We start from the raw sequence: 243793 nt of genomic DNA on the forward strand, positions 1-243793 counted from the left end.
ACATGACTATTGTATCTGTCCACCACCACCACCCTTGGTAGCACATTCCGGGCATTCACCACTCTCTGTATAAAAAAATGTCCTCCTTTAAACTTTACCCTTCTCACCTTAAACCTATGCCCTCTACTATCCATGTCTCTCAATTCCCTGCATAATCACGTGCCTATCTAAAAACTCACCGACAGTATCTGCTTCCACCATCAGCCCCGGCAGCACATTCCAGCCACCTACCACCCTCTGTGTAAAAAAAACGCTTGAAATCTCCTTTAAACTTTGCCTCTCTCACCTTAAAACTATGCCCTCTAGTCCTTGACATTTCAAGCCTGGGAAGAAGGTACTGACTGTCTACCCTCTAACTATGCTTTTCATAAAGCTCTCATAATTCTTCGAATGTCATCTTACGTACAAATAGATGTCGATGGTATGAAGCCGGGAGCAGAATCACTTGATACTCCATTTAATTAAACTGGAGGTTTAACTAGGAGGGTGTCAGGTGTCAAAAGTCTTCACGGGCTGATTCATCTGCAAATTTAATAGCACATCCACTGGAGAAGAAGCAACAGCAGGTCAGGAAATGAAAGCAGATTGAAGTTCAAAATAAGAAGTCATTTATTGCCTCAGTTTTTAACAAAGATATGTTAGTTACCATGCACTGGGCTGCACCATAGTTACATGCAAAAGACTCAACAATTTATACTTTAAAGGTTATGTTTGCTTTCTTATGAAATAAGAGTATGTGCGTGCAGTTCGATCCAAGGATGCTTTTTCCAAGGCTCCCAGCTGTTGTTTATTATCGTTTATGAAATGAATGATGTCCGAGGAATTGAGACCCGCCTGTTGCCAAGATTCTTATCAAGTACATTTGCAAATGAATCCTTGACAACAGAGTCATTTAATTGCCAAGAACTTGACTGTAACAGTGGGCACAACTGGTAGAGAGCTGCTGCCTCACAGCGCCAGAGACATGAGTTTGATCCTGACCTCGGCTGCTATCTGTGTGCAGTTTGAACGTTTTCCCTGCAGCCGTGTGGATTTTGTCTGGTGCTCCGGTTTCCTCCCACAACCCAAAGATGTGTGGGTTTGTAGGTTAATTGACCTCAGTAAATTGTTCCCTAGTGTGTAGGGGACGGAGGTGAAAGTGGGATAACATAGAATTAGTGTGAACGGGTGAATGATGGTCAGTGTGGACTCAGTGTGCGAAAGGCCTGTTTCCAAGCTGTATCTCTAAACAAAACTAAACTTTAAGCGATCCCATTTTATATATTTTCCAATGAAAGATTCGCCATGTATCTCAATAACTGGTTAGATATTTGAGTATTAAAATTAGCAATTTACTTTGATGATCTACAGAGATAACTATTTGTGGATGACTTTTTGTGGATCAGATATATTTTTGGTTTTTAGTAGACTAGCTATGAATCCCAAAACAAAACAATGTAAATAGGAGATTTTTACATCTTGCATTATATATATCTATGAAGAGCATTGCTGATTTGTAGCCTGTCTTGCACTATTGTCCAAAGCAAAATTGTCCACCTTCTCTATCTCAAAAACCCTGTTGGACACAAAGTGCTGGAGTAACTCAGCAGGTCAGACAGCATCTCTGGAGAACATGGATAGACAATGACAGGTCAGGACTCTTCTTCTATAACCAAGGAATAGAGGGATATGAAACATGTATAGGCAGTGGAGATTAGTTTATCTTGGCATCATGTTCAGCACAGACATTGTGGGCCAAAGGGCCTCGTCACGTGCTGTACTGTTGAATGTTCTATGAATTACCCAATAAGTAACAGCCTCCTCCACTATCTTTCTCTGCCGCAGTTTGACAAAAGGTATAGTCCAAGAGAACTCACCATACCCCTCACAGAAATGGTAAGATGTCAAAATGGTTGCATGGAAAGTTGAAGAAACTGCCAGGACTCGAGGGCCTGAGCTGTAGGGAGAGGTTAAGCAGGCTGGGACTTTATTTCCTGGAGTGCAAGAAGATGTAGAGTAATCTTTTATTTTATGCGAGGTATATATAATCATGAGGGGAATAGATAGGGTGAATGCACACAGTCTTTTCCCCAAGGTAGGGGAATCAAGAACCAGAGGAAATAGGTTCAAGGTGAGAGGGGCATGATTTAATAGGAACCTGAGGGGCAGCTTTTTCGCTCAGAGGGTGGTTGGCATATGGAACGAATTGTCAGAGGAAATAGTTGAGGCAGGTACTATAGACACTCTAGATAGAGTGGATGTGGAGAGTATGCTTCTGCTAGTGGGAGAGTCTAGGATCAGAGGGCATAGCCTCTGAATAAAAGGATGTACCTTTAGAAAAGAGATGAGGAGGAATCCCTTTGGCCAGAGGGTGGTGAATCTGTGGAATTCATTGCTACAGGCAGGCCGTCATTGGAGTGTCAAAAGGTTATTGGGAGAAGGCAGGAGATTGGGGTCGAGAGGGAGAAATAGATCAGCCATGATTGAACAGCGGAGTAAACACGAAGGGCCGAATGGCCTAATTTTCTCCTATGACTTATGAACATGAACAAAAACATCATTTGGACAGGTACATGGCTAGGAAAGGTATAGTGGGATATTGGCCAGGTGATAGTAAATGGGACTAGCATAAATGGGAGGCACCATGGTGCCATGGATGGGTTGGGCCGAAGGGCCTGTTTCCGTACTGTATGAGTATGACTCTCTGAAAGATACTTTCATTAACGGTGGGGGATTAAAGTGTGGGATCAACTGTAGTATCTCTGCAACCTCTCTATTAGACATGTTAATGGTTATTATCAGTACTGGGAGAGTCTAGGACAAGAAGCCACAGCCTCAGAATACAAGGACGTATCTTTAGAATGGAGATGAGGAGAAATTTCTTTAGCTAGAGGAAAGTGAATCTGTGGAATTCATTGCCACAGACGGCTGTGGAGGCCACGTAATTTGACATTTTTATAATGATTGGCAGGTCTTGATTAGTAAGGGCGTCAATGGTAACAGGAGAATGGGGTTGAGAGGGAAATATAGATCAGCCATGATCAAAGGTCGGAGCAGACTCGATAGGCTGATTGGCCTAATTCTGCTCCAATGTCTTATGAACGTGACATCATGAGATCCTGGATCTTACACAGGGCCAATTTCAGGGAATCAATGCATAAATTCACTGAGCCATGGGAGATCCTTTCTCATTTATTATCAGGTTTAAAAAGCACAGCAAGCGGAAGAGAGGGATATTTGTACGTGTGATAGATGTTATTATGACGAGGCTGTGTGTCATTTTCCACCCTTGCATCACAAGAGTGAATTGCTCAGTGGGAAAATAACACTGGTAGGCTGCAAATCACCTGAAAAACACGTCAAAATATAATCCAAGCTGGGCACGAACGTACAAGGTCATGGAAAGTACATTATGTGCTGATGGTTTCTGATAAGTGGAGTCAGTACTCTCTGGATAAGGATGTTCTGTTGTTACGAACTGGGTAAATGACTTTGTTCCTGGGCTTGTTACAGTCAGAATGAAATCAGCTCTGTGTACTAAATGTTCCTTCTGCTGCCCAAATGGTGTCCTACGGAGTTTTAAATCATTCATCAGAACAAGATATTTACACTTCAGTTTCAGTTTTGGTCCTCCATGCTTTGGAAAGATGTCAAGCTGGAAAGTGTGCAAAGAAGATTTACAAGGATGTTACCAGGACTCGAGCGCCTGAGTTAGAGGGAGAAGTTGGGCAGGCTAGGACTTTATTCCTTCGAACGCAGGAGGATGAGGGGTGATATTATTAGAGCTGTATAAAATCCTGAGAGGAATAGATTGGGTAAATGCACCAAGTCTTTTACCCAGAGTAGGGAAATCGAGAACCAGAATATGTAGGTTTAAGGTGAGAGGGAAAAGATTTAATAGGAACCTGAGAGTCAACGTTTTCATTCAGGGGGTGGTGGGTATATGGAATAAGCTGCCAGAGGAGGAAGTTGAGGAAGGTACAATAACAACATTTAAAAGACATGGATAAGAAAGGTTTTGAGGGATATTGCATTGATGCGTGCAGGTGAGACTAGTGTAGATGGAACAGCTTGGTTGCCATGGATGAGTTGGACCAAAGGGCCGGTTTCCATACACTATGGCTCTATGACTCTCTATATGATTTGGCCACGGACATCTCTTGCAGGGAGTGGAGGGATACGGATCATGTGAAGGGAGGGGAGATTAGTTTAAATTGGCATTATGCTTGGCACAGACATCGTGAGCTGATAGGCCTTTTCCTGTTCTGTACTGTTCTATATTCTATAATATCGGCAGACAGCATTTGTGCTGCTAGTAATGGGTTGTCTCGTCATGACCAATTCAACATTGTTGCACAAGCAAGTGTTCTGAAGAATGAATATTGAACATAGATCAATCTGAAGAAGGGTCCCAACCCGAAAGGTCACCTATCCATGTTCTCCAGAGATGTTGCCTGAGCCGCTGAGTTACTCCAGCTCTATGGAGTTTTTTGGACCGGGTGAAACTGCACTGATACACAACACAGAGGCTATGCCTGTTTATGGAATGAATGCTCCAATTATCAATTGGAGCTTTAAAACATTCACTGATCCATGAAGTTGATGTGACACTGAGTAAGCCACATTGCAAGTTCAAATATCACAGAGGACTGAACTAATTCAGACAGCAAGCCCACATGTCTTATCCGAACTGTTAAACCATCAGCAATTACTGCTTTGTAGCCGACTGCACACAAAGGTGCACATTAAAAAAGAGAAAAGCACAAACATGAAAGCAAACATCTGATAAACTCCTGCCACACTCAAGGCAAGAAACTGTACAGTATGATGAGCTTATGTAGTTGGATAACATTATTAATGAAGACATTGAAATAGGAAAATAAATGGCACAGAAACATGACTAGAGGAAGTGCAACATATATATTTTTAACAACGTTTTATCTCTGTGATTTTTATCATTTTAAGGCACTGGAACCTTTTTTCCCCCATTTCTGTTTTTCTAATTTGCAAATACAAGTCCACAACCGATTTTCCAGAAACTGGTAGGATGGTACCTCCTTTACTTGGGACAAAATTACAAGAGCACACTTAAAATCTCCCCGCCCCAGAAGTCCCCCCAAACATGTGAGGCCTTGGCCAGGTGAGGCAGCCGATCTCAAACTCATTAGGACTTCTGTGCCGATTGGCGTACTGAATTTGGCCGACTGGCCCCCTGAGGCTGGGACTCTGGCAGTCCAGCTCAGCCAGAGCAAGGCAGATCCGTTCCCATAGCCAACGTCCGAGGCCCACTTTGCGGGCTAGTGTCTCGTCCCCCCCAGTGGCCTAGGCAGACTGTCCCAGTACTGTTGGACTCCTCTCAGATGCCGTGACCTTTGTTGGTCTGGCAAAATGGATAATCCAGCAAGGCTCTGGAACCAAGGATGCTGGAAAAAAGGTGGTGGGACTGTAGGTCATATCTAATAAAGCCAATGGACAATCATTTCCACTTTATTGGGTGAAAAACTGCTATGTGAAATGGTTTTTAGACACTGAATTAACACTAATAGTAAATGACTAAATGTGGTGCAGAAAGTGAAGACGTGGGGGTCTCAGGACCTAAAGAAAATCAAGTGACTTTGCCGAGGCAGCAGGAAGTCTAGATGGAGTCAATGGAAGGGAGGTTGGTTTGCGTGAAGGTCTGGGCTGCATCCACAACTCTGCAATTTCTTGTGGTAGTGGATGGAGCCGTTCCTAAACCATGCTGTGATGCATCCCAGTAGAAAGCATTCCACAATGCATCTGTAGACGTTATTGAGGGTTGTTGGGGACGTGCTGAACTTCCTAAGCCTTCTTAGGAAATAGAGGCGTTGGTGTGCTTTCTTGGCCATTGTTTCTATGTGGCTGGTCCAGGGCATGTGCCTATCTAAAATCCTTTTAAACGCCTCTATCTTATGTCCTCCACCACAGCAGCATGTTCCAGACACCCACCACCTTCTGTGTAAAAAAACTTGCCCCGCACATTTCCTTTAAACTTTGACGCCTTTACCTTAAAGCTATGCCGTCTTGTCTTTGACATTTCCCATAGTGTGTGTGGGAGATTGATGCAGTCTTGATATGTATTCTCAGGCTAATGAGAACACCAATCTTCACTGCTGACTTTTATAGTTTCTTCAAGTCCTTATTAGAATATCCCATAACATTTTTACTGCTAATATAATTTTGAAATATACTTCACTCACTGTATCTTTCTGTGTAATTACATAAACCCAGTCATTGTGAAGTGGAATAGCAATACTCCAATACAATGCAATGACTACATTTTCCTGGACCGAACACCCCCTCCCACCATTCCAGCACCAACCCATCTCCCCAACTATTCCATCCCCCCCCTTTCACCCAACGCCCCACATCCCCTTCCCTCCACATCCCTCCCTCCAATTCACATTTCTCTCCTCCTCTTCCCTCGTTATCTAACCCTTTTGTCTCCATTTTACCTTTAACCTTTGACAGGCACTCCACCCATCTGCCAATTAGGTTCAGGTTTATTATTGTCATGTGTACCGAGGTACAGTGAAAAGATTTGTCTTGCATGCTATCCAAACAAATCAGATATACCATACATAAATACAATTAAGTCCAACTCAAGTGCAATAGGTAGAGCAAAGGGGAAGATTTAGAGTGCAGAATATAGTTCTCTGCATTGTAGAGCTTCAGCTCCATAGACAAAGTCTAATGTCCACAATGGGGTAGAGGTGAATCGGACAGTACCCTAGCTTATGTAAGGACCATTCAGAAGCCTGATAACAGAGGGGAATAAGATGTCCCTCAGTCTGGTGGCGCACGCTTAGAAGCTTCTGTACCTTCTGCCGGATGGGAGCAGGGAGAAAAAGGAAGCCAATTAACCTACGAACTGCTACACGGATGGTTTTAAACTAAATAGTGGTGTGGGGGGGGGGGGGGGGGGGATTCAATCCCTTGCGAGGGGTGACATTGGGACTGACGATGTAGAGTCACTGTGGATAGAGTTGAGGAATTGTAAAGGTAAGAAGACACTAATGGGAGTTATCTACAGACCCCCAAACAGTAGCCTGGATATAGGGTATAAGTTGCAGCAGGAGTTAAAATTGGCATGTAACAAAGGTAATGCCACTGTAGTTACGGAGGATTTCAATATGCAAGTAGACTGGGAAAATCAGGTTGGTTCTGGACCCCAAGAAAGAGAGTTTGTAGAGTGTCTCCGAGATGGATTCTTAGAGCAGCTACCAGAGAGAAGGCAATTCTGGTTTTAGTGTTGTCCAATGAACCAGATTTAATAAGGGAACTCAAGGTAAAAGAACCGCTTGGAGGTAGTGACCATAATATGATTAGTTTTAATCTGCAATTTGAGAGGGAGAAGTTTAAACCAGGAATGTCAGTGTTGCAGTTGAACAAAGGGGACTATGAAGGGATGAGAGAGGAGCTGGCCAAGGTCAAATGGAAAAGGATCCTAGCAGGAATGACGGTGGAACAGCAATGGCAGGAATTTCTGGGCATAATCCAGAAGATGCAGGATCATTTCATTCCAAAGAGGGAGAAAGATTCTAAGGGGAGTAAGAGGCAACCGTGGCTGACAAGGGAAGTTAGAGATGCAATAAAACTAAAAGAAAAGATATATAATATAGCAAAGAGTAGCAGGAAGCCAGATGAGTGGGCAGCTTTCAAAGGACAACAGAAGATAGCAAAAAGGGCAATACGGGCTGAAAGGATGAGGTATGAAGCGAAGCTGGCCAAGAATATAAAGGACAGTAAGAGCTTCTTTAGGTATGTTAAGAGAAAAAGATTAGTAAAGACAAATGTGGGTCCCTTGAAGGCAGAAACGGGTGAAATTATTATGGCTAACAAGGAAATGGCGGAAGAGTTGAACAGGTACTTCGGATCTGTCTTCACTAAGGAAGACACAAACAATCTCCCAGATATACTTGTGGACAGAGGATCAAGGGAGACAGAGGAACTGAAAGAAATTTGCATTAGGCGAGAGATAGTATTGGGTAGACTGATGGGACTGAAGGCTGATAAATCACCAGGGCCTGATGGTCTGCATCCCAGGGTACTCAAGGAGGTGGCTCAAGAAATCGTGGACGCATTGGTGATCATTTTCCAATGTTCAATAGATTCAGGATCAGTTACTGTCAATTGGAGGGGAGTTAATATTATCCCACTTTTCAAGAAAGGAGCGAGAGAGAAAATAGGGAATTATAGACCAGTTAGCCTGACATCGGTGGTGGGGAAGATGCTGGAGTCAATTATTAAATAGGTAATAACGGCGCTTTTGGATAGCAGTAAAAGGATTGGTCCAAGTCAGCATGGATTTATGAAGGGGAAATCCTGCTTGACTAATCTTCTGGAATGTTTTGAGGATGTGACAAGTAAAATGGATGAAGGAGAGCCAGTGGATGTAGTGTATCTATATATAATAATAATAATAATAAACATTTATTTTTTATAGCGCTTTTCCAAATGCTCAAAGACGCTTTACAAAAACAGTCAAGACATAAAAACAAACAAACGAACTGTCCTGACGGAGAAGCGTCGAACAAATAGCGCCAGCGTCCTCTCACGTCAGGGTCCGGCAGTAGACAATAAAGAACACAAGACACACAATTACAATTTTTAACACAAACAGCCATCACAGTGATTTCTCCAGGCACACCCTCATTGTGATGGAAGGCAAAGAAAAGTCTTATCTAGACTTTCAGAAAGCCTTTGATAAGGTACCACATGGGAGGTTGGTGAGCAAAATTAGAGCACATGGTATTGGGGGTAGGGTATTGACATGGATAGAAAATTGGTTGGCAGACAGGAAGCAAAGACAGGAATAAACGGATCCTTTTCAGAATGGCAGGCAGTGGTGAGTGGAGTGCCGCAAGGCTTGGTGCTGGGGCCGCAACTATTTACAATATATATTAATGATTTGGATGATGGAATTAGAAGTAACACTAGCAAGTTTGCGGATGACACAAAGCTGGGTGGCAGTATGAACTGCAAATAGGATGTTAGGAGGTTGCAGGGTGACTTGGACAGGTTGAGTGAGTGGGCAGATGCATGGCAGATCCAGTATAATGTAGATAAATGTGAGGTTATCCACTTTGGCAGCAAAAATAAGGAGGCAGATTATTATCTCAATGGTGTCAGATTAGGTAAAGGGGAAATGCAACGAGACCTGGGTGTCTTTGTTCACCAGTCACTGAAAGTAAGCATGCAGGTTAGCAGGCAGTGAAGAAAGCTAATGGCATGTTTACCTTCATAACAAGAGGATTTGAGTACAGGTGCAATGAACTCCTTCTGCAGTTGTGTAGGGTCCTGGTGAGACTACATCTGGAGTATTGTGTGCAGTTTTGGTCTCCAAAATTGAGGAAGGACGTCCTTGCTATGGAGGCAGTGCAGCGTAGGTTCACAAGGTTAATCCCTGGGATGGAGGGACTGTCATATGAGGAAAGATTGGAAAGACTAGGCTTGTATTCACTGGGCTTTAGAAGGATGAGAGGGGATCTTATAGAGACGTATAAAATCATGAAAGGACGAGACAAGCTAGATGCAGGAAAAATGTTCCAATGTTGGGGGAGTCAAGATCCAGGGGACACAGTCTAAGAATAAAGGGGAGGCCATTTAAAACTGAGGTGAGAAGAAACCTTTTCACCCAGAGAATTGTGAATTTGTGGAATTCTCTGCCATAGAAGGCAGTGGAGTCCAATTCACGGGATGAATTTAAAAGAGTTAGATAGAGTTCTAGGGGCTAGTGGAATCAAGGGATATGGGGAGAAGGCAGGCACAGGTTACTGATTGCAGATGATCAGCCATGATCACAATGAATGGTGGTGCTGTCTCGGAGGGCCAAATGGCCTCCTCCTGCACCTATTTTCTATTGTATGACTTTATGACTGCCTACTGGGTGAAATGAGGAACAAGGTGTTAGTGAATAGAGTCATAGAGTGATTCAGTGTAGAAACAGGCCCTTCGGCGCAACTCGCCCACACCGGCGAGCAATGTACCAGCTACATTAGTCCCACTTGCCTGCACTTGGTCCATATCCCTCCAAACTTGTCCTATCCATGTACCTGTCTAACTGTTTCTTAAACAATGGGATAGTCCCAGCCTCAACTACCTCCTCGGCAGCTTGTTCCACACACCCACCACCCTTTGTGTGAAAAAGTTACCCCTCGGATTCCTATGAAATATTTTCCCCTTCACCATGAACCAAGGCCTCCGGTTCTCGATTCCCGTACTCTGGGCAAAAGACTTTGTGCATCTACCCGATCTATTCCTCTCATGATTGTGTATACCTTTATAAGATCTCCCCTCATCCTCTTGCACTCCCTGGAATAGAGACCCAGCCAAATCAACCTCTCCCTTTCGCTCACACCCTCTAGTCTTGGCAATATCCTTGAAAATCGTTTCTGAACCCTTTCAAGCTTGACAATGTCTTTCCTATAACATGGTCCCCAGAACTTAACATAATATTCTAAATGTGGTCTCACCAACGTCTTATACAACTGCAACATGACCTCCCAACTTCTATACTCAATACTCCGACTGATGAAGACCAAAGTGCCAAAAACCTTTTTGACCACCTTATCTACCTTCGACTCGACCTTCAAGGAACCATGAACCTGTGTCCCTAGATCACTCTCCTCCACAACACTACCCAGAGGCCTAGGATATAGTGTGTAGGTCCTGCCCTTGTTCAATGTCCCAAAATGCAACACCTCACACCTCTCTGTATTAAATTCCATCAATCATTCATCTGCCCACCTGGCCAATCGATCGAGATCCTGCTGCAATTGTTCACAACCACCTTCACTATCAACAAAACCACTCACTTTTGTATCATCAGCAAACTTGCTAATCTTGCCCTGTATGTTTTCATCCAAATCATTGATATAGATGACAAACAGTAACAGGCCCAGCACCGAACCCTGAGGCACACCACCAGTCATGGGCATCTAGTCTGAGAAGCAACCGTCCACCATTTCCCTCTGCTTCCTTCCATGGAGCCAATTTGCTGTCCATTCAGCTATCTCTCCTTGGATCCCATGCGATCTAACCTTCCAGAGCAGCCTACCATGCGGAACCTTGTCGAACGTCTTACTGAAGTCCATGTACACAACATCTACAGCTCAGCCCTCATCAACCTTCTTGGTCACGTCTTCAAAAAAATCAATAAGATTTGTGAGACACGACCTCCCACATACAAAACCATGCTGACTATCCCTAATCAGCTTTTGCCGATGCATATGCCTGTATATCCTATACCTCAGAATACTCTTCAGTGACTTACCAACTACAGATGTTAAGCTCACCGGCCTATAGTTCCCAGCATGTTCCCTGCAGCCCTTCTTGAAAAGAGGTACAACATTTGCCATCCTCCAGTCTTCCGGCACCTCTCCTGTATTTAAGGACGACTCGTAAATTTCAACCAGGGCTCCCGCAATTTCCTCTCTAGTTTCCCACAATATCCTCGGATATATCAGATCAGGCCCTGAAGATTTGTCTACTTTCATACACGATGGTACCTTCAGCATTTCTTTGATAGTAACCCTGACTGCTCTCAAGACACTTCCAGTGACTGCTCCAATTTCTTCCATTCGACTGTCTTTCTCCTTGGTACATACGGAGGAAAAATACTCATTTAGAACCTTGCCCATCTCCTGTGGCCCCACACAGAGGCGACCGATTTGATTCCTGAGAGGTCCCACTCACTCTCTAGTTATCCTTTTTCCCCTTAGGTATTTATAAAATCTTTTGGGATTGTCCTTAATGCTACCCGCCCCTTTTTGCCCTTCTGATTTCCTTTTTTAGTTTAGTCCTTAGTTCCCGAAACTCCTCCAGGGATGCACTTGATCCCAGCTGCCTATACCTGTCCCATGCATCCTTCTTGTTTGTGATTAACATCTCAATTTCCCTCATCAGCCAAGCTTCCTTACGTTTGCCTGCTTTGCCCTTCACTCTAATGGGGACGTACACATCCTGAGCTTTCGTCAGCACACTTTTAAAAACATCCCACTTGGCCGATGTTCCTTTCCCCTCTAATAACCTGCTCCAGTCAACTTGAGCGAGACCTTCTCTCATCCCCTCAAAGTTGGCCTTACCCCAGTTGAGCATTTTAACATGTGGACACTAATGACTTAGATGAAGGGATTAAAAGTACCATTAGCAAATTTGCAGATGATACAAAGCTGGGTGGTAGTGTGAACTGTGAGGAAGATGCTATGAGGTTGCCGGGTGACTTGGACAGGTGAGTGGGCGGATGCATGGCAGATGCAGTTTAATGTGGATAAGTGTGAGGTTATCCACTTTGGTGGTAAGAATAGGAAGGCAGAGTATTATCTGAATGGCGTCAAGTTATGAAAAGGGGACGTACAACGAGATCTGGGTGTCCTCGTGCATCAGTCACTGAAAGGAAGCATGCAGGTACAGCAGGCAGTGAAGAAAGCCAATGGAATGTTGGCCTTCATAACAAGAGGAGTTGTGTATAGGAGCAAAGAGGTCCTTCTGTAGTTGTATAGGGCCCTAGTGAGACCGCACCTGTGTGCAGTTTTGGTCTCCATATTTGAGGAAGGAGATTCTTGCTATTGAGGCGTGCAGCGTAGGTTTACTAGGTTAATTCCCGGAATGGCGGGACTGTCATATGTTGAAAGACTGGAGCGACTAGGCTTGTATACACGTTGGACACGTTAGAGGCAGGAAACATGTTCCCAATGTTGGGGGAGTCCAGAACAAGGGGCCCCAGTTTAAGAATAAGGGGTAGGCCATTTAGAACTGAGATGAGGAAAAACTTTTTCAGTCAGAGAGTTGTGAATCTGTGGAATTCTCTGCCTCAAAAGGCAGTGGAGGCCAATTCTCTGAATGCATTCAAGAGAGAGCTAGATAGAGCCAAATGGCCTCCTCCTGCACCTATTGTCTATTGTCTATTGACCCTCTCCGTTTCTATCCATAACTAACCTAAACCTAAGTGAACTGTGATCACTGGTCCCAATAGACAATAGGTGCAGGAGGAGGCCATTCGGCCCTTCGAGCCAGCACCACCATTCAATGTGATCATGGCTGATCATTCTCAATCAGTACCCCGTTCCTGCCTTCTTCCCATACCCCCTGACTCCACTATCCTTAAGAGCTCTATCTAGCTCTCTCTTGAATGCATTCAGAGAATTGGCCTCCACTGCCTTCTGAGGCCGAGAATTCCACAGTAGGCTCTTCCACACACAATTCATTAACTTTCCCTTCCCAATTTCCCAATTTCCCAATACTAGATCCAGCATTGCCCTCTCACGTGTGGGGGGCTCCACATATTGCTTAAGAAAACTCTCCTGAACATATTTTATGGAATTGCACCCCATCTGAACCCTTGACGTTATGATATTCCCAGTCTATATTGGGAAAGATAAAATCCCCTACTACAACAACGTTATTTGACCTGCAGCTGTCCACAATCTCCCGGCACATTTGTTCTTCTCACTCCCGTTGACTATTCGGGGGTCTGTAGTACACTCCCAACATGAAAGTAAAGTGGATGTGGATTCTTATTGAATGGAAGAGGCTTGACACCTACAGACACTTGCTCCAATGAAGTAAACAAGGTGTTGCTCGCCTGTAACACCATCAGCACCTTTAGCCAATGCTACCCCTTCCATCCTATGGCATTTGAAACTGTCGAAAGTTAAATCTCCCTTGGCTCATTAGTCAGTAGAAGGCCAGGTTGGAATACTAAAAATATATAAGTGCACATTTGTACGAGTCAGGGATTGGGTAAGATAACTTCCTCTGTAGCCTCTATCTTTTGCAATAAGGTTTACCAGATCATTTTGAAGAATGGTCCCGACCCAAAAAGTCACCAATCTATCAGAGATGCTGCTTGACTCACTGAGTTACCCCAGCACTTTTGAGTCTTTTTCGCAAACCAGCATCTCTAGTTACCTGTCTCTCAATTTTACCAGAACGCTAGTTGGATAAGATGCTATTAGCTAGAAGAAAAGGTTGGACAAACTTGGATTCTTTTCTCTGGAGCATTGGAAGCTGATAGAAGTATATAAAACTATACAATGTAGATTGGGTAGACAGTCAGAACCTTTTTCGCAAGGATGGAAATGTCAAATACGAGAGGACATAGCATTACGGTGAGAGGGGCAAACTTTAAACGAGATGTGCGGGGCAAGTTTTTTTTTACACAGAGGGTGGTGGGGGCCTGGAATGCATTGCTAGAGATGGCGGTGGAGGCAGGTATGATAGTGCTGTTTAAGATACCTTTATATAGACAGATGTATATGCAGGGAATGGAAGATATGGATCACGTGCAGGCAGAGGAGACTAGTTTAACTTGGCACCATGTTCGGCATGGACACTGTGGGCCGAAGGGCCTGTTCCTGTGCTGCACTGTTCTATGTTCAAAGCACTCCTGCACACAACTTCCAATTTGAATTTTTATTTAAAGGTAGACACAAAATGCTGGAGTAACTCAGCGGGACAGGCAGCATCCCTGGAGAGAAGGAATGGGAAACGTCACTCAATCCTTCTCTCCAGAGATGCTGCCTGTCCCGTTGAGTTACTCCAGCATTTTGTGTCTACCTTCGACCTTAAATCAGCATCTTGTTCTTTCCAAAACATTGATTTTTTTTAAACTCCACACAGTAGCTGCATGAGATTGATTTACTCAGTGCAGAACAAACAAAATTGCAAAGAAACATTCAGCCTTGCAGCCTTAAAGGCAAAGCCCACATGCATGTTGTAGCTTATTGGATTTTGTAGAATTTCATACAAGTAAGTACAGAACATGGTCTCATTCAATCAATTTGATACATCCCGTTAATAAGCAAAAATACAATTCTTTGCACAAGTTTGCAAAAACTCATTTTCTGTCATTTCAATAACATTACAAGTTGCACATGGACCCTACGTTCCTTTTTTGTGGAGGGGGGTGTGGGTAGTGGAGGCAGATACTGTCACAACGTTTGAGAAGCACGTAGACAGGCAAATATAGGATAGGCTTAGGGGTATGGGCCAAATGCAGGCAGGTAGGACTAGTGTGGATGGGGCATGTTGGTCGGTGTGGGCAACTTGGGCCGAAGGCCCTGTTTCCACGGTGTATTACTCTATGACTCAGTGAGGGCCCTAAGCACGCTAAAAAATCAACATTCCACTATTCCGACAACTGTTGCACATTAATTGCGTGCGTTCATCTCTTTACTTCATGAAACATTCTATTTATTTTAACCAGAGATTTGAGGTAACGCGTTCCCCAAATCTGGCTATTTTTTTCTGGCAAGACTTCAAATTATAGGTGGTGATTATTGCTCCATATTAATAATTAATAATTCAAAATTCTAAGAAAACAGAGAGAAGCTTCGCACATGGATGAGAATAATAATTTAGTGAATAATCCTCAATATCTGCCCCTGTACATTAGCTACATAGAGTCACAGAGTCATACAGCATGGAAGCAGGCCCTTTGGCCTGTTATAGGAAGGATGTTGTTAAGCTGGAAAGAGTGCAGAGAAGATTTATGAGGATATTATCAGGACTTGAGGGTCTGAGCTACAGGAAAAGGTCGGGCAGGCGAGGACATTATTCCTCGGAGCGCAGGAGACTGAGGGGTGACCTTATAGAGGTGTTTAAAATCATGAGGGGACTAGATAGGATGAATGCACAGAGGCTCTTTTACCCAGAGTGGGGAAGTCAAGAACCAGAGGACATAGGAAAAGATTTAATAGGAAGATACCAACAGAAACAGGTCCTTTGGTCCACCGAGTCTACGCCGATCATCAATTCCGCATTCACACGAGTTCTACATTATCCCACTTTCTCATCTACTCCCCACACTAAGTGGAATTGTACAGTGGCCAAATAACCTACAGACCCACATTTCTTTGGGATGTGGGAAGAAACTGGAGCACCCAGAGGATACCCACACAATCTGAGAGAGAATGTGCAATTGGCCTCTGTAAATTGGCCCTGTTGTGTAGGGAGTGAATAAGAAAGTGGGATAACATACAACTAGTGTGAATGGGTGATTGTGCGGCACGGTGGCGCAGCGGTAGAGTTGCTGCCTTACAGCGAATGCAGCACCGGAGACTCAGGTTCGATCCTGACTACGGGCGCCATCTGTACGGAGTTTGTACGTTCTCCCCGTGACCTGCGTGGGTTTTCTCCGAGATCTTCGGTTTCCTCCCACACTCCAAAGACGTGCAGGTATGTAGGTTAATTGACTGGGCAAATGTAAAAAAAAATTGTCCCTGGTGTGTGTAGGATAGTGTTAATGTACGGTGATCACTGGGTGGTGCGGACTCGGTGGGCTGAAGGGCCTGTTTCCGCGCTGTATCTCTAAATCTAAAAAAAAAATCTAAATTGAGGACTGGTGGAGACTCAGTGGGCCGAAGGGCCTGTTTCCATGCTGTATATTTCATTCAATCAGTTAGTGATACCAAGTGTAGAATCCTTGGGGAAAAGAGTATAGACTGTAAAGATTAGATGATGCAATATTGAAGTAACGCAAGAAACAAGAAACAAAAAAAAAATACAAAGTACTGGAGTAACTCAGCGATTCAGGCAGAATCTCTGGAGAACATGGATAGGTGACGTTTCGGGTCGGGACCCTTCTTCAGACAAATAACGTTACTAGGATCTGCGCAGAGAATTTTGTTGGCAAACGGAATAGTGTTTGGTTAATATTTATAGCTGCCGAAACTTAAACAGATGCCAAGCACTGGGTGTGTGTTCCCCAATTGAACTCTAAATACCGTTGTTCCAAGTGGTTTAAAGGGGGGGGGAGTCCACTCGAGCAGTGCCTCGCAACTTGTTAAATCTCTTTCAACATTTCTGACTGACTGATGGTCACAGCTGTTCTATCAGGATTGTTCACTATGTTGGAAATGTAGAAGATAAATGTAATCAGTCTGTTCTCTGATACTTGAAACCATGGTATTTAGAGTCCAGTTGGGGAACACACACCCAGTGCTTGGCATCTGTTTACGTTTCTGCAGGCAGCAGCCAGGGTGATCTTGTGGAGCTGTACAAATCATGAGAGGAATAGACTGGGAAATGCACAGAGTCTCTTGCCCAGAGTTGGGAAATCGAGAACCAGAGGACACAGGTTTAAGGTGAGGCGAGGGGGGATAGATCTAATAGGAACCTGAGGGATAGCTTTTTCACACAAAGGGTGGTGGGTATATGGAACGAGCTGCCAGAGGAGGTGGTTGAGGCAGGTACTATTGCAACTTTTAAGAACATTTAGAGATGCACATGGATAGGATAGGTTTAGAAGGACATGGGCCAAACACAGGCAGGTGGGACTAGTGCAGGTGGGACATATTGGTCATTGTGAGCAAGTTGAGCCAAAGGGCCTGTTTTCATGCTGTATGATTCTGTGACTCTCTAGCTAATGTAGAGGGGCAGATATTGAGGATTATTCACTATGTTTTTTACACAAAGGGTGGTGGGTGTATGGAACGGGCTGCCAGAGAAGGTAAATGAGGCAGGTGGTATTGCAATGTTTAAGAAACATTTAGACAGGTACATGGATTTTTTTCAGGTTTAGAGGGATATGGGCCAAATGGTGGTGAGAGGGACTAGTGTAGATGGTGCATGTTGGTCAGTTTGGGCCATATTATTGGGCCGAGGGGCCTGTTTCCACACTGTATGACTCTATGATTTTACCAGTCAGCAGAAGTTGGCTGATCCCAACATTAGGTTGTGGAGGAACTCAGCGCGATGGACAGCATCTGTGGAGGGAATGGACCTGCGATATTTTGGGTCAGGACTCTTCTTCAAACGTTCCCTGTCCATTCCCTCCACAGAGACTGCCTGACTTGCTGAGTTTCCCCAACTCTTTCTGTTTTGCTCACGATTCCAGCATCAAGTTACCTACTGTGCCTCTAACGTTAAAGGAGCATTTTTCTGACTGAAAAATAATCATGAGTATACCAGAGCAAGCTTCCCATTTTCCAACTCCTTAAATAGAAAGTAATCTACGCATCATTGGATTGGGAAGGTTTAGTGAGATATGGGACAAACGTGAGCAAATGTAGCTTAGATGGCAACTGAATGGTCCTCTCACCAGCTAGAGTGCAGGCTTGACCTCCAATCTACCTTATTGGAGACCTTTGAACTATCTTTAATCAGACGTTATCTTGCACGAAATGTTGTACCCTTTTTGTTTTAACTGCGCACTGTGAAAATTTTATTGTAATCATATATAGTCTTTAACTGGATGGCACACAAACAAAAGCTTTTCACTGTACATGTGACCATAAGAAAAGAAACTAAAAAAGAACACAACATCTTGGTTGGCATGGACCTGTTGAGCCAAAGAGCCTGTTTCCCTGCTGTGTGAAAAATGCTTGGACAGGTACATGGATGGGGAAGATTTAGAGGGGATTGGGCCATATTTGCACAAATGGGACTAGTTTAGATGGAGTATCTTGGTCGGCATGGACAAGTTGGACCAAAGGGTTAAGGCCCAACGGGTCCACTTGGTCTAGTTACAAACTAAAACTCACCTACGAAGGACGTTTCTGTGCTGTATAACTCTACAACTCTGTAGCAATATTTCCTTAGTTCCACATCTCTCTGAAGTAACAATGTTAATTGCCTGGTAAAGCCATCTCCAAGGGAATGTCTAGGAGCTGCAGCCAGTACAAGCAATGCCCAGATCTACACGAGTGAGGAAGATCCACTGAGGACCCTTTAGTACCTATATTAAGAGGGATCAACCAAATCTGGCAACACTGAGACTCAGGCTGCACCTATGAGAAGCACGAGAAACGGAGGGAGGATTACATTTTAGACAATAGGTGCAGGAGGAGGCCATTCAGCCTGTCGAGCCAGCACTGCCATTCAATGTGATCATGGCTGATCATTCTCAATCAGTACCCCGTTCCTGCCTTCTCCCCATACCCCCTCACTCCGCTATCCTTAAGAGCTCTATCCAGCTCTCTCTTGAATGCATTCAGAGAATTGGCCTCCACTGCCTTCTGAGGCAGAGAATTTTATGACGAATAGAACATAGAACAGTACAGCACAGAAATAGGCCCCTGGGACCATAATGTCCGTGCCAAACGATGCAAAGTCAATATCCTCTGGCTGCAAGTGATTCATATCCCTTAATTCCCAGCATATCCATGCCACTATCTAAAATGCTTTTAAACACCACTACTGTATCTGCTACCACCTCCATCCCAACAGTACGTTCCAGGCATTCACCATCCTCTGTGTGAGAGTATTTGCCCAGCACATCTCCTTCAAATTTGCCCCTCCCACCATAAAGCCATGCTCTGTAGTTTTTGACATTTCTACCCTAGGAAAAATGTTCCGACTCTACGCCCTATCTGTGCCTCTCATAATTTTATATACTTCTATCAGTTCTCCCCTCAGCCTCCGAAGCTCCAGAGAAAACAATTCATGTTTGTCCAACCTCTCCACATGGCTAATACCCTCTAATCCAGGCATCATTCTGGTAAAACTCTTCTGCACCCTCCTCCACACTCTGTGTAAAAAAACTTGCTCCACACATCTCCTTTAATCTTTGCCCCTCTCACCGTAAAGCTATGACCTTTGACACTTCCACTCTGGGAATAAGTCTATCCTATCTATGCCTCTGGAATTTTACCAGATTAAGTAAAACAGCGAGTTTTGTTATTTCAATGTTTGATAGAGCTCTAGGGGTTAGCAGAATCAAGGGATATGGGGAGAAGGCAGGCACGGGTTACTGATTGTGGATGATCAGCCATGATCACAATGAATGGTGGTGCTGGCTCGAAGGGCCAAATGGCGTCCTCATGCACCTATTTTTTATGTTTTGTATGTTTTCTAATAAATGGAAGATACAAGGTAATCTTTTACTTATCAATTCATTTTAATGTCAAATATTTGGCTGCGATAATGGCATTTAAGAGACTTTCAGATAGATATGTGGATATGCAGGGAATGGAGGGATATGGATCACGTGCAGGCAGAAGAAATTAGTTAACTTGACATTATGTTCAGCAGAGACATTTTGAGATGAAGGGCCGTTCTTGTGCTGTACTTCTCGATGTTCTATGGGATGAAACTGTTGGCAAATTAGCGAATAAAAGTTTCATCAAACAGTGCTGACTGAAATATACTTAGCAACCTTTTATCTGTTGTTACAACACAGCAATTATCCAATTTTTGTCTGTCTCACGACTACCTTTTGTTACCCAGCTTGCTACTAACATATGACTGACATATGATGAAAGAATGGGTCGACTGGGCTTAAGAATGGGTCGACTGGAATTTAGAAGGATGAGAGGGGATCTTATAGAAACATATACAATTCTTAAAGGATTGAACAAGCATGATGCAGGAAAAATGTTCACGATGTTGGAGGAGTACAGAACTAGGGGTTCAGAACTAGGCCATTTAGGACTGAGATGAGGAAAAACCTTTTCACCAGAGAGTTGTGAATCTGTGGAATTCTCTGCCACTGAAGGCAGTGGAGGCCAATTCACTGGATGTTTTCAAGATAGAGTTAGATTTAGCTCTTAGGGCTAACGGAATCGAGGGATATGTGGGAAAAAGCAGGATCGAGGTACTGATTTTGGATGATCAGCCATGATCATATTGAATGGCGGTGCTGGCTTGAAGGGCCAAATGGCCTACCCACGCACCTATTTTCTATGTTTCTACAACAATGGGACGACCTGGATTATTATTTCTCTCTGTGGCTAATATGGTTTCATCATGCATCTCCCTGACGAACCTATTGACGACCAGTACACTCTTTCCTCAGAAGAAGACACATCTGTGCAGGTCAAAACCTCAGCTGCTGAAAGTGACTCTTCACTGGGACAGTGCAGAAACAAGCCCTTCAGCCCAACTTGCCCATGCCGACCACCATGCCCCATCTTCACTTGTCCCACCTTCCTGCATTTGGCCCATATCCCTCTAAACCTATCCTCTCCATGTGCCTGTCCACATGTTTTGTTAATCATTGTGATAGCATCTGTCTAGAGCTACCATCTGGCAGCTCATTCCATATACCCTCCACCCTCTGTGTAAAAAAAGTTGGTCCTCAGGTTCCTATTAAATCTTCCCCCTCTCACCTTAAACCTATGTCCTTTGGTTCTCGATTCCTCTGCTTTGGGTAAAAGACTCTGTGTATTCATCCTATCTATTCACCTTATGATCTTATACACTTCGGTAAGATCACCCCTTATCCTCCTGCGCTCCAAGGAATAAAGTCCTAGCCTGCCCAACCTCCCTCTGTTGACACAGATGTTGGTCTGTGACTGAGATGAGTGCGAGTACAAATTGGCGGTGAACAGAGGAGAGGATCGGTGCCGGTGAGCGGACTGGGGGTTCTCCCGTGCCCTCGGTGATGCTCTGGGGGTTCTGAGGTCGGCTGCAGGAGGCGCCCCGGGGCACGGAGGCTGAGCGGTGGCCGCGGGAGGAGAGGGGAGGATGGATTCACGGGTTGACGAGTCTGGGTCGATGCGTCGGTGGAGTAGGCCGCTGGAAGCCCTGCAGCAGCCTGGGGCTCAATTGGTTCAGGCGCCATCCAAGAGGCTGAACGCATGGATCAGACACAGCCTGCAGCAACATGGAGCGGTGGAGCAGCGGTGGAGGACATCAACAGCATCACCTGGCCAGGCCGACCTCTGTAATTCTGACCCAGTGCTGCCACCAGGATAATCGGCATTTATGGCCAAATTAAGACTATACTTTTAACAACGACATTGAAAGATACCAGATGGATTTAGACTTTAGAGATACTGCGTGAAAACAGGACCTACGGCCCACCGAGTACGTGCCGAACAGCGCTCACCCCATACATGGAGCACTATCCTACACACCAGGGACAAGTTTTACAACTTACTGAAGCCAATTAACTTACAAACCTGTACGTCTTTGGGGTGTGGGAGGAAACTGGGGCACCCGGAGAAAACCCACGCGGTAACAGGGAGAACGTACAAACTCCATACAGACAGCACCCGTAGTAAGGATCAAACACGGGTCTCTAGCGTTGTGAGGCAGCAACTCTACCGCTAAGCCACTGTAGTGCTGGACACGTGGCGTCTCTTGCGTACCGCTTCAGTGTAATCTACTATTCTTACACAACTGTTGCACACTTGTATTTACGTATGATTGTGCTTCTGCATAGTGTGATTTTACTGTATTTTACTGTATCGGGGTACATGTGACAATAAAGTACCATTGACTAGTGACTATTGAATGTCTTTCCCTCCTCCTGCCTGTTGGCCTAGTGCTCATCTCATCTCACAACTCTTTGTCAACAGGTGGAAGTACTGTAAGTCTGAAGAATTCATCAAGATTAAGCAAAGTACATGGTCCAGAGATAGTAAACCCTCGTTATAATGACCGTGGGGGGAATGTTGACAGTTATCGCCGATTGTCCACTATGACCGAGTAAGGGTTTGTCCCCCATTGATATCAGTGCCTGGGCACCGAGTCAGAATCCTGGAGCCCGTCACTGAGAGCCCAGTGGGACCTCCCCAATCAGACGGAGCGCAGCGGTAGGGGAAGGCTGCCAGGCACCACCTAGTCCAGCACAGCTGGGGAACAGCAATAACACTGCTACAGATTCCCGCATTCAAGAGATTGAGAGGAAAACGGGACGTCTGGGGCGTTGGGGTGGCGGGACTTAATAGGATCCTGAGGGGCAACATTTTCTTTCAGAGTAGGGTGGGGATATGGAACGAGCTGCTGGAGGAGGTAGTGGAATCAGGTGCAATAACAGTATTTAAAAGACACATGGACAGGTACATGGATAGGGAAGGCTTAGAGGGAATGGGGCATAATGTGGGGAAATGGGACTAGCATACATGGGGCATCTTGGTTGGCATGGATGAGTTGGGCTGAAGGGCCTGTTTCCAAGCTGTATGACTGTGGCTCTATGACTCTATGAATGAGGGAATGCATCTGATGAGATAGGTCTACGCTGTGCCAACATGGACTCGACGGGCCAAATGGCTTCCTTCCCGGCATTAATGACTCGAGCAGTGGGTGTGACAGCTATGTACAGAGGGCTCGGGCAAATTATATGTCACGAAAATATGGATTGCTGCGTAGATATCATACAACATAATGAAGCATTGTTCAAAGCTGACAAATAAATGAATTCAAACAAAGGTCTCAAGACACGATCTGTCATTGTGTGCGCTGTCACACCATTACAAACGAAAACTCATCTATTGTTCCTTTCAACTCCATTATTAATGACATCTAATCCCCAACAGACATCTAACAGAAAGACAGCTCAATCTGAAAGGGGCAGTCAGTTGTGTGGCGAGGCAGATGCAAAAAGCTTCTGGAAATTGGGAATTAATTTTCCATTTTTCATTTCAGCTACAGATTGTGATTGTTGAGGCTCTGATCTTTGAGGTCCTACTCAAATATGATATTTATGCTATTCTAACATTATGTTGAAACTAAGTTATATACTATGTATATTTAATGAAGATCAGAACATTTTTTAAATCAGTTTTGAAAATGGCACAGTGTAATAGAGTCATACAGCATGGAAACAGGCCCATCGGTCCATCTTGTCCATACCAGTAGCAACATGTCCCAACTACACTAGTCCCACCTGCCTGCTTTTAGACCATATCCCTCTAAACCTATCCTATCCATGGGACACAGTGGAGGAGAGGGGGGGGGGGGCAGGGGAAGAAAAAGGAGGAGTGTGGGAGAGATTACGGGGGTCTTTGGTAGAAGGGTTGTTGTTAGTTATTATTTACTTAAAATTGGACAATTCAATGTTGGGATACCTTTGGTTTGTACGTTACCCCCTCTCTTCCCCATCCACCTTCCCCCCCCCCCCCCCCGAACCCACCCTTCTCCTTCCCTCCTCTAGGCCCCATCTGGACTCCCATCAATGCTACCATTCAAAAGCAAACCAAGTCTCACACAAGGGTCAAGTTAATCTGAAGTTCATTGGGACCTTTACCACCTTCTGCAAAATTAAAGCAAGCAGCACACCTTTAGAAATCGTTGCATCACAAGCTTCCTTTGACCTTTTCGTTATCTCCAGGATGTTGATGCTAATTCACAAAGGCTCACTAATGACAGCCAAATTACAGGCATTATTAGAATTTAGCTGTCAGTCCAACCTGTTTACTTGTGCACCCAGGCTTAAATCAAAACTTTACGGGGAAAATCCACTGCTGGCAAGTGATTAGTTTGGGCATTATCTGAATATAAAGCAATGTTTCACTGTCATAAATATCTCACCAAGAGTGTACCATTTTGCACTTTTAAATTATGTATGCTTTATACAATTTATGTGGATTAATTGTGAGTTGCTTTTATTGTTAACAGTGTCATGTTGCTATGGCATAATTTGAAACATCCATTTCACCTGATTTATTACTTTGGCTGTGAAGATTACAACTGTCTGTACAATACCATCATCCCAATGGTAACAAATTCATTGAGTGCATAAATCCAACACTGTTCTAAAATAGCCATTCCCCAAACCAGAAATAAAAGCTTCTTTTATTGCAACAAATCACCCATTGTCATTGTTTTCAATGTTTGCACAAGTATTTGTTCCAGATTCTAATGACAGTGGGCGGCACAGTGGCACTGCGGTAGAGTTGCTGCCATACTGCGCCAGAGACACAGGTTCGATCCTGACTACGGATGCCGTCTGTACAAAGTTTGTACATTCTCCCCGTGACCATAAGGGTTGTACTTTACACTTTAGAGATACAGCGTGGAAACGGGCCCTTCGGCACACTGAGTCCACGCCAACCAGTGATCACCCCGTACACTAGCACAATCCTACACACTAGAGACAATTTACAATTTTACTAAAGCCAATTAACCTACAAACCTGCACTTCACTGGAGTATGGGAGGAAACCAGAACACCTGGAGAAAACCCATGTGGTCACAGGGAAAACGTACATATGTGGGGTTTGCACTAATTGATTGTTTTTGAACTGTAATACTGTAAAACTGTAATAGAGTGGATTCTCGTCTTAAACCAGGTCCCAATTTGTTTCATGGTTGCTTTTTTGCTCAGCTTGAAATTATTGTTTACCTAGATTATCAGAAAGCCTTTGATACATACGGTGCCTGGCACGCGAGGCTGCTAAGGAGGATGAGAGCCCATGGTATCAAAGTGCAGAGAAGGTTTACTAGGATGTTGACAGAACTCCGAAGACTGGCATAAGGAGAGGATGTGCAGGCTGGGACTTTATTCCTTGGAACACAGGAGGCTGAGGGGTGAACTCGTAGAGATGTATAAGATAATAAGGGGAATAGATAGAATGAATGCACAGTTTCTTTTACCCAAAGTAGGGTAATCAAGAATCATAGGTTTAAGGTGAGAAGAGAAAGATTTAATAGGAGTCTAATATGAAACTTTTTAACACAGAGGGTGGTGGGTATATGGAACAAGCTGCCAGAGGAGGTAGTTGAGGCAGGTACAGTAACAACATTTAAAATACATTTGGACAGGTATGTGTATAGGAAAGGTTCAGAGATATGTGGGACAAATGCGGGCAAATGGGACTAGCTTCGATGGAACATCTTAATCAGCATGGACAAGTTGGACTGAAGGGCCTGTTTCCGTGCAGTATGACTATGACTTTGAAAGGCATTCATATAAAGCAGCATAACTTTTGTTTCCTCTTCAGAAATTCTGAGGTATATATTTCCAGCATCTTCCCTTTTACTTTAGCCCTTGAGCAAATGTTTTTTTTAAAATTTAATCCCAATGAAAAGCTTTACAATTTAAAATAACTTAAAAGTGCTTCCTCCATTAAAATCCAAAAGGGATTGAAGATTGGATCAGATGGAAACTGGGTAGATAATTGCTCTGCCAATTTCCCCATAATGTGGGTAGATTCTTGACAAAAATTGGTCAATTTTTCTAATCCTTGTACTGTGAAATGGGCAATCAAAAATCTCTAACGATTCTGATTTCAGGACTTTGAGACTTACAAGACTTTCAGAGAATCAACAGGATATTACCTGAGCTTGCAGGTTTGAGTACGAGAGAGAGGTTAGATAAGTTGGGACTTTTTCACTTTCGAGCGTAGGAGGCTGAGGGGTGACCTTATTGAGCTGTACAAGATCATGAGGGGCATGGATAAAGTGAACACTCACTGTCTTTTTCTCAGGGTAAACGATTCTAAAACTTGTGGGCATGGGCTTCAGGTGAATGGGGAGAGATTTTAGAGGGATCTGAGGAGGGACCTCAGGGGGAAACTTTTTACCATTCTCTCCACAGATGCTGCCTGACCCGCTGAGTTCCTCCAGCACATTGTATTTTGCTCAAGATTCCAGCATCTGCAGTTTCTTGTGTCTCCATTCATTAAGTCAAGTCAAGTTTATTTTCACAGGCACAAGTATGATGAAGTACAGGTGCAATGAAAATCTTACTTGCAGTAGAATCACAGTCTCAGACAATGCACATATCATAAAATATATATATAAACTAAACATAATCTCTACAAGACAGTGATAACAAAAAGGTGAAGAAACAAGGAACTACAGATGCTGGTTTGCAAAATGTTCTTCTCCCCCTTCACCACAATCAGTCTGAAGAAGGATCCCAAGCCGAAATGTCACCTATCCATGTTCTCCACGGATGCTTCCTGATCCGCTGAGTTACTCCAGCGTTTTATATCTCTTTTGTAAACCAGAATCTGCAATTCCTTGTGTTGATTTAATGTATTTTTTTCAGGGAGTATTAGCAACAGGGAGAGGTTGGACAGACATGGATTGTTTTGTCTGGAATGCCAGAGGTTGTGGGGAGACCCAATAGAAGTATGTAAAATTATGAAAGGCATAGATAGGGTAGACAGTCAGAATCTTTTTCCCAGGATGGAAAAATCAAATACTAGAGGGCATAGCTTTAAGGTAAGATCTGAAAATCGTAAAGGAGATGTGTGGGGCAAGTTTCTCTTTACACAGAGGGTGGTGAGTGCCTGGAACACACTGCTGGGGATGGTGGTTGAGGCAGATACGATAGTGGCATTTAAGAGACTTTTGGATAGGCACATGAATAAGCAGGGAATGGAGGGATATGGATTATGCGCAGGCAGATAAAAGTTGGTCTTGGCATCAGTTTCGGCACAGAAGAGCCTGTTCTTGTTCTATGATCTATGTTCTGTATTCCTTCAACCTCTGACACGCCAGGGAAAACAATCCAAGTCTGTCCAATCTCTCGCTGTAGATAATGCCCCCTCATTCTGATAAACTTGGTCTGTATCCTCATCAAAGCTTCCACATCCTTCCTGTAATAGGATGACCAGTACTACAGGCAATACTCCAAATGATGCCTCACCAAAGTCCTACAAAGCTGCTTATATTTTTATTGCAGATCACGCAACCACATTTTTATTGGCTTTTGCAAAGTATGCATTATTCAAGCAAAATGAAGCAGCCTCTTAGTTTAAGTACCAGGAATGTCACCTGCTCCAAAGCTAATAGGGATTTACTGGTTTATATTAATTGGGACGAAACAGATGAACAGTCACTGAAGATATCCTGCAGTGATCTTTTATATTTATGTTTCAATCATATATTGCAAATCATTCGATGTAATGGGATTGTAAACTGGTTAAATAACTGTCTTGAATGTTACCTCTGATACAGAAACACAACATGAATGCACATTATTCTCAAAATATCTAATCTAAAGAGCTTGTTCCATTAGCCAAGTATGGAGTATCCGAGCTTTCAAGGCAAAAGTGTTTAATGGTCATATGCACTGAAACGGAACAGTGAAATTCCTACTTGCAGCAGCACAACAGGTGTGTAAACACTGTACTCAATCGATAACTTAATAAAACAACAACAAAAAAATTGTTCAACCAATATTAATGCAAAACAAAACAAGAGCTTGAAGTCTGCAGTGCAACCAAGCCAGGTCAAAGTTCAGTTGATGTTTGCAGTGTTAAATAGTCTGATGGCTGTTGGGAAGACGATGTTCCAGAGTGTGGCACAGTTGTAGAGTTGCTGCCTTACAATGCCAAAGACCCGGGTTCGATCCAGACTACGGGTGCTGCCTGTATGGAGTTTATACGTTATCCCTGTAACCGCATGGGTTTTCCCCAGGTGCTCCAGTTTCCTCCCACACTCCAAAGACGAACAGGTTTGTCGGTTAATTGGCTTATGTAAAATTGTAAATTGTCCCTAGTGTGTCAGATAGTGTTAGTATAGAGTGTGATCGTTGGTCGTACGGACTCATTGAGCCGACGGGCCTGTTTCCACACTGTATCTCTGAAGTCTAAAGTCTAAACCTGGAGGTCACAGTTTTCAGACTCCTATAATCACAATAGTTTCCGTGTCAGTGTCTGAATCAACGAGAAACCAAATTAGCGAAGTTGTGAAGATTGCCTCCCTTGGAGCCAGAGTCCAAAGTCCACTTGCAAAGTGAATGTGATCAGAGATGGAATCCGAGTAATGGGACATTTGAGATGCTAGTAAACAGGCTCAGCTGGAACCTGCTGCTTTACTGCAGACTGATCTATCCATTGGGAGGAAGTTCACTGTCTCCACAAGGATAAAACATAGAACAGTCCAGCACAGGAACAGGACTTACGGCCCATAATGTCCGCTTCGAACATTATGCCAAGATATCCATGTGATCTATATCCATTCCTTCCATATCCATGTGCCTACCTAAAAGCTTCTTTAACACCACTGTCTACCGCTACCACGCACTCACCACACTGTGTAAAAAAACGTGCCCTGCACATCTCCTTTAAGCTTTTCCCCTCTCCCCTCTAGTACCTGACATTTTCACCCTTGGAAAAAGGTTCTGACTGTCTTCTCTATCTATGCCTCTCGTAATTTTATATACTCTTATGAGCTCTCCCCTCTGCTTCCGACACTCCAGTGAAAACAACTCAAGTTTGGCCAACCTCTCCTTATGGGTAACACCCTCTAATCCAGGCAGCATTCTGGTAAACCTCCTGCTCCCATATCTGCCTCCTCCACCAGTCCGGCAGCACTTTCCAGGCCCCCACCACCCTCTGTGTAAAAAGATGCCCCGCACATCTCCTTGAAACTTTGCCCCTCTCATCTTAAAGCTGTACTCTCTAGTCTTTGACATTTTCACCCTGAGTTGGCAGGGTGCGATGAGAAACAAGCCCACGCCTTTATTGTTAGCTGTATAAGGCTATGTGATTGACCTCACTGCACTTTGCTACCTTTCACAGCAGGAAATTGCTAAAATCAAATGTTGACTGTTGAAGTATATTTTTCGGTAGCAGAGACATGGGTAGGACACACAAAGTTAAGCTTGACTTTTGGGTGCTCGCCAAAGGACAAGATTATGTGAAATAAACCAACAAAGACAATTTTGAGAATTATTGCTTGAAATGCAAATAAATCAAAGTTTAGGTTGAGGTTTATTATTGTCACGTACCGAGATACAGTGAAAAGTCAAGTCAAGTCAATTGGAAACCCGTTTAGGGCTTTGTATGTGAATAGGAGGAGCTTGAAGTTGATTCTGTACTGTACTGGGAGCCAGTGGAGAGAGACCAGAATCGGGGTGATGTGGTCCCTTTTACGGGTACCCGTCAGGAGTCTGGGCTGCGGCGTTTTGGACCAATTGCAGGCGGGACAGGGATGATTGGCTGATCCCAGTGTATAGGGAGTTGCAGTAGTCTAGGCGGGAGGAAATGAATGCGTGGATGATTTTTTCAATGTCGTCAAATTGGAGGATTGGTTTGATTTTAGCTATGGTACGAAGCTGGAAGAAGCTGGCTTTTACCACAGCTTTTGTTAGCGTGCTATTCCATTTACACTTCACGCCGCCTCGGCAAGGCCATCAGCATAATCAAGAATAAGTTACACCCCATCATCACCCCTCTCCCATCTGGCAAGCGGTAAAGAAGTGTGAAAACACACACCTCCAGATTCAGGAACAATTTCTTCCCAGATGTTATCAGGCAACTGAACCGTCTTACTAACAACTGGACAGCAGTCTTTAGTCACCATCTACCTCATTGGAGACCCTTGGACTATCTCTCATCGGAATTTACTGGACTATATCTTGTACTAAACGTTATTCACATTATTCTGTTTATCGTGTGTCTGTACACTGTGGGATGGCTCAATTGTAATCATGTATTGTCGGTACACGTGACAATAAAGTAAACTAAACTATTCAATCAAATCAGATAATACCTGAATACAAGATGAATACAATAAAGCTAAACTCAAGTACAATAGGTAGAACAAAGGGGAAGATATAGAATGCAGAATATTGTTCTCAGCATTGTAGCGCATCCGTTCCGGAGACAAGTCCAATACCCGCAATGGGGTAGAGGTGAATCGGACAGTATCTTAGCTTATGGAAGGACCATGCAGAGTAGTCTGATAACATAGGGGATGAAGCTGTTCCTGAGTCTGCATGCTTTCAAGCATTTTGTCCCTTATGCTCGATGGGAGAGGGGTGAAGAGGGAATGACCAGGGTGGGAAAGGTCCTTGGTTCAGTTGGCTGCTTTACCCGGTGTATAAAGCTTCCTACAGTAAAATAAACTATCAAATTGTGCATGGACTGTTGTTCACCTCACACAAGGTCTGGAGATTTCACAGCACCATGACACAGTTTACACATTCTGACTATTCCTCTGTCATCCTTTCTGAACCAAAGTCCCAGAGGTGAACAGGGTTTATTCTCATCGATTTTCACAGTAACACAATTCTGTGAAATATTCGATGACATGCTGTAAATAGTTTGAAGTGTCAAACGAAGCACGGCACAGTGGCGCAGTGGGAAGAGCTGCTCGATCAATGCGCCAAAGAACCGGGTTCGATCCAGATCTCGGGTGCTGTCAGTGTGGAGTTTGCACATTCTCCCTGTGAACTTGTGGGTTTCCTCCGGTTTCCTCCTACATTTCAAATATGTGTTATTAAGCTGGATAGAGTGTGGAGAAGATTTCCGAGAATGTTGACAGGACTCGGAGGCTTAGCTATAGGGAGAGGTTGGGCAGGCTAGGACTTCATTCCTTGGAGCACAGGAAGCTAAGGGGTAATTTTATAGAGATGTATAAAAATCTTGAGGGGCATAGATCCTCCTTCCATGTCCATCATCCATGTTTCAAATGTTACATCACTGTCATCGCCCGTCTTGAAAAGAGCGCAAGCTTCCGGTAACAGTCAGTGGGAGCCATCACTTGTACAATAGATGATGGTGGTGGCAGAATTAGCTCAGGACACTTCCTGCTTCCAGCCCCGCGACATGGATGCTTCTGCTATGGGGCCAGGGGCATGGATAGGATGCATGGACGGATTCCTATACCCAGAGCAGTGGAATAAAAATAAGCAGAGCTCATAATGCATGAGTTTTACAAAGGGGAAGTACCACAGACATTGGAAATTTCTGAACTTCCTGTAACTTTGTAATAGTTTTACAGGTTCAAAAGATTCATCATGTTGTTTTATTGCTGCAGTAACTCAACGGGTCAGGCAGCATCTCTGGAGAACGTGGACAGGTGCCATTTCGGGTCAGTTTTCTTACCTAGTTCTGGTGTGTTTACAGTTCCAGTTGCCAGGTTTCTACAAAAGGTTATCAGCCCGAGGCAGAGCCATTTCCCTTGCTGCAGCTGCAGCTGCAGTGTGTTTCCAACAGTTCCTGATCCTACATCCGTCACCACTGACATCCGTCAGTGCTCCCGAGGAAAAGAAATCTGCATCAGGCAACATCAAATCCGATTCAAAACAGGAAGCGCTGGAGGAACTCAATGGGTCAGGCAGCCACTGTGGAAGGAATAGGCAGAGGATAGATAGAGCTCTTAGGGCTAGCGGATTCAAGGGATATGGGGAGAAGGCAGGCACGGGGTACTGATTGTGGATGATCAGCCATGATCACATTGAATGGCGGAGCCGGCTTCTAGAGCTGAATGGCCTACTCCTGCACTTATTGTCTATGTATCTATGTATCCAGGATGTTTCAGGTGGGAACCCTTCCTCAGTCTTCAAACATCATAGAACATACAACAGTACAGCACAGAAACAGGCCTTTCTGCCCACAATGTTTGTGCCAAACATGATGCCAAGACCAATTCTTATCTGTAGAAACAAAGAACTGCAGATGTTTGTCAATATTCAAAAAGACACAAAGTGCTGCAGTAACTCAGTGGGTCAGGCAGCATCTCTGGAGAATGTGGATAGGTGATATTTTGGGTCATTTTCCCTGCCTGCACAAAATCCATATCCCTCCATTCCCTGCATATCCATTCCCTCCTCAGATGCTGCCTGACCCACTATGTTCCTCCAGCACTTTGTGTTTTGCTCAAGATTCCAGAATTTGCAGTTCCTTGTCTCTAATTTGATCCAAATCAGGTTGTATTGTGACAAACTCTCGATTTTCATATCATATTTTGATCTTTGCCACCAGTCAATTAATCGGGGCATTCAAGGCCACCAAGGTTCATTGCTGAAAAGTGATCCAATAAATATATTTGTTTCCCATTATTGATTAAAATTGATTGATTGAAAGATACAGCTTGGAAACAGGCCTTTTGGTCCACGGAGTCCACGCCACCCATCAATCACCCTTTCACACAAGTTCTGTGTTATCCCACTTTCTCATCCACTCCCTACACACTAGGGACAATTTACAGAGGCAATTAATCTACAAACCTGCATGCCTTTGGGATGTGGGAGGAAACCGGAGCACCCGGAGGAAACCTAAGCGGTCACAGGAAGAAAGTGCGAACTCCACACAGAGAGCAGCTGAGGTCAGGATCGAACTTGGGTTTATTTAGTTTAGTGATACAGTGCGGAAACAGGCACTTCGGCTTACCAAGTCTCCAACGACCAGCGATCTCCGTACATTAACACTATCCTACACACACTAGGGATAGTTTACAATTTTACCAAGCCAATTAGCCCACAAACCTGTACGTCTTTGGAGTGTGGGAGCAAACCGGAGCTCCCGAGGAAAACCCAAGCAAGTCACGGGGAGAATGTACAAACTCCTTTCAGACAAGCACCCCGGATCGTACCTGGGTCTTTGGTGCTGTACGGCAGCAATTCTACCACTGCGCCACTGTGCCACCCGGGTCTCTGGCACTATGAGGAATTATTTTTTTCTGTATGCAAAAAGTTACAGAGAAGATTCCTATTGAAATGTTGATTATAATCTATGAAAATATACTAGCATTTTTTTCAGGTATAGGCTTGATTTTTTTGTAATTATTAATTAGCATTATTAAAACAAACTAGTGTTCAGAATTTCTTGCATATCTCCTTGCTATTTGAATACTTTTCATAATGTAAAATAATACGCTCAGTTAATTTTAAATCATCGTTTGACTTTCATATATCTGAGCTAACTCCAGCCAAGGCACAATTACTATTCAAGAATGTTTTGCCTCTCGCACATCATGCATACAAATAAGGAGATGTACCCTATTGCAGTTCAGTGCACTGTCTCCAATGAACTCTTCTGGACTAATGTTCCTAATTGTAGTGGCGACTTCGAACCTTCCCATCGAGTCGTCTCCGCTAGTCACCACTTCGCGGAGAAGTGGAGTGAACATTCTTGACGCAAACAACAACAGAGAGATCTTCACGATGTTTCAGTTTAATTAGTCGTTTATTGAGGTAGTAAAACCAACAGATTAGTATATCTCTAGTCGGAGATCTGGTAAGAATTGGATCTCGCCACAGCTTCTCCACGTCTGACGCATCACGTTACTGCCTTCTCAATTATACTCATAATTCTGGCTCCTCCCCTGGCTCCTCCCTGTCCACATTCAGTCAGAGAGTTCTGAATCTGTGGAATTCTCTGCCTCAGAAGGCAGTGGAGGCCAATTCGCTGAATGCATTCAAGAGAGAGCTAGATAGAGCTCTTAAGGATAGCAAAGTCAGGGGGTATGGGGAGAAGACAGGAACGGGGTACTGATTGAGAATGATCAGCCATAATCACATTGAATGGCGGTGCTGGCTCGACGGGCCGAATGGCCTACTCCTGCACCTATTGTCTATTGTCTATTGTCATATATGCACATATGCCCATATATGGAGTGGTCTGCTGAAGCAGCAGCATCTCAGCGGCAGAAGGGAAGAGACTCGATAAGCTGGTCAGGAAGGCCAGCTCTGTCCTGGGTTGCCCCCTCGACTCAGTGCAGGTGGTGGGAGAGAGGTGGATGATGGCAAAACTAACATCGCTGCTGGACAACGACTCCCACCCCATGCAGGACACTATCACTGCACTGAGTAGCTCCTTCAGTGACAGACTCCTTCACCCCAAGTGCGTGAAGGAGAGATATAGGAGGTCCTTCCTTCCCGCTGCTGTTAGACTGCACAACCAGCACAGCTCCCAGCAAACGAGTCAACAATAACAGCTAAGAACACACAGAAAACTGATGACAATTTATGTATCTTTTATTTATAATGAATGATCTCTTGCTCTCTTGCTATCCACTTTGCTGCTGTAACACTGTAAATTTCCCCGGTGTGGGACGAATAAAGGAATATATTATTATATATATAAGCCTAGTATTCTTCTCACGACAACCCCCAAGTGTCCAAAAATAACACAGCAGGGTATAAAATAATATAATATGCTAAGACAGCTAGTAAACACAAATGGCTCCTGCACTAATAGGACTGTAAGATTAAGTAATTTCTGTAAAGCATGGAGATTTTTGAGATATTTGATTTTTGAAGGCAGCACAGTGGTGCAGTTGGTAGAGCCGCTGACTCACAGTGCTAGAGACCCGGGTTTGATCCTGACCTCGGGTGTTGTTTGTGTGTGTGTGGAGTTTGCACTTTCTCCATGTGACCATGCGAATTTCCTCCGGTTTTCCCCCACATCCCAAAAACATGCCCGTGTGGGTTTGTTGGTGAATTGGCCTCTGTACATTGCCCCTGGTGTGTAGGGACTGGATGAGAAAGTAGGATAGCATAGAACCAATGTGAACGAGTGATCGATGGTCAGCATGCACTCCTTGGACCAAAGGGCCTGATTCCAAGCTGTATCTCTAAACTAAACATGTTCAGAGAGGAATATGTGTAGGAAGGAACTGCAGATGCTGGTTGATATTGATGCCTCTTGCCGGAGGATGGCAGAGGGGAGAAGATGGAGTGACCTCAGATGCTGACTGGATGGAGTTTGCATGTTCTCCCTGTGACCGCATGGGTTTCCTCCAGGTACTCCAGTTTTCCCCCACATCCCAAAGATGTGCAAGTTTGTAGGTTAATTGACCTCCATAAACCCTGGTGTACAGATGATCGCTGGTCGGCATGGATTTGGTGGGCTGAAGGGCCTGTTTCCTTGCTGTATCTCTAAACTAAATTAAAGATAATGCTACATGTAAATACATGTACAATCTGGTTACACCAGCACTTTATGATTTAAAAAAATAAATAAATAAGGTTGTCAGGAAAGAAAAAGCATGCACATCAAAATATGAATGTTAGAGTGCTTCATATCTGAACAATCTGCATTACCGCTGAAATGACTTCATATCATAAAATCTTTTGGACTGTAATAAGTGTGCCATTAGCCGATGCATATATATTGGTTGATCTGCAAAGTGAATTGCTGACGGAATCAACATAGACAACATTTGTTTTAAATTGATGCAAGGATCTCTAATGCCCCAATCTAAAATGTATGGTTGCAAACTGAACTACTGTAGACAATTGCATTAGAAAGATAACAAGTAAATTCACTCTTCAAAGTTTATCACTGGGGTCATCACCTTATATAATATTCCGTCCAGAATTGATTTTTTAAGGACACATTATTCTTACATCACAGAGTTCAACAATAGAACTATCTGAATAATTAATTGACACGACAAAGATTGAATACGTTTTTAGTAGTTTCCATGTAGCTCCAATCCATGAAGTCTGTAAAACCAAAGAAATATAAACAACAGGCAAGTTTTAAATAAAACATAGAACAGTACTGTTCAGGAACAGTCCCTTCGGCCCACAACGTCTGTGCCAAACATGATGCCAAGACCATCTTTTATCTGCCTGCACATAATCCATATTTCTCTATTCCCTGTATATCCATGAGCCTATCCAAAAGTATTTTAAACACCACTATCGTACCTGCCTCTCCCATCATCACTGGCAGTGCATTGTAGACACTCACCACTCTCTGTGTAAAAAATTTGCCCTGCACATCTCTTTTGCAATTTTGCCCCTCTCACCTTAAAGCTATGCCCTCTAGTACTTGATATTTTTCAATAAAGGTTCTGACTGTTTACCCTATCTACAGTGCATTCAGAAAGTATTCAGACCCCTTCACTTTTTCCACATTTTGTTACATTACAGCCTTATTTTTAAATGAATTATTATTTTTTAAATCATTAATCTACACACAATACCCCAGTATGAAGAAGCAAAAACAGGTGTTTAGAAATGTTTGCAAAGTAATTAAAAAGAAATAACTGAAATATCACATTTACATAAGTATTCAGACCCTTTGCTGTGACACTCAAAATTTAGCTTAGGTTCATCCTGTTTCCATTGATTATCCTTAAGATGTTTCTATAACTTGATTGGAGTCTACCAGTGGTAAAATAAATTGATTGGACATGATTTGGAAAGGCACACACCTGTCTATAGAAGGTCCCACAGTTGACAGTGCATGTCAGAGCAAAAACCAAGCCATGAAGACGAAGGAATTGTCCGTAGACCTCCAAGACAGGATTGTGTCGAGACATAGATCTGGGGAAGGGTATAAAACAATTTCTGCAGCATTGCAGGTCCCGAAGAGCACAGTGGCCTCCGTCATTCTTAAATGGATGAACTTTGGAACCACCAGGACTCTTCATAGAGCTGGCCGCCCCGCCAAACTGAGCAATCGGGGGAGAAGGGCCTTGGTCAGGGAGGTGACCAAGAACCCAATGGTCACTCTGACAGAGCTCCATCTCCTCTGTGGAGATGAGAGAACCTTCTCTGGTCTGATGAAATCAAGATTGAACTCTTTGGTCTGAATGCCAGAATGTCTGGAGGACCTGGCCGATACCATACCTACGGTGAAGCATGGTGGTTGCAGCTATGGGGATGTTTTTCAGCAGCCAGAGGTGACCAAGAATCTGATGGTAGACACAAAATGTTAGAGTAACTCAGCAGGTCAAGCAGCATCTCAGGAGAGAAGGAATGGGTGACGTTTCGGGTCGAGACCCTGCTTCAGACTGATGTCGGGGAGGGGGCAGGACAAAGATAGGATGTAGTAGAAGACAGGAAGACAGTGGGAAAACTGGGAAGGGGGAGGGGAAAGAGAGGGACAGAGGAACTATCTGAAGTTAGAAGTTTAACTTCAGATAGTTCCACTGTCCCTCTCTTTCCCCTCCCCCTTCCCAGTTCTCCCACTGTCTTCCTGTCTCCTACTACATCCTACCTTTGTCCCGCCCCCTCCCCTGACATCAATCTGAAGAAGGGTCTCGACCCGAAACGTCACCCATTCCTTCTCTCCTGAGATGCTGCCTGACCCACTGAGTTACTCCAGCATTTTGTGTCTACCTTCAATTTGAACCAGCATTTGCAGTTATTTTCCTACCAAGAACCTGATGGTTACTCTGACAGAGCTCCAGAGTTCCTCTGTAAAGATGGGAGAACCTTCCAGAAGGGCAACTATATCTGCAGCACTCCACCAATCAGGCTTTTAGGGTAGAGTGGCCAGACGAAAGCCACTCCTCAGTAAAAGACACATGACAGCCTGCTTGAAGTTAGCCAAAAGGCACCTAAAGGACTCTCAGACCATGAGAAACAAGATTCTCTGGTCTGATGAAACTAAGGTTGAACTCTTTGCGCTGCCAAGCGTCATGTCTGAAGGAAACCAGGCAACGCTCATCACCTGGCCAATACCATACCAACGGTGAAGCATGGTGGTGGCAGCATCATGCTGTGGGGATGTTTTTCAGTGGCAGGAACTGGGAGACTAGTCAGGATTGAGGGAAAGATGAACAGAGCAAAGTACAGAGAGATCCTTGATGAAAACCTGCTCCAGAGCCTTCTGGACCTCAGACTGGGGCGGAGGTTCATCTTCCAACAGGGCAACGACCCTAAGCATACAGCCAAGACAATGCAGGAGTGGCTTCGTGACAAGTCTGTGAATGTCTTTGAGTGGCCCAGCCACAGCCCGGACTTGAACCCAATCGAACATCTCTGGAGGGACCTGAAAATAGTTGTGCATCGTCATTCCCCATCCAACCTGACAGAGCTTGAGAGGATCTGCAGAGAAGAATGGGAGAAATTACCCAAATATAGGTGTGCCAAGCTTGTAACGCCATACCCAAGAAGACTTGAGGCTGTAATCGCTGCCAAAGGTGCCTCAACAAAGTACTGACTAAAGGGTCTGAATACTTATGTAAATGTGATATTTCAGTTATTTCTTTATAATTACTTTGCAAAAATTTCTAAACACCCGTTTTTGCTTTTTTATTATGGGGTATTGTGTGTAGATTGATGATTAAAAAAAAAGAATTTAATCCATTTTAAAATAAGGCTGCAACGTAACAAAATGTGGAAAAAGTGAAGGGGTCTGAATACTTTTTGAATGCACTGTACCGTTCACCCAAGAGCTTTTGAAACTTTGTCGGTGCCAGAAACATGGCGACTCTTTGTGTACTGCCTAGGTGAAGTCTCCTGTACCAGAATGTTTGCAAAAACAAAGAATTTTAATGTACCTAGTTCTAGGTACATGTGATATTATTGTATCATTGAATTGATAGTAATCATTGAATTACTATCTATGCCTCCCATAATTTTATATACTTCTATCAGCTCTCCCCGCAACCTCTGGTGTTCCAGATGATATAACTGAGGGTTTATATTACTCAACAATCACTAAAAATAAAGCCCTGCTGATGTATTTTTGAAGAATATATAATGTTGTAACTTTTTTAAAAGTATGACCTTGTTTTAATATTTACCCAGAGTAAGGAAATCACGAACCAGAAGACATAGTGTTAGGATGAGGGAGGATAGTTGCAATACAAACCTCAGGGGCAACTTTTTCAGACAAATGGTGGTGTGTATATGGAACAAACTGCCAGAGGAGGTAGTTGAGGCAGGTACTATAACAACATTTAAAAGACATTTCGACAGGTACGTGGATAGGAAAGGTCTAGAAGGATATGGGCCAAATGCAGGCAAATGGGACAAGCTTAGATGGGGCACCTTGATCAGCATGGATCAGTTGGGACGAAGGGCGTGTTTCTGCATTGTATGACTCTACGAATCTTATTCATTTTCTATTTTATAATTTATGCTGTGTTTCAGAAACCCAGCTTACGAAGCTTCACTGTACAAACCTAATTCATTATTTAAAAGGATGAGTAACTGCTAAAACATCTTAACAGCGTGGTGAAACGTGAATGAAAAAATCAGAATATTTTAACAAGCCTGTTGCAATCATCGGTGCAGAGAGGATTTACGAGGATGTGACCAGGACTCGACGGCCTGAGCTGTAATGAGAGGTTGTGCGGGCTAGAACTTTATTCCTTGGAGTGCAGGCGGCTGAGGGGTGATCTTATAGAGGCGTATAAGATCATGAGGGGAATAGATAGAGTGATCGAAAGATAGAGGGGAGTAGATAGAATACTTTTTAAACACAGAGTGTACATGTGTGTGTGTGTGTGTGTGTGTGTGTATGATAACATATATATGATTATATATATGACTATATTATATGATTATATATTTATATAAATGATTATATATAAAATGACGTGCTGAATCTCACTTTGTGTGAATATAGAAACATGTATATGTATGTGTGTATACACACACAAAAAGAATAAAATCACCAGCTGGTAGAAAGACAACAAAATTAATCATGATGGCAACATATAAAACAGAGTTTCTCCTGGTCTCACAATCAACTTTAACGAGTGATTGCTTCCCAAATTATTTGAGGAATTGATGCAGAAACTGCCAAGCTTTCGAATCATTTCTGTTATTCTATTTCATAATGTAGCTGCTTGAGTTAAAAGCCTCTGATAAGATCAGAATGGCTTTTCTTATCAAGTTATCTGAATACTGTTTGTGGTTTGTCTGCTATAATCAGTTCTAGTTAACATTCAAGGCCCCAACACAACTGATCGCTTGCCTGATTCCCATCCTGAGCAAAGAGATATATAGTATTCCTAGTGTAAGTGTACTTTGGGTTATGAATGTAAGCCCAGTTGCAGTCACAAGAATTTAATAAAATGGAATTAAAATATTGACCTAATTAGTGGGATCATCTCAAAGTACTTGATGCAGAAGATAAATCCATTTGAAACAAAATTGCTGGAAGCCCACAGCAAACAAAGTTCACCGACTGAAAAGAAAAATCGGTTAATTAGGCTCTGGACACTATAAAAAGCCAGCCTCTTATCCAATGTTAACTAAATTGTTTTGTATCTTTTGAATTCAGGGGCACTTTTAGAGAATCACAGCTGTGCAGCACGGAAACAGGCCCTTCGGCCCACCTTGCCCATGCTTACCAAGTTAGCATATTCAGCTAGCCCCATTTGCCTGCATTTGACGCAAAGCCCTCCAAACCCTTATTTGTTCCCAATAGCCATCAGGCTATTGAACGCTACGATCCCCAACAAAACTCTGAACATCAAACTACCTGGGTTGCACTGGGGACTTCAGGGTTTGTTTATACTTCTGCACTATATTTTTTTTTTAACATTTCTTGAACATCTTGTTGTTTATTATGGTATCTCCTGAGTACTATGTTTGCATACCTGTTCTGCTGCTGCAAGTAAGAATTTTAATGTTACATTTCGGGGTATATGACAATGAAACTCTTTACTCTTGACTTTCCATATAGCTGTCCAGATATCTTTTGAGAGTCATAATTGTACCCATTTCTATGGCTTCTTCTGGCAACTCATTCCAGATATGGACTACCCTCTGAGTGAAAAAGTTGCCTTTGAGGTCTCTCTTAAATCTCTCCCCTCTCACCTTAAGCCTATGCCCTCTAGTTTTAGAATCCTCTACTCTGGGGATAAAGACTCTGACTGTTCACTTTATCTATGCCCCTCATGATCTTCTGCACCTCAATGTCACCCCTCAGCCTTCTATGCTCCAAAGGAAAGAGTCCCAGACAATCCAACCTCTCCCTATAATGCAAGTCCACAAGACCAAGTAACATGAATCTCTTCTGCACCTTTTCCCAATTTAATTACATCCTTGTGTAGGAAGGAACTGCAGATGCTGGTTTAAATCAAAGATAGACACAAAATGCTGGAGTAAGTCAGCAGGACAGGCAGCATCTCTGGAGAGAAGAAATGGGTGACGTTTCGGGCCGAGACCCTTGTTCAGACTGAGAGTCCTTCGCAAAATCCTTCCAAGGACTCTCATTCTGAAGAAGGGTCTCGACCCGAAACGCCACCCATTCCTTCTCTCCAGAGATGCTGAATGTCCCTCTGAGTTACTCCAGCATTTTATGTCTTTCTTAATGACATCCTTCCTGTAGTTGGGCAACCAAAACTAACACACTACTCCAATCAGGTAGCACAAATGACAGACCTGGGCTTTATCAAAATGCTCCAATAATGTCCACCTGAAGAGGACATTGCGGATTAGGTGGTGGTCACTTAAAACTTAGATGTCTAGGAATTCCATCTCCAGGAATAGAATTCCTGGTATTCTCTGCCGTGAAATGTTATGGGGCCTAGATCACAAGGGTATTGAATTGTGCTCCCTGAAAGTGGGAACACAAGTGGAATGGTAAAGAAGGCACATGGTATGCTAGACTTCACTGGTCAGGGCATTGAGTAAATGAGTCAAGAAGTCACATTGCAGCTTAATAAGACATTGGTTATGCCGCATTTGGAGTATTGCGTGCACTTCTGGTCGCCCATTACAGGAAGTATGTGGAGGTTTTGGAGAGGGTGCAGAGGAGATTTACCAGAATACCAGCGTTCTATCCTACACACTAGGGACAATTCACAATTTACAGAAGCCAATTAACCTATAAAACTGCATGTCTTTGGAATCTGGGAGAAAACCCATGTGGTCACAGGGAGAATGTACAAACTCTGCACAGACAGCGTCCGAGGTCAGGATTGAACCCGGGTCTCTGGCGCTGTGAGGCAGCAAATCTACTACTGCGCCACTGTGCCACTCCTGTTCATCCCACAAAATTCCCATTGTTGTAGCAACATTTTCTCAACTGGAGACATAAAAGTGGCTAAATCACCGGTAACTGACAGGATAATTTGTCAAACAGCAAATGATACTCAGGGGAAAGCAGCAGACAGAAGAAATCTGACATTAAATGACTGGCCAAATTTATAGGGACAGAATCATAAGAGAAGCGTTGAAAATTGAACCAATAAGATTGGTGAAGAAAGAGATTAAAAAGAAATCTGATGAGCTATGTTAAAAACAATTAAAATTGAGAGGCAATAGACAATAGACAATAGACAATAGACAATAGGTGCAGGAGTAGGCCATTCAGCCCTTCGAGCCAGCACCGCCATTCAATGCGATCATGGCTGATCACTCTCAATCAGTACCCCGTTCCTGCCTTCTCCCCATATCACCTCACTCCGCTATCCTTAAGAGCTCTATCCAGCTCTCTCTTGAAAGCATCCAACGAACTGGCCTCCACTGCCTTCTGAGGCAGAGAATTCCACACCTTCACCACCCTCTGACTGAAAAAGTTCTTCCTCATCTCCGTTCTAAATGGCCTACCCCTTATTCTTAAACTGTGGCCCCTTGTTCTGGACTCCCCCAACATTGGGAACATGTTTCCTGCCTCTAATGTGTCCAATCGCCTAATTATCTTATATGTTTCAATAAGATCCCCCCTCATCCTTCTAAATTCCAGTGTATACAAGCCCAATCGCTCCAGCCTTTCAACATACGACAGTCCCGCCATTCCGGGAATTAACCTAGTGAACCTACGCTGCACGCCCTCCATAGCAAGAATATCCTTCCTCAAATTTGGAGACCAAAACTGCACACAGTACTCGAGGTGCGGTCTCACCAGGGCCCGGTACAACTGTAGAAGGACCTCTTTGCTCCTATACTCAACTCCTCTTGTTACGAAGGCCAACATTCCATTGGCTTTCTTCACTGCCTGCTGTACCTGCATGCTTCCTTTCATTGACTGATGCACTAGGACACCCAGATCTCGTTGAACTCCCCCTCCTCCTAACTTGACACCATTCAGATAATAATCTGCCTTTCTATTCTTACTTCCAAAGTGAATAACCTCACACTTATCTACATTAAACTGCATCTGCCATGTATCCGCCCACTCACACAACCTGTCCAAGTCACCCTGCAGCCTTATTGCATCTTCCTCACAATTCACACTACCCCCCAACTTAGTATCATCTGCAAATTTGCTAATGGTACTTTTAATCCCTTCGTCTAAGTCATTAATGTATATCGTAAATAGCTGGGGTCCCAGCACCGAACCTTGCGGTACCCCACTGGTCACTGCCTGCCATTCCGAAAGGGACCCATTTATCCCCACTCTTTGCTTTCTGTCTGTCAACCAATTTTCTATCCATGTCAGTACCCTACCCCCAATACCATGTGCCCTAATTTTGCCCACTAATCTCCTCTGTGGGACCTTGTCGAAGGCTTTCTGAAAGTCGAGGTACACCACATCCACTGACTCTCCCTTGTCAATTTTCCTAGTTACATCCTCAAAAAATTCCAGTAGATTTGTCAAGCATGATTTCCCCTTCGTAAATCCATGCTGACTCGGAATGATCCCGTTACTGCTATCCAAATGCTCAGCAATTTCGTCTTTTATAATTGACTCCAGCATCTTCCCCACCACTGATGTCAGACTAACTGGTCTATAATTACCCGTTTTCTCTCTCCCTCCTTTCTTAAAAAGTGGGATAACATTTGCTATCCTCCAATCCACAGGAACTGATCCTGAATCTATGGAACATTGAAAAATGATCTCCAATGCTTCCACTATTTCTAGAGCCACCTCCTTAAGTACTCTGGGATGCAGACCATCAGGCCCTGGGGATTTATCAGCCTTCAGTCCCATCAGTCTACCCAAAACCACTTCCTGCCTAATGTGGATTTCCTTCAGTTCCTCCATCGCCCTAGGTTCTCCGGCCCCTAGAACATTTGGGAGATTGTGTGTATCTTCCTCAGTGAAGACAGATCCAAAGTAACGGTTTAACTCGTCTGCCATTTCTTTGTTCCCCATAATAAATTCCCCTGCTTCTGTCTTCAAGGGACCCACATTTGCCTTGACTATTTTTTTCCTCTTCACGTACCTAAAAAAACTTTTGCTATCCTCCTTTATATTATTGGCTAGTTTACCCTCGTACCTCATCTTTTCTCCCCGTATTGCCTTTTTAGTTAACTTTTGTTGCTCTTTAAAAGAGTCCCAATCCTCTGTCTTCCCACTCTTCTTTGCTATGTTATACTTCCTCTCCTTAATTTTTATGCTGTCCCTGACTTCCCTCGTCAGCCACAGGTGTCTCTTACTCCCCTTAGAGTCTTTCCACCTCTTTGGAATAAATTGATCCTGCAACCTCTGCATTATTCCCAGGAATACCTGCCATTGCTGTTCTACCGTCTTCCCTGCTAGGTCCTCCTTCCAATCAATTTTGGCCAGCTCCTGCCTCATGCCTCTGTAATCCCCTTTGCTATACTGTAATACCGACACTTCCGATTTTCCCTTCTGCCTTTCCATTTGCAGAGTAAAACTTATCATGTTGTGATCACTGCCTCCTAATGGCTCTTTTACCTCTAGTCCCCTTATCAGATCAGGATCATTACACAACACTAAATCCAGAATTGCCTTCTCCCTGGTAGGCTCCAGTACAAGCTGTTCTAAGAATCCATCTCGAAGGCACTCTACAAACTCTCTTTCCTGGGGTCCATTTCCAACCTGATTTTCCCAGTCTACCTGCATGTTGAAATCTCCCATAACCACCGTAGCATTACATTTTTGACACGCCAATTTTATCTCCTGATAAGCAGGCGTTCAAAGCAGCAGGGACTTAAGAAAGATTAATATTATACGAAGCAAACTGAAAAAATGCTGAATATGCACTAAAAGAAACACAATCACAGAAGGGATAAATTCAACTGTTTGTTATGGCAGAGTGGACACAAGGAATATTATATAGAGGTAAGAAAGTAAAACATATATCATGGTAGGTCAGGAGAAATTGCAAATAGAATACAAATAGATTTATTGAATCGCCAGCGATGAGATTATGTACTGGGTAAGGATTCTGCAATTCTGTACTATATGTGACTGCAGTTCCCAGCCTATCATTTGGCTCTGTCCTCTGAAATGGCCTAGATGTAGCCCAGTCCATCACACAGACCAGAATTCCCACCATTGACTCCATCTACACTTCACGCTGCCTCGGAAAAGCAGACAACATCATCAGACTTGTCCCACCCTTCTCTTTCATTCCTTTTCTCCCCACTCATGTTGGGCAGTAGGTGCAGAAGCTTGAAAGTGCGCACACTGCCTAGTCCATTATCTATTGAGTATTGTGCTTACCTGTTACGCTGCTGCAAGTAAGAATTTCATTGTTCCGTTACAGTACACATGACAATGCAACACTCTTGATTCTTGAAGCCCTGATTCTCCAGTCCAAACCTAGAACTGAAAACCTTCACCCTGGAACCAGTTGAGCAAAAAGGATACCTTCCACCCCGTCTTGAACCCCACTCCAGTGCGGCCTTTCACTGTACCTTTTCACATGTGACAATAATAAACTAAAGGCGTGAACTCCAGTCTGAGGAGGGGTCTCAACCCGAAACATCACCTATCCCTTTTCTCCACTATCTGATCCGCTGTGTTACTCCAGCATGTTGTGTCTATCTTAAACTAAAAACCTGTTTCCATGTTGTATCTCTAGAATGAAAAACTTTCAGCTGATATTTATGTCATTCAGAGTCTCCTGATCTCCACCCTGATCCTGATTCCTTCATTCCCTCTTCCACTCCACTTTCTTCACACCTTAAAACATGCTTTTATATTAAAAGATCTGAATTCTGATGAAAATTTTAATTGACCTGAGATGTTAAGTCTGTTTCTCTCTTTGTAGAAGTTGTCTATCCTACTGCCTTGGGATATCAGTGGAGTATTTTGAAATCATTATCAAGTATCTTGGCCAAGTTAATATTAATCTTAAAAAGCCTAAACAAATGAAAATTTCACATTGAAGATTCTTGTTATAATATAATGTAAGTCCGTCACCTAAGAGACAAACAAGACTTTTAATCGACTGAATACGAGTTGTCTGTTGAGAACATCAATGACCTACGGGTTCCTGGAACCTAATTTTATTAAAATCAAAAATGTCACTGCACTTGGCTACACGCAGCATGGTTGTATATTTAATCAAGGATACCTAATGCAATTGATGAAATTGTTTAATGTCCATAATGCGTAAAAGCCAGACCTATCTTCAGGCTGTTTAACAATAAAATGTTCTTGATAAGCCATTTTTTATCATTTGGAAGCTTGATTGACAAGAGAGGTTGATATGTCTTTCATGCTCAACAGAAGTTCTGGTCTATGTCAGACATGGTTTAATGTTGTGTACTGCCATCTGCATGGCAGCCACACAGAAATATAACACTGGTCCACCACCGATTATCCAGGTAGACTGGCACCTCCTTTAATCCAGACAAAATTATGAGAGCGCACTTGAAATCTACCCTACCTCCCCCCCCCCCCCACTTTCCGCCCAGCCGGAAGACCCCCAAAAATGTGGCGCCTAGGCCGGGTGAGGCAGCCGGTCTTCAGGATCTCCAGTCATCGGACTTCCACGGCCGATCGGCAGGTCCAATTTGCTCTCTGCAGCCAGAAATGTCGAAGACTAGAAGGCACAACTATAGGTGAGAGGAGCAAAGTTTAAAGTTTAAAGGAGATGTGCGGAGCATGATTTTTTACACAGAGGGTAGCGGATGCCTGTACTGTGCTGAAGAAGGTGGTGGTGGAGGCATAGTGGCATTTGAGATGTTTTAAAATAGGCACATGGATATGCAGGGAATGGAGGGATATGGATCATCTGCAGGCAGAGATTAATTTATCATGTTCGGCACAGGCATTGCGGGCCAAAAGGCCTGTTCCTGCGCTGTACTGTTCTATGAAATATTCTCATTTCTGACCAGGTTGTAATGCATTCTGTCGTTCTGCCTGCTGTACTTTAGAGGAAAGAGGCAGCTCTTCCTCTGACTGCTGACCCATGAGCTATTTGTAGAACATTTTAGCAGTGTATTTATGAAACTGGATCCCACAAAGCTGCCACGTCTTATTAAAATGTACTGGGGCTACTTTTAGCATCATGAATCTGCTTTTGTGTGGAAATTTGATCATCCTTGTGAAGAAGAATTTTAATAATAGTTGTGCAGAGATGGGCTAATGTTGACGTAGCATCTTTACCAGATGAAAATCAGGTAAAGAGGCATTGGTACAAGTTGTTTCAAAGTTCTTTTTAGTTAGTGGCATTTGAATGAAACACTGCTACCCAAGAGAATATTCTTTTCCAAATGGCTTGATGTTGCAAAACAGACATTGTAAATCCAGGGGTCCAAGTTTCGCTGACCTTCATCGTCAAAAGAATTAGGCGGCATAGTGGTGGAGTTGCTGCTGTACAGCGCCAGAGATCCCCACGGGATCAGTCCTGACCACCGATGCTGTCTGTACAGAGTTTGAATGTTCTCCCTGTGACTGTGGGTTTTCTTCGGGTGATGCAGGTTTGTAGGTTAATTGGCTTATGTAAAAAAAATTATAAATTGTCCCTAATGTGTAGGATAGTGCTAGTTAGTGTATGGGGTGATCGCTGGTCGACGCAGACTCGGTGGGCTGTATCTCTAAAGACTAAAGCCCAAAAATGCTATCAAAATCACAAAATCAAGTATGGTATGCATCTGAAAATGACTTTTAGACAGATGCACACTAATCGAACATTTAGAAAGGTTTATCAAATGTTCCACCATCTGTCAATAGATGTGTTTAGATGCCATCGATTTTTAAGCTTCATTATATTTACTAAACACTTGAGATCTATTTTAAAATCAATATTTCCTCAAAATGAACTCTTCACCCACATTAACACAAAGGTGACTGCAGTTGAATTATTCAGTGAACTTCTTTCCGTTACAAAAAATACTCTAATTTAAAGCTGTACAAAATCTTTTATTGTCTATTAGTTCAAAATCAAATTTTCCCCCAATCTTGTTTGGGATTTAAAATATATATAACATTTTAATAAATGGTCAGCTTACAGCGCCTGACCTGTGACCGCTATGGTTTCCTCCAGGTGCTGCGGTTTCTTCCCACATTCCAAAGGCATGCAGGTTAATTGGTCTCTGTATAATTGCCCTAGTGTGTCAGGAGTGGATGAGAAAGAGGGATAACAATATAACTAGTGATCGAGTGTTCAACTGTCAGCGTGGACTTGGTGAGGTGTAGAGCTTGTTTCCATGCTGTACCTCCAAGTCTGACACACCTCTCCTTACAGTTAATACCCTCTAATCCAGGCATATTTCTGTCAAACTTCTGCACCCTCTCCAAAGCCTCTGCACCCTTCCTTTAATGGGGCGATCATGCCTTCAATAACTATAAAACCTAGATAAAAGAAATCTATAAAGCCCATTTTTCACAGCTATCAATAATTCAAATTGGACCAGCCTGCAAGATCCACTGAATCCAGTCTCAAAAGGAGGTAAGTAAAGATAGCTTCTAGTTTGCCAGCAGCAGGTCTTACTAAAGCAATGATTCTCATATAATTGCTATTCACTGACCTCTGAATCTTAGGATTGTTGCAAATAAGGGCGATATTTACTGCAGCACATCTGTTAGCTTAAATACAGGCTTCATGAAAGATCCACTTCAAGACAAATAAGAAAAATACCTGCTCTGGCACGCCTGCTCCTCTGAAGTTAATAGAGATGCCGGCAAGAGCCTGAAACTGATTTTTAAAAATAATATAGAGATGAAACTCTTGGCATTACATATGAGAAGGAAAAAGCCATCCTCAAACAAAACGGAGTCACCATTTTCACTGGCAACAAATTTATTAATGACCCTTTTTTTTTTGGCTGTGAGTCATAGTCATACTGCAGGGAAATAGGCCTCTTGGCCCAACATGTCCAAGCCAACCAAGAGGCCCCATCTAAGTTAGTCCCATTTGCCAGTATTTGGCCCATATTCCTCTAAACTTTTCTTATCCATGGCCCATGACCCAATTTGCCTGTGCCAACCAAGATACCCCATCTATGTTAGTTGCACATGCCCCATGTTTGGCCCGTATCTCTCTAATCGTTTTCTATCCATGTACCTGTCTGAGTGTCTTTTAAATGCTCATAGTAAATCAGGTAGCTCATTCCATATACCCAGCAACCTCAGTGGAAAAAGCTGCTCCTCAGGTTCCTATTAAATATTCTCCCTCTCACCTTAAAGTTATGTCCTCTGGTACTTGATTCCACAACTCTGGGTAAAAATCTATGTGCATTCATCCTATCTATACCCCTCAAGATCTTAGACACCTCTAGATAATAATAATAATAATATTCATTTATTGTCAGTGCAACGAGTACAACGAAAATAAAAAATAGCCAATCCTGACGGTGCGTAAAACATATATGCAATAAATGCAAAAACAAATAAATACAATTATATTAAGTACAAAAGATTTTTTAACAGTATTGCCTAGTGCAGAAGGTAGTGTTCAGTTCTCGTATGGCCCTGGGGTAAAAACTGTTCTTAAGTCTGTTTGTTCGGGATTTGATCACCCCTCATCCTCCTGTGCGCCAAGTAATAAAGTCCTAGCCTGCCCAACCACTCCCTATAGCTCAGGCCCTCAAGTCCTGGCAACATCCTTGTAACATCTTTGCAGCTGAATGACGAGAGGGGGAAAGCCAAGGGTGCATGGACCATCGTCATTGATGGGACAGCTGTGGAGTCAACAACCTCAAGTTCCTGGGCATACACTTCTCTGAAGAACTGCTCTGCGCCCAGCACTTTAATGCAATTACAAAGAAAGCTCACCAAAGCCTCTACATGCTCAGAGGTTTGACTAGATTCCACATCATCAATTACCGTATCAAACTTCGACAGGGGCACGCACGGTGGAGAGCATACTGACTGGTTGCTTCATGGCCTGGCTAAGAAATTCGAACGCTCAAGAACAAAGGAGACTGCAAAAAATGGTGGGCATTGCCAGGTCTGTGACTGGTGTTGCCCTCCCCACCATTGATCTACGGGATCTACAGGAAGCCCTGCTTCACAAAGGCAGCTAATATCATCAAATACCCACAACACCCTGGCCATGCTGTCTTCACACTGCGACTATGAGAAAGATGGCACAGGAGCCCATGAGCCATTTCCACCATGTTCCTGAACAGCTTCTTCCCATCAACCATCAATTGCTTGAACCATTCAGCACAACCCTACCAAAACAATAGGACTATGGTTTTTGCACTATCATGGTCTAGTTTACTTAGAATAACTGATCATGTATTCAACTTTTGCCACTTTCGATTAACTCTTTAAAGATAAACCATGTTGTGCCTCGTTTCTCTGCAGTTCCAAGTCAAGTGTTTAATTGTCAAGTGTACCGAAAACAGAATGAAATTCTTACTTGCAGCAATATAACAGATCTGTAAACACAGTACTCGTAGATAACATGATAAACACTAGTTAATAAAAAGTGCAAAACAAAACCCAGAATCTCTAGTGCAATCAAGACACTTGGCCAGAATGTGGCCAGAGTGGTCTGGGTCTCGGATGATGCTGGCTGCCTTTTTGAGGTAGTGCCTCCTGTACATCCCTTCAATGGTGGGGAGGTCAGTACCTGTGATGGACTGGGCAGTGTTCACCACTTTTTGTAATCTCCTTTATTCCTGGGTGTTTGCATTGCTGCACCAAATTCCTTCCGAGCTCAAGGAAGAGTTTCAATTAGTTTCAAATGTAGCGGTGTCATCAGACAATCCAAATCTGCACAAAACAATGTTTACTCTGCCAACAGATTGACTTGTAACCAGGTTATGAATGGAAACAATTTTCATGAGATTAACTTTTTTTTGTTAATACTGCTGGGCATTAATTAAATGTTCCTAGGCTTTCTCAAATTTACTTTCCAACTGCCAATAGCAGAGTAAATTTAAGATAACGTGGACAGAGAGATGATTTATACATTCCAACAGAAATATTCCATGATTTCACTGTTGCAGAATATATGGGATTTATGTTTTATTCTAGATATCACATCAGTTTCAAGTGCCAAATGCAGCATTATTAAGCAACTCCATTGTGTTTTCCGGTTATTTCAAATAGCTTTAATTGATTCCCTGATAATAATCTAGAATTAGCTTGTTATTTCAAACAAAAAAATCAACTTAATTCTAGCATATGTTCATGGGAATAATAAAAGGCATTTGTGAGACAGTACTAGGTTAAAGTTAAAGCTTTATGTTACATTGTGGTGGAAAAAGTCTTTCTGTTATACTGTCGTTCTAACCATTTTATTTTATGTCCGATTTATATTAACAAAAAAGAATTTGGAACCTTCCTTCTAATAGGCCAGGAGTAGCGTTTGTTCTTTTCACACCTTATGTTCTTTGTGCCCTTCCATATCTCGTTTCCCTCTTCCCTGACTCAGTATGGTCTCGACCTGAAACCTCACCCATTCCTTCTCTAGAGATGCTGTCTGTCCCGCTGAATTATCTAGCACTGTGTCTAATTTGTATTGTAGTTGCTTTTGTTTTGTTAATCCAGAGAGAAATAAAGCGAGTTTACAGTCACGCAAACAGCAGTCAGTAACAGCACACTTGGCCTCTTATGACCAGGGCTGACCACAATTCCCTCGCGTTCCAGTTCTCCATAATATTCAGTGTCCCCAATCCTTCAAATATTTACCCTTCTCCGCCTTAAATGATCTACCCCATATTTTGTGACATGTCCCCTTGTTCGTGACCATCTCACAAATGAAAACATCTCAACATCTATCTTGCCAAGCCCCCTAAGGACCTTATGTTTTAATGTTACCTCTCATTCTTCTAAGCTCCAAGGAACACAAACACAAGCTGTTGCACCTGGAGTACTGTGTGCAGTTTTGGTCTCCAACTTTGAGGAAAGATATTCTTGCTATTGAGGGCGTGCAGCGTAGGTTTACTAGGTTAATTCCCGGAATGGCGGGACCGTCATATGTTGAAAGACTGGAGCGACTAGGCTTGTATACACTGGAATTTAGAAGGATGAGAGGAGATCTTATCGAAACGTATAAGATTATTAAGGGGTTGGACACGTTAGAGGCAGGAAACATGTTCCCAATGTTGGGGGAGTCCAGAACAAGGGGCCACAGTTTAAGAATAAGGGGTAGGCCATTTAGAACTGAGATGAGGAAAAACTTTTTCAGTCAGAGTTGTGAATCTGTGGAATTCTCTGTCTCAGAAGGCAGTGGAGGCCAATTCTCTGAATGCATTCAAGGAAGAGCTAGATAGAGCTCTTAAGGATAGCGGAGTCAGGGGATATGGGGAGAAGGCAGGAACGGGTACTGATTGAGAATGATCAGCCATGATCACATTGAATGGCAGGGTGCTGGCTCGAAGGGCCGAATGGCCTCCTCCTGCACCTATTGTCTATTGTCCAATAGCACAGCCCTCGTCGGCCTGGTAAATCTCCTTTGGACTGCTTTCAACAGTATAGATCCTTTCTATGATAAGGGGAACAAAATCGTGTGTAGTACTGCAGGTATGACCTCACCAACATTCTGTGCAACTGCAACAAATACCTCTCATCTAACACCCTTTTGCAATAAAGGCCAACTTAACTACTTGTTGGATCTGCCTGCTAACCTTTTGAGATACATGTGCTAGAACCCATGGATTCCTCTGAACTTCACTCATTCTCTCTCTCCATTTGGATGTGCCTTTTAAATGGTTTAACCAGAATGCATGAACTCACACTTCCCCCATGAAGCACTCCTTCTGGTAACAGAGCTTTGGGACAGATGATCCAGAATTTAGAACCAGTTAACTATTTTCGAATCAGGACAATGTGTGCAAGTTGAAAGGAAAACAGTGTGCACTTGCATTTGCTTGAGGTTCCTGTCGGCCTTGGTAGTAGAGGCTGTAGGTTTGAGAGGTACTAAAGAAACAGAGTAGCTAAATATGGAACTGCTGTGCATCTTGCACGAACTAGTTACTATACAGCAATGGGAAATAGAATGCCAATTAAGCAGAAGATTTTGTAGAAACAAGGAACTGTAGATGCTAGTTTAAATCAAAGATAGACACAAATTGCTGGAGTAACTCAGTGGGCCAGGCAGCGTCACTGGAGAGAAATAAAATGGGTGACATTTTGGGTCAAGACCAGGGAACATTGTCTTTGACCTGTTCTTGTGTATGACTGCATCAGTTCAGTTTCTGGTCAATGCTTTTCTTTCCTTCGGCACAACCCCGCAATGTTCATGTTGGGCTAGGACACTGCTTGGAGATGTCTTGCAGTCGATGACTTGGGACTGTGGTAATTGATCCTCTATAATATTTTTATGTATGTCTTGCAGCTCTATTCTTAGCCTCATCAGCTGCAAAGCAAACAAACCCAGCCTTTGCAAACTTCTGGCACTATTTTATAATTCAGTTGTACAAAAAAAAGTTTATATATTTTTCTCCTGTGGCATATCACACCTCCTCTGGTTGGGCAGAATGGGGCAGAAGAATTGACAAGTAGACACGAGAAACTACAGCTGCTGAAATCTTTACAATAAAATATAAAGTGCTGGAGTAACTCAACGGGTCAGGCAGCATCGCTGGAGCACATGGATAGGCGACGTTTCAGCTCTGCACCCAATTTGGGAAGACAACTGTATATAATGAAATCTGAAAGAGGTGAATTATGAACATGGTCTCCCTATTGTAATTCTTAGCAGGAATCAATAAATATGACAACTTATATCTAATGCTAGGCAGTGGTATTCAATAAGAAAATCCATGTAATCCAACAACTGCAAACCTTGGACTTGCAATATCAAAGGAGAAACAAATATCTTAATATCTTCAGCTGTGCTGGATTCCCCCAAATCTTTTACAGCTGATAAGATCTGAAGTGCAGTCATTTTCAGTAATGAAATATGCAAGAGGGGCACTGTGGAGACGAAGCAGATACAAAATGGCAGAAGCAACAATACACATATAATTTGACTCTAGGTTACTTTTTTTAGCTTTAATTCCTTTAAAGAAATCAGTCAAATATTGCATCAAGGCCACCCACTTTAGAAGCCGGGGTATTCACTCAGAGTTTACTTTGGCTTCATTAATATTTAGTAGAAAACTCTTGCTGATCCTGTAAACTTTCAGTAATGCACTATGTTAGTGCGGAATCATTAATATTACCATAAAATGGATATCCCTACCATTTTTAGTGTTATTTAAAAGCTTCAATGTTGTTATATTTTCCAGAAGCCTGCAAAGAGATCGCACAGGATAGATGAACAATATTTTGGCATTAGAATCATAATCATGCAACACGGAAACAAGTCCTTCGACCTAACCGGGCCATACTGAGCAAGATACCCCATCTACATACTCCTACCTGTGTTTGGCCCATATCCCTCTAAACCTTTTCTATCCATGTACCTGTCCAAATGTCTTTTAAATATTGTTATAGTACCTGCCTCAACCGCCTCTGATTACTCACTCTGTGCACTCACCCTATCTGAAGAAGGGTCTCAACCCGAAACGTCACCCATTCCTTCTCTTCCGAGATGCTGCCTCACCCATTAAGTTACTCCAGCATTTTGTGTCTACCTTCGATTTTAACCAGCATCTGCAGTTTTTTTTCCTACACTCACCCTATCTATTCCGCTCATGATTTTATACACCTCGATATGATCACCCCCTGCACCCTCAGCTCCAAGGAATCTAATCCTAACCTGCCCAACCTCTCCCTATAGCTCAGCCCCTTAAGACTTGGAAACTTCCTTATAAATCTTCTTTGTACTCTTTCCAGCTTAACAACATCCTTTTGAAAGCAGGATGACTAAAACTGAACACAATACTCCAAATGTGGCCTCTCCAATGTCTTGTACAATTGTAACATAACATCCCAACTTCTATACACAATATGCTGACTAATGAAGGCCTATGTACCAAAAGCCTTCTTGATCACCCTACTGCCTGTGAACCCTTCAAGGAACTATGTACCTGCACTCCTACAACACTTGGTCTACATTTCCCAGAACCCTACCATTCACTGTGCAGGTCCTGCCCTGGTTTTACCTCCAAAAATACAACACTTTGCACATATCTGCATTAAACTCCATTAACCATTCCTCAGCTCACTTACCCAACTGATCAAGATATTGTTGTGATTTTGATAACCATCTTTGCTTTCTATGAAAGCACCCACTTTAATATAATCTGCAAACTTACTGATCATGCCTTCTATATTCTCATTCAAATCGTTGATGAAAACCACAAACAGCCATGGGCCCAGGACCGATCCCTGAGCCATACCACTAGTCACAGGCCCCCACCTCGAAAAATAACCTTCTGTCATCACCCTCTGCTTCCTTCCATTAAGCCAATTCTCTATCCAGTCGACAAGCTCTCTCTGGATCCTATGCAACTGTACTTTCCAGAATAGCCTACTATGCAGAACCATATCAACCATGAAGCAACATGCTCAAAATAACATGTGAACAGCAAGCACAGAAAAATTATGATTATAGTTTACAGTGCTATTTCAAGACACTTGAAAGAACAAACATCTCAACATTGATTTACATTCTGTGCAGGCAGCATTTATAGCCAAGAAATGCATACATTGAAAAGTGCTGTGCAATGGGCTAAGTTTTTTAAATCACATTAATAAGGACATAATGATTACCAAAACCTGTTTAAATGATTGAAATGTACTACGGTAGATCAAATCCTGAAGCGTATTTCCTACAGCAGCTTACGACAACTTTGTGCAGTTCAAGGCACAGGCAGAATTTCACTACAGCTTAATTTTTCTCCAGTAACTCAAATAGCTACCTTTGTAAAACAAAATAATTTTAATCTGATTAAACCCAAATTTTGGTACAGATTGACAATACAGAAATAAAAATTAACAAGGAGAATATTATTGCAGGCATTTTTTTTAAAACGATATAGCAAGTGCATTTCAAGCAGAGCAGAACAGTTGTTACAATGCAGAAAGGCTCCTTGTCTCATTAATCACATACCACAATGAACAACTTTTAACATGATCTAACTCTTGGGAACCATAACTTAGGGTGGATTATCCTTCAAAATACACAAGTGTTTTTTTTCCCCACTATAACAAGGCAAACTCAGTTACAGAATTTTATTGGTACAGTAGATGGATACAAATTTGACAAGGAAGGTAACTAAAGATGTACAATTTCAATGACTAATACACCATCAGTATTAAAATATTTTAACTAAAACCCTTTTATTTTTCCAATCTTATCTAAATTTCTACAGTTCTGGCATCAATACTGACAAGTAAAATGCCACAAGCATTTTCGGTTGACTTCACATTTTATACAACTGAGGACTTTCTGTCCAACATCTTCAGTGGTGGAAAGCAGAAGCAGCGGAGATGACTACGGAAACAAGTAGATATAATCATACACAAGGGAGTTAGAAAAAGTGACTTTCCAACAAATCTAACCACAGAAGTATGTGTTGCAGGAAATTGCAATATATTTGTTCTTTCCAAGAACCAGTCCCTTCTCAAAATAGGATGCCATGGAAGGTACAATTATTAAGAACTATTGCTTCAGTTGTCAGCGTTCATTGTAACCAACTTTCTTCACCCACACATTTAATACACAGTTGTGTTGGTGATTTAAAGCTGTAATTTAAAAGCTATACAAGCACATTTTCAATCAAAACATTAAAAAAAATATTTACAATATCATTTATTTCAATCTTTCTGTAAAGTCAGTACATTGTAGTCAGTACACTTCACAATGCAGGACAACCCACAATTAATGAATTGATGTGTTTGCCGAAAGCTTGTGACCTTAGGACTGCAAATGCAAGGGAAATAGATACAAGATGCCTTCTTTAACAACCAATTATCAGTTAAACAGTGTCCTTCCTTGAACTTTACAGCAAATTCTTAAACTCCAATGTAAATAGGAAATAATTACTCTTCATCTTCTTTCCCTTTTGTTGGGCTTGCGTCGCACCTGTAGGACACAAAATAGTTTTTTTTAAAGACTAATACTTGTACGACACTTCAGTTCGTTTTCATGGGATCCTAATTACAACGTGCATTCCCTCAATTCAGTTTTAATTAACACCTGATACAGTTTCCAAATAACTCAAATTTAATTGTTTTGAAAAGGATGTATTACAAGATTTACATTCCAGTTTTAGTTCCAGATACAGCATGGAAACAGGCCCTTCAACCCACTGAATCCATGCCAACCATCGATCCCCTGTTCACACTAGTTGTACGTTATCCCACTTTCACATCTACTCCCTACATACAAGGGGCAATTGCACACAGTGCGATTAACCTACAAAACGCACTATCTTTGGGAAGTGGGAGTAAGCCAGAGGACCAGGAAGACACCAACACAGTCATTGGGAGAACGTGCAAACTCCACACAGACAGCCCCCAAGGTCAGGATTGAATCCAAGTCTGTGGTGCTGAGGCAGCAGCTCCACCAGCTGCGCCACCCTTGTACGTGTTATGTTCCTATTCCATGTTAACCAAATAATTTAGGATAAGACAGATAAATGAAAACAAAAAGAAAGTGAAGCACTTTAAAGTGTTTTCTCATTTAATCAAGATCCTACAGCAGCCAGATGAGTGAGCAGACTGAGTGCAGCCTGAGTGCACCCAGTTCAACGAGATCTGGGTGTCCTAGTGCATCAGTCAATGAAAGGAAGCATGCAGGTTCAGCAGGCAGTGAAGAAAGCCAATGGAATGTTGGCCTTCGTAACAAGAGGAGTTGAGTATAGGAGCAAAGAGGTCCTTCTACAGTTGTACCGGGCCCTGGTGAGACCGCACCTGGAGTACTGTGTGCAGTTTTGGTCTCCAAATTTGAGGAAGGATATTCTTGCTATGGAGGGCGTGCAGCGTAGGTTCACTAGATTAATTCCCGGAATGGCGGGACTGTCGTATGTTGAAAGGCTGGAGCGATTGGGCTTGTATACACTGGAATTTAGAAGGATGAGGGGGGATCTTATTGAAACATATAAGATAATTAGGGGATTGGACACATTAGAGGCAGATAACATGTTCCCAATGTTGGGGGAGTCCAGAACAAGGGGCCACAGTTTGAGAATAAGGGGTAGGCCATTTAGAACGGAGATGAGGAAGAACTTTTTCAGTCAGAGGGTGGTGAAGGTGTGGAATTCTCTGCCTCAGAAGGCAGTGGAGGCCAGTTCGTTGGATGCTTTCAAGAGAGAGCTGGATAGAGCTCTTAAGGATAGCGGAGTGAGGGGGTATGGGGAGAAGGCAGGAACGGGGTACTGATTGATAGTGATCAGCCATGATCGCATTGAATGGCGGTGCTGGCTCGAAGGGCTGAATGGCCTACTCCTGCACCTATTGTCTATTGTCTATTGTCTATTAAATGGTGGTGGAAGAAGTCAATGCATCACGCTGGGCCAGGCCAACTCCTACTTCATGGATCCAGTGCCGCTAGGACACTAGCCTTTAATAGTGAGAAAATAAGAATTTGATTATCTCCTTGGGTCAAGATCGGACTTTTCAGAGAAATAGAAGTTGCAAGAAGGCGCCAGAACGTGGCAACTGTATTGTCCCAGAAGAGGATCTGTTGTACCCATGCTAATGCTACACAGGAGGGTTTAAACTAGATTGGCAGGGGGGTGATATCTCGGACAGCACAGAGGCACATGAGAGGCCAGAAGTTGGTATGAAGGGTGGTGTGGGAAAGGTTAGTGGACAGAATAGGCAGGTGAAAGGTGGAGAGCGAGGATGGAGGGTTGGTTTAAACTGCATGTATTTTAATGCAAGTGACCTGACGGGTAAGGCAGATGAACTTGGGGCATGGATAGGTACAAGCGACTGGGACGTTGTAGCCATGGCTGAAACCTGGTTCAGAAGGGGCAGGACTGGCAGCTCAATGTTCCGGGGTACAGGAGCTTCAGGTGAGACAGGGGTGAGGGAAAAAGAGGAAGGGGGGGGGTTGCATTGTTGGTTAAGGAGTATGTCACGGCAATGATCAGAGGTGACATTACAGATGGTTCGTCTAGTGAGGCTACATGGGTGGAGCCGAGGAACAAGAAAGCGATGGTCACCCTGTTGGGGGTGTACTACAGACCCCCGAATAGTCAACGGGAATTAGAAGAACAAATATGCCGGGAGATTGTAGACAGCTGCAGGTCAGATAAGGTTGTTGTAGTAGGGGATTTTAACTTTCTCAATATACACTGGAAAAATCATAGTGTGAAGGGTTTTAATTCCTCAAAAGTGTACAGGAGAATTCTCTTAAGCAGTATGTAGACGCCTCCACATGTGAGAGGGCAATGCTGGATCTAGTATTGGGAAAATAGGAAGGGCAAGTCAATGAAGTGTTTGTGAAGGAGCCTTTTGGGACAGTGACCACAGTTCGATTAAGTTTGATAGTTATGGATAGGGTCCACGTGTTAAAATGCTCAACTGGGGCAAGGCCAACTTTGAGGGTAGGAGAGAAGGTCTCGGTCAAGTTGACTGGAGCAGGTTATTTGAGGGGAAAGGAACATCGGCCAAGTGGGATGTTTTTAAAAGTGTGCTGACAAAAGCTCAGGATATGTAAGTCCCCGTTAGAGTGAAGGGCAAAGCAGGCAAACGTAAGGAAGCTTGGCTGATGTGGGAAATTGAGGCGTTGGTCACAAACAAGGAGGATGCATGGGACAGGTGTAGGCAGCTGGGATCAAGTGCATCCCTGGAAAAGTTTCAGGAACTAAGGAGTAAACTGAAAAAGGAAATCAGAAGGGCAAAAAGGGGCCTGGAGATAGCTCTAGCGGGTAGCATTAAGGACAATCCCAAAAGATTTTATAAATACATAAAGGGGAAAAGGGTAACTAGAGAGAGAGTGGAACCTCTCAGGAATCAAAGCGGTCACCTCTGTGTGGAGCCACAGGAGATGGGCAAGGTCCTCAATGAGTATTTCTCCTCTGTATTTACCGAGGAGAAAGACCGTAAAATCGCAGAACTTGGGCAGTCAATGGAAGTATCTTGAGAGCAGTCAGTGTTACCATCGAAGAAGTACTGAAGGTACTGTCATGTATGAAGGTACACAAATCTCCAGGGCATGTACAGATAAATCCAAGAACATTGCGGGAAACTAGAGAGGAAATTGCGGGAGCCCTGTCTGAAATTTACGAGTCGTCCTTAAATGTAGGAGAGGTGCCGGAAGAATGGAGGGTGGCAAATGTTGTGCCTCTTTTCAAGAAGGGCTGCAGGGAAAATGCTGGGAACTATAGGCCGGTGAGATTAACATCTGTAGTTCGAAAGTAACTAGAGAGTATTGTGAGGGACAGGTTATATAGGCATTTGGATGGGCAAGGGCTGATTAGGGATAGTCAGCATGGTTTTGTAAGTGGGAGGTCGTGTCTCACAAATCTGATTGATTTTTTTGAAGACGTGACCAAAAAGGTCGATGACAGAGCTGTAGATGTTATGTACATGGATTTCAATAAGGCATTCGACAAGGTTCCGCATGGTAGGCTGCTCCGGAAGGTTAGATTGCATAGGATCCGAGGAGAGATAGCTGAATGGATAGCAAATTGGCTCCATGGAAGGAAGCAGAGGGTGATGGTGGAAGGTTGCTTCTCGAAATGGAGGCCTGCGACTAGTGGTGTGCCTCAGGATTTGGTACTGGGCATGTTACTGTTTGTCATCTATATCAATGATTTGGATGAGAACATACAGGGCAAGATTAGCAAGTTTGATGATACAAAAGTGAGTGGTTTTGTAGATGGTGAAGATGGTTATGAAAGATTGCAGCAGGATCTGGATTGATTGGCCAGGTGGGCGGAGGAATGGTTGATGGAATTTAATATAGAAAAGTGTGAGGTGATACATTTTGGGATGTCGAACAAAGGTAGGCCCTACACAGTAAATGGTAGGCCTCTGGGTAGTGTTGTAGAGCAGAGGGATCTAGGAATACAGGTGCATGGTTCCTTGAAGGTCGAGTCGCAGGTAGATAAGGTGGTCAAAAAGGCTTTTGGCACTTTGGCCTTCATCAGTCAGAGTATTGAATATGGAAGTTGGGAGGCCATGTTGCAGTTGTATAAGACGTTGGTGAGACCACATTTAGAATATTATGTTCAGTTCTGGGCACCATGTTATGGGAAAGATGTTGTCACGCTTGAAAGGGTTCAGAAAAGATTTGTGAGGATGAAACATAGAAAAATAGGTGCAGGAGTAGGCCATTCAGCCCTTTGAGCCAGCACTCATTTAATATGATCATGGCTGATCAATTAAAATCAGTAACTCTGTTCCTGCTTTTCCTCCATATCCCTTAATTCCTTTAGCCCAAAGAGCTAAATCTAACTCTCTCTTGAAAACATCCAGTGAATTGGCCACCACTGCCTCCTGTGGCAGAGAATTCCACAGATTCACAACTGTCTGGGTGAAGAAGTTTTTCCTCATCTCAGTCCCAAATGGCCAACCCCTTATTCTTAAACTGACCCCTGGTTCTGGACTCCCCCAACATCAGGAACATTTTTCCTGCATCAAGCCTGTCCAATCCTTTAAGAATTTTACATGTTTCTTTTAGATCCCCTCTCATCCTTCTAAATTCTAATGAATACATGCCCAGTCGACCCATTCTTTCATCATATGTCAGTCCCGCCATCCCGGGAATTAACCTGGTGAAAACTATGCTGCACTCCCTCAATAGCAAGAATGTCCTTCCTCAAATTAGGAGACCAAACTGCACACAATACTCCAGGTGTGGTCTCACCAGGGCCCTGTACATTGCAATAGGACCTCCTTGCTCCTAAACTCAAATCCTCTCGCAATGAAGGCCAACATGCCATTAGCTTTCTTCACAGCCTGCTGTACCTGCATGCTTACTTTCAATGACTGATGTACAAGCACACCCAGGTCTCGTTACACCTGCCCTTTTCCTAATCTGACACCATTCAGATAATAATCTGCCTTCCTGTTCTTGCACCAAAGTGGATAACCTCACATTTATCCACGTTATACTGCATCTGCCATGCATCTGCCCACTCACCCAACCTATCCAAGTCACCCTGCAGCCTCATAGCATCCTCATCGCAGCTCACGCTGCCACCCAACTTTGTGTCATCCGTAAACCTGAAGATGTCACATTTAATTCCCTCGTCTAAATCGTTAATATATATTGTAAATAACTGGGGTCCCGGCACCGAGCCTTGCAGCACCCCACTATTCACTGCCTGCCATTCTGAAAAGGACCCGTTAATTCCTACTATTTGCTTCCTGTCTGCCAACCAGTTTTCTATCCATGTCAATATCCTACCCCCAATACCATGTGCTCTAATTTTGCACACTAATCTTTTGTATGGGACCTTGTCAAAGGATTTTTGAAAGTCCAGATACACAACCACTGGCTCTCCTTTATCCGTTCTACTTGTTACATCCTCAAAATGTTCCTGAAGATTAGTCAATCACAATTTTCCCTTCATAAATCCATGCTAACTTTGACCGATCCTGTCACTGCTTTCCAAACGCGCTGCTATAACATCTTTCATAATCGACTCAAGCATCTTCCCCACTACTGATGTACGGCTAACTGGTCTATAATTCCCTGTTTCCTCGCTCCCTCCTTTCTTAAAAAGTGGGGTTACATTGGATCAGTTCTTGTGGACTGGAGGGTAGCCAGAGTCGAGAGAACATTGGAAAATGATCACCATGGCATTCACGATTTCTGGAGCCACCTCATTGAGTCCTCTAGGATGCAGACCATCAGGCCCTGGGGATTTATCTGCTTCAGTCCCAACAGTTTTTTCCTGACTAATGTGGATTCCCTTCAGTTCCTCCCTCCCAGTAGATCCTCAGTCCCATTATTTCTGGGAGGTTGTTTGTGTCTTCCTTAGTGAAGACAGAACCAAAGTACTCGTTTAACTGTTCTGCCATTTCTTTGTTTCCCATTATAAATTCACCTGTCTCTGATTATAAGGGACCTACATTTTTCCTTCACTAATCTTTTCCTTTTTACACATCTGAAACTTTTAGAGTCAGTTTTTATATTTCTCACAAGCTTTCTTTAATGCTCTTTATCCCCCCTCTTAATTATCCCCTTTGTCATCCTCTGTCGTGTTCTAAATTTCTCCCAGTCCTCCGGTTCGCTGCTTCCTCTGGCCAATATATATGCCTTTTCCTTGGATTAAATACTATCCTTGATTTCCCTCGTTAGCCACGGTTGAGCCGCCTTCCCCGCTTTATTTTTTCGCCAGACAGGGATGAACAATTTTTGGAGTTCATCCATGTGGTCTTTAAATCTTTGCCATTGCATCTCTACCGTCAACCCTTTAAGTATAATTTGCCAGTCTATCCTAGCCAATTCCCGTCTCATACCTTCAAAGTCTATTTTCTTTAAGTTCAGGACCCTAGTCTCTGAATTACAGTGCCCTCCATAATGTTTGGGACAAAGACCCACCATTTGTTTTATTTGCCACTGTACTCCACAATTTGAGATTTGTAATAGAAAACAAATCACATTTGGTTAAAGTACACACTGTCAGATTTTATTAAAGGATATTTTTATACATTTTGGTTTCACCATGTAGAGATTACAGCTGTGTTGATACATAGTCCCCCCATTTCAGGGCGCCATAATGTTTGGGACACATGACAGGTGTTTGTAATTGCTCAGGTGGAGAGAAAACTGTTTTTTACCACACGGTAACGACTGTGTTAGAGGAAACAGTTGATAAGAACGATAAGTTATGAATTATTCTTTTGATTTGTGCTACTTTAATAAAGACCAATTAATCAAGAAACAGCGTTTGGAAGATTAGTTTTTGCTATCTTAGAGTGCGGTGTGTGCTTAAGCTATATCTCCACCACATCCCCTAGCAGTAATGGCTATCGAAGTTGGACTTTGAGAAGGTATAGAAACTGCCATTATATGGCTACTCACATTTATATGACATAGCTGTGCCCCAAACATTAAGGTGCCCTGAAATGGGGGGACTATGTATAAACACTGCTGTAATTTCTACACGGTGAAACCAAAATGTGTAAAAATACCCTTTATTAAAATCTGACAATGTCCACTTTAACCACATATGATTTTTTATATTACGAATCTCAAATTGTGGAGTACAGAGGCAAATAAATAAATGATGGGTCTTTGTCCCAAACATTGTGGAGGGCACTGTAACCGTGTCACTTTCTATCCTAATGCAGAATTCCACCATATTATGGTCACTGTTGCCCATGGGGCTTTGCACAACAAGATCGCTAACTAATCCTTCCTCATTACACTATACCCAGCCTAGAATAGCCTGTCCTCTAGTCGGTTCTTCTACATATTGGTTTAAAAAAAATCCAAAATACATTCCAGGAAATCCTCTTCAGCGCTGCTACCAATTTGGTTGGAGCTCAATCTATATGTAGATTAAAGTCACCCATGAGAACTGCTGTACCTTTTCTACACACATCCTTAATTTCCGGCTTAATGCTATCCCCAACCTCCCTACTGCGGCTTAGTGGTCTGTATACAACTCTAACAAGCGTTTTCTGTCCGTGGTTATTTCGCAGTTCTACCCATACCAATTCTACAGCATCCAAGCTAATGTCTCTCCTTGCTATTGCATTAATCTCCTCTTTAACCAGCAATGCCACTGTTTCCAGGACTAGAGGGTGTGAACTATCGGGAGAGGTTGAGTAGGATGTACAAAATCATGAGGGGAATAGATCAGGTAGATGCACAGTCTCTTGCCCAGGGTAGGGGAATTGAGAACCAGAGGACATAGGTTCAAGATGAAGGGGAAAAGATGTAATAGGAATCCGAGGGGGAACTTTTCCACACAAAGGGTGGCAGGTGTGGAATAAGCTGCCAGAGGAGGAAATTGAGGCTGGGATTATCCTATCATTTAAGAAACAGTTAAGACAGGTACATGGGTAGGACAGGTTTGGAGGGATATGGACCAAGCGCAAGCAAGCGGGAATAGTGTAGCCGGGACATTATTGCCAGGTGTGGTTAAGTTGGGCCGAAGAGCCAGTTTCCAATAACCTCTCTACCTGATTTGACTGAATAGCATGCAGAATAAGCAGTTCACTGTATCTCCGTACACATGACAATAAATAAACCATTGAATTTTATAGCTACTCCGAGATTTTCCAAAGAGAGGTTATAATAACGTGCCATATGTGAGAGAATATAATAAAGCTACGTGCGGCAGCAGGCCTGGTTTGTAGCTGTGTAAGACAAGAATGTTCGATTAATGTTTTGTAACATTGTCAGCACCCAAAACGTGGCGACTAGGTGTCTTCTGCTGTATGAATTTACCGGATTGTATACAAAAATAAAGAATTTCACTGTACCTGGGTATATGTGACAATAAAGTATCACTGAATCGTTGAATAAAGTTATTCTAACACTTCGAAGTTGTAAAAATGGTTATATATTAACACAAATGTACATTTCATACCCTCAGTGTACTTAATTCATTATCCTCTTCTGCATTCACTCCATCCATTGAGCCTTCCTGGGAAATATCCATGTTCTCCAATGAACTATCATGACGCAAATTCATATCTGAAGAATCATTTTCTCTACTGGCAGCTTGCCTTGATCTTCCTCCCCGACTGTAATGACATGAGAAACACGTCTTCAAAGTTGTGATAATTATTACAAAAGCAACAAAACTGCCATAGAGAATAATTAATACACTGATCTAAATGTGATTTGCTACTGGATTTCAAATTAATATTTTGCATTAGTTTAGATTAATTCCGACATATTCAATGCTAGTTTGTTTGAGTGAAAGGATAGTGTGTGAAAGTATCCACCACTTAGCTCATCGTTCACTTTAAATTAACTCTAATGTTTTCAAGGTAGAACACAAAGTTCTCGAGTAACTCAGCACTTCAGGCAGCATCTCTGCAGGACACGAGTAAGTGACGTTTTCGGTCGGGACTTGAAACATTGCCTTTCCATGCCCACCAGAGCTATTACCTGACTCGCTGAGTTACTCCAGCACTTTGCATTCTATGCAAGATTCCAGCATCTGCCGTTCCTTGTGTCTCCTTTAGTACTAACAACATGGTGCTGAAAAATACAACTTTTAAGACAGGGAAATATGTAACATTCAGTTCCTCGGACCACTATCATGCTTTATGCATTGTCTGGAAACCAAATATGCACTCATTGTCCAAACTTTAGTGTCCCAGTCCAACACCAAGAAAAACAGACACATCTATAATTCACCTCATTGAATGTGTTAATTAATGAGCCTTCTTCTTAGGCTCTTCTCGGGTAGGGATTAACTAATTTCCACTCTGACGTGGAGATGTAGGAACTTTTTTTGCACGGTTTCTTTTAACGGTTTGACAGAACAAAGTTCATGGACTAATTAAAACATTCAAAATGACTGATGACCAGGTTCTGCAGCATGGACTTAGCACAAATGATGCAAACACACACACACCTTGTACACACACACTAATGGGGGACCTCATTGAAATTTACTGAATAGTGAAAGGCCTAGATGGAGTGAATGTGGAGAGGATGTTTCCACTAGCGGGAGAGTCTAAGACTAAAGGGCACAGCCTCAGAATGAAAGGAAGTACCTTTAGAAAGGAGATGGGGAGGAATTTCTTTAATCAGAGGGTGGTGAATCTGTGGAATTCATTGTCACAGAAGGCTGTGAAGGATATTGTACATACGGAGATTAGGAGGTGGAGGGAAAGATAGATCGGCCGTGATAGAATGGCGGAGTAATTTGATGGGCCAAATGGCCTAATTCTGCTCCTATAACTTATGAATACACACGTCATGGACACACACACAACTTGATAACCTTGGATCTTTTCTCAAGGAGATGTCTTTGCATTCTTTCAGTATGAGTGCCCTCTAGGATAGTCATGACCCAAAACCTCAATTACACTTTTGTTTACACTTTTAACTGGCTCAGCTCTAGTGGATTACCCTAATTATGTGCTAATTATCAGTGGAAGTCATGCAGCAAAAGAAACTGTATTACAAGTAATTTCTATGTTAAATCACCCTGACTTGAATTATGTTATCATAAAATATGTATGAAAATGTGTAACTTTTCTTCCTCTCAACACAGTGAATAGCTAAGTATCTATAATTATAATTTCTATGCAGACTTGATAATGATGACTCCAATGGCACTACGTTAATGACTTAGATGAATGGAAAGCAGTTTTGCAAGAATAGTGGATTGTATTAATGCCTTCTTTAGGACCAGGTAATTGCAGCTTGCTTGGACGTACGCATTTATTGATCACTAATAGAAAAACAAACAAGGATATATGGCCAAATCTAATTTTTATGGGTTGTTTCAAAAAAAGAGCATTTAATTTCATCAATACACAGTCTTGCCGTTGTTTAGGGTGTAACTGCAGATGCTGGTTTACACCGAAGAGACACAAAAAACTGGAGTAACTCAGCAGGTCAGGCAGCATTTCTGGAGAAAAGGAATATGTGTTGTTTTGGGTCGAGACCCTTCTTCAGACAAGTTCTGTATTTTGGAAATATGTCTGACATAGAAGAGTTCAATTTAGTGAGGATCCGATTTCATTTTTTTTTCATAGAAAACAGTCCGAAGAAGAGTTGTGACTTGAAACTTTCCTCCAGCATTTTGTGTCTATTCCTGCCATTGTTTAAATAACTAAATATTGCTTAGCCCATTCAAAGCTACCCACTCATATTAATTAGAATGATGCAGCTCTATGTTTATTTGCTTCCAACTTATACAAGATTTATATCTTAATATTGATTGTTGTGAAACAGAGATGGACTGTAACTGACAGTTATTTAGCATCTGGGGACAAAACAGTGAACTGCGAGATGCAACTTTTAACTTTACATACGATGTATTAGGGAAATGATAGTGTAATAATGACCAAAATTTAAATAGGAATCCACAGTATCAGGTTAGGTCAGAGAATATGATGGTTGAGGAATTTTACACAAGTTAATTTGTGTATTACAGGTACTTTAATTAGCAAAATTACTGCTTGTTAGCAATTTAAAGTTATACAAATTGATATTCAAGAGTCTGGAGAATTAACCGCATGTTAATTCTAGGAAATAAAGAGTTCCGGATTTATGATCTGACCAGATTTACTGTGCCTTCTCCAACCTTTAGATCCACTTAGTTCCCATTATTGGACATTCTTGGGTATTCTTCAAGTGCAGATTGATAGGGTCTTGATAGAGTGTCAAAGGTTACAGAGAGAAAGCAGGAGAATGGGGTTGAGGGGGGAAAAATAGACTAACCATGATCGAAAGGTGGAGCAGACTCGATGGGCCGAATGACTTAGTTCTGTACTTATGCCTTATGATCATTGTTACAGAAAAAGGGCAATTCTTCCAGCTTTTGGAAAATGTTCTCATCTCCCAAACATCCCAACACTGCTTGTTATCACACAAATAATCTGGAAATTAGACAAGTTCTGTACTTTGGAAATGTGTCTGACATAGAAGTGATCAAATTTCAATTTAATGAGGATCAGATTTTTTTTTTAATCATCAAAACTGTCATCTGTAGAGGTATAAAAGTGTGTTCAAAATGTTAATACAATATTCAAACAAACAGTTTCAATCTTCAAATTTAAGACCAGTCACCACTTACAGATTTTTCTTTGGTTGTGATTGAGATGTAGGTGGTGTTTTCGGTGGCCTTCCACGTTTCTTCCGCGGTGTTGATTCCGGAGATAATGAATCATTCACGTCCGACTCTGGAGTTTCTATTCTACAGTATAAAAGATTGCAACACAGTATTCTTAGCTCAATTTATTGAAGTGCTCAAGCTTAAAACCACAAACATACCCAGATAATTAGGCCAGAGAAATATGTTCTAACAACTCGAAGGTCACCTACAGAAACCCAAGGACACTTACAGATGTCTGCTGACCTCTCTACACATATGCATCGTAAAAGGCAGAAGTTGCAACAAATTTTTAAAAATGGGCCCAAACCTCACAATTTAAAAAAAAGACACTACTTTTAGCAATTGAATTTTTACATTAAAAATCGCTCCAGAAAAAAAAAAGAAATCAGTCATACAGCACGGAAACAGCCCCTTCGGCCCAACTCGTCCATGCTGACCAAGATGCCCCATCTATACTACTCCCACCTGCCCACACCCAGTCCATATCCCACCAATCCCATACCATCCATGTACCTGTCCAAATGCCTTTAGAATGTTGTTTATAGTTCCTGCCTTGACTACCTCCTCTGGCAGCTCATTGGGGTTAGCCGCCGAGTGAAAATGTTGCCCCTCAGGTTCCTATTAAATCTTTCCCCTCTCACCTTAAACCTATGTTCCCTGGTTCTTGATTCTACTTGAATTGCGGCACTTTTTGAAATAATAGAATAATTTATAGAAAGAATACAACACCACCTGCTGGTGTGACCAAATTGATATGTTAATTTCACCATTTAACTGAAAAACATCCATTACAATGCAATCAGATGGTATGTCAGGTAATGAATGACACGAACATGTTGAAAAATTATTGAATAAACCCTGATGAAACGTCCTTATAAAATCTATGCTATATTTCCATTTGCCATGTGAAGAGCATGTTACTCTTAATAAAGTATTAAATTAATCCCAAGAGCATTAAAATGTTTATCTTTCTTTTTGGATGAATGGACATGTCATATCATATCATATCATATATATACAGCCGGAAACAGGCCTTTTCGGCCCACCAAGTCCGTGCCGCCCAGCGATCCCCATACACTAACACTATCCTACACCCACTAGGGACAATTTTTACATTTACCCAGCCAATTAACCTACATACCTGTATGTCATTACAGATCTCTACGGCTTCGTTTTTAATCATCTAGACAGCACTTTGCACTGCGTATTTTACATCCATTTCCATTACAATGAAAGTTATTTGAAACAATTTTGCCCATAATATTTCTGATGCTTTTCTAATCTAATGCTTTCAAATGGTGTACTAACAACAGTAGCCGTAGGAGTCATAACCATACAGCATGGAAACAGGCCTTACTGTCCAACTTGCACATGCCAACCAAGATGTCCCATCTACATTAGCCCCATTTGCCCGTATTTGGCCCATATACCACTAAACCCTTCCCATCCATGTACCCGTCCAAATGCCTTTTAAACGTTGTTATAGTACCTAACTCATCTACTTCCTCTGGCAACTCATTCCATATACGCACCACATGTCTTTGTATCATCAACATATGTGGTTTCAATTCCATCAATTGGACTTTCCCACTACTGAAACCATCCTCTCCACCCGGATTTGATCCTGACTCGGGTGCTGTCTGTACGGAGTTTGCACATTCTCCCTGTGACCACGCGGGTTTTCTCAGGGTGTTCCTGTTTCTTCTCACATTCCAAAGATGTGCAGGTTTGTGGGTTAATTGGCTTCGGTAAAAAAAAATCTCTAGTGTGTTGGATAGAATTAGTGTATGTATGGGTGAATGCTGGTCAGCATGGACTTGGTGGGCCAAAGGGCCTGTTTCCATATAACCATATAACAATTACAGCACGGAAACAGGCCCGTTCGGCCCTACCAGTCCACGCCGACCACTTTCTCTGACCTAGTCTCATCTACCTGCTCTCAGACCATAACCCTCCAATCCCCTCCCATCCATATACCTATCCAATTTACTCTTAAATAATATAATCGAGCCTGCCTCCACCACTTCCACCGGAAGCTCATTCCACACAGCCACCACCCTCTGAGTAAAGAAGTTACCCCTCATGTTACCCCTAAACTTTTGTCCCTTAATTCTGAAGTTATGTCCCCTTGTTGGAATCTTCCCCACTCTCAAAGAGAAAAGCCTACCCACGTCAACTCTGTCCGTCCCTCTTAAAATTTTTAAAACCTCTATCAAGTCCCCCCTCAACCTTCTACGCTCCAAAGAATAAAGACCCAACCTGTTCAACCTCTCTCTGTAGCTTAAGTGCTGTAAATCTCCTCTGTACCCTCTCCATTTTGACGACATCCTTCCTATAATTTGGCGACCAGAACTGCACACCATACTCCAGATTCGGCCTCACCAATGCCCTGTACAATTTCAACATTACATCCCAACTTCTATATTCGATGCTCTGATTTATAAAGGCAAGCATACCAAACGCCTTCTTCACCACCCTATCCACATGAGATTCCACCTTCAGGGAACAATGCACAGTTATTCCCAGATCCCTCTGTTCCACTGCATTCCTCAATTCCCTACCATTTACCCTGTACGTCCTATTTTGATTTGTCCTACCAAAATGCAGCACCTCACACTTATCAGCATTAAACTCCATCTGCCATCTTTGAGCCCACCCTTCCAAAAGGCCCAAGTCTCTCTGTAGACTTTGAAAATCTACTTCATTATTAACTACACCACCTATCTTAATATCATCTGCATACTTACTAATCCAATTTGCCACACCATCATCCAGATCATTAATGTAAATGACAAACAACAGTGGACCCAACACAGATCTTTGGGGTACTCCACTAGACACTGGCCTCCAATCTGACATACAGTTGTCAACCATTACCCTCTGGTATCTCCCATTCAGCCATTGTTGAATCCATCTTGTAACCTCACTATTAATACCCAACGATTTAACCTTCTTAATCAACCTTCCATGTGGAACCTTGTCAAATGCCTTACTGAAGTCCATATAGACAACATTTCAATGCTGTATCTCTAAACTAAACAAAAAATTAAAAAAGCATACAAATCCAGTTGCAGCAAAAGTGTGCAGGTGTTAAAAAATCCAAAACTAAAACTGAATGCTGGAACAGTGACCGCAACAGACCGTACTGGAGTTCGGATTGCGTACAGTGCCCTCCATAATGTTTGGAACAAAGACCCACCATTTATTTATTTGCCTCTGCACTCCACAATTTGAGATTTGTAATAGAAAAAAATCACATGTGGTTGAAGTGCACATTGTCCGATTTTATTAAAGGGTATTTTTACACATTTTGGTTTCACCATGTAGAAATTACAGCTGTGTTTATACATAGTCCCCCCCATTTCAGGGCACCATAATGTTTGGGACACATGGCTTCACAGGTGTTTGCAATTGCTCAGGTGTGTTTAATTGCCTCCTTAATGCAGGTATGAGAGGTCTCAACACCTAGTCTTTCCTCCAGTCTTTCCATCACCTTTGGAAACTTTCACAAAGGGACTGGCAGGCCAAGGAAGACCTTCACGGCTGATGACAGAAGAATTCTATAATAAAGAAAAACCCTCAAACACCTGTCCGACAGATCAGAAACACTCTTCAGGAGTCAGATGTGGATTTAATAATATATTCCTTTATTTGTCCCACACTGGGGAAATTTGTCAATGACCACTGTCCGCAGAAGACGTCATGAACAGAAATACAGAGTCTACACAGCAAGATGCAAACCACTGATTAACCGCAAAAATAGGATGGCCGGGTTACAGTTTGCCAAGAAGTACTTAAAAGAGCAACCACAGTTCTGGAAAAAGGTCTTATGGACAGATGAGATGACGATTAACTTACATCAGAGTGATGGCAAGAGCAAAGTATGGAGGAGAGAAGGAACTGCCCAAGATCCAAAGCATATCACCTCATCTGTGAAACACAATGGTTGGGGGGGGGGGGGGGGGGGGTTATGGCCTGGGCATGTCTGGCTGCTGAAGGTACTGGCTCACTTATCTTCTTTAATGATATAACTGCTGATGGTAATAGCATAATGAATTCTGAAGTGTATAGATACATCCTATCTGCTCAAGTTCAAACAAATACTTCAAAACCCATTGACCGGCAGTTCATTCTACAGCAAGACAATGATCCCAAACATACTGCTAAAGCAACAAAGGAGTTTTTCAAAGCTCAAAAATGGTTAATTCTTGAGTGGCCAAGTCAATCCCCCGATCTGAACCCAATTGAACATGCCTTTTATTTGCTGAAGAGAAAACTGAAGGGGACCAGCCCCAAAACAAGCACAAGCTAAAGATGGCTGCAATACAAGCCTGGCAGAGCACCCAGCAACTGGTGATGTCCATGAATCGTAGACTTCAAGCAGTCATTGCATGCAAAGGATATGCAACAAAATACTAAACATGACTTGTAGGAGCCATTTACGTTTAAATTAGTTACTGTTATTATATTATGGCCATGTTTAAAATTTCTAGTTTCTATTTGTCTGTCTGTACTTTGGAAGGTGGGATTTGATACGTAGAGGGCGTGTCTACATCTGAGGAGGCTAGCGTAACCACAGAGATTGGTGGTCAGTTTAGTCTCGGAGGATGGAGAGAAAAGTTTTTTACCACACGGTAACAACCACACGATAACGACTGTATTGTTTGAAGAGGAAACAGTTGATAAGAACGATAAGTTATGAATTATTCTTTTGATTTGTGCTACTTTAATAAAGACCTACTAATCAAGAAGCAGCTTTTGGAAGATTTGTTTTTGCTATCCTAGAGTGCGGTGTGTGCGTAACCTATATCTCCACCACATCCCCGAGCAGTAATGGCTACTGAAGTTGGACCTTGAGAAGGTATAGAAGCTGCCATAACATTTAAGTAAAAAACTGATCTACGAGTGGATAAGTAAAGTCCAATTCAACAGTGGAACTGAAGAAGAAGCTGAATCTCTGCCAGAGATTAAAGCTTAAATCCTGGAACAAGAATTTGACGGGCGCAGGCAAATTGACACAGTCTACACCTGAATCATTGGAAGATTAAAGACTTCATTGACCAGGTACCGTGAGTAGATCGACCGTTTGTCGTATTTGTAGCTAAGAACTTCAAGTTTAAAAGCCTGTGGGAACATTCTGCAGAAGTACTGAGAACAGTAAGAAGCTTGTTTATGCTACTTGAAGATAAGCCGCCAGCGCTGAGTATATGGCCTTGAAAATAATGATGTTGCGAACTTCTACAGATAAGGTGGACTCAGCTAGCAATTGTTTATAATAGATACTGGCAAGAAGACCTTCATAACCTTGAAAGTAATGATGTGTTTTGAAGAAATACCAGTTCTGTTTTGAATTCTTCTGGTGTTTATAGAACATTGTGATCACCAATTCATCATGGATCTTCCAGCAGGTAGGTATGAAGAAGAACCGCCACAGGAGGGAGATGCGGAGCCAGATTCAAGAAGATATGAGAAGAGAAACGTCAAGCTCACCGAGAAGGGAAAAGCAGCCTACCTGGAAAGATGCCAGAAGGATAGAGACAAGTTGTGGAAGCAGGTCATCAAGTCAATTGAATGCCAGAAGGAACTAATGGAATCAGATGGGAATGCGAGAAAAGTACAATCTAATCTGGATCAATTACTCGACCTCTGCCATGAGGTTGGAGAAAAACAACATTCAATTCTGAGTTTACAACTACCAGAGGAGCAATGTAAAAGGCACACCAAGTGGTTCGAAGAAAGGATGACATTTTTCGATGGTTTCATGGCAGACGCGGAGAAGTGATTGTCTGGAATTGTAGCCCGAACATTGCACTCTGATGTGGGAGAAGCTATGCAACAGGGTGTTGAAGTGGGAGAAGAAAGTACACCTCAGGATAGTGTCTTGAACGTTTCAACACGAAGATCAAGACATAAATCTGGTTCTGTAGCCAGTTCAACAACAAGGGTCTCTGCTCAAATGAAAGCCGAAGCTGAGATGGTTGCTCTCTCGCTAGAAGCTGCCGCCTTGGAGAAAAAATATGAGATTGAGGAACAAGAAGAACAGCTGAGCCAACAGCTGAAAAGACAAGCAGAACAGCTGAACAGGGAGGCTGAGGAACGAGATGAACAGCTGAAGAGATAGGCTGAGGAACGAAAAAGGCAATTGAGGAAGGAGAAGGAACGGTTGGATATAGCCATGAAGCTGGCAGTTGCCGGAGCACGGAGGGCCATACTGGAAGGCCAAAGATCAAAATGCAGCTTGAGAGTATCTCAGAAGAAGAGTTCCTTAGTCCAAGAAGGAGCTAGTAAGCTGGAAACAGCAGCTAAAGTCAACCCACAGCCCGAGCCAGTCTGGTCTCATGATGCAGAACTGGCAATGAGTGCGTGGATGGGTGACAAAACTTCACCAAAGCAACTGGGTGCCAGACCAAAGTAAACAACTTATGGGCTGTGTGTTGAGGCACGTAATAAGCCAGCGACCCAGCACTCTTTTCAAAGGCCTGTTCAGCATCCATCTGCGCCCAGCCAGGGATCTCAAAGTGAATTTTATGAATTGGTGAGGAATCAAACGAAAATCAGCAAGCTCCTAGCTCAACAAAATCTCTCTTCCACCTTACCTCCAATGGAAGGTATTACAAAATGCTGGAGTAACTCAGCAGGTCAGGCAGAATCTCAGGAGAGAACGAATGGGTGACGTTTCGGGTCGAGACCCTTCTTCAGACTGGTGTCAGGGGGCGGGACAAAGGAAGGAAAGAGGTGGAGACAGGACGATAGAGGGAGAACTGGGAAGGGGGAGGGGAAGAGAGGGACAGAGGAACTATCTAAAGTTGGAGAAGTCAATGTTCATACCGCTGGGCTGCAAGCTGCCCAAGCGAAATATGAAGTGCTGTTCCTCCAATTTCCGGTGGGCCTCACTATGGCACTGGAGGAGGCCCATGACAGAAAGGTCAGAGTGGGAGTGGGAGGGGGAGTTGAAGTGCTCAGCCACTGGGAGATCAGGTTGGTTAAGGTGGACTGAGCGAAGGTGTTGAGCGAAACGATCGCAGAGCCTGCGTTTGGTTTCGCCGATGTAAAGAAGTTGACATCTAGAGCAGCGGATACAATAGATGAGGTTGGAGGAGGTGCAGGTGAACCTCTGTCTCACCTGGAAAGACTGTTTAGGTCCTTGGATGGAGTTGAGGGGGGAGATAAAGTGAAAGGTGTCATTACCCTCAATGGAAATTCCTAAGTGTGACGGTGATCATTTGCAATATGAAACTTTCATAATAGCGTTTGAAGAAGGGGTGGAAGTGAAAACTACTAGTGACAGAGATCGCTTACGATTTCTGGAGCAAAACACAAGCGGATATTCAAAGCAGCTTGTTAAAAGTTGTCAGTTATCAAGGCAGAAGATGTGAAGGCGTAGCACGAGCTTGCAATATTTCTTAGGGGCTGTTGTAACTCGATGTTGTAACTCGATGAGAAATATCAACCATATGGAAGAAATGAATGTCGTTAGTAATATGAGGGCGATCATTCTAAAACTGCCCTTTCGGCTTAGAGAAAAGTGGAGATAAAGCAGGTCTAATACAGGAAGATGAAGACAGAGAGGCCATGTGATGGAGAACTTTGGTACATTCCTCATCACGGGGTGTATCACTCGAAGAAAGGAACTTTAAGAGTGGTCTTCGACTGTGCTGCGGTTTTCTAAGGGTAAATCACTTAACAGTGAACTGCTGCAGGGTCCAGACCTAACCAACTCACTCTGATGCAACTTTTCTGATGCAAGTGAAAGTGGTTACGGTACTGTTTCATAAATAAGACTGGAAAATTATAACAATGAAGTAAATGTAGAAAATGCTGTTATCTCTTTCTGTCAAAGACAAGGATGCAGGGAAGAGCTATCAACATTAGAAGCTGGTGAGCATGGTGTTAAAAGAAGCAGTCATTTATACAGGTTTTATCCGATTCTGGATAAAGGACTTCTGAGAGTAGGTGGTCGCCTGAATAAACTAGCGATGCCTGAAGAGACTAAGCATCCTATTATTCTCTCGAAGGACTTTCATATTTCAACATTGCTGTTACGACATATTCATGAACAGATTGGACACGGAGGAAGAAATTATATGCTGTTGAAACTTCGTAAAAAATACTGGATTATCAAAGCTAACTCTACTGCACCACCAGGTTCTTGGTTGATGGGCAGAATACTGGAGATCATGCCAGACGTTAAAGGTTTTGTGCGTACTGTACGACTTCAGATTAAGAACAACATCTTGGTATGACCGATAACCAAGATATGTCTGCTTCTAGGTGAAGGAGAAGATTGAAGAATCGTTAAAGAAGTCTGAATGTTAACATATAATGCATATTACTTTTGTTTTTGATACTTTTGTGTTCGAGGGGGCATGGCTGCATTCTGCAGCTGCGGCTCACCGGCAGTCTCTCTGTCTTTTTTTGGTTTTTTGTCTATTGTTATCGTTTAAATGTATCTTTTGATTTATTTTTAACTCTGTATATGTGGGGGGTGGTGGAAACCTTTTTTTCCAATCTCCTCAACGGAGATGCGACCGTTACCGTGTCGTATCTCCGTTCGCGCTGCGGCCTAACACTGTGGAGTCGGCGGCCTCCAGCTGGGATCGACCTTGAAGACTCCGGTCGCAGGGCCTGGACTTACCATCTCGGAGGCTTCGGCCGTGGGCCCTGCAGACCGCAACATCAGGAGTTCGCAGGTCCCTGGCTGGCGACCGGCTTTCGGGAGCTCCAGCCGTAGCAGCTTCGACCGCCCCGAAGCGCGAGGTTTGATTGACCCGCTCGCAGGCCCCTCATCGCCCTGCGTGGCCTGGCCGCGGCACTTTCCATCGCCCGGTGGGGGCTCAGGATCTTCATCGGCCTGCTCGACCCGGCCTGGGACTTTCCATCGCCCAGTAGGGGCTTCAAAAGTTGGGAGCCTCGATCGCCTCGTGGCACCATGGGAGAAGAATGAGGAGGAGATAAGACTTTTCTTTGCCTTCCATCACAGTGAGGGTGTGCCTGGAGCAATCACTGTGATGGCTGTTTGTGTTAAAAATTGTAATTGTGTGTCTTGTGTTCTTTATTGTCTACTGCCGGACCCTGACGTGAGAGGACGCTGGCGCTATTTGTTCGCCGCTTCTCCGTCAGGACAGTTCATTTGTTTGTTTTTATGTCTTGACTGTTTTTGTAAAGCGTCTTTGAGCATTTGGAAAAGCGCTATAAAAAATAAATGTTTATTATTATTATTATTATTATTATTATATGTTACGCTTTTATAGCTCCTTTTAATTTTGGTAATTGCTTCGTTATATACGTAGAACAATTAGGAGCCATTTACGCTTAAATTAGTTACTGTTATTATATTATGGCCATGTTTAATATTTCTAGTTTCTATTTGTCTGTACTTTGGAAGGTGGGATTTGATACGTAGAGGGCGTATCTACATCTGAGGAGGCTAGCGTAACCACAGAGATTGGTGGTCAATTTAGTCTCAGAGGATGGAGAGAAGAGTTTTTTTACCACATGGTAACAACCACACGGTAACGACTGTATTGTTTGAAGAGGAAACAGTTGATAAGAACGATGTTATGAATTATTCTTTTGATTTGTGCTATTACAATAAAGACCAATTAATCAAGAAACAGCGTTTGGAAGATTCGTTTTTGTTATCTTAGAGTGTGGTGTGTGCATAGGCTATATCTCCACATCCCCGAGTAATGGCTATCGAAGTTGGGCTTTGAGAAGGTATAGAAACTGCCATTACATGACTACTTTCATTTACATGATTCCCAAACATTATGGTGCCCTGAAATGGGGGAACTATGTATAAACACTGCTGTAATTTCTACATGGTTAAACCAAAATGTATAAAAATGGCATTTATTAAAATCTGACAGTGCACTTTAACCATTTTTTTTCTTCTCTCTATTACAAATCTCAAACTTGTGGAGTACAGAGGTAAATAAATAAATGATGGGTCTTTGTCCCAAACATTATGGGGGGCACTGTAAGTGAGGGGGCGAAAAACAGACAATGTTTTGGGTAGAGGACTTGTCCTCAGAATTGGAAAAATATGGAAAGTGAGCATACTTTAAATTGCAGAGGGTGGAGAGAACAGAGGGAATGTCAGTGAAAAAAGCTGAGTAATCCAATCTTTAGGCAACAATCTGGCAGATTCAAGTGTGCACGTTCTCGCCTTGCTAGTGAAGAGAAACAATCCCTTACTTCCCGAACTGTTCATCAACTTGGTAGACTGAAACCTGCAGCTGCTGCCTGCATACATATGAGTTATAGGATGGCAATTTCTATTGGAAAAAATATTGAGCTACATTAAATTTTAATCAATAAATGCAATCCAAAACAGATATTCAAACCATCACAAGTAAATCCATTTGGTAACTTTCCTGAATAATTTATTTATAAAATCTGTACTATACTTCTATTTGCCTTGAATATTTAGTAGGTCTTTTTAGATTTTCTCTTGAAACTTTAGTACATCTAAGGCCGATGAAGTTATCCATTTCCAAGTACTAACCTTTGCTGAGACTTTTTGGTTGTTCTCAGCTGCCTGATTTGTTTTTGCTTTTGTTCCTTGTTTTCATTGTCTCCATCACCATCTTCTTCATCTGCTGATACTGGCCTCTTTTTCCCCCTTTTGCCTCCTTTTCCTTGGGTCTCACCCTTTGAAAGTTCCTCATTAGTAGTTTTGGGTGGGCGCCCTCTCCTTGTTTTCTTTGGTGGACTATTCTGTTCATCCTCGTTCTCCAAGAGGTCTTCCTTTGATCGCTTCTCCTCTGGCCGCTGCTGTTCATCTGATTCAGAGGTGTGTGTGGCTCTTTTCCGGCCACGTTGACTTGTTTTCACGGGTTTCACCTGATCCAGAAGTTCTACATTTGATCGATCTTCTTGATCTAATGAAATGGCAGGCAATCCTTTCTTTCGTCCTCTGGGTTTATCGGTTTCTGACTATAAAGAACAAATGGTTAATCCCACTGGTAGGCGTGCAGAAATAGCCTTTACACCAATCTGAGATGGGTATTCTGCAAAACAATTATGAGACCAACTCCAAAAATCTAAATGACAAGCTCATTGCAATGAACAACCACTCGTTTCAACACTGTGAAACATTTGACAGACAGTTGTAAACACAAATGACCATTCAATATAACCAGAACTGCAGATTAAATTTGGATCAGACTGAAAAACCTTTGATACCTTCTCATTTTTAATGTTCACTGCCACCTAACTATTCATTTTTATTCCATGCAAAGTTCCATGCGCCTCTTTCAAGGAGTCCATTCAAGGCGGCAGAACTCAAACATAATACATCCTGGTTCTCGTGAAATATGTTTCAAGTTTGACCCTGATACTGGATCTTAATAAACAGGAGATATGGTTCAGGATACCAAAATGCAAATCTCAGAATGCATTAAAAATATAAATTAATTGGCCTCACATTGGTGGAAGATGATTAAGTGTCTCCAGGACAAGGAGACTAAAAAAGTCAACGTGGAAAAGGGAAGAGGTTGGTGAATTTCATGTTAAAAGAGGCTCATTGAGAAATAGTGCAGTTTAAATAAACAAAGGGAGAGACACACAAAGAATGGCAGATGCTGAAATCTTGAGTAAAACAAAGTGCTGGAGGAACTCAATGGGGGTCAAGCAGCAGAGGAAATGGACAGACTCTTGAGACCCTTCCTTTGGAGTGAAAGAGTGGAGGGGAGATAACCAGTATAAAGAGGAGGGAGGGGCTGAGTGGGGCAAAATCACCAGGCAATAGTGGATACAGGTAATAAATGGTGGACGGAGTCAGGTGGGATGACAACAGAAGCTGGGATGTAGTTGTTGGAGGTAACAGGGAGCAGCAGATTATGGAATCTGATGGGAAAAGAAGGTGGAGTATGGGACCAAATAAGCAAGGTGAGGCAGGTCAATGGAAACAGGGTGGGAAGAAAAGGAGCCTGATGAGAGGAATGTTTGAGTCATGGGTGAATGGTGTGGGTGAGGAAGCAGCTGGGTGAGAGGGGGGTGTGAGTAATGGGAAAAATGGGCATGTGTGGGAGGAACAGGGTGGATAGTGGGTCGGGGCAGATCAAGGGAGATTAACTGTAAGTGGAGAATCCAATGTTCATGCCGTTGAGTTGTCAACTACCGAGGTGGAAAACAAGCTACTGTTATGTGTCAGAAGAAACTGCAGATGCTGGTATACACCAAAATTGACACAATATTCTGAAGTAACTCAGCGGGCCAGGGAGCATCTCTGGAGAAAATTAATAGATGCCATTTTCAGGTCGACACCCTTCATCAGACCAGATTTGGGACAAAACCCTTCATCAGACCCGATGAAGGGTCTCGACCCGTAACATCACCCTTTCCTTTTCTCCAGAGACCCACAGTTAGTCCAGCATTTTGTGACAAACTACTGTTATCTCCAGTGTGCCTTTGGCCTTGCCCTGGCGTGGAGGGGGCTGAACACAGACAGGTCAGTGTAGGAATGGGAAAGGGAATTGAAATGACTGGCAACTGGGTACTCCAGGTTGTGATGGCAGACAGAGTGCATGCATATGGCAAAATGCTCGCCACGTCTCCATCTGATCTCATCAACGTGGAGGAGGCCACACTGAGAGCATCGAATGCACCTACAATTGAAACTGTGCCATCATGAACTTTTCTCTCCCTTCCTGATACAGTGGACCAAATTTTCAGAAGGAGCAGAAGGCATCGTCTCCACTCCTCAAAGAGAGAGCAAATCTTCAACCCCTGCAATCAACCCAATAATTACTGCTATCAAAATTCCAATTTATTTCGCCTACAAGTCCTACCTTGTGAGAAAGAATTCTGTACCTGCCACAATTTTTAAAGCCACTTTTATCAAATTGGACATCATTGAAATCATGTATTGTCTTTCCACTGACTGGTTTGCATGCAACAAAAGCTTTTCACTGTGCCTCTGTACACTTGACAATACAATAAATAAACTAAACTAAATTTGACCGGCTTGTGGTCTTTGACATGGTTCACTTCCTTATCCCCCTCCAGTGCTTCTAATGCTGTGCAGTCGGTGTGATTCCATAGGTATGTTTCGTTCTCAGCCAGCAGGGTGTTCTTCCTGCTTCTGCACCCTTACTTCCGGCGACTTGCCCCAATCTATTCTTGCTCCTATTTCTCACCTCCATGCTGCCTGTTCCAAAAACGTCCATGGGTACCATGATGACCACCAGCTTGTTATTTTGAACAACCATCACTTCTCTTAAACCTACCAATTTCTCCAATTTTTCACAATCTTGGTGTTACATTCCATCTGAGATGAGCTGAGCTCATTCATCACTGAAAATTTATGCTTTCTCTTGATCATTTTCCTTATTCTAGCCTCCATTGAGTTGAGCTAACAAAACTGTGCTGCCTGTATCCTAACTCATTCCGAATCCTAATCATTGGTCAAGCTCATGCTTTCTGATCCACACTGGACCCAAGTTAAACAATTCCTTGATTTTTTAAATCCTCATCCTTGCTTTCAAATTTCATCCCCTCCCCCCACCGCAAATACCACCGTCCACCGCCGATGCCCACAACGGACCCTACTGTTAAAACTCCATCAAACCTACAATCTTCAATAATCCCAGTGCTAATTAATTCTGGATCTCTTAAGAATCCCCAATGCAATTGCTCTAATGGTCTAACATCTTGTGTGGCTTGGTCAGTTTTACTTGAAAGCACTCACATAAATTGTCTTATGACAATTTGTCTTATGACAATTTGTCTTATGTCTTATTGTCTTATGACAATTTGTCTTATGACAATTTATTACACGGAAGGTACTTTAAAAAATAATAATAGCCTATTAGGGCTTAAAGGGATAAAGAAAAACTGCAACACTAACATTTTAGAATGTTGACAGGTGATCTAATATAAACTTTTAAAATGAAGGAGACTGCAGAAAAATCTGGTGGGAAAATTTTGATCGGTTGGAGGTTCAAACAGCTTCTCTGGAGAAGATAAATAGGTCATCTATCCACCTTCTCCTTAGATGCTGGCTGACCAGCTGAGTTATTCTAGTACTGTGTCTTTGTTTGTAAATCAGCATCTGCAGTTCTTTGTGTCACTAAGTATAGTTATGTTGCTGTTTATGGAGCAATAGCATAAAATTAGAGTTCAACTCTGATGCAGTATAGAAGGTATCACAAAATGCTGGAGTAACTCAGCAGGTCAGGCAGCATCTCTGGAGAGAAAGAATGGGTGACGTTTCGGATCGAGATCCTTCTTTAGATGGATGTGAAGTCTGAAAAAGGGTCTCGACCCGAAACGTCACCCATTCCTTCTCTCCAGAGATGCTGCCTGACCTGCTGAGTTACTCCAGCATTTTGTGATACCTTCCATTTGTATCAGCATCTGCAGTTATTTTCCTGCATGTCTGATGCAGTATAATTAAATTTTGGAATAGGCTCACACATGAATAAGCATATCAGCCTCTACGAATTGGATATCAAAACTTGGGAGAAGTCCAATTAGTAAAAAAGAGCAAAAGCACACAATATTAATAAATGTCAAATGCAGAGATATACAAATATAGGGAGAATTTGTTTTCATGAAACAAGCACTTGGTCCTTGAACAGCAAAAATGAAAAAAAATCCAACCTTCTAACACTTTCAGTAAAATGTACTTAATCATACCAAGAAAATCACCAGGTTAGTAATGAGCCATCAATTATCTTGATAAACCATCTTGCCTTATCCCCAAACCATTGATATTTGATCCTTAATAGCACTAAATCAAATTAGTTCTGACCTCAAAAGAGCTTTGCCACGGAACATAGTCTTCTCTTGAACACAGTTAGACATACCCTCAGATGGTCTGAGTCTTCCCTCTTTTCCATTTTCTTTGCTTGTAGAGGTGGGCTCTTCATTACTGTGATGTCTTCATTTTCACGGTGATCGATTTCAGTGCTATCCACCCTTGAATAAACAATTGACAAATTAAACATTTAAATGCATTTAACACACTTTAATTGGTTTAATGTTCCATTCCCTTATGCAAATTTTCACGTCCATATACTTCACTTTTTAAAAGGTATTTTTGCCCACATTTCCCCACCAAATTGATGTCATAAGATGATTAAGAAATACAGATAAAACATTATCCGTTATTACCGAAAAATAGTCAGTGTATGTTTGTTAATGGGTCCTTGGTGAGTCAATTTTCCATTATTAAATAACTGTTACTATGTGAAGATTATGCATCTATCATAAGGGTTGTTCAGAAAAGGATAAAATTAGTCTTTTTCATTATCAGTCATCAGTACTTAGGGCAGATAAGTATTTACAAATTCAAACAGATAACTCTATTCCTATTTTGTTTGCTTTCAGAGCCAAACAACTGTGAATTAACTAACCACAATTTTAAAACATGTTATCAATAGACAATAGACAATAGGTGCAGGAGTAGGCCATTCAGCCCTTCGAGCCAGCACCGCCATTCAATGCGATCATGGCTGATCACTCTCAATCAAACAGTGAACGATCCATTTGAAGAAGAATCTCAACCCAAAACGTCACCTATTCCTTTTTTTCAGAGATGTTGCCTGACCCGCTGAGTTACTTCAACATTTTTCTATCTTCTGTTGTCCTTATCTCTATTATCCTTAAAATAGTGAATGCCAGGCTGGTGAAGCTGAGCATCAATACTCCTCAGTGCATCTTGCTGGAGGGTAATTAGCACCCCTCCTTTCAGCTACATCATCTCTTAACAGAAGTTGGTGAACAGTGTTCACGAATCGCACCTCAGAAAATTATCTTTCTATCTGAAAAATGGCAATCTAACTTGGAACGTTGTTAATCAATTATTACAGTACGGTATAGCACTAATTAGTAACCCATTGTTCTAAATCTGCTACTAAGACAAACAAATTGCGACGCCTGCTTTCATTAAGAATGCTTTTTGCAAGCACATCTCATTTCTTCCTTTTTAATATTTTTTAAAATCTATTTTTCTTTAAACCATTATAGAAATGGTATCTCAAATCAGTTTCCCCAAAGAAAATGTACTGCCTTTTAAAATGACTACTGTATTCAGTTTGTTTTCAATTGAATGGCACTGGAAGTTCTTAATAGTGGACATTTAATTAGTATGGATCAAAGTAAAGGATCAAAATTAATTTTTAAACTAGGGATTATGCAATCATCCATGCAAAAATAATTTTAATTTAGCTGTTTAAATTAAACAGCTAAAAATCCAGATTTAAATTATAGGAAATTTATAAAAAATACTTTTGACAACTGAATATCCTTATAATTTTAGGTAGTCCAAAGTAACTCAACCTATGAAAATATCAAAAAAAGACGAAGTGCTGGAATAACTCAGTGGGTCAGCCAGCATCTCTGAAGAACATGGATAGGTGAAGTTTCAGGTCAGGACCTTTCTTCAGACTTATTGTGGTTTGGTGGGGGGGGGGGGGGGGCTGGAGGAGAGGTGGGAACAGGACAAAATCTGGCAAGGGATAGACACAAGGAACTGCAGATGCTGGTTTACAAGAAAAAAGACAAAGTGCTGTACAATTCTGCAGGCCAGGCAGCATCTCTGGAGAATACGGATAGGCGATGTTTCTGGTTAGGATCCTTTTTGGTAAAGTCCAGGTAAACCCCCTTCCCAGTTTCCTACCAGTTTTACTGTCTCCGACTACATTCTATCTCTGTACTGCCCACTCCCCTGACATCAGTCTGAAGAAGGGTCGCGACCCAAAACGCCACCCATTTTTCTCTCCAGAGATGCTGCCTGTCCTGCTGAGTTATTCCAGCATTTTGTGTCTACCCTTTTTGGTAAATCAGCATCGGCAATTCCTTGTGCCTCTATAGAAATATCTTGCTTATTTTGCTGTACCTTACTTTACTTCTTCCGGGAGAACTAGGATTAGAATTGCTGCTGGCATTACTCATCGTTTCCATGCGTGATGTCTTGGTCTGTGCCTGTTTTCCAGCTGACGACAGAGGCTTATTAACTGCACCAAGAACATTTGTTGCCTTCGGCTGTATGGAACAAAATCCAAAATGATGTAGTACTGATTGGTAGCTCAAATTCAAATTCAAATCAGTAGATAGTAACAATATCAAATCTTAAGGCCTAAAAATATAAAATTATATTGAATTGATCGGTAGTTCAAATTCAAATTAGCATTCAGCAGCAGTATAATTTTAGTCTAATTAATACATTTAATGCAATTAAAAATAAGTACATGTATGTTTTAAAACTATTACTTCACCTTACAAAAAGTCATTTCTAAGCAAGTTTTCAACAGTTATAGAAGCAAATGAACTGAAACAATATCAAGAGTCAAGGATGTTTATGATGTACAAAATTAAGATTGAGATTTGTAAGCAGATATTTAATAGGAACTGAATTGTTTCCCTATTTACGAGTATATTAGAATTTAAAAGATTAAAGAGTACCTTTCCAGGTGTGAAAAACACTTTCATTTCTGAAGGCAGGTAATTTTTACTGTTGTTGAAGTTCTGGAAAAGGTTGAGAAAGCAATCATTTCAATTTCAACAAATATCAATAGTGTTGTTATACAGTGAAGTGGCCAGATTACAATTTACCTTCTTCATACCATTATTTACGTTTGGATGTTCTATGAAAGTTCTAATGCTGTCAATAAGTTTTATATGGAAAAACAAAAATCATACAAACTTTCCTTAGATAAGTAATCTGTAAGCAAGGAGAGTTTTATCATGATGAGCCAAGCTGCAGATATAGCAATAAAATGTCCTTTTCTTGCAATAAAAATCAATTTAGTGGCTAATATAAAATGATTGAAGGTGCTGTACCTGAGAACAAGCACGCAGATCAAAGTTTTCCTCCTTGCTTTCACCAGTTTCACCATAAATTATACTTACATTGCCTGGTGTTCCAGGAGATAATAATTTCAGAAATAGAGGAGGCTCCTGATGTCTTATGCTATTGGCCTTCCCCTTCATTCGTTCTTTTGAAATATCCCACACTTCCGCTTCCTTCTTGCTATTTGCTATGTGGCTTCACTTCCTCCCATCCCCACAATAATTTTGCTCCTTTCTCTTCCTATGTATCCACATCTCCCATCCCCAAGGTCTCCATTTCCCTTTTATCCCTCCTCTTTCCTCTCCCCTCCTGTCCCTTTCCACCTATATCCTCCCCCCTGGTTTTACATTTTAGGGCTCTTCTCTTCTTATCTGACATCGTTTTGCCTTTTTTCCACCTCTAGCCTTTGTCTCTTACTTTACCCATATACCAAATCAAATCCGCTTGCCTGTTCCCACCTAACACTTGCCAGGCTTTGCCCTGCCCCCGCCTCTTTTTTCCACCATTCTCCCCTCTACTCCATCAGACTGAAGTAAGCTCCCGACCTGGAACATCATATATTCATTCCCTCCACAGATGCTGCCTTGACAGCAGTATCAATATCTCACAAATGGATTAAAGCTATTGTACTTCTTTGCTATCTACCACAGGGCAAATAATTCTACCTCGTCTTCATCCGAGCACCATTGGAAACAGAAGATCTTATAGAAGATACTATAGGCTGTGTGTGTCAGGACTAATAGACAATAGGTGCATTAAGTAGGCCATTCGGCCCTTCGAGCCAGCACCACCATTCAATGTGATCATGGCTGATCATTCCCAATCAGTACCCCGTTTCTGCCTTCTCCCCATACCCCGACTCCGCTATCCTTAAGAGCTCTATCTAGCTCTCTCTTGAAAGCACTCAGAGAATTGGCCTCCACCGCCTTCTGAGGCAGAGAATTCCACAGATTTACAACTCTCTGACTGAAAAGGTTTTTGCTCATCTCCGTTCTAAATGGCCTACCCCTTATTCTTAAACTCTGGCCCCTGGTTCTGGACTCCCCCAACATTGGGAACATATTTCCTGCCTCTAACGTGTCCAACCCCTTAATAATCTTATATGTTTCAATAAGATCCCCTCTCATCCTTCTAAATTCCAGTGCATACAAGCCTAGTCGTTCCAGTCTTTCAACATACGACAGTCCCGCCATTCCGGGAATTAACCTAGTAAACCTACGCTGCACGCCATCAATAGCAGGAATATCCTTCCTCAAATTTGGAGACCAAAACTGCACACAGTACTCTAGGTGCAGTCTCACCAGGGCCCTGTACAACTGCAGAAGGACCTCTTTGCTCCTATACTCAACTCCTCTTGTTATGAAGGCCAACATTCCATTGGCTTTCTTCACTGCCTGCTGTACCTGCATGCTTCCTTTCAGTGACTGATGCACTAGGACACCCAGATCTTGTTGCACGTCCCCTTTTCCTAACTTGACACCATTTAGATAATAATCTGCCTTCCTATTCTTACCACCAAAGTGGATAACCTCATACTTATCCACATTAAACTGCATCTGCCATGCATCCGCCGACTCACACAACCTGTCTAAGTCACCCTGCAACCTCATAGCATCTTCCTCACAGTTCACACTGCCACCCAGCTTTGTGTCATCTGCAATAATATTATATTATCTTCTCTACTGACCATCACAAACATTTCAAAAACACATTTGAGGCACTTGTCTGAAGAAGGGTCCCGATCCAAAACATTGTCAGTCTATTCCCTCCACGGATATTGCATGACCCGCAGAGTACCTCAGCAACTTTGGGATTTAGAGAGTCTTAATATTTAAATCTTTTGCATATAGTTTTTGAGTGATATTATTTTAAAAACTTGTTCGTTTTCAAAATGTAATTGTTTCACTTTTAAGCGTCTGAATAATCAAGGCTCTTCAGAAACACTGGAAACCCCTCAATTTTGACAAACCATAGAATGGGGCAGGTAACCGTGTGGGATTTTCTCCAAGTTCTCTAGTTTCCTCCCACATGCAAAAATGTGCAAGCTGGTAGCTTAACTGGTATTATAAATTGCCTCAAGGGCATAGGCGAGAGGAGAATCGGGGCGGGGGGGGGGGGGGGTAAGCTGATGAAAATGTAGGGAAATTTATAAAAGTGATTTCTGTGGGATTGGTATGAATGGGTGGTTGGTAGTCTGCATGGACTTGGTGGGCTGAAAGGCCCATTGCTGTGCTGCATCGCTCTCTGGCTCCAAGGTGAAGTAATGATTAGATGCAGATTCAAAGTGGCAATATGATGTTCTGGAGAATAAAGCATTAAGTGGAATTTTACTATCAAACAGCTGAACTGAAGGTTATTTTAAAAATCAGAGGCTGCTTGTATTCTTCTCTTGACTTTCATCTACAAGGCACTTAGATGTACTACACTTTCTTGGCCAAGTGCAACTCAAACAAACACAGGATGCACAATACCATCCAGGAAAAAGCACCCTTTCACTTCCCTTAACATTCAACCTCTCCTTTACTGGCTCATTGTGGCTGCACTATTAGAAGTATGTAGAGGTATGTGGCATTATTAGAGGTATGTAGGTTAATTGGCTGGGTAAAATGTAAAATGTAAATGTAAAAATTGTCCCTAGTGGGTGTAGGATAGTGTTAATGTACGGGGATCGCTGGGCGGCGCGGACTTGGTGGGCCGAAAAGGCCTGTTTCCGCGCTGTATATATATGATATGATATGATATGATATAAGTGATCTCTCCCATTTAAAAATAGCAAAGGCAGTAGGTGCATGAAAATACCACTGCCTTAAAGCACTTCTTCAAATCTCACATCATCTTGAACTGGGATGGTTTCTTTAATTTTGCTCCCTCATAAACAATTTTTTCGCAAATACGCAGCAATAAAGGATAAAAGTTCATCAGCATCTTCAAGAATACTTTACAATGTGTAACAAATGCTGATCTTGTCAATAACATTTACATCCCACAAGTGGGGACAAATACAAAGTGGTAATTGATTTTGAATCATGTCTCGGATATTCAAAACTTTTCCACAGCTTGTTTTACGGTGATATTGTTGCATATTATACACATACAGAATGGAAACAGGTCCTTCGGTCAAACTTGCCCATGCCGGCCAAGATGCCCCATCCACACTAGGCCCCTTTGCCTGTGTTTGACCTCAAAACCTTTCCTATCTATGTACCTGGTCAAATGTCTTTTAAATGGTGTTATAGTACCTGCCACAACCACCTCCTCTGCCATGTCGTTCCTTACACCCATCAAAATTTGTGTCAAAAATTGTATTTACTTTTTTTCCCCTTTTTTATACTAAAATTATAATAAAAATATAAACAGAAGAACATTTTGCGTTAAAAAAATTCCTAGTAAAATAACTATACACACCTTATCAGGATGAGTGAAATATTTAGCAGGCAGAACAGGGTCCTTGGGAGATTCCAAGCTATAAGTAGTACTCTTAGTGATGATGATGTTCATTGCAACATCACAAACCGTGTATAATTTCTAAAAAAAAGCATATTGTAATGCAAAGCTTTCAAATTAATATTTAAAGACAAATAAGAAAAAAGGTGTTGAGCCATATTTAATACATCCCCCTTCCTGTTGTAATCCTGCAGGTTCTCGCCTAAAAAATACTTACATTTCGTATTTTAAATCTTTGCTCTTATTCATTATAATGCTTGCATTTGTGAATTATAAGTACAATCTGGTGGCATTGTATGCAAGAGACTCACAGCAATGATTACCTAAAAATTTAAATTCCACCAGCACAGCCAGCTAATTTAAGTTAAATTATCTAAAAAAGTCAGGAATAAAAAGTTCATAAGTCGTAGGAGCAGAAGTATGTCATTTGCACCACTGAGTTTATTCCACCATCAATCATGGCTGATCTAACTTTCTCTCCCAACCACATTCTCCAGCCTTTACCCCATAACCCGTGACACCCTTACTAATCAAGCCAAAATCGGTAATAGTGACTCCAAAACTATGAGTGAAGGAGTGATCTCTTATGTCAGAGTGAGGCCACATGAAAACTGGAAGAACAGTACCTCATATTCCATTCGGCCTGCTTACAACCCAACAGTATGAACATTGAATTCTCCTATTTTAGGTAACTAACCAACAACAACCCCTTTCCCATCTCCCGTCCCCTTCCACCTATATCCCTTCCACTGGCATCACATTTCACACCTCTTCTCTCCATATCTCAACCTTTTGTCTTCTTACCTTCTCTGGCCTTTGTCTGCCCACCTGCCAATCAAAATCCCCATACCTATCACTTGCCAGAAAAAGACAAAGTGCTGGAGTAACTCTGTGGGTCATGCAACATCTCTGATGTTGTCTCGCTGAGTTACTCCAGTACTCTGTGTCCCCTTTTGTAAACCAGCAACTGCAGTCCCTTATTTCACACCTTGTCAGGCTTTGTTTCCCCCCGCTACAATGAGTCTGAAGAAGGCTCCTGACCCAAAACATCACCTATCCATGTTTTCCAGAGATGCCGACTGACCCACCATAACTGGAGGTCAGGCAGCATCTATGGAGAGAGGAACAATTTGCATCAGCTCTGACTGAAGATCAACAAGCAGAAATGTAATGCTGTTTTGAGGTTTGTCACAGATGCTGCCTGCCTCACTGGTTGAATATTTTCGGCATGTATTCTAATTGCTGCAAGTTCAAAACTGTTTTCTCAACCCTATCCGAATTGGATATTTTTCATATCCAAATTATTTACATGAAATTTTATAGCCAAACCTCATTCATCTTTGGATCCTCTGGCCCCTGAACATCTCTCGTCTGTTTTATATTTTCCACCATTTTCCTAATAAAAGCATGACTGTTGTTTTCATTTTTGGACATCAGGATTTCAAGCATAAACCATAAGCACCTGGAAAACACAATTTAAGAGAAAAATGGTGGGTGGCACATCGATAGAATTGCTGCCTTATGGCGCCAGAGACCCAGGTTCAATCCTGACTACAGGTGCTGTCTGTCCGGAGTTTGTACTTTCTCCCTGTGACTGCGTGGGTTTTTCCTGGATGCTCTTGTTTCCTCTCACACTCCAAGGATGCAGAAGTTTGTAGGTTAATTGGTTTTGGTGTAAATTGTCCCTCGTGTGTAGCTTGTGCTAGTGAAACGTGGATCGCTGGTTGGCGCCGAAGGGTCTGTTTCCCTGCTGTATCTCTAAACTAAATTAAATTTATTTAAGTTTAAAAATCAAAATTTACGGAATAAAATACAATTTTACTATTTTTATTAAAACAGGCACATTTGCCTACTTCACTACTTAACTTTTTAATGAGGAGCCTTTAAGTCCTTAAAAGCAGCCATCTTTTCCCCAAATGCTCCATTGTATCCATTAATTGAACACCTCAGAGGCAGATCCACCCTCCTCTGCAAATAGATTTAGTTATTAGTTTTAGAGATACAGCTTGGAAACAGGCCCTTCAGCCCAACGAGTTCGTGCCGACAAGTGATCCCCGCACATTAACACTATCCTACACCCACTAGGGACAATTTTTACATTTACCAAGCCAATTAACCTACAAACCTGCGCGTCTTTGGAGTGTGGGAGGAAACTGAAGATCTCGGAGAAAATCAATGCCGGTCACGGGGAGAACGTACAAACTCCGTACAGACAAGCACCCGTAGTTAGGATCGCACACTGGTCTCTGGCACTGCATTCGCTGTAAGGCAGCAACTCTACCGCTGTGCCACCGTGACAGCCGTCTATAGTCAGCAATCAGTCAAGACAGATGATAATTCCTCCACAATAATTATTAACACCAATGTGTCCCATAAGAAAGACACAAAATACTAGAGTAACTCAGCGGGTCAGGCAGCATCTCTGGAGAAAAGGAATAGGTGACGTTTTGGGTTGAGATCCTTCTTCAGATTGAGAACCAGGAGAGAGGGAAACTAAAGTTATGAAAAGGTACAGAACAGATCAGGGCCGGCACTGATGGTCCATTGTTGGCAGTGGAGAAGGTGATAATGAGGGGATACAAACAGTAAAACCAGGACAACTGGGTGGGGGAGGCACGGAGAGAGAAGGAATGCAAGGGTTACTTGAAATCAGAGAAATCTGAGTTACTCCAGCATTTTGTCTATCTTTGGCGTAAACCAGCATCTGCAGTTCCTTCCTACATACAATGTCCTATAAGACTCATTCTCAGCCGGTACTGTATTCCCTATACACTTGCGACTGTGCAGCTAAATTCTGGTCTATTACATTTAGATTAGACAGCATACTTACTCTTTAATGTCCTTCAGCTGTTCAATATCCTGTACCTTTACATAATCTGGATCATGTGCAAGAAGGTGAATTGTATATGGAACAACGTACTCGGGCAGCAATGATAACAATTTTTCTGCAGTTGTGCAAAAGTAAAAAGGTTAGAATTCCCAATTATTCCAAAAAGTTATTACATCTACATGGCATCATTAAGTGACAAACCTTTTATTTAATACCAACACAAATGTGCCTAATTACATCAGCAAAGGCAGCATTGAAACATGTTATGTAGTTTAACTTGGCATCATGTTCGGCACGTTATGGCCTGCTCCTGTGCTGAACTGTTCTATGTTTTAAAGAAAAAAAGATGCTGAATGCTTCTTTGAATAAGAAAAGTAAAAGACTATTAGTCTCTGCTGCTGCAGTAGGTTATTTTATTTCTTAAACCGTGGCAATACCTACCACTCACTGCTGCGTGCTGTTTGAGATATTCCCTCCTAATATTGATATTTTTTACCAGGCATTGCCTGGCATGTGCTCTTCTTTCTTTTGCTGGGTCCTTTGCACACAGTGAAAAAATTGCCATATACTCGAGTGGTAGTCGTAGCTTGGCAAGTCCTTTGTTGAGCTTCTGTGCAAACATCTGCCTCACTTGATAACATTCATCCTGTAAAAAAGCAAATATTACTGAAACAAGCAAAAGAAAATAGCCATCTTATTAATTGGAAACAATCTTTAACTGACAAAAGGACACAAAGTGCTGGAGTAACTCAGCGGGTCAGGCAGCATCTCTGGAGAACATAAATAGGTGACGTTTCAGGTCGAGACCCTTCTTCAGGCTGAAGATCAGATGCGATGCATGAAATGTACCCTTCCTCAGTCTGAACCCAAAAAGTCACCTATCCCATGTTCTAAAAAGATGCTGCCTGACCTGCTGAGGTACTCCAGCACTTTGTGGCCTTTTGTGGATTAACCAGCATCTAGAGTTCTTTGGTTCTACAATGTTTAAACTACCATGTCACAAGGAGCAATTTCCCACATTCTTTATCAATTAATTTCAGATCGTGATCATTTCCTTGTCCTTTTATATTTTGACAAGAGTTGGTCAAATGTTGAGGATGTGCTCTTGGCGGATATGGGACTTGTCGCAGGCTACCTTCAGACCAGGAGACTAAAACTGAGTGTGGCAAAAACCACAACAGCCTTTCACCTGAACAACAAGGAAGCTCAACGCCAGCTAACCGTCACCCTCAATGGGTCACCCCTACCCTACAACCCATTTCCTACATATCTCGGGGTGAAACTAGATCGGCAGCTGATCTACAAGCAACACCTTGAAGCTCTCCGTGCTAAAGTCTCGGCACGAAACAACCTCCTGTGTTGCTTGGCTGGATCGTCATGGGGCGCCAGGACATCTACTCTTCGAATCAGTGCTCTTGCACTCGTGTACAGTGCCGCTGAGTACGCTGCCCCAGCATGGTGCCGCAGCGCTCATACCAGCAAGCTAAACGCCACCCTCAACGACACCATGCGGATCATCACTGGTTGCCTACGCCCTACTCCGACGGATCTCCTGCCAGTGCTCGCAGGTATCGCACCCGCCAAGCTTCGCAGAGAGTTCTTCACGCATAGGCTGGTGTGCAAGGCCCCATCGGACGCCAAACATCCTTTGCACCACCTCGCCCAGGATTCACAGCAACTGGGACCTCAATACCTGTCATCTCATCACCCTTTTTCCCGTCATGCAGCGACCCTCTGTGGCTCCGGTTTCAACATACTAGGAGCATGGAGAACCAGCTGGGAACAGACATCGCGACCTCCTCAATTCACTGTCGCACCGAACACCACAGCCCCACCCGGCTCGGACATGCCCCGCAAAGAGTGGGACGCCCTGAACCGGCTCCGCACAGGGGTCGGCCGGTTCAACGCCAACATGCATCGTTGGGGGTTGCGTTCATCAGCAGCCTGCGTGTGTGGAGTAGACCAGCAAACAGCGCAGCACGTCATTTTCGACTGCACTGTCCTCCGTCCCCCTGGAGGAGCGGTAGACCTCACGGCCCTTGACAACAGCACATTGCACTGGCTACAGTGCCTGGAGGGCGTTACAAAATTTCTGCTGGCTCAAACGCAAGAAGAAGTTATATTTTGAGGAATCAAAGAGCTCGAACTGGCATAAACTGTAAGCATAGGTTTAAGAAAATTCATAATTTTATAATGCAATATCCTGATTGGAAAGCCAGCTACCCTTGATGTAGACACAAGAGACCACTGGTGGAAGGTTGCTTCTTGGACTGGAGGCCTGTAACTAGTGTTGTGCCTCAGGATTCAGTGTTGGGCGTGTTACTGTTTGTCATCTACATCAATGATTTGGAAGAGAACATGCAGGGCAAGATTAGCAAGTTTGCTAATGATACAAAAGTTAGTGGTTTTGCAGATAGTGAAGATGGTTGTGAACGATTGCAGCATGATCTGGATCGATTGGCCAGGTGGGCGAAGGAATGGTTGATGGAATTTAATACAGAGAAGTGTGAGGTGTTGCATTTTGGGACGTCGAACAAGGGCAGGGCCTACACGGTAAATGGTAGGCCTCTGGGTAGTGTTGTAGAGCAGAGGGATCTAGGAATACAGGTGCAAGGTTCTTTGAAGGTTGAGTCGCAGGTAGATAAGGTGGTCAAAAAGGCTTTTGGCACTTTGGCCTTCATCAGTCAGGGTATTGAGTAAAGAAGTTGGGAGATCATGTTGCAGTTGTATGACATTAATGAGACCGCATTTAGAATATTGTGTTCCGTTCTGGACACCATGTTATAGGAAAGATATTGTCAATCTTGAAAGGGTTCAGAAATTTTTTACAAGGATGTTGCCAGGACTAGTGGGTGTGAGCTATAGGGAGAGGTTGAGTAGGCCGGGTCTCTATTCCATGGAGTGCAGGTGGATGAGGGGAGATCTTATAGAAGGTAGACACAAAATGCTAGAATAACTCAGCCGGTCAGGCAGCATCTCGGGGGAGAAGGAATGGGTGACGTTTAGGGTCGAGACTCTTCTTCAGACTGAACCTATAGAGGTATACAAAATCAAGAGAGGAATAGATGCACAGTCTTTTGCCCAGCGAAGGGGAATCGAGGACCAGAGGACATAGGTTCAAGGTGAAGGGGAAAAGATTCAATATGAATATGAGGGGTAAGTTTTTCACACAAAGGGTGGTGGGTGTTTGGAATAAACTGCCAGAGCGGGTAGCTGAGGCTGGGACTATCCCATTGTTTAAGAAACAGTTAGACAGGTACATGGATAGGACAGGTTTGGAGGGATATGGAACAAGTGTAAGCAAATGGACTAGTGTAGCTGGGACATTGTTGACCGGCGAGGGCGAGTTGGGCCGAAGGGCCTGTTTCCACATTGTATCACTCTATGGCTCTATGCTGGAATCTTGAGCAAAATACAAAGTGCTGGAGGAACTCAACCGGTCAGGCAGCATCTGTGGAGGGAATGGACAGGAGATGTTTCAGGTCAGGAACCTTCTTCAGGCTGAAGATGGAACCAGGTGGGTGAGGAGATCTGGTTGGTGAAATGTATTTGTAGCAGGTGGAAGGGGAGGGGATGAAGGTTGAGTGAGACGAAGTATGACCAAGATGCTGATATTCCATCAGAGTAGTCTATAAACCGTGGTATGAACATTGAATTTTCCATTTTCATGTAACCCTCATCTCCTGTAATCCTCTCTCTCTCTCTCTCCTTCAAATCCACCTCCATTCCTCAGAATATTGTCACCTTTCCCATACCCTTCCCTGTCCAGCCACCCATAACTACACATTTCACCCACCCAGATCTCCTCATTTGATTTTACCTGCCCTTTGCCTCCCTTAATTATTCCCATTGTCACCTTCCTTGCCTATCAGAGTCCATCATTGGTAGCCTAAGTGGACCCACTTATCACCGTTCACCTTTACCCCCTTCCCATCTGGCTCAACCTGCCCTTTTCTTTTCCTCTTTGTTCTATTAACATGACTACCTACACTTCACGCTGCCTCTGAAAAGCAGCAAACATAATCAAAGACTTGTCGAACCCTGGTCATTCCTTCTCCCTGCTCCCAACTGGCAGAAGATACAGATGCTTGAAACTGTGCACTGAGGAACAGCATCTTCTTCTGTTATCAGGTTTTGGAATGATCTTCCATAAGCTAGGGTATTCCATAAGCTAGGGTACTGCCCGATGCACCTCTACCCCATTGTGAACCTCGGACTTTGTCTTTCGAACTGATGCACTACAATGTTGAGAAATATATTCTGCAGTCTATCTTCCCCTTTGCCCTTCAGCCCACTGTGTCCACACCATTGATCACCCGTTCACAATAGTTCTATGTTATCCCACTTTCCCAATTATTCCCTATGCACTTGGGCCAATTTTACAAAGGACAATTAACCTACAAACTCGCACATCTTTGGGATGTGGGAGAAAACCGGAGCAGCCATAGGAAACACATGCGGATCACAGGGAGAATATGCAAACTCCACACAAATAGCACCCAAGGTCAGAACCCAGGTCTCTGGCACTGCAAGGCAGCAGCTCTACCAGCGGCGCCATTGTGACACACTATCTATTGTACTTGAGTTTGACTTGATTTTATTTATGTATAATGTATCTGATCTGTTTGGATAGCATGCAAAACAAAGCTTTTCACATGACAATAATAAACTTAAACCTAAAAACACTTGCATTTCAGTGCATGATTGCCAACATTGCACTGGATCAGCTCATGCATGAAAATAAGATCACAATAATGAAAGTGAATGCCTCTCAAACAAGATTTGGATCACTCTCTAATTAGATTTTTCTAACCAAAGATGATACACGGCTGAAACCACACAAGTTTGACCAATCCACCACTAATATGTGCTTCAAAGAGCCAATCCTTTACAAGTTCAATCCGCTGAATTCCAATAAATAGATGGAGTCAAATAGGGTAAATAGAGTTGTTTCTGAAATCAGTAAATAATTCAAAGACCAGGGACATGGTTTAAAAATGGGACACAAGGTAAGCTAAAATAAAAAGATACTGGAGATGAATAGGAGCTCTCTGTCTAGAAGACTGCTGAAGAATTAATCATGGCTTTCAAAATGAAAGTGTATATTCACTTGAAATGATATAATTCTGGGGCTAAAGAGAAAGAGGCTGGCCACAGTGGACCGTTCTACTGCGAGCTGGTACGATTCAAAGGACAAAATTATATCCATGTTATAGTCATGGAATTGTTATACAGCTGCAAAAATATTTCAGGCAGCAGATTATTGGTGAAAGTAGACACATCTCTTTTTCAAAATAAAAAGCTAAAAGCAGCAAGTTTGGTGATTAGATTCATTTCTCCTACGTGGGCTGTGGGACACATGATGGAGAGACCTTGGTACCTTCAAGTACTGCAAGTATGCATTTTGCCTACATCTACCTAAAAGGCAAGCCAGAATTTTAATTGAATATCTGATCTCAAACTTAACCTTCAACAATGTAGCACTCCTTTTTATAGCACACTGAAGTGCTGGTTTTGATAATGTGCTCAACCCTATTATGTGACTTGACCGATGACCTAACTCAGAGGTTCTTAAGTTACCATAGCAACAAGTACAACGGGATAATAATTTTAAATGCAGGGATGCATTTTGCTTTAACACAATGCAAAAGCATTCTTTATTCCAAGAAATTTCAAGTGCTTGAAAGCAAACTGAGAAAATAGTCTGGAGCAATTAGTAACTGAAGAACATTTCTTTTAGCACAAACACAGCACAACTTGGCTTTCAACGAAGCAGCTCTGAAGGGTCTCGAACCAAAATGTCATCCATCCATGTTCTCCGGAGCTGCTGCGTGACCTGCTAAGTTATTCCAGGACTTTTAACCTTTTGTATATTGATCAGCATCTGCACTTCTTTGTTTCTAGCTTTCAAACAGTCTTGGTTGATTAAAGTTAGCTATCCATTCCAAATTCAAATAATCCTTCTAAAAACATGCTTAGTTGATTAGTCAACTAGATTGATTAGAAGATTATTAAATGTATAAACATACATTTTGTGCACTAGGTGTGAATAGAGAATGTAAAGACGATACATTTATCATCAAGAAGTTGAAGGAAGAATAAAATAGAATGCTCTGGAATTTCTAGCTATATACCAGGGCCCAGGACAGATCATGAGAGATGTACACACACGGTATCTTGAAACTGCTGACTCCTTCCAGCTATCCCATCAATGATGACAGCTGTACGATCTCTCAGTTTTCCCTTCCTGAAGTCAACAATCAACTCCTTCGTCTTGCTAACACTGAGAGCAAGATTGTTGATCTGGCACCACTCAAACATATTATCAATCTCTTACTTGTTAATACCGATTATTTGTCCAACGATGGCAGTATTGTTAGTGATTTAGAGATAATGTTGGGACGGTGTCTTGCTACAAAGTCATGTCCCAGCAATGATAATGAAGACATGCTCCAGAAGTGGTTCTCTACCACCTAAACAATTTCAGAACAGCTGGAAAATTGCCTTCTAGGAAAAATGACGAGTCAAATCCTTTCAGCCTACTCTTACCCATTCGAAAAGGTGATGGACTGTGCTGGTAAATGGGATTAGTATAGATGAGGACTTGGTGATTGACAGTGACATGGGCTGATTGATTAATGCATTGATTGATTCTATGATAAGTGATGCAAGTGAAACGGTGAGCTACGAAGGACCACTCGGTCACAATGGTCTACTCAGACACCAAGTTCAGCTTCCACTTGCACCACCCAGCCAGAACCATACTGATGAATTGGCTTACTCTGAACAGGGGCAAAAGGACTGAATTTTATGTGAAATGACAATGATTGGTCTTAATGTCAAACAGGCTATTCAGCCCACCAACCACTGAACATCCATTTACACTAATGCTACATTAATCCTATTTTTTTTCTTATTGCATTCTCACCAACTCCTTAGAAATTCTACCACTCACCTTCCACTATGGGCAATTTAGTAGCCTTTTAGTTACAAACTGGCACATTGTTGGTTTGCGGGGGCTGAATCCAGAACACCCAGAGGAAACCCATTAAGTCACATGGTAAATATGCAAACTCCATGTTGACAGAACCACCGGTCAGGATTGAATTTGGGTCACTGGCATGGAAACAATGGCTCTACTAGTTGCACCATTGTGCTATCATTACACGTTAGCATCTGACCTAGTGTACAACCAAGGAATTTGAACGGAATTATAATCAGTGAAGGTTTCTTTTAAATTGCCCCCCACCCCACCTTAAACCTATACCCTCTAGTTTTCTTTGAAAGAATAAACGATAATTTGGTACAGTTGATAAAATCCTATTGCGATGTAAAATTTGCTTTGTGACAGGAATATCTAGAAAATTTTCTCTAAAAAAATATTATAAGGTTGCAAATAGATCTTTAGAGTCTGTAAACCAAAGTTATTCACTATTGTCAAAAAAAGTTGATTTATTGTGGGATAGAAAGTACAATGATAGAAGCAGGTCAAAAATATTCAGTGATTTTTTAAGATCAGTTTAAGTAAAAAGCTTTATTTTGCAATATATTTTCAAAGCAAAGTTAAGGATCTCCTGCTCACAACTGAGAGAATATTAATAGAAACATAGTATTTATATCTGGAAATCCAAAGCAATACATGTACCCACACAGCTACCAAAAATAGAAATCACATTTAAAGAGAGATAAAAATCACTTACATTCATTACCAGTGCACATAACTGAAACTGTTCCAGGGTGATAATTTCATAGTAACATGGCTCATGTGCTAGCTTCAAAACAGCACAACCAGCTGCCAGCCGCAGACGTGACATATCAGGCTTGCTGTGCAGGGGAAAGCAGGAAAACAAGACATTAATTGGGTGATAATTTGCACTGTAAAATTTATGATTTGGGTAAAAACCATACTGGTGTTTAACTGCTTTAAATAACCTATTTATTATTTGCGCCTTATTTCTCTAAAAAACGTTCTAAATAAAACCGTTTAATGTTGTGTCTGTGCAAAAGACATCAACTTTCCTTCTACCTCATTCTGTTTTCAATTAACGTTTAAACAAAATTTAAAGGCAGTTTATGATTTCTCACTGAGGAGGTTTCATTAAAGCACCAAGGGAAGACATAATTATTAATACGGAACGGTAAGCATATGAATTTTTAAAATACTATTTAAAACTAAATTACAATTGTACAGTTAAATTAGGTTCCTTTATTTGTGTTGAATTAAACACACAATTCAATTCTGAATTTACTGATTAAAAAAGAAACCTCAACATGTTTTAAACATTCCTCAAGGCAGACAACACAGTGAAACTAATTGACAATTGTAACAAAACTAATTTTATAGATGAGCCTGCAAGCTGTAACAAATGCACTGGGCTTGCAGGTGATTAAAAAAGATCAAGGAAACCTTGCAATGTGCAGCCCTTCAAAAATGATTTTTGAGGCCTTTCCAGAGTGCAAATAAAGCAAAAATCTCACAAGTCAAATAAAAATAGTTTTAGTTAAAGGCCAAGGTTAAAACAAATCCCTGGGAAATTTCTTTAAACACTTTACTGTCTCTAAGCAAGATTGCACGAGAACTGTGTCTGTTTAATGCCGAGACTGAACCAAAAAACCAAAATAATTTATATTATTGCCATGAATTGAAATCTCTTTCCTTCGACCAGGCAACAATATTTATTTATTTTGCTGATCCCAAAGCCAAATCACCTAATCTCAGAAATATATTATTTCAGTTCATTCATTTGTCGGCACTTTATCAGCAATCTAAGCTAAATTACGTATGCTTGTTACCCAGCCCACTGTCTAATGTAATTCTATGCTTGATTCATACACCCTATTTCTTGATTTATGTCAATTGGGTAAATTGTTATCAGAATTTGATTTATCTTTCCAAATTAAACAATGCACAAAATGGAAAACCAAGCATTTAATAACGATTGTAATGTAAAACTATTATATTGTAATGCAAAATCTTAATGGGATTTCAAAAATCCTACTGTTCCTGCAAGTTGGTAAAGCAAACACAAAACCTACCCGAAAAGCACATGCACTGTCTCAACTGGTTATTACACACCTAATTTTCCCTTGTTCTGTCAGGTCACCATCACTATGTAATATTGCAGTTAGCAATCTCAAGGTAGAGGTTCCTGATTTATTTGCGTTAGTCCTCATTCCCATCAACCACCGTACCATCATCTTTATGGCCTGTATCTGTAAAAAAACATTGAAACATTTTTATAAATAAATTAACTCGATGTTTTTGTAATATACATTACAATGGATACCACAACAACATACAAATGAACCACCAAATCCTGTAGTAATAAATTATACACTGCCACCAATCACCTTAATTATCTGAGAGGTAATTAGTTAAACGAAAGAAGTTAAAGAGCTACTGCCAATTGATCCTATTTGCAAATATTTTATTTCCTTAACTGCTGTAGGATAATCATAGGTATTTCATGGGTAATCTATCACGAATATAACATTAATGTAACCTAGAACGACAATGGCAAAGGAACACCACTAAATGCAGACACAAGTTGCACATTATCCTGATTTGGAAATACAATCGCTGTCGCTGGGTGTAAGTACTGTATCTGCTTCCCACTTCCTGTGGGAGTATATTTGCTAGAGCTACCCCAGCAGTTCAAGGTGGCCACTCACCACCAGTTTATTGTTATGTTCACCAGGTACAATGATATTCCTTGTTTGTATGAAGCTCAGAGTAAACAGCATACATGATAGTGATAACTGCAAAATTGCAATGACGTATAAAACAGCAGAATAGTGCAAAGATTGTAGTGCAATCTGAAGTAGTACAAAGCAGGTCCACCCTCTTAAAGAGGATCAAGAATGTGTGTTAAATGATGGCCTTGCCAGTAACATACAAATACCAAAATCAATGATACAATTGTGGACAGATTTAATTGAACAGATGCTTAAATGTTTAACAATTTAAATCACATTTGATCAGATGCATTCTTGACTTCAGAGTAGAAACATCTGATGGGCTTATAATGACTTGTCAAATGATCTCAGTGGAGATTCAAATGCATCTAAACTGAATAATATCTCTTCACTGGACAAATCTGCATGGAAATCTTTCGGCCAATTTATTCTTGTTTCCAAGTATAAACAGTTCTAAAGACATTCAGCTCCGCAAGCCTGTTTGCCATTTAATGAGATCACAGTCGGGCAATATACGGAAATCCTTTTAAAATTACCTTCCTAATTCTCAAGACTTCACCATCATTTCTGACATCTCAGATCCCTGGGTTTCTTATCAACCCACCCAAGGTATATAAGGTACTTCATAATAACTAACTGAATTTTCTCTTCACAATTTTCCTGCTTGTCGGGGTGGTTCAGGCAGATTCAACGAAGGTTATAAGAGATGGATAAGTATTTGTAGCAAAAGTAGAGGAATAAAATAATGTTTAACACAAGGAACTGCAGATGTTAGTTTATAAAACAAAAAGATACAAGGGCCTGGATTAACTCAGTAGGTCAGGCAACATATCCGAAGAACATTGCCTATTCATGTTCTCCATAACATAATGCTTGTTTTTGGCTGACCCCATTCATGACAGCTACCTCTGGTACAAAGTTCTAATAAGATTCACGTCAGTGTGATGGAGGGGGGTATGTTTAATGTTTGTTTAGGACTGAACTGTGCTGTAGTGTGCATGCTCAAGTCAAGTTAAGTATCTAATCTTATCCTGGGCTGGATGCAAAGGGAAAGACTTGCTGGCTCCAATGCAGAGAAATTCCCAGAGTAGAGTTCAAAGTACAGCTCATTTTAGTGCGTGTGTGTGTCCCTCTCTCTCTCTCTCTTCAAGAAGGCCTCAGTAGTAAATGGGTTTTAACTGGCACGTTGCAATAATAGAAAACACCAAACAATCGTTGTTGGGAGAGAAGGTTGGGGGCGAGGCCTGAGCTCGTCAGAGTTGACAACATTTTTAATGATTTTTACATATTTGTTATTCAGAGGCATTAAAGCATTAATAAAATTGCTTTGAAAATGCTTTACTTAATTACATAAACCAATTAGATTAAAACAAATTTAACATGTTTAAATATTAAGTGACAAATATCTCCAAACCAGGAACACGAGTAGTTTTCTGCCCTCCTGCAGTATTCACTTAGAAACTGGCCCAGCAAGTTAAAGTTTAGTTCTGCAATTACCATTACAAATATGTATAACACATTAGGAGTAAACCTTCACCCATTTCTCTCCTTCCCCTTCCCTTCGACCTACATTCCTTCCTCTGTCTTCACAGTGCACAATTCTTCTATCCTTTTCTCACACCTTTTCTCTCACACAAGTCTTTTTATCTCCTGCCTTTGCCCAAAGGTCTAGCCTAACCCCTCCCCTCCTTACCTATATCCACTTATCTCTTGCCAGGCTTTGTCCTGCCTCTCCTCAATACCAGTTTTCTTCACCCCACCACCATCTTCATTCTGAAGAAGGGTTCCAACCTAAAACATTAATTATTAATCTTCAACAGAGATACTGCCTGACCCGCTGAGTTACTCCAGCACTTTGTCTTTTTTTGTTTGTTAACCAGCATCTGCAATTCCTTGTTTCTATATTTGGAGTAAAGTTCTGTACTTTTCTTTTGAGAAAAACCATTTATGCTTTTGTTTTTTTTCAAATATTCTGTCTGAGAAGACAGCTTGCCTATTTGGAGAACATTTTGAACTCAAAACTGCACTTAACTAATTATTTTCCCCTTCAAATTTCCATTTCCTCAATTTGAGATTGGAACTATAAATCATCTCTCAAACTACAAGGCAAACTATGATTGAAACAGACAGAATGAGCTGCATTTTGCACAAATCTGCGTGGATTTCCTGGCACTGTTCAGCAAGTTCAGGATTTTCATACGGGGCATGCACAAATACAAATTCTGGAAGTTGCTGATAAGACATTCATTGGTTACGTCCTGACTGCATACCAATACAAGTCTTCAATATCTCAAGACTTGCTCAGGAATGAGTTCCAGACCTGCACTTTAACCTGCTTTTTTGCTTTCAGTATAGCATGCTAACTAATTTGATGGGGTGAAATTCAAATGGCAAATTCCCAAGATAGTGGCTTGAGATTTCAAAATTAAATCATGTCCTCTGTTGTTGATTCACTCAAATGAAATAGATTGCAATGGCAAATCACTGCAAGAAATTATAAATAAAACAAAACAGAAGAATCTGAACATAGAGTCCCCATGATGATAGGAACAAGATTCAATAGGTTCTGTTTGTTCCTTATCATGTTGAATCCATTTCTCAAATACCAAATCGTGAGCAATGCAAAACAAAAGCAGTAAGAATAAACTAAATGTTGTACAAAGAAGAATGAAAATACTTAACTCAAGCGCACTTACTTTTGTCAGTGTCTCTGGACCTACTTCGTCATCGGGCACCCAAAGCTTTGTTGTTTTCTTTCCTGGAAACTAAAGGCAAAATATTATGACTCATAATCAAGCACCAAATCACTTAAAATAATAGAGCATTTTAGATATTCTTAAGAATATATAGTCCTCCCTCTGGTATCAGGCTTCTGAATCATAAGCTGGGGTAGTCCAATTCACCTCCACCCCATTGTGAATACTGGACATATACAGTGCCCTCCATAATGTTTGGGACAAAGACCCATCATTTATTTATTTGTCTCTGTAATTTCTACATGGTGAAACCAAAATGTAAAAAAATGGCCTTTATTAAAATCTGACAATCTTTAACCACATATGATTTTTTCTATTACAAATCTCAAATTGTGGAGTACAGAGGCAAATAAATAAATGATGGGTCTTTGTCCCAAACATTATGGAGGACACTGTATCCGAGGACATTGCAGGAAACTAGAGAGGAAATTGCAGGATTTGAAATCCTGGTTGAAATTTACGAGTCGCCACCCTCCAATCTTTCGGCACATACAGGATGTGTGCCGTAACACTGAAGGGTAGCAAATGTTGCGTCTCTTTTCAAGAACGGCTGCAGGAAAAATGCTGGGAACTATAGGCCGGTGAGTTTAACATCTGTAGTTGGAAAGTTACAAGAGTGTATTCTATGGGCATTTGGATGGGCAAGGGCTGATTAGGGATAGTCAGCTTGGTTTTGTACGTAGGTCATGTCTCACAAATCTCGATTTTTTTGAAGACGTGACCAAAAAGGTTGATGAGGGCAGAGCTGTAGAAGTTGTGTAGATGGGCATTCGACAAGGTCCCGGATGGTAGGCTGCTCTAGAAGGTTAGATCACATGGGACCCAAGGAGAGGTAGTTGAATGGATAGCAAATTGGCTTCATGGAAGGAAGCAGAGTGTGATGGTGGAAGGTTGCTTCTTGGACTGGAGGCCTGTAACTAGTGGTGTGCCTCAAGGTTCGGTGCTGGGCCCGTTACTGTTTGTCATCTACATCAATGATTTGGATGAGAACATACAGGGCAAGATTAGCAAGTTTGATGATACAAAAGTGAGTGGTTTTGCAGATAGTGAAGGTGGTTGTGAAAGATTGCAGCAGGATCTGGATCAATTGGTCAGGTGGGCTGAGGAATCATTGATGGAATTTAATACAGAGAAGTGTGAGGTGTTGCATTTTGGGATGTCTAACAAGGGCAGGACATACACAGTAAATGGTAGGACTCTGGGGAGTGTTGTAGAGCAGAAGAATCTAGGAGTGCAGGTGCATGGTTCCTTGAAGGTTGAGTTGCAGTTAGATCAGGTGGTCAAAAAGGCTTTTGGCACATTGGCCTTCATCAGTCAGAGTATTGAGTATAGAGGTTGGGAGGTCATGTTGCAGTTGTATAAGACGTTGGTGAGACTGCATTTAGAATATTGTGTTCAGTTCTGGGCACTATGTTACAGGAATGATATTGTCAAGCTTGAAAGGGTTCAGAAAATAGTTACGAGGATGTTGCCAGGACTAGAGGGTGTGAGCTCTAGGGAGAAGTTGAGTAGGCTGGGTCTCTGTTCCTTGGAGTGAAGGAGAATGAGGAGTGATCTTATAAAGGTGTGCAAAATCATGAGGAATAGATTGGGTAGATTACTTTTCTGCTGTGTTTTATATATTAACCCCGTCTTAAGTAATTAATATAGTTATATAATCTTGCACTTAAATTTAATATTTAAGGGCCTGTCCCACTTATGCGTTTTTTAGGCGACTGTAATAGTCGTAGCAGGTCGCCAAAAAACTGGCGACTGGATCCCCCATGACAATATCTACAACAAACAACAACCTACCACCTAGTCGACGTCAAGCTACCGACAATCGGCGACCAAATTGTCGCGACTAGGACGTCCACCTACGACAACCTACAACCACATGGGCGCCAACCTACGACAACCGAAGTCAACCTACCTCCACCCGCGACAATCTATGACCCTGAAGACTGAAGACAACTGAAGACAATTCTCGTCATTCTGGTCTCCAAAACAATAGAATCACCCAGTTTCCCGATAAAAGGGGGTGTATGGTTGGGTTTCCAATCATTCTACATCATGACTATTTGAAAATCATGCCATGAGAAACTATTCTGAAATACAATAACTTCATACATCAATTTTCCATCAAAATGTTAAGAATTTCCTTTGCGCCCTAGTACCTTGACCACGCGCCTTCGCCACGGAGGCGCCACTGACGTAGCCTGGAGTAGCTAGTCGCCGATGATAGCCACTGTCGTAGGTTGCCGTAGGTTGTCGCCGGTATGGTCGTACCTTGTCTTCGGTATGGTCCTACATTGTCACCGATATAGGCATACATGGACTTCGTTCATCAGCATCGCGACTGGCTGTTGTAGCTTGACTTCTGTGGACTTGGAGTTTCCCAATGCCTGTTGCAACTTGACTTCTCTTGACGCCGGTTGACGTAGGTAGTCGCAAATGGAATTCACTGAAGTGAGCACCGGCGGCAATCTACGTCACCTGGCGACAACCTGCGACCGCACCTACGTCAGGATACGTCAAACTACATTCATTGGCGTCAAAGCCACTGTCGCCAAAAAAATTTCAACATTCTGAAAATCCAGCGGCGACCAGAAAGACGCCATGACTCTTTGGATGCTACTCACGCCTACATACAGGCGACACTCCGGCGATCATGTGGAGACAGCCTAGTCGCCTAAAAAATCGCCTAAGTGGGACAGGCCCTTTACTCATTACAGTTCCACCACTGATTTTCTGGCACTCTTGGTTCCAGAGCTTTGCGAGTTTATCCAACTGACCAAGGAAGTCGGCTATGGGGATAGATGTACTGGCTCCAGCTGGGCTGGAGTTCCAGAGCCCTGATCGCAGGTTGCAAATTCAACCCACCGATCGGCCATGGAAATCCCGATGAGGTCGAGATTGGCTGCCTTGCCCAGCCTAGGTGACGTATTTTCGGGGAGACTTCCAGGTGCGGAGGATTTCTCGTGGAACCCCAAGCGACCTCTAGCGGCCGAATTGACAAATTGCAATTACCGACTGTTGCGGAAAAATGTGAGGTAAAATCGGAATGGCGGAAATGAAATAAGAAAGCAGAAACTTTCCGTCAAATTCGGAAGGGTTGGGAGGGGTGCTCGTGTAGCTGGGAATTGTTTGCCGTTGTGGGCAAGTTGGGCCGAAGGGCCTGTTTCCACACTGTATCGCTCTATGACTCTATGACTGTCTATGGAACTGGTGCACTGCAAGGCTGAGAACTATATTCTGCAATCTGTACCTTTTATTTTGCTCTACCTATTGTACCTTAGTACACGTGACAATAATAAACCTAAACCCCAAAACAAACTTCATCAACAGGACCTATTCAGTGCATGAAAAGTTTGAAGAATATCTCTGAAATGAAGAAAATAGAAACTGCATATACTGGAATTTCAGGCAAAACATAAAGTGCTGTGGATCAGGCAGCATCTGTGGAGGGAATGGACAAATGGCTTTTCGGCTTTTACGACCTTTCTTCAGACTCAAAGAAATTATGCTTTAAATGTTTCACATTTAACATTCCCATCAATTTCAGGTTCCACTGTCCACCTATACACTGGCGTCAATTTACAGAGGTCAATTAACCTAGCAACTCGTACGTCCCTGGAATGCGGGAGGAAACCGGAACACCTGGAGGAAACCCACATGGTCCCAAGGCATTCGCTCTGAAGGAGTGCACAAACACTGATCTGTATCATTGCAGACATTGATAATGCCAATCAGAAAAAACCCACAGACCTGCAGCAGCTGAAACAAAAACACTTGTTCATGTGCACATTTCCTTTTCTAGTATGCCAGTGCCACAACATCTAATTTGTATATTCCTTGAACAGATTTTGCACTACCTGTTGATCTTCCACTGTGCGACCAATTAAAGATTTATTGATTAACATTAATCAACAAATATTAGGAAAAATTGTTCCTTGTGTGGAGAATCACTGGCTTGCCATTAACACAAATGAAATCTTCCCCTAGAATTGCAGCATCTCTCCTTAATGGCTTGCTGTTTCCTGTAGAAACAAGGAACTGCGGATGCTGGTTTACCAAGGAAAGCCATAAAATGCTGGAGTAACACAGCTGGTCAGGATGCTGCCTGAGCCACTGAGTTACTCCAGCATTTGTCCTGCTGTTACCTGTGATTAGGTAACCATAAAAAAAGACATTTCAAGCTTTTCAAACGCTATGAATGGATGGGATTTTGTGGAAACTTTAGTTTCAGGTTCATTAAACGTCACGGCTATCGTCAGATCTCTTTTTTAAAGCCTTGCTTTGATTCCCATTCCAGTCTGATGAATTCCTTATGAACATGGGCTCCATCACCTTTTAGGTCTTTATACAAACTTGCGCGGGTAACTAAAAAACACTCTTTTCCTTCAGGGTGACAGCTGCATAGTTTGAGGGTTCTCTGTGCTATTCAGCAAAACTTCTGAACAACATACAACTTTAGCAAAGTACACCAACAAGATATCTATATACTAAAACTCTCGTTTGTTTGTTTGTTTGTTCCTGAACTACAGCCAAAACGATACATGATAGCGCAACAATTTTAGGCCCACCTTACTCACCGTCGTCCCTTTGGTGCTAATGGAGGAAATTTCATTGACATCGGTGTTATATTTTAAAAGTTATTCACATTTTAAAGTTTAAATCAATCTCCTGGGGAGGGAGGGGGAGAGGGAGGGAGAGGAAGGGAGGGGGGGAGAGAGGGGTGCTGCACCAATGCAGGAGAGGTTTGGGCCCAATGAGTCCACTTGGTCTAGTTGTATCTAAAAGCAGAAAATATGAAGATAGACACAAACTACTGGAGTAACTCAACGGGTTAGGCAGCATCTCTGGAGAAAAGGAATAGGTAACGTTTCGGGACGAGACCCTACACCTACCTATTCCTTTTCTCCAGAGATGCTGCCTGACCCGCTGTGTTACTCCAGCATTTTGTATCTATCTTCGATGTAACCCAACATCTGCAGTTCCTTCTTACAGAAAATAGCAAGACCCATCGACCTGATACATTAATCTATTTCTCTTTGGACAGATGTTGCATGACCTACCAAGTGCTCCTCGCATTTTTTGTTTTATTTCGGATTTCAAGAATCTACGTTTTTTTCATTTTCCAGACTTTAGTTTACAGATACAGTGCTGAAACAAGCCCACCAAGTCCGTGCCAGCCAGCGATCACCCTGTAGAATAGAAACATAGAAAATAGGTGCAAGAGTAGGCCTGTCGGCCCTTCGAGCCAGCACCATCATTCAATATGATCATGGCTGATCATCCTACTATCCTAGCACCATCCTATACACTAGGGATAATTTACAATTTTACCGTAGCCAATTAACCTTCAAACCTGTACTTCTTTAGAGTGTGGGAGGAAACCGGAGCATCCAGAGACAATCCGCACGATCACAGGGAGAACGTACAAACTCCATACTGACAGCACCTGTAGTCAGGATCAAACCCAGGTCTCTGGTGCTGCAAGGAAGCAACTCCACTGTGGCGCCTCTGTGCCACCCTTCTGCTGTTCTGCTTCTGCTGCTATACCAATTCCCTGGCACTTTGCAAACTAGGTTTGATTCAAACCTATACCATTTTCAATGAAGCACCATCATGAAAGCTAAAATCTACCACCTTTTAAAAAGTAAAATTTGGAACAGACTTTTTCCACCATGTGAAGAGTGTGGCAGGGTATATTTCTCGAAAATCAGCTTAATTAAATTTTAAGCAAAAATCAAAGTGCTGGTGAAACTCAGTGGGTTAAGCAACATCTTTGGAGGGAACAGACAGACAACATTTTGGTCGGGACCTTTTATCAGTCTGAAAAAAGGTCTCACCCCAAAATGCCGGCTGTGCATTTTGTCCATAGATGCTGCCTGACCGATGGAAACAGCATGGAAACAAACCCTCCGGCCCACACCGACCAGCGATCACCCATACATTAGTTCTATCCTACACTCCAAGGACAATTTACAGAAGCTAATTAACCTACAGACCTGCACATCTTTGGAATGTGGGAGAAAACCAGAGCATCTGGAGAAAACCCATGTGGTCACAGGGAGAATGTAAAAACTCCATATGGACAGCACCCACAGTCATGATTGAACCTTTAGGGTAAGAAAATAACTGCAGGCACAAATCGAAGGTATTTATTTCACAAAATGCTGGAGTAACTCAGCAGGTCAGGCAGCATCTCAGGAGAGAGGGAATGAGTGACGTTTCGGGTCGAGACCCTTCTTCAGACTGATGTCAGGTGGGCGGGACAAAGGAAGGATATAGGTGGAGACAGGAAGATAGAGGGAGAACTGGGAAGGGGGAGGGGAAGAGAGGGACAGAGGAACTATCTAAAGTTGGAGAAGTCAATGTTCATACTGCTGGGCTGCAAGCTGCCCAAGCGAAATATGAGGTGCTGTTCCTCTAATTTCCGGTGGGCCTCACAATGGCACTGGAGGAAGCCCATGACAGAAAGATCACACTGGGAGTGGGAGGGGGAGTTGAAGTGCTCAGCCACCGAGAGATCAGGCTGGTTGAGGCGGACTGAGCGAAGGTGTTGAGCGAAACGATCGCCGAGCCTGCGTTTGATTTCGCCGATGTAATTAAGTTGACATCTAGAGCAGGGATACAATAGATGAGGTTGGAGGAGGTGCAGGTGAATCTCTGTCTCACCTGGAAAGACTGTTTGGGTCCTTGGATGGAGTTGAGGAGGGAGGTAAAGGGATGGGTGTTGCATGTCCTGCGGTTGCAGGGGAAAGTGCCCGGGGATGGGGTGGTTTGGGTAAGAAGGGACGAGTGGACCAGGGAGTTATGGAGGGAACAGTCTCTGCAGAACGCAGAAAGGGAGGGGATGGGAAGATGTGGCCAGTAGTGGGGTCCCGTTGGAGGTGACGGAAATGTTAATAATAATAATATTTATTTTATATAGCGCTTTTCAAGATACTCAAAGACGCTTGAGTTGGAGGACGATTTGTTGGATACTCTGGCTGATGGGGTGGAAGGCGAGAACGAGGGGGATTCTGTCCTTGTTACGAATGGGGGGAGGGGGAGCAAGAGCGGAGTTGCAGGATATAGAAGAGGCCCTAGTGAGAGCCTCATCTAGAATGGGAGAGGGGATAGAGTCTCTGGCGCCACTGTGCCAAATAAAGTACCAAAAAGGTGTGTGCAACAAATAGAATGACTACTCCAGTACAATGACGAATAAGAATATAGAAAAGTAGAGGATCCCATCAGGATTTCTTTATCTTTTCCTTTCAGGAAAACTGTCTGCTTATGCTTTCTTAATATTGTCCAGTATTAAGGAATTGTGATATGCCAGAACTGTAAAACACTGACCAAATGGAAATCAGCAAAGGCTTAATGCCCTCTAAACAAAGAGCTCCCAATCTAAAAAGACGAGGAAGCAGTACAAAGTAAGACTGCTGGAGGCACAAAGGAAGGCAGATGTTGGATTCCGGGCACAAAATACAAGAGCATCCACCGGAACTGAGTGGTTTGGCATCATCCGAAGAAGGCCCCATTTAACGCAAATCCTTTATTTAATTGCCGCCAACAAACACCACAACTCTTGTTATTTGAACATGTACACAGTTATCGAACGGAATAAATTAGTTAGAAATGTGGCTACTTTTATGAAACATGAAATCATATGTATCATTTACGTTTCATTGCTGAGTTCGCAACGCCTAATTGACATCGGAAGCTCCACACTCAGTAATCACATTTCAAACAACAGTTGTTACCTTGGAATCTGTGTGTAGTTTCCTATTGTACTTGGCGATCTTGCATGAGAAATTTTACATTGACTTTTTAAACGGATTTTTAAGTTTAACAAATTGTAATCCTTACAGGCCATTTTAGACCTGTATTTAAATTAGCACAAATCTCAATATCTACACATGTCAAACTGGGAGGGCCAATGTTTCACTGCATTCTGCCCAAGTTTTACGTTTTTATTTATTCGGTTCTGGTTCTAATGCTTTAAGTAATAAATATCGGCGATGTAATAGGTTTGCAACTGGGACGTCGAGCTCCGTTTGGCCACATTACAATAGTCCAGATACTGCAGTTTTGGTCTCCAAATTTGAGGAAGGATATTCTTGCTATTGAGGGCGTGCAGCGTAGGTTTACTAGGTTAATTCCCGGAATGGCGGGACTGTCATATGTTGAAAGACTGGAGCGACTAGGCTTGTACACACTGGAATTTAGAAGGATGAGAGGAGATCTTATCGAAACGTATAAGATTATTAAGGGGTTGGACACGTTAGAGGCAGGAAACATGTTCCTTCAATGTTGGGGGAGTCCAGAACCAGGGGCCACAGTTTAAGAATAAGGGGTAGGCCATTTAGAGCCGAGATGAGGAAAAACGTTTTCAGTCAGAGAGTTGTGAATCTGTGTAATTCTCTGCCTCAGAGGGCAGTGGAGGCCAATTCTCTGAATGCATTCAAGAGAGAGCTAGATAGAGCTCTTAAGGATAGCGGAGTCAGGGGTAATGGGGAGAAGGCAGGAACGGGGTACTGATTGAGAATGATCAGCCATCCTCCTGCCTCCTCCTGCACCTATTGTCTATTGTCTATTGTCTACGTCAATGACTGATATATGCTTTAGTGATACCTGGTTTCGTGCAGTTAGTGAAACATTTCGCCTTCCTGGCTTGAAATTGGTGGCAGGTACTACTACTTAAAACAATAGAAACAGCACATCTGTACTTACGCGGTCATTCATTAACAAATCTTTCACAACAAAACCAGCCACCATGGATTTCAAAGGTGCAGAAAACTGTTCAGGAGCCAGCGTAGCTATATGCCCAATTGAAATCAAAGGCGTTATGATCTGCTCTGGGTTGCTCGGATCCAAACTCTTGTGTAAAGGCTAAAATAAAGAAAAACACAAGCGATCAGTTTACAATGTCTTTGTCTATAAATACCACAGATGCGATTCTGCAGTCTACACAGTCCAGTGTTACTGTCAGGAAATGCTTCACAGGAGATTGTGTGTGCACAGTTGGTAATTGATTTAGTTCTAGTTCCTGAAAACTACAGACTATGATTTCACCAGATCCAGACCCCGAAAGCACAATTATCGTAAAGAACAATGAAAACTGTAAAGGAATCTATAGATATTTTAACAGTCCGGATCACTTAAACTAATTGCAATTCAGCAAAATTATGTATCCTTCACTGGAAAACTTCACTTTCGGTCTAAATATTACATTTCTGGAAAGAGTAACAAGGGATTGAAAGATGTCCTCTAAGCAGTAACAAATAGTTGAGGCCTTTTGTTAATCAATTAATTAATCTAATCTAACCCCAGTTAGAATGAGTCATATCAAAAAACAAATGGAAATGCACTTTTAAAATAATTATTTGCAGATTCTGATAGAACTACTACAATAAATAAAATAAACTCAGGAGTACATCTTACCAAGTAGGCAAAGGGACAGGATTATTTTGCAGAAACAAAACATTGCCTTCCCAGTCTAGGCCAAATTGAGAAGAATTAAAAGATTCTACTTGCCCAACAAAACTTTGATTAGGTACAAATTGGAGCACGTTAGCTCTAACTAATGGGGGAAGTATCGCCAATGGTGTTAGATTAATCAACTAGAGAAATACAATTGATCATATTGATTTGGTTTATTAAAAAAATCATTTCTGCTCCATTTTGGATTTTACATAGGATCTTTTGGAAGCTCATCAAGATAGATGACTACATCTGGGCCAAAGGGACTGTTTAAATTCAATTAAGATGATTACTACTATAATTGAAGTGCAGTTTAAATGGTGGATTTTTTACCTCAAATATTTGTGCAAATTGTGTCTCTTTGCTGGAGAATATTGCATGAATGCAATGAATAGCATGCTTGGCCTGTCGAGCGGTGCCTTTCTTGGCCTTTTGCTGCAATACTGGTAGCAAAGCACTAGGAAAAAGGAAAGCATAATGTTGACAGATTGTGGCTTCACAAAATCAGGGAAAATTGAATTGATTTTGCATCTGATACATAAGGTTGACACCAGTGCCAAATTCCCTTTGGCACTAACCTGAATATCTCCAAGAACCCCACTCATGGAATAGCACCCTCTGCTGTCAATAGATTTGTCTAACTTATTTCACATGCACACAAGACTATACAGGCCAAACAATAATTCTGAAATAAGAAACTAATTTGAAAGTTCTTTTATCACAGATCAAGCAATACTGAATCCAGTGACAAATTCCACTTTAGCTCCCCGTCCCAACACTGACACCCCTGTCCTGGGCCTCCTCCATTGCCAGAGCGTGGGCATACGTAAACTGGAGGAACAGCATCTCATATTCCACTTGGGTAGCTCACAACCCAACAGTATAAACATTGAATTTCCCAATTTTAGGTAACTTCTACAAACACCTCCCTCCCGCTCTCCACTAAAAGTCTGTTTGCCAGTTCCACAGTTCGCAACGATCAATCCTTCTTGGGCTCACACCTGTCTCCATCCAACAATCTGGCCATCAGGGAACCTTTTCCGAGGTCACCTGTTGCTGGCCCGGATTTGTCCTGGTTTTTTTTAAACCTCAAGTTTTTCCCTCACTCTTCTTACTACAATCAGTCTTAAGTAGGTTTCGACCCGAAATGTCATCTGCTCATTTTCTCCAGAGATGCTGCCGAACCCTCTGAGTTACTCCAGCATTTTGTGCCCATCCAGTGACACGTTTACCATTTTGCAACTGAACAGAATAGATTTCAATTCTTTGATAATTGCTTTTGCCTCTTGTTCAGTTGAATGTTCAGTAGGGGCAATGGGATGTACCAACCCAGATTTTTTAATTTTATGGACATTCTTCATATTTGACTTTCTTACCCACCCCATCTCGAATCAACAACAGTTTATTTTCTGGTGAATTTAGCATGGAATTCATAAGCTAATTCTTGATGTAAAGGAAGAATGCTTAATTTGCCAGTACCGACTTTTTGCACCACAGACTTTTGAATCTGTCGTTAGCAACAAAAGCCCTTCTTCAATTGATCACAAAAAATTACTACCAAATCACAATATATCCTCTCCACTCACTTTTGTTTTCTACAACAACATACCGCAGTAAACAGAGTGAAAGATGTATTCATTGAATATTAAGATAAAACATCTGCAAGTCAAAAGAAAGCTAATCTGCAATTCACAGCACAAAGCATTTCATTTGCTCAAATTTCTGAAAACTAATTGACTTGAATAACTATTTTGATATTAATCTCCATAAAACACTCAAATCTTGCAATACAGAAACAAAATTGTCCTCATACTGACTCTAAAAGAAACACATATATCACAGATCAGTCTGAAGAAGGGTCTCGACCCAAAACATCACCCATTCCTTCTCTCCAGAGGTGCTGCCTGTCCCGCTGAGTTACTCCAGCATTTTGTGTCTACCTTCGATTTAAACCAGCATCTGCAGTTCTTTCCTATACTTATATGTCCCTGTTCTACATCGAGCAATGGCAATGAAACATACGATCTGATGTGAGGAAAGTCATCTTCAATTTTCTGCCCAGTATTTCGGAAGATTTGTAAACCTGCTTCTGCCACCTTCTCGTCATCCATTTTCAAACACTGCAGGAGAGATTCAAACGTTTCCGCAGAGTGAAAAGAGATTGAATGAGTAAATGATAACACCTGGAACAAAGAAAAATCTTTAATGGAAAAGGCGTTCTAAAATAAAAGGTAATTTTGAAATTCGTTCAATAATTTAATTAAAGCATACATTTATGAATTGAAATATGGAGTCAGAGTCATACAGCATGCAAACAAGCCCTTTTGCCCAACTTGCGTACACTGACCAACATGGTCTATCTACACGTCCAACCTGCCTACCTTTGGCCCATATCCCTCTAAACCTATCCTATCCATGTACCTGTCTAAATGATTCTTAAATGTTGGGATCGTGCCTGCAAGTATATCTTATGCAATACTTCATATTGTAAAACTGTTTTGCATGTTCTTAATATTTTGAATGGAACTGTAGGTAAATCTGCCACCATGCAGATCCAGTTTTCTTGGGAATCGTCAGATTAGTTTGCGCTTTCTGCCTGTGACTAATTATGTTTATTATTATCACGTGCATCCAGGTACAGTGAAAGGTTTTGTTTTGCATGCTATCCAAATGATCAAATCTTACATACTATGCCTAAATATATAGGTACAGTAAAAAGTTCTTTTGTGTTGTATGCTATTCAGTCTGCGAAAACACTATACATGATTGCAATCAAGCCGTCCATAGTGTACAGATACAGGATAAAGAGTATAATGTTTAGTGTAAGATAAAGTTCAGTAAAGTCCGATTAAAAATTGTTCGAAGGTTTCCAATGAGGTAGATGAGAGGTCAGGACTGCTCTCTAGTTGGTGAGAGGATTTAATTTTTTTTATATCAAAAAATACTTTATTCAAGTAATAAATATCACTTACAAAACATCTTTTTTAACAAGCCCATCCGACATTTCCGGAGGTTACGCATTCGATACAGGCATTCACTTAGACATTTACTTACATTTACAGACATTAACCCAGTATCCCTTATTTGGATAACAGCTGGGAAGAAACGGTCCCTAAATCTGGAGGTATGTTTTTAAACTTCTGTATCTCTTGCCTGATGGGAGATAGAAGAAAAGGGAGTGGCCAGGGTGAGACTGATCCTTGATTATGCTGGTAGCCAGAAGCTTGTGAATTGTCTATCCCAGAGATCTGATGAAGTTGGATCATGGAAAATATTTAAGGCAGAGATATTCAAGGCTAAGGTCAGATTTTGCATATATTGCCTCCGGATGTTATGCATGGTGGCTGAGCCAAACCAGACCATGATGGAGAAGGTGAGGACGGACTCAATGATAGCAGTATAGAATTGGACCATCATTGCCTGTGGCAGATTGTGTTTCTTCAGTTGCCGCAAGAAGTACATCCACTGTTGGGCCTTTTTGACTGTGGAGTCGTTGGTGGCCCCCCCATTTAAGGACCCTGGAGATGATGGTTCCAAGGAACTTAAATGACTCCACAGATGTGACTATGGTGTTGTTGATGGTGAGTCGGGGGAGGGGAGGGGGATCTATTCGAAAGTCTACAATTAGTCCACTGTCTTGAGAGCATTGAGCTCCAGGTTGTTGTGATGGCACCAGGACGCCAGCTGTGTCACTTTCCATCTGTAGGCAGATTCCTCCCAATCCTGGATCAGTCCAATCAGGGTTGTGTCATCCACAAACTGGAGGAGCTGGAGGAGGACAGAGGAGTCGTTGGTGTAGAGAGTAAAGGTGCTCCTATGCTGAGGGTCTGCGGGTCCGAGATGTGCTTTCCCAGCCTCACATGCTGCTTCCTGTCCGTCAGGAAGTTGATGATCCACTGACAGAGGGGTTCAGGCACAGTCAGCTGGGAGAGTTCGTAGTGTAGTAGCTCTGCAACAATGATGTTCAAAGCAGAGCTAAAGTCCACAAACAGAATCTTGGCATAGGTTCCCTTGTGGTCTAGGTGCTGGAGGATGAAGTGCAGACCTAGATTGACTGCGTCGTCCACCGATCTATTGGCCCTATATGCAAACTGCAGAGGGTCCAGCAGGGGGTTTGTGGTTTTTCAGCTGGGCCAGCACGTCTTTCAAAGGTCTTCATGACTACAGAAGTAAGTGCGACAGGCCTGTAGTCATTAAGACCAGTGATCCTTGTCTTTTTGGGTACAGGGACAATAATGGAGACCTTGAAGCAGGCAGGGACAGTGCAGGTTTGCAGGGACTGGTTGAAAATGTCTGCGTAGATTGGCGCTAGTTGTTCGGCACAGAGCTTGAGGGTAGAGGGGGAAACCTTGCCCGGTCCTGGAGATATCCGGCTTTTCTGTTTTCTGAATAGCCTCTCCACCTCCGCAATTTCTATTGTTAAACTGGAGTCATTCTGTGAGGATGTGCAAATTGGTGATTGCAGAGGGGGTGGGGTGGGGGGGGTGGAAGGGCCAGTCTTTGCAAACTCCAGCCAGTCTCTGAGTACTTGCACCCATGCAGAACTCACTGACTTCATACACTTCACCTCCAATTTCCATCCTGCCCTTAAATATACCTGGACTATCTCTGACATCTCCCTCCCGTTTCTGGACCTCACCATCTCCATCACAGGAGACAGACTAGTGACGGACATTTACTACAAGCCCACCGACTCGCACAGCTATCTGGACTACACTTCTTCCCACCCGGTCCCCTGCAAAAAGTCTATCCCCTATTCCCAATTCCTCCGTCTACGCCGCATCTGCGCCCGGGATGAGGTGTTTCAGACTAGGGCTTCCGAGATGTCCTCGTTCTTCAGAAAACGGGGCTTCCCCTCCTCCATTATAGATGAGGCTCTCACTAGGGTCTCTTCTACATCCCGCAGCTCCGCTCTTGCTCCCCCTCCCCCCACTCGCAACAAGGACAGGATCCCCCTCGTTCTCACCTTCCACCCCACCAGCCAGCGGATCCAACATATCATCCACCAACATTTCCGTCACCTACAACGGGACCCCACCACTGGCCATATCTTCCCATCCCCTCCCCTCTCTGCCTTCCGCAGAGACCGTTCCCTCCGTAACTCCCTGGTCCACTCGTCCCTTGCTACCCAAACCACCCCAACCCCGGGCACTTTCCCTTGCAACCGCACGAGATGCAACACCTGTCCCTTTACCTCCCCCCTCAACTCCATCAAAGGACCCAAACAGTCTTTCCAGGTGAGACAGAGGTTCATCTGCACCTCCTCCAACCTCATCTATTGCATCCGCTGCTCTAGATGTCAACTTATTTATATCGGCGAAACCAAGCGCAGGCTCGGCGATCGCTTCGCTGAACACCTGCGCTCGGTCCGCATTAACAAAACTGATCTCCCGGTGGCCCAGCACTTTAACTCCCCCTCCCATTCCCAGTCTGACCTCTCTGTCATGGGCCTCCTCCAGTGCCATAGTGAGGCCTGCCGGAAATTGGAGGAGCAGCACCTCATATTTCGCCTGGGCAGTTTGCAGCCCGGTGGTATGAACGTCGGCTTCTCCAACTTCAGATAGCTCCTCTGTCCCTCCCTTCCCCTCCTCCTTCCCAGATCTCCCTCTATCTTCCTGTCTCCACCTATATCCTTCCTTTGTCCCACCCTCGACATCAGTCTGAAGAAGTGTATCGACCCGAAACGTCACCCATTCCTTCTCTCCCGAGATGCTGCCTGACCTGCTGAGTTACTCCAGCTTTTTGTGAATAAATCGATTTGTACCAGCATCTGCAGTTATTTTCTTATACTCTGAGTAGGTGTGAATTGCTGCTTGGGGAGAAGTGGGTGGGGATGGATCCAGCCTTTGCAAACTGGAATCAGTCTTTGAGTATGTGTGAAGTGGTGATTGGGGGTGGGGGGAGGGGTTCCCAGGGTTATGTTTCTGTTTCTCGAACCTGCAGTAAAACTCATTCAGGTCGTTGGTCAGCTGACGATTGTCCAAGGAGCGTGGGGTTTTCCTCTTGTACCTGGTGATTTCTTGCAAGCCCTTCCAAACTGAAGAAGAGTCATTAGCTGAGAACTTGCTCCTCAGCTTCTCAGAGTACCTTTCCTTGGCAGCTCTGATTCCTCTACTCAGCTTGTACTTGGCCTGCTTGTAGAGGTCTGTATCCCCGCTCCTGTAGGCCTCGTCTTTTGATTGGGGGAGCTGTCTATGAGTTGTGCTGTAAACCAGGGTTTGTTGTTGTTGAACCAGATCCGGGTCTTCGTGGGAATGCAAAAGCTGACATAGAGGAGTATAAAGATTTAAAGCATAATAGAGGTAACAATATTCTATGGTGTAGTGTCACATCCCACTCAAATGCCTTAAAGACAATGAATCGAGTTCCTACTTTTCTGAATGTCTCATTTTACAGAGTCATAGAGGTTCTTAAAAGAAATCACTAAACTGCCAAAATATTATTCAGGATATTACTATGAATAAGTTCAATCTCCAGTGCCTCAGACATTTACCTTAAGCAATTCAAGGCCTGCCCGAATTGCTTCATCAGTTAGCACGCCCTCCTCTTCATCATCTGCTGTACCATCAATGGATTTATTAATTTGTCTGATTAATGCGCTGTTAAAAAACAGAAACAAACCAACTCATTTAAAAGGACTTTTTTAAAAATCACGACCGTAGATACATCCACGTTACACATTTCAGCATAATATCCACTTTACATAAATGTGCAGGTGGTAGGTCAATATCTATAGTAATTCATCATTTGGATTATGAATTGACTCCTTGGGCTACATAACACAATTTGCAAAGATATATTTTTTGCTATAACATTGTCCACTCATAATGCATTTGGCATTTCCTCTCCTACCACTGAACAATCAAGGTTATTGCATTTTATTAAAATTTACTTTGTATATCCATCAAGATGGCTTTAATCATTCTAGCAGCTTAAAACATTGCACCTCCCTATGAATCGTGGCAAGCCACAACTATTAATGCAAGTTGAATATCATTTAAAAGGGTAACAATGAAGTCTTGGTGACATTGGTCATTCATTATATCTTGCAGAGTGTACAACCTTTAGCAAAGCCAAAAAAATAAAACTTGGTATCCCAAATCGTCACCACTCCATGTTCTCCAGATGGTGCCTGACCCGCTGAGTTACTCCAGCACTCAAGAATTTTTTTGTAAACCAGCATCTGCAGTTCCTTGTTTCTACTTCTATCCTAAATATTGTATCTGAAAGTGCATGATGTATTACATGGGACAGTGAAGTTACAATGGAAAAATTGAAATGAGCTTACGCATGTGGTTGGAAGATCATTATCAAAGGTGAAAAGCTCCAATTTTGACGATCCAAGAAAAAGAAAAGAGGGACTTTTGTGGCAAGACTTGAAAAGGTAAGACCAATGGAATTCTGAAAATACAATATGCTCAATTCTGGTCAAGATGGGTTTGAATATTTCAAATGTAAATACTGTAGCAGTAGACAACTATCCCCAAGGAGCTGAAATTTAGATTTAGATTTAGAGATACAGCGCAGAAACAGGCCCTTCGGCCCACCGAGTCTGCGCCGCCCAGCGATCCCCGCACACTAACCTACACCCACTAGGGACAATTTTTACATTTGCCCAGCCAATTAACCTACATACCTGTACGTCTTTGGAGTGTGGGAGGAAACCGAAGATCTCGGAGAAAACCCACGCAGGTCACTGGGAGAACATACAAACTCCGTACAGACGGCGCCCGTAGTCAGGATCGAACCGGCGCTGCAATCGCTGTAAGGTAGCAACTCTACCGCTGCACCACCATGCCACAAATGAGAGTGATCAGCCATGATCGCTGGCTCGAAGGGCTGAATGGCCTACTCCTGCACCTATTGTCTATTGAACCAGAGGATCAGACTTACCCCTAAAACAGACAGACACACAATGCTGGAGTGACTTAGTGGGTTAGGTAACATCTCTGGAGAAAAATAATACATGATGTTTTGGGTCAAAACTGAAGAAGAGTTCCAACCCTGAACGTCATCTATTCTTTTTTCCTCCCAGAGATCCAGCCAGACCTGCTGAGTTACTCCAGTGTTTTGGGTCTATCTTCGGTATAAACCAGCATTTGCAGTTCCTTTCTACTCACTCACAACTAAAGATACTAGAGGTTACGAAACAGAAGGAGCTTGGGGCTGAAGTTTACAAGATGGTTAAAAAGGCTTTCCTTCAGTGAGGCAGAGTACATGGGCAGTTATGCTGTGTACAAGAGTTATATAACACAGGACATTGTGTACAACAGTTATATTAAAGTTTGAACAGTATGTTAAATTTTGGTCACAACACTACAAAAAAGGTATGATTGAGTTGGAGATTGTGTAGAGATTTACAAAGGTGTTGCCGGGACAGAAAACTTCTGTTTCTGTGCTACGATAGGTTTGCTTTGTTTGGAATAGAAGGGGCGGAGAAGACTCTTAATTTTGATGTTTACTGGCTTGGCCAAACCAAAGCAAAGCACTGAGCACCTCAAGGTCAGTGAAAACGATGAAGGCTCCCGGGATGCCCGTGTGGTGGCAGAAGGCTCCCGGGATGCACAGCAAAGCCGGAATGAGAGGAGGGAACTGCACCGGCGAGAGGAAGGAGTCCACGTAGTGTTGGGGGCCGTGCCGCCGAGAGCATAGTGGGGCCGCCGAAAGCGTAATACTTCTACATTATTTGGTTCAATTATTCAATTTCAGTGCCTTATATTCTTATCATTTAATACATTTATCATACTTTGCTATAAAAAAGTTAGAGATAAAACTTGTATCATAACCTATTGGTAAAAATAGTCCTGGATTGGTGTTGTAACCAGCTGCGTGGACCCCGTTTTAACCAGCAGCATATGCTCAGGTATTGTAATAATGAAAAGCAGTTGCAATACCAAAATAAATTACTTTTCTCTCTTATTTTAAAATAATACCTAATGGATTCGGTGTCTATATGCACAGGTGCTATCCTCTCCAGGAGAAACTTCACCATTTCCAAAAATGGGTTTGTAGGTTGTTTGGGGTTACTTAATTTTCGGGTGATTTCACGCTGTCCACAAAGAAGAAAACAAATTATTTAAATGAAGAAAGTGTGTTGTTACAAATGTTCAATGCACTTGTGTATATAATGATTTCTGCAATTACCACACATCCTTCTGCCAGCTTGCAGGAACAGTTTGGACTAACAAGCACATCCAGTTGAGACCTGATTCGTTCATCTTCTTCCAAAAATTGATCAAATTTCTTCATGAAGTCCTGGGCTTTTCCTGGATCAGGTAGGTTTTCTGAAAACAAAGTATTGTTTTGATCATACCTCCTGATACAATAATTGTATTGTTCATCCTTGTTACTTCCAACCCTCAACGTCATTACATCCAATTATCATTATATTCATTCCATCCAATTAAGAGAGCACAAAATTTATGAACAACAGGCTTGCAAAGACCTGCAATTGTAAATACTTACTGGCAATGATCATTACTTTTGAGAATATGGCTTTATCAGTGGGATCAGACTAAAATGTAAAATATAAAGAAATTAATAGATTTTCACATACAATTGTAATTCATTTAACAATTAAAACCACAGATAATTGCCCAATGAACAACTTTTAAGTGTTCACTCCAATTAAAAATAAAACATTATTTACACACCACACATTTGCTTAACATCAACAGACAAGGCCATATGTGCAGGAATTAACTAGCTGACGAACAAAATTGATTTCAGACAAAGCGGTGATAAATTTAGGGGTGCCGTGGTCGCGTTGCTGCCTCAAGGCGACAGAGACCCGTATTGGATCCTGACTATGGGTGCTGTCTCTGCATAGTTTGTACATTCTACCCGTGACTAGTGGGGTTTCGCTGGGTGCTCCGATTGCTCCCACAATCCAAAGACAGGTTTGTAGGTTAATTGGCTTCAGTAAAAATGTTAAATTGTCCCTTGTGTCGTGTGTGCTGGTGTAACAGGGATCGCTGGTCAGTACGGACACGGTGGGCCAAAAGGCCCATTTCCACACAAAATTTATTGGAAATCATTGCCAGACAAGCTGTGGAGGTCAAGTCAATGGATATTTTAACTGCAGAGATTGACAGATTCTTGGTTAGTAAGGGTGTCAGAGTTATGGGGCGAAGGCAGGAGAATGGGGATGAGAGGGAAAGCTATACCAGCCATGATGGAATGGCAGAGTAGACTTGATGGACCGAATGGCCTAATTCTGCTCCTAGAACTTATGAACAAAATTAATTTCTGATAAGCCAAATTGCACTAACAGCCAGCAATTCCAAAAGAATCTGCTGGCTTAAAGCGACTTGTCCAATTTGATTTGAACCTTTAAGTACATTGAAACACTGAAGGCCATAAATATCCTATAGGCCTGATGTCAATACAAGCATCACCATTGGACTCATTATGGAGTTGACAAGTTCAAAAGTTCTATGAGCAGAATTAGAACTTCCCCAAATATTATCCTCCAATTAAAAATATGTGGCAATTTGTTAAAAAAAAACTCAGTAGACACTCAATACAAAAATAAAGGGAAGAATATATTTGAAGAATTACATTTGGTGCAAAAAGTATAATTTAGTCACGGTTATTCTCCCATATGCTGCTCATGAGAATAGAAAGGGAAAGATGCTGTTATAGTTACAACTTTATGTCCAATGAACTCAAGGTGCAGATACTGTTAATTTGTTTGAAGTCCTAACGAGGCTTTATTCCCGTTGACCTGGTAGACTTACTTATCAAACCTCAAGGATGACCTGGTATGTAAAAGTGCAACATTAAGCACAATACTCAAGTCCAGCACACTGCACAAATCTGTGTTATTTGAAAGTGAACGGGCACTAGGACAAATAGAATTAGAATAGCAGATTTGCAACCTCTGCCTTAATTTCACCTCTCAAGAACCAATATACAAGGATAAGCTTTAACTGTCCAAGAGTCCTCGAGGCAAAAATATTTTAAAAAAATCAATGACACATTTCACGATCATCATCTTCCTGGTGGCACAGTATTTCTCCCTAATTCTCTGCATGCGGAGTGGAAAAACGCACTTACTTTCTGTTGTTTGTGCAAATCAAGCAAGTCGCGTACATGATGTCTCAGCATGTTTTGACACTTCCACATTTCGTTTAATGCCCTGTTAAAATTTGAAGTAGAAAGCAAGAACAATATAAGCAGTTAATTCCAACCCAACTACATCATTGCATTATTATTTTCAGATCCATTTCAAATATTCTCTCGAATTTCTTATGCCCTTCTGTAGCACAACAGATCAAATTCATTCAGACACTTTATTTAGTTAGTGGTGCTTGAGCACATTGTTGGCTCTCAAATCTGTGCCAATCACTTCTGCAACCAAGTCTTTGAATTTATCCAATCAAGTTTTTGACCACCGTGTCACTGAAAAGGCTCTAATTTGTGAAAATGCACAAATTACATCCCAACAATTATGACCATGATGCAAATTTCTTTTTGCCCTTCTCTATCTCCTTGCATCTTTTAAAATTCACATTCTGATCATCTTTATTCAATGCATTTCTTGTCCAGTTGCATGAGATTACCCTTATCTGACTAAAGTTAGACAAACAATGGCAATTTCCATCTCGATATTACAGGAGGCAAGGATGAAGAATTTCTTCCATAAATTTCTCCCATGCTTTAAAATCCTTTCAGTTACGTGGGAAATAAGCATATTGCAGCCATAAAGGAAATGCTACACAGGTGTCAACGTTAAAGCAAGTTACAAAAAAGATGATTAGCTAATTTCCCGCCAGTCATGCTTGGTAACTAATGTCTTATTTGTCCCCAAGTAATTTTAGGTATTTATATGAAAATAGTCTCCACTCACTACATGTTTCATGCTTTAATGGGAAAAGTACTGTAACTTCCATCTCTGCTGCTCTATGACACAATACACTCCTTCTTGGGTTGCTCTTTGGTATGGAGGATGATTTGCTTCCACTTTGCTTTCGTGAGTTGTGAGACAGCCTACATGAGAACTACAGACTCTTTCACAGACAGAACACGAGGTGGCTGAGGGGCGGGTGAGTAGGTTGTGAAGTGCTGCACTCCTGTCACTTACCTAGGACTTCTGTGTCCATGCATAGCCTCAAGGCTTTCAACTACCTTGACATTGGTTCACTTATCTTTCCAGTGAATTAGAATTTTGCAGACACAGGACTGGTGGTATTTTTCCAGTGCCTCAAGATGCCTGCGCTAGGTTGTCCACCTTTCAGATGCGCAGAGGGCAGGGAGCTCTGTTGCTCAGTCAGCAAGAAAACATTTTGTACTAGGTCTGAGGTCCTGATCGTTAAATTCCATTATCCTCAAATATGGCAAGGTTCATTGACATCTGCCCTTGCTAAGATGTACGTCCTGAGATTTTCCATGTTTTCTACTTATAGTCAGAAGGCAGCTGTGGCAGTTTGATAAAAGACCTTGGTCTTGTGGGTGTTCAGAGCAAGGTGTCAACAGTTATGGGGAGGAGGCAGGAGAATGAATGGGGTTGAGAGGGAAAGATAGATCAGCCATGATTGAAAGGCTGATGGGCTGAATGGCATTAATTCTGTTCTTCGAACTTAAGACGACCCAACGTCATGTATGCTTCAGTGAACAGACTGAATGTTATGCAGCAGACTATTTGCTGTGTCACTTTTGCTCCACTTCACATTCAACTCCGACCTATTGATAGTAGATTCCAAATACGCATAAGAAAAACGTCCTGCTCAGAAATTGTTTACTATTTCACAAGTAGTACTTTTTTAGCCATCCTCCTCTGGCACCAGGCAAGTTATTACTAGATTAATACATCATACAATTTTTTTTGTTCTGTTACCATTATCTCTTCATCAAAAGATATAGCATTAATGTTACATTAATATTCTTTTTACATAGAACTTTCCATTTATATGTAGATGAATGCCAGAAAAATGACATTGCTGGCATTTAAACTGAAACACACATGCACTACTTTTATTCTTTTGTTCACTACCAACAACTCCATCTTCCCAGCATTACACTTAATTTGCAAGAACTATTTCTGTACTCAGCTGCTAGTTTTAATCGTGCCAAGAAAATGCAAATCCCAGACATCTCCTAAGACTGCATCTTGGTAAAATTATGAAAACAAAACTATATTATCTAATGCAGTTCAGTACGTTTTCCTTTAGTGAAAACTTGTTATCCTATTTTTAAGTGTTAAGTAACAGTACAAACAATTTAATATTCCTAGAGTGAATGAAAACATTAAAAAAATTATTGATCGATATGTTTGTAAAAACTGAACATGCTCTCCCTCCCTCTTGTGACTTTTCATGCACCTCTTTATAGTACTGTACAACTTCAAAACTACACCATTGCTCATAACAAAAATGGTCTTAGGTTTTAGTGAAGCTACCACCTCTGAGTAATAGCCCATGATGGTGAAAATAAAATTGCCACAACAGGACAAATTAACTGTGAAGCTCAGCACTCTGCTCTGTGTAACAGAGTAGCTCCAGTTGATAAATCTCATAAGGTAATTTGTAATTTAAAGGAAAATTTCATGGATGGATGGTTATTTATAATTTATATAAAGGAAAATTTCATGCCATGCAGTTGTAAGATTTCAGTTCAATCTTCAAAAAAGCTTTCATGATGCAATGGATCAAGGGAAGTTTACAGCCTTTTATAATTACTTTTAGAATTCAAGGATTTCAAAGTTGCTCTGTCCTGCCCACTCCCCTGGCATCAGTCTGAAGAAAGGTCTCGACCCGAATCGTCACCCATTCCTTCTTTCCAGGGATGCTACCTGTCCCGCTGAGTTACTCCAGCATTTTGTGTCTACCAACACTTATAACAAACTCCACATTAAGCCATGCCCCTTCTGAAGTAGAAAGTTATATCCCAAGGTTCAGGATACTTCACTGTACAACACTTCAGCAATTCATGTGTTGCTTGTTCAGATGAGAGGAACATTTTCAGCAACCCTCAAATTACTGTTTATTCAAATAGCACAAACTTGTTTAAATTATGCTTAAATTTTGATTAGCGTTATATAATTGCATTTGGAGAACATTGTTTTCTTGAAAACTTAGTCAGGTCAAAGAGAAGGCAGTGGATTACTCAGAATCATACACTTTAGTTAAACCAATTTTAAAAACATACTTCACAGCATTGGTGTCCAGGGTTGCATAAAGATAGTATAAACATTTCATCCTTTCTGAAGTCTCCAAATTGTGAGGCACCATATACTGTGCAAATATCCGTTCAACAAGTAACCTGCAAGTTAGAATTCAAAGCAGGTTTAAGAATTTAACAGCAAATTTGGTTTGGTTTTTAAAATAATGCAGTATGTATTCAAAAGGTAAATTTATAAAGTGAACAGAGTAGTTAACACATTTAAAACAGATGTTGCCAACAAGTGCATCGAGAGCAACATTGCACACAAGAGGTCACTCTTCCAATCCAGGGACAAGTTTATCTGGCTATGTATCTACGGTAAACTCTTCAATGTGGATTATTTGTATTCACATAAAAATGGCCATTCCTTTTCATCTCTAAACAAACAGATTGCCCTATCATTGTTCTGACATGTTTTACTTTGGTTGGTCAGCTCTGCACACTACAGCATTTAAAAAGCTCAAATACTTAAATGCAAAATATATGCCAAGCAAAAGAACAGTTTATGATTTTATGATGTGTACAGATTGCACTGGAATGGATGTACACTTTGTAATGAAGGGTGAATATTTTAATCTCCAATCTTTAAAGGGTTTGCATTTTTTTAAAGTGATTAATGTAATGCATCAATTCCTGGCACAATTCAAAACCCCTTCCGAATATCAGGTTAGAAAATTTCAATGGCAGCTCATTTTGAAAATTACAATTTCCCCGAATACCTTTTGGATACCAAGGATTATTAGTCAATATATGCAGAGCAAAGCCATCCTCAAAATCTAGTAGACACAAAAATGCTGGAGTAACTCAGCGGGACAGGCAGTTTCTCTGAGGAGAAGGAATGGGTGACGTTTCGGGCCGACACCCTTCTTCACACTGATGCCAGGGGAGTGGGCGGTACAAAAATAAAATGTCGCTGTTCCTCCAATTTCCGCTGGGCCTCACTCTGACAATGGAGGCCCAAGACAGGAAGGTCAGTGTGGGAAAGGGAGAGGGAGTTAAAGTGTTGAGCAACCGAGAGATCAGGTATGTTTACGCGGACTGAGCGGAGTGTTCAGCGAAACGTTCACCGAGCCTGCGCTTGGTCTCGCCGACATACAGGAGTCCACACCTGGAACAGTGAATACAGTAGATGAGGTGCAAGTAAACCTCTACCTCACCTGAAAAGACTGTCGGGGTCCTTGGACGGAGTCGAGGGGGGAGGTATAGGGACAGGTGTTGCATCTCCTGCAGTTGCTGGGGAAAGTACCTGGGGAGGGGGTGGTTTGGGACGACTTGACCAGGGAGTTGCGGCGGGAACAGTCTCTGTGGAAAGCAGAAAGGATGGAGATGGGAAGATGTGGCTAGCAGTGGAATCCCGTTGGAGGTGACAAAAATGTTGGAGGATTATGTGCTGCGACAGCTGATGGGGTGGAAGGTGAGGACGTCTGTCCTTGTTACGAATGGGGAGAGGGGGAGCAAGAGTGGAGCTGCGAGATACCAAGGAGACCCTAGAGGGAGCCTACATCTATAATGGAAGAGCGGAACCCTCTCTGATGACCTGGTATGGAAAACCTCATCCTGGGCGCATATGCGGCATAGACTGAAGAATTAGGAGCAGGGGATAGAGTATTTACAGGAAGCAGGGTTGGAAGAAGTGTAGTCTAAATAGCTATGGGAGCCAATGGTTTGTAATAGATGTCCTGTGTTGGAGACGGTGAGATCTCAAAATGGTAGGGTGATGTCTGAGATGGTCCAAGTGAATTTGAGTGCAGGATAGAAATTAGTTGTGAAGTCGTTGAAGTCAGTGAGTTCTGCATGGGTGCAGGAGTAGCACCGAAGCAGTCGTAGGTACGCCTTGGATTTGGAGGATGAGGGAGGAGTCGAAGGAGAAGTTGTTACAGGTAAGGACCAGCTCTGCTAGGTGGAGGAGTGTGTTAGTACACGGAAATTGACTGGTTCTGCGATCAAGGAAGAAACGGAGGGCTTTAAGATCTTCCTGGTCGGGGGTGGAGGTGTAGAGTGACTGAACATCCATCTATCAAAATCAAGATTAAAAATAACTTCATAAGGCTTTGGCCAACAGTTTGATTTGCAGATTAAATAAAAAGCAATTTCAATTAAAATTCTGAATGACTCTGCAGTTACAGCCCATGAGTAGAGATGTAACGAAATAAGGATAAACTAGAGATTACATCGTCCCAGATTTAAGTCTAGATTTTCATACAATCCTGATAAAAAATTACTGCAAGTACAGATTCACTCTGAGCCAAGTCAAGATGCAAAGAAAAAGTTGTTTATTTATAGAACCCTTAATTCAAAAATCGCAGACAGGTGTAAATCAGGATTATGTTAAGAATATTTTAAAAAAAGGACAAAGCTTTACAGACAGGCTTGGTTTTAAAGCAGCTTTCTGAAGGTGTATCTGTTGCGACTTAGGAAGGAATCCTAAGGAAGCAAGTTTAACATGTCCAATGGTCTGGCGACAAGATGCCAAAGTCAAAGAGCAAAAGCTTTGGATGGGGAAAATGTATAAAATAACTCTGATTATTAACATATACCAAAGAATTGTTTGCACTATCTTCCTCACAATACTTGTGGGATTTCTCTCCAAGTTCACTTTCTTCCTCTTGTACTTCATGTTTTCTGTTGCAACTATACATTCAAAGGAACAGATGTGATTGCAAAACAGAGCTGTATTGGAAGCTCAAAACATGACACTTGTATTAAGTGGCAGAGCAAATACACAAAAAATAAATAGGTCATAGTGCAGGGCAGGAAAGGTGGTGACCAGAAAGATAATAATGCACCCTAAACTGCCAAGATCAAAAAGGAAACAAATCCAAGCATGAGAATTTTAGCAGTAGAGGTTAAGATGGAATAGAGTCCATCGCAATGTTACCTGGGAGAGGACACGAGTGTCAAACTTGGCTCAGGGTTGAAGAGCACATCCTATTAGGAATTATTTGCTTTGGCCAGTCAGAAGTAGGAAAAAAAAGTAGCAGTTAACTATGATTCATTGTCGGATGATTGGGGGCAGTAGGGGAGTGAATTTGGAGGAAGGTCGAGTCAATTTAGGGGCTGGACCTAAAAGCAACAATAGACAAAAATGCTAGAGTAACTCAGCAGAACAGGCAGCATCTCTGGTTTAGTCTGACTAGTCTGAAGAAAGTTCTCAACCCGAAACGTCACCCATTCCTTCTCTCCAGAGATGCTGCCTGACCCACTGAGTTACTCCAGCATTTTGCATTTATCTTCGGTTTAAATTAGCATCTGCAGTTCATTCTTACACATCCTACCTATAAGCGACACTCGTTTATTACTTTTACAGCATAGAAGACCCTCTGCTTCGTGTGTCAAACCTTCACACAGTCAGCTTGATCCATCACAGAAAGTTCAGGAGAGTGCTCATCTATTTTTTTTGCTCAGCCTCAATGACAATGATGTTTAAAGGCAGGGATGTTGCCAGGGCCTGAAGGGCTGAGCTATAAGGAGAAGTTAATTAGGCTAGAACTTTATTCCTTGGAGTGCAGAAGACAGAGGGGTGATCTTACGGCGTTACATTAAATCACGAGGGAAACAGGTAGGGTGAATGCACAGCGAAAGGGAAATCAAGAATCAGAATACTTAAGTTTAGGGTGAGAGGTGAAAGATTTAATAGGAACCGAAGGGGCAACATTTTCCACACAGATGGTGGTGGGTATATGTAATTATTAACATGGATCTTTGCCAAGCTCAATTTATCACTAAAATTATTTCACAGGATATTATGGAACATAAATATCACTACTACATTACACTACAATATATCCAATAATAGGCACTCACAACTAACTAGATTTTTAGCCCTTTTATTTACAAAACCTGATGTTGTCTAACATACTCTGTCAACATTTAACACAACCAGTCATTCTCTCATGTTACCTGGGAAAGAAATGGTGGAAACCACTTTCTTCATGGAGAAGTTGGTGGTGAAAAGGACACTTGGTTCTGGTCAGGAAGCAAGAATGCTCTGGTCACCTGCCGATAGCTACGTTGAGTGATGGCCAATGCCGAGGAACATTTCACTTCTCTAATACAGCTGACAACTTGTTCCCCAGCCCCTGCCAACTGTGACATTGTTCCTCCTCCATATTCCTGCTTCCAGGTTCCAATGCCTTACGCAATAGCCTCTGCTAGTCTTGGCCCTTTGTGTCTCTGGCCTCCAGTTCTAGCTTGACTCTCTGCCTCCAACCACTAGTTACTGCCTTGACATCTCGAACAGTGTAATTATCTGGCCAGAGGTGATTAGGCAGTATCTTCCCATGGAGATATCCAAGATCAGAGGTGGCTGATGTCTGGGTCTATACAAGCCAGGTATAATGGGAGGGGAACTTCCCACGTTATTCGGGTTCTGGAGTGGTCATAATAGTTGACTCAGTCCATGTAGATCAGGAAGTACTAGACATGGGGTAGTTTGGATATGGTGTGCAATTACACTGGGTTTCTGTGCGTTCCCAGCAAATGGATTAAATAGAGGGTTGGTGATTACTGCAAGTCAGGTGGAATTTTACAATTTTGAAAATGTTTGAATTTATTCCTCAAACCACAAGTGTGTCTGTTTTGGGAGTCTGGTGTCTGACATGGGAGCAACTTTTGGCAGTCTGTCAAATCGGTTGAATGTAATAATTGCGCATAGAACAGTAATGGCCAAAATGGCGGCGCTGCCCCAGCAGCTGCAGCTTACCTGCGGTCCGTTTGTCTTTTTGTTGTTTTTTTGTCTTAATTGTAGATGTGATGTCGTGTTTTTTTGTGGTTGTGTACTATGTGTGTGTGTGGGGGGGGGGGGGACTGTAAAATTGTAAATTTGTCCCTTCCGAACGGAGACCCGACCTTTTTTCTGGGTCGTGTCTCCGTTCCTGCTGCGGCCTACCATCGGCCAAACTCCTGGAGCTGGCGGCCTCCACCCGGGACCACCTGGGGCTCTGGTTCGCAGAGCCCGCGGACCGGACTCACCATCAGCGGAGCCGGCTGTCTTCGGAGGCTGCGGGAGCGGCTGCGACTCGCCTTCGGAGACTTCGGCTCGGGCCGCGTGGAGGCTGACATCGGGAGCTCCGGCAGCACGTGTTCGCCCGCCCTGGGTCGCGGGGCTTGGGTCAGCCCGCCGCGGACATTTCACTGTCCGGCGCGACCTGAAATAGGCCATGGGATTTTTCTCTGCTCTGCGGGGGCTTCAATGTCGGGAGCCACGACCGCCCCGACGTGCAGCAGCAGCGTCTTCGCCCGCACCGGATCGCGGGGCTTGGGTCGGCCCGCTGCGGACCTTTCACCGTCCAAGTGGCAAGTTCAACAGCCTGACCGCGGGAGAAGACGGCAGGGGAAGAGAAAAGACATTCTGGCCTTCCATCACAGTGAGGAGGGGACTGGAGGAGACTGGATGGATGTTTCTTTTTGTTTTGTGTTTTGTGTTGGTTGGGGTTGTGTAATTTGCTTATTTTATTGCTATATTGTTGGACTGTGGGTGACGAAATCTCGTCCAAAAGACTTGTTTTTTGGATGACAAATAAAGGTAATTCTGATTCTGAATTCTGTTTCTAATACTAGAAAAGTATAAAGTTGAAAATGGCTGAATTTGTAAGTAATTATAATCTATATATATACCTTGAGAGAATGTTACTAGTTGGTAAATGGCAATCGATAAACCGCATCATGTTCTACTATATACCAGGCAATTAAGTTACTATGTGCCAGTCTGCTGCAGTTATAAAACAGATTATAGGTCATGAGATCATAAAGAAACCCTTCATGTGGTATCACCACAGAGAAGCAACAAAATAAGAACAAAAAAGATAATTGGAATAAAAGGCAAAACGATCCTAAACAAAAGATCCAGGGCAAAAAAAAATCAAGGCAAATGCACTGAGACTTTCAGATATGCTGCAATACTGTTGATTTTAAAAAGTTCACAATAGAACGTGATAGAAAGCAAAGCTCATGTTTAAACGGCAATGGAGCTGCAAGTTTTGAAGAGTCAGATATTCAAGTATACAAATAGTAGAAATATTACCCATCTCCTTTGCATAATCTATTACACCACTTTTCCATTATATTTTAAGTTTGGTAAACTTTAGGAATAAAAAAACACTCCAAATAGTCAGTAGGTCATACAATATCTGAGCACAGAAACTTGGTGGCTTTTCATTGGAATTGGAAGATGCTACAAATGGACAGAGACAGAGTGAACGAGCAGGTAACAATGAAAAAGAGATTTTTCATTTCAGATTTACAAAATCTGTTAGAATTTGGCGGTAAAAAAACCAAATATTCTTCTGCAACAATGTAAGCACAATATTAAAGATCTGCAGCAACACCAATTCCCAGTTACACGCCTTACATTTAGGTCTGAAAGTTATCACGTACTTGTCATCAATGCTGTTTTGATAGTATATATGCAGAAGTTTGTCCTTAATCCATGAAATTTGTTTGGAAGCTTCTTTTCCTGCCTCTGCTTGTAAACAATACTTTTTATAGATCTGTGCCAGGCCCATCATAGCTTCTCTTCTTACTCTCCACTGTGGAGGGGAAAAATGTATTACTATATAAGCATTAAAGCATTGGATTTATGCATTTGTAAATATTGTTTTTATTCTTTTTAGTGTGTGTGTGCGTGTGTGAGGGAGGGGAAAAGATTTATAGTCATATGATTCTTCAGAAAAAAGCATAGCAAAATAATTCACTGCCAGTAAGAAGCTGCAAAGTGTTGAGTAAGTGTACGAGCAGCATCGTGAAAAAATTCTGAGCCTGGACAAAATTTCAACTCATATTGGGGTTAGTACATTGTATACAAGCAATCAATACAGCATTTTGTGTCTTTCTTTGGTATAATTAGCATCTGCTGTTACTTATTATTACAATCAGTACAAATGTTTGGTTTAACTACAAAAAGAGAGCCTGGAAACCCCATTGTGACATTTAGTACAGATTCTGATGCAAGCTCTCCAAGTCCATTAAAATGTGGTATGTATGTTCTCAATTTTCCCATTGGCAACTTCATGAGGATCACACAGTAGTCAAAGAAACAGAGACAAACAGCATTGAAACAGGCCCTTCAGATGGCTGATCCCACGCCAATCATCACCCACCCATTTACACTAATCCTACTTTAACCACTTTTTTATTGTCATTAAGCTAGAATGAGTGCAGAGTAGATTTACGAGGATGTTGCCAGGACTCAAGCGCCAGAGTTAGGAGGAGAGATTTTGCAGCCTAGGACTTTGTTCCACAGAGCACAGAAAGCTCAGTGGTGTTCTTACAGGTGTAGAGAAGCATGAGGGGAAATAGGGTGAATTCACAGAACCTTTTTTCCAGTGTAGGGGAAATCAAGAACTAGAGGGCATAGGTTAAAGATGAAGAGAAAGAGTTAACAGGAATCTGAGGGGCAGCTTTTCCACAGAGGATGGTGGGTATATGGCAAAAGCTGCTAAATTAAGTAATTGAGGCCAGTACAATTACCAGTCACTGAAAGTTGACGTGCAGGTACAGCAGGAAGTGGTGAAAGCTAATGGCATGTTGGCCTTCATAACGAGAGGATTTCAGTATAGGAGTAAAGAGGTTCTTCTGCAGTTGTATAGGGCCCTGGTAAGACTACATCTAGAGTATTGTGTACAGTTTTGATCTCCTAATTTGAGGAAGGACATCCTTGTAATTGAGGCAGTGCAGCATAGGTTCACGAGATTGATCCCTGGGATGGCGGGACTGTCATATGAGGAAAGATTGAAAAGACTACACTTGTATTCACAGTTTAGAAGGATGAGAGGGAATCTTATAGACATATAAAATTATAAAAGGACTGGACAAGCTAGATGCAAGAAAAATGTTTCCAATGTTCGGCGAGTCCAGAACCAGGGGCCAGTCTTAGAATAAAGGGGAGGCCATTTAAAACTGAGGTGAGAAGGAACTTTTTTTACCCAGAGAGTTGTGAATTTGTGGAATTCTCTGCCAGAGGGCAATGGAGGCAAATTCACTGGATGAATTTAAGAGAGAGTTAGATAGAGCTCTGGGGGCTAGTGGAATCAAGGGATATGGGGAGAAGTTAGGCACAGGTTACTGATTGTGGACGATCAGCCATGGTCACAATGAATGGCGGTGCTGGCTCCTGCACCTATTTTCTATGTTACAATAACATTGAAAGTTGTTTCGACGGTACATGGATACAAAAGGTTTAGAGGGATATGATCAAACGCTGGCAAATGGAACCAGAGTGGTATCTTGGTCGGCACGGATAAGCTATGTTTCCACTTTGAAGGAAATTACCCGAAATTCTGGTTGTCTTTAGGTAATTTTAGGGAAATAAAATAATTTCGGGAAATTTACGCATCCAGCCCGCGGGGATGATTTGGGGGGAAAATGTCGCCGTCTCCCCACGCATGCGCAGTGGGCCCGGTATCCGCGCGTGCGCAGTTGGGGCGGCAGTTGCACATGCGCAGTTGGGGAAGGCTGAACATCGCCACCGCCGCGGGACTTCGCGCCGCCATGGTGGCCCCATCGTCGCGAGGCTTCACCGCTGTCGACGCCCCACTTCACGCCTCCGTGTCCAGCCAACCTTCTTACTTACTTTTAATTGGTACAGAATCAAATCATCCAATACCAAACGATTTGGATCGTGTTGCGAAATGGATCAATTTACAAAGCATAAGACCGTGGATGAAAGTGATGTAATAGGGATTGAATCTAATGAAAGTTCCAATGAATATCATATTCATGATGGACATTGCGGTGATATACGTTCAAGCAAGGATGGGGAACAGTCCGATGCACCAGAAGCAGTACCGTCGTGTTCGTCTGTCAAGAAGAAAGCTAAGTATGAACCCAAGTTTTCAGGTGGATGGCTTCATAACCTGCTTTTTTCACAGTGGCTACAGAGGAAGAAAGACATTGCTGGGAAGTTTGTACCGTTTTGTAGCATTGGTAAAGTGGACATCACTATGGGGAAAAGTTCAATTATGAGATACAAAGGGAGCAAGACTCATCAGCAAGCTTCCAAAATGAGTGAGGATCTGGCTAAATCACAAACTGGAATCTGATGTTCTTTTAGTCTTCATGAAGTTGGCTTTCTAAAATGGAAATAAAAATGTGTAGTTTCTTGGTTGGAAACAATCTTCCAATATCTCTCTCAGAAGATCTGCTTGCACTGCTGAGGAGTTTATTTCCCTCTCAAGCATGTTACTTTAGATAAACATAAAGCAACCAACACAATCAGACAGGTGCCAAGCTTTCATTACATGAAAGAGGGAGTTGAACAACTGAAAGGTCACAAATTTTCATTAATCATCGATGAGACAACGGACAAGTCAACAAAGAGTCAAGGCTGCAATTGGGACATGCTTTGATGCAGAAAGCTTCAAAAATGAATACTGTATTTATTAATTTCATCGATTTGCCGAATGGAAAGGCAGATACCATCTACAATGCAGTTATTCAGTGTTTGCAGGAAAAACATATTCCAATGGAGAATGTCATTGGATTTTGTGCTGACACATGCAATGTTATGTTTAGAGTCCATCATTCAGTTTCTCAGCTGCTTCGTAAGCATCACCCCTGGATCATGCCAATCAAATGCTCGTGTCATTTAATTCATCTGTGTGTGTCTCATGCTTCGTTGAAGCTACCAAAGTCACTGGAGGACTTGTGCAGGAACATTTACTCTCATTTCCGCATGTCCTCAGAGGTGTGATGTTTTCAGAGAATTCCAGGATTTCTTTAACATAGACAATCATAATATCCTCAGGGCAGGACAAACCAGGTAGCTTTCAATGAAAATGTGCGTAGACTGAATACTAGAACAGTGTGAAGCTCTAAAACTCTACTTCCAAGGAGTTGCAATTGAAGATCCTACACATACAAACGACTCAATTCTGAAGAGCCTGACCAATATGTTCACATTGGCATTATTTCAAATAACCTTGGCAGACTTACTTCATTCAATAAACTCTTCCAGAGTGAGGTTCCTCTTCTGCATGTTCTCAAACATGAAGTTTCACAGTTGTTGGTGGGTCTTTCATCAGATTTTATGGAGCTGTCACATGTTGGAACGTGTGACCCCTTAAAACTCAATGTGAATGATGAAGAACATCACATACCACTATGTAAAGTGTACACTGGGGTAAAGGCCTCAAGCACAATTCAAAGTATTAGTGACAATGTTGGGACAAACCACCCAGACATTACATTGTTCCAGAATCACTGCAAGCAGTTTCTCATGGAATGTGTGAAACAGATCCAGCACAGATTCAGCAATCTTCAGGAACTGGGTTTCCTGAGATGTCTAGACCCAACAGTAGCATGCAATCTGACTATACCATCCGTGGCACTATTGTACCAAAAACTGCCATACCTGGAGGAAGTTGCATCAGTTCAAGATGTTGACACTGAATGGAGGACACACTCCATGCACCCCACTTTGAATAGCAGTTTGTCAGTACAGGAGTATTGGAGAGGAGTATTCACACAGAGATGCTCGTGTCATTTAATTCATCTGTGTGCGTGAAGAAACCAAGTGCACCCAATTTGAGCAAAATAATCAGTGTGTTGCTGTCATTTCCTTTCTGAAAGGCTGCTGTTGAAAGGGTTTTCAGCCAACTCAAACTGATAAAGAATGACTGCAGAATAATGCAGATAATGCAGAGGCAGCTGAACCTCGCAGGAAATTCATGGCTGAGTTTTGCAAGTAAATTGGTAAGTTATGAAATGTATTATTTTTTCAGTTCATCTTTTATACAATCCAAAGTTAATTTCCCTGTACATATACTGTACAGTAGCTGCAAGTTGCATAAAGTGTCTGAACCAAAGATCAGTAAAGAGACCGAAGTGAACACAGTCAATGACCTTTGTTGTATTGAGTTCTTTGTGACACTGTATTCCAGGCACACACTGCACTGAACACACAATATGCATACCATGCAGGCTAGGCTACATCATATATGTGCACAGTGCATAATGCCTTGCATAACACTGTACAAGTGAGTAACAGAAGCAGGCAGATACGGTGTCGTTACATAGATCTGTTTTGCCTTGTTCTTCTTTGTGTTGTTAACGTGTGCCCGCAAAAGAAAAACAACAACAAATAGCACGCAGGAAGCATTTTTGAAAATTTCAGGAAATACCATCAAATTCCAGGAAATTTGGGATTCTATTTAAGGAGATTTTTTTTTTGAGAAGCACTGCGGATAAGTTGGGTTGAGGGACCCATTCCTGAGCTGTTTGACTCTATGACTCATCAACTCCTCTCAGATACTATCACCCATCTCCACACTGTGGAAAATATAGAGTGGTCAATCGCTCTATCAATCTAGAGACAAAGAACTGCAGATGCTGGTTTATACAAAGTGCTAGAGTAATGGGTCAGGCAGCATCTCTGGAGAAAAAGCATGTAGAAATCTCAGAGGGGAAGCAGTGAGAGAGGGTGTTGCAGAACTCCCCCGAAGAGAACGTTTTCAAAGTAGGCATATCTAAGCAAAGTAGATTTTGCAGTGGAGCAGACAAAATGTAGAAGTAAAGAAGTACTGATGCTGGTTTATACCATATACACAAAGTGCTGGAGTAATTCAGTGGGTCAGGTAGCATCTCTGGAGATAAAGGACTTTTCCTCCAGAGATGCTGCCTGTCCCGCTAAGTTACTCCCGCACTTTATGTCTATCTTTAGCCTATCAAGCAATGTGGCTTTGGGACGTGGGAGGAAACCAAAGCTCAGAGGAGACCCATGAGATCACAAAAAGTGCAAACCACACAGACAGCATCGAATGTCAGGACTGAATTCAGCTCTCTGGTGATGTGAGGCAGCAGTTCTACTAGCTGTGCCGTCCTAAATAGGGAAACCTCAGATAGTGTATTCAGCTATTTAATATATAAATACCAGTCTCTCTTTCTGTCAGCCCAACTGACAGTAATGTTGAAAATTTAAGAACTCTTTAGTTTAATCTTGTTCTAGTCTCTGAACAGGGGACAAAGAAATAACCTGCAAGGTTCTAAACATGAACACAAAGCACTGAAGCATAAAATTTGCAAAACAATCAACGACACAAAGCAATATTTGTAGATGTGGTTCACAGTAAATCATGTTCAACGGACATATCCAACAGTTTACAACAAAATGAAGACCTGATATTTCCCTAAAATAAATAAAGAAAAAGGTCACGAAAGGCCAAGAGAATCATGGAAAACAATGGTTTCTAAATCCAAACTGTAAACATCATGGAGAGTGCTTGAGGGATAGTTTACGGTCAGTGGGTGGTTGGTAAAAATTGAAATATGCAGCAGTTGGAAGTATTTCAAAGAAAAACTCAATTGTTCTCACCCGCTTGTCTAACGTCCTCTCTCTTACAAAATTTAGCAGTTGGTCATTCACAAGTGAAAGGTCCTTTTTAGCAGCAGTTACAATGGATACAATGACATCGTGCCTTATCGCTTCTTCAGGATCATGCGATCTGACTTTGAGAAACTCTGTAATAGATGAAGGTAAAATCAACTCCGAACACAAAATGACAAGTACCACTTTTCACTCCCAAGTCACTCCCTTCATCACCCTCCAAAATTGAGTAAAACATTGCATTTACTTTCTGATAAAGCCAGGTAGTAAGAGGGAGCAGGGGAATTGAGAAAGAGATAGAGATGCTCGTGGGTGACAGGTGGAAACAGATAAGGAAAATAAATATGGGCAATGGAGCCATGTGTGGGGAGGGGAAGGGTTAGATAGAAACAGAGGCAAGAAGGTGATTCGAGGAACCAAATAAGGAAGGGATGATGGGCAGATGGAATCCAGCAAGGGGGAATGACAAATTTTGTAATGCAGACTTTTTACCAGGCTATTTAAATTACATTAATTTCACCTACTGGTATTAAATATATTATTTTGCTGATTTTAAAATAAAAATGCCAAAATTGTGCAAGATCAAAATTCCCATATTTGCAGCAACAAAAATACATTTCTACCCACTTCTTGAGTAAAACACAAAGTGCTGGAGGCAGGCAGCATCTGTGGGGGTAATGGACAGGTGAAATTTCAAGTCGAGATCCTTCTTCAGAGTAGGGTAGCATCCAGCATCTGCAGTACTTCGAAACCCCCTCTTTATCTTTTCCCTGTTAAAAAAATCAGGACATGCTTGACAAATTAAATTCAACTACATACTTACCAGTAAGGTCTTTTGCTAAATCCGGATGGTTCATAAGACAGTGGCTTGCAAACTTCACACATTCAAGGCGGATAGGAACATGAATGTCATTGAATCTACAGGAAGAACAGTGATAATGCAAAGATAGAAACTATTCATTTCATGGGCACTTAACAATTATATTTTTAATTACCCAATAGCATCATTAATTTTAATGATCAGTACTCTTGAAAACAACATGGTGGAATATAGCAGAATTATATTATCATATCATATCATCATCATATATATACAGCCGGAAACAGGCCTTTTCGGCCCTCCAAGTCCGTGCCGCCCAGTGATCCCCGTACATTAACACTATCCTACACCCACTAGGGACAATTTTTTTTACATTTACCCAGCCAATTAACCTACATACCTGTACGTCTTTGGAGTGTGGGAGGAAACCGAAGATCTCGGAGAAAACCCACGCATAACAATTAAATATGACATTTGCTGGAGAGTGGAGCAGTCGTACAGAATTGATGTTCTTACAATATTAACAATTTTATAAATACATGATTTTATTTGAAACATTTCGCATTTTCAAGGACAATATTTCTCTTTAGTTGAAGCTAATTTGTCAGTTGCTCCTACACTAATTGCAGTCGGGTTAATCCTACAAAGGAAACAACTACTGTTCAGAAAAATGTGATGTCCTTTTATGTAAATCTTTATTTATTATGAATTGCTGTAAAGGATGATGATCAATTAAACCAAATCTACACCGTGGAAAAAAAATCTCAATTAGTGCATGCCAACATTTATGTTTGCTCAAACCCCATACATCTTCAAACAAACATCATTAACCTCTGCTCCTTTTCCTTCAGATATCCGCATTGTTTTCCCTTAAATGCATCCATAACTGCAATGTTAATTATGGTGACTAGGTTCTTGCTGCTGTATGAGAAAGGTAGTTTCAACAAAACCCCAAGAGAATTTTTTGCTGAGTACTGAATTCATCATGCAGACACCATAAACGTTGCCACCTCCCAAAACTGGTCAATTAAAAAACTAAGTGATTCTTTGGCCAGATCCTGCCAGTTCATTCTTTCCTAATACCTTGTAATGTCATTGTTATCTTTGTATAGTTGTTGTAATTATACCAGAGGCTTTATCTATATCTATATCTATTTACATTACTAAAACTCTGGGGTCGTTTGTGGACGAAAATAGTTTGGGGCGCTACTCATCCAAAACGGTCCACGATAGCGCCACAATTTTATCTCACCTTACTCATCATTCCCCCGTGCATGGTGTAGGCCCACTTTCATTACTTTTAAAAACAATTTACCTTATAAACTTTAATAAATGCGCTCCTTCTCTCCCCCCCCCCCCCCCCCCCATCGGAGGACCAGCTGGAGGACCGGTGCCCATCCCGGCATGTCCCGCGCATGACCTTCCTCCCACAATGCAGCTCGCGGCTGAGGCTGCGGCACAGGGTCCAACAAGATGGCCGTCGCCCGCCACTCCCCACCGATCGCAACCGCGCTGCAGGAGGCTTCGGCTTCATGCCTGGCCCGCAGAAATGGTGCCGAGGTCAATGCCTTCTCCATGTCCACTCTCGCCCACCCACGGCCCAGGGAGATGCTCCCCGCCCACTCTAAGAAGATGGCCGCTCGTCGCCGATCAGCGCTACACGCATGGGAAGTGGCTTTCGCTGCCAACGGTTCCACGGATCGGTAGGCCCGTTTATGTTGAGAGGGCATGGGGTGGGGGAATGGGGGGTGGGGGCAGTGGTGGGGTGGGTGGGTAGGGCTGGGGGTGAGGATGGGGGTTGGGAGGGGGAGAGGGGTGGGGGAGGGTGCTGTACCAATGCAGGAGAAGTTTGGGCCCAACGGGTCCACTTGCTCTATTGGGGGGGTTGGGGTGGGGGGGCACTGGAGGGGGAGGAGAGAGAGAGTGGGGAGGGGAGAGGAGGAGTGGGGGGAGGGGGTGTGGAGGGAGGGAGTGGGGATGGCGAGAATGGGGTGGGGGGAGTGGAGGGGGATTAGGGGTGGGGGAGGAGAGTAGGGGTGGGGATAGGGTAGGGGGGTGGAGTGGGTGAATGGGGGGAGGATAAGGGGGTTTGAGTGGGGGAGGGGTGAGGGTTCTAGAGGTACAGGAGAGGCTTTGGGTCCATAGGTGCCTCTGGCTGCAGCGCTGGCGCCACGGGGCTGAGGCGAGTGGCACCCTCTCCCCTTCCCTGTCCCCCCTCTACGAGGTTTCTGTGTGCAGTTTTCATCCGGGAAAAAATGGCACACGATAGTGCGGCAATTTTAGGCCCACCCTACTCACCATTCCTCCACGGTCTGACTAAATCAACTTTTGTTACTTTTTAAAAACAATCTACCTAATAAATTTTAATAAATGCGCTCCGCCCTCCCCCGGGAGGACCGGCGCCCGTCCCGGCATACCCCGCGCCTGACATTCCTCCCATGGTGCAGCGCGGCGGCAGAGGGTCCAACAAGATGGCCGCCGCCGTTCGCTGCAGGAGAGGTTTTGGGTCCACGGCTCCCTCTGCCCGACGCGATGGATGCCCGGGGCCGACGTGGGTGCCTCCCTACACTTCCTTGACCCCCCCCCCTTGTCCACCCACGACCCCAGTGGATGCTCCCCGCCTGCCAACAAGTCCACGGAAAGGTAGGGTTGCTGGGCCTGGCACAGCCTCGGGGGATACTCCCCGCCCGCCACCGGCCCCAGGGGACACTCCCCGCTCGCCAACGAATTGGTAGGGTTGCTGGGCCCGCAGGGGGAGGTTTGCACCAAACGGAGGCTGCCGTGCCCGCAGGACATGTTTCGGGTCCATGGCTTGCTCTGCCCACAGCACTGGCCGATGGCCGTCCCCGCCGGAGATGTATCGGCTCCACGGCTCGCTCTCCCCACGGCACTGGCCACACGGGGCAGAGGTGAGTGGCTCCCTCTCCCCTTCCCTGTCCCCCCTCGCCCACCCTTGGTCCCGGGGGACACTCCGCGGACCCGTTGAGCCCAAACTTCTCCTGCATTGGTCCAGCAGCTTCTCCTCCCCCACTCCTCCTACCTCACCCATTCCATCCCCCCTCATCTCCTCCCCCCCACTCAATCCCCCCTTATACCCCCCCCCCCTCATCCACTCCATCCCCCCTCAACCCCCCCACCTCTCACAACTCCCTCGCTCAGCCGCACCCGCAGGACTGCCCGCAGTCATTTTTTCCCAATCACACTATCCCAAGTATCTATTTACCAACAAGAGTAGAAAGACCAGAGTGTAAGTACTATGCAGGAGCCAAGCAGTAATTCAATGAGGAAACAATCCTAGTAAACATTACAACATCCACTGTGGAATATTGAAGCCAGGCCATCTTCAGCTGCTTTATCAATAATTTTATTTCCAAGTGAAGATTGTCTTGATGACGTTAATTCTATTCACTATTCCTCTGGAAGTAAAGTAATCAATGCCTGCATACAGCACAATCTGGACAACAGTCAGACGCAAGCTGACAGGTGACAAGTCACTTAAATCACATGTGCCATCTGCAATAAGAATGATAGGCCCCTAATCCTGGACATTCAAAATACTTTTATTATCTGGGGATCACCAATGACCAGAGTTTTAGCTACATAAAATGCTGCAGTTATAAAAGGCAGATTGGATGTTGGACATCCTGCTGTGTGTGATTTACGCTCTGTGATGCTGAACCTTTACACGATGAACATGGTCCAAGTTAGGAGTGCGATGGAATATCTTCTACCTGCCTGGCTGAAAACAGCACTACCACTCAAGACAAAGATGGTTGTTTGAATGCATACCCACAAACCACAGATGTATTACCTCCATCAACAGTGTACTGCACACTAAAGTTATTTACTTGAGTAACTACTCTAACACCTCCCAAATCCACAAGGAAGAAGAGGCATACCGCTTACATACTAATTTGGAAATAAACTGGTATTGCCGATGAAGAAACATCTAAAATACTGAAAATACCTTCTCTGGAGGGACTGCAGCAATTCAAGGAGGTGGTTCACCCCTATCCTCCTAAGGGTAAACAGAGATGGGCAATAAATCCTGGCCTTGACAGTCACACCCACGTACTATAAATGTATTTTTAAAATGAAGCTGTTTACACTAGATGCTCCAAAGCCTTAGCTATGAAATCTTTGTAGGCTCTGCAAACTTTTAACCAAAAGTAAATGCATTTCATTTTCAGCAAGCAAAACCCCTGGAGATGGATGCAACTTTCCTGGTAACTAGGTAGGAATGACATCTTTTACAAGAATCAAAATGGTTGACCCTAAAATATACTGAAAAATAAATATAATCTGCATTCTTTGATCATATTAGCAAATCCATGCTGAAACTCTTGCATTGACTTTAATATTTTTCCCTCATAGGCAATGTACAACAACATATCCATCTTCAACCTGAATAATACGGAACAGATTCATCACCTCTTCTTCTGTATACAGGACCATTTAAATGTGAAAATTAGGATACTATTGATAATTCTTAAACTACCAATTCACATATTATAGGAAGATTTGACATTTATCATTACCTATCGTGGCTTCAGGACATCCACAGGACTTCGCACTAATGAGATACCATCAAAGTATGTTATTGTTAAAACGTGGCCTACCTTCCCAAGTAACACTGCCACAACGGTTTGTTTTGGGATGCTAGTTCGGAATCTTTTGCCCCAAACATTTTTGCCAGCAGCTTAACAACTGCTAAACGTTCGTCATTATCATTGCTCTGTGAATGTGAAAATTGGAGAACTTAATTGCCGTGCACATTTTTTCTAAGATTCATTGCATCTGCAATTTAAGCATCATCTTATCCAGATATGGTCAACCAATAGACACAAAAAGCTGGAGTAACTCAGTGGGTCAGACTGCATCTCTGGAGAAAAGGAATAGGTGACGTTTTGGGTCGAGACCCTTCAGGTCTACCAGATATTGCCACTAATAATTGGAATTGTTTTGAGGAAAAAGGAAGAATTCTAGTCCAAGAATCTGGATTCAGATTCTGGATCCACAATTTGAAAGAGATGGAAAGTAAAGTGTGTCAGGATGCCAAAGATTGCAGAAAAAAAACCTCACGGTAAAACAAATGAAATTGTCACGGATGGATGACTGCAATTGTGCAGGCAAAATTAATTCTTACAGAGTGGATAAAAAAAACCCCAACTGCTCAAGACCAAGGAATTCAGAGTTAATTAAAAAAGAAAGGACAAGCAATAAGACAAGCATTTAAAGATGATTTGGAGATCGAATTGAAAAGTTCAAAGGCAAACAATGCAATTCCTATCAAACAATTAAGAACATCGAGCAGTACAGCAGAGGAACAGGCTCTCCAGCCTATAATGTCCATGCCAAAGATGATGCCAATCTAAACTAATCGCATTCACTTGCACATAATCTATATCCCATCATATCCTGCATATTCACGAGCTCTGTCCAAATGCCTCTTAAACTTCATTATCATGTTGATTTTCACTACCTCGCCCTGCCCACCTATTCCTGGCAGAGGTTTCCAGGCACCTACACTCTCTGTGTAAAAGCTTGTCACATACATCTCCTTTAAACTTTTCTCCTCTCACCTTGTTATGCCCTCTAGTCTTTGACATTTCCACCCTGGGAAACAGACTCTATCTACCCTCTCCATGCCTCACATAACATTGTCAACTTCTATCATGTCTCCCCTCATCCTCTACCACTTCAGTCGGGAAGAAAGGTCTCAACTCAAAATATTGACTGTTCATTTCCCTCCACAAATGCTGCCTAAACCCCAGGTTCTTGCAACAGCTCTCCTTTTTTGCCACAAACGGTCTTTTTATTTGAACTGCAGCCCAACTCCAAACAATTGTTTTCTCTTATTTTATGTTAAAAAACAATACAGAAGGCAGTCATTTTCTGCATCAGGTCCATGCACACAGAGGAATTAACACCCTGATCCCATTCCCATCCCTCTTCCCCCTCACGGCCCTTCTGTACCCCTACAACTTGTCTTCTCTCACACAAACTCATCAATAACTTTTCCTTCTTTTGCCCATTTAACTACACTAAAATGGTAATTTATAGTAACCAATTCACCTACACACAATTTGCGATACAAGAGGAAACTGAGGCATCTGGAGGAAGCCTACATGGTCAATATGCAGAGTGCTGGAGTGACTCAGCAGATCAGGCACAACCAACTAAGTTACTCCAGCTCTTTGTGTCCTCTTTTGTAAACCAACATCTGCAGTTCCTTGTTTCTACTGGTCAATGTACAATTTCCATGCGGACAGCACCCAAGGTCAGGAACAAACCTGGGTTCCTGGAGTTGTAAGAGCACAGATTTCTCCACCACAGTGCAACCCATGATATCTGATCATATTGTCTCAGTGAATCCTCTTCTCACTCACATTTTAAGATCTGCCTTTTCAGACTGATTTCCAATCTACTCATGGAAAAGCAACCAGTCTGCTTAAGGTTACCCTCCTTCAGTGGTTTTGAACATCATTAACCTTCGCCAGTATCCTATCATGAAACCTTTCTATCTTGTCCTACACTGTAATGAAAATAAATTGCATAAGCCACCTGCTTGTCTGCATTGCCTTTCCTTGTATTCATCTATAGTTTTCGTTTCAGTGATACAGCGTGGAAACAGGCCCTTCGGCCCACCGAGTCCGTGATGGCCAGCCAGCAATCACCCATACACTAGTTCTATCCTTGACACATGGGACAAATTTTAGAGAAGTCAATTAGCCTACAAACCCGCACGTCTTTGGGGTGCAAGAGAAAACTGGAGCACCTGAGGAAAAACCCACACGGTCACAGGGTGAATGCGCAAAGTCCACACAGACATCACCCAAGGTCAGGATCAAACTCACGATTCTGGCACTGAGAGTCAACAGCTCTACCGCCTTGCCACTGTGCCGCCCCCTTGAAAAGCTATTTTAACTAAAACAAAATACAATTTACAATGCATCTAGAAAATTTGACAGAAAAAAGTTATCATGAGAAAGTGTCCCAACCTAGTGAAGGTTGAATAGATTTAAAGAAACTTAATGGCCTAGTTAAAGCCATAAAATAACATCAATTTTAACAAAACATTATTACATATTACTGAATAATAATAACAATAATAATAAAAGGTCAAGCAGACGCTTCAGTAAATATGCAATACATAGAAATAAGTTAACAGGTGTACCTTAAGTTTAAACTCCAGTTGTGGTAAAACAGAAAGCAGCAGATGACTATCAATATTGTAGAGTTCAAGGATCAAGTCAAAGACATGCTCAGACAGGTCACTGATGGAGGTCTTGCCTAGCATCAAAACCTGGTTAAAAAACTGTTGGCAGAAAATTCTTCAGTTAGTAGGATCTGTGATAAACATCAAATATTATGACTATCAAAAGAAAAAGACTGCAAATAAAAAACCCAACAATTCATTGCAAAAATGATCACCCTCTTCAACTCTTCCATCACACCAAGCACTAATTTTAAATTGCTCCAAATCTCACCTCTCTGTTAAACCTGTTCTTAAACGAGGCGAGTCCATTTAAGAACTTCCCAAAAAAAAATCGAGAACTTTGCTGATGGGCAAAGTGCAGCATATCACAATGCTTCACCAACAGGCAATCCACAGAAGTGCTTCAAGAAATGAACCATGCCTCTGGACCAAACAATTTGGAGATCAATTTAAATTAAACAATTAAATTAACTCTAATTCACATCACATGAGATACAAGGAACTGCAGATGTTGGTTTACAAAAAAAAGACACAGATGTTGAGTAACTCAACGGGTCAGGCAGATTCTATGGAAGAAGATTCCCGACCCAAAACATCACCTATCCATGTTCTATGGAGATGCTGTCTGACCCACTGAGTTACTCCAGCACTTTGTCTTTTTTTTCTAATTTATGTCCTGCAGGTTCCTTTCCTTTGAGATGAAGGGAGACAATAAACCTGAGCCAGGTCTAAGTAGGCAAAGGAGCTGTGGGATGACTGGCTAACTGTGGAAGTTCATGTTTCACCTACTGGACTACGTAGCACTCAACCCAGGGGCACCATTAAAACAAAATCCAAGCATGTAACTTCCACGTAATTGCAAAGAATCCCAATCTTGGACATAGTTCAGTAACTAAGAAAGAACTGGTTGGCGTGGAACCATCAAATCTCCAAACAGAAATTTCAGACTACTGTACGCTAAGAATTCTTGCGAATTAAAATCTGTTCTGTGGGACAAAGTATCATCTAAACATCAGTGAACCCTTCTTATGCATCTTCATCAAGGTCGGTTAGCTTCTACACTGTTTTGTAGGTTCTGAGATGACTGATGGGGCCAATATGGAGATACTTCCATTAATGCACAACATGGCAGTTGATAGAAACAAGGAAATGCGGATGGGCATTTACCAAGGAAAGATACAAATTTGGTGTAACTCAGCGGGTCAGGCCGCATCCCTGGAGAACGTGGATAGGTGATGTTTACAGCCAGGACCCTTCTTCAGCCTTAACTGGCAATTGGTAGTTAGCTTGCAGAGCCGATGTGCTACTTCTGCATTTTACACAAGGTTTCTGTGCTCCCAATGCATAGTTTAAAGTTTCTTAGTACCATCCCAAGTACTCCTTTTACATTGCACCAGTCATGGGCTAGGGTATAGTGGAGATTTTGCACTTTTTTGCCTATGGCAATTGCAAATTTCCTCATCAATGCACATCTTTGTGGAGAGCGGGCTCCTGAGAGATGAGAAGCAGTCCTTGTTTTCTGAGTCTCACCATGTTGGAGGGTTGTCCTGGATTAGGAGAGTAGTTTACCTTAAAAATGTCAAGCACAAGACACGTATGCATCTCCCTTTGCAATGCAGACGATGATCTTGTTCACAGTTGGAATAGAAATCTACTTTGTCCTCCAGTCACATGCAATGACCAGAACACAGTTTAAGAGTCAAAGGGTCTTCACTAATACTTCATGGTGAAAATCAGTGAGATGAAGAACAGCTCATCATCAACAGCAAAGGTCAAAAGGAAAAGTGATCCGAGGTATTAAAGTTGCATTTCAAAGAAAGAAAAAAAAAGCAGTACAACAAAGGATTGGGAACATTTCAGTATTCAGTAAAAGAGAAATAAAGCATTGGTTAAGACCATGAAAGAGAAGACAAAAAAAAAACCTTGTGGAAATATAGAAGTTTAGAGTGAATGAGAAATTCAAAGAAATTAGAATTAGCATCTGTGGGAAAACTAGGAGAAATTAATGGGACACAGAGATGTATTCTCACAATCTGGTCCTATGACTAAAAAAGTGGCTAATGGAGAATGTGGATTCATTTGTTGACAGCTTCTAATATTTCATTTGATTCTGGAACAGTTCCTACAAATATAAAGGTAGCAAATACAATCAAACTATTTAAGAAAAGGAGAGAAGGGGAACAAAGCCACAACAGACCAGTTAGCTCGATGTCAGCAGTATCGGAAAAAACTAGAATCTATCACGAAGGAAGTGGAAAGATGTCACTTAGAAAATAAGAATACAACTGGTCAGAGTAAACATGGATTTATGAAAGAAAAATTGTGTTTGCCCTTTTTGTGGGGGGTTGTACTTGGCGGAATAGATAAAGGTGAACCAGCTGATGTGTTGTTTTTGAACTTTCCGAAGAGCTTTGACAAGGAGCCAAACAGAACATTATTCAATAAAATTAGAGCACATATTACTGAAGGTAAAAAACAAGCATGGATTGAGAATTAGTTATCCGACAGAAAACAGTGTTACTTTTCTGTGTTGACTCACTAATAGGATTGGAGCAATGTACCAGTTGTTCACAATCCCACCCAAAACATCACCTATTCCTTTTCTCCAGAGATGCTGCCTGACCCACTAAGTTACTCCAGCTTTTTGTGTAGATCAATCATCTGTTTCTTACATTCAGGGGGGATGTAATGTGGTCTCCTGTTTTGTAACAACTTCCCTCTGATTCTTTTACCATTTAGGTGCAGGAAGGGGAAATTGACGGGAGTCAATTAATTAGTATGTCTTTGGGATGTGGGAAATAAATTGAGCACTCAGCAATCAAAATAAAGTGTGCTAACCTATCCAAGCTTGCTGATGATACCAAACCATGTGGCAGGGTGAGCTGTGAGGAGATTGCAGAGAGGTGTCAACAGGATAGACATAGGTTTAACAGACCTAGCAAATAGAATACATTGCTCAAAAATGCGAAGTCATCCACTTGTATAGAAATCATAAAATGGTGAGAGATTAAAATGTTTTGATATGCAGAGAAATCTAGGTGACCTTGTACATGAATCACTGAAATTATAGGGAACAATTAGATATGTTGGCCTTCAAGGGAACTTTTTAAAATTCAAGTCTTTTACTCTGAGCAGGATAATCAAGCACCAGAGGCCGTACGTTTAAGGCGAAAGGGAAAGACTTAATAAGAACCTGAGGGACAATTTTTTTCCACACAGAGGATGGTAGGGATATGGAACAAGCTTCCAGAGGAGGTCGCTGAGGCAGGTACTATAACACCATTTACAAGAAATTTGAACAGGCACATGGATAGGAAAGGCTTACAGCGATACGAGCCAAACGCAGGCAGGAGGGACGTGTGTGGATGTGGCTTTTTGGTCAGCATGGACGATTTGGGCTAAAGGGCATGTTTCCATGCTGTATGATTCCAAGACTACTGGAAATTTATTTATCCACTTACTGGTGAGCCAATATCAAATATTCTGTACAGGTCACCTCTCCCTACCTCAGGGAGGGAATGCAACAAAGGGCCCACAATGTTAATTCCTGAAATTGGTTAAACTAACATACAAGGAGAGATTAAGCAGATTATTTTACACAATCTTGTATTTTAAACAACTGTGAATAATCAAACTGAAATTAAAGAAATTCTGGGATTGACATGATGGACGAGTTGATAATTAATTTAGGTTGAGAGGCTGACAATCAGGAGATTCTATGTCTCAAAAAAGGGGGGGGGGGGGAGAGAGAAGAAAGTGAAACCTTCTTGGAATTTTTGATCCAAGAGGACTGTAAGTGTTGGTCCCTCAATTATATTCTTCAAGGTAGATCAATAGAGATTTTCAACAGTAATGAAATCAAGGTACATCGGGTCACTGTAGGCCAATGGCACCGAGGTAAAAGTCGAACTATTACTGTACTCAGTGACAGTGGAGGCAGAAGAAGTGTTTCTACTTCTTATGGTCTATGTTTATGTTCTCTTGAAAACTGGGTTTCTTTGATCATAGCTTAAATTATCCCGTTTGTTGTAGATTTTAACATAGACCATTTCACTCAAATCGAAGATACATTTAATGCCCAAAATCTTCTTGCATTATCTGATTATGGTGATAATGTTAAAAGCAGGCTACCCTAATTGGAAATGGGTGGGTCTTTTGCTCAGAACACCAATTAAAGTGTATGACAGCAGTCCGGGGGAGGCTGTGAATGTTACTTCTATTGACTTTCAAATAGTATTTGATAAAAAAGTCTTGACACTTTCACAGAACTGAAGACAAATTATTGATCTGGTTATTAAGTGGATGAAAAAGACAAAAAAATTGAAGTCATGGGCAAACAACAAGATGCATACTTCTGCATTGCAGTCACTTGGAATATATCTGATGGTAAAACTCAACCCAAAGCAGAGGGACGGGGATAGCTATAGTTGAATGGATAATTACACAATATCAAACCAGAACCAATAACTTGCAAACAGTGAATCCTCGGGGAAAATAAAGTCAAATACTTACATTAGTAATATATGGTTCAACTGCTTGAGCAGTCCTTTTTAATAGAGCTTTTGCCAAATCATATGCTTGCTTGTTTAGATTCTACAAGAAACAAAAGCATTGAAAGTAATGAACTAAAATAAAGCAAAAATGCAACTCTGCAAAGTATATTTATTATTTTGCAATCTTAAAAAAAAAACATGGGTTACTCACCTTGTGAGCTGGTACGAGGTTGACAAGAACAGTATCCAAAAGTTCCTGAGAAACAGTGTCTCCTTCACAAACAATGGAACTCATCAAATCCACCATGTGCATGTGGACTTTTTGGTTATGTCCATTACTGCAATTTATTTAAAAGAGAAAAAATGCATCAAATTTAAATTGAACAAAATAATTTATCTCAGGCCATTCCTGCAAGATCTAAACATTGGAATGCCTTAATTCAACAACAATGTTACTACACAGACTGCAGCAATTCAAGGCATAGACTCAGTATCAGTTTCAGGGTGGGGGTTGCGTTCCTGGAAAATAGTTCGTATTGCAGTTTTCCATAATGTGAAGCCAAATCATCTACTCAAGCGTCTATAAAAACATCAAAATCAATGTTCCAGACTAGTACATCATTCATTGGGCAGGATCTGCAAGGTAGATCAGCTACTCAGCCCTGAACAACAGCGGCCTCACATTTTCCACCTTACTGTCTTGCATATAACTCTTTCCAGATCTGTGACACGTTTAGTTTACATCCTTTTCTGAAAGAAAACCAACGATGTAACGGAAAATAGAGAGGAATATGAAGCCTTTGGAAAAGAGTAATAATTTAAAGCTGGATTGATGAAAGGGGCTTTACTAATTATTAATATTTGCAGAGTTAATGAACATACCAACATTTGTATTTTCAGTCAACGCACTGAACATTGCAGTCAGAATTTTATTCCAAAAAGCATATCCACTAATGCAAATCTGATTCGACTGACCCACTTCTTACTAAACGTCATGTTTTAATACCTGCAATGGATTTCAACCTGAAATTTAGGTACTGCTAGACCAAGTGGACCCGTTGAGCCTAAACCTCTCCTGCATTGGTGTAGCACCATCCTCCCGTCCCCTCTCCTCTCCCCCCTCCCATCCACCCTCCCTCCCCTTCCCCTCCCATCCACCCTCCATCCCCCTTATCCTCCCTCCCTCCCTGGGAGATAGATTTAAACTTTAAAATGCGAATAACTTTAAAAATATAACACCGATTTCAAAGGGACGACTGTGATTATCGTGACTGTTTTGGCTGTAGTTCAGGGACGAACGAACAAACAAACAAACGAGAGTTTTAGTATATAGATAGAGAGTCCTGTCCAAGTGCAATTCCCCTTTCAGAATATTAATGGGAACTAAGCAAGTACCTCCAAGTACTTTGTAACTTTGTCAGTGCCCTTTATGTGATGACATACCTTGGATATGCAAAACAAAGAATTTCACTGAGAGGTCACATGTCACAATAAAGTATTCATTCATTCATTCAAATGGCTGCTAGTCACAGCAGATAGAAGATCTGTAAAATTATAAGCAAAGTTCCAGACCAGGTCTGGCCCATCTTTCAAAAACAATAAAGAATAATCTGCCTTGAAGTCAGATATCATAAGATTGTCAATTAGGTATTTCAGTCACACATCAGTGCAATAGCTCGAGAATATAAATTCTTATTCCCATCTCCCATATGGTCTAGCGGTTAGGATCCCTGTTTTTCACCCAGGCAGCCCGGGTTCATCTCCCAGTATTGGAAGTGACTTTTTCACTGACTATTATCCCAACGTGTAAGAAACAGTTAGACAGGTATATGTATAGGACAAGTTTGGAGAGATATGGACCAAATGTAGGCAGGTGGGACTAGTGTAACTGGGTCAAGTTGGCCGGTGTGGGCATGTTGTGCCGAAGGGCCTGTTTCCACACTGTATCACTCTATGACTCTATCTCCAGCTCCACATCTTAAATGAATGGTGATGTTGACACCTCTGGCTTTTTTGGTCATGTTAGTTGATGTCATTTGACACTGCACACTATGGTCTACAAATTAAATTTAGATCACAAAAATATATAAATGCAGAAAATGGAGAGATGTGTTTGACAAAGACAATGTGGCTCAAAGAGCTAGTTCCTGTGCAGCTCTATGAAAAGCACTTTCTGAAACCAATCCCAATACTTTTGGCATAATTTAACTCAAGGGTGATAACAAGGGGAGTTCAGATTCAGTTGGAGAAACTTAAAGCAGCTCGCATCCTAGTGATTACTCCTAGTGGGTGTATAAAAGGAAGGTAGACACTAATGGAGCAGCTTTGTGTCGGGCAAATGTGAGGCTTTTGCAGAGAGTGACGACAGGATAGGTTACAGTCTGCACTTTCCTTTCTTTCATAAAACTTCTTTGTCTGGGGCAGTAGTGGTGACAGCTGGATCTGTGGTGTGCTTCTCCTGCAGCACGCGGGAAGCCTTCCAGTGTCCTTGAACATTACACCTGTGGGAGGTGCGTTCGCTGCAGCTCCTTACTAATCGATTTAGGAAACTGGATGACTTCAGGGTTATTCAGGAGACAGAAGAGGTCATAGATAGGAGTTACACTGAGGTGGTCACGCCTAAGGTGCAGGTGGAAAGTAGATAGGTGACCACCAAGAAAGGTAGTAGGCAGAGTGTAGCAAACTCTTTGAGCTACTCCTCTCAGTAACAGATATGCCTTTTTGGATACTGTGGCAGTTGGATGACTAGTCAGGAGAGAGCAGCAGCAGTCAGGTCTGTGGCACCGGGACTGGCTCTGAAGTATAGCGGGGAAGAATGAAGTCAGGCAGAGCAAGATATTCTGAGGGTCTCCAATGAGGTAGATAGTAGTCCGGGACTGTTGTCAATTGTTGGTAGGAAGGTTTAGTTGCCTGATAACAGCTGGGAAGAAACTGTTCCCGAATCTGAAGGTGTGCGTTTTCACACTTCTAGCCTCTTCTCCCCTCTCCCATCAGCCAAGAGTTAAAGAAATGTGAAAACACACACCTCCAGATTCAGGAACAAGCATATATCACTTTTCCGCTGATTGGTTAGCACGTCGGTATGCCTGTACACTAATAATGATAATAATGATAAACGAAATTAAAGAATAGTGATAGGAGACTCATTTGTTAGGGGGGGGGAAAGACAAGAGATTCTGGGCAGCAAACGAGACTCCAGGATAGTGTGCTGATTTCCTGGTGTCAGGGTTTAGGATGTCTCAGAGGAGATGTAGAACTTTCTCAGGAGGTATGGTTGGCAGCCAGAAGTCACAGTGCATGTTGGTGCAAATGACACATGTGGAAAAGGGAGGAAATCCTGCAGGTTGAACAGAGGGAGTTAAGCAAAAGATTAAAAAGCAGAGTAGAAATCTCTAGATTGCTCCCAGTGCCAAGCTATGGTAAGGGTAAGTATACGAAGATAGCATTGGTGAATGCATGGCTGAGGAGTTGGTGCAGGGGGTATGGATTCAGATTTTTGGTTCAGTGAGATCTCTTCTGGAGTGAAGTGACCTGTACAAGAGGGACGGATTGCATCTGAACTGGTGAGGAACGAATGTCCTGCTGGACTGGTCTGCTAGTGTTACTTGGGAGGATTTAAGCTTTGTAAGGGGGTGGGATCCAATGCAGGAGAGAAACAGGTGAGAGGCTGGAAGTTGGTATGGAAGAAAGAGGAGTTTCTTTCGTCAGAGGGTGGCGAATCTGTGGAATTCATTAAGGGTGTCAGGCGAGAAGGCAGGAGAATGCGGTTGAGTAGGAAAGATAGATCTGCCATGATTGAATGGGGTAGTATTAATGAGCCAAATGGCCTAATTCGCTCTTTAACATGAACTTATGGCAGACAAAAGTTCAGTAGACAAGATAGACAGAAGCTTAGCAGGACTCTTAGATTAAATTGTATTTGTTTCACTGCAAGAGGCCTGAAGTGCAAGGTGGATGAACTCAGAGCGTGAACCATAAGACATAGGAACAGAATTATGCCATTCAGCCGATCAAGTCTACTCTGCCATTCAATCATGGCTGATCTGTTTTTCCCTCTCAACTCCATTCTCTTGCCTTCCCCCTGTAACCTTCGATGCTCATCCTAATCAAGAACCTATCAATCGGCGCCATAAAAATATCCGATGTCTTGGCCTCCGCAGCCGTCTGTGGACATGAATTGCAGATTCCCCACTGGAGTGACTGAGAATTTATAGCTGATGCGGTGTGTGTAGTGATGTATTGATCGCCCAGCCACATGCACAACAGTTCATCTTTCCCAACAAACTGCCCTCTGAACAAACTATAGAGCTTTTTATATTGTCAAATTGCATCAAAAGTCTTTAAACCAAGCAACTTACAGTGCCTTCCATAATGTTTGGGACAAAGATCCATCATTTATTTATTTGCCTCTGTACTCCACAATTTGAGATTTGTAATAGAGGAAAACAAAAATCACATGTGGTTAAAGTGCACATTGTCAGATTTTAATAAAGGCCATTTTTTTCCCATTTTGGTTTCACCATGTAGAAAATAGAGCAGTGTTTATACATACTCCCCCCATTTCAGAACACCATAATGTTTGGGACACAGCAATGTCATGTAAATGAAAGTAGTCATGTTTAGTATTTTGCTGCATGTCCTTTGTAGGCAATAATTGCTTGAAGTCTGCGATTCATTGAAGTCACCAGTTGCTGTGTGTCTTCTCTGGTGATGCTCTGCCAGGCCTGCATTACAGCCATCTCTAGCATGCTTGTTTTAGGGGCTAGTCCCCTTCAGTGTTCTCTTCAGCATATAAAAGGCATGCTCAATTGGGTTCAAATCAGATGATTGACTTGGCCTCTCAAGAATTGGCCATTTTTTAGCTTTGAAAATTTCCTTTGTTGCTTCAGTAGTTTCCAAAGGTGATGCAAGACTGGAGGAAAGACTAGGCGCTGAGAGCTCTCTTATACCTGCATTAAGGAGGCAATTAAACACATCTGAGCAATTACAAACACCTGTAAAGCCATGTGTCCCAAACATTGTGGTGCCCTGAAACCCGGGGGTGGGGGAACTATGTATAAGCACAGCTGTAATTTCTACATGGTGAAACCAAAATGTATAAAAATGGCCTTTAATAAAATCTGACAATGTGCACTTTAACCACAAGTGATTTTTTCCAATTACAAATTTCAAATTGTGGAGTAGAGGTAAATAAATAAATGATGGATCTTTGTCCCAAATATTATGGAGGGCATTGTAGCTAGGTTAACATTTCATCCAATATTCTAATGGCTTCTGACCTAAAATATCACCTATCCATCCCTTCCACAGAGGCTGCCTGGAGTTTCTCTAGCACTTTGAACTTCACCCAATATTCACCTGCTTCAAGCAGTCTCAAAACTTTTTTAATGGATTATTGACACTTTAATTTATGCAATTTTGATGGGTTTAAACTCATTTTAAGCGTGCAATACTGTTTTAATCAGTGTTCATGAAGTTATCAGTCATATTTAAAAAAAATTGCAATACATCTAACTAATGTAACTTTGGTCACTTAAGACTGATCATTAACGTTGCAATCTTCTTCAATTCTCCTGTAGGTGGCCTCCTGCATCAAGAGTCACTCACCCCACTGTGTTCCTACTGCTCAAGCCCTCGTCTATACCAATCCCACTTTTTGTCTTGCATTCACATTGACTTCACACCCCTCCCCTTTAACTCTCTTGCAACCTAACTTACATTGGGTTCAATTTACCTGTCGACTAACATGTCTTTTGCATGTGGAAAGAAACCGCAGCACAAGAGGGCGAACATGCAAACTTGACCGACTCCAGTTGAGAATTGAACCCTGATCTCTGAAGCTGTTACCCAGCATCGCTAACTGCTGCACTACTGAGCTCCCCATTTTTCTGTTGCATATCGAACAGATGGGTAATGTGTGCTAGGTGAGTTAGTAGATGCACTGAAGATATAATAGTATGTGTAGGAAAATAACTGCAGATGCTGGTACAAATCGAAGGTTTCACAAAATGCTGGAGTAACTCAGCAGGTCAGGCAGCATCTCTGGAGAGAAGGAATGGGTGACGTTTCAGGTCGAGACCCTTCTTCAGATAATGATTCAGTGAAGTTATAATGATTGCCTGCCTATTGATCATTGGAAAATGTTACGGAATTCTAATTGCCTAACCAGCAAAAATGTGATGTACTACTTTTGGAAAGTCAGGATGTTTTACAAATATGAATTCTTGCAACCTCTATTAACTTTGCAATAGTCTTTATTTTTGTGACTAAGCAGCTCCCTAGAACACTAGCCCCAACACAACAGTATAGCTCTTGCTTTCCCAGTTTTGGTGCAAAGATAACCAAACTTCTGCATTAAAGAGTAAAAACTTTTACTTGCTTCTCCAAAAGGATTAAACCCAGGTCTCTGAAGATGTTAGCAGCGTTGCTAACTGCTGCCTAACTCTAACATAAGAAGAACCATACATATGCCAATGAAACTTTTCTGGTCTGATTTTCGCACTCATTTAATGAAGCTTTTATAAAAAATACCTGCTACAATAGAAGACAGGCACAACATGCTGGAGTAACTCAGCAGGTCAGGCAGCATCTCTGGAGAAAAGGAACAGGTGACATTTCCAGTTGAGGAATAGATCAGAGGCGGCACAGATGACTAAAGAGCCCCCAATGGTCCATTGTTGGACGTGGAGAAGGTAATAACAAGGGAATACAAACAGTAAAACTAGCAGGACAGCTAGGGTCATGGAGGGAGGGCGAGAGAGGGGATGCGAGAGTTACTTGAAATGAGAGGAATCAATATTCATTCCACTAGTTTGTAAGCTAACCAAGGCGAGTGGGCAAATGCATGGCAGATGCAATATAATGTGGATAAATGTGAGGTTATCCACTTTGGCGGCAAGAACAGGAAAGCAGAGTATTACCTGAATGGTGACCGATTGGGAGAAGGGGAGATGCAACGTGACCTGGGTGTCATGGTGCACCAGTCATTGAAAGCAAGCATGCAGGTGCAGCAGGCAGTGAAGAAAGCGAATGGTATGTTGGCATTCATAGCAAGAGGATTCGAGTTTAGGAGCAGGGAGGTTCTGCTGCAGTTGTACAGGGCCTTGGTGAGACCGCACCTGGAGTATTGTGTGCAGTTTTGGTCTCCTAACCTGAGGAAAGACGTTCTTGCCTTAGAGGGAGTACAGAGAAGGTTCACCAGATTGATCCCTGGGATGGCGGGACTTTCATATGAGGAAAGACTGGATAGACTGGGCTTGTACTCGCTGGAATTTAGAAGACTGAGGGGGGATCTTATAGAAACATATAAAATTCTTAAGGGGTTGGGGAGGCTAGATGCGGGAAGATTGTTCCCGATGTTGGGGGAGTCCAGAACCAGGGGTCACAGCTTAAGGATAAGGGGGAAGTCTTTTAGGACCGAGATGAGAAAACATTTCTTCATACAGAGAGTGGTGAGTCTGTGGAATTCTCTGCCACAGAAGGTAGTTGAGGCCAGTTCATTGGCTATATTTAAGAGGGAGTTAGATGTGGCCCTTTTTGCTAAAGGGATCAGGGGGTATGGAGAGAAGGCAGGTACAGGCTACTGAGCTGGATGATCAGCCATGATCATATTGAATGGCAGTGCAGGCTTGAAGGGCCAAATGGCCTACTCCTGCACCTATTTTCTATGTTTCTATGTTTCTAAGAGGCGCTGGCTCTGATCTGTGCTGTATATAACTCGAGATTTCCTCTCCCCCGACTCAGTCATAAGATGGGTCTCGACGCGAAACGTCACCTATTCCTTTTCTCCAGAGATGGTGCCTGACCCTCTGAGTTACTCCAGCATAGTTTGTCTATCTTCAGTGTAAACCAGCATCTGCAGTTCCTTCCTACCTGTTACAATACTTTGGAATCTACAATAATAGTTATACATTGGCAGGGAGTAAAAATAAAATAACCCAGATTTTGTGACAGCAAAATGATGGCACTGTGTATTGACACTCAACTAATTTACCTTCTGCAATAGATTTCATCTTTCCCAATGCTAGCAGCCCTCAGACATAGGAGGCTGTTAGATACAACACCCAGTGGAAGCGAGGTCATCAAGCAAGCTGAGCAGTCAATTGCATCAGGTGGCGTAGCAGTAAAGCTGCTGCCTTATAGCGCCAGAGTCATAGGTTCGACCCCAACTATGAGTGCTGTCTGTAACGAGTTTTGCACATTCTCCCCATGACCTGCTTGGGTTTTCTCCGAGATCAGTTTCCTCCCACACTCCAAAGACGGACAGGCCTGTGGGTTTATTGGCTTGGTATAAATGTAAATTGTGCCTAGCGTGTGTAGGGTAGTGTTAATGTGTGGGGATCACTGGTTGACGCATACGCTGTGAGCCAAAGGACCTGTTTCCGCAATGTATCTCTAAACTAAACCAAGTTAAAATTTTAAACCAAGTCAATAACTTTATTTTATTTTGTTCAAATACTGAAACAACTGTGGAAGTTAAGATAGAAGATGATGAACATGCAAACTGTATTTTGAAATATTATCTGAGGAAAGAGAAGTACACAAGGTGATCGGAGCAATGCAGGGAGAAGGCAACAAGACAATTTATGTTGAGGTTTATTATTGTCACGTGTACCAAAGAATAGTTGTTTTGTGTGCTATCCAATCAGATCAGACAGTACTGTACAGAAATACATTCAAGTCAAACACAAGTACAAAATATTAAGCGAAAGGAAAGATACCAGAATTATTTAATGCCAAATGGTATGTAAACTTTTTTAGAATCCAACTAATTCACGTTAATATCACTTGCAAGCAAAACTTACTTTATTACTTGAAAAAGTGTTCTGTACAACTGAGTGAAGATATCATTGCTATCCTCCAGTTCAAAGCAGATGTTATATGACTTTACCCAAGCAATGTTCTGTTAAAGAAAAAAAGTACGATTATCCAGCTGGGTTAAGCTGATTAACTTATGACTGTAAAAGAAAGTTATTAAAAAAATGCCAAAATGTTCTCAATATGATTATGCCACTGGTATCAAAAGCCAATTGAAAAATGGCCCTAGAACAGCGGCAAGCCAGTCAAATGTACTTAGGCACAAGAATGTGAACCGTATAATTATAATGATCATAGCAGATGAGCTAATAATTCTTCAACTGGCTTGACTGCACTGCCGGTGAAGAATGAGGAATTCCCCAAGTACCTCGGAGTCACCCTGGAACCCGTCGTGAACACCTGAAGAGGATGACTGATAAACTGAAAGCAAAGGTCAACATCATCAGGAAACTGCAGGCAACAGCTGGGGATCCAATGCACACACCCTCCGTACCGCAAGCTTAGCCCGAGTCTACTCAACAGCAGAGTTTTGCTTTAACAGCTTGGGCTAATAGCTGCCACACAAAACGAGTTGACACTGTCCTTAACTCTGCAATGCGGGTCAACACAGGGATGCTTAAGTCAACACCTTTGCAGTGGCTCCCTGTCCTCTCTCACATCACCCCTCCCTGGAAAAGGCCGAAGTGAGAGGATGTTCAAAGATTGGTGCACCATCAAAGCTAACCCTGACCTTCCCATTCATGCTCATTTGAACAATCTGCCCAACATGTGCCTGAAGTCCCGCAAACCCTTCTGGTCTTCAGTCAAATCCCTGGAAGTCTTTGACCCCAGACTGAGTGGCGCAGAGCCTGGAAAGATGCCAACAACAACAACAGAGAGGTCATCACAGACACCACAGTGAAACCACTGGGATTTGACCTCCATTGCAAGCAATGGCTAACCCTGAACAGGATCCGCACCCTCCATGCAAGAACAGCCCATCACCTGCACAAGTGGGGGATGATAGACAGCCCTGCTTGCGACTGCGGATATCCAGACCAGACCACCCCACACATTGTGAATGACTGCTCACTGAGGCTTTTCCCTGGTAGCATCAAGGCCATCCACCCAGCAACTGATGCTGCCCTGGCCTGGATGTCTACCCTTGACCTACAACTTTAGGCTGCGCACACCATACGCAAGAAGCCTGCACTCCTGTATTTTTCAACACTGCAAAATTAAGAAAACTAACGCAAGAAACTGATATATTCAAGTGATCGGAGAAGTGATCTGCTGATATTGAGAATTCAATGTTCATGCCATTAGGCTGTAGACTACCCAAGCAGAATACAAGCTGCTGTTCTTCCAGCTTCCATGTGGCCTCATTCTGGCAATGGTGGCGTAAATAGAAGGTTGGTGTGGCAGGCAAAAGGCAAGTGTTTGATGTTTTCTGTCCATTTCCCTACACTGATACTACGTGACTCACACAGTTCCTCCACAGCTTGTTCTATACATCAGTACCAGTTCTGCTATGTCAGGAAGTAGGGTGGGCTTGAGCAAACAGTATGATGTAACTGCCCGAGCACTAACAACTAACCAGCAAGTGCCAAGGCATTTTCCATTGGCAAATTAATAATTGAGAATCAAGCCCAAAACAATTTTTTTGTTATAATTGGGGAATTACATTTACCATTCCAAGGAAAATGAATGGAAGCATTCAGCAGAGTGTTTCAGATGGTTCCTGCAGTTAGCAGCAATTTCACAACTGGTAATCGTGTAGATATGGATATTTCTCCACCTTCCTCCTCCTCCCCCTCCCCCAAAGAAAACCCTCTATAGCATTGTTTTATTTTTGGACCATTTTGGAGGATCCTTCCTCTCCTGAAAGAAAGGAGAGGGATGTCAGTTCACAATCACTCCAGTGCATTGAGTGCATGGGCTGACCAGACTTTGAATAATGGTGCCAAAAATGGCAGTGCCAGCATATGTAATATAGGCAAAAGAAATTCCACTGTGCAATTGCATATATGACAAATAAAGCACTATTGAACCTTTGTGGTTTCCAGCTATGAAATGATTTCCTTTCTCCAGCCAATTTTAAAGCCATCATCTTCAATTACTTGATTCTACATTTAAAGCTGCATTGATAGTATCTTAGAGGCTTTAAATTGGATGGGGGTTGGGGAAACAAAGATTCTATATGAAAAGATGCAATAAGGGTCGAGGTTTTTGGTCATGAAGCCAAACAAAACAATTATTTGAAGGCAGGAAATTGAAAATGAGTAAATGCAACAAATATTTTTTTAAAGGCCCAACACTGCAATCAAGTGTTGACAGTTAATAAAGCAAATTTCCAAAGGAACAGAAGATCACTACATAAAAAGTAGATTAATATTGTAGAGAAGCTGAGAAAGGCTTGTGTAGACACAGCACAAGTTAGTAATATTCCTGAAGAGAAAAATGTGACTATGATTATAGCTCCATGGATGAAATGACATGCTAGATATCAAGATTGACGCAACAATAAGAACAGGCAAGTTGTTGAATTTTAAATGACAGTGTCAGTAGCACCACGGTAGACAAGCAAATGGACCAGCTGAGATTGGTTTTAATATCTGCAGAGAGCCAAGGACGCCTTTAAAGTCATTGGGGGAGGAATCACTAAAATTTATACGTTAATAAGGAATAAAAGCAATTAAAAATAAAACAAGTTAGCTTGTGAAGGTAGGGCCACTTATGACTAAACAGAACTATTGAAAGAATAACATAGTAACAAAATAAGGTGGGGTAAAGGGCAGCGAGTAGAAAAAGAGGGGAACCAAAAAGTGTGGTTAAGGTAGTAAATTGTATTTTCAAAAAGAATCCAGTAAATCTAATGTTCGATTACTCTGTGCAAAACAATCATGGGGCCACTTTTGGAATAGTTCACAGTTTGTCCTCCTCTCCACAAAGATAAAATGTAGTAGCGATGTTTAAGGAATACTGCAGATTACCAGCTGACACCATAGATCTGAACTGAAAGGACAAGCCCAACATTATCTCAAACAAGACAACTGAAGTCAGGAGTCACAAAGAAAGAAATTCTGCAGAGTTGTTCATTCTGCACCCAGTAATAGCTACATTAGCTGTCATTGAAAAATCTATTCTTTGCAATAGTGTTTATTAGAATGTATCAAGATATTCAAGCAACAATCTATTATTAACTGTTTTTTAAAAATGGCATTATACCACTTACCTCAAGTAAATAGAAGTATCTGTTAAATTGTGCACCTTTTGTATCTTCTAATCCCTTTAGTTGTCTAGTTATGAACATAAAAATATCCTAAATAGAACAACATTTTTAAAAAGTTAAATAGTTTTAAATATATACTTGATTAGTGAATGCATAACAATATTCCAATTTAAAAACATACAAGTGCAAACTTGATGTAAAACATTTAAAGAAAGGGAAAATTTAGAGTTCTTAATCAATTGAATTACTCAATTTAAAATCATACCAATGGGGATAAATTATGATGTTTTCTGTTTGACATGTCCATTTAAAAAAAAAAGCTGGTTTGTTCCCTGAAGATTTACACACAATAAGGTGAGGGAGGGGGGAAGATCTAACAGGAACCCGAGGGCGACCTTTCTTTTTTTTTTTTACACACAAAGGGCGGTGGGTATATGGAACAAGCTGCCAGAGGAGGTAGTTGAGTACCAAGGTACACCTCTAGGTACCTCCTATCTCCTCTAGGAGGTACCTAGAGGAGATTGGTACTATCATAACATTTAAGAGACATTTGGACAGGTACATGGATGGGATGTTTTGAGGGTTTTAGGCCAAGCATGGGTTGATGGGACCAGTGTAGAGGGGGCATGTTGCTCGGCACAACAGATTGTATATTTACAATATACATCAATGACTTGGATGAAGGGATTAAAAGTGCCATTAGCAAATTTGCAGATGATACAAAGCTGGGTGGCAGTGTGAACTGTGAGGTTGCAGGGTGACTTGGACAGGTTGTGTGAGTGGGCGGATGCTTGGCAGATGCAGTTTAATGTGGATAAGTGTGAGGTTATCCACTTTGGTGGTAAGAATAGGAAGGCAGATTATTATCTGAATGGTGTCAAGTTAGGGAAAGGGGACGTACAACGTGATCTGGGCGTCCTAGTGCATCAGTCACTGAAAGGAGCATGCAGGTACAGCAGGCAGTGAAGAAAGCCAATGGAATGTTGGCCTTCATAACAAGAGGAGTTGAGTATAGGAGCAAAGAGGTCCTTCTGCAGTTGTACAGGGCCCTAGTGAGACCGCACCTGGAGTACTGTGTGCAGTTTTGGTCTCCAAATTTGAGGAAGGATATTCTTGCTATTGAGGGCGTGCAGCGTAGGTTTACTAGGTTAATTCCCAGAATGGCGGGACTGTCATATGTTGATAGACTGGAGCGACTAGGCTTGTATACACTGGAATTTAGAAGGATGAGAGGGGATCTTATTGAAACGTATAAGATTATTAAGGGGTTGGACACATTAGAGGCAGGAAACATGTTCCCAATGTTGGGGGAGTCCAGAACCAGGGGCACAGTTTAAGAATAAGGGGTAGGCCATTTAGAACAGAGATGAGGAAAAACTTTTTCATTCAGAGAGTTGTGAATCTGTGGAATTCTCTGCTTCAGAGGGCAGTGGAGGCCAATTCTCTGAATACATTCAAGAGAGAGCTAGATAGAGCTCTTAAGGATAGCGGAGTCAGGGGGTATGGGGAGAAAGCAGGAATGGGGTACTGATTGAGAATGATCAGCCATGATCACATTGAATGGCGGTGCTGGCTCGAAGGGCCGAATGGCCTACTCCTGCACCTATTGTCTATTGGCACGGGCAAGTTCAGCCAAAGGGCCGGTTTCTACACTCTATGACTAAAGTTTTATACTATCCTTGCATTCCTCGTGGAAGTAAAGGCAGATAAAAATCAAACTATACCTTAAGTTTATCTGGAGATGTGTAGGGTGCTTCAGGTGCATAGATTCTGAAAATATCAGCCAAGCAGCAGGCAACCAGCAGCCGCACATCCTTATCAGGATGTTTAAGAAAAAAATCAGAAGCAAGATGTAGTGCTAAATTGAGGTACAACTCCTTCTCATCCTCCGAATCTTGGTCCATGTCCATGAAGGTTTTAACAACCATCTAAGAGAAGACAAAATTTATGCACAAAGGCATAACTTCACCACTTCATCAAACCCAAACAGAGCAACTAAATAAATGAAATACCGAAGTTGAACGGTCTGGCAAAGAAAACATTTTCCCTCTCTAATTATTCATATCTGCAGCATGCAAACCAGTCAGCAAGATAATGGGAATTGTAACTCAGGGCAGTTTATAGATCCACCATACCCATCATTCGTAACACCGGGCACCAAGTCAAAATTTGGAACTCAATAAGAGGGAGTAGCTATAGATTGAAACCCAATTCTCCCAGAATCACTCATGCTTAACATTAATCAGCATTACAATATTCAGTTGGCTATCAGCCATTTCAGAGAGAATGCAAGGTGAAAAATTACATATCAATCTTTAGCATGCACAAATATACATTTACTGGATGAAAAAGTTGCCAAATGCTTAAAAATGATCATGATTTGACGTTTGCAAACATTTCAGTCTATACTTACAACTTAGAAACAGAAAAAGTGAGTGGGGGAGGTGAAATCAACAACCAAGTCAACAAGTGCGTAAGAAGGAACTGCAGATGCTGGTTTAAACAGTAGAGACAAAGAGGTGGAATAACAGGCAGCATAGAAGGGTCTCGACCCGAAACGTCACCCATTTCTTCTTTCCAGAGATGCTGCCTGTCCCGCTGAGTTACTCCAGCTTTTTGTGTCTAACCAAGTCATCAACCTTGGCCTTAACTGCAAAAATCCATGAAAACAGCTTTTGCCAGTCACCTCAGCAATGAAAGCATTGTTATTCCTGTAGAACATAGTAAGCAAAGGAAGAACAACACCAACTACAGCTGGTGTGAGGTGGTAGTACATGGCTGCAGACTTCGAAACTGGCTGATCTCAGTGCTGGCTTTCGTTTAGTTTAATGGTGCCATACAGCAGTTATGCGACTATGATGCAGCCTTCAAATAGCTTAGAGGGCCAACACTGTGAAAATGCTGACTTTTTTATTATAGTGTACATCAATAGAAAGTGCAACAAGAGCCCCAATGATTTTCTGGGTACTTAAGACTTGAATCTTTAAAACAAGACCCAATGAGTTCAAATCTGAAGGATCGTCCAGACCCAAAACACCCATTCATATTCTGCAGAGATGCTGCCTGATACACTGAGTTAATCCAGTACTTTGTGTCTGTTTTTGTACCACAAACCCTATTATCAACACAAATATGCTGAATCAGGAAATAATTCAGTTCCTGTTTGAATTTATGGTACAGTTATCACTAGGTGGCAGTCTACTCTACAAGACCATGGCTTTGTGTCAAGCAATTATTTTGCTATCCCTCAAATTAAGCTCACTGATTCTTCAGCATATTGTACAATCATATCCCTTAAAGGCTTGCTGATCTCAACAAAGCATCTCATTGATCACTCTTAATGGCTTCTCAGCTATATTATTTTGTCTCACTAAACTACAGAAAAAGTCCTTCAAATAACAAATAATTTAGTTTAAGTCTATAACTATTTCTGATCTTGCCCAAATTTGAATTTGCACCAGTTTCATAAGTGGAGCTGTTGAATGGCTCACAAGTAAAATTTGGCTGACAGTAAAAGGTGATATTCTAAATGTTTCCATCATGATTTTGAAACCATTCATATTTTACTCTTATGGTACCAGCACTGAATTTCTATTTCGGCACCAAAAAAAAATCACGACTGTTCAGATAACATATATCGTAAATTGAGCATCACCAATTTTTCAATCCATTTGTCTACTTCAACACCAGGCGATTGGATATTTGCAGAAAAACAAATCTTCACACTTGTTTTGAAGTGATGGGGCAAGAACAGCAGATCAGAGACCATCTCTGCAGAAGGGCCTCAACCCAAAACATCACCCATTCTTTTTCTCCAGAGATGTTGTCTGTCCCACTGAGTTACTCCAGCATTTTGTGTCTAACTTCTTTCTTACACATCTCTGCAGGACATGGATAAGTAATGTTTCAGGTCAGGACTCTTATTTAATAACCTTTTTCAATGTTGTTGAGTCGGAAGAAAGGTGGCAATCCAAAATATCACCTATCCATGTCCCCCAAAGATGCTGCTTGAACCGCTGAGTTACTTCAGCACTCTGTGCTCTGCGCAAGATGCCAGCATCTGCGGTTTCTTGTGTCTCTGGCTACAATACTTTGGAATTCAACCAGCAACACACTGCTTTAGTTTAATACAAGTGTTCCAGGTGATGAACACCAATTACAAGCACCCCCCCCCCCCCCCACATTGTAGCAGTTGGGTTATGGAGGGGAAAAAAATCGAATTGACAAAATCATGATGTAAATATCTAGAATATCATCTTTTGTTGTCAGAAAATGTTTTACTTAGGAGCCATTTCAACAGCTCTACTTATGAAAATGATGCAAATCATGATATTGATAAATTGACATAATCAATATGAATAGTCACAGTGGCAGAGCATAAAAATAGATCGGTCATACAGCACCAAAACAGGCCCTTCAGCTCAACTGATCCATGTTGACCAAGATGTCCCATTTACCCACATCCCTCTAAACCTTTCCTATCCATGTACCTGCCCAAGGATCTTTTTAATGCTGTTCATGTACCTGCTGCAACTACCTCTGCTGGCAGCTGTTCCATATACCTACCACCCCAAATGAAAGATTTACTCCTTGGGTTTCTATTAAATGTTTCCCTTCTCACCTGATCTTTCCCCTCTCACTGAGACCCTTCAGCACATCACGTCTATGCTGACCATCATGCCCATCTATACCAAGCCCCCTTGCCTGCATCAACTTCACTTACCTCTATGCCCTGCTTATTCAAGTACCTGTCAAGATGTCTCTTCAATGTTGTTACTGTTCTGCCTCCATCACCTCCTCTGGCAGCTAATTTTAGAAACTGACTAGTTTTCGTGTGAAAAATGTACCCCTCAGATCTCACTCTGAATCGATGTACTCTAGTTTTGGACACCCCTTCCATGGGCAACATACTCGAACTATGACTCTAAGATTTTATATATATCTAACATATCACCCCTCAGCTTCTTGTGCTGAAGGCAGACCAAGCCTAAACAATCTCTCACAACTCAAGCCTTCCAATCTAAGCAGCATCCTTGTCACATCTTTCTTATGGTGGATTAATGTCCTCAGAAGTATTAGGATTCAAGACCTCTAATGTTTGGAACTTATCCACAGGTAATTAATTTTGATGTCGAAACAATGTAGTAATCACTGCTGTAACACAAGAAAATCAAATTGCATAATACATTTAAAAAAACCCAAACCTTTAGTCTTCGAACCATTTCCTCCTTCGATATTTTGTCAGAGATTTCCTTAACCCCGGGTGGGTATATAATTTTTCCATCATTGGCTTTTGACTTCGTGTGAGCCATGGTAAAAATTCACCTCTCCTCACCTGTAAAAATAAACAGAACATAACTATAATTGTATTTTTCTCCCAAGGGGAAAATGATCTTCATTTTATAAAGATACTTCCTGACTCTTATATTCAATGGATGATAGGACAGAAAAAGCTGGAGAAACACAGCAGGTGAGGCAACATCTCTGGAGAAAAGGAATAGGTGATGTTTCAGGTCGAGACCCTTCCAGAGATGCTGCCTGACCCACTGAGATACTCCAGCTTTTTGTGTCTATCTTCGGTTTAAACTAGCAATCTGCAGTTCCTTCCTACATATCTTATATTTAACGTCCTGACCTGAATAGTCTTGCCTTTAACTCATGTCCTAGCAGCCAGGACCACATTGGCAAAATAAAAAAATCTGCTGAATGGTCGGTCACCTAAAATGTTATCTGTTACCACCCCCCAATACAGATACTGCCTGACTTGCTGAACTTTTCCAGCATCTCCATGTTATGTTTTTATATTATGATGGTTTGGTTTTTCCTTATCCCACTCACAAGTCTGACCCACTATAATCCTACACAAAGGAATGACAAATGGAATTTAACCCAATCAAGTATGAAGTGGACTTTGAAAGTTAAGCAGGGCAGCATATATACAGTGAAGTGGAAGGCCCTGGGGAGTTTTATAGGACGGACACACATTGGGATACAAGTACATGGGTCCTCAAAAGAGGGAACATAGGTAGACAGGGCAGTGAAGAAAGTGCATGGTATGCTTGCATTCATTAGTTGAGACACCGAGTATAAGAATTGGGACATCATGCTGCAGTTATACAAAAGTTGATTTGGCTGTTAGGTTGGGTACTGTGTGGTTCTGGTAATCATATTACAGGAAAAATCTGATTAGGCCGAGAAGGTGCAAAAAAGATTCACAAGCATGTTACATCCTTCCTGTAGCAGGGTGACCAAAAGTGAACTCAGTACTCCAAATGTAGCCTCACTAACATCTTGTACAACTGTAACATAACATCCCAACTTCTATACTCAATACCCTGACTGATGAAGGTCAATGTACTGAAAGCCTTCCTGACCACTCTACCTATGTGTGATGCCACTTTCAAGGAACTATGTACCTGCACTCCTAGATCCCTTTGGTTTACAACACCCCCCAGATTCAATAGAACACGATCTCCCACGTGCAAAACATGCTGAATATCCCTAATGAGCCCCTAGCTATCCAAATGCTTACATATCCCCACACTGCTGTAAGTTCTACATGGTGAAACCAAAATGTATAACAATACCCTTTAATAAAATCTGACAACGTGCACTTTAACCACATGTGACTTTTTCCTATTATAAATCTTAAATTGTGGAGTTTAGAGGCAAATTAATAAATGATGGGTTTTTGTCCCAAACATTATGGAGGGCACTGTAGAATAGTTAAATCCACTGCTGGTAATTACTTCAAAAGCTGTAAATTGTATAACTTAATTTTCTCGCTGGGCTAAAAATACTTTGAAGATTAAGAATTTAAATTATTGACCTTATTTCTCACAGCATTGGAATAATCTCAGTTGTATTCCAAGATTATTTTAATGCTGTGAGAAACAAGGTCAATAATTTTAATTTCTAATGCTTCAATATACTTTTAGTAACATAAGCTGAAAATTTCTAAATTTCTTAAAAGTTAGATTTCAAAAATACAAATTTGGTTGAAGTGTACCTACTTACGTGCAGTTATGCACAGAATTCCACAATGCATTTTTCCCCAATTAGAAAACATACATCTCCTTACGTTTGTTTCATTTACTGAAGTTCAAAGTGGCTAATGAATTCAATGTTTTCAACGGGACTTGCAAATGAAAATTATGTACTTCATTCAAGTTCATAGAAAGCACAAGCAACTGAACATCAGTGACATATTTTTGCCTGTCTTGTTTTCATTTCAGGGTTGTTTATTTTAGTCAAGTAGAAATTACAAATATTTATTGGTTAGAAAATACTGGCAGCTGTGCAATACATTGCTCCAACATTTTAGCCAATGTAGTAATTCTTTGGTCTGCATGAATGGTGGAGCAGACTTGTTGGCCCAAATTACCTAATTCTGCTCCTATCACTTATAGACAAAGGTGAAGGAGTAGGCCATTCGGCCCTTTGAGCCAGCACCGCCATTCAATATGATCATGGCTGATCATTCACAATCAGTAACCCGTTCCTGCCTTTTCCCCATACCCCCTGACTCTGCTATCCTTGAGAGCTCTATCTAGCTCCCTCTTGAAAGCATCCAGAGAATTGGCCTCCACTGCGTACTGAGGCAGAGAATTCCACAGATTTACAATTCTTTGACTGAAAACGTTTTTCTTCATCTCTGTTCCAAATGGCCTACCCCTTATTCTTAAACTGTGGCCCCTGGTTCTGGACTCCCCCAACATTGGGAACAGGTTTCCTGCCTCTAACATGACCAATCCCTTAATAATCTTATGTTTCAATAAGATCCCCTCTCATCCTTCTAAATTCCAGAAGGACTTTACGACAAGTTGAGTACAAGCAGAAACTAACAAACAACTGTTCTGCTATCACTGATTGTGCCAGGTTCATGGATATGAGATATATTTTCCCTTCACCTCCAAGCAATAATGAGTTACTCAGTTTTATGTTTGTTTATGTAGTTATAAAGATCTACTTTAACTTTGCATCTGATTTGATCAGTTATTGTGTGTTTGCATTGTAGAAGAATCTATAAAAAAAAGTATTTCTGCTCCTTCATGAAGGAAGGTGGAATACAGGCCCCAATAAGCATTACTAGTGCCAACATGGAGACGGTCAAGAACTCCAAGTTGCTGGGTGAAAACACAGGTTGAGCAGATGCTGCTCGACAGGATAGGAGGGTATAATCTGACATTTATGTTCGGCACCCTATTAAGGGACTCCAGATTTTCAGTGCAATTGTGAACATTCTTTCTCTATTTTGAATGATCAGGGGGCATAGATTCTCTCAAGCTTGAGATGCTTTTTTAAAAAACAATAGATTTCCAGAACACTCAAATTATTTCCCTTCTTGGTAATTTATTATAGTGACAGAGCTCAACACAATTGTTTCAGTAGTCTTGTGTCCGGCAGGTGAATGGTATGGCCTGCCCGAAAGAGCAGACTAAGAGACATGGGCGCTGGCCTGTGAGAAGTTGAAAAATGACCACTTATCCTACCAGTGGATCCTGAGAATTCCGTAGAACCAATGCTGCTGGTACTTCTCCAATGCATTGAACTGTTGCAGATAGCCCATGTCTCAGAAGCCAGGCAGAGATCACCACAAGTTTTGTGGAGACACAAGGAACAGCAGGTGCTGGAATAACTTAGTGGGTCAGGCAGTATCTGTGGAGAACATGGATAGGTGATGTTTTACATCGGGAACATTTTTCAGACTACTCCTTCAGCTCCTGACCCAAAACATCACCCACCCATGTTCTCCAGAAATGCTTCCTGACCCATTAAGTTATTCCAGCACTGTCTTTTTTAGCACAAATATTGTGATGGCTAGAGGTTGCAATTGTGAAACATGCCTTTTCTTCAGATAGTTATGCTGATGATCTTAAGGTGGTTGTGAATTTCATTATCGATATCAGCTTTCATTGACAGGTGATCCCAAGATAGGTTAAGTGGTCCATATCTGCCTTGTCATGGACCTTTAGAGAACAATATTGGGAACAGCATAGGTTGAAGGGGCTCCTGTGTCTTGCAGATTTTTTTTGGTACAAGCCAGATTCACTCATATGCTTTGAAAACAAATCAAACGTAACTTGGAACATAGGCCCTGAACAAGAGCATGTAAAGAATTGTCTACTTATTATGGTTCAATGACCAAGATTGAAGAGACCCAGCTTCTGGAGGGGATACATTTACTCTACATTCTGCATCTACACTAGCAGGAAACTTGCTGGAGATGAGATGCACTATTGAGTGAAAAAGATTGATGCAGGTGTTGGGGCTAGGCACAAGTCTGCACCAAGATTGTTTGTTCTGGACCTCTTGTTTAAAATCACAGCTTACGCGTCATCATGTAGTAAATATAGAATGGATTTATTTCACAAAATGCTGGAGTAACTCAACAGGTCAGGCAGCATCTCAGGAGAGAAGGAATGGGTGACGTTTTGGGTCGAGACCCTTCTTCAGACTGATATCAGGGGGGCGGGACAAAGGAAGAATATAGGTGGAGACAGGAAGATAGAGGGAGAATTGGGAAGGGGGGGGGGGGGGAGAGGGACAGAGGAAATATCTAAAGTTGGAGAAGTCAATGTTCATACTGCTGGGCTGCAAGCTGCCCAAGCGAAATATGAGGTGCTGCTCCTCCAATTTCCGATGGGCCTCACTATGGCACTGGAGGAGGCCCATGACAGAAAGGTCAGACTGGGAGTGGAAGGGGGAGTTAAAGTGCTCAGTCACCGGGAGATCAGGTTGGTTAAGGCGGACTGAGCGAAGGTGTTGAGAGATACGATCGCCGAACCTGCGTTTGGTTTCGCCGACGTAAAGAAGTTGACATCTAGAGCAGTGGATACAATAAATGAGGTTGGAGGAGGTGCAGGTGAACCTATAGAATGAAATATAGAATGGAGATGAATTTCCAAGGGCAGCCAAATTTAATATAAATAGCCCACACTCCTCCTCAACTGACAGTCACAGCTTTATGGAAAAGACCAAGTATGATCAACAATGCTGTTCTTGGGAGCTGTCAATAGTGAAGATCATGTCCACTGTGCCTCTAAAAATCCAGTGATTCAGAAAGCAATCTCCTTGGCCACTAGGAGGCAGTTGATGAGAATACACATCCACCACCGATTTTCCGGCACTCCTATTCCAGAGTCTTTCTGGATTATCAGTTTTGCCAGACAGAGGTCACGTCCTCCGAGAGGAATTCAAAAGATACTGGGACCATCCGCCAAGGTCACCCGGGGACCAAAATACCGACCTGCAAAGTCAGTCTCAGAAGTCAGCTATGCAAACAGGTCTGCTGGCTGCAGCGGGCTGGCCACGCCGCGCCTTGCGTCCACACACTCACCATGCTCGCCCGTGGCTGCGCATCGCGGCTGTGGTTTATATAGCGAGCCGGGCTGGTGCTGGACTCTCCGGCTGGAGTCTTCTCAACTCCCTGAGGCACACTGCAGCCCGAACTACTCCTTACAAGGAAACATTTAGCTCGACGGCAAAAGTGTCCCGGGAGAATGGTCGAGAGATTAAAGTTTCAGCACCTGACTGCAGATCCATTCTGGACTTCTGGGGGAGGAATTTTAAAGTTTCATTTATCGCCAGGAATTCACCAAAGTTGGTGAGGTAGCAAGAAGTACAAGGAGGAGCCAGCGCTGCCCTCACAGCTGTGGCTTGCCTGCAGTCCATCTGTCTTTTGTGTTTTTTGTTGTTTTTGTCTGAATTGTAGTTTTAATATGGTGTAGTGTTTGTATGTTATGTGGGGGGGGGGGGGGGGGGGGGTGGGAGGGAACGGAAACTGTAACATTGTCTCTCCCGAACGGAGACGCAACCTTTGTTTCTGTGTCGTGTCTCCGTTCCCGCTGCGGCCTACCACCGGCCATGCACCTGGGACCAGTTCGCAGAGCCCGCGGCCCAGACTCACCACCTGCGGCGCTGGCTGCCTTCGGAATCTGCGGGAGCGTCTGCGACTCGTCTCCGGAGGCTTCCGCGCGGGCCGTCTGAACGTCGGAAGCCCGCAGGCCCCTGGGTGGGGGCCGACATCGGGACCTCCGGCAGCGGCAGCGTCTTCGCCCGCCCCGAATCTCGGGGCTTGGGTCGGCCTGCCGCGGACCTTTCACCGTCCGGCGCGACCTGAAATAGGCCGCGGGATTTTCTCCGCCCGGCGGGGGCTTCAATGTCGGGAGCCCCGACCGCCCCGGATGTGCCAACTCCAACAGCCTGACCGCGGGAGAAGACGGCAGAGGAAGAGAAAAAGACATTCTGGTCTTCCACCACAGTGAGGAGATGACTGGAGGAGACTCACTGCGATGGATGTTTCTTTTGTTTGGTGTTAGTTTATGATTGTATGTGTTATTGCATTTTTATTGATTATTCTTATTGGTCTTATTGTTGAACTGCGGGTAATGTTTCATTTCACTACACATTTATGTGTATGTGACAAATAAACGACTATTGACTATTGAGTTCCTGAGCCCTGGCTGCAGGGTCCAAATTTAACCCGCCAATCGGCGTGGAAGTCCCTATGATGTCTAGATTGAATCTGAACAAGGGTCTAGACCCGAAACATCACCCATTCCTTCTCTCCAGAGATGCTGCCTATCCCGCTGAGTTACTACAGCAGTTTGTGTCTATCCGAGGTCTAGATTGGTCTCCTCACCCGGCCTAAGTGAAACAATTGCAGGGGGACCTGCGGGGGGAATTTCAAGAGCAGTCTCGTAATTTTGTCCGGATTAAAGGAGGTGCTGGTCTACAAGTTGCCAGAAAATCAGAGGTGGACCTGTACTTACAATGTATGTAATACATACTAGAAAGATCCCTCAGTAATTAAAGCAGATTGGATTTGTCTGCTTTTCTGAAGACACTCACAACAGCGCCTCTACTTCCTCCGCAAACTGAAGAGAGCGGGAGCCCCCACACCCATCATGTACACTTTTTACCGAGGCGCCATTGAGAGTATCCTCAGCAGCTGCATCACTGTGTGGTTCGGAAGCTGCACAGCCTCCAGCCGTAAGACCCTGCAGCGCATAGTGAACACTGCTGAGAGGATCACTGGCGCCTCACTCCCAACACTCCTGGTCCTTTACACCACCCGCCCCACCCGCCAAGCATTGAGCATTGTGGGTGACCCCTCCCACCCCTCCAACAGCCTCTTCACCCTCCTGCCTTCAGGGAGAAGGTTTCGCAGCCTGAGGTCGAGCACCACCCGACTAAAGAACAGTTTTTTCCACCAGGCTGTCAGGATGCTGAACTCTCTCCCCTCCCTCCCACCTCTCTCCCCTGCCCCCATTGGACTTGGACTTTAACACCCCACACACACGCACATCCAGCACCAGACTTTTTTTTTTAACACTGCTATGGACAGGCTTTGCACTACTGTTCATTATTTTTTTATTGTAATATATTCATCTTCATCTTTTTTTCATTGAAGTGACTATATTTTATATTGATTGTTGTTTGCTGTGCCTTTTTAATTTTAACTTAATTTAATGCACTTTATTCCTCGGGATTGTGGGAAACGGTATTTCGATTTTCTGTCTGTGTAAACTAACTGGAAATTGACAATAAAGTTGACTTTGACTTTGACTTGAACTGCAGTATTAGAGATCTCCTGGCACATCTTGCTCTTCCTAGATGTAGGATAGGAGGCCGGAAATTTATGATGTTTCTCTCTTCGTAGAATCAATGTAGTGGGATCTTGGAATCCAAGTACATAGCTCACTGAAAATGGCAATACCAGTAGATACCAGTTAATTGTCTTAACACCATGCTACTAAGATCTCTCTCTTGCCTGTACTCCGTCTTGTAATTGTTCTATATCCGGCCCACTATGACTGTAGAGTTGGAGCAGAATGTGTGTATTGGGAATATAGTAAGGGGCTGAGAATGCAGTCTTGAGGGGACTTGTGTTGAGAATTATCAAGGAGGATGTTTTGTTGCTTATAGGTCAAGATTGTGATTTATGGGTCAGGATGTCAAGGATCCAATTGCAGAACGGGGTGCCGAGTCCTCAGTCCAGGAGTTTGGAGGCGAGTTTGGCTTGAATGATGTTGTTGAAGATTAATCAACAGTCAATAGATATGGGTCTCCTTGTTATTCAGATATTGCAGGGATGAATATAGGGCCATGGAGATGGTGTCTGTTCTGGATCTTTGGCAGCAGTAGGTGAATTGCAATGGATCGAGCATGTCTGGGTGGCTGGAGTTGATATTCCAGCCTCTTCATGATGTTGGTGGTCAGAGTCACTGGATGGTAATCATTGAGGCATGCTACCTTGTTTTTCTGATACCTGCCAGGTTGTAGCAAATGGCCATAATTACTCCCACATGTTTAAGCAAGGGTAAGTTAAATGTGATAGGTTGAAATCATTTTCATTGAATTATTTCCTCTTTGGTTCAGAGATTCTGAAGTAAATATGGGTCTACTGTTTTGTTGGGAACTTAGAAATGTGGAGCTATTCTGTATTGGTATTGTAGTGGTCCTTTGACGTGGATTTTAAGCTTTCCTGCTCTTAAGGCAATAAAATCATTTCTTAATATTACAATATTTTGGATCATATTTTAACTAGACACCAGTAACTTCATTGATCAGTTATGCCAAAAAACAATATTTTGCCTGATTAAATGCTAGTGAACATCAGGGATATTTGTGCAGGATTTGGAATATTTGAACTTGAATTAAGTCACTATCAATTGTGCATGGGTCAGTGTTAATTGCAGGCTATGTGACAGAAATTTATGGTTTTGGCTTTTGCTTCTGTTATACCATGAAACTGACAGAAACTGCATGCACAGCGAAACTCTAAATTCCTGAGGATGCTGCCAGTGATTCAGCTCTGGTTTTGTACTGTTTGTAGCATTATACATTGCAAAAGGGAGAAATAGTTTGGGCTGCTGATTACTTGGCAATTTCAAACTAATTTTGCTGTGAAACACTTTAAAAATCGTGCACTTAGTTATATGGGGGTCTGCTAGTTTTTAGTAGTCCAAGTTATGTATTGTTCAACAAGCTAACTTGCCCTGTGTGTATTAAGATTTTCCCACATGAATAGTTCAAAATATGATATTTCAACGGGAAAAAAATTGTCTTATTGTACACTGAGGCATTTAATGTTTATAGTTGATCTTTTTATTCTGAATCAGCAATTGAGCCTTGTCAATGAAAGTTAGTGTAGTGTTCATGTATGATGACATTAAATTCTTCAATGAAAAAGCAGTTTTCTTTCGTGCCTTTCCTTAACATTTCAATTGACTTTGAAAATGCCAATGCATCAGTAATGTTTGCCTTTGAGGATATTTGTGGTCTTTTTAAAAATAAATTTAGAGTTTTTTAAATGATAAGGTATTAAATAATTTAGCCTATTTATTGGGTTATGATCATTATAATTTTCTTAATGTTTGGGGCACTTCTCAGAACAAGATTCTTATTTGAGTTTTGTTTAATGTCACATAGATATTCAGAGGGCATTTGAAATGCAAGTGAAAGTTTATTGCAAAAAAAGTAAAAACCAGTGATGCAGGAGGAAATTTATTGGTGCGAATAAAAGATTGACGGGCTAACGAGGAAACAAAGTAGATAATTTCGTGCTGAACATGGATATATAATCTTAATTTTGGAACACAGTTTAAGGTTTGTGGCATTTCAAAGAAGTGGCACTTCTGAAATGGCAAAAGTAATTGTTAATTTTTTTAAAGTATAAAATAAATTATTATTTGATGAGATGACCTGGGTGATAGATTTCATTGCAATAGGTCTGGAGTCATGCACCACTGCAACAGGCCTTTTGGTTTAACTGTCCATGGTGGCCATGATACCATATCCCTCTGGAAGTAATGTTCCGTAGTTCCTGTTCTTTACAGTAAACATCGTTGACCATTTACTCTTGATTTAAAAAAAATGTTGTGCCATTTTGAGTTAAGTCAAATGGATTAATTGCATTCAAGAAATGATTCTTGAATTTGGTAAACTGCCATTTAGCCATAGTCGTAGAGTGATACAGTGTGGAAACAGGCCCAACTTGCCCACACCGGCCAACATGTCCTAGCTACACTAGTCTCACCTGTCTATGTTTGGTCCATATCCTTCCAAACCTGTCCTATCCATGTACCTGTTGAACTGTTTCTTAAATGTTGGGATAGTCCCTGCCTCAACTATCTCCTCTGGCAGCTTGTTCCATACACCCACCACCCTTTGTGTGAAAACGTTGCCCCTCAGATTACTATTAAATCTTTTCCCCTTCACCTTAAACCTATGTTCCCTGGTCCTCGATTCACCTGGATGTACTCTGCATCTACCCGATCTATTCCTCTCATGATTTTATACACATTTATTCAGCCATTAAAGGATGCTTGGTCTAACTACAATGCTCTTAGAAGTGGGCTCTTTCTATCATTAAAATTTCAGAATGACTTTACTTGTCTTTGTTTCTTAACTGCTTCACTATATTTACTTGAATTAGGTAAGCCAATTGACAAATTTTGTTCTTCAATACAACACAACGTTAAAGTTATCTTAAAACAGATGTGTAATGATGGGATGGTGTTATGACCTTGCCAATATCAGCAAAATGAAGGAACTGGTCACCAACTTCAGGAAACAGGGTAGGGTACACATGCCATCCTGCATCAATGGTGATGATGGTCAGTGGCTTCAGGAAGCCCAAGTGTAAATATCACTGACAATTTGACATGGTTGAATCACAGCAACTAAACAAACACACCAACACTCTTACTTTTTTAGAAGACCAAGGAAGTATGGCATGTTTCCAATAGCTCTTACCGATTTCTACAGATGTGCTGTAAAAAGCACCCCATTGGGATGCATCACAAATTGTATGGCAGCTGCTCTGCCCAAGACCGCAAGAAATAGCAGAGTTGTGGATGCAGCAAAACAATCTACCCTTCTGCTTGCCCCCTCCCCCCCCATATCAAAACCATCCCGTGATAGAAAAAGAGCAACATAATTAAGGACAACTTACAGCCAATCATTCTCTTTTCTCTCCCACCAGGCAGAAGATACAAAAGCTTGAAAGCACATACCATCAAAAATCAAGAACAGCCTTTTTCCCTGTTGTATTCAGACTCTTGAAGAGATCTTGCATGCGCTAACAGCATATCCCCAATCTTACAATCTTCCTTGTTGCTGCCCTTCCAATTTTAAAATAAAATCTCCACTTTCTCCGTAGTTGTAACAGTTTTCTTTCTCCTTTTTGCACTGCCTGTTGTATTCGTGTAGAAATGAATTCACGCATGCCTGGTATAATTTGCCTGGATAGCAAGCAAAACAGAAGTTTTTCCAACTGTCCCTCAATACATACGACAATAATAAACCCAACCTATCCATGGTGCAAATGACATCCATGTGGTTGATTGACAACAATGATGATAATTGCAAAGATATTTCCCATAAGTAAATGTAATCAATAAATCAGCTTTATTCAAATCAACACTTTAGCTCATCCTAATTGTAGCAATAAACAAACTACAAGTAAAGAATTTTGATTAAATCACTCAATTTTACATCATAAAACATTTTGGCTGCTCCATTAAAGATATTTTATTACAAATTAACTGTGCTTTTTCAAGAGGCTAACTTAAACACTTTATTTGTTCATCCAAACTTTTGGTAAATTGTGTAGTCCACATATTACATCGTTTCAATATACACAAAAGCTCAAATCAGGCAAAAAGCTTACAAGACAACATAAACAGAATGTCAAAATTCAAAATTAATTAAATCTCTTTCTAATACTGCATTTCCATTAAAAAAACACACCAGCATTGTAGTTAATTAACATGCTGTTACAATATTTACTAATTTATGATGTAAGCTAATTGGATTCTTGCAGTATCAATTTAACAGGAGACAATCTAAAACACGGTAAAGGCCAGCTTACTTCAATATTCTACCATGAGCTACCGTTAGAGCATCCAAAAAACAGAATATCCTGTTCCAAACTAATAGCTGATATTCTCAATTACTTATTATTAAGCAAATGTGCCTTCCAATCCAACTTACAATAATTGAATTATCTTTAATGACATTTTCCCAAACATGTAAAGGACATGTACACTGAAGATATGAATGAAAATATTAAAACTCAGGACAATGCCTAACTAAAAACCACCCCGAATTAGCAAACGGGTGGCAGAGAAGGGATAGTGAAGTTAAAATACCAAAGTTCTGGATAAAGATGGACGCAAAATGCTGGGGTAACTCGGCAGGACAGGCAGCATCTTGGAGAGAAGGAATGGGCGACGTTTCAGGTTGTGACCCTTCTTCAGACGGGTCTGTTTGGCCCGCTGAGTTATTCCAGTATTTTGTGTCTATCTTCAATGTAAACCAGCATCTGCAGTTCTTTGCTTCACAAAGTTTTAGATAAGATCATGTTAATAATATCACAAGATTTTATTTCACAACCATAACAAGATGCAAAAGGCAGGAAATATTAGTTCCTGTTGCGCTGGACAACATTATTAATAATCATATTCCTGTTTGCAAAGCCTTGCTGTCTGTAAATTGACTGGGTATTCTACACTAGAACAGTGAAAACACTTCAAGAAAAGTGTCAAGCTTGGCTGATTATCTCCTGTTAATCTTTGGCCATCCTGCTCAAAGATACGAGGAGCAAGATGAACCACTCCGTCGAAATTGTCTATACTAGTATAATACGCAAAGGAGCGTAACGTCCGCTATTTTAGTAAGCAAATCCACCGTTCGCTATGCCTCTCGCAGTGTAATCAGTGTTTTGGGGGAACAGTATGTGTGCTGATGCCATAAAAATGCAGAATATATCTATCAATTCACAGATTTTTGTTATTTTTCTTTTTAAATGTTTCTGCAGGTTTTTTTAGATTTTTTTTTCCTTTGGCCATCATCACACATACTGTTCCCCCAAAACACTGATTACACTGCGAGAGGCATATCTTGCTCCTCGTATCTTTGAGCAGGATGGCCAAAGATTTCTCTGCTCTATTATCTTTGATCCTGCTGCTTTGAGACTATAATGACATTTCTGAATACACAAAGCTATCTAGCACCAGGATTGATATCAGAGAATAGTTAAAGCACAGGAGGAGAACATTCAGTCCGTCAAGTCCATCCGAGCTCAATGAAAGAAAAATCCAGCTGGTCCTCAAACTAATCAAATTGGGTCCTTTTAAATGCTTATTCGAATGCAACAATTAAATCTGTTGTCATCAACCTTTCTGGCAATGCTTGTCATATTCAAAATATTCACCACATAAAAAGTTATTTTTGTTGTTTTACCCTTCATGGTTTTCAAACAACCTCATCAGGCAACCTTCATTGTTCCAAGAACAACTTGAGCCTCCCCCACCTATTCACAGAGTTTTCCTCATATCTGGATCCACAATTGCAAATTCTGAAGCCTCAGAAAATCCTTTACATCTTACATAAAGTATGGCACTCAGAATTGGACATGATACTCCAGTTGTGGAACCAGTGTGCTATCAAAGGTTCATCATGACTTCCTGTATTGCATGACTCCATTTATAAACAGAAGATCCCATGCCTTCCTCAGTTAGCCCTCTCACTTATTACAAACAATGTACATATGCCTTACAATTGTTCTGCTCAAATATCCTTAGAAAAGCATTCCAATGTATAACAGCTCCTTTAATTTACTCTTTCCGACAAAATATAACACTGAACATTTCTCAGCATTAAATTTAAACGGACATTTCACCACTCACTGCAACAGCCCATCTGTAACTTTAAAGTCTTATTGCTATCCTTCTTACAATCTCTCAACCTTCAAATTTGAAAATTGTGCCTTGAAGACAAGCAGCAATTGTAGAACCCCTTGAGGAATTGCACCATACAATTTCATCCAGCTCAAAAAAACAACTTTGTTCTCTGCTTCCCATTACTTAACCAATTTTAACACTTTTATTGCATGAAATTCAATTTTGAGAACAAGCCTATTTGGTAGAACTTTATCAAATGCCACTTGGAAGTCCATATATGCATTATAGCAATTTTTCCTTTATTGACCCTCTCTGTGCATCCAAGAAACTCTCCCAGAAGTACAGCATTAGAGTGATTATATTATCAGACTAGGAATCCAGAAGCCTGTGTGACGATCAAGAGAACCAAGTACAGAATCACACCATTGCAGCTGTGGAATTTAAAAACAGAGTTACAAGAACTAAATTGGTTGACTAATTATTTATTAATGCTGTGAAGCTTTGACAATGTTATCTAATGGTTTGGCATCCAACGTGCAGAGCCCATTCCTATTTCTTAGACCTCTCTGCATTTGTGTGGTGCCCTTGCAACAGACTAGGATTTGTTTCCAATGTTCTCTTAAACTCAAATGGTACATTGAAAGTGTATTGAGGTATTAAAGTAGTAGTGAAATGTTCAGAAAATTTGCCAGGTGTCAGCTGTATAGCACAGAAATGTGCCTTTAAGCTCACTACCTATGTGCTGATCATTTTCCGCTCTGCGCTAATCCAAATTACATGCATTGGATACATGTCTTCTATGCCGCACTTATTCAAGAGTAAATATCTCTTAAATGTAATTATTGTATCTGACTCCTCCACCTCCGCATGGCAGTGAGTTCCAGATATCAACCACTTGCCATGTGTATATGTGCAGTAAACCCTTGTTTTTATGAACCTCTTCATAAATGGATTTCAGTTATAGTGGATAGACCTACCAAACTTCAGTGCAAAGCTAGAACTGGTGAACACTGGCCCCTAACTCCCTCCTCGGCTGGCAGGAAGGCAGATTATTATCAGAATGGTGTCAGATTAGAAAGAGAGGTGCAACGAGACCTGGGTGTGCTTGTACATCAGTCACTGAAAGTAAGCTTGCAGGTACAGCAGGCACTGAAGAAAGCCTGCTGTACCTGCATGTTAGCCTTCATTGAGAAGATTTGAGTTTAGGAGCAAGGAGGTCCTACTGTAGTTATACAGGGCCCTGGTGAGACCACACTTGGAGTATTGATTGCAATTTTGGTATCCTAATTTGAAGGACATTATTGCTATTGAGGGAGCGCAGAGTAGGTTCACCAGGTTAATTCCCAGGGTGGCAGGACTGACGTATGATGGAAGAATGGGTCGACTGGGCTTGTTTTCGCTGGAATTTTGAAGGATGAAAGGGGATCTTATAGAAACATAAAATTCTTAGAGAATTGGACAGGGGAGATACACGAAAAATGGTGCCGATGTTGGGGAGAGGCCAGAACCAGGGGCCACAGTTTAAGAATAAGGGGTAGGCCATTTAGGACTGAGATGGGGGGAAAAAGATTCACCCAGGGAGTTGTAAATCTGTGGAATTCTCTACCACAGAAGGCAGTGGAGGCCAATTCACTGGATGGTCTAAAGAGAGAGTTAGATTTAGCTCTTTGGACTAAGGGAATCAAAGGATATGGTGAAAAAGCCGGAATGTGGTACTGATTTCAGATGATCAGCCACGATCATATTGAATGGCGGTGCTGGCACGAAGGGCTGAATGGCCTATGTTCTATGTTTTTATAATACCGATCCTGGTTCCCCTCTTTCCCCCAAACTGGTCCTTGGGTTCAACGTGCCTTAGAGTCAGAGCCGTACAGCATGGGTACACGACACTCGAGCCGACTTCCCCATGTCGTCCAAGATGCGCCGTCTAAACTAGTTCAATTTGCCTGTGTTTGACCCATATCCCTCAAAATATTTTCGATCCATGTACCAGTCCAAAAACCTTATAGATGTTGATCTGGTACCTGCCTCAATTGCCTCCACTGGTAACTCATTCCATATACCTACCACCCAGAGTGAAAAAGTTACCCCTCAGGTACCTATTAAATCTTGCTCCTCTCATCTTAAACCAAAGTTCTCGAGAGCTTGATTTCCCTACCCTAGGTAAATAGCCCTGTTCATTCACCCATCAATTCCCCTCATGATTTTATACACTTCTACAAGATCACCCCTCAGATTCGTGAACTACAAAGAATAATGTCTTTGCCTGCCCAATCTCTCCTTATAGCTCAGGCCCTCAAGTCCTGGCAACATCCACGCAAATCTTCTCTGCACTTTCTAGCTTAATGACATCCATCCCAAAGCAATGTGATTAAAACTGAACTCAATAGTCCAAAAAAGATAGAGTGCGGGAGTAACTCAGCAGGTCAGGCAGCATCTCTGGAGAACATGGATAGCTGACGTTTCGGGTGGAGACCCTTCGTCCGACCGAAATCTGGAAGAAAGGCGAGGATAGAACAAAGAGAGGCAAGAGATGGGCGGTTACAGGTGAGGGAAGTTTTTTGATAGGCAGATGGTTGGACAAAGGTCAGAGAAAACAGGCACAAAGTGTGAGATAAGCATAGAAGTGCAAATTGTGAAGCCAGAAGAAGGCTTCTGGCTTCACAATCTCCAGAGATGCTGAGTTACTCCAGCATTTTGTGTCTCTCACTCGCCAGGCTTGGTCCTGCCCCAATTCTGTTCCAGCTTTCTTCTCCCTACAACAATCAGCCTAAAGAAAGGTCCCGACCCTAAACATCACCCATCCATGTTTTCCAGAGATAGTACCTGCTGAGTTACTCTAGTATGCCAGCATCTGCAGTTCCATGTATCCCCACAGTACTCCAAATGTGCCTCACCAATATCTTGTACACTCGTTAAATGTACTCAAATTAGTCATGCATCATTCCAAAATATTTTCTGTAATATTAAATCCAAAATAAATATATTATCATCAGCTCACTAAAACTATTTTAATCGGTATCCTACTTTACACCAAGTCTCATTCCATCCTCATCTGTGTTCACTCACCTACACTGGATTCATATTAAGTAACACCTCAAATTTAGAATGTTCATCCATATAAGAAGCCAGTCCCTTCATGGCTTTACCTCTCCCTAATTTTGTACACTTTTCCATAGCATGAATACACTTCCAATTCTGATCTCGTGCACCCTCACTTTTAAATGTTTCATTATTTATAAGCATCACACCTTCCATTGCCGAAGCACTTGGCTCCCCTTAAGCCTGTTGTCATCTCTACCCTGTCCTTAAAAAACACTTCTTAAACAGGCTTCTGCCTTGAAATAATGTCATGTTACTGTGAAACACCATGGGACTCATTGCATAATTAAAAAGGTACTGCATGAATGCAAGTTTTTGAAATTTATACACAACTTATTTTTGAGGCATTTTAAACCTCAAGTAACTGTCGGCCCTCAAACTTTACTACTAAAATGTCAGTTCTTATTAGACAAACAATGAAAGTACAGAGAACAGATGACTAAAGCAAACTTGAACCCCTACATGAGGCACATTTCTTTTTCCTTCTGTGTATTGTGCCTGTGTGTTGGCTATGGTTCAGATTTCCAGCATCCGCAGTATGTTATTTATTGATCAATAATATTAGGTTATAAAGACAAAGATCAAGTATTCAAGACTGTACCGATTGCTCTTTCCCAGGTCATGTGTGGTTAAGTTTTCTTTTTATAAAAGGAAGTTGCAGGATTACAATCAATTATTCAACACTGAAAAGACTAAAGTAAAATTCTAAACAGTTTTGTTGTCACCATTAACAAAACAGGAAAGGTTGAATATTAGATGCTTTGATGACACCAATATTTACATGTTTAGGTCAACACATGCATTCTCCATTGGTTGTTAGCTAGATATCAGAAGTAAATGTCCTCTTCCAGGACACATTAGTCACAATTCAAGGTAGGGAAAACCAAATCAAATGTTTTCAAGTGGAAAATTTGAGTTTGAATATACCCATTATCAAAAATTAATAGGGAAGGTGTCCTCAAACAGGTCAATGAATTCAAGGTCAATGAATTTTGACCAGTTTACTATGCTAGAATGCAGAAAATAAACTTCCAAATCACCGTTCATATTCTTAGAACATCACAAACATGTTACACAGAGCTACTTCTGCATGGTTGTTATAGTTACTGCCCTGGCAAATGCAGCGATTAATTTACATACAACAAAAGGAAAGATGGAACTGTGTTTGTATCATAAATCAAAAATCTCTGCTGTGAATTAAGTAGTGATGCAAAACCCAAACTTATACTTTACATCCCATAAGCAATGGGTTTACCACTGACAGACAGTCATACTACAAATCAGCTGAAACCAGGAACATTTACTGTGGATGGGTACTTTCCTCTTTGGTGGAGTTGAATCATGTTATAGACACATAGGCACAGAAAAGAGCCATCGAGCACGCTTATGTCGCAATCCCATTGACTAGCATCGGGCAATTGAAGTGCTTATCAAGATACTTAAATGTTGCGAGGGCACCTACCCCCATGTCCTTCTCAAGCTGTGCATTAGGATTACATTCACCTTTTGGGCAAAACAATGTTTCCTCAGATCCTTACGCTTACTTCTCACCTTCCATCAATCCCCTCTAGTTTTACATCTCAGTATGGAGAATAATTCTCACGATGGACCCTAACCATGTCCCTCAATTTTGATTGTCTTCTCTCAGCCTCCTCCATGCCAAAGGAAAGCACTTAACCTACCCAATCCCACCACGTAACTGAAACACTCCACCCCAGCCTACATCCTGGTAAATTTCCCGATCTTCTCCAGTGCATTAACATCCTTCCTACAGTGGTACAACCGGAACTGCATGAAGAACATAAAGTTTACTAAAGTTGGACCATGACCTTCATGCTCTTATATTCTATGCCACAACTAATAAAAGCTGGCATCCCATATGCCGTTTTCACTATCTTATTTATCCATACATCCACATTTAGAGATCCAAGGACTTGCACATCATGGACCACCTCCTCTGTTCCTTGAAACATCCCATGGTCCTGACTTTCATAGAACAAGTTATAAAATTTCTCAAAATGCACCAAATTATACATATGGGGCATGGAAACAGGCTCTTCCACACAATATAGTTAATTTTATTATTGTTAAGTGTGCTGAGGTACAGTGGAAAGCTTTTGTTTGCATGCTATCCAATCAAAGAGTATACATTTTTACAAGCAAGCCATCCACAGATAAAGGATAACGGGTACAACATAAAGTGCAAGTTTCAACACTGACACCCGATAAAGTCCGATTAAAGATAGTTTGAAGGTCTCCAATGAGGTAGATGGTAGGTCAGAAATGCACTCTAGCTGATGACAGGACCGTTCAGTTACTGGGAAGAAACTGCTCCCGAATTGTTTTCAAACTTCTGTACCTCTTGCCTGATGGGAAAAGAGCGAGTGACCAGGGCGAGACAGGTCTTCAATCATGTTGACAGCCTTGCAGAGGTAGCTTAAAGCTTAGATTGAGTCAATGGAGAGGCTGGTTTGTGTGATGGTCTAGGCTACATCCACAACTCTCTTCAATTTCTTGTGGTCTTGGATGGAGCTGTTCCCAAAGCAGGTTGTGATGTATCCTAATAAGATGCTTTGTACAGCACATCTGTAGAAGTTGGTGAGGGTTGTTGGGGATGTGCCGAACTGCCCAAGGAAGTAGAGACATTGGTGTGCTTTCTTGCCACAGCTTCGACCTGGCTGGTCCAGGACAAACTGTTAATATTTATTCCTAGGAACTTGAAGCCTTCAACCATCTCTACTTCAGCACCATCAATGTACACTGGGATGTGTGCATTGCCCAAGCCGACCAAGAAGTCTCATCTATACTAGTCCCAACTGCCCACATTTGGTGCATATTCCTCTAAAGCTTTCCTGTCCATCCAGTTAGCATGATTTAATTCCACCTACCATTGTTCTGCCCAATTTACCAGCTGATCAATAGTATTCTGTAATTTAAGACAATCCTCCTGTCTATTAACAACACTGCAATTAACATCACTCTGTCTTCTGCAAACTTATTAATTATATCTCGAATTATGTTGTGCAAGAAAAGCAAACGTTTAACTCCAACACTTGATAAGTCCAAATATTCATACTTTATGTGGACACCAAACAAAGGGGAATGAGAAGACTTCTGTCACCACCCCCCCCCCCCCCCCCCCCTAACTTGGACTTAGACAAGCACACAAGAAATGAGAAGATCATACACCCCCTCAAGACCACCCCAGCATTCAATTAGATAATAACTGATCTGATTTATGGCCTCAAAAACTAAATTACAGAATTTCAGAATACTAGCTATTCAATCAAAATTTTATAGAGAAAAAAAAATACATGCTCAAAGTACACCGACAGATTGGTTTCCAAGACTCCAAAGAAGTGCCAGCTTCATTTAGCTAAATGGAGCTGGTCCAAAACTATCTTTTTCTGCCTCTCAAATATGCCAAGCATTGCCTCAACTCCGTATATTCCATTGTGATAAGTAATCCACTTGGGGGGAGCTTTCGGTTTTGAAAATACGGTGACAAAACCTACAACACCTCCACAAGATATCAAATAAATCCAAATGCCACAGCCATGATTGATTTGTTTACACTTTTCATTTTGCTCTGGTCTAAACAGATTTGTGTTCCTCAATTTGAGAAAAAATATTTAAAATATTGGGCCTTAAGATGTGGGGAATCAATTTTAAATAGTCAGTTTAAATAGTTTGACATGCAGAAAAATCAGATACAGGGTACTAAAAATACTTGGAAAATGCCAGAGCTCGAATTATTTTGGTAATTAAATATAGAAATGGGCAAAAGAACCTTTGTTTTTATTTGAAAACTATTTATAAGGTTCGGTTTAAAAAAAAAGTTAAACATGATATCCGATTGAAAACAAAGAAATTGGTCTTCTTAGCAGCAAAAACACTTGCGCATTAAAACCTGTAACCATTCTAGATCCACGACGGCTGCTGTTTGTCGCAGGTCGGAAATGAGAGTAATGTCATAAACACTGCTTTACTTTACAGTATTTACCCTTCACGATTGATCACTTTTTACATTGAACCCAACACCCACAACGATAACACAATTATATAAACCAACATAATTCGACTGCAATTCGATCTTGATTACTTTAAATGGATCGGTGATATTTTTGCCGAAAAGAGAGAATGTACATATGTGGAGGAGCGCAAATACATCAAGCTCTAGAGTAAAAACAGGCCCTGGAAACCTTGCAAACTCACCCTTTAGGGGGTAAAATAGACCAATCTAACCACACTACTGAGAGAAATGTTCAATCTCTCTCGTTACACACACACTGCAATCATAATCATCTCGCACCATGGCTTCCAGCGGAATCCAGAGCTTTTCGCAGCTATCCTGGGCACGGTGTCTATGGGCTGAGAGACAGACAGTCTGCCCGATCGCTGAAACAAAACGTCAGGGAAGGCGAGTTGGAGCAGCGGGCGGGAGGACAGGCGGGCATGGGAGGGGAGCGGAGGGAGAACCGATCCGAGCCGATTCGCCACTGCGCCCGCACCGCAAACTCGGGCAACATGCCCCTTAGCATGCCGACTGTCTGCAAAAATATGTCTAAAGAACACCAAAGGCAGGATAAAACATATGTAAAAACGCACCTCATCTCACTCTCCGTCAAAGCCCTCTGCTCCCGCACTCACCCGTGTCGGAGCCCGAAAGTCGCTCCGCTCAGCGCGCCGCCGCCGCCTACCCCCGGAAAGCTTCAAAATGGCGCCAATTTGTCTCGGGCTGCACCAATGAACGAGGGCAATGGGAGGAGGCGGGAGGGGTTGTCAAGGGGGGGGGGGGGTGGGGGTTGTCAAGGGGGGGGTGGGGGTTGTCAAGGGAGGGATGTGGGGGTTGTCGGGGGGGGGTGGGGGTTGTCGGGGGGTGGGGGTTGTCAGGGGGGGGTTGTCGGGGGGGGGTTGTCAGGGGGGGGTGGGGGTTGTCAGGGGGGGTGGGGTTGCTAGGGGGGGTGGGGGTTGTCAAGGGGGGGGTTGGGGGTTGTCAGGGGGGGGTTGGGGGTTGTCAGGGGGGGTGGGGGTTGTCAGGGGGGGGGTGTCAGGGAGGAGGGAGAGGGAGAGAGAAGAGAGGACAACAACGGGAGGTGGATGGAGAGCGAGATGCTGTCAACGCATAAAGTGGACGGCACCGCTCCTTAACCGAGGCGCTGCAGCGACGTGAGTTGCCCAGATCCCTTTTCTTTGATATGCAGAAATGTGTGTGCGTGTTTTTTGTTTTTTTTGGGGGGGAGCACGAAACGAAATGAAAGAAAAGGGAGGGGTCTCCAACAACCTGGCGCTTGCAGTAAATCATGGGAGTTAACCAGGAATTGCAGCAGTCTGTGAAGCAAAACACGACTAAACATGGAAATCAGCGGGTGTCGTGTTAACTATTGCCATGCACGCTTAAAAATATATATATACAACATTAATAAAAGTTTAGCCGAAGGAACTTTATGATTCGTGCCACTTTGCTGGAAAACTGAGGCAAGAGCACCTCCAAACGTCGAGAGAAAGGCATTGCAAGCTTGGAGAAAAAAACAAAGCATCGAGGCTTCAACAAAGTAGTTCGATGCAAAAACCTTTCAAAAGTGTTTGGAGGTTGAGTTTAGATGCTAATATGTTTGCTTCTTGCTGTACAAGACTTTCACACTTTGCAAGCCTTGTTTGTAACAACGTGGTTGCATGACTATATTTCGACAGAATTAATAGGTTTGTGTCAAGAAAGATCCCCAAATCGTATACAATGGATTTATTTACAGAGCGATGGAATGTTGATTCCTTTGTTTAAAGATGCACAGCATATGTTCATAATCACACTTTTAAGCATTAAAAATCGTAATAATGACTTTTTGTCATGGATGTCTCCTGTTGTCATTTCTTTCTCTCTTACCTTTTAACTGTTTTCTTTTCTTCCCTGTCCCCTCCTCCCCCCTCAATGATATGAATGATGTTGTATCATTGAGAGGGTATTACTTAAAGTTTAAGGTCACAGCTTGCATTATTTCACCCTTTCAATCTGAGAAAATGTCCCAAAGCAACTTATTGCAGTATCAGATTAAAAGTAATAACAATCACATAAGTACATCTTAACTATAAAAATATTATATATATTTTCAAGCTAAGTGTTTGTCTTCATTGAGGAAAGTGAGGCTGATAGATTTAGAGAGGATTCCAGGACATTGATATTGGCAGCTGAAGATATAGATTTTTTTTGCACCTACATCTTCACCAGTGCTGGAATGATTAAAATAAAATAACTGGTGAAGTACAGTGATTTCAAAGGGTTACAAAATGACTGAAAGGTTTCCAGAGACCAAGATAAATACAAGGGAAATTCAAGGCTACAGGAGGAGTTGAAGTCAAGTGGAAGAATTCTGAAATTGGAATTTTGCTGGATCAGGAACCAATGACCAGCATTGTAGCAATGACCAGATTAAATAAGAGTTGATGTATTACGATACAGACTGCAAAGTTTTAGATCAGCTCATGTTTACGGATGGTATAGGGTGCAAGGACAGTTTAGAGAGCATTGGAATAGTCTAGAAGCAATGAAGACAAGGAGAAGGATTCCAGCAATTGATTAACCAAGGCAGTGAGAGAGATGATCTTGTGCAGATCTTAAAAGGTAATTGTTTGGTCTTAGGTAGACACAAAATGCTGGAGTAACTCAGCGGGGCGGGCAGCATCTCTGGAGACCCTTGAACCCTCACCTATTCCTTCTCTTCAGAGATGCTGCCCGTCCCGCTGAGTTACTCCAGCATTTTGTGTCTACCTTCATTTAAACCAGCATCTGCAGTTCTTTCCTACACATTCTTTGGTCTTAATTGGGGAAAGTGAGGCAGATAGGTTTGGAGATAATTCCACAGTGGTACAGCTGGTAGAGCTGCTGCCTCAGCATCAGAGGCCCGTGTTCGATCCTGCACTCGGGTGTGGAGATTACACATTCTTGTAACCAAGTGGAATTCCTCACACATCCCAGATACATGTGGGTTATAGATTCATTGACCTCTGTAAATTGCCCCCAGTATGTCGGGAGAGGATGAGAAAATGGGATAACAGAACTAGCATGAACAGATTGCTTGCACACCTTGGATAGCCTCAGGCAGTTGCTAGGGAGAGGGAGAAATTTGATATAAAGGTAAATGAGATTTGTGGTGAGTACTTAAAATAATGTGATATTCCTAATAGTTTATTGGAGAAGTAAGACAATTTATAAACAGTAGATGAGAGTTATGGTGTTCACATTAAACTGGGCATAATCAGCTTATGTATAGAATGTGATATTATGTTTTTGTATACTATCAGCAAAAAACAACACTGAGATCAGTATAGTTGATAAAAAGTATATAAGCCATGACTTATTCTTGGGGAATCTAAAAGTAGCTGCAACCTGCCAGACCATGAGAGTGGAGAGCACAAGGTCAACTGTGTCGGCAGGATAAGAACTATTTGGGGGACTATTCTGCAAACCTGATTTGAAGAATTCACGTGCAAATTTGTGACAAAATTGGGTATGGATTTAGGAAGCAACAACATGTTTACAAACAACAGTGGTGAGATTTCAGGAAGAAATATCAGGTATGTTAAGTTTTATTCAATTGCAATCTTCCAGTGTTATTTTCCAGTTGATATTTGTATATATGCTATTAGTTCCTCAGAGTGCTGATGGTGCTATTGCACAAGGCCTGTACTCAGAACAGACACCTATTCTTATTTCCTCCACAGGTGTCAGTAGAACCTCTATTTAAAAATGAAAACTGAATTTAATTTGAAGTTGGTTCTCAAAGCTCTGTTTGCCTAAAAAACGGAGTGAAATAACACCATTTACGTCAAATGTACTCTACAAAGCATTGGAAGGTTCATAATCATTTTTAATTTTCTCGCCCACTGAGTCCACACTGACCATCAATCACCGTTCACAGCAGTTCTATCTTTACACACTTTTGCATCCACTCCCTACACACTAGGTGCAATTTACAGAGGCCAATTAACCGACAAACCCACACATCTTTGGTATGTAGAAGGAAACCGAAGTAAACTCATGCAGTCACAAAGAGAACGTGCAAACTCCACACGGACAGCATCCGAGGTCAGGATCTCCAGCAAAGTGAGACAGCAGCTCTATTAGCTGCTCCACTGTGCTGCCCCAATTTTAATCATTCAAAGCATGTGATCATGATTTGCTGGACAGACATTTATTATTAACAGCTCAAAGTTAGAATGATTTTATGAATTATTGAAAATGATCTGCAGTTAGTTAACTTTGTAGGCCCATACAAAGGATGGTTCACCCACATGGATGCAGAACTCGGGTCATAAAAGGAGGGTAGACACAAAAAGCAGGAGTAACTCAGTGGGCCAGGCAGCATCTCTGGAGAGAAGGAATGCGTGATGTTTCGGGTCGAAACCCTTCTTCAGACTCCTACAAAGAAGCAGGCATAGCTGGGGCCCATACAGGTGCCCATAGCTATGTCTTGGACTTGGAGGAAGTGGGAGGAATCAAAGGAGTTGTTGAGGGCGAGGACCAGCTCCGCTAGGCGGAGTAGAATGTTAGCAGAGGGAAACTGAATGGTTCTGTGGTCGAGGAAAAAATGGAAGGCTTTAAGGCCTTCCTGGTGGGGGATGAAGATGTAGAGTGACTGGACGTCCATAGTAAAGCAGAAGTCATTATAGGAAGGGCATATGAGGTATCCTGGACATAGGTCGGTAGAGATTTGACCAGGGGGGGATAGGATGTAATCGAGGTATGTGGAAATTATTTCTGTGGGACAGGAGCAGGCAGAAACAATGGGTCTGCCAGGGCAGTTGTGTTTGTAGATTTTGGGGGGAAGGTAGGCTGGGAAACAATAAGGTTGGAGGCTGTGGATGGCAGACAGCCAGCAGTGATGAAATCAATAATGGTGTTTGAGATTAAGGCCTGGTGCTCATCTGTGGGATCATGGTCCAAGGATAAGTAGGAGGAGGTGTCTGAGAGTTGTTGCCTGGCCTCAGCCCGGTAGTGGTCAGCGGACCAGACTACCACGGCACCTCCCTTGTTGGCGGGTTTGATTATAAAGTCAGGGTTGCCGCAGTGAGCGGAGGACTGTACATTCCGAGGTGGTGAGGTTGGAGTAGGCAAGGGGAGTGGAAAAGTTGAGACGGTTGATTTCATGCTGGCAGTTAGAAATAAAGAGGTCTAGAGAGGGTAGAAGGCCATTCTGGGGAGTCCAAGAGGAGGGGGACCAGTGGAGACTGGAGAAAGGGTCATATCTGGGTGGCGAGGACTCCTTCCAATAGAAAAAGGCATGGAGGTGGAGGCGACGAAAGAAAAGTTCTACGTCGTGGCGGACCCGGAACGTGTTGAGGTTGGGGGCGGAGGGGAATGAAAGTGAGGCCTCTGTTGAGGACAGATCGTTCCTATCAGAAAGGGGGAGATCAGGGGGGATGGTGAAGAAACAACAAGATTGGGGTCAGAGGAGGGCCGGGGAGTGGACAAAGGCCAAGGCGAGATCTGGTGGGGGTGATGGTGGGTGTTCAGAGAGGAGGAGGGGGGGGGGGGGGGGTGAGGACTATTGAATGGTGGGGTGTGGTTGGGGTAACCTGGTTAAAAGTAGGGGAAGGGGAAGAACCAGCACTACTGAGGTTTCCTGTAGGGTGGGGAGCAGTTGGACCCAGCAGAGCCAGACCCCGTGGTGTGGTCACGAGCCGAAACGTCCCATTCCTTCTCTCCAGAGATGCTGCTTGTCCCACTGTTACTCCAGCTTTTTGTGTCTATCTTCGGTTTAAACCATCATCTGCAGTTCCTTCTTACTCATAAGAGGGTATTGATGATTCATAAATCACCTTTTTATCAATCATTGGTGTTGACTAGTCACACAACACTGAAACAGGCCCTTCAGTACATGTTAATCTGAATCAGTCTGAAGAATGATCCGAACCGAAAGGTCGCCTGTCCATTTCTTCAACCGATGTTTTCTGACCTGTCGTGTTCCTCCAGCACTTTGTTTGCGGAGTATGTTGATACTTCAGCGCATCGCCGATTGAACTACAACTCCCAGCAAGCAGTGGGCCAATGACGTCGGCAGGGTGGCCATTTCCCGTTGTGATCCGGTCGGCGTTTAGTTGGAGTGATGGCATAGGAGGCCAATTTTATTTTTTTTAAAGGATTTTCACCCTTAGACCTCTCCTAGTAATGGTGAGTTTATTTTGTGACTAGTTCTGGATTTTGCTATTGTCTTTCAATGTTATGCTGATTTATTTGGTTGAAAACACTGAAAATTGGCGGCGAAGGGATTGAAGCAGGCCTAGTTACGACTCTGATGCTCCGGCCTTCCGATGAACTTTATAGTCTGCCAGCGTTGTTCTCGTTCTATTGTTGTTTTATGGATCATGAAGTTGGCTGGAGAAAAGATCTAGGTGATTCAGAATCTTATTTAAAGAAACGAAGCCACGGCCTTAAAATTGCTTATATCAAACATCGAAACTAACGAGAACATATGCATTTTGTTTGTTTGGTCTTCACATTTTTTAACGAAAATCGTAATTTTTCAATAATTCACTGATCAAAAAGCAACATTTATATACTGTTCGTTTATTGTGAAATCGTTGTTACTTCAATTCAATGCCTTATTCACAGACCTAAGAAATAATACTTCTTACATCCTACCACTAATTAGTATGATCGAGGCTGATTACAGGAAACAGAAAGTTGTTGGAATTTCTCTGAAAGCACCCGTGGTGAGAGAGCAGACATAAATATATCAAAGCAAGGAGGCACAAGAGATTGTAGATACTAGAATTTGGAACAGCGATCTGCTGGGGGATTTTTGTGGGATGAGCCACAACTGAGAGGGTGGGGAGAGTGGAGGAATGGTCAATGTTTCAGATCAAAACCTGATACAGTGTTTTGATCCAAAATATTGACCATTCCTTTCCACCCATAGATGATACTCAACCCACTGATTTCCTCCTATGTTTTGATTCAGTTACCTTTTATTTTGCTTTTTGGGTGGCTGGTCTGATCATTGGTCTCTGTTTTCTTTGATATTTCAACTTATGTCGAGCTTCGTTGGAATAGTATGAAAATGTACAACTATTTGCATCTATTGCCCATAATCTCAGATTTTCATTTGTAGTTCAACAATATAGAATTTGGAACAGCGATCTGCTGGGGGATTTTTGATGTCTGTCCGTGGGCATGGGGGAAGAGAGAGGAAGTTTTGTTGCCTTCCATCACAGTGAGGGGGTGTTTGGAGTCACTGTGATGGATGTTTGTGTTGGGGTTGTGTGTCTTGTGTTCTTTTCTTTTTGTGTGTTCTGTGACTGCTGGAAATGTAATTTCGTTCGGTATCTCGGTATCGAATGACAATAAAGCTCTGTATTCCTGTATATTTTAGCCTTGACATTCACAACCTTCTGATGCAAAGTATGTCAAAGATTCACGAATGCCTGAACTCCATATCCTAAAACCATGTCACCTTGCCCTACACTGTCCCACCAAGGGAAATATTCGCTTTATGTTCCTCGTCAAATCTTGTTATCTAATGTGATCAACTCTTAATTTTCTAAACTCCAGAAAGTATCAAGTTATTCTGCCTGGTTTTAACTGAAGTCATACACCTCATGATGGGAATTAAAATAGTGAAACTTCCAAGACTGTTGCCAACAAAAATATCCTTAAATAAGGAGAAACAAGGAACTGTAGATGCTGATTTCCAAAAAAAGACGCAAAGCCTTGGAGAAACTCGAGCAGAAGGTGGATCGGTTACGTTTTGGGTCGGAACCCTTCTTCAGACTAATTGTGGGGGGGGAAGCTGGAAGAGAGAATGGGCAGGACAAAGCCTGACGGGTAGTTGGTAAATACAGGTGAGGCGGGGATTTCATAGGCAGATGTTTGGACAAAGGCCAGAGAAAGGTCCTGACCCAAAATCTCACACAAGATAGACACAAAATGCTGGAGTAACTGTGGGACAGGTAGCATCTCTGGAGAGAAGGAATGGGTGATGTTTTGGGTTGAGAACCTTCTTCAGAATGAAGAAGGGTCTCGACCCGAACCGCCACTCATTCCTTCTCTCCAGAGATGCTGCCTGTCCCGCTGAGTTACTCCAGCATTTTATGTCAATCTTCGGTTTAAACCAGCTTCAGCAGTTCCTTCCTACACAAAATGTCACCCATCCATGTTCTCCAGAGATGATGCCTGACCCATGAGTTACTCAAGCACTTTGTCTTCTTTTCTTTAAATAAGGAGTTCAACACTGTACACAATACTTAATATTAAAATAGGCAAACAGCTGATACAATACGATAGAACTTTATTTATCCCAGATGGGAAATTGGTCTGCCAACAGTCATAAAACACAACAAGATACATGAAACAAGACATTAAAGTGACGAGTGGAAAGTCCAGGATAGGGGATGTGCAAAGATTGGGAAGGTAGGGGGGAAAGTGAGTCAGTCTACCCCACGACAGAAGGGGGAGGAGTTGTATGGTTTCATAGCCACAGAGGAAAAATGATCTCTTGTGGCATTCTATGCTGCATCTTGGTGGAACCAGTTTGTTGCTGAAGGTGCTCCTCAGGTTGACCAGTGTGTCATGGAGGGAGTGAGCTGCATTGTCCTTTTTAACACTCTTTTTGGCTGCACTGCCATTAGGTGAGATCATGGCTGATCTTTTACTTAAGCACCACTTTCCAGCTCTAATCCCATAATCTCTTACATTTGCTACCTAAACATCTATTGATCTGTCTTGAATATACTCATTGACTGAGCCTCTAAGACTTGTGAACAGAGAATTCCAAAAATTCATTCTATTCTGGATGAAGACTTTTTTCCCCCTCTTGGTTCTGGATGGCGAGCCCTTTATTCTGAGATTGTCACCACTCGTTCAAACACTGCAGCTATAGTAAGCATCAATACTGCAGATATCCTGTTAAACTCCTTAAGAATTTGATAGATTTCATTTAGCTCTCCTCTGGTCTAATAAACTCCTGGGAGTATTGGCCCAATCTGCTTGGCCTATCCTGTATGACATGCCTGAATTATCTAGGAATTATTCTGGTGAACTTTTACTGCATCACAGGGTTACTTGCCAAAGCTAGTCACATCACACATAATAAAGGCTAATCATTGATTTATCTTCCCAATTACTTGCTATTTTTGTGCAAGAACACTCATGCATGCTTCACTTTAGCATTCTCACACCCACTGAATATCTTTGCAATTCCCTTCTTTACATTCCATCTGCTTCTCTTTTGGCCAATTTACATGCACATGTTCAGTTCAAAGATACAGCTGGGAAACTGGCCCTTCAGTGCACTGAGTGCATGCCGATCATCACTAGTTCAATGTTATCCCATTTATGCATCCAGAGAGGCTGTTTTACAGAGGCCCAATTAACCTACAAACCTACACGTCTTTGGGATGTGCTTTATAAGCACCTGTGCTCGTCATAACTTATTTTTCCACGTTCCAATATAACCACAAACTTAACAACATTGCACTTGTTCACCATGAGCCGTACAGGCCTCAAGACCCCAAATTGTATTCATTCAATTCTGATGATGTATTCCTGCCATTTTTAATTCTGCTTCTTAGCATTGCTGGACATTCTGGTAATTCACATTAATTTGCCTGAACTTTGCTTGACTTCCTCCAGACAACCATGTTATCACATTTTTACCTTGATTTATAATATATACTAGACCAAGTGGACCCGTTGGGCCCATTCCTCGTAGACGGGGGACAGGGAAGGGGAGAGGGTGCCACTCACTCCAGCCTCGTGGCGCACCCCCCCCCCCCCCCGGAGGGACCTGGAGTTTGAGTGGTGGATTAGAAGATTTTTGATATTGGGGGGGGGGGGGGTCAAGCTCGTTTAGGACTTTGTATGCAAATAGGAGGAGCTTGAAATCGATTCTGTACCGTACTGGGAGCCAGTGGAGAGAGGCCAGAATCGGGGTGATGTGGTCTCTTTTATCCGTCAGGAGTCTTGCTGTGGTATTTTGGACCAATTGCAGGCGCAACGGGGATGATTGGCTGATCCCAGTGTATAGGGAGGAAATAAATGCGTGGATGATTTTTTTCTAGGAAAATTGGAGGAATGGTTTGATTTTAGCTATGGTACGAAGCTGGAAGAAACTGGCTTTTACCACAGAGTTGACTTGTTTGTCAAACTTAAAAGCGGAGTCAAATATCACGCCACGGTTTTTGACATGAGGTTTGCCTAGGGTGGATAGGCTTCCAAGGCTGCCTGTTGTCGTTTTGATGGAGTCGGGGGGGCCGAATAGGATGACCTCAGACCTGGTCCCATTTAACTGAAGGAAGTTCTGTGCCATCCAACATTTTATGTCCTCAAGGCAGTGCATGAGGCTGATTAAATTTAACCGGTTGTTGGGTTTCAGGGGGAGATAAAGCTGTGTGTCATCAGCATAGCAGTGGAAAGAAATGCCGTGCCTTTGAATGATTTGGCCGAGGGGAAGCTTGTACCGAGAGAAGAGAATGGGGCCTAGGATGGAGCCTTGTGGAACCCCGCAGGAGAGGCTAGCTGGGGAAGAGGAAAAATTGCCCATATTGATGGAGAAACTCCTATTTTTGAGGTAGGAAACGAACCAGCTCAGGGCAGCGCCATCTACGCCAACCCCGTACCGGAGACGGTCAATTAGGATGGTGTGGTCCACTATTGAACGTTGCGCTGAGGTCGAGAAGGAGCAAGATTGCACACACTGCAAGATTGCTACACAGTTGCTAGTTGCTGTGGAGCAGTGCTCTCTGCCGTATAAACCCAAAGCAGAATGGAAATGTAGTTGCAGGGCAGTTGTTGCAGGTTAAATTAGGAACGGTAACCTGATTCAAAGTTAAAAATGTTTTTCCGGACACTTTGAAGAAGGAAGAAATTAATCATGAGTTTGAAATGAAATATATACATATCTTTTATTTGTAGAGAATCGAATGAAATGAGAATACATTTGTAAAGTAAAACATTGTTAAATAAATATATTTTATTGCATTTATCATTCCTACAACAGATTTTTGTCTGCAAATGATTTAAACTATGAGATAGCACCAAATGTTTGTATTATGTATATTTAAAAACTTTCTTTAATCTTTATAGTTGTGGGGGGGAATGTAAGCATTTAAATATATATTTTATGTAGTTAAACTTTCAAAATTGTATTTAAGCAGCTAAAATGTATTACTAATTTAATCAGTGTTTATCATATTTATCAGATGCCTGGTTCAGAAATTAATACAGAGTCTTTAGAATTAAGTGATGAAGGAGCAATTATTCCAAGTTCTAAAAGACAAAAGACAGAGAACACTTCGACACAAATTGAAAACAACTCTTCCGATCTGGCTGCGAAGGAAAAAACTGACTATGTTCAACAACAGAATGAAACTGATGACCTTACCCCACACAGCAATCAGAACTTGCAGGGAGAAAGCAAGGACAAAGAACTGTCATCTGTTTCTTTACTTCAGGAGGAGACTGAGCAGTATAAAGAGAAGAATTGCATTACTGTACCCGAAAACCCACCTGAAATGGAAACCGAATTGAAGTTGTTTTATCAGGAATTGGGACAAATTGAAAGTGAGACTGATTTGGTTGCAAATGGAAATGTAGATGATTCACAAAACTCAACAGAAAGCAAAAAAGTTACAGTGAAGAAACATAGATTACATACAACTAACAAAGTTTGTAAAAGAATTGCAGACATGCAAAGTACATCTGGAATAATTAGTGACTCGCATTCACAAATTCTAACAACTGATCGCCCACATTGGAGTCACATGCCGACAAGATCTCAGTGCCCGCAGCCTTTCATAGGCCCTCAAGAAGCACCTCAGCCAAGACTCAAAGTACCACTTGCTGATCAAAGATACAATGTCTTATCACAAGGGGAAATTTCTCTTCAATATGACCAAAGGTTACTGACTAATAATTATGACTGTAACATTGCAGCAATGCCGGGAAAATTTGAGAGTAGTATTTTGCAGATGCAGCTCATGAGTAACTGTAGGTTGCAGTCTAGATATTTTCACAACTTCAGCCCACAAGAAAATACCATGCACCAGCAGGTTATGTTGAAGCCCAACTTGTGTCAGCAGTATCGGCAGACAGAGCAACTTACAAATCCAGCTATTGGAGATAAATTGCTTATATTTATGCGTGGTCCTCCAGGTTGTGGGAAATCGACACTTTCACGGTAAGTTTAATCCCAATTATTGCAGTTCAGTGCTTGATTTGAAAAGAATATGATTGTGTATATTAGCTTCACGACATGCATTGAATCAGATGTGTAACCCATTAGTTATCTGAAAAGGTATTTTGATCTGGATAAGCTTTTGCATTACGTGAAACGATTATGACAGGATGAGTTTTTAGTGCAATTTTATAACTTCAGAATTAAATTTTATTTCAATGAAAACGGTAGAAATATTTTTACTTTCATTTGTAAATAAAATGTAATCTTAACAGCAAGGAGAGAAGATTTTGAAGTTTCCATTTCATTGTCTTATTAAAGAGAACTAAACTGAAGATTAAATGGAAATGAATACATTGGTTAATGATGAAGGATAAATATTTACATTTGTAGATTCCCTTTCCAAGCTCCATTTTTGAGAGCACATCCATTATAACTGTGTGAAATTCTATCAAGTGCAGGACAATTATGATATTTAACAAGAGAAGATCCAGCTATCATCCCCTGACGTTCAATGGCATTATCATCAATGAATTCCCTAGTGTCAATATCTTGCAGGTTTCCATTGATCAAAAACTCAACTGGAATAGCCACATGCACAATGTAGCTTCAAGAGGTTGCCAGAGACGAGGAATCTCGTGCAGTGAATCTCGTGTCCCTTAACTTCCCCAAGCCTGTCTACCATCTAGTTTCAAAGCGCACGCAATCCAAAGCGAGCTCGCTATTTGGATTCAAAGTTTTTTTGGAGGAAAGAATTACAGGAATATCTGTGAAGAGTTGTACTTCCAGTTGGAAGCCTAGACCAATGGTGTGCCGCAGATGTTGATGCTAGGTCCACTGCTATTTATTCTATAAAATAAAGGATTTGGCGACAATGTAGTTAACATTGTCAGTAAATTTGCAGATGAAACTGGTGGTTTAGCAAATGGTGAGGAAGGATATTTAAGTTTACAACAAGATCTAGATTTTTGGGAAGATGGACCAGGGAGTGGCAAATGGAATTGAACTGGCAAGTGTGAGGTATTGCACTTCGGTATGTCAAACCAAGACAGGACATTTACAGTAAATAGTGGAGCCCTGGAGAATATTGCAGAACAGAGAGATCTGGCAATTTAAGGTGCATGGTTCACTAAAAGCAGTAATTCGGGTGGACAGTGTGGTAAAGAAGGCATTTGGCACACTTGCCTTCATTGGGAAGGGTATGGCGCACAAAGGTTGGGACAGCATGATGCAGCTTTATAAGTCATTGGAGTACTATGTGTTGTTTAGTCATGCAGCTGTAGGAAGGATGTCATCAAGTTGGAAAGGGTGCAGAAGACATTCACCAGTATGTTACCTGGTTTGCAGTCTTGAGTTAGAGGGAGAGATTGGATCAGCTAGTACTTTTTTCTTTGGAGCGTAGGAGGGGTGACCCTATTGATGTCTGCAAGATCATGAGAGGCATTGATAAAGTGAACGCACACAGTCCTTTTCCCAGGGTAAAGATCTCTAAATCTAGAGGGCATAGGCTTAAGGTGAGGTGGAGAGATTTAGAAGGGGCACGTTTTATGCTCGGGTGGCAATGTGTAACTGGAATGAGCTGTGAGAGGAATTTATAGAAGTGAATAAAATTATGACTTTTTAAAGATATTTGACAATAGACAGTAGGTGCAGGAGTAGGCCATTCGGCCCTTCGAGCCAGCACCACCATTCAATGTGATCATGGCTGATCATTCCTGATCATTCTCAATCAGTACCCCGTTCCTGCCTTCTCCCCATCCCCCTGACTCCGCTATCCTTAAGAGCTCTATCTAGCTCTCTCTTGAATGCATTCAGAGAATTGGCCAATAATTTGGACAGATATATAGTTAGGAAAGATTTAGAGAACTATATGGGCCAAATTCAGGCAAATGGAATTAGCCCATTGTGGGTAGGCCTACACCTTAAGGACCATGTCTGTTCAAGAAGACAGCTCACTGACACCTTCTCCAATCTAATCGCACTTTTGTCCTGTACATTTGCAACTATCCCTAGCAGCATTGACCTGGATAACCACAGGAGATGCAACACCTGCCCAACAACTTTAATTTAGAGATACAACGTGGAAACAGGCCCTTTGGCCCACCAAGTCCGTGCCGACCAGCAATCCCCGCACACTAACGCTATCGTACACACATTAGGGACAATTTACAATTATATCAAGCTATTTAACCTACAAACCTGTATGTCTTTGGAGTGTGGGAGGATACTGGAATACGCGGAGAAAGCCCTTTGGACTTTTTCCCTTCCCAGCATCCGGGTACCTAAATTGTATTTTTGGTTCATTTTTTGCCTGAACTTCTTCAAGTTAAGTGTTCTGTGTTGGTGTTCACAATGTGGTACCCTCCACATTGGAAAAACAAAACAAACATCTGATTGTGAATCATCTTGAGTTCAGACCACAGAAGGGGATCCAAAGCTTCCAGTTACCTGCCACTTTAATTCTCTATCCCACTCCCATTCTGAACTTCTGTCTATAACATCTTACAATGCGAACCAATGTAAGCCTGTGGCATGCAGAGGCCACATCTTCTTCCTTTTAGACATGTTGCAACCTTTTGGACTCGATCTCAAATTCTCCATCTTAATTAAAAAAAAAAAATTCTGTCTTAGAATGAGCAATTTTTGCTGTATTATCATCCATCTATGATTTTGGCTCAATTTTTGTTTCTCCAATAATTCAGCCAGAACTACTAGGTGTATCCCACATTCTGTGTTTGGTAACACAAAGAAGCATAATTATCTTCCAACTGCCCTTTTCAGCTTATCACAGATATTTTCTCTTTCTGCTTCATTCCTCCCACCAATTTTTTTGCAACTTAAAATTACTCTTTTTAATCTTCTTTCTGGTTGCAATGAAGAGCCTCTGCCCTAAATTGGTATCTCTGCTTCTCTACTTACAGAAGTGGCATGACCTGCTGAGTGTTTCCAGCACTTTCAGTTTTTCATTCACATTTTTAGTTTCTGCAGGTTTAAAAAATTTGTTTTTCCTTTTTGGGTGTTGGTGAGTGTTATGGATCCTCAGGGGAGTGCAGGTTGAATCAGGAGCATGGCCCATCGGCATAAGAGAGATGAAGAGTGAGGTACCAATATTGATCAAAAATTGCAACGGTTAGTCTATAAGGTGCTGTGAAAAGGGGTTAACAATAACATTGTAAAATGACCTCTAGGAATTAGGTTGTACAGTAATTGGGCATTGGTGATACACCTGAAATATTGTTCATAGTTTCAATCTCTTAACGTTAAAAGAATATAAGAACAATCGAGGGTGTGCAGCAAAGATTCACCAGATTGGTTTCTGTGATGATGGGTCTGTTAAATGAGGAAAGATTAAATAGACACAAAATACTGGAGTAACAGCGGAACAGCAGCATGTTGGACCTCTGTTCAGTCGAGTTCTATTCAGCAGGTATAAAGGCTCGGTCTTTGATTGCTTTTAAAGTAAGGATTTGGGAATAGAGTCAGAAAATATGTGTAGCCTTCAATTTACTATGAATGAGGTTTGCCAATATGACAAATGCTTTGCCCAAGAATATTCATTATACATTTCTAGTTTATCTGTTCATTATAAAACCAAATAGTTGGAGAATGCTTCTTGCCTGCATTTCAGCCTCTGGTCCAAAATTAATTTGTCTATTCTAATCTGCGAAATATCCCGACCAAACTCTTGTATTGTCACTGTGTAGGAAGATGCTGGTTTAAACTGAAGATAGACACAAAAAGCTGGAGTAACTCAGCCGGTCAGACAGCATCTCTGGATTTTTCTTCAGTGATGAAAGATTCAAAATTTACAATAAATCACCCCATATTTATTGCATGCATAAGGTGCCGATGTTTAGTATATACTTGGATTATATTTGGGAGTGCAATCAAATAACCAATATAGTTAATTTTGTGTATTTCTTTATACAGGTTGCTATTAGATCAGTGTCCTACTGGTGTGATCTTGAGCACAGATGATTATTTCTGTCAGAACGGCGGTTACTGCTTTGACCCCAGTTTCCTCGTGGCAGCTCATGAGTGGAATCAGAACAGAGGTATGCCGCTTCATTTAATAACTCGCCAGATATTGCCCTCTCATTTGTATTAGTATTGATTCAAAACAGTCAGATAAACGTGTGAGGTAATTGTACCTATTTGATTCCTAAAGGATAAACATTTATGGATTACACAAAGGAAAATTTTATACAATATATCTCAAGTTGCAAGTCTCAAGCAATTTCCTTTAACAGTGTAAAAAGTGAACATTAGGCTACTGAAAAAAAAGCTGGAGTTCAAAATTCCAAGTATTTTTCAGTGGATTGGGAGGTCACAATTAAATTTCAACTACAGTGTAAATGAATCTTGAAATTTTATATTTATGAATAGTTGATGGATTGATATATGCAAGTTTTAAGAGCTTTATCCACAATATTTTCTAATTTAAGATACAAATTTCTAATTTGTGTTGGCTAACTTGATGAAGGTATCAGCCATTCTCACTTGATTCATGATCTCTCGCTATGAAGTTCATAATAATAATAATAATAATAATAATAATAATAATATTCATTTATTGTCATTGCAACGAGTACAACGAAATTAAAAAATAGCCAATCCTGACGGTGCGTACAAACATATATGCAATAAATGCAAAAACAAATAAATACATAAATACAATTAAATACAATTATATTAAGTACAAGATTTTTTAACGGTGTTGCCTAGTGCAAAGGTAGTGTTCAGTTCTCGTATGGCCCTGGGGTAAAAACTGTTCTTAAGTCTGTTTGTTCGGGATTTGATCGACCAGAAACGTCGACCAGAGGGCAGATGAACAAACAGACGGTGGCCGGGGTGGGATGGATCTTTTATTATTTTGCCTGCTCTACTGAGGCAGCGTAGGCTGAACAGGTGCTCCAGGGAGGGCAGTGAGCAGCCGATGATCTTCTGGGCCGTCGTGATGACCCTCTGAAGGGCCTTCCTGTCCTTTTCTGAGCAGCTGGCATACCATGTGGTTATACAGTATGCCAGCACACTCTCGATGGAGCAGCGATAGAAGGACAACATGAGCTTCTCCTGCAGGTTGGTTTTCCTGAGGATCCTCAGGAAGTGGAGTCTCTGCTGTGCCTTCTTTACTGTGGTGATGGTGTTGGTAGACCAGGTAAGATCCTCTGCGATGTGCGTACCCAGGAACCTGAAAGCTGGTACCCTTTCCACACAGACCCCATTGATGTAGAGTGGGTCGTAATCTACACTGGTTTTTCTAAAGTCAATTATAAGTTCCTTTGTTTTGGAGGAGTTCAGGACCAGATTGTTCACTGAACACCATGCTGCCAGCCTTTGGATTTCATCCCTATAGGCTGTCTCATCTCCTTCTGAGATGAGTCCAACCACAGTCGTGTCATCCGCGAACTTGATGATGGTGTTGGTGGGATGGGTGGGGGCGCAGTCGTGAGTGTAGAGGGAGTAAAGGATGGGGCTCAACACACAGCCCTGTGGTGAGCCGGTGCTCAGTGTAATGGTGGAGGAGAGGTGAGGGCCTATTTTGACGGTCTGGGGGCGGTTGGTCAGGCAGTCCTTGATCCATTGGCAGATGGTTTGGGAAAATCCAAGGTCGGAAAGTTTGGTGACCAGTCTGCTCGGGATGACCGTGTTAAAGGCAGAGCTGAAGTCGAGGAAGAGCATCCTCACATAGCTCCCCTGGTGTTCAAGGTGGGTCAGTGCAGTGTGAAGAGCAGTATCGATGGCATCCCCTGTAGACCTATTTGCTCTGTAGGCAAACTGGCGTGGGTCGAAGGTGGGTGGGAGGCTGGCTTTGATGTGCTGCAGGACCAGTCTCTCGAAGCACTTTGTGATGACCGGTGTGAGTGCTACCGGACGGTAGTCATTAAGACCGCTGATGACAGACTTTTTCGGCAGTGGGATGATTGTGGCGGACTTCAGGCAGGGAGGGATGGTGGATTTTAAAAGGGACAGGTTGAAGATTTTTGTGAAGACCTCAGATAATTGGTCTGCACATTCCCTCAGCACTCTGCCTGTCACACCATCGGGGCCTGCAGCTTTCCTGGGATTCACTGCTCTGAGCACGCGCTTAACATCATACTCCTGCACAGTGAAGGTGTTGCTGTCAGGTGCTGGAGAGGGTGTTATGTCTGCCACTGTAGCTTTCACCTCGAAACGAGCAAAGAAACAGTTAAGTTCCTCTGCCGGCGAGGCGTCGCCGTCGGCAGTTGTGCGGTTGCTGGTCTTGTAGTTGGTGATGTGCTGGATGCCTTGCCATACCCGCCGTGGGTCATTGTTGGAAAAGTGGTCCTCAATCTTCCTCTTGTAGGACGCTTTGGCATCCTTGATGCCTCTCTTCAGGTTGGTTCTAGCAGCACTGTATAGAGCTCTATCACTAGACCTGAAGGCGGTGTTACGGTCCTTGAGGAGAGACCTGACATCCTTTGTCATCCAGGGTTTTTGATTGGGATACAACCGGATGCGTTTGTCGACGGTGACATTGTCAACACAGTTTTGGATGTAGCAAAGTACAGTTGATGTGTACTCCTCCAAGTCCTGATCCTCAAAAATATCCCAGTTGGTCCTTTCGAAGCAATCCTGCAGCTGCGAGGAAGCTCCTTCAGGCCATGTCTTAACAGTCTTTATGGTGACTGGAGCTTTCCTCCTGAGTGGGGTGTATGCTGGAGTTAGGAATATGGACAGGTGATCTGACTGCCCCAGGTGTGGTAGTGGTGCTGACCTGAAACCCTTCTTAATATTTGAGTAAACCTTGTCTAGTGTGTTTTTCCCCCTGGTAGCACATCTTATGTGTTGTTCACATGTTCATCACTTTCCAAATTTTCTGCAAGCTTTTCCTTTTATCTGCACAGCTACTGGCAATTGACAAACGTTAACTCTGCTTTTCTTTTCACCGGTGCTCTCTGACCGCTTGAGTGTTTTCATAATTTTTAAATTTTAATTTCTGATTTCCAGCACCTACAGTTTTTTCAATTTTCATTCACTGATGTACTACTTGGATCTTTATGCTTTGACCAAAAATGGAGACAAGTTAAAGTTATGCTTTGTTTTTGTTTGACAACATTTTCAGAATGGTAATTGGTCAGGTATTTACCCCTTATTGTAAATGATCCTCCATTTAACTTCATTTTATACTGTTGGAGTTTCAAGCATTTGTGCTCAGACTTTCCCCTCCCTAACATAACATAATTTAAGTAATTTGTTTGGCTCTGGAAATCATGGTAATGGTTTCTTCAGAGCTTGTTTGATTGTTAAACAATTACATTTGAGTTTCACAAACGCTTCAGTTTTGCCACAAAGTTTTATGATCTGGCTTCAGTGCCTTTTGTTTAACATTTTTATGGCAGCCTATAAAACGAACTGGGCTTTTTTTATAATAGGGAAGAACCACAAAGAGGAATTCAAAGAATAGAAGTATAGATGCTTGAAATCTGGCAAAATATGAAATACATCCAATTTTTTGTTTTTTCCCGTCCGGTTTTATGTTGAACAGTGCTGGAAATTTTAAAATAAAAATGATAATGCAGGATATACATAGGCAAGCACACATGCGGAAAGAAATATCCAATGATTTGGATCTATGTTTTTTTTCCCTTAGAACAGCATAGCTATTAGGTCTTTGTTTCGGATTAGGTACAGTTTGTAGAAACCTAAATGCAATGACTCTTGATTTAATCATACTTTCAAACAGGGGGGATCTCTGAGAAGAGTCACTTTATCAGAATTCAGCATTAATGTGTACTAGACGGGCGTGGACCCGTTGGGTCCAAATCTCTCCTGTGGGTGCTCCTGCGGACGCGGCAACTCCCGTTGGGTGCAAACCCCTCCTGCGGGCCCGGCAACCCTCCCTGAATTGATCCAAAACTCTCCTGGCAACCTTCCGTGTAAACCTCTCCAGCGGGCGCGGCAACCCCCGTTGGGTGCAAGCCTCTCCTGCGAGCCCGGCAACCCTCCCCAACTGGCGATCCGTGGACCTGTTGCCGGCCGGGGAGTGTCCCCCGGGGCCGTTGGTGAGCGAGGGCGGGAAGGGGAGAGGGGGCCACTCACGTCAGCCCTGGGCGTCCAGAGCGAGCCGAGGACCCGTTGGGTGGAAACCTCTCCTGCAGCAGCAGCTCGGCGGCGAACAGTGGTGAAGGTCATCTTGTTCGACCCTCTGCCGCTGTGCTGCACCACGGGAGGAAGGTCAGGCATGGGGCAGGCCGGGACGGGCGCCTGTCCTCCCGGCGGGTGGGGGGGAGCACATTTATTAAAGTTTATTAAGTTAATTGTTTTTAAAAAGTAACAAAACTTGATTTATTGAGACCTCAGGGGAATGGGGAGTATGGTGGGCCTAGAATTGTTGCACTATCGTGTACCGTTTTGGCAGTATTTCGAGAACAAATATATCCACAAACACAGAAACACAAGATGAGAGTTTTAGTAAAAACCTAGACTGAGGTGAACCCGTTAGGTCCAAATTTCTCCTAGGGCCTCTCCTGAGGCAAGCCTCCCCCAACTGACGATCTTGCAGGCCCGGCAACCCTCTCCAACTGAAGAAGCCCGTTGCCGGGCGGGGAGTGTCCCCCAGGGCCATGGGCGGGGGACAGGGAAGGGGAGAGGGAGCCACTCACCTCGGCCCCATGCCGCCAGAGCGAGTCATGGACACAAAGCCCCTCTTGCATCGGCCTAGCACCCTCCCCTCCCCCACTTGTCCCCCCCAAACTGACCCACTCGCCCACTGCATCCCCCCTCAACCCCCCCTTATCCCCCCCTCACCTACTCCATCCCCTCCTCAACCCCCCTTAAAACTCCCTCAAACTTCTGCATTTGTCTAGCACCCTCCCCTCCCCCTCTGGATTTAGTGTTGTCCAATGAACCAGATTTAATAAGGGAACTCAAAGTAAAGGAACCGCATGGAGGTAGTGACGATAATTTGATTAGTTTTAATCTGTAATTTGAGAGGGAAAAGGTAAACCAGGAATGTCAGTGTTGCAGTTGAACAAAGGGGACTATGAAGGCATGAGAGAGGAGCTGGTCAAGGTCGAATAGAAAAGGATCCTAGCAGGAATGACGGTGGAACAGCAATGGCAGGAATTTCTGGGCATAATCCAGAAGATGCAGGATCATTTCATTCCAAAGAGGAAGAAAGATTCTAAGGGGAGTAAGAGGCAACCATGGCTCACAAGGGAAGTTAGAGATGGAATAAAACTAAAAGAAAAGATGTATAAGATAGCAAACAGTAGCGGGAAGCCAGAGGAGTGGGCAACTTTCAAAGGACAGGTATGTAGGTTAATTGGCTGGGTAAATGTAAAAATTGTCCCTAGTGGGTGTAGGATAGTGTTAATGTACGGGGATCACTGGGCGGCACGGACTTGGAGAGCCGAAAAGGCCTGTTTCCGGCTGTATATATATGATATGATATGATATGAACAGAAGATAGCAAAACGGGCAATATGGGCTGAAAAGATGAGGTACGAAGCGAAGCTGGCGAAAAACATAAAGAAGGACAGTAAAAGCTTCTTTAGGTATGTTAAGAGAAAAAGATTAGTAAAGACAATTGTGGGTCCCTTAAAGGCAGAAACGGGTGAAATTATTATGGAAGTGTATTATTATACAAGGAAATGGCAGGAGTTGAACAGGTACTTTGGATTTGTCTTCACTAAGAAAGACACAAACAATCTCCCAGATGTACTGGTGGACAGAGTATCAAGGGAGACAGAGGAACTGAATTTTTTTTTCATTAGGCGAGAAATAGTATTGGGTAGGCTGATGGGACTGAAGGCTGATAAATCCCCAGGGCCTGATGGTCTGCATCCCAGGATACTCACGGAGGTGGCTCAAGAAATCGTGGACGCTTTGGTGATCATTTTCCAAAGTTCAATAAATTCAGGGATCAGTTCCTGTGGATTGGAGGATAATGTTATCCCACTTTTCAAGAAATGAGCTAGAGTGAAAATGGGGAATTATAGACCAGTTAGCCAGATGCAGGAGTCAATTATTAAAGAGGTAATAATGGCGCATTTGGATAGCGGTAAAAGGAGTGGTCCAAGTCAGCATGGATTTATGAAGGGGAAATTCTGCTTGACCAATCTTCTGGAATTTTTTGAGGATGTGACAAGTAAAATGGATGAAGGAGAGCCAGTGGATGTAGTGTATCTAGACTTTCAGAAAGCCTTTGATAGTGTGCCACATGGGAGGTTGGTGAGAAAAATTAGAGCACATGGTATTGGGGGTAGGGTGTTGACATGGAGAGAGAATTGGTTGGCAGACAGGAAGCAAAGAGTAGGAATAAACGGGTCCATTTCAGGCTGCAGGCAGGCAGTGGAGAGTGGAGTGCCGCTAGGCTCGGTGCTGGGGCCACAACTATTTACAATATAAACATTGCACAAAAAGTAAGGAAATTTGTGTTTGGTAGATTAGTTCTTTGTTGTAACAATGCTTCTTGGCAATAAATCTTATACCGTTGGAAAGCCTGTTTATTTCCCTTTTAAATGGTGCCACATTTGTAAGGAACATGCATTTGTGGGATGAGCAGCAGAGCTGAGTATGTGGGTTGCGCCCATGAAAAATCTACCAAATCTCTGCCAATGCCAAACAGCTTATTCTGCCATTGACTCTTGTTCGGTGTTGTTTGGTGGATTGGATGATTGAAGTCTGGCAATTTAACAATTTATTCATTTAATAAACAGGAGCCTCAGTAGCGTGTGGAAGAACCATACACAGCCACAACAGCCTGGCACCTCCTCATGCTGGTCACTAGCCTGGTCACACACTATTGTGGGATGGCATCCCATTCTTCAACCAGCATTTGTCGCAAGTCAGCCAACGTGGTTGTGTTGGTCACTCTGGCACGAACAGCACGCCCAAGCTGATCCCACAAGTGTTCAATGGGGTTGAGGTCAGGACTGCTGGCAGGCCATTCCATCCTCTCCACTCCCAAATTCTGGAGGTAGTCTCTGAGAAACCCTGCTCTGTGGGGGCGAGCATTGTCATCTTGGAGGATAGAGTTCGGTCCCGGACTGTGGAGATATGGGATTGCCACTGGTTGCAGAATCTCATCTCGATATCTCTCTGCATTGAGATTGCCTCCAATGATGACAAGCCTCGTTTTTCCAGTGAGGGAGATGCCGCCCCACACCATCATACTGCCTCCACCAAAAGATGTCACTCTATCGGTGCAGCAATCAGCATAGCGTTCTCCGCGTCTTCTCCACACTTTGACCCTATGATCCAACTGCCGTAGGCAGAATCTGGACTCATCGCTGAACATAACGTTCCTCCACATGTTCAGGTTCCAGTGCACGTGTTGCCGACACCAGCGCAAACGGGCCTGACGGTGAAGGGCAGTCATGGCAGGCCTCCTGGCAGCCCTATGAGATCGGAGATCGGCTGCGTGCAGTCTGTTCCGAATTGTCTGGGCAGAGAGCCGTCGGCCATATCGTCCTGCAAACCTTGACTGCAAATCTGTAGAAGACAGCCTACGGTTCCTAAGTGCTGACAGGATGAGGAAACGGTCTTCTTCAGGTGTCGTCTTCTTGGGACGCCCACTTCGCGGCCTGTCTCTGACATCCCCTGTTATATGGAACTTGGCCTTCACTTTGGAGATGGTACTAGGGCTCACTCCAAATAATGCCGCAACTTGGTTTTGCGGAACACCAGCTTGAAGTTGCCTTATCGCACGGGCCCTATCCAGATCAGTCAAACGTGGCATGCCGATTCTTGGAGCAGACACCTACTGACCACTGTAGCAGGGCCCATGCTCACAGATGCTGCCAATCAGGTGCCAATCAGACACCTGATTGTCAGCACCTGGGGGTACCAGAAGCTCAAAACAAGTGTCAATAGCAACGGCAGAATAAGCTGTTTGGCATTGGCAGAGAAGATTTGGCAAATTTTTCATGGGCGCAACCCATATACTCAGCTCTGCTGCTCATCCCACAAATGCATGTTCCTTACAAATGTGGCACCATTTAAAAGGGAAATAAACAGGCTTTCCAACGGTATAAGATTTATTGCCAAGAAGCATTGTTACAACAAAGAAATAATCTACCAAACACAAATTTCCTTATTTTTTGTGCTGTTTTATATGAATGATTTGGATGATGGAATTAGAAGTAACACTAGCAAGTTTGTGGATGACACAAAGCTGGGTGGCAGTGTGAACTGAGAAGAGGATGTTAGGAGGTTGCAGGGTGACTTGGACAGGTTGAGTGAGTGGGCAGATGCATGGCAGATGCAGTATAATGTAGATAAATGTGAGGTTATCCACTTTGGCGGCAAAAATAAGGAGGCAGATTATTATCTCAATGGTGTCAGATTAGGTAAAGGGGAAGTGCAACGAGACCTTGGTGTCCTTGTACACCAGTCACTGAAAGTCAGCATGCAGGTATCATATCATATCATATCATATATATACAGCCGGAAACAGGCCTTTTCGGCCCTCCAAGTCCGTGCCGCCCAGCGATCCCCGTACATTAACCCTATCCTACACCCACTAGGGACAATTTTTACATTTACCCAGCCAATTAACCTACATACCTGTACGTCTTTGGAGTGTGGGAGGAAACCGAAGATCTCGGAGAAAACCCACGCAGGTCACGGGGAGAACGTACAAACTCCTTACAGTGCAGCACCCGTAGTCAGGATCGAACCTGAGTCTCCGGCTCTTCATTCGCTGTAAAGCAGCAACTCTACCGCTGCGCTACCGTGCCGCAGTGAAGAAAGCTAATGGCATGTTTACCTTCATAACGAGAGGACTTGAGTACAGGAGCAAAGAAGTCCTTCTGCAGTTGTATAAGGCCCTGGTGAGACCACATCTGGAGTATTGTGTGCAGTTTTGGTTTCCTAATTTGAGGAAGGCCTTCCTTGCTATTGAGGCAGTGCAGCATAGGTTCACGAGGTTAATCCCTGGGATGGGGGGACTGTCATATGAGGAAAGATTGGAAAGACTAGGCTTGTATTCACTGGAGTTTAGAAGGATGAGAGGGGATCTTATAGAGACGTATAAAACGTCAGTCGGGCAGGTGCCGCATCCCCTCCCCCTCCTCCCCGCCCCGAGCGAGAGAGGCAACGGCGACTACACTTCCCGGCGGCGGGGTTGAGGGCGTGCGAGGGGGGGGGGGGAACGTGAGAGCAGTAGCGCTCTCGTCACCTCGCACGCTCATTGGCGGGCACTCCCGTCTGTCGGACAGTGCCGCATTCCCCCCCCCCCCCCCGAGCGGGAGAGGCGACGGCCCGTTTGGTCTGTGCACGTGCGAATGCGCGGTTATCGTGGGCCCCCCTCCCTCATTGGTCATCACTTGAGCGGGTCCCATTGTGACGTCATACGCTGAGCATGGCAAGCAAAAGGTGATTAAGGTAATACAAGAGCAATTTGAATGAAACCCCAGGACAATGGTGAGTAAGGTGGGCCTAAAATTGTGCGGGTCGTGTACTGTTTTTTGGTCGATAAGAAGGGCATACAGGAACGGACACAGAAATAACAGGAACATACAGAACAAACATACAAGATGAGAGTTTTAGTACTATAATATATACTAGACAAAGTTGGGCCCATTCCTCCACCACCCCCCATTCTCTCCTTCCCCCAGCCCCACTCTTACTCTTCCCCCACCCTGCCCTTTCCCCACCAACCCTCCTTTTCCCCACTCTCTCCTCCACCCACCCCCCTCTTCTCTCCTCCCCAGCCACACTCTTACTCTCCCCTACCTCCCCTTTCCTCAGCACCCCCTTTACCCCACTCTCTCTTCCCCCCACCACCAACCCCCTCCCCCCCACCCCGCTGTCCCCCTCCCCAGTCCCACTCTCCCTCCCACCCCTACTCCCTCCTCCTACGACCCTCCCCGTCCCACCCACTCTTACTCTCCCGGAGTGGCGGACTACTGGAGTCGGGCAGCGCGGCGCCGGCTGTGGCCTAGCCGAGCTAGGATTACTCGCGACGGTTGTGGGGGTAGGAAAGAGGAGAGAGGAGAGAAGTGAGGGGAGAGAGGAGAGAAGTGAGGGGAGAGAAGTGAGGGGAGAGAGGAGAGAAGTGAGGGGAGAGGGAAGGCGGTGATTGCGGGCGGACGGCTCCGCTAACGGCGTCCATCTTGTTTGTGGGAGTGAAGAGAGAGTCCGTGCGTGCCATATGGTGACGTCATATGCACAGCAGCCCTTGGAAAAAGGTGTTTAGACATGAGATTTTTGGACTTTAAAAGCTCGACGTTCAGTTCTCTCTTGTTGGGTCTCTTCATTCCTTCTTTCTTGTGCTCTTTCTCGGTCATGCTCTCGACGTTCAGTTCTCGCTTGTTTCTCTTTATCCTTCTTTCTCGTGTTCTTTCTCGGAGATATTGGATACGTTGAGCTCTTTCTTGTTGCGTCTCTTTATCGCTTCTGTCTCGCTCTCTTTCTCGCAGATATTGGAGACGTGCACATCGTTTGTACCCTCCTCTTGGCATGATGTTAAAAAGAGGACACCTAAACACAATCTCAGTTATTAATGAACACGGAAGTACTTGATGAAAATGGAAGACAATTAAAGTTATGAAGTATTAGATGAAAATGAAAATTTAAAAATTTATTAAGTCGTAAACACGATCTTTATACACGACAGTTAATTTATAAACTGCCAAACACAATTTGAGTTATTAATGAACACAGAAGTATTAGATGAAAATGGAGATCACTTTTTGGGCCCATTCCCACATCCCCCATTCTCTCCCGCAGCGCCACTCTTACTCTCCCCCACCCCCCCTTTCCCTACCACCCCCCAGTCCCACTCTCCCTCCCACCCCCACTCTCTCCTCTTCCCACCCTCTCCGTCCCCCCCCACTCTTACTCTCCTGGAGCGGCGGACTGCTGGAGACGGGCAGGGCGGCTGTGGTGGACTGCTGGAGACGGGCAGTGCGGCAGCGGCTGTGGCCTAGCCGAGCTGCGATTATTCGCGGCGGTTGTGGGGTGGAGAGATGCGAGGGGAGAGAGGAGAGGGGAGAGAGAGAAGCGAGGGGAGAGAGGAGAGGGGAGAGAGAGAAGCGAGGGGAGAGGGGAGCCCCTGATTGCGGGCGGGCGGCTCCGCTAACGGCGTCCATCTTGTGTGTGCGAGTGAAGAGAGAGGCCGTGCCTGCCGTATGGTGACGTCATACGCACAGCAGTGCTTGGGAGAAGGTCTTTAGAAATGAGATTGTTGAAGTATAAAACGTCTGTAATTTTAAAAATATGAGCGATTTAAATGAAATTGTTATAGGCACTGGCGGTGAGAGTGGTGATTAAGGTGGTGCTAAGTTCTTTTCTAAGGTCGACTTGGTCAGGGGTTATTATCAGATCCCTGTGCGACCGGAGGATGTGCCGAAAGCCGCCATCACCCCTTTCGGATTGTTCGAATTCCTGCGTGTGCATTTTGGCCTTAAGAACGCTGCGCAGGCATTCCAACGCCTGATGGACACTGTGGGGCGGGGGCTCGATTTCATCTTCATTTATATGGATGACATTCTGGTGCTCGAGGACGTTCCTTTTGGTCCCGCCGGCATCACCGTCCTGTGTGATGCCTCCACGGGGCAGCCGTGGCCTGTTCCGACGGCCTGGCGTCGTCGGGTTTTCGACGCTATTCACGGTTTGGCCCACCCATCTATCCAGGCGACGGTGGTCTTGGTTGCTGCAAAATTCGTGTGGCATGGGTCGCGAAAGCAGGTCGGTCATTGGGCCTGGATGTGCATTGCATGTCAAACATCGAACGTTCAGCGGCACGTCCGGGCACCAGTTCAAGACTTTGCAGTGCCTCACTGGTGTTTCGACCATGTCCACGTTGATATCGTGTGGCTGCTGCCTCCGTCCCACGGCATCTCGCATCTGCTTACAGTGGTGGACTGTTTCTCGCGGTGGCCGGAGGCCAATCCTCTCATTGACACCTCGGGCCTGTCATGTGCACGTGCCCTAGTGGCCTATTGGATTGCCCTTTTTGGGGTATCGCTGGACATCTCGTCCAACCGGGGTGCCCAGTTCACGTCCGAGCTGTGGTCCGCAATGGCTCGCCTGTTGGGGACTCAGCTCCACCACTCGACGGCTTACAACCCCCAGTCCAATCGGTTGATCGGTGGATTGTTCGAGTGGATTCGAACAATCCACCGCCGTCTTAAGATCGCTTTGAAGGCTCGCTTCACCGGTCCCGGCTGGATGGACGAGTTACCATGGGTCCTGTTGGGGATTTGCACCGCCCCAAAGGAGGACTTGCAATCTTCATCGGCGGAATTGGTTTACGGCTTTCCGCTTACCGTGCCTGGGCCCCGGAGTGACCGTCATCCATGTTGGTCCGTCTGTGGGAGAGGCTGCCTCCCGTCTGTGGGAGAAGCCCTGTCTCCTATCCCAACAACTCGGCATGGTGTCACTCCATCGTATGTGCCTCTGGCTCTCAGCAACAGCTCGTATGTTTTCCTTGGCCGTGATGCACACAGCCTTGCAGCGCCCATATGAAGGTCCTTTTCAGGTGCTGTGGGCCCACGACTTTTGTATTGGACATGGGGGGTCGGCAAGGGACTATCAGTGGCTCGCTTGAAACCGGCCCATTTGGTCCTGAGCGAACCAGTACAGGAGGGCCAGCCTCTCCGTCGGGGGCGTCCACCGTCTTGGGTCCAACCTAATTCGTCCTTGCAGGGCCAGCCCGTTTTGCGCGGGGACGTAAGTACAAGGTCTGGCCGCCTCGTTCGGCGGCCCGTCCATTCTTGCGCCTCTGGTTCTGGTTTTGCATCTCTGGTTTTTGCGGCCCCTGGTGGTGAACCACGCACAGTACATAACCTTCGGCTCGGGAGAGGTCACGAGGTACCCCGGGGGAGTATGGGAAGCTGGCGCGCAGCAGACAGGGGAGAGAGGATTGGTGTAGGGAATTAAAGTGGTGTTGGACGAACTTTGTGTGCTGTCTCATTCTTCGACGGACAGCTCCGTGTCCGCTACAAGGGTATCAAAGGTTAAGAAGATAGGAGAATGTTGAGGGGGAAAAATAGATCCGTCATATTGAATGGCAGAGTCGCCTGAATCGGCGGAATGGCCTAATTCTGCAGCAATGTCTTATCGTCTTATGTACTTTTGCACTTTGGCCCTACTACCAAATCCTATTCTGCCATATTCCTGAATGCGTTACTGTTAGCAAATCCAAATGTGAACTCTTAAGTGTTTAAGTGAGTGATAACATTTGAAGGAAGTTGATGGGAGATGTGGGGGAAATAAAAATGGGATCAATAGAAGATTCGTACAAATGGATGATTGATGGTCGACAGGAACTCATTGGGCCAAAGGGTTTGTTTCTATACTATATTTTTATGACTTTCAAAAAAAATTGTAATACAATTTGCTATACGGATTAGTTGGCCATTAGTGCAAAGTTTCACCTATATATCTATCACAGATGGATATTGTGTAAACTTTAAGCATTTAACTTTAACATGTGTTGAGCATTGCTCGTGTGGTGATCAATTCCATTGGATTTGCTGCTGCAGTAGAAGTGATTACTATTTTAGTTCAGATTCTCTATTCGTTCTTGGTTCAGCTGCAGTTTGTATTCCAAACAAATATTGGGCTGGAGGAATGTAGAACAAGTATTCCTCCAAATTTGTGCCCTTTAACTGATGTAAGAGAACTCTGTCTTAATATCTAACATTCAATGAAAGGACTTTGTCTATTTACTCATTGAATGCAATATTTTTAATATAAAAAGCAATCTGATGTAAAGACAAATTTATTTCTCACCTGTGATTGAGCTTCTAAGTGATTTTGGGTGGCAAAGTTAATTCATAAATACTGCACGTCCAGTATTTACAAAACAATATTATTTGAATTCTATTTTCACAGATTTGAATTATAATATGCTTTTTAAAACTGCATTTAAGATTACCCTGAAGGGATAGTTAGCTGGATCATCTCAAGGGGGAAAAAAACCTTTGGTGAGGGACGGCTACCTTCCTGTATTGATCAGTTATACCTTCTGGTGAGTGAACCAAGAAATGGATATTGACGTCTTTGAAGAAATCGGATTTGGGGGTTATATAAAATAAGTGGCTTGTTGAAGAGAAGTAACAAAACTATCCTCTTTCACTTGATGTAACCATTGCTCAGAATTTGCTGGGGTAGGACATCTGGTGTCATGCAGCATCTCTTATCCTTTGCTCATCCATTTGCTCAAAAATAAGTTTTGCAGTGGAGATAGCTAGAAAGATTTTCAGTGATATCAATAGGGCATCCAGTAAGACCTATTTGAATTATAATATGCTTTTAAAAACTGCATTTAAGATTACCCTGAAGGGATTGTTAGCTTTATCATCTCAAGGGGAGAAAAACCCCCAATTAAATTAATGAACAGGGAATAGATTGAGAATGGCAAAAGGACGCAGAAAAAAATGGACCCAAATTACATGAAGACTACAAAGAGGCCAAAAGAAAAATTAAGAAATATATGTTTTAAACTTTTAGAAACAAGTTATTACTTTCAGATATTAACTACAATTTCAGCCATTTATCGTTTGAAACTTTCAAGATTGTTTAGTGTTAATTGGGTCATTAAGCCACATTTCTACAGTAGGTTCATACAACAGTGGAAATGCATCACTTCCTTGAAACTTGTTACAAAATTGGCAAAGTTCCACATTTTTGTGAATCTAAATTCCAGCTTTCTATGGCACTTCATAATATGACATCCTGCTTTTACTGTAATTGACTAAATCACTCATAATGCTTGTACCTTTTTAACATCAGCACAAACATTGCTCATGTGCTTTTAAAAAAATTATGTTCTATTGCTTTTCCAGCAAATTCTCAGCCTATATATTTAATGGCATTTTCAGATATATTTATGTGGCATTTTCAGATATATTTATGGAACAAAATTTCTGTCTAGAACTAAAAACATTCATCTTGTTTACTTAATTTTGATCTGCTGTCTCTTGACTTCTAACAAATGTTCTGAGTTGCTATGAGTTGCCAATGTGATCTACGTGTTGCTTTAGTTGTGCATACATTGCAAATTTATAGAATGAACCAACTTTAATATTGAGGTAGGAATTGTAATATTTCCCAATTCTAGTTTTATATATTTGCAGAGCAAAGTATTTACTATGTTGATCTGCCATCTCAATTCTAAGAAATGTTATTTTGTTACTTAAAGAGGTGAATGAAGCAACCTCTTCACACAAAAAACAAACAGAATACATAGCGAGAAATCAACACATATTACAACCTCAGCAGCAAAACTCAATAAAAGCTGAGATAATAGGTATCAAGTGCAGAATGCAAACTGATTGAGAAATACAGCAGAAAATCATCTTCATGGCAGGCCCAGAAATCTGCCTCAAAGTGGAAGTGTGATAGTTTAAATGAACACGGTAGATACATGAGAGCCTCTTCAAAGATATGATTTAACTAAGTTTTAATTTGTGATGTGGAATACTGTAACTGTATGGAATGATAGTTGTCCTTTCACTATCAGTGTGAAGAGATAATAATTATTTATGTAAAATTAAAGTTGGTAAGCAAATTAATAAATATATTAATAAATCAGAATAATGTATAGTGCCTTGAACCTCAGATTTGGGATTTGCAAGTGGGTGAGTCGTGCAATAAAGAAATAAGTGCAATATTGTTGGAGGTCATTGAAATACTCAGAGATATTGTGTTGAGAAATGTATTAAAGAATTAAGTAACAATTTTTAGAGCATTGTGCTTTACATGACTAGAAATGTAACTGCATTTTTCATTTCGATTAACTGTTATTGGCACAAAGCTGAATGTAATCTATATTCTCTTTTGTTAATAGCTAAAAGATTTATGGATGAAGGCAGATCACCTATAATAATAGATAATACAAATATCCAAGCATGGGAAATGAAGCCATATGCAGAAATGGTAAGGTGTATACTTGAGATTATTCGTAAGTAGTGATTGTAGTCATTTGCCAGCTATCCTAAAGATGTGTGCGTATGTTGGTTAATTGGCCTTTGTAAATTGACCCAAGTCGGGAGCAGATGTGAAATCAGAAATAGTGAGAGCACGGTCAGTGTGGACTTGGTGAGTCAAAGGGCCTGTTTCCTTGCTGTATCTTTCAATCAACCAATCCATTAATAGAAATCTTATTAGCATCCATAGAAAGACAAAGAAACTTTATTTAAAATGCAAAAAAAGTATGACTGGCTGTAGTTCATGCATTTTGTAACTGATGTGCAGCTGGAATTATGAATTTGCAACAGTTAGAATTGATATACTTGCGTATATAATATCTGAAGATTTTAGTTGTTAATGCTATCATAATTGAGCTTATCAGTCCAAAGTTTAAATGCCAAAATTGATACTCCTGATATTGCAAATATAGAGAATGTTTATACAGAATTGCAAAATATGCATAACCAATCAATTATGAAATGCTTCCTCCTGATATTCCTTACTATTACCATCCGCAGGCTAAAAAACGATGTTACAGAATGAGTTTTCGTGAGCCAGACACTTGGTGGAAGTTTAATGTTGTGGAACTAGAAAAGTAAGAACCTTTTTTTAAAAACTTTTTTGATGGATTGCTTGTATTGAGCATTACATATGGGCAAGCAGGAAATTTCTGTATGTTGCATAAAAAATGTTAATTGAAAAAAACCTAAATGACTGCTATTATAATAATAATAAATGTTATTTGTCATATGTAGGTTGGCACAGGGTCAACAGTACAATGAAATGTATTTGACAAGACAACGGGTCACCTCAGCAGTAATATTTCAAGGATAAATAAGATTTTTTAAACAAAATTAGCTTTAAAAAAAATCATTGTGCGAATGTTGTTGTAATGGCAGTTTCTATACCTTCTCAAAGTCCAACTTTGATAGCCATTACTTCTCGGGGATGGAATGGAGGTACAGCATTCGCACACATAACAAAAAAGAATCTTCCAAACGCTGTTTCTTGATTAATTGGTCTTTATTAAAGTAGCACAAATCAAAAGAGTAATTCATAACTTTTCGTTCTTAACAACTGTTTCTTCAAACAATACAGTAAAGATCGTGTGATTGTTACCGTGTGGTTGTGGTAAAAAACTATTCTCTCCATCCTTCGAGACTAAACTGACCCACAATCTCTGTGGCTACGCTCAGATGTAGACACTCCCCATTACTTATCAAATCACACCCACAAGCATGCAGAAAAGACAGTAACTAGAAATATTAAACATAGCCATAATACAATGACAGTAACTAATTTAAGCATAAATGGCTCCTACAGTTGTGTTTGATCATATTCCATGATATTATCAGTTGTGCTACCATTGTTTAATTTATGTTGAAGCTTTCTGCTTCTGAAGCAGAAATTATTTTAAGATAATACAATATTTGTCAAATCACTATTGTAAATGGATGATTAATTGCTGATTTTGGAATTTAAACTTCTGACTTGTAAGCTATATGTTTAATTGTTGTTGAAATTTAACATATTTGGAGTCTTGGACTGCTAATGCAGAGAATACAAGAGTTTATTTATTAGTAAGGGTGTCTAAGGTTTCGGGGAGAAGGCGGGAGAATAGGGATGGGATGGAAAGATAGATCAACTGTGATTAAATACGGAGTAGATTAGATAGGCCGGATGGCTTAATTTTGCTCCTATGACTTATGAGCATGGGTTCAAATCATACTATGTTCTTTTGTGAATTTGACTTTGAAAAATCAAGAAATAAACCCAGTTTATTCATTCTATTGCTTTTTTAATATCCAAATCCATTATGTAGTGAAAATGTTCCATTTCAACACAACTTTTGCATCTTTTTGATGCTCTAGAAAATTAACAGTGCCCTGCTCACAGAGTGAATGAATTACTATCAGCAAAGTGACTGAAAAATTGTCAGCATTGCCACCAAGTGGCACATTCGCCAGTAATTCTGTAATTGTTTTGGGTCCATTTTCACCCTGAGCAGGAATGTTTCTTGGGCTATTATTTATGATTCTTCAATCTGGTTATTCCATATTCTTCCTTCAATTAAAATGTTAAAATTATAACTTTTCACAAATGAGTACTATGCTTCAGATAATGGAACAGTTCATGCTTGAGAGGATCTAGGCCTACCAGCATCCAAGCTTGAGCTAACGTGGCTGAACATTCTGGCATAACGTGGCAGAACTATATGGGTGGCACTGTGGCACAGCTGCAGAGTTGCTGCCTCACAGTGCCAGTGACTGGGGTTTGAATGTCTGTGGAGTTTGCACGTTCTACCTGTGACCATGTCCCTAAGATGTGCAGTTTGTGGGTTAGTTGGCCTCTGTAAATTGCCCCTAGTGTGTGGGGAAAGTAGGATAACATAGATCTAGTTTATGGGTGATCGATGGTCAGCATGGACTCGATGTGCCAAAGGGCCTGTTTCAATGCTGTATCTCTAAATTAAACATTCAGAAGCACAGATAGACACAAGCTGGAGTAACTCAGCAGGACAGGCAGCATCTCTGGAGAGAAGGAACGGGTGACATTTCGGGTCGAGACCCTTCGGACTGATGTCAGGAGAGTGGGCGGTACAGAGATAAAATGTAGTCGGAGACAGTAAGACTGGTAGGATAACTGGGAGGTGGGAGGGGATGGAGAGAGTGGGAAAGCATGAACAATGTTCATGCCACTGGGGTGTAAGCTACCCAAGCGAAATATGAGGTACTGTTCCTCCAATTTGCACTGGGCCTCAATCTGTCAATGAAGGAGGCCCAGGACAGAAAGGTCAGTTTGGGAATGGGAGGGGGAGTTAGTGTTGAGTAACCGGGAGATCAGGTAGGTATAGGGGGAGTGAACGGAGGTGTTCAGCGAAACGATCGTCGAGCCTGTGCTTGGTCTTGCCGATATACAGGAGTCCACACCTTGAACAGCAGATGAGGTTGGAGGAGGTGCAAGTGAACCTCTGCCTCATCTGAAAAGACTGTCAGGGTCCTTTAACGGAGTCGAGGGGGGAGGTATAGGGACGGGTGTTGTATCTCCTGTGGTTGCAGGGGAAAGTACCTGGGGAGGGGGTGGTTTGGGTGGGAAAGGACAAGTTGACCGGGGAGTTGCAGAGGGAACAGTCTCTGCGGAAAGCAGAAAGATGTGGAGATGGGAAGATGTGGCTACTAGTGGGATCCCTTTGGAGGTGGCAAAAGTGTCGGAGGATTATATGCTGTATGCGACGGCTGATGGGGTGGAAGGTGAGGACAAGGGGGACTCTGTCCTTGTAGCGAATGGGGAGGGGGAGCAAAAGCGGAGCTGCGGTATATAGAGGAGACCCCAGTGAGAGCTTCATCTATAATGGAAGAGGGGAATCCCGTTTTCTTAAAGAATGAGGACATTTCAGATTCAGAAGCACAGGAGAGTTAGTGATCATTCCAAAGGAGGAGCTTATCATTATAATTTTTTTTATATTGATTTCTAAAATTACATCATCATTCTGAGTGTTGCCAGCTTCCTAACTTGGAAGTTTACTACTGTTCCTTAAATTTTGCTGGGTCAGAATCCTTGATTTCCCCTTAATAACATTTGAGAATGCCATCATCATATTGGCTATAGCAACCGAAGAACTAAAGTTTACTGAGCCTTTCCAAGTGTAGCTAGTTGGAGATATAAATGCTTGCTGATGACATAGGATAAATTATTACCAATATCTCTGCTACCACCATTGTGTGCTAGACTAATCAGAAGATGGAGTCATGAGATGCATTACCCATTGGCATCAATTAAATAAATAGCTACCCAATCATTAAAGTTGAACACTTACAATCACCAGCATGGAAAATGAATTTTATAGCGTGTGCCAGTGTCTTGCCAAACTTAGATGGCAATAGAGGATAGAACATTGCACATGATATGATGGAAGTTGGGGAAAACTAATTATAAAGGAGTAGATATGGACATTAGAATTCTGCTGTAGAGTCTGTGACGCGGTCATATTTTTAGCTGCATCCTAAACAGATTTGAGTGTGCATCCATGTTTCACACAGAGAGCGTGTAAACTCTGCACAGATGTGCATTAATGCATTTTCTTTTCTTTCAGGAGGAACAAACATCGAGTTCCACGTGAGAAGATTCTTCAAATGATGGCACGTTTTGAACATCCAATGTCTTTAGATATAGTGTTGAGTTCAGTGGATCCTTCGTACATGAATAAAGTCATGTTAAATCTACTTCCCGACCCTAGCCCGAGGTGGGAAGGGCCGCTCGGTTCAAGTTCCATTAGCGGCATGACTAATAGATAGCATTAGCGATGCTCCTGAACTGTTGGCCTTTCAATACAACAAGAGAGCTGATCACTTCTTCCCATAATGTGTATTTCTGGGGAACCAAAGTTTTAACAGCTTGTAATAACAACCATTTTAGAATACTGGAGTATGCAGATTACTCTGGAAAAGATACTAAACTGACTTTTGGAAGATTTATATCTCCATTTACTTTCACAATACTCCATTTATTTTCTGTGGCTGCGCATCATGCCAAAAGGTGTAAATACAGGGTTTAGACAGAAAAATATTTTCTTTTATCCTGTTTGACTTTATTTTGTGCACAGTTTGTAGTTTTATATATATGAATTTGTGACACAAATATAACATGAAAGCAATTCACCTTAAACTATTTTTAATGGAGAGACTGTTAATAAGGAATATGGTTAATACATCCAACTTGTAAATTCTGCAGAATTGCACAATTAGGTAATATATCATCAAATGATCTGCTAAATAACCTGGATTATTCAACTGCTCTTTCTTAACTTCTGGACAGCAGTCAGCACGTTTACCACACCTTTTGTCCAGATGTGAACCTTGAATTTTTGTGTTTGTGACTATTTGCTTGTATTTAGAGAAAAGAAACATAATTTCCTTTATTGGTGGGATTTCTTAATTGTCTTAGCTTTGCATTAAACTTGTGAAATTTACTTTTGTAAATTGGATAGCACTTCTAAATGGACAAACTGCAAAGGTGTTGTTCATTACGATGTTGAGCATTTTCAATTGAAAGCAGTATACTTGCAGGATTCAGTATACTATTTGCACTATTGCTTTGACCATCAAATGATCAGTCAAAACATTAATGTAACATAGTTGAAATGAAGGCTATCGCTGTAACCTGGGAGATAAATTATTTAAACCTTAAGGCTCTCAATGAGAAAGATTATCAAGCTAAACCTTCTCAACTATTATTACAAGCCAGGTGCTTTAAAAAAATAATGCTCGAGTTAAAACAATGGATTGGTAGCTACAAAATGCTGGAGTAAATCAGCAGGACAAGACAGCATCTCTGGAGAGAAGGAATGGGTGACATTTTGGGTTGAGACCCTTCTTCAAACTGATCCAAACAATGGATTGGTAGCAATGGTTGAAGTTCTTTTGGCTTATTCATGGGAGGTGTCCTATATCAACAACAACAAAATTGTAACTTATTTTGAGCCGTGATTTTAGTGTAAAATTGGGATCTGTGATTACCTTTTTAAAGATTCATGTTAAACATGTGATTGAAAGCTTCAAAGCAGCTTGAATCTCAGAATGCAAAAAACAAGAAATAAATGTATAAATAGGCCATTCGGTTCCTTGTACATCCTCCATTCAGTTAGATTGTGGCTATTCCATTGCCTTTGTGCCACTTTCCTACTATTAACTCCATAAATCCATTGATTTACTTAATGTCCAAAAACTTAGCAATTTCTATTCTGAATAAAAATTAGTGACTGAGTTAAATTTCAGGGTGAACAACTCTACTTTGTACAATGTATCCTCATAACCCTTAGAATGTAGATAACATTTTGAAAAATCTACCCACATTTACTCTGAGGATAATGCATTCAAAGCTGTTGCAAATCTTCACTGCTACTCTCCCCTTTCAAGTGGTGTAACAGATCCAACTTGAATATCTGGGAGTTTTCTTAGCGCCTGCTCAATATTCTTCCTTCTACATCATTATAAAAGTTTACTTATCACATAACTCGTTGCTGTACATGAGACCTTGCAAATTAGCCTTTATATGTTCCCATTTTTCAACAGTGACTACAGTTCAAAAAAAGTTTCTAATTGCACGTTGGAATACCTGGAAGTTGTGAAAAGTGCAATATAAGTGTGTATTTTCTCTTTAAATGATTTATTATTTTTTTCAGAAAATCTTATTTACCTACATTTTAAATATTCCAGTAAAAAAATGTATAAAGGAATATTGAGATGCCCTTAATAGAAATGTCATCCCTGCTTTTCATCTTGTACCAAAGTAGTATCAAAGTAAAATACTAGAAATTTTGCTTCAGCTCTTTTATGATACTGTAGTCCTCAAGGCCACTGGTAAAAATAACTAAATGTTCCTTATTGTACTTGAAAATGAACATTTTAAGAGTATAAATGCAGTTGTGCATTTGAAAGAGTGAAAATATGAATTATTGTAAATATTTAGAACTGATTTTTTTTAAAGGATATATATGAACATAATGGTTTTCTTAAGTTAATCAAGTTGGCTTTTGGATTTTTTTTTTTGACTGGAGTTGTCACTGAAAAGCATTGATACAGATTTCAAGTTACCAGGTGGGTTGATACAATTAGATTTCCTGATGGTTGTGGACATCTCCACAATAGTTACAATATCCACAATATTGAAGTCATGTTATTTACTGACATTTGCCATTACAACACCATTCATTGCAGTTTACAAAGCATTAAATTTGGATATAGTTGCTGTGAAGAATCTTTGATAATTGGCATTCATTTATGTAGGTTAGAAATATAATAAGATTTATTTCATCTTTGTATAAAAAGTTGTTTTAAAAGTTTGTATTAATTCTCTAAGGAGTTGTCAATTACAATGAGAGTAGAACATTCAGTCACAGCATTGTAAATGTTCTGCTAAATGGGAATATACATTTTGTACAAATAAATTTAAGTGTGTTTGTGGATTTATATAGGAAGACACTTGCAGTAGTTCAAGACGTGAAAAGTGAGTTTTATTTTTGCTGTCCACTAGGATGAGAAATTTAAAATATTTCATAAATCATATTTTGAATGTTGTTCAGCTTTATAACTTCATTTTCCTACTCTTATCTTTACTGCGATTCTTCCCCTTATCCACTCCACTAGTTGGACAAGGAAAGGAGGTGCAACGTGGTTAAAATCTTAAAAGCAAAGGTACATTGTCAAAGCGCCATAAGGCACAGAAGCAGTCCCTTTGGCTCAAGCTAACCAAGATCATAATCATACTTTATTAGCCAAGAATGTTTTGCAACATACAAGGAATTTGATTTGCCATTCAGTCATACCAATAAAAAGCAATAAGATTGCTTTATTGCTTTTAAAGCAATATACATTTTCACATAAACATCCACCACAGTGACTTCTCCACATTCCTCACTGTGATGGAAGGCGAAAAAAAAGTTCAATCTCTTCCCTTCTTTGTTCTCCCGCGGTCGGGGGCCTTGAGCTTTCCGTTGACGGGACGATCTTGGCTCCCTTAGCCGGCGGTCAGGGAGATCAAGCTCCCGCATCGGGGATCTCAGCTCGATATCATTCCCGGCATCAGTCTCTACCCGAGACTGCGAGTTCCTCGATGGTGAAATCCGCAGGCATTGGAGTGTCGATCCCAGGCAAGGGATCGCAGGCTCCGAGGCTAAGTCCACGGCCCCGTGGTGGGGCTCAAAGACAGTCTCAAGCAAGGCCGCCAGCTCCATGATGTTAGGCCGCAGAACGATCAGAGATATGATCCGGAAAACAATCGCATCTCTGGCAAGGTAAGAGATTGAAAAAAGTTTCCCCCGACCCCCCCCCCACATAAAACAAACCAGAGAACATTAACACATACTTTTTAAACACACTAAAAATAATCAAAAAGACAAGACAGTTGGCAAGGTTGCCATCGCCGACGGTGCCACCCGGTGGACTAAGATGTCCTATTTATGCAAGTTTAGCCCATATCCCTCTAAACCTTTCCTATCCTGGTAACAGTCCAGAAGTCTTTTAAATATAGTAATAACACCTACTTCATCTACCCCCTCTGGTAGCTTGTTCCCACCACTCTGTGGAAAAAGTTGCCCTTTGGGTTCCCATTAAAACTTTTCCCCACATCTCCTTATAGCTCAGGCACTCGTTCCCTGGCAACTCGAGGTAAAGAAACCGCTTGGAGGTAGTGATCATAATATGATTAGTTTTAATCTGCAATTTGAGAAGGAGAAGGTTAAATCGGAAGTGTCAGTGTTGCAGTTGAACAAAGGGGACTATGAAGGCATGAGAGGAGCTGGCCAAGGTAGACTGGAAAGGAATCCTAGCAGGATTGACAGTGGAACAGCAATGGCAGGAATTTCTGAGCATAATCCGGAAGACGCAGGATCATTTCATTCCAAAAAGGAAGAAAGATTCTAAGGGGAGTAGGAGGCAACCGTGGCTGACAAGGGAAGTTAGGGATGGAATAAAACGAAAAGAAAAGATAAGATGTATAACACAGCAAAGAGTAGCCGGATGCCAGAGGATTGAGAAACTTTCATAGGACAACAGAAGGTAACAATACGGGCTGAAAAGATGAAGTACGAGGGGAAGCTGGCCAGGAATATAAAGAAGGACAGTAAAAGCTTCTTTAGATATGTTAAGAGAAAACGAGTAGCAAAGTCAAATGTGGGTCCCTTGAAGGCAGACACGGGTGAAATTATTATGGGTAACAAGGAAATGGCAGAAGAGTTGAACAGGTACTTTGGATCTGTCTTCACTAAGGAAGACACAAACAATCTCCCAGATGTACTGGAGGACAGAGGATCTAGGTGGGTAGAGGAACTGAAATAAATTTTCATTAGGCGAGAAATAGTATTGGGTAGACTAATGGGACTGAAGGATGATAAATCCCCTGGGCCTGATGGTCTGCATCCCAGGGTCCTCAGTGAGGTGGCTTTAGAAATAGTGGACGCATTGGTGATCATTTTCCAATGTTCAAGAGATTCAGGATCAGGTCCTGTGGATTGGAGGATAGCTAATGTTATCCCACTTTTCAAGAAAGGAGCGAGAGAGAGAAAACGGGGAATTACAGACCAGTTAGCCTGACTTCAGTGGTGGGAAAGATGCTGGAGTCAATTATTAAAGAGGTAATAACGGTGCATTTGGATAGCAGTAAAAGGATAAGTCCAAGTCAGTATGGATTTATGAAAGGGAAATCATGCTTGACTAATCTTCCGGAAATTTTTGAGGACGTAACAAGTAAAATGGATGAAGGGGAGCCAGTTGATGTAGTGTATCTAGACTTCCAGAAAGCCTTTGATAAGGTCCCACACGGGAGATTGGTGACCAAAATTAGAGCACATGGTATTGGGGGTAGGGTGTTGACATGGATAGAAAATTGGTTGGTAGACAGGAAGCAAAGAGGAGGAGTAAACGGGTCCTTTTCAGAATGGCAAGCAGTGGCGAGTGGAGTGCCGCAAGGCTCGGTGTTGGGGCCGCAACAGTTTACCATATATATTAATGATTTGGATGAGGGAATTAGAAGCAACACTAGCAAGTTTGCGGATGACACATAGCTGGGTGGCAGTGTAAACTGTGAAGAGAATGGTAGGAGGTTGCAGGGTGACCTGGACAGGTTGAGTGAGTGGGCAGATGCAGTATAATATAGATAAATGTGAGGTTATCCACTTTGGCGGCAGAAACAAGGAGGCAGATTATTATCTCAATGGAGTTAGGTTAGGTAAGGGGGAGGTGCAGCGAGACCTGGGTGTCCTTGCACACCAGTCACTGAAAGTTGGCGTGCAGGTACAGCAGGCAGTGAAGAAAGCTAATGGAATGTTGTCCTTCATGACAAGAGGATTTCAGTATAGGAGTAAATAGGTTCTTCTGCAGTTGTATAAGGCCCTGGTAAGACCACATCTGGAGTATTGTGTACAGTTTTTGGTCTCCTAATTTGAGGAAGGACATCCTTGTAATTGAGGCAGTGCAGCGTAGGTTCATGAGATTGATCCCTGGGATGGCGGGACTGACATATGACGAAAGATTGAAAAGACTAGGCTTGTATTCACTGGAATTTAGAAGGATCAGAGGGGATCTTATAGAAACATAACATTATAAAAGGACTGGACAAGCTAGATGCAGGAAAAATGTTCCCAATGTTGGGAGAGTCCAGAACCAGGGGCCACAGTCTTAGAATAAAGGGGAGGCCATTTAAAACTGAAGTGAGAAGGAACTTTTTCACCCAGAGAGTTGTGAATTTGTGGAATTCTCTGCCACAGAGGGCAGTGGAAGCCAAATCACTGGATGGATTTAAGAGAGAGTTAGATAGAGCTCTAGGGGCGAGTAGAATCAAGGGATTATGGGGAGAAGTCAGGCACGGGGTATTGATTGGGGATGATCAGCCATGATCACAATGAATGTCGTTGCTGGCTCGAATGGCGTTCTGCATCTATTTTCTATGTTTCTAACATCCTTGTAAATCTGTCATGTAAAAGAACTACAGATGCTGGTTCATAACGAAGACAAATACAACGTGCTAGAGTAACTGGGTCAGGCAGCAGCTCTGGAGAAAATGGATAGGTGACATTTGGGGTTGGGATCCTTTGGATAAATGCACCCTTTCATTACAGGAGACAGCCAATAACACTGACTGCCGAGGTACAGTCTCAGTTCCCTAAGGCAGTCAATTCTAAGAGTTTGGAAACTGATAAGGCATTAAAAAAAAGCTGTCTTGGATTTAAACTCTCAGCGACAAAGAAAACTTTCCATTGTAACCTTCCACATTAATCAGACACAAACTATCTTTGTGTAACTAGGAAAAAACCTGCAGATGCTGGTTTAAATCGAAGGTAGACGTAACGCTGGAGCAGCAGCTCGGCAGAGAAGGAATTGGTGACGTTTCGGGTTGAGAACCTTCAGTCTGTGCCGCTGCAATTGAGAATTTCATAGTTCCGTATCGGGATATTGACAATAAAACACGCCTCTTGAATCTTCTCTCTTAAGAACACAACGGTGGACTAGCAGTGACACAGTCACTAGCAGTGACTAGCACAATGATACTCGACAGCAGTGTAACAATGACATTGGCCGCAGCGCCCGATGCGATGTGTTGTGGAGGAGCGTGGGCGTGCCTGTCATGGGTCTCCATCAGTGTCATTGTGAGGCCCACTGCAAATTGGAGGAACAGCACCTCATATTTCGCTTCGGCAGCTTACAGCCCAGCTGTATGAACATTGACTTCTCTAACTTTAGATAGTTCTTCTGTCCCTCTCTTCCCCTCCCCCTTCCCAGTTCTCCCACTCGACAACAGCACATTGCACTGGCTTCAGCGCCTGGAGGGCGTTACATAATTTCTGCTGCCTCAAACGCAAGAAGAAGCAGTTCTCCCACTGTCTTCCTGTCTCCACCTATATCCCTTCTTCGTCCTGACCCCCCTGACATCAGTCTGAAGAAGGGTCTCGACCCGAAACGTCACCCATTCCTTCTCTCTAGAGATGCTACCTGACCTGCTGAGTTACTCCAACATTTTGTGATAGCTTATATTGACAGAGGTAAATGTGGTTAAATGATTTGTACCAGCATCTGCAGTTATTTTCTTATACCACGAGGTAAATGTGGTTGATCTTCAGTCATGGCGCCATTTTAGTAGGCAGAAATTTGCAGAAACATTTAAAAAGAAAAATAACAAAAATCTGTGAATTGATAGATGAGATATACTCTGCATTTTAATGGTATCATCACACATACTGTTCCCCCACAACATCGATTACACTGCAAGAGGCATAGCGAACTAAAATGCCTACTAAAATGGCTCCTTTGCGTACTACATTTCAGTATAGGCAATTTCAACGGAGTGGTCCATCTTGTTCTTCTGGTATCTTTATGCCAGATCGCGTGGGCGCGGCGCGATCACGTGGGGTTGCGGGACCAGATCGCGTGGGCGCGGCGCGATCACGTGGGGTTGCGGGGTCAGACTGCGTGGGGTTATGGAGCTAGATCAGGTGATGTGTGGATCACGTGCCGCGGGCGGCAACTGACATGGCGGCCGATCGCCTGGCGCTCTCCCTGCAGCACCTGAGTCTGCAGCCTCCCGGCGCCGGCCGTGGCGGGAGAGCGCGGCCGCATCGCCCGCGCAAGGCCAAGTGTCTGTACTTGCTGAGAGGGCTTCCTGGCTCAGGAAAGTCCACGCTGGCCAGGTTGGTTTGTTTGCCTCCTCATGTTTACGGTGGCTGGGTCTGTGAGGCGGCTCCCCCTCCGGCCATGGCATGGGGGTCTGGCGTTAACGGCTCCAACAGCCGCAGTGACAGTGTCACAGGGAGCCGCAGCTGCTGGAATCACGCGGAAACCCGTGGTGGGGAGTGCGCAATAATATACACAGCACGGAAACAGGCCCTTCGGCCAAACTCATCCATGCTGACCGCGATACCCCATCCACATTCGTCCCATTTAGCCCATATCGCTCTAAACCTTTCCGACCCATACACATGTCTAAATGTCTTAAATGTTGTTGTACCTGCCTCAACTACCTCTGGGCAGCTCGTTCCATACACCTACCACTCTCTGAGTGAAAAAGTTGCCCTTCAGGTTTCTATTAAATCTTTCCCCTCCCACCTTAAACCTTCGTGGTCCCATTCCCATGCTGACCTTTCTGTCCTGGGCCTCCTCCCCTGTCAGAGTGAGGCCCAACACAAATTGGAGGAACAGCACCTCGTATTTCGCTTTGGCAGCTTACAACCCAGCGGTATGAGTTTAGACTTCTCTAACTTCAAGTAGCCCTTGTTTTCTCTCTCTCCATCCCAGCCCCACCTAGTTCTCCGACTAGTTTCTCTGTCCTGATTAATTTTACTGATATTTGACTGATGATTGTATGCCTCGTTGTCATCTTACATTTCCTTGAACATAGTCTGCTTTGATCTGTCGTTTACACACCTTACCCTACCATATCTCTAATCTCCCCCTCCACTTTCAATCTGAAGAAGAAGGGTATCGACCCAAAACGTTCTTTCCTGAGATGCTGCCTGTCTCGCTGAGTTACTCCAGCATTTTGTGTCTACCTTCGGTGTTGTTCTATACTCGTATTGATTCTGGCTCCCAATGCATTTATCGTACTCGTATGTGATCTTTTGTCAAGTTTTTCCACTGGTCAACGCTGACCAGGCGTGTAAGCACCTTCTGGCTGACCTGCGAATGACCTAAGAGCAGAAGGCTGGCAGATTTTCCTGCTGTGTGTGGTACAGGATTAGACTGGCTGGATCACCTGTCACAGAGAAGATTTGTACAGAATCTTCTAAACTATGTTGTAGTGAAGAAGGGTCTGAAGAAGGGTCTCGACCCGAAACGTCACCCATTCCTTCTCTCCCGAGATGCTGCCTGACCTGCTGAGTTACTCCAGCATTTTGTGAATAAATCGATTTGTACCAGCATCTGCAGTTATTTTCTTATATGTTGTAGTGAGATGGGTTGACATTTTTTGATGAGCTGCCCTGCTTGTGGGTGGGATGATGCTGCCCTTTTTAACATGCTGCCTGTTAGTAGCATAGTATTGTGTATTTCAGCAGGTCTGGGCCCTCCCAGTACCCAAGGTCAAGTTGAACTCAGCTGGTAAGCCAGCACTTCCAGTTTCAAATGTTGGGTAGAGCGGGGCAGCATTAGTCTGTCTTAATACTGCAAACCATCGAGGAAGTGGGTTTATGCAGCACATTCTAATTTTTTTCTTTCTCTCTCTCTCTCTCTTTCTTCCTTCCTCCCTCTCCCCCTCCAACCATTTTGTTCAACCAGGAATCTTAAATGGCAGTTTCGTGGTGCAGTGATCCTGAGTACAGATGATTATTTCATCAGACAAGATGGGTCCTATTTATTTCAGAAGTACTTACTTGATGAAGCTCATAAATGGAACCATGAAAGAGGTGAATACTGAAGTTTGGCATCATGGATTTATTTTTTTATTGTTACATTTGGAAAAACTTCAAGTTTACAATACAATCCCTAATCCATTTGTACAATGCATCTGTTTTCAGCCATGTCGGCCATGAGACAAGGGAAATCTCCAATTATTATAGACAATACCAACATTCAAGCGTGGGAAATGAAACCATATGTTGTTATGGTATAATCCAGATTTCAATTAATTTCAATGTAATATTGACTGATATACTGTCATTACTGAATATGTTTGCAATTGGCACAACTGTATTCTCTAAATGTGACTTCTTTCTATTTGTTAATTTCAGTTTTATCCTTATCTTTGACATATTTTAGTAAAGGGAATGTTGTGCTTAATCATTTAATTATTGCAATTAACCTTAATTATTTCTTGAGTTTGTAAGGGCCACTTTTTGTAATGTGATGGTTTGAATTTATATACATAACTGACTTTTCCCCTCACAACTACCAGATTTGGTGTGACAGTCTCAAAGTTGTTTGCTACATTTTCTGACAATGTGCTCTAACTTTGGATTGTATCATGAAATGTAGCTGTCGGTATAATATTGCACCTATTCTCAAATCTAACCCTTATAGGTTAGATTTGGGGGGGGGGGGGGTTCAGTTAATTAACTTTTATGTAGATTACTAATTTCTTAAAATATTTAATTTTTCTGAGTGTATTTTTAAGTTTTATTTTAAGTACATTTCAATATTAATCATAATCATACTTTATTAGCCACGTATTTTTTGCAACATACAAGGAATTTCATTTGCCATACAGTCATACCATTGTTTAGGCATTCTACTTTTTTTAATGTTTGGATTCTTTTTGAACACATTTAGAATTTTGTTTTGACGGATTTGATAGCTGGCTAAGCCATGGGATCTAATTTAGTTAACTATCAAGTTTTTTAATGAGCCAGGCTTGTTTGACAACTGCCACTGTCCAAATATTGACTGGCACAAGGATCATCCACTTTTCAGAACCTCAACAATAAGAATCAAACTTTGTCTGGTATCACAACTTGACGAGGTTGGGAGCATTTTGAAACAAGTGCAGATATTTTGTACAATAACAAGTTAAGGCAATGCTTTGAGCAACTTAAATTCTGAAATACTTTCAAGATGGTAAAATTCAATAAAACGTAAGTGTTCAACTGTAGAGGGGTAATGCAAAATAGTTTATATATGTTGTAGTTATTTATTTCTGCATTCAGCTCTTGTAATTGAGCTGTTATAGCTGATATTGCGTAAGGGTCTCATGTGGAACTCTATGAAGTCATGATAGTGTAATTCAAGCATATTACATTTTCTGTGTTTGCTGGTTATTTCCTGGCAAGTGTATTACATTGCAGTGTTAGCAATAACTTGCAACAGAAAATTTCAAAATATAATTAAATTAATTTCTTTTCAAATTGATTTTTTAAAACGTATTATCCAAGGATAACCACACAAGAAGTCTTGAATTTTAGGTGGAAATGTTGCTAAAATTCAGTATTAGATTAGTTCTCTAGATTTTAAACCCATGATTAATGTTTTGTCATCAACAGGCACAACAGAACGGTTATGAAGTGAGATTCAGAGAACCAGACACACCGTGGAAATTTAACGTTAGAAAACTGACCAGGTTTAACGCTTTTGATCACTTCATGTGTCAAAATAGCACTTGTGCTTATGAAAATAGTGCAGATGATTCCACGTTTTTATAATGCACAGAGGAAGGACATAAGGTTAATGTCATCATCTATAGAATCTGGTTAATATATCTTCTAAAGAGGTCTGCATTGTTGTGTCCAGAATAAGTTTTTAAAGAAAAATTTAGTCATAGCTTCTATCTTAGGCACTAGCTTTGGAAATGAATTCCACCATCCTATAATTATATGTATCATGGTTTATTTTTTATCTTTCTTTGCATATAATCTTGAATCAATGGATTCTTGTTCCAGATTGTTGAAGTTGTCTACTTTACCTGTTGTCTCCCTTTCAATTTACGTGTTTCTATAATATTTTCCCATTATCTGTTCTAACAGATGTAATTAACCTTTCAGCACTTTTTCGTCCAGCTCAATTATTTTTAAACATTTAGCTTTTAATCATTTAGCTGTCACAGAATCATAGAATTATATGCTATTTGGCCCATCACATCTACGCAGAAAGGGTAATGACTACTACAAAAGTTTTTTAAAAAAAAGAGATAGGATTAATCCAACAGTACAGTTCTGTACAAGTATTGTTTGTGTGCTATGTAACTTTCTGTAGGTAGCCATATAGGTTACAACACATCAAGTGATTCTTAAGGTACTTATTACCTGTCATGATTTTATTTTTCTTCAATAATGCAGTTATCGGGTGAATTACAAACTCCCAGCAATCAAGCAACAATGATTTGTTTTCTCTCAGTTCTCCTCTCTTTTTTAACCTACATATTTTTGTGACCTCTGTTTATTTTTTTCTGCACAGGATAATGATTCCTTCCCAAACATTCCCTTTAGACCTATCATTTTTATGCACAATTGTTAAATCTCCCCATGGCTTCCTTTTAAAAAGAAATTATAGGAATGATGTCAAGCTGGAAAGGGTACAGAGAAGATTTACAAGGATGTTGCCAGGACTAGAGGTTCTGGGCTATTGGATGTTGAGTAGGCTGGGACTCTATTCCTTCGACCACAGGAGGATGAGGGGTGATCTTATAGAGGTGTACGAAATCATGAGAGGAATAGATGAGTAGATGCATAGAGTTTCTTGCCCAGAGTATGTGAATCGAGGACCGCAGGACATGGGTAAAGGGGACAAGATTTAATAGGAATCTGGGGTAATTTTTTCACACAAAGGGTGGTGAATGTATGGTATAAGTTGCCAGACGAGTTAAATGAGGCAGGGACTATCGCAACATTTAAGAAACAGACAGGTACTTGGATAGGACAGGTTTGGAGGGATATGGACCAAACGTGGGCAGGTGGGACTAGTGTAGCTGGGATATGTTGGCTGGTGTGGGCAAGCTGGGCCAAAGGGCATATTTCCACACTATCACTCTATGACTAAAATAAGACATCCCTGGTCTGCCTTTTCTTTGAATTAAACTTGAAATCAAAGAGTAATACAGCAGAGAAGCAGGTCCTTTGGCTCACCACATCCTTGGCTGAGCAAGTACTCATCTATATAAAGCCTATTTTCTAATACTTTGTCTTCAGCTTTCTACGTCCACAACGGTTCCAGATACCACTTGTATTGCAAGATTACCTAACGCTACCAGCCAATCCAGGTGTACGTTGTTGCAGATTCCAGATTAGATCACCTCTAACCGATGCCCTCTGATTTTAAACACCTATGCTTCAGGAAAAGTCATAAGGTCATAAGTGATAGGAGTAGAATTAGGCCATTCGGCCCATCATGACACTCTGCCATTCAATTATGGCTGATCTATCTCTCCCTCCTAATCCCATTCTCCTGCTTTCTCCCCATAACCTCTTACACTTGTACTACTACCTTGTTTATGCTCCTTAGAATTTTGCATATTGCTATTGACCATCATGCAGTCTGCTCTGTTCCATCGAAAACGAACACAGCCTTTCCATTATCGTCATGTAACTGAAACATTCCATCCCAACAAACATCCTGGTTAATCTCTTGCTCTTGTTCTATCAATTACCTTATCTCTCCTGCTGCCTTTAAGGATATGCATGTAATCCAAGGCCACTCTCTTCTCAGGGTGTATTATTCTGGACTGTTTATTTGTCCCTTGCATTCTGTGAACTTCCTAAAAGCAAGTCTCTGAATTCAATTTATAAAGTCATACAGCATGGAAACGGGTCCTTCAGACCATCTTGCCCATGCTGACCAAGATGCCCCTTCTAAGCTAGTCCCACCTGCTATGTTTGGCCCATATCCCTCTAAACCTTTCCTGTCCATGTACATTTTTTGCTGATTTAATTAATTTGTTGTTGTATTCTGGAAGACCACAGAATTATTTACGCTATTAACTATAAGGCTACTTTTTGCATCATCTAAAAACTTCCTAATCATGTTCTCTGCATTAGGTCTACATTTTCATTTTTTATAAATTGAATGAATATATCTGCTCTATTCTGTTGCAGGTTTTTTAAGTCTCACAATTGCTTTACGATATTAACTTCTATTACACACAGCTAACATTAACATTTTATAGAATCTGTCTTATGCCAAAAGGATTTTAGGAAATTTAATATTTTCAGTTAAAACTTAAACCTTCCAACTCTTAAATTGTTTATCCACATTAATTTATTAATTTTAGCAGCATAGTGGCACAGCTACTTGTAGACCCCCAGGTTCAATTCTGACCTTGGCTGGTGTCTGTGTGGAGTTTGTATGCTCCCCCTGTGATTGCGGGTTTACTCTGGGTGTTCCAGTTCCCTCGCACATCATAAAGATGTGCTGGGTGGTAGGTTAATTGGCCATTGTAGATTGCCCCAAGTGTATAGGTGATTGGTAGTGTGTGGGAGGAATACATGAGAATGTGGGGACAATAAAAACATTGGATTAGTGTTTGATAAATCTACTGGGGTTTATTTAAAGTTATTGTAACTGGTAGAATAAGGGCAAACCAGGGGATGTGTTGTATTTGAATTCTAAGAAGCACTATGCAGTTCTAAAGAAATTGACTTACAAAGATAAAAGCACATGGGATTTGGCAGTGTTCATGAAATTAATTGTGTTAAGTTTTGCAATTTTCCATGGTGGTATCTCATCTGTCCAACTCTAGGGTGCTAGCCAATGTCATCAACAACTGAAATATTGTATGTTCATAAGTTTTTAACGTCTTACCTGAAGGATGATGTGATAAACCAGTAATTCTCTGTTGTTGCATGAATTTTAGAGGCTACATTACATGCTTAGGTAGACACAAAATGCTGGTTTAGTAACTCAGCGGGGTAGGCAGCATCTCTGAAGAGAAGGAATGGGTGACTCGTTTCAGGTCGAGACCCTTCTAGCTAGGAAATTTAACACAACGGTGACTGAATTTCTATTGAGGAAATTTAACATGGTTGGTTTTTGCGATCATCTGAGTATTAAGATAACGATTAATGAACCTGTATAATACTCTGCCAGTTTATAGTGGAGTGCTTGGTTTTATACATTTTTTGAATATGTGCAGAATAAATACTCATGGTGTTCCAAGAGAGACAATTGAACGGATGAAAGAACGGTATGAGAGGAACATCACGATTGACAGAGTGCTGCATGCAGAGAAGGGAATCCAACATAACTGATGCAAAGTTGCCAACTGATTGCTTTCAGAAGAGGAGCAAACAATGACGAGCTTAGCACGTGGAGGAATAATGCTAGTTCGGCAAGTCCAGGACAATTCCTACAGATTGATAATTGCTTTTTAATCAGAATGGAAGAAAACTTGCTTTTAAACTAAATTTTCTTTTTTTTAAATTTTGGCATAGAAAGAGGTATTGTACTAAATGTCTTAAAAATGTGACCAACAAACTTTATTCAATAGTGATTTTGTTAAATGCATTTTTGCTAACTCTTTTGAGTATGGTCAAAGCTTGAACCAAGTCAAGTCAAGTCAATTTTATTTGTATAGCACATTTAAAAACAACCCACGTTGACCAGGAGCTATTACTGCAGACATCTACTCCAAATATTCCGGCAGCTATTTTTGTATCAATATTTGTAGATTGCAGCTACATATGAGAATTTGTGATGATATAAATCATTTTTATTTTTTTAATTATTTTAAATAATTGAATCGCTAACACTTTTATATCCTTAATTGTAGATGTACGTTGTATCTACAATTATTTTAAATATATTCTTGGGGTGTTGGCAATGCTGGCATTTATTGCCCAATTCCCATTGCCCTGAGAAGCAGATGGTAAGTAGTATTGATCTACTGCAATATTTTGTAGCAGTTTCATACAGTTGAATAGTTTGATAGGCCAGAGGGCCGTTAACCATATCCACTATTACATCAGGTTTCCATTCCGTAAAGGACTTTAGTGAGCCACTTGGGTTTTAATGACATTGAAGCCTATTGATATGTGATTTTGAAGCAATTTCCTATTTAATTGATTTTAAAATGTTTACCACTATGTATGAAAGTTTTATATTGTTTTGTGCAAAATTGTAATAAAATACTTAATTGCTTTTATATTTTTGCTGGGCACTTAGTACGTTATTTCTGTTCGAACTCCCATTTCCTTTAAAATAGTGTTCTGATATCGTTGAAAACTTTAGTTTTCTGCAGTTGTAAAGATGCAGTCCTTTCCGATTAGGTTGATGTCAATAGCACGGGGTTGGAAGAATTCTTTTAAATCTGCCAATTTTTGA

The 243793-nt window shown here is 42.2% G+C and overlaps 3 protein-coding genes across 9 annotated transcripts; 2 read left to right on the plus strand and 1 right to left on the minus strand.

Annotated features, from left to right (window-relative positions):
• Positions 1-56195: 56195 nt before the first annotated feature.
• Positions 56196-192294, minus strand: pds5b (PDS5 cohesin associated factor B). Of its 7 annotated transcripts, none has more exons than XM_078402350.1 (36): positions 192160-192294; positions 170920-171050; positions 167440-167643; positions 165719-165805; positions 162492-162589; positions 153899-154025; positions 153707-153787; positions 149153-149293; positions 146595-146710; positions 145943-145993; positions 141979-142073; positions 141144-141289; positions 135212-135363; positions 128822-128935; positions 125732-125813; positions 124139-124187; positions 123818-123957; positions 123607-123722; positions 121167-121272; positions 116696-116856; positions 115007-115130; positions 113924-114082; positions 105161-105229; positions 101845-101981; positions 100469-100592; positions 93210-93414; positions 92769-92883; positions 91268-91400; positions 89900-90019; positions 86107-86169; positions 85541-85686; positions 83508-83619; positions 79202-79632; positions 68656-68775; positions 65482-65638; positions 56196-57062 (listed from the first exon to the last, which is right to left on the minus strand). In XM_078402350.1, the coding sequence occupies exons 2-36, from the start codon at positions 171025-171027 to the stop codon at positions 57027-57029; spliced, it is 4425 nt and encodes a 1474-aa protein (XP_078258476.1). In that variant the 5' UTR covers positions 171028-171050; positions 192160-192294; the 3' UTR covers positions 56196-57026. The 7 variants fall into 7 exon arrangements, with proteins under 7 accessions (XP_078258476.1, XP_078258475.1, XP_078258479.1 ...); XM_078402349.1 differs by having other exon boundaries at positions 192118-192208; XM_078402353.1 differs by lacking the exon at positions 192160-192294 and adding an exon at positions 191725-191744.
• Positions 192295-192578: 284 nt separating this feature from the next.
• On the plus strand, positions 192579-229892 carry LOC144595188 (NEDD4-binding protein 2-like 2). Its single transcript, XM_078402356.1, has 7 exons — positions 192579-192678; positions 197480-197677; positions 202705-203681; positions 207609-207733; positions 223447-223535; positions 224087-224163; positions 227662-229892. The coding sequence occupies exons 2-7, from the start codon at positions 197675-197677 to the stop codon at positions 227861-227863; spliced, it is 1473 nt and encodes a 490-aa protein (XP_078258482.1). The 5' UTR covers positions 192579-192678; positions 197480-197674; the 3' UTR covers positions 227864-229892.
• A 5646-nt stretch (positions 229893-235538) lies between these two features.
• LOC144595189 (NEDD4-binding protein 2-like 1) lies at positions 235539-243578 on the plus strand. Its single transcript, XM_078402357.1, has 5 exons — positions 235539-235746; positions 237329-237456; positions 237568-237656; positions 239026-239102; positions 242607-243578. Exons 1-5 carry the CDS (start codon positions 235589-235591, stop codon positions 242719-242721), a joined length of 567 nt encoding a protein of 188 aa, XP_078258483.1. The 5' UTR covers positions 235539-235588; the 3' UTR covers positions 242722-243578.
• The last annotated feature ends 215 nt before the right edge of the window (positions 243579-243793 follow it).

Source organism: Rhinoraja longicauda, chromosome 7 (genome assembly GCF_053455715.1).
Source record: "Rhinoraja longicauda isolate Sanriku21f chromosome 7, sRhiLon1.1, whole genome shotgun sequence".
Taxonomy (NCBI): domain Eukaryota; kingdom Metazoa; phylum Chordata; class Chondrichthyes; order Rajiformes; family Arhynchobatidae; genus Rhinoraja; species Rhinoraja longicauda.

Excerpts from the sequence above, each read along its gene's own strand:
- LOC144595189 (XM_078402357.1), top strand. The coding sequence starts at position 235,589 with ATGGCGGCCGATCGCCTGGCGCTCTCCCTGCAGCACCTGAGTCTGCAG. Across the intron at positions 237,457-237,567 it reads TAAATGGAACCATGAAAGAG|CCATGTCGGCCATGAGACAA; the intron begins GTGAATACTGAA and ends ATCTGTTTTCAG. Across the intron at positions 237,657-239,025 it reads TGAAACCATATGTTGTTATG|GCACAACAGAACGGTTATGA; the intron begins GTATAATCCAGA and ends TGTCATCAACAG.
- LOC144595188 (XM_078402356.1), top strand. Across the intron at positions 223,536-224,086 it reads TGAAGCCATATGCAGAAATG|GCTAAAAAACGATGTTACAG; the intron begins GTAAGGTGTATA and ends TACCATCCGCAG. Across the intron at positions 224,164-227,661 it reads AATGTTGTGGAACTAGAAAA|GAGGAACAAACATCGAGTTC; the intron begins GTAAGAACCTTT and ends CTTTTCTTTCAG.
- pds5b (XM_078402350.1), bottom strand. The coding sequence starts at position 171,027 with ATGGCTCACACGAAGTCAAAAGCCAATGATGGAAAAATTATATACCCA. Across the intron at positions 153,788-153,898 it reads ACCTCGTACCAGCTCACAAG|AATCTAAACAAGCAAGCATA; the intron begins GTGAGTAACCCA and ends TGTTTCTTGTAG. Across the intron at positions 100,593-101,844 it reads ACAGAACAAGGGAAAATTAG|CAAGCCTGATATGTCACGTC; the intron begins GTGTGTAATAAC and ends TCCCCTGCACAG.